The 250,062-nt window shown below is 45.6% G+C and overlaps 5 protein-coding genes across 10 annotated transcripts; 4 read left to right on the plus strand and 1 right to left on the minus strand.

Annotated features, from left to right (window-relative positions):
- The first annotated feature begins 40,212 nt into the window (after positions 1-40,212).
- On the plus strand, positions 40,213-47,259 carry RPL38 (ribosomal protein L38). 2 transcript variants are annotated; one of them, XM_033138950.1, is made up of 5 exons: positions 40,213-40,308; positions 40,517-40,544; positions 41,500-41,560; positions 44,934-45,056; positions 47,181-47,259. In XM_033138950.1, exons 2-5 carry the CDS (start codon positions 40,542-40,544, stop codon positions 47,204-47,206), a joined length of 213 nt encoding a protein of 70 aa, XP_032994841.1. In that variant the 5' UTR covers positions 40,213-40,308; positions 40,517-40,541; the 3' UTR covers positions 47,207-47,259. The 2 variants fall into 2 exon arrangements, with proteins under 2 accessions (XP_032994841.1, XP_032994843.1); XM_033138952.1 differs by having other exon boundaries at positions 40,269-40,364.
- A 13,611-nt stretch (positions 47,260-60,870) lies between these two features.
- Positions 60,871-139,951, plus strand: TTYH2 (tweety family member 2). Of its 2 annotated transcripts, none has more exons than XM_033138953.1 (14): positions 60,871-61,161; positions 96,444-96,616; positions 108,802-108,913; positions 111,523-111,743; positions 120,680-120,775; positions 121,253-121,325; positions 123,231-123,300; positions 124,791-124,846; positions 125,591-125,683; positions 126,537-126,629; positions 126,763-126,905; positions 128,396-128,581; positions 132,646-132,725; positions 139,643-139,951. In XM_033138953.1, the coding sequence occupies exons 1-14, from the start codon at positions 61,030-61,032 to the stop codon at positions 139,678-139,680; spliced, it is 1,566 nt and encodes a 521-aa protein (XP_032994844.1). In that variant the 5' UTR covers positions 60,871-61,029; the 3' UTR covers positions 139,681-139,951. The 2 variants fall into 2 exon arrangements, with proteins under 2 accessions (XP_032994844.1, XP_032994845.1); XM_033138954.1 differs by having other exon boundaries at positions 60,986-61,161; positions 132,646-132,730.
- A 12,993-nt stretch (positions 139,952-152,944) lies between these two features.
- Positions 152,945-174,222, plus strand: DNAI2 (dynein axonemal intermediate chain 2). Of its 4 annotated transcripts, none has more exons than XM_033138956.1 (15): positions 152,945-153,029; positions 155,457-155,647; positions 156,800-156,961; positions 157,114-157,235; positions 158,293-158,435; positions 158,871-158,984; positions 163,597-163,736; positions 166,044-166,166; positions 168,774-168,997; positions 170,653-170,788; positions 171,399-171,545; positions 172,204-172,437; positions 172,752-172,796; positions 174,033-174,047; positions 174,081-174,222. In XM_033138956.1, exons 2-15 carry the CDS (start codon positions 155,465-155,467, stop codon positions 174,102-174,104), a joined length of 1,812 nt encoding a protein of 603 aa, XP_032994847.1. In that variant the 5' UTR covers positions 152,945-153,029; positions 155,457-155,464; the 3' UTR covers positions 174,105-174,222. The 4 variants fall into 4 exon arrangements, with proteins under 4 accessions (XP_032994847.1, XP_032994846.1, XP_032994848.1 ...); XM_033138955.1 differs by lacking the exon at positions 152,945-153,029 and adding an exon at positions 153,227-153,326; XM_033138957.1 differs by lacking the exon at positions 152,945-153,029 and adding an exon at positions 153,356-153,422.
- Positions 174,223-178,712: 4,490 nt separating this feature from the next.
- KIF19 (kinesin family member 19) lies at positions 178,713-220,955 on the plus strand. Its single transcript, XM_033138962.1, has 20 exons — positions 178,713-178,781; positions 181,845-181,925; positions 196,619-196,729; positions 198,387-198,474; positions 199,328-199,464; positions 203,189-203,314; positions 205,164-205,358; positions 206,185-206,331; positions 207,575-207,697; positions 208,625-208,772; positions 209,738-209,912; positions 210,479-210,677; positions 210,878-211,148; positions 213,820-213,941; positions 214,981-215,135; positions 215,232-215,340; positions 215,517-215,613; positions 217,331-217,731; positions 219,011-219,170; positions 219,927-220,955. Exons 1-20 carry the CDS (start codon positions 178,737-178,739, stop codon positions 220,079-220,081), a joined length of 3,045 nt encoding a protein of 1,014 aa, XP_032994853.1. The 5' UTR covers positions 178,713-178,736; the 3' UTR covers positions 220,082-220,955.
- Positions 220,956-224,789: 3,834 nt separating this feature from the next.
- On the minus strand, positions 224,790-234,221 carry BTBD17 (BTB domain containing 17). Its single transcript, XM_033138959.1, has 3 exons — positions 234,072-234,221; positions 227,480-227,756; positions 224,790-226,440 (listed from the first exon to the last, which is right to left on the minus strand). Exons 1-3 carry the CDS (start codon positions 234,163-234,165, stop codon positions 225,360-225,362), a joined length of 1,452 nt encoding a protein of 483 aa, XP_032994850.1. The 5' UTR covers positions 234,166-234,221; the 3' UTR covers positions 224,790-225,359.
- Positions 234,222-250,062: the final 15,841 nt, after the last annotated feature.

A 250,062-nucleotide genomic window follows, 5' to 3' on the forward strand; every position in this document is an offset into this window, starting at 1 on the left:
CTTTCATGTCTATTGTTGCTGTTTTGATTTTGATTTTATTTTTCAGCTACGATTCTCAGAGTGGTTTAAAAGTCGTTCCCTTTTCCCAGGGAACTCTGGGAATTGTTGCTCTGTGAAGGGAATAGGGGGGTCTCCTAACAACTCTCCGTGCCCTTAACAAACTAGACTCCCCAGAAATCTTTGGGAGAAGGCATGATGCTTTAAAGTGGTAAGGTAAAGCTTTAAATGTGCAGTGTAAATGGGGCCTCGCTGGGTGCAAATCTGAATGTTACAAATGTCACACAGGAGTGAAAGCAGCAGGAAGAGAAGACAACAACTCAGGTTATCGTTAACTAATATTGCCAACTAATGCTAAGAACCAAACAGGAAATACTGTGAGATAAGGAGTAGTAATTTTTCATGTGAAAATGGCCTTGGAATGTTGCTTCCCCCGCGCCCCCCCCAACCAGAAACATGCCAATAATATCATATCGAATACCCTTCTCTGATTACCTTCCTGCAATTTTACTGACTAATAATAGTTTTGAAAAGAAAATGTAAAGTACCTGCAGCTAAAAGGGGGGGGGGGTTAGGTCCCAATGGGAGAATTAAAAATATGCTTAAATAACTTCCATTGAAAGCAAAAGGGCTTACAAGAGTTTATCTTTGTCTGTGTGAGAGAGAGGGGAAGGCAAAAAAGAGGGGGGTTGTAAGGGCTTTTTCATTACTGGATTCAGTGTTGGTGAAGATTCCTTTTGTTCTGTGCAGGGCAAACTAAACATAGAATCATAGAGTTGGAAGGTACCCAAGGGTCATCTAGTCCAACCCCCTGGTAGATTCAGTTTTAAATGCGAGCAGGATCAAATTTCTCCTCCATCCCTAATCTTGAGTGAAGATCATATTTGTGTCTTCTGGATTTCTGGATTTTATGATGCAGTAGTATTGTAAATGTTGTATCTAACCCCATTGGAAACCCTGAACTGTACTTCTGTGTGAGGGAGGCAGAGATATCTGTTACAGATATTAATTTTGCACAGTTTGAAGTGACTGGAAGCATAAGAACTGACTCCTTTTGGAAATGAAGAATTGTCCAGGCCCATAAAAAGATTGTTCAAACTTTTACAAGCAGAACTCTTTAAAAACAGAACATAAGCATCAAAGATACATCCAAAATATCCATTCGGTGTCTTGTGCTGTCCAGCACAGGCTCAGCATCTTAGAAAATATGAGCTAATTCAAATAGACCTAGAAGCAGAGATCTGTCTCTCCCCACAGCCAGCTTTCCAGCCTCCATGGGCCTTAGGCTGTTAACTCTCCCTTCAGGAGAGCTTAATTTACATCCTCACTCCATGGAGTTTGAGAGGCAAAGACTCAAAGGCAACTCCCTTCAAAATGGAGATTTTCAATCCAATACTTTCATCACATGATCTAAGGTTACAACACTCACATGTTAGCAACAAAAGAACAACAATCAGTTAGTTAATTATCGACTCAGCAAGAGCTCAGAGTCCGCTGTGGAAAACCCCCAATGTTAGCAACACACATTTTCCATTTCATACCCTCATTAATACACATACATTTTTCATTCCTGTGTGAATTAAACCAATTATACTTAACACCTCTAACACCTTTGCCCTTACCAAATTACATCTCCCAACATGCTTTGGAGGATGCCATGGCAAAAAGTTATGTCAAAGGCATTCCAAAGATTTGCAGTGCATATAGCACCACCCTTCCTTATGGAGCATGAGGTGCCATATATCGTTTTATCCTCTCATCAATCCTAACAGGTAAGTGGAGTATCAGAAAAAGAGAATGACCAACCAAAGTCACCCAGTGAGCTTCATGCATCTGTGAGAATCTGAACCCAAGACTCCCCAGCCTTAGTCCAACACTCTTATCACTACTGCACAGCTGCCTGAAATATAGCTGAAATTATTATTATTATTATTATTATTATTATTATTATTATTATTATTATTGCCAAAAATGAAAAATTTCAAAAAAAAAATTGAAAACTCACTACAAATAATGCTTTTTTTTAAAAAAAATGAGGATCTGAAATTCTGTTGATGAATCTGAAGAGAATCACGCCATCAGTACATTAAACTCCACACCATCACATTTGTTTCCTTGTCCTAAATTCAGCAACATCTATAACAGGGAATGTTAAGAGGAGACAAACACTTGAGCATATAAACTTTAATTTACAGCACAGTTTAAAATCCAGTGGTAAGCCATCCATTTGTTTGGATGCAGGTGCGAGTGACCAATATGAAGGAGAGGATTCCTTGGAACTCAGCAATGTCAAAAGTGAATCCATTAATCAGAAGGTAATTAGCAGATTGGTTTTGGCACGGATTCAGTTTTCCCCGTGAAAAACAGTTTCTCTTCATGGCGGATGGATAATAATTCTTTTCTAAACACACCAGCACGTGCACGCACAGAGGATTTTCTGGGCGTAAATTTGAGGCTCGGTCAATAGTTTTTAACTTCCAGAATGGTTAATTAATGGCTAATGACAACTTGTCAACCCCTCCGCCCACGTGCTTCATCCCCTCCTCCGGAAACACTAACAACAAGACCAGTGACTGCATCTGACAATCCAGATAACCATTTTACAGTCCAGTAAAGACGCAGACAATGCAGAATCCCGACTCTGAGCCAGTGAAAAATAATCATAGTATTTACCAGTCATGATGTGAGAGTGTCTTGTTCTTAAGCTTCCTCATAGTGATTAGAACAAGACATTTGTTTAACCGGGGGTGGAGTGGGGGGCATTTTCATTTAAAAGATGCATTTAACAATTGCGGCAGAGAGCAGATGCACTCACAGGCCAGACGCAAACCCCTAATTCCAAGTCACCGCTTCAAAGATTAATGATATGAGTGACCGTCAAGAAGGTTATTGATGTTCCGTTACAGCTACAACAAAGCAAGGGAACAGCCTCTTCCTCCTGTTCACCGATAAGTTAAGCAAGTTGTTCTAAGCTAAAAGCAATGTCAGCTGCTTGAACACCTATAATTTCAGAGCCTCCAAGTGTCCCTATTTTCCAGGGACCGTCCTGGTAATTTTACTATCTCATTAACTGAAATGAAACCTGTTGACTCTGATTTCATAAGCTATACAAAATCGAAATCAACCAATTTGGCTTCGGCTTTTATGTGCACAATTTGATTTCTGAGCTTCAGTCACTAGTATGATTCCTTATTTTAATTATTACATAATTTGTCTATTTTATTACTTGTTTATGATATCAACCTGCTATCTCTACCACACAAATTGTGTTGAAGCGTTCATGGGATATACAGTATTGTCAAAAAGAATATTTTAAAGGGAAGTGTTGTTGTTTTTAAAGCCTTCATGTGGTTTTAGTTGAAGCCTGCCCTTCTTGCTACGAATTCTTCTTTGAATAATATGACTATGAATTCATAAAGAATATGAATTAGAACAAGTCAAAATATGTAATTATCTGGGATTTGAGGGGAAATGCTTATGGGAGTGCCATCTGCCTGCTGGAACCAAGCTGGGAGCTGTTACCTCAGCCAAGGCAGCGTTGAATTTTTTCCTGTCCTAAAGAAGGGAACCTAATTTTACCATCACCTAAGGGTTTCTTGGATAAAGTCCTTCCATAAATCAAATATGGCGGCGAAGTCCTGGGAAACACTGGGATTCAAGTATTATGTTCCCCAAAACAAATTGCTTTTGTCTTGGTTGGGTAGAGGACTCCCAGGAGACTGCGCTGTATACACTGGGGCAGAACAGAAATACGACTTATGCCTTTTGAACTGAGGGTTGTTACAATATTGATGTTTTGAGAAAAGGGGTTTACCCAACATTCCTCTGGAGCAGATGAGATCTGGGAACTGAAGTTGCCAGTTGTGTTGTTGCTAAGATGTGTGAGCATGACATTGATCCCCAGAATTTAGGATTGGTGACTTTTGCCCCAATTCAAAGTTATCTTTAAAAGAAGCTTTGTGAACGTTGTGTGCAATCTGATCTTCAGTTTTTCATGCATATTACCCCATTATAAAAACAACTAAAGAGTTCCTTAAGGCTGCAATTCTAAGCATACTTACCTGGAAGTAAGTCCCACTGAACTTAACGGGGCTAACTTCAAAAAGTACAAAACATTTTGTTTTGGATTACAACTCCCATCGTCCATGACCACTGGATGATGGGAGTTGTTGTCCAGCAGCATCTGGCGGACACCAGGTGAGGGAAGACTGATGTAAATGATTACACTGTTATATGCTTGACATTTTTGACCCTAAGGTTGGAAGCAAGGCCACCTTATCTTGAGGGATGATATTAAAATATGGCTTCAGCATCATGGCTCTGCAATTGTGACTCACCTTATGTGAAAAGTATAGGCTCTTCTTTGCCTTAATGTACAACAAACTATGATCTAAGGGCCCATCCAGATGTGGTTTTTACTGTGCATTCATGATGATCTGTGCTCATTATGGTATCGGGGCAGTTATACCACTTTTAATACTATTTGTGCCTAGATAAGTTTCAGGGCGTGCATACTGCTTTGTTTGCTATCAGTGCATGTCCCATAACATCTTGCTGAAATGCTATCGCTTTTTATACCAAAAGTGTTTCAGTTTAGTTTAGTTTTTATGTCTCACTTTTGTTGCACTACGGTGCAAAAGTGCCCCTCCAGATCAGTGGCGGGGCTTCATGCACCGGGGGGGCGAAGAGCAGGTGAAGGCGTGGCAAGCCGCCTGCGGGGCAGGGCGCCCAGTGCAGGTGGGGGTACAGCCGTGATGGCACCCCACCACAATTGCGCTGCCGGGGGCGGTGCACTCCCCCTGCACTCCTCTTCCTCTGCCAATGCTCCGGATAGCAGTAATGCAGTAACGCTGATGAAGCATTGCAGAACTAATAAAGGAAAATGATGTGTGGACAGTCCAGTCCAGTGCGATATGGGCCAATGGCCGTAATAAATTTTACTTACTTACTTACTTACTTACAGTCCAGTCCAGTGGAACCTCGTGTTATGGATGGGATCTGTTCCGGAGGCCCGTTCATAACACGGAACTGATGTAAGCTGAAGCTCAACATCTGCGCATACGTGTAGCGCGATTTAGTGCTTCTGTGCATGTGCGAGCGGCGAAGCCCAGAAGTAACCCATTCCAGTACTTCCGGGTTGGCGCAGGACGCAAGATGAAAACACGCAACCTGAAGCGGACGCAACATGAGGTGTGACTATAAATCCACCGCTAACGCAATATTACTGTGTCAATGACATATTGCAGAATCTCCCGGGGGGGGGGGTGGAAAACCCAGAGTGGAGGAGCCCTAAGAAAGAAATATCTGTTTGGATTGTTGAAACATATTCAAAACGAAGATGAACAGTAAAGCTGAAATATGTGGTTTGTACAAATACGTTAGCTTCAGGGTAGCTAGATCTTTCAGTTGCAGCATATTTAGAAAGGAACAGGTGATTTATGGAAATCAGTGCCATAGAGTCTGTAAATTATCTTTCTCTTGAGCATTTGGTTACCACATTTCCTGTTTAGAAAGTTATTTTTTATTGCGACGCTGCTTTCAACAAAATGTTTTATGCAACCAGTTTTTGCGTGTTTTTTATAGTAATGTTATTGTTATAACCTCTTTGGTTAAACAGTATTGTTGATTGATTGCTATTTTCCGTATATAAAAGGGTGTGTGTGTGTGTGTGTGTGTGTGTGTGTTAGGTAAAAGTCTTTAAAAAAATAATAATTCTAACTTCTCTGAAAAGGCATAATTGCACTGAAAAACATACATCCCGGTCAAGCCAGAGGATCTTGCAACTTTGCTGGAAGAGAAATGCCACGTGAGTGTAGAGGAGCAGAGATCACACACTGTGGCAGGTATTTCTGCCATCAGTTTATTGCTGCCCACACTCCTGGATTTGCCGCATCACATTTGTCATAAGAATGACATACCAAAGGCCTGGGGGAAAAGCCTGTCCCACTTTCTGACTGATGCATATGGCTGTCATAGCTGTCAAACCTGCATGTAAAGGATCATGCGGTCCCATGCCACTTTTAGTAGGATGGGCACACACAAGGGACCAGGAGAGAGAACTGTCAAGGTATTTTTGACTGATAGATTCAAACTTGTCAAATGTTCGCACTGCTAAAAAGGTACAGGCAGCAACAATGCTGGTCCCAGATTAAACGAGGGGGGGTGTCTTCTGAATCTCTTTGTGCAAATGGTGTTGGCCCTTCCTTTTAAAATCCGTAACGGTGGTGTGAGAGTCCCATGTTACAGGGAACCAGGCAGAGGGCCTTCTCGGTGGTGGCGCCTGCCCTGTGGAACCCCCTACCAGCAGATAACAAGGAAATAAGCAACTATTTTACTTTTAAAAGACAACTGAAGGCAGCCCTTTTTAGGGAAGTTTTTAATGCTTGATGCTATATTGTTTTTAATATTCGGTTGAAAGTTGCCCAGAGTGGCTGGGGAAACCCAGCCAGATGGGCAGGGTATAAATAATACATTATTATTATTATTATTATTATTATTATTATTATTTATGTGAAGAAAAGAGAGCCCCAAATAAGGCTGCATTAGGACATAGGATTTTACTGGGCAAACTGTTTCTCTTTCCCCCACACCCTTTAATTAGACATTTCTGGTACTTTTTGCATTGGCAAGAATGGACAACTGAGTTATCATCTCCGCATTTTCTTCCAGATGGGTAACAACTGTACACACCATATAATTAAGGCACAGCCACCCCAATGAATCTTGGGAACTATTTTATTAAGGGTGCTGAGAATTGTAACTCCATCAGGGGTAAACTACAGTTCCCAGGATGCTTGAGGAGGAGCGGGGTAATGTGCTTACACAGCCTAATGCCATGAGAGGAGCTTTTGAGTTCCTTCCATGAAACTGTGTTGCATCTGTACAGCAGTGGTAGTTGACGTTTGCTTTCCAGATGTTGGATCGCCACCCGTCTTCCAGTGGTTAGAGTCTACAGGCCAGACCACTGAAGCCTCTTCACTTGCCCACCGAGACTGCAGTGAAAGCCACACACACCACTCCCCATGTGGAGCCAAGAGTAGTAGCATAGCATGGGTTGCCAGCGCCCGGGGCCACGCAGAGAGCATGGATAGGAGGGTAGGAAATGGACGTAAGTACGCATGCGCATTCAACTGCCTAACAGCATCTGCACCGCCCTGGAGATCACAGCTCCAGAGATAAGAAAAGAAGAGTCGTTCCATTGTCTGGAGAGGTCACTTCCTGGTTCTCATCAAGAAGCCGTTTTCAACAGAGCCCAGAGACAGAAGTGTGCAGCTGTATTGATGCAGCATTGGCTGTTGAAATTTTGTGCCAACTAACAATCACCTGCAGTGATCATGGAGCCCAAGAAAGTAAAATCTCTCACTGCCTCCATTTCTTCCCCTTCTGTTTGCCAGGAGGTGATGGGACCAGTGGCCATGATCTTAGTTTTTTTTTGATGTTGAGCTTCAGACCATATTTTGCGCTCTCCTCTTTAACCCTCATTAAAAGGTTATTTAATTCCTCCTCACTTTCTGCCTTCAAGGGTGTGTCATCACTGTCTTAGAAAGGTCTATCCTACAGGTGGGACTTCTCACACTCATCTATATAAATCAGACAACTGCAAAACACCCAACTTGGGCTTCATAGAGGCAAACCATTTTTGTAGGTGCCAGGTGCAAAGCAGAGCTGAATTTTAGCTAAGGGAAGGCTGCAGTGATAGACCATGTCAAATGGTTATCTCAATGTACCACCTTCTTGGTTCTTGTCTAGCTACATATTTGTATTGTCTAGTTGCCTGTTAGACTTCTTTCTTCTGGAAAGAGAACCAGCCTTCCTGACCAGTTTGGATTTAATTTAACATGTGGGGAGACAAAGACTTCCTTCAATGCAATGCACAAAGGAGGCTCAAGAGGTCACCTCCTTGTAAAATGTGTTTAAAAAAAAACAGTGTCAATTTGCTAAACCCACTTACTAGGGAGTAAGATTCTTCACCTCAAGCCTACAGTAGATCATATAAACAGCAAAAGGTAATCTGTAAAACTGTTTCCAGACCATGCTACTTCAGAGCTGAATCGTTCCCTGCATAGGGGAAAATTCTGTAGGAACAAAAACTAGTATATCAGTTAAAGGGGAGAGCCAGTAGTAGATCACATGGATTGTAACTAGAAGGTCCCGTGTTCAATTTCCAGGGGAAAGGACCAGGTAGCAGGTGTTGTGAGACTTTGGACAGCAGCAGTCAGTCAGAGCAGTGAATACTTGGATGGTGGCTCAGTGTTCTAACTCCATGTAATGCAGTTTTGTATGCTTAAGGATAAGATAGACCACTCTCCCCCAAGCCGTTTTTGACTACAACTCCCATCAGCTCCAATCACCTTGAGGACTGTGGTCCTGAATATCTGGAGGGCACCAGATTGGGGAAAGTAGGGCTAAAACCTTCTCCTGCAGCATCTATTTTTCTAGAGACACTGGACTGTTTATATGTAGGAGTACTTAAGCATTCAAGTGCCTGCCCAGAAATCTGAAGTGATAGAATTAACACACACCTGCACACGGAGAGCAGGAACCAAATAATTAAAGAATGGATTCAAATTACTGGCATGCTTCACTGGGCAGGAAGCAATTAAAGGCACAAGCTGTGAATGGGAAACTTCTAATTAAAAGCACAGCAGCCCTGAAAATCCTCAAGAGTACTTTGCCAGTCAACAGCAGAGAAGCCAGCGCTGCAAATGCATTTTAGGCAGGGAGATAAATTAATTCACAAATTAGGTCTGGATAAAAGACAGGAGAATGATAAAGAAAGCAAAAGATGCCACAGGTCAGCACAACCAAGTCGAGATTCTCCATAAAAGCTGTTGCATGCCTCCAGTCAGTAGAGGGCAGCATAGAGACGAACAGATTGTCTGGGAAAATATACTTTGTGGTTATCCACTAAACGGCTGTGCTCCAACCTTTCCTTCTGCTCACTCGCTCTTTCTTCTCCATCCTTCTCACACAAGGATGCTGCAGGGGTAGCTCCAGTCATTTTGTGTAGATTCTGAAGCCATGTGAATATGAAGTACAGTCGTACCTTGGAAGTTGAACAGAATCCATTCCGGAAGTCCGTTCCGACTTCCAAAAGGCTCGAAAACCAAATTGCAGCTTCTGATTGGCTGCACCTGCAGCCAATCAGAAGCCACAGAAGCCTGTCGGACGTTCAGCTTCCAAAAATAGTTCGCAAACCGGAACAGTCACTTCTGGGTTTGCGACGTTCGGGAACTAAGCTGTTTGAAAACCAAAGTACGACTGCATCTGTAAGTAAAGAAGTTTCTCGTTCTTTCTTTCCTAGCAGGGGTCCTTTGTAGTTTCTTTTATCTTTTTAAATGGGTGATGGAGTAACTCCAACTTCCAAGCCTTTTAACTCTGCTACATATATACAGTATTCTATCTCTATTCTAAGACAACCAATTTTTATTTCTGAAAAACCCATCACAGTCTGAGTAGATGGCCATTACAGTCTAACTGTCTAGTCTGAAATCAACCATGGGCAGCAATATGGGGAAACTGTAAGACAAGAACAACTTGAGGCTGCAAGCTGAAAATAACTTATGTGTCTGTGCGAGGAACTCAGGCCTGGGTGAGAACTAGGCTTCGGGCTAGACTTGAATTGCTGGAGCTCTTGAGCAATGCATCAGAGTTACATTTATGGGCATGGTAAATAAGATTATGCTAATCTGTCTCCTTTCCTGGTTATCATAAAAAAAAAATGAGGAGAGAAAATGTCTGTTCATGCATGTGCTAACCTTGGCCTGACTTTTAACTGAAGTGCATATATATATATATATATATATATATATATATATCCCACATTGAACAATGGTATGGTCACACAGGGCACGTGAAATTGCTGAGACAGCTATTGAGCAATGCAATGGGAAGAAAGGAATGGACCGGATAGTTTATTTGGTTTTCTGGTTATCTTGGCAGAGCATTAGAAAGAGCAGCTGGAAATCTTCAGCTTACAAATGGCTTCCTTTCCCTTCTGCTTTAGTTCCCACATTTCAAAGTGCAAAAGCCAGCTGTCTCCAGCTGAGCAAGGACTTTGCAAGAGTCGGACGGTATGTGTAGGACTGAGCCCGTGACAGTTCTTGAGATCCCAGCAGTGTGCCTCCCTGGGCCCTTCCCAGATAGCTCTGTGAAGCGTACTGTGTTACTCGCACATCAAACCAGCACTCCAGTATCAGAGAGAGGAGGTGGGATCATCATCTAAAGGGGAAAATGAGTGTTTTGAAACGAGGAGGCATTCACATTGGTATTGGTAGGGAGCAATCAGAGCACCATCTGGTATGCCTTGGAGTGATGTCATTGGCATCGTCCAGTAGGAGCTGTGCAAAGCACATTCCACAGAGCATGAAAAGGACAAGAAGAGCAATGGATTTCATGTTTGGATTACCAGGAAATTGCCATCTCTCCCACAATGAAAGCAGTAGTTGAGACAACATGATTTGGGTTGTTGACATCAGTGTTTTTCAACCACTGTTCCGCGGCACACTAGTGTGCCGCGAGATGTTGCCTGGTGTGCCGTGGGAAAAATTGTGTTTATTTGATTCCTATTCAAGAGAATTACTTTATATATAGTTAATATAGGCACAGAGTTAAATTTTTTAACATTTTCTAATGGTGGTGTGCCTCGTGATTTTTTTCATAAAACAAGTGTGCCCTTGCCCAAAAAAGGTTGAAAAACACTGGTTTACATAGCTGTCAACTTTTCCCTTTTCTTGCGAGGAATCCTATTCAGAACAAGGGAATTTCCCTTTAAAAAAGGGAAAAGTTGACAGCTGTGGTAGTTTAGTGGCCGCTGGGCCACTATCTCTCGCCAGGAAAAGTCTCCCCAGACAGCAAGGCTAGTTCAGAAATGCTGGGGCAGCCAGGATCCATATCTCAGTGGTACAGAGCAGCACACACCTTGCCTTCAGAAGATCCTAAGTCCACCCCTCGACGTTTCTGGTTAAAAGCGTTTGCTACCTGATCCTTTTGGCGCTGTGGGTTAAACCACAGAGCCTAGGGCTTGCTGATCAGAAGGTTGGCGGTTCGAATCCCCGTGACGGGGTGAGCTCCCGTTGCTCGGTCCCTGCTCCTGCCCACCTAGCAGTTCGAAAGCACATCAAAGTGCAAGTAGATAAATAGGTACCACTCCAGTGGGAAGGTAAACGGCGTTTCCGTGCGCTGCTCTAGAAGCAGCATTGTCATGCTGGCCACATGACCCGGAAGCTGTACGCCGGCTCCCTCGGCCAGTAACACGAGATGAGCGCCGCAACCCCAGAGTTGGACACGACTGGACCTAACGGTCAGGGGTCCCTTTACCTTTACCTTTTGGCTGGAGATGCTGGGGGCTGAATCGAAAGGATTCTTCATGCAGTGCACACACTCTTTCCCCCCTACTCTATGGTCCCTCCCAGCTGGGATAGACAAGGGGAGCTAAACCCCTGCCTTAGATCCTGGAGAGCCACTGCCAGTCAGAGTAGCCAGTGCTGGCCTGAAGAAACCAATAATCTGATTCTCTATGGGCACTTCCAGGGGAGTCCATAGGGCTTCATACACACTACCAGCTGAAAACCAGCTAGCTTGTTCTTTTTCTCCATTCAGATAAAAGCTGCCAAACACAGTATTTGGTAAGAAACAGCAAGGTAACTACGGGATAGGTATGAACACACCACTACGGTGTGCATACACCACTTCCCAAACCATTGGATGTACACACTGAATGCGTGCACAGCCTAGATCACTAGCTGACCCGGTTCAGTTACAGCTCCAAAATAGTTGAATGAATAACAATCACCCCTGCAAACAACATTACTGGGAGATGTTTGCAACCCACCTTTTCCTTTATTACAGCACTTTGGTAACTTGCTGTAGCAAAGTAGTATCCTACAGTACAGTATATGCATAGTCTAAAGCTTTTTCTGGGGATGCAGTACTTTCACCTCCCCCCCCAAAACCAGAGCCTCGCACCTCCTTCCCAAAGCTCGGGAAACTTCTTCCCAGCTTAGGGAGGGAACTAAGCACGATGCTCTGTCAGAATCTGAGAGTCTTTCCTTGCATGGTGAGTACCAGCATCTTTTTTTTCCTAGAAAAATGAAGCAGCACTGGTCTAAAGAAATAATAAACATGTCGCAGTATGCTTTCAGCCACTTTCAAGTTCCTGTGAAATTGTGTCGTATCTCTGCTAGAGGTCAGTTTATGCTCCTCTGGCATGGAGCTGCTGCTCCTTGTTGGCCGCGAATCGTGTTGTTAGGAACGTCGCACCTGTGGAAATTCCCTCTTCTGCCCAGTGATTACAGGCAAGTGCTGTATAGGAGACCTGGGTGGGCCATGCTGAAATATGCCGGCCTAGATGTGTTTCAAACCAGCTATTTCATAAGCAAGAGAAGGCAAGGACTCAAGAGAGATTTGGGAGACCGGAAGGCAGGCACCAGAGGCTGCCTGCAGACGCCTTTTCTTGCCCCAGATGAAACCCGAAAGAGAAATTGTGCTTCAGGGTGGATGAAGAGTGAAGCTTCTGAGAGGCACTGAGGTCTGGGGAATGACTGTTCAACCCCCTCCTTTTGAGTCACTTCTAACAAGGCTTTCATTAACTTATTCCTATAAGGCCTGGTGTCAAAGGCAGAGCTCTGCACAAACTAAAGAGAGAGTCCATTCCTGAAGGACTTGGCTATTGTCAGCCTGCTCACACGGAAGAAGCAGCTCAATTACTCTGCTGACAGGTGGCAAGCAAAGCCAGAGAGACAGGCTGAAGGCCAGGCCTGGTGACAGAACCGTGGAGCTGCTAAGCAAGCAAGGCAGGAATAGGAAAAAATTGTTTTGTGTGCGTGAATGTGCGTCTGTTCAGCTTGACACTCTCCCCATACTTTCAGGAATATCCCTTAATCTCAACGTCTTAAGTATCCGGCATTCTGGAAAATTGCAGCTGCATTGCTTTGAATAAGAACTACAAGTGTCAATATTGTCTTCAATATTTTGAAAATCCCCAACCCAAATGTTGCTTTATGTAAACTGCAGCTTAGAAGTTGGTTTTTTGTTGGTTGGTGTGTGTGTGTGTGTGTGTTTACAATTAAGCAGATGTTTTGTTGTGTTTTTAATATTCTGTTGGGTGCCTCCAGGAGTGGCTGGGGAAACCCAGCCAGATGGGCGGGGTATAAATTATTATTATTATTATTATTATTATTATTATTATTATTATTATTATGAAAATAAATAAATACTTCTTCCCTGCATGGGGTTGATGGGTGGGCAGCTGAGGAAAGGACACACGACAGTACCTTGCCGTTGGAGTAACCTGCTCCAACAAGTCATGAAGGTTGTGAGGATTTGGAGGAATTGTAGAAGGTTCAGGGCTGAAGAAGCGATAGGCAGCTGGAGGAGCAAAGGCGGTTGAAGCAGCAGAAGGTGGCCGAAAATAAAAAGAGATTGCAGTCTAAGCTTGTAGTGCACTCACTGATAGCGAGCGAGCTCTCCGTTGCCTCAAACAGAGGCAGGGGCTATTTATTAGGCATTCGTACAACGTCATCAGCATAACATTAACCAATAACAACTCAGCATAACAAACCCTTCCGGGCGGGAAACAGTCTTAAGAACCGTGCTTCTGCTGGAGCAGAGGGATCCCAACTTCAGCTCTGTGATCGTGGCCGGATCTTCTTTCTCTCCTCTTCTCCTCCTGCGCGCGACAGCACGGAAGGAAGGATCGGCACGGCGGCTGCGCACTCGGGAGGTGTCGAAACGTATTCCCACGTGTTATGTACTGAGCTGAATAGGATCCAAACTGCAGCAGTCTGATTGGTCCTAGAACAATAGGATTGAGATTGCAGCAGTCTGACTGGTCGCAGAACAATAGGATTGAGATTGCAGCAGTCTGATTGGTCGCAGAACAATAGGATTGAGATTGCAGCAGTCTGATTGGTCTGCAGGAGCCACCCAATCCAGCTCCAGGTGGAACTGAATCCGCACTCTGATTGGCATACCAGGAGTATCCCGGAATTAGCCAATCACGTGGGGCCCATTGTGTAAATAGTGTATATAAAGCAAACGTTTTGGGGGAACTGCATTCCTCACTAGTATGAGCTGAATAAAGAGCATGAAATTCACACTGGACTCCGAGTATCTTTCACCACACCTTGCAAATGTCCCGGGGGGGGGGGGAGGACATCCTGGGTTTCCCCCCGCAAGATTCCATGCCAATATCTCACCCCCAAAAGCATGTCTTTGGGGCTCTGTGAACTTGAATGGGAGCAGGGACGGGAAGATACGTGTCCCAGTTTTGGGACTCAGCATGTTGGAGGGTGTGCACTACTAGCCACGATGGCTGTGCTCTGCCTCCACGGTGGGAGCCAGTGTGCTCTTCCACAGTTCATAATGCTCTTGCACTCACGTCCTGCTTTAGGGCTTCTCATAGGCATGGCTACTGTGGGGCAGGGGCGTAGCAAGGGGGAGCGTAGGGGGCAGTCCGCCCCAGGTTCCATAATGGAGGGGGTGACAAATTATCAAGGAACAATTACTGCCCTACTAGGGCGGTTCATAAAAAACTTTTTTTTAAAAAAAATGCCCGCTCCAAATGTCTTCTCTTACTATACTAGGGATTATATAGCTATATATGAAATTTCAGGAAGTCAAATAGAAAGGTTGCAAGGACTCAGGCCAGGATGAAAATAAACAATGGTTTCCTCTATTTTTGTTGTTTAAAGTATGACACAAATTCCAGTTGCAATGATTTTCAACTCCAGGACAAGGCCCTGTTTCGTTTATTCCTCATCAGCTGTCGTTTCTTAGTTTTATGGTCAAAGTGTACCAAGTGTGTCTCAGGGCCTCGTCCTGGAGTTAAAAATCATTGCAACTGGAATTTGTGTCATGCTTTAAACAACAAAAATAGAGGAAACCATTGTTTATTTTCGTCCTGGCCTGAGTCCTTGCAACCTTTCTATTTGACTTCCTGAATTCCCCAAGGACTTCCAATTTTTTCATATATGAAATTTCATGCATATCGGTTAATATCTTGATCCTCCTCCACCAAAATAGCTGTTCACTTGGCTGTTTTCCTATGTCGTGAAGGCTGAAATTTCAGTTCAGTGGAGCACTTACTGTTCCCAACCCTAACCCTGTGGAAAGCCATCTAATTAGACTTTAATTTGATTTTGAGATGTTTTTAGGAGGTAATTTAATTATTATTTGATTTTATACCAATGTTATGTATCTGATGTTAGCCACCCTGAGCCCGACTTCGGCCAGGGAGGGCGGGATATAAATAAAAGGCTTTTTTATTATTGCTTGTTATTATTCCTTTGTAAGAAAATATGAAATAACGTAAAACCATTTTTGCAGGGGGGGGAATCAATGGGGGGTAGGAAGAAATTTTCCGCACCGGGTACCACCTGGCCTTCCTACGCCTTTGCTGTGGGGAAAGGATTCTAGACTGAGTGGACCATTGGACTGATCCAGAAGGGGTCCTCTTATGGGGTTGGGGTATTGTTTAGTGGTTTGATGTAAATTGATGCAAATTTGTTATTGTTTTTATTTTGTCTCCTGATTTATGTGGAAGTTGTTCAATTTGGTTGTGTACTTTTTGAAGTTCTGTTAATTGTTCATAACTGCTGTTGCTATGTTTGTGGTTATGTAAGTTTCTACCTGTTGCAAGCCACCTTGAGCATGGTTTTTGTTGTGTATTGATTCAAGGGTTATCATATCTGATTACTATTGTCTGTATTCACATTAGGGGAAAGTAACTGCCTTCCTGTTCCAGAAGGAACAGTTACTATTGGTTCATTCAAGTTGCTGCATTTGGATCCTCAGTCTTATTGGTTCCCACCAAAAGGCAGCTTTGTGATTGCTTGAGATTGTTCCCTCAAAAATGTATCCTTTCTAGCCAGTCTTCTATCCCTATAAATGTAACTTCCCTCTCCTCAGTTCCCCAGTCTTGTTTGCCTGAATAAAGAGTGTTACATGAAGAAGCTGTCTCCTGCCTGCTCTGTCAGAGCTGAAATCACTTGCTGAATCACGATCCCCACGTTACAACAGTTTTAACTTTAGAATGGCAGCATACACACAAAATGATTGATTGATGTTCTCATGTGCTTCAGGCTGGGTTTCGCTCAGCTGCAGCCTTCCCCTGCCTAAAAGCTTCCAGAATGTTGCTGGACTCCCAAGTCCCATCATTCCCAGTGGTTGGGAGTGACAGGATTTGTTGTTCAACAACATCTAGAGGGAGCTGGATTGGGAAAGGTTGTTCTGATGCGACAGAAACCACATGATAAATCCCCTTGCAAGGGCACATGCAAGGGGATTTCTTTACCATATAAAATAAACCTGGCCGGGAGGGGGGGGGCACTTGGCAATGGCATTGCCGTGGTCAAAGCAGAACATGCAAACAGAGCCTAACAGCTTATGCAGCGTTGTTGTGCAACTGAAAAAACGAGCCAAGGATTTATCGGAGCCTCTGCCTTGAAACGCTTCACAAAGAGCAGGCGAAGGACGCTGGATGCCTGGCATCATCACTGCTGGGCTTCAGAATTGCCTGGGCTTGTTGATGAATCTGTGCTCTTTCTCTTTCGCCAATTCTCTTCCTCTCTAACAAGGTAGAGAGAGAATAGCAGGCAGCTTTGAAGGCAAAGATGGACTCCGTGGGGAAGCTCATTGTAGCTTTCTTCATCTCTCCTTGCACTGGTAGCAGCCTGAGCGTCAGGATACAGAAGGGTTGCTCAGAAGGGAAGAAGGGCTTCTCTACAGAGCTGGTGATGAGTGATTGCTCAACCAGCATCAGCTCCTGTTCTTTTACACCACTTCTCTCACTTGATTCCTTATGAGATTCATTCACAAAGGCCTTTTTTGGAACACGGGGTTGTCGCCTGGTGCAGATCCAGGGGCAAAGCAGAGTTCGCAAATAGAAGTGTTTGCATGTCATCACCACACAACATAATACCAACGTTGCTTATTATAATCCTGCATACAAATTATGTAATTATTGGCGTGTGTGTGTCTGTGTATACACCCTCTAAAATCACAGAAATATAAAAATAAAAGGGAACCATGCGGCCCAGATATTTGTACCTTCATGTTTTGTATGAAGGAATATAAGCAGGAATGTTGCTAGAATATGGACAATTAAGATAACTATAAATATGAGAGTGTTGCTAGTTTGGGCAGGGGGGGGGGGTAGGCTGTATGCCTGAGCACCTTCTAATTCCTGGATCCAGTAATAATTCCTTGGTGAATTAATGGCTCCCAAATAAGGGTCATTAGGGTAACAAAGGGGGTGGCTTGTTGCCAGAGGGCAAATGGGTGGGCCCTTCTGCCTCACCTGACTGTCGGTGAGAAGGAGAAGGGCCAAAGGTGTGTGAGAGAGATGCCAGCAGAAGCCTGAGAGAGAGAGAGAGAGAGAGAGAGATGTTTGGTTACTGCTTGAATCCAAGGCTGTGGCTATGGGAGATGAAATACTTTAATGATGTGAGCCCCTCCATCATAGGCTCAGATTGTAATACATGTAAATAAACCATATATCATAAAGACACCACAGTCTCCGCTGTCCCTCATTCCAAGGAGACTGAGGCCTGGAATCTTGCACCTCTCTGAGACTGGGGTGGCATGCAGCAATATGTTTAGAGCTAAGGGGCCAGTTTGAAAGTGCCTTTCCTGCATTCAGTATAAATATAGCCTTTTCACCCCTGAGACAAACTATTGCAACACACTTCTACAAGTTTGTAGTGTGGGCAGTCTAGGCTGGGTGTAAAAGGAACAGCTGAATTTATTATTATTATTATTATTATTATTATTATTATTATTATTATTATTATTATTTTATTGGATTTATATACCGCCCTATACCCGGAGGTCTCAGGGCGGTTCACCAAAACCCTTTGGCTAGTACCTCCTTGAGAGGTCTGGAGGGTGGCGACACGAGAACAGGACTTCTCTGCAGTGGCTCCCCGTCTGTGGAATGCTCTCCCCAGGAAAGTTTGCCTGGCGCCTTCATTGCGCACCTTTAGGCGCCAGGCAAAAACGTTCCTTTTTAACCAGTCCTTTGGTTGACCTGATCAACATCTCATACCCTTTTAAAATGTGGCTCTTGGGGGGGGGGCATTATTGGGTTATTGTTTTTATTTTTATTTTGTATACTGTGATCTTTTTATGTGAACCGCCCTGAGACCTCTGGGTATAGGGCAGTATATAAATTCAATAGACAATAATAATAATAATAATACCTGTGACATCAAAAATACATCTCTGCCCCAGCCAATCGTCAAAGCGGTTCTGCCTCTTTTATGTCTGTTGATGCTTATCTATTTATCTATTTATTTTTTACAATATGAATAACAAACATGTAAACAAATAAACATACTAGTGCTGTTTTTATTTTAAAAAATCGTAAAAAGGCAGACATTTAGCCCGGTGCATGGAGGGAAAGGAATGAAGTGACAGCTGAAACACCCTACCTACAACCCGTTGGAGTGTAGGTTTCTAATGCAATTTGCAAATCTGGGCTTCAACCACTTGCGAAGAACCTGCTGTGTTTGCTCTTAAAAGCCCTCATTAAATCACCCTAAACGATAACTAATGATACAAATTAGCTTTTGCCCCTTGACTAAGAGCTCTGCTCAAAACATACAGGGGCACCTAACTCCTGAATCAAGAAATTAAGAGCATTATGTGGCCTTTGTCCTTCTGGAGCCATAGTAGAACCACATTCCATATAGTGTAGATAAAGGTAACTGGACCGTTAGGTCCAATCGCGGACGACTCTGGGGTTGCGGCGCTCATCTCGCTTTACTGGCCAAGGGAGCCAGCATACAGCTTCCAGGTCATGTGGCCAGCATGACTAAGCTGCTTCTGGCAAAGTGCATAAAATACCACAAAGCCATGTAAAAGGATGAAATGGAGAAACAAGGACGCACAACGTATAATGTTTTAAAATATATATATATCCCTGAACTCCTCTTCTCTCTTCCTAGCTGCTTCTGCTGTTCTCAAAGTCTTGGTCTGGGAATGGCTCCTAGGGTTGGATGTGTGTGATGTGATGCCTCTTTGTCGGAATAGATAACCTTTAGGGAAAGCCTCTGGATCGCTTGCAGCAAATGAAAGCCAACAGGGTGACAAAACCCAAACCCAATAAAAATGATTATCAGGTGAGACTGAAAGTCACTTGGTGCTGGGCATGTTTTATCTGCCCAGATGTGTCCCTCGTGCACCACAGCTCTTCCCCACATCAGCCACTTTATCCTCCTTGATTAATTATCCCTAATATAGAATTGGCCAAACTGCGGGAGGCAGTGAAAGATAGGCGCGCCTGGCGTGCTCTGGTCCATGGGGTCACGAAGAGTCGGACACGACTGAACGACTGAACAACAAAATATAGAATTACTATTCTTTTCATTCTGTGTTTATTTTCCAAAGGGAAAACGCCTTCTGACCCCAAAACTCCTTCCCCAAACAAGGATTTGCAGGAGCTCAGCTAGCACTTTAAACTTAGAGATGCAAGAGGTGTGTCCCGTCTATGTTCAGAGGCACTCTTTTCTTTGCTCCTTGGCTGGATCTACACTGATATGCAAAAACATTATTAACTATAACGTTATATAACTCTCAATGCACCTTTTCCCATTTTCGAAGGCTCACTGCTCTGCAGCTCCCTCTGGTGTCACATTTTTATAACGCATTTCTAACGTTCTAACCAACAAGTGTAGATGAGCTCTAACTTGTGGTCTTAGTATGAACAGCACTCTCATGTCTAGCCCTTATGAGATGCAGGAAGGCAGCCTCTAAAATAGCAACCTGCAATCCGCAACAGGTGCTGTTGGACTAGAATGCCCATCAGTTCCAACTGTCAGTCATGCTGGTTGGGACACATGGGAGTTGGCCGGGGGAGGGGGGGTCCAACAACATCTGGAGGCCACAGGTTCCCCACTCCTGCTCTGAAACCTCATCTCATTTATCAGATGTCTCTGCCACCCTTCCTCCAAGGACTTCAGAGCAGCATTTTAGCCCCCAAGCAACCCTGGGAGTCAGAATAGGCTGCAGAATGAGGACTTGCTCAGCACAGTGCTTGCTGTGCTGAACTTTATGATGGAGGAGACGCGGATCTTCATGCAGTTTGGGGGCCATGCAATGTGTGCAGGCTGTGGAGCCACATCATCTCTCCCCCTCCAACATTTCTTCAATTAAAACAGGGACATCCTATATTATTATTATTATTATTATTATTATTATTATTATTATTATTATTATTATTATTATTATTATTATATTTATACCTAACCCAACTGTCTGGGTTGCCCCAGCCACTCTGAATGGCTTCCAACATATATATAAAAAAATAACAAAACATGGAAAAACTTCACTATACAGTCGTACCTCAGAAGTCGAACAGCATCCATTCAAAAAAGTCCGTTCGACTTCCGAAACGTTCGGAAACCAAAGCGCGGCTCCAATTGGTTTCCGATTGCACAGGTGCGCCGGAAACAATAGCAGAAGCCATACCGGACGTTTGGCTTCCAAAAAAAAACCCATTCAAAAACCAGAACACTCACTTCTGGTTTTCAATCGTTCAGGAGCCAGAACGTTCGACTCCCAAGGTGTTCGGGAGCTGAGGTACGACTGTATAGGGCTGCCTTCAGATGTCTTCTAAAGGTCGTTTAGTTCCTTATCGCCTTAGCTCGGCGGTCACATAACAACATACACTCCAATATTTCTCCGATGAAAATAGGGATGCCCTAAGGAAAAGCTCATTGGAAGGACAGATCCTGAAGCTCCAATGGCCACCTCATGAGAAGAGAAGACTCCCTGGAAAAGACCCTGGTGTTGGGAAAGATGGAGGGCTCAAGAAGGGGACGACAGAGGACGAGATGGTTGGACAGTGTTCTCGAAGCTACTAACATGAGTTTGACTAAACCGCGGAAGGCAGTGGAAGACAGGAGTGCCTGGCGTGCTCTGGTCCATGGGGGTCACAAAGAGTCGGATATGACTAAACAACTAAACAACAACAACAACAAGGAAAAGCAGGGCATTCTGGGATCCAATCCGAAACCGGGGCGACTTCTGTAAATCTGGGACTGAAAATAGGAAGGTCTGCCATCTCAGCATGTGCCAAACTGAGATGTGCATTGATTCGACCTTTGGTATCTGCAAAGTGGCCTAGAGCAGAGACTGCTTTGTGCATTTCACACACCTCAAGCCACTGGTCCAAGCTGCCCCCACTGTTTTGGCTATGCTTTTCCTCTGCTTGGTCGCCCGACAGTGGAAGGGCAATGTTGGATCTTATCGCTCACAAAGGGGGAAGGAGTCTTTCATCTGTTTTCACAGCCAGAGCGCACAAATGGACCCCAGTTCTCCAGGGTACATTAATATCCTGAGACATTATTGACGTGCTCACGCAGGCTTGTCCTGAGGAGCCTAATTTGGTTTCTTCCCCCATCCATTAATACACACTGCCACCTAGCGGGCACATGGAGGCTCATCGGCTTATTGCAGTCTGCTGTGGCTCACTTGAATTTCAGGATGCAGCGAAGCATCCCAATTCATCCTTGATCCTCTTAAAACTTTTCTGACCCTCTTTCTTAAAAAAACAAAAAAACAAGGACAGCAAACCTGCTAGCCCACTGGCATCCAGCCTCTTTGATTAAAGTAAGAAGCTTAGACAATGCTGGTGCCAATCACAGTCCCTAGGACCAGCAGGCCTCCGACAGAAAATAACGTTCTACAGAGGCGTCATTCTAAAGCTGCGCACACACAAACATGAGATTTCCACTTACAAACTGGAGGCCACTGTATCTAAAGAAAAACTGAAGTACAATAGCATGACTATCCCTGCACGGCAGGGGGTTGGAGAAGATGAACTTTGTGGTCCCTTCCAACTCTGCAATTCTATGACTAATCCACCTGTCATCCCAAAAGTAACATTAAAAAGAGTTATTTCCTACCTTGTGTAAGATTAACCCTTTAGGATAGGGATAGCCAGCATAATGCTCTCCAGGCTACAAATGCCATCTTCCTTGACCACTGGCAGTGCTAGTGGGGGCTGATGGGAGTTTTAATCTGCAAGATCTGGCATAATAATAATAATAATAATAATAATAATAATAATAATAATAATAATAAATTTATTATTGACACCCCATCCATCTGGCTGGGTTTCCCCAGCCACTCTGGGAGGCTCCCAACAGAATATTAAAAACACAATAAAACATCAAACAGGGCTGCCTTCAGATCCCTTCTAAAAGTCAGATAGTTGTTTCATTTCCTTGACATCTGATGGGAGGGTGTTCCACAGGGAGGGTGCCGCTACCGAGAAGGCCCTCTGCCTGGTTCCCTGTAACTTTGCTGCTCGCAGTGAGGGAACTACCAGAAAGCCCTCGGAGCTGAACCTCAGTGTCTGGACTGAGTGATGGGGGTGGAGACGCTCCTTCAGGTATCCTGGGCTGAGGCCATTTAGGGCTTTAAAGCTCAGCACCAACACTTTGAATTGTGCTCAGGAACTCGTTGGCTTTCACCATCAAGGATGGGTTGTGATCTTCTGACAGGGCAGCAGCTCCATCGAAGCATTAAGCTTGTCCTTGTGTGTGGAAGACTGCAGGTCATGAGGCAGGAGTGTGTCCTTTCTGCAACTAGCTAACTCCTCTATATTTGAAAAAAAAAATGCATCCCTGGAACTTGTAGACAAGCCTTTGCCTTTTAAATACATGTGCGATCCATCTATGAAAAGAGAAATGACTACAAAACAGAAGAAGCTTAATTTCAACAACAACAACAACAACAACAACAACAACAACAACAACAACAACAACAACTGTATTAGCCATATCTGCTTGGATTTCCCCCACATTGTTCCTGTAAATGAGATTTCACTGTATCTGAATTTGAACCATTTAGGCTGTTGTTGTTGTTCAGTCGTTCAGTCGTGTCCGACTCTTTGTGACCCCATGGACCAGAGCACGCCAGGCACCCCTATCCTCCACTGCCTCCCGCACTTTGGTCAGGCTCATGTTGGTAGCTTCGAAAACACTGTCCAACCATCTCATCCTCTGTCGTCCCCTTCTCCTTGTGCCCTCCATCTTTCCCAACATCAGAGTCTTTTCCAAGGAGTCTTCTCTTCTCATGAGGTGTCCAAAGTATTGGAGCCTCAACTTCAAGATCTGCCCTTCCAGTGAGCACTCAGGGCTGATTTCTTTAAGGATTGATAAGTTTGATCATTTTGCAGTCCATGGGACTCTCAAGAGTCTCCTCCAGCACCATAATTCAAAAGCATCAATTCTTCGGCGATCAGCCTTCTTTATGGTCCAGCTCTCACTTCCATACATTACTACTGGGGAAACCATAGCTTTAACTATACGGGCCTTTGTCGGCAAGGTGATGTCTCTGCTTTTTAAGATGCTGTCTAGGTTTGTCATTGCTTTCCTCCCAAGAAGCAGGCGTCTTTTAATTTTGTGACTGCTGTCACCATCTGCAGTGATCATGGAGCCCAAGAAAGTAAAATCTCTCACTGCCTCCATTTCTTCCCCTTCTATTTGCCAGGAGGTGATGGGACCAGTGGCCATGATCTTAGTTTTTTTGATGTTGAGCTTCAGACCATATTTTGCGCTCTCCTCTTTCACCCTCATTAAAAGGTTATTTAATTCCTCCTCACTTTCTGCCTTCAAGGTTGTGTCATCAGCATATCTGAGGTTGTTGATATTTCTTCCGGCAATCTTAATTCCGGCTTGGGATTCATCCAGTCCAGCCTTTCGCATAATGAATTCTGCATATAAGTTAAATAAGCAGGGAGACAATATACAGCCTTGTCGTACTCTTTTCCCAATTTTGAACTAATCAGTTGTTCCATATCCAGTTCTAACTGTAGCTTCTTGTCCCACATAGAGATTTCTCAGGAGACAAATGAGGTGATCCGGTACTCCCATTTCTTTAAGAACTTGCCATAGTTTGCTGTGGTCGACACAGTGAAATGCTTTTGCATAGTCAATGAAGCAGAAGTAGATGTTTTTCTGGAACTCTCTAGCTTTCTCCATAATCCTGCGCATGTTCGCAATTTGGTCTCTGGTTCCTCTGCCCCTTCAAAATCCAGCTTGCACTTCTGGGAGTTCTCGGTCCACATACTGCTTAAGCCTGCCTTGTAGAATTTTAAGCCTTGTAGAATTTTCTCCACCTGGAGAAGGAAATGGCAAACCACTCCAGTATCCCTGCCAAGAAAACTCCATGGACAAAGACCATTTAGGCTAAGTACACACTAACCCATAGCAAAAACGTAGTTTTTCTAAATCTGGAATTGTTCGTGCTTTTCCCTAGCAAACTGCTTCCAATCTAGATAGATTCTATATCCTGCCATCTACAAGGATGGGTGTGGTTGCTTGGTATACTTTTGAAAACCCTTGCTTTGATTCGATTATCCATGTGTTTTCTTCCCTGCATGTACCCTGGGTGAATAAAGAAGGAAGGGGTGATTAACAATCTAAGTATACACCCACCAACGACATTATTGGTGGTCCCCATTGCTGGGACCACCTGCATCCATTTTCAGATGGACACAATGCAGGGTCTCAAGAGTCACTTTCCAGGGGGCAAAAAATATGCAATCCAATGATCTGGTCCAAAGCGCTGGACCAAAAGATGCTCGTTTTCTGGCCTTGTGCTGTGGTACAAATCAGCTGACTCCCGCAAGAGCTTGGGACTCCCTCCTCCCCCCCCCAAAAAAAAAGTATCTCAATTTTGATCAGCGGGGCTTTGGAGGGTATGTGCTCTGCAACCTACTGAACAGGAGCAGGAGTCGCAACAATTAACAACTTTGAGAAGAAGAGCAGAGGAGTGGAAATAGCCTGGAGGAGATTCTGCCTGGGAGAGCTGCACTTAAGAGAGTAGCCCCCTGGTACATCTTCTGGCATCACTCAGGTGGGGACTCACACCAGTGGGGACAAGAGCCCCAAGATATTTGGCTGGGGAACTTACTGGAGCGTGGGCTAGGCTGCCCACTCCAGGGATCAGGTTTGCCAGCCTTGAGGGACTGGTTTGCCGAGCCCTCTTTTCCCCCAGGAATCCAATAGGATTTTGGCTTTGCCTGAAGCACACAGTACCTCTGGATCTCCTTCATTGGGATAGGCTCTTGTGTGAGGTCAAGTAGAAAAGCCTCACTCAGGTGGGTGTTGTGCACATGTGTGTGTACTCCGATGCAAGTGGGCAGAGAGTGCGAGGGCTTGCCTACCTCTGTCTCCCGTTCTAGCCACATGGCCTGAATTATTCATCAAAAGCCACTCATTAGATTCCACCATGCAAAAGGGAAAGTTTCCTTTGGCTGGGATGGCGCTTTTTTAATGTTTATTTTATTTCTTTTCATTTTGCTTATGAACCTTCCCAGGCTCTGATTTATAGCTTCTTTGTGCTAAAATCACATCCATTAGCGAGCATTTAAATGCAGTCTTAGCCAAGAAAATGTGCAGCGAGGCAAGGCAAGTACCATTGTGTGTGTGTGTGCTTTTTGCAGGGTGGAGGGGAGCAAGGAAGCAGGGATATGTGGGCTTCCCCCCCCCATCTACCTTTGCATTACCAATACCCACAGATCCCTGGTAGTACCAGAGTGATAGGGTGGCCCTTTGCAATTAGCTAAACTGAAAGGACAGGGTTACAAGCTGTGTACTCTGTGTGTACACACACACACACACACACACACACACAGCACAACCAGATTCTCCACCCCCCCCCCCACCCCAGCATACTTAGCCTCATCAAGAAGAAATTCTGAGCCATTAAAATACAATAAAAGATAAATTAAAGGTAATCGCTCTGTAAATTATAACTAATGGAAATATCAATTGTGGCTTTTATGATCAGCATGAGTGATATCCAGAACAGGGATCCACGGCTACAGGAGAGGCACCAGCAAGGGAAAGAACATAAACAAAGGCTAATCACCAGCAGATAACTGACACGAGCTGCCAGCCTCCTGGTTTATAATACCCAGAGCAATCAAAGAAGCTGCCAACATCAGGCATTCAATTCCATTCACACATGCAATAAAGGGTGGCATGGGTGCAAACTTGAATAAAATATTTGAAGGAGGCAGGTAAGCCCTGCCCTGCAAAATCAATCACACTCTATTTGAATGGCATTAACTTGGGGGGACCCCAGTCCCCTCAAATATTTTATTGGGGGGCCTCGGTGCCTAAGAGTTTGCTCCTGTGAAAGGTGGTATCTATGAGTGAACCAATAAAAGACCAAACCTCGGTCCAGTATACCTGAAGGAGCATCTCCACCCCCATCGTTCTGCCCGGACACTGAGGTCCAGCGCCAAGGGCCTTCTGGCGGTTCCCTCACTGCGAGAAGCAAAGCTACAGGGAACCAGGCAGAGGGCCTTCTGGGTAGTGGCGCCCGCCCTGTTGAACGCCCTCCCATCAGAAGTCAAAGAGATAAACAACTTTCTGATGTTTAGAAGACATCTAAAGGCAGCCCTATTTAGGGAAATTTTTAATGTCTGATGTTTTAATGTATTTTTAATCTTTTGTTGGAAGCTGCTAGAGTGGCAATATTAGGCTATGTGGAGACACAACCAATGATTGCAGAGTTGCAGCAGACTTAACTTAAACTAATAATAATAATAATAATAATAATAATAATAATAATATATTTATACCCCGCCCATCTGGCTGGGTTTCCCCAGCCACTGGTGGCTTCCAACAAAAATTAAAAATACATTAAAACATCAAACATTAAAAACTTCCCTTCAGATGTCTTCTAAACGTCAGAAAGCTATTTATTTCTTTGACATCTGATGGGAGGGCGTTCCACAGGGCGGGCGCCACCACTGAGAAGGCCCTCTGCCTGGTTCCCTGTAACTTTGCTGCTCGCAGTGAGGGAACCAACAGAAGGCCCTCAGCGCTGGACCTCAGCGCTGGATTCACAATAACTTATAAACTTACAATAACTTATAATAAGTCTAAATCTTAACACTATATACATAACACCACACCAGAAGGAAAAGAGAAAGAAAGAGAAAGAAAGAGAAACCCGGGCTGACCTACTCAGCCTGACCTTGACAGAAGAGATACGAGAACCAGTTTAAGCTAGCTGTACTCAGCTTCTCTGAAGGTACAACCCAAGCATCATGAACCTTCTGCTTGTTTCTTTCACACAGAGAAGCTTCCAAAACCCTCTTGAATTAAGTAGAATAGGAAAGATCTCTACACCTCAGATCAATACTTTCTGCACTAAGAAATGCAAACTGACACATTGATCTCCCTGCCCTTCCACCCTACCCAGTGGCATAGTGTGGGTTGCCCGCACCCGGGGCCACGCAGAGAGGTTGGGTGGGAGGGAGGGAAACAGAGGGAGTACGCATGCACATCCAACTGCATAATGGTGTCTGAGTCACCCAAGAGATCGCAGCTGCAGATATATGAAAAGAAGAGTTTTCCGTTATCTAGAGGTGTCACTTCCCAGTTCTCATGGAGAAGCTGTTTTCATCAGAGCCCAGCAATGGAAGCGTGTAGCTGTATTGAGGCAGTGCCAGGTGTTGAAATTTTGTGCCCCTAAGAATTTTTTGCCCAGGGCAACCACCCCTGTTCCCTCCTCCCCAAGCAGCGCCACTGACCCTACCTGTCCCAATGGGCACCAGACACCACTGTTCCGGAGGCCCAAAGCTGAAGTTTGATTCACACTTACTCCAAGACATCACAGCTGCTATTTACTCACTAGTCAGGGGGTTCTTGTGTCAAATCAGTAAACATGATATTTTGTTGTCTTAATGATTGAAACTTGGAATGTACACGGTGCGTCGAAAATGCACAAAGCCGAGTCTTGCATGGGCTGAATGTGTATGCACAACCAGAGTTCCTACATCACATGCTTTGTCCACCCTCAGACTGGAGAATGCGAAGTTGCAGTGGCAGCTCATAATGTTTACTGTGTAATACATGCTTGACAAAGCAGTGCATGCAATGTAATGGAGGGGTGTGGGAGCACCCCCTTCACTCACTTTAATAAAATGTGGATTGAGAGAAGTGATCTCCAGCAGCAGTCAGGAATGATCTGTGCTTATAGAAAGCTAGCTGTATATACATATATAGCATATAACAGCCTTAAAAGTCACCTGCCTTAGCCATTGGCTGAGCTTCCATGATATCATGGAATGTTCATGAATATTCTAACTGCTCGAGATTGCTGCTCCCAGGAGCAGCTGTCTGAACTCACAAGGGATCAGAGTCAAGAAGGTAGAGGGACTGGGAGAATCTCAAATTGGACCACAAAATAGGAGAGCCCGGGTTCTCCGAGAAGAAGAAAGTGGGTGACAAGGGAGATTTGGGATGTTAGGAGAATGCAGGTTGGAGAGCCATGGAGGCAATGAGAGCAAATGGAAGCATCTAAAATCCAGATGCTGATTTAAACTCGTCTTGGGCTAAAAGTCCTTGCTTAAAGTGTTTAGAGCTGACAAGCAGCATGGCAGAGCAGACACTTCACTTGCCAAACACAGGCCACTGCTCATAGCTCCCTCAGTGCAAGTCACTCTATCAGTTGCTGAAGCGATGCATATTGATAGGATGAAGATGCCCACTTAGTGCTTAAAGAGAAGCCGCGAGCTGAGGCTCTGAAAAGCTGGAATTATATGGACTAACTGGAGAGATTTCTTGCCACTCCCCCAGGAAGGGAAACAAGGGAGTCAAGATCCAAAGGCTTTCCTGCCATACGAGCTACAAAACGGAAGGGCCCCAGAGGAGCTGTAATTCCTTGTTCTCTGTTAAACAGCTTTGTTTAATAGGTTTGCAACGACAACAAAAGGTAGATTTTAGTGAGTTATAAACGTCTCCCCCAGGTACACAGCCATAATTACTGCTGCACACCAGCAATCTGTCTTTCTAAGCACGCCACTCCACAGTTTACTCTGGGCGATGACAAATTCGGGTTTTTGGGGTGCTTTGGAATCTACAGCTGGGCCTATAGAAAGTCGGGTCACGCTGGTGGCCAGGGGCACATCCGGCCACCCTAGCTGTTGCCCTCCCTAGCTGATGGGGATCTGGCAGTCATTGATCATTCTACCGTCCCATCAAGACAAGACCATTGCAGTGCACTCACCTTGAGGCCACCCTAGAAAACTGTTCCAATAGCACAGAAAATTGTGGCACCCCGCTTCCCAATAAGACATTCGTATAGCTCCCAGGCAGGGAGTTTTCTGAGCTTCTTTTGAAATCGCTTGGGATTCAAGGCACTGGCAGGATCCGCAACACTCCCGCAAAATTCCAAATGTGTCCATGGGCCCAAAAGGGTTGAGGACCTTTCCCTATGCTAACCTTTGACTTGAAAGACTCCCTATCACCTCATTAGTTTGCCAGAGTGCAGCTCAGTGTGGTGTAGTGGTTAAGAGCGGTAGACTCGTAATCTGGGGAACCGGGTTCGTGTCTCCACTCCTCCACATGCAGCTGCTGGGTGACCTTGGGCTAGTCACACTTCTCTGAAGTCTCTCAGCCCCACTCACCTCACAGAGTGTTTGTTGTGGGGGAGGAAGGGAAAGGAGAATGTTAGCCGCTTTGAGATTCCTTTGGGTAGTGAAAAGTGGGATATCAAATCCAAACTCTTCTTCTTCTTCTTCAATTGCCCTGGCATTCCAGCTGTTGACACAGCATCACTCTTGCTCTGAAAAAAAAAAAGTTCTTGAATTGTGCGCACGCACACACATTCACCATCCACTGGCTATAGATATGACTATAGTTTAGGCTAAGCAATTGGCCTAAGATCACAAGCAGAAGATATGGTAAGAGTAGCCTGCTGGATATTGTTGGACTGTACTTCCTGGCCATAATGGGAGAGGTAAGAGCCCAGCAACAGTTGGAAGGCATCAAATTGGCTACCCCTGAAATGTAACATAGCCCAGGACAAAACCTAGATCAGTTTGGGAGTGCTACCCTCTTTCCCTTGGAAAGTGCCAGACCATATTTTGCATCTTCACAATAGGTAAAATTTGGGTCTGTGTCCGGACCTATCAATTCCACGATGTGCCTAATCTGGGTACCATGAAATCTGATGGTGCAGCAGTTTATATAATATGCAAGCATGCCGGCTCTTTAAAAATTGTTGGTAGCACATGAGAATTTCCATCCCTATCTAGAGCGATTCCCATGTCCTGGTCATTAGGATCTGTATAGGACAACTGCTAAAGCTTGGCAAGTCTATGGAGAGACAGAGTGATGCGTTAAACAGAGCGCAGACAGGCATAGCGGCGCAACGAAAAGCATGTTGAGCCAATCTCATTAAAAAATCTCTGCTCTCCCATTAAGCTTCCTGTGTAAACTTGGGCCAGTCACTATCTCTCAGCCAAACCTTCCTTACATGGTTGTAGTGGTGACGGAATGGGGAAAGCCAATACGTACACTGCCCTCACAATTCCTTGGAAGAAATGTGAGCTAGAAATGGAATAAGTTGTCCCTGATTACCTCTTCCAATTGCTGAGATTTTTTTTTCAATAAAAAAAAAAATCTTTTCAAACTTCGTGAATCATCCAATTTTCTCTATCTAACCCTTTTAATATCTGCTCTTGACTACGGGAACATCAAATCCAATTGCCTTCCGTAAGAACAGATCAGCGGAATGCACCGCACCCCCTCCCCCTTGTCTGGAATTGGATTTCAGTTAAAATTATCGCTCGTTTTATTAGGACACCTGACATCTCCCACCCCCCCACCCCCCGATTTATTGCAACGCAATTTGGACGGACTGAGGCTTTCTCTCTGCTGTTTCATCCGAAGTCCTTCTATAATTACACTATTGGAGGCTTTCTGTGGAAAGCAATCGATAAAAAGGGAAACCAAAATACTTCTGTTTTGCAGAGATTACATTTGAAAAATCATTCCGTCTCTGCTTTTAATTTTCTCTTTTGCCTGAAGCTGAGAAACTGAGATCAAAAGCTAAATAGGGGGATAGATTGCATAGGTTCTTTGATGTGGGACCTATAAGCAAAAGCTGGACATCAATGATCAATAAAAGCAGGGACAACCAAAATGATCAGATGGGTTAGCAATGGATATTTCTCCCTACTGGTTTTTGCGGACATGGCCTTCAAACAGATCAAAGTTTGCCTTGTGGATTTTTTGAAATTTGCATTTACCAGTATGTTCTTGCACATATAATAAGATAAACTGGCTTCCACAGTTTAAAGACATTAACATCCTGGAAAGGATTCGTGGAAGAGCTACAAAGATTTGGGGGGGGGGGAATAAGTTGTTTTTCCACTTGGACCATGCCCACTTCGACCACAAAATTATTTACACAGGCCATGCCCATTTTAACATGTGGCCTCAGGACTCAGGATTCAGTGCAGCCCTCAACTCCAATAACATTGAGCTACCCCTAACCCAAATGATGTTTCTTAAAAGGAAAAGCTAAAGCAGGTGCAGGAACCTGCAACCTCCAGATGTTACTGAAGAGCAGCTCTAATAATCCCCAGCAACAGGTAGGTAGCCATGTTGGTCTGCCATAGTCAAAACAAAATAAAAAATAAAAAAATCCTTCCAGTAAGTTTGTTCTTGGTATGAGCTTTTGTGTGCATGCACACTTCTTCAAGCAACATCTGGAGGGCCAGAGGTTCCCCACATGTAAGCCACAAGGCACACTTCATATGGGGTCAGATTCTGGTCTGCATGTTTAGATTGGAGCAGAAGTTTTCAATCTTTTTGAGTCCACAACTCCCTTGACCAACTATATTCTTTCTGTGGCACCCCTGTGGGGTTCAGGAGGCCAGTTATGTCACCCCTTACCTGCAGAGCTGGCAGCCTCTCACCCTTTTTCGAACACCCTTGTAGAGTGTTCCCTCGGCCTTCTCTCTTCTCCCCTCACCTTGGGAGTGCTCTGAGCAGCTGCAGCTGCTGCTCCTGGTCTCTGAGCTGCCCCAAAGAGAGGTGCCTCTTCACACTGCCCTACAGGGGCCTAGGAAGCACCCCCTGGCCAGCCCCAGAGGCTCCATTCACCTGGGGAGCTTGTGGCTAGGGCTGCTGCAACAAACAGCTGTGCAAGCCTTTAAGAGGCAGAGACGTGAGAGGGCATCAGAGGAGGGAGGGAAGAGGGACAGAGCCCAGTGTTGCCCGCAGCACCACTGACCATCATTCAAGGCACCCCAGGGTGCCACGGCAGACTGGTTAAAAACCACTGGTCTAGAGAAAAGAAGAAGCATCTTAATTCTTTAAAAAGAAGAGAAGGGACCATTGCACACCCAGTCGACTGAGAACAGTACCAACAGCAATGAATTTAAACTACAGATAAATGTTCTAAGTTGTGAGCGGAGCCCATGGAAGAAGATATACTGACTTGTGGAGAACATTTATGAACCTCTTTTCTTGGATATTCAGAGTGGGATATGTCAGGGGTGTCTTCAGTGTGAGATACCACATTTTTGGATAGACGAACAAAGTCTAGGAGGGGTGGGAATGGCAATTTTACTGGCCACCACTTTAAAATAAAAACAACTTGATAATTTTAATTAGCCAGCTCCATTCAAATAATGCTTTGTGTCCTGCCCCAGCTAATAGCTTGGTATTAAGGCTGCCAACATCTGGGCTTAATTAAAGGATGCTCCTTCACTTTTAATAGCAGTATGAAGCCACGGGAGTCATTACTCTTTCACTGCGCTATTTGTAATAGGAGAAGTTGCACCCCTGAACTTTTCCCCTGCAACAAAAGCCCCTGAGTCATTTACTATCAGATGGTGGCCGCTGATATCTAACCTTCTTTATGTTCCCTTTATGTTCCGCATCTGGATCTAGCTGGTTGACTTCATTTCCTCCCCCTACCAAGTTCCAATATGTATTACTGGATGGGAGAATTTCCCCCCAAGAAAATCACTTTTATGTGGATGGCATATATCTGCCATTCCATTCCAGCTACTGGGGCTGTTTCCCCAAACTGACTGAAGGAAGATGATTAACCCCACTGATCTCTGAGCATCTACCATGGTTCTCATCATATGAAGCCACTGACATTCCTGGTTTCTGCCTTTAGATGGGATTTGGGTGCTCTTTGGGAATGCTGGCGTCCCATAGCGATGGTCTCGGTGCCTTGCTTGCTCCCCTATAGCAGGTGATTTGCACATCCTTGTCCTTATATTAATGCAGGCTTTCATTTGAAAGCCAGCCACTATATATATATAAAAAGATATTTTTAATCTCCTCACCTTGGGGACTGCACTGGCACTCCAGTAATTACTTTTGGAATATATGGCCATTGCTTTAATTGCTCGGACCTGTTGCCTGAGTCGGTTGTAATACACTGAAGACATCACTCTGTTAATCTCTTCCTGGGTTTTCTTTCTTTCTTTCTTTCTTGAGAGAGAGAGAGAGAGAGAGGTGTGTGTTCGCATTGAGAAACAGGGAATCCGCCTGTGAGGAAGCAAACCAGAAGCCTAGGAAGATAGACTGCAGGGACACTAGCTGATTAGAGCTTCTTTTAGTTGATTAACTTTAAATGCTTAATCAATGGGGAAAGTCTACTAGGGAATCTATAAGTATAGCTCCAAGAGGGCTCTTTAATAGAATGAAGGTGCCCCACAGTGCCCTTTAGCTCTTCACTCCTGGCCCTGGAGCAATCCATCAATGCCTTTTACAGGCAGCCCTATATATGGAGCTTTTTTAATGTTTGTTGTTTTATTATGTTTTTATATGTGTTGGAAGCTGCCCAGAGTGTGGCTGTGAGGTATTATTATTATTATCATTATCGTTGTTGTTGTTGTTGTTTTGAAGAGTGCAAACCTCATACCAAGAGGTTCCTGTGCAGACCTACAGAAAATCTTGCTGCAAATCTCACATCCAGGCTCAAGAAATGGGGAAACAACACATTTTGCTTGAGAGGCAACCTGCAAACTACTTTGCAGCGATAGTAGATTCCACACCAGATTCCTTCCCATATTGAACGAACAACATTTCTTTGGAGATACATACTTTTGAAAGATACGCAGTATGAGATTCAAGAAAGATTCCTCCAGTTTGCCGATCGTAGCAACAAAAGAGGCAAAGAAATTGCTCCGTTGATAACTCATACATTGAAAAGAGGCAAAGAAATTGCTCCGTTGATAACTCATACATTGAAAAGGACATACTTCCTCTCAGCGATTGTAGCGCTCAAGCCTGCATAATGGGGCAAATATAACCGGAAAATACAACAGCACACAAGCAAAAATACAAAAGCAATGCACAACAGTAACTGTTTCATCTTGCGGCTGCCAAACACTCAACTTACATGCAAGTGATGTTTCTAAATGCATATCTGAAGCAATAACCTATTTTCGGAACAATTCAAGGTGTGTACTACCTGTTCATTTCCAGTCCTAAGCAATGGGAATTACTACCAAAAAAATAAACCGTATTGGTTGTTCTCTTCATGGTATTTCTGAAACAAGATGGTTAGGTTGTGTGATGGCGCTAGGCTCAAGAGGGCAAGGCATCATGACGACAGCACACCTGGTTGCGAACTTGGAAGAAATGAATGGCAGAAATGATACTCCAGAAGAAGCCTACTTCAGAAAGTGTGTTTTACGTTATGGTAGACAATGTTATAGCAAGATTAACTGTCTGCTTCAATGCTGTTAGCAGTTGGCGGGGGCGTGGGGGGGGAGATTTCCTGTGGAAATATCTCACCATGTGGAGTAAATAGAAAGGCTTTATCTTTATCAGAGTAATATCCTGCTGACCTTAATGGTGATGATTTTTTAGAGAAGAAAAAGCAAATTTTGTAAATGCACAGTTAAAGCCATTAGATTTGTTGAAGTTGTTAACAGGGTACAGGCTTGGTAGCCTGTTTCCAAATGTTTGTCTTAGCTTAAGAATGCTGTTAACAATTCCAGCTACAGTAGCTTCTGCAGACAGGTCATTTAGCAAACTTAAACTAAATAAGATTTTTTTTAAGGTCTACAGTGTCCCAGGAATGCCTTCTGGATTTGGCCAGACTAAGTATTGAATCAAATATTGCCAGAACAATAAATTTTCATGCTGTGAATTACATTTTTTCACAAAAAAAGGTCAGAAAAGCTCTGTTTTAAAAGTAAATAGTAAGTTTATCTACTCTTTTTTTTTTTTTACTAATACTAATGTCTTCTGGTGATTTAATCTGCATTGCCATATAAAAGGATGTTTCAGTGTGAATTCTTTCTCCTTATCTGTACTGTAGAATAAACAATGATGTTCAAATAAAATGTGCTTTCTTATCTCTGACCCTCTATTTTATTTGTATGTACCGGTATTTACATTTATCATGGAGGAAGTATAAGAGCATAAGGCCTTAAATGCAGAAAATTAACAGAGCACTCTGCTCCATCCCTATCTCGTCTTCCATGCATGCCCTTTTTAACCTGTCAGGCTACAGCATACCTTCAACATTCCTCCAATGAAAATAGGGACGTCCTATTCCATCATCATACTCCACCCATTTGACTGGGTTGCCCCAGTCACTCTGGATGGCTTCCAAGATATACAAAAACAACACAAAGCATTAAACAATAAACAGCTTCCCTATACAGGGCTGCCTTCAGATGTCTTCTAAAGGTTGTGTCTCCTTATCTCCTTGGCTTATCTCCTTGGCTCGGTGGTTGCATAACTCCATACCCTCCAACAGTTCTCTGGTGAAAATAGGGACATCCTAAGGAAAGCGGGACATTCCGGGATCAAATCAGAAACTGGGACGGCTGTTGTAAATCTGGAACTGTCCCTGGATAATAAATAGGGACACCTGGAGGGATGGAAAGTCCACACCAATACTTCCTTGCGGCAGAAAATAGAGACACTTGGGGGGGTCTGCTGCAGCTCATGGCATGAAACTACGGTGGATAAAAACAGAATGACTAATGGAGAATGGAAGGAGCCCAAAAGAAACTTTGTATCCCCCTGATAAATTTCCTCTGAAATCTCATGTGATGAGTGGTGATCCTTTTCATACCCCTCAACTGTCCCGATTTAAGCTGGGTCAGTAGATTCCCCAGAATAGCGGGTGGTAGGGGGAGAGGGAAGGTTGCTCCATAGGGCAAAGAGAAATGCTTATGCTAATACAGCAACCCCCTTAGCTATTGTTGCCATACATTGGGATTTTCCTGGACATGTCCTCTTTTTCAGAGGTAAAATCACCATCTGGGCGGATTTTTTAAAATTTTGTAAAATGTCCGGATTTGTTGTAATAATACTTTGTACCATTGTTTGTGACACCTGCAGCCGGCAGCCAGTGGAGTGAGTTACATGGCACGCACTGGGGTCGCTCTAGGACTCATGCCATCTCCGGCAGCATTGAGGCCTCATGCGTCCTTCCAGGGGCCACTCCAGGCCTTGCGCTGTCCCCGGCAGCCACCAAGCCTGGTGTAGCCTTCCCAGGGCCGCTCTAGGCTTTATGTTGTCCTCTTTTTTTTGCTCTTCAAAATATGGCGACTCTACCTTAGCGCTACTTTTAATTGCACCCTAACCTAGGAAAGTTAAGCACAATGTGCATGGTTTATTTGGGGCGGACTGTTTGGGTCTCCTTGGCAAAAGCAAGTTAGGTTTGGTTTGAGCACTGAGTTCCCTGAGCCTTGCTGATTATGGTGATGTCTGTCAGTAAACTATTCCAAAATGGCAGCGGTCATCCAATGGTCAGCTGGTGGCAGGAGGGATGACTTCTCCCTGGCTCTGAATGGTCTCTCTGCTGCCTCCTCCTCAGCCTGGAGCCACCACTTCAAAATAGTCCTTTTGCACTGAAAGATGCTGACAAGTGACGCTAATGCAATCTCTCCCTCTCTTTTTTTTATTTTTTTTTTTTAAGGGACTGCTCTGTCAGTAACTTGTTCTGGATTTTGTGCAGGTCGCTGTGATTTATGGTCTTTAATTTTCCCCAGCACTTGCTCTTCTTCCTGTCTTCCCCCTCCAGCATGTCAGATGCTTATCTCCCCTTCTCTCTCTCTCTCTCTCTCTCTCTCTCTCTCTCTTTCTTTCTTTCTTTTTTAATTTGAAACATCCATCTGGCGATTGCCATGATTGGAGGGTTTGCAATACTGAATGCATTAATGGCCTGACAGCTCTATTGATTTCCTCTCTCCCGCCACAGAATGCGAGATATATACAAGCCGATAGGCTGCCCCCTTGTCCCTTACTCTCTGAAGGGCTGGTACACTTCTCTGTAGCTAATGTTCTCTTTCTCCGTCACATTTTTGATAGATTGGGAGATGCCATCTCTCTTTTAGACCGAAGATGGATGCTTCCCTGCTCCAAAATCATTTCCCTAGATGTGCGGAAATGTCCTCATTTCCTTTCTCATGGCAGATATGGCATGGGTGGTTCGGAGCTTCGGAGTCTTGGGAGACAAGAGATATCTTTGCTGTCCCCTATTCAGAACTTGGTGGAACAGTTCCCATTTAGATCGCATTAAGATTAGTATTTTTAGAAAGAAGATTAATCTTCACTTTAAAGGTTGCAAGAGATGGCGTGCCTCCTGCCTCTGATACCCTCTAGGTCAAAATTCATGTGCTGCAATTGCACAAAACAGGCGCCTCTAGCTCAGGGACGAGGAACCTGCAGCACTACAGATACTGTTGGACTACAGCTCCCATGATCCCTAATCATCGGCTATGCTGACTGAGGCTGATGGGAGTTGGAGTCCAACAACATCTGGAGGGCCACAGGCTCTCTAGCCCACTTGTAGCTGCACTTATTTTCAGGTGGTGGTACTTGATACCGACACAGGAACTATAATAATGCCCATGTTGGTTCCTACTGGTCCTAACAATAGACCAGGGAATCAATGAGATCAATATGTGTAGCCCACTGCAAAAGTGAAAAAAAATGTCCAGTCATTGTTGCACAAAGCCCTTTTGAACAAGCATAGGCAAACTCGGCCCTCCAGATATTTTGGGACTACAATTCCCATCATCCCAAAACATCTGGAGGGCCAAATTTGCCTATGCCTGCTTTTGAAGCGTTGTACCTTTCTTTTTTTCCCCTTCCAGGCTTCCTCCATTTTTGATTGAGCATTAGGTTTTTGAACTACTACTGCAGAATGCTCCCTTTTATGCAGCCAGAGAGCACTGCGCATACATTTTACCACTCCTCCTTTGGAAGAAGCTATGTAGATTGTCATGGGCGAGATGCTATGCAGCTGTTTATGTGGGCGCAGGGTTCTTTTGAGCCTGTATAATCACAGCAAAGTCAGTATTTCTACATTTTCAACAGCTTTCAGGAATGACCCCCAATTTGATTTGATTTTTGGTCCCCAAGCTACCAGTGGGTCCCACTCCCAGCTCTGCCCTCTCCCGTTTCCCAAGACCAATAAGCATTCTAAGGCTCCAAATATAAAATAAGCGTTCATAAATGTACGAGGCAAACACATACGTATGTATATAAACCATGTGTCTGAAATAGTACAGGAGAACAATCCTGAAGTCATTTTGACTCTCCCAGTGACCTCAAATATTTCTCTGCAAGGAGGAAGGAAATGGGAAGGCCTCTCTCCATTGTTTTTTGCTTACCTGTCTTAAGGGCGTATGTGTGTATGAATAGGGTGAGTCTGTGACCTGGATTCAGGAATTAAAGTATTTACCATCACAAAAGAATAGCCAGACTGCTCAGGTAATGCAATCAGTGACCATTATCAAGTATCCCGGCAGACAGGATTTCTTCTGGAGACCGCCTCTTTCTATGATGTATGTATGATGTTTTGGGGTCTGGAGCTACAGGGTGGGCAATTTCAAAAATCTATATAAGGGCTTGAGCACCATTGTTCAGGATCCCTCCTGCCTCCTGCGTGTGGCAGTGAGCACCCTGTTGCAACAGTTAATAAAGATCAGGCTTACCAGCTGCCTTGCTTCTCAATATTCTCTGGATGGCCTCTGTTATTTTCTCCTTCCGATAAGGAACCTACTTAAGGACTCTATACTGACTCTTGGATACCCCATAAGGGAAAAGGAGCCATTTTTTTTCTTATAACAGTTTCTTATAACACCATCTACACTGCAGTCCAGTAGAAACCCTGGTGGTATGATTACTTTCACTGCTGGGTGTGTTTGTTTGCTTTTTAATTTTCCCAGTTTATTTTAAAATTGTAATCAAACTGCCCTCTTGTGCCTTGCTTGTGTTATTACATAAACATCTAAAATGGAATAGGGCTACACACTAGTTGCACTCCTCTTTCTGCTCTGCTGCATAAATGAAGCCTGGACACTGAAGCACAACTGAGCGTTTCAAGGCTGTGAATGGAGACAGCCCAATCTGGCAAGGCAACAGGAGCTAATAATGAATGAATGCAAGGCTTCTATGTGCATAGCTAATAATGGATGAATGTCCCATCACCACCACAATCTCCATCTGGGTCCCTGCTGTACTGTCTGGATGCAACTTTTTGAGGTGTCCCCATTATGGATCACTCAAAACACAGCTATTGTTGAGAGCTAACGTGTTGTAGCAGCTAGTATGATGGGCCATGGGTTCAAATCCTCCCACCCTGGGTGATTATGGTTTTGGCTTTGGTTCTTTCATTCAGTACAACCTGCTTTACACATTTGCAAGTGTTGAAGGGAGAGAGGAGGACAGACCATGTATATTGCCCTAAGTAAGTTTTCCCAATGATTAGAGCCGTATCAGGACCTATTTAAGGTAAAGCTGGCATGATGTGTTAGTAAAAGCTATGTACACATTACTGGCTTAAAATGCATCTAGGTTGTTCTTTCTCTCAATTCAGACCAAAACAGGGCTTTAAGGTAAAATACATCAAAAACACAAAGTATTTGACAAGGAAGAAGAAGAAACAACAGAATAGGTGTGGATTGTGGCTAATGTGTACACACTGCTTCCCTGGAAGTTGAGCAAACAGGAGTGTGTGCATAGTGAACCGGGAAGTTCCTGGTTCCAGCATCACCTCAACCATGCAGGTCAGGGGTGCGGAACCACTGGCCCTCCAGATGTTGCTAGACTCCAAACAGCTGGAGCTGATAGGGGCTGGGGGCTCACTTTGGATGCCTCCCCCCTCTGCTTGGCTAATTGGGTGGAGAAAAGCCAATTGCTTGGGATGCAGAGGGCTGGCAAACAGCGCCCCGAGAGCGTCCCTGCTGCTGTGGAATAAGCGGCCCGGCTTCGTCCCTGCTCCTCCACCAGCGGACATAACCAAACACCCCATCGATCTAAAGAACAGTGGTTGCCGACGGAATAAGATTGTTGTTGCCATTGGAATCCTCAGGACTCCCATTCCAAAGAAAACCCAGCGCGGTCTGAGCTAGCTTTGCCCTCCTTTAACAATTCTGACCCTCTTCTGTTTCCGTAGCCCAACCCACCCACCTCACCTAAACCGGGTTCAATTACCCGGATGCGGAAGCGCTTGTTCTTTTCTGTCTCGGGTGCTGCGGCCGAGAAGTTCAGCATCTCGGTAAGAGGCGTTTGCGATCCGGTGCCATCCGCGGTAAAGCTAGATTTGGGGAGCCGGTAAGAGGGCGGTGATGGGGCGCGGCGGTCTTGAGGGTCTGACGGCGGGGAAATTGGGGAAGGGCCTAGCAGAGATCCGGCGGCCAAGACTGTTTAGTGCGTAGCGTCCGAGTACGGTAGCCGCTTCTGCCATTTTGATTTCTCTCTTGCAGGTAACCGTCGCCAGAAGCCGTCGCCATGGTGAGTGAAGCGAGAGAAGTGTCGTCGTCCCCCCCCCCCCCATCTATTTCCCTCACAATTCGGGCGGAAGTCTTAGAAGTATCGCGAGTTAAGGGGAGGACAGCCGGTTGGAGAGAGGCTTCTCTGTTTATTTGGGTTGGGGGGGGGGGGACACGTGTGTTTTGCAGCAAGCATGACTATCATTAATATGGAAGAAGTGTGCGTGTCCCTGTAGCTGGACATGTTTGCTGTTGCCCTTTTTGAATAATAATAATAATAATAATAATAATAGTAATTTATTATTTATACCCAGCCATTCTGGCTGCTCTGGGCGGCTTCCAACAAAATATTAAAAATACGTTAAAACTAAAAAAACTTCCCTAAACATAGAGCCTGGCCTTTAGATAGTGTCCTTTTCAAAGGGCTTTGGAGCCTCCAGCCCAGCATCTTATTCCTAGCAGTGACCAGCCAGGTGCCCACCACCAGCCAGGTGCCCACCAGCAGGTCTCTGAAGATGTCTTTTTAGGGAGCCTTACTCCTCCCCAGTTATTCTGCAGACTTGAAATCAGGAAGGCTCTTGAAAACAATTCGTGTTTGCAGTTCCTCAAATTCTGCACGCCTACAAGCTATCTTTAGTGGGTATTTGTTTGAGATGGAAACAAAATAGAAAATTCTTTTCAGTAGCACCTTAGAGACCAACTGTGTTTGTTCTTGGTATGAGCTTTCGTGTGCATGCACACTTCTTCAGATACACACGAAAGCTCATACCAAGAACAAACACAGTTGGTCTCTAAGGTGCTACTGAAAAGAATTTTCTATTTTGTTTCGACTATGGCAGACCAACACGGCTACCCACTTGTTTGAGATGGGTTTAAGTGCCAAAGGAAAAGGAGTCTAGGCTGCAGAACTAAGAGTTGAAGATACCATATATTTGTGCATCAAGCTCATATTTAAGGTTGTATTTACTTAATTACAGCCTCGCAAAATCGAAGAGATCAAAGATTTTCTATTGACAGCCAGGAGGAAGGATGCAAAATGTAAGTAGCTGTTTGTGGCTTACTGTTTTGTCCCTGTTTCTTGATCTCTTCCTGGGTGGTTTTTCTGCCTTGGGTATCTTCTTTATTTTGGCTGGTACTAAAAATGTAGCACAAATTACTTGGGAGTTGCATTATTTATTATGAAGTGGCAGCACTGCACATTCTGCCCTTTACTACCATTCCCAAGTCTTGGGCACAAGACTTGGAAATAGTACAGAGGATTAAAGATTAAAGTAACTAGCCTGCAAGAAATAGTGCTATCTTGTTGGGCTAGTAGAAAAGGGAGTCTCCCGCCCCTTTCTATGTTGGGTATGGAGAAGGAAGGTTCTCTCCACTGGCAGCCTGTTTGGTTTTTATACGAAGCATAGCGGAGGGTTGAAATACTAAATAATAATAATAATAATAATAATAATAATAATAATTGTATACTGGCCTATATCCATAGGTCTCGGTGTTTCACAGGATAAAATTACAACATAAAAAAACAAAATACATAATCAAAAGTAAAACACAAACAGCCCAATAACCCCCCAACACATTTTGAAGGGGCATTGGATGACAATCAACCAAAGGCCTGGTTAAAGAGGAGCATTTTTTCCTGGTGCCTAAAGGTATATAATGAAGGTGCGCCAGGCAAACTTCCCTGGTGAGAGCATTCCACAAGACTGCTCCAAGTCCACCAGCCTGCTCACTCATATCCATTACTAGATAAGGACTTTAAAATGCAAGGGTCATCTTAAACCCTGCAGCTAATATAGCTAGAATTTCCCAGTATGGGTGTTACCACATATACAAAGAGAGAAGAACATAGGGAGCTTCCCAGTAGCAGGCTAGCTTACCAGCTGCACTGCAGCTTGCCAGAAGAGGTGATATCTGCATGGTACAAACACACCGGTGGACCACATCTGGTGCTCCCACTTGTGCATTTATAACTTGCCCTCTTCCAGAAAGCTGCACTGCAAACCAAAATGCCAGACAGACTCGTAAGATTACTATGTGTAATGATGAGGGTGGGAGAAAAGTAACATGAATCTGACCAAGTCCCAACATTTTAATCTATTGTAGATCTGTTGTCATGCCATGTCGTGAATAATTCAATTCAATGTGCTTTCTGGGTAGAGTAATTAAGTTCTAATTCAAGACCTAAAATAGAGCATAACTTTGAACTTTTTAAATGTAAAGTGATTGGTAATATGAATGAGAGTGTATTTGTTCCATAAAAGCAAATTGTTTTGACATGGCTTCCCTAATCCCTCAGACTTGGAGATGTTAGTTGGATTTGGGGTATGGTGGATTTGAGGTGCACAATTCTGGATTCTTTTGACGAAAAACCCAGTGTGTTTTTAAACAACAAACTTTTCTATAACATCATAATTAATAACATTTTTTCATTAAAAATGATATTTGTGATGAAGCCAATGGCAGTTGAAGTGTCATAATTAATAACATTTTTTCATTAAAAATGATATTTGTGATGAAGCCAATGGCAGTTGAAGTGTCTTTAAAATAGCAATATTTTGAGTTTCTTAAAATAAGCTCTTACAAACAGCTTACAATATAAATTGTTTTTATTTTACCCATTCATACTCATGAATGATTACAGTCTGGATTAACTGCTACATGACTAACTGAAGCAAAGGAAATTAAATTCCAAGTTGTTAATGCGCATAGAAAAAAAGTTTTTCTCCTTCTCTAATAATACCAGAACATCCAACGAAGCTGGATGAACGTTTGAAGATTCAGGACAGGCAAACAAAAATACCGGTACTTATTCACACAGAGCATAGTTAAACTCTGGAATTCGCTCCCACTTGAAATTGTGGTGGCCACCAACTTTGATGGCCTCAAAAGAAATTATAGACAAATTCGTGGAGGTTTATCAATGGCGACTAGCCATGATTGCTGTAGTCTTTCTCCTCTGTTGCAGGCAGTATGCCTCTGAATACTAGTTGCTCAGAATCACAAGTAGGGAAATGCTATTGTGCCCTCTACTTGAGGGCCTCCCATAGGCATCTGGTTGGCATTGTAAGAACAGGATGCTGGAGTAGATGGGCTATTGGCCTGATTCAGCAGACACTTCTATTCTCATGGTAGCTTCTATCCAAACTAGAGCCTTTTAAGCTGTCAGGTTTTCCCCAGTGGAAGGTAATTGAAGTTATAAATTATTGTAGCTATTATGGATTCTCTGTATTTCTCCTAATGCTGGCTCTGAAATAATGTGGTCTGATAATATATATAATGTGCACAGAGCTGAGTTTTTAACTGTTCGTCTTGCGTTAAAAATCAGGAGTAATGTATACAAAAGTGTTCCATTCTTATGGCATAGCACATTGCTTTGTATTCTGTTAAGCTAATGCTTAGTAGTTCTTTGCAAAAGAGCATCAAAAAGACTTTCATATCGAGCTTAAAGAACAGCATAATTTTCTAAAGTGTGCGTATCCTCTGGTTTTAAAAGCAGCACTTACAATTACTTGAATTGCGAGCAAAGCAAGAAGGTTGTAAAAGTGCCTAATTAACTATGAATGTGCTTCAGTTTTCACACTTCTGAAATTAATGTAAATTGGATTTTTCACTGTTCAGGTGGGCTTTATGGCATGGAATTGAAAATAACCCCTCTGGTGTCAGAGTGCATAAGAGTCAGGTAGATAGATATCATTGCTTGTGAAAATTATAAGCAGTTTGTGCTTTTGGAAGTTTAATGAAACTGGACACCCTAGCCAATTTGCAATATAGTTTTGGTTGGTATCTTTTGAAGTGATGCATTCAAACCCATACAACTTTATGTACCTAAAGAGGACACCGAAATCTGATTATTAATGTTCCATGAAAATCATTTGCTCCAATGCTGAACTCTAGAAAGAAACTTAAATTCACATTATGTCCAACTCGCCAGAATCCAAGCACCTTTATACAATTAATTACTCACACTGGTCTTGCCATCTACTTCTTTGTAATAGATTTGGAGAGCAGAAATAACAAAGCAAAGCTGCATAAGTCTGTAAACGTTAATAATTATTATCATTAAGTCAAAACTTAATGGATCCAATAATAGCACCATTCTGGGATTTGGTTAGCTTTTGTGGTATTTTTTTATGTACATGTCTTTTTAGAAAAGCTTTCCCCCGATAAACAAGTTAGTTTCAATAGTGAGGGGCAGTGTCGTGGAGGGAGGAGACTACATGCATAGGAACAAAACATGGCAAAATGGCACTGAAGTACAGATGTCACTTGCTTGTACTCATGGCATAAAGCAGGATTTAATCAAATTGTTTGTCTTTAAAGGAGAGTGTATCATACTAGGCTCTGATTCTGGATAGCCTGTTGCTTAATATATTAAGGGTATGTTGCTAACTTCAGTGATATTACATTATAGCTGTCAAGATCAAGAAGAACAAAGATAATGTGAAGTTCAAGGTCCGTTGCAGCCGGTATCTGTATACGCTGGTCATCACAGACAAGGAAAAGGCTGAAAAACTGAAGCAGTCTCTTCCACCAGGTAATTGAACCATGCAGGAGATTGTTAGTTATGGGAGAAGACTTGAGCGGTGGCCAAGTAGCATCTGGTGCTTCCTGATAGTAACAGAAGGTGGTGGGTATTCTCATGTGTATTATATGAGAAGATCCCCCTTTGAAAGCAACCATGTATGTGACTGTGCATCCTGTAAAGCAGGGGTCAGGAATCTTTTCTGACCAGCAAGATATAGATCTCCAACCCTGATGGGACAAATCTAAGTAGGGCTGCCCACCTGTTAGTCACTATGATGTCAGATGATGTTGTGCTTTGAAGTCCCAATTGTCAGAACTTTAAAGCGCAGCATGGGGCCTGTTTGAAAGCACTTTTGCAGACAGTTATGCACTGCTTTTAAAGTCTCCAAAAATCTGGAGGTTTACAGAGCGTTGTTGGGAGGCAGAAGTCATTACCACTGAAACAGCTGCTAAAATGGAAAGGTTTTTTTCTCCATTTTAAGGATGGTTTCAGTAGAAACTGCTTCCCCACATCCTAGGACAAGCTGCACTCCCAGTGCCAGTCAGCCGATGAGCAATGGAAGCACACCTTGCAGCAGCAAAGGAACAATCCCAAATGCACTTTAAGCTCCCAGTTGTTATTTTGAATTCTCACTTCCTACGCATGATATAAAGACTCATAAGGTATAAGGTGGGTTGGCTTGCATGCCAGAGGTTCCCTACCCCTGCTGTTAAGCTGGTCTCTCCCTTTCCACTGGTCTCTTCCTTGACTTAGTAGTACCGGTAGCTTGCAACTTAAGGTGCATTTAAATTGTGTGCATTCAGCTTTATGCGCTTGGGGTGGGGAGTGAAAGGGGGAAGGTATCCAGGGGGCAGGTGTTTTGACTATACACTATTTTGGCTTTACACACTATCCCCAGAGTGTAAGTCCAGCATAAGTTGAGAGGCACCTGTATTGTGAATACTCTGGACCTTTCCCACCTGCTGAAAGAGAAACGGACGCTTACTAATTTCAAACTAGCTGGGACTACATATCCCCAAAAGCAGGCATTCACTACCCCCAACTCTTAGTACCCAGGATGGGCAGGGGTCGGGTGTACAAATACAATGCTTCGTCTCTAGAGAACAAGACCGCTTAGCCAAAATATGAAATGCCTAGAATTTCCAGGGGTGCGGGCTGGCAGTTAAATGGGCAGAACAGTGCTTATCAATGAGATGGAAAATAAGGGCACAATGTAACAAAAGTTAACTGTTTAACTTTTATTGGTTTGTATGGGGGGGGGGTAAAGTAGTCCTGATTTGCTTCCTCTAGTGTCAGTAGATCCAGGAGGGCAGGACAGTCGCTGCATCAGCCTCAGTCTGATGTGACAGTTGAGCCCAAAGCATTCGTGCAGTGGAACCAGCTTGAGATCCAGTGGGTCCTGGTCCAGCTCAGCCCCTCCCTGTCTCAAGAACCCTGTTTTGGAGTGTTATGGGTACCGCCAATGTGGAACCCAGTGGTGGCACTTGCACCCATTTGGAAAATTCTGGTAGAGCTAGGTAAAGTTTAACATTCAAACCCCTTTCCCCCTAGCCTGGTGTGAGAGGAGGGTTGGATCGTTACTAACTCTGGTTCAATTGTGCCCTGAATAGCTATGCTTTTTGGTTAACAAATCCACATTTTTCTTTGTGCCGCATTTTTGTACATGTAAAAACAAGCTGTTGTTTGAAGTGTTTGATAGACACGGATTCAGGAGTTGCACCAATTGGGGGCGGGAATTAAAAGTACGGAAAAGGGAACACCATTCCCTCAGTCATGCATTCAGCAGGAAGTGTTGGCCTAATAAGGTTGGCTTTTAAAGGCTTGTCTAAATGTCATTGGCCTACAAGGAAAACTACGGGACAGAGTAAAGACACTTTGGATATTCAGTGACATTTCATACTAAGCCACAGTAATAGTTCACGTATGAAAAGCCCTGTGAGTGTTCAGGTCACCTGGTTCACAAGCCTGAAAGTCATGCTTCTTTGCACTCTCAGACCTGCTAATAAGCTTCAGCAGCTTGTATCTGGGATATAGATGGAAACCTCTGAGGGTTTGCCAGCCTGATGAGCAGAAGTAATGAGATCAGAATCTGTCTCTTCAGTTTCTCAGCCTCTTTTTCTCCCTTCTCTTTAGGTTTGGCTGTGAAAGAGCTGAAATGAACCAGTCATGCTTGAAATCTTGGCCGTGGATTGTAATAAAGTACTGAATTGTTCTTTCTTCTTGGTGTCCTCTTTTTTCCAAAGGGAAGCATGAGCAGGCTACTGTTTAAGCAGCATTATTCCTTAGAGGGGAGCAGCTACCTTGTCTTCTGCAGGAACTGTGTGCTCTTCTCAAGAGAGGAGGTGTTGTGATCTTCAGTCAGCTTGCTGGTCCCTTCCTCAATCTCAAATTTAATCCAAAAAAATAATGGGGCGCTTTCAGTAATTGCTAATAGCTATTCTAGATACCAGTAGAATATACGGCTGACAGTTTGAAGATTTAACAAGCTGATAAACTTGATACACTGTTCTTTAAAATTCCAGAGTTAAAAGATCTGCAGAAAAACACAAGAACTAGCACCCAAATTCATTATGTTTCACAAAACAGCCCCCAGAACATCTGCAGAATCTCCAGTGTGAAAGCCATGGGGTTAGTGGAGGAAGAGAATGTTCACTGTTAGCTTGGGAGTTGGGTTAATTGGGACTGTTCCATGTACAATCTGACACTGCTGCTCTCATTACAGCGACAGAGTTGAAGAAACACTCTAATGCGGTTGACACGTTTTATCAAGCATATGGAATAGAGACATCCTATGTAGAGTCTGCTGGAATAAGTAGCATGTGATCCTTGGCATCACATACTGATTCTGATATTGCACACTATTTCAGTGGAGTCTGCTATCTAAAGAGACTTGTGATCTAACAGGGAGGAAACCATTAAACTAGCATGGCTCATTCTGAATGGCCAGAATGTATAAAGTGTAACTATCCATGACCACTGTAAGGTTGCTGTGGCTGGTTTTGTTTGTTTTTTAAAGAGTTCAAAACGCTAATTTCATTGGCTCCAGCTCTTGCGGGCCCCTTTCAGGCAACATATCCGTGGCACCTGGGAACAGACAAAAGTAGCAGAGCAACAAGTAAATTTTACTTCTGTACAGTAGCCTAGTTTCTGCACACACTTGTACACTCATTTCTGTTCTCTAGCCAGGCAAAAGTGAAGGGCATAACATGGGGAAGAGTTGCATGACATCCAGGGGGCAAACGCTTGGTTTGTTTGTTTGTATACCTCCCCTCATCTGTAAATCTCAGGGAGATGCACAACATAAAACTAAAATGGGAAAACCACAAAATACATAGTAAAAATAAAAACAACCACAAACAAATTTAACAACACATTTCAAAGGGCATCAGATGTCAATTAGCTAAAGGCCTGTTTGAAAAGGAATGTTTTTTCCCTGGTGTCTAAAAATATATAACGAAGGTGCCAGTGGAACCCTGGGGAGAACATTCCACAACAGGGGAGCCACTGCAGAAAAGGCCCCGTCTCAGGTTGCCACCCTCCCGGCTTCTTATGGAGGAGGTATGTGAAGAAGGGCCTTGGAGGATGACCTCGGTTCCCAGGTTGCTTCATATGGGGAAAGGCAGTCCTTATCGGTCCTGAGCTGTTGCCTTATAGGTCAAATTTCAAGGGACATGGGTGGCACTGTGGTCTAAACCACAGAGCCTAGGACTTGCCAATCAGAAGGTTGGTGGTGCAAATCCCTGTGGCAGGTGAGCTCCCTTTGTTCGGCCCCAGCTCCTGCCAACCTAGCAGCTTGAAAGCACATCAAGTGCAAGTAGATAAATAGGTACCCCTCCAGCAGGAAGATAAACTGTGTTTCCATGCACTGCTCTTGTTCACCAGAAGTGGCTTAGTCATGCTGGCCACGACCCAGAAGCTGTCCGTGGGCAAACGCCGGCTCCCTCAGCCTATAGGGGTACCTTTAACTAGGTCAAAACTCAGATGTTGCATAGTGCCAAATACAACTTGCAGTGGAGATTTGAACAGAACAGCCTGTTTTAAGGCAGGATTTATCCAAGACTGCCTGAGAGCTCATTTTGAAAGACCTAGTTAACCCTAGAAGTTGTTAATGGATAAGGACATTGGTGTTCCAGAGCATATGGAAAAAAATACATTTCCAGCAACTCTCTTGATTTGCAATTTGACGCTAGAATAGATCTCGGTTCACCAAGTGTGTGTTCTGAGTGATTTCTAATGGGGAACCCTATTCACTCCAGGAGATACATTTCTTCATGGGTAGTGGGGGAGGGGCTGCATGCCAGGGGCAAAACGCTGTGGTCAGACTACACCATGCTTCCTCCATGCAAGCAAGATGCCTCAGTACAGTTCAATGACTTGCTCCAGCAAGGTAAAATCTCTAGAAGGCAAAAAAGAGGGTGAGTGATGGGTATGGCTGGGGCAGGGAAGCGTTCTCAGCCAAGAAAAAAAACCGAGAACTAATTAGGCAATTTATAAAGATCTATTGGAATAAAAAGAAAACGAATTCAGACTGAATTTTTTTTTGAAGAAATGAGGACACATCTGACTGGTTGCAGTATTTTCAGCTAAATGAAACAATTCATAAGGATAAACAAAGGATTCCCCACAGAACTCTCAAGATTAGAAAAAGACAATACAAATAAGAAAATGCTCTCCTGTGTATAAACTTCTTGACTGGGAGGTCAAGGAGGAATAATTGAAATCTGTTATGGCGCAATGGGCTAGAGCAGGGGTCAGAAAACTTACCGCGCCTCGGGACGGTGTCTCCAGCGCCGATCGGGCGGGGAAGCGCGCACCCATACGTGTGCGCACACGCTATTTCCGGTGCACTTCTGGGTCGGGGGAGCACCGGAAATAGCTTGTGTGCATGTGCACAGGCCTCGGACCCGGATGCGCACTGGAAATAACACATGTGCACAAGCTATTTCCAGTGCTCCTCCGACCCAGAAGTGGGCAGCCGTGCAGCGCAGCACCGGAAAGAGCGGGTGGCAGAAGTGGTCAGTGGGAGTCGCCACAGGCCAGATAAAGAAGTCCCTTGGGCCTTATCCGGCCCGCGGGCCTTAGTTTGGGGACCCCTGGGTTAGAGGCTTTGGCTACATCCAGATGGAATCATGGGAGAGGCTGTGGAGGGAGGCCCTTAAATTTACAGCTTGCTACGATTTGAAGGAGAACTGCATGAAGATGCTTCACAGATGGTATTTAACACCTGTAAAACTTGCTAAAATGTATACAGTAAAGCTAAATCAAACATGTTGGGGAGGCGGAAGGCACCATGATCCACGTGTGGAAATGTAAAAAATAATAATTGGGGATTTCTGGGAAATAATTTACAATGAACTTTTAAAAATGTTTAAATGCTCCTCCCCAAAGAAGCCTGAAGCCTTCCTGCTAGGCATAATGAGTAATGAAATCCCCCAAAGATTTAAGGAAAATATTCATATATGTGACAGCAGCAGCTAGGATCATAATTGCTAAAATATGGAAAAGTGACTCCGCGCCCACAAAACTAGACTGGCAAAGTAAAATGTTAGAATATGCTGAACTAGCAAGATTAACAGCAAGATTCCAAGACCATACAGATCATATATTCAACAGAGAATGGAATATTTACAGAGATTATTTAAAATAACATTGTAATATTACCAATTCTTTGGCAGGCTTGGATTGATTTTCTGCATGAAATAAGAGATTGTTATAGAATTAAAAAGATAGAGAATCTAGGCGAGATAAAATTAAGCACGCAGTGAAAGGAAACTTAGGAACCACGGTGGGGGGACCAGAAGTCATATTAGAATTAGTGACGGATGAACTTAATTTTGTGTCTTTCTTTTTGGTACGTAATGAGTGTTAATTTTGGATTGCCTTTTGCTGATTGCTATATATTGTTTGATTTGGTCTTTTGTTTAGTTATGTTTTTTTAAACCAATAAAGCATTAAAAAAAAGGAATTCTTCCTTCCAAAAATTGCGTTAAACGAATTATTAGATTTACTGAGAAGCAAAACAAAATGCCTCATGTACAGCTCTGAATAAGAATTTAAGGACATTTGTTAAAACTATTGATCAGGGAAGGCTCTAAGTGTCAATTTAAGAAGCATTACATAAAAACAATGTTATGTATCGTGCTACAAGGTATTTGAGCAAAGTTAGGATTTCGCTTGTTACAGTAGAGGTTGTAGATTCTGATAAGATTCCATGCATGGAATAAGCCTAGTATTCAACCTTTTTTATTCTTCTTACCCACAAATATATGTGTGCAACTTAAAAGTTGTTGTATTGGTCATTTCCAGTTGCACTCACCGTTTTTCTCCCTTATTTGGCAAATTCTCCATCCGCTGTAAAATGTTATGTGCAAAAGCTGCCAGCCCACCAGCCAGGAAACATCTGTGGTTGGAGAGTGATGGGACTACGTGGCTGAGGTGTGAAAGTTGGGGTTTCTGAAATAGCACAGAGGGAGTCACTTGTTTTTGTTTTTATTTTTTTCCAGACATCTTTATTGAAAGTTTAAAAGTACATAATTATATGTGTACTAAACATAGTGAGACGTAAAGAAAAGACAGAAAAAGAGAAAGAGAAACAGCACCCATGTAGAAGGGAAAGCAAAGCGGCGTGAGGAGGAAAATCCCAAAACTATACTATACTAAGTTGTTATTGTACTTCACCAGATCTTAACCTATTACAGTGGTACCCCATGTTACGCACACAATCCGTTCCGGATCGCACTACGTAACACGGGCGTGCGTAAAGCGAACGCCCCTCAAAAAAGAAAAAAACCGGAAGTAGCGCGATTTGAGCACTTCTGTGCATGCGTGAAGTGCGCATAAATGTTCTGTGCATCGCGGGTCGCACACACTCCGGAAACGCTTCCGGGTTGCAGGCGTTCTTAACTTGAACATCCGCAACCCGGGGTTCCACTGTACAGTATTTGTAAGAATGGATTCCAAATATCATTGCATTTTTCCATGGCGAGTCTGCGTTTATACGCAAGTTGTTCATATGTTGTGAGTTTGTATAAGTCTTCAATCCAATCGTAGAAGCATTTTTGTTTTTCCAATTCATCAGTATCAGTCTTTTTGCTGTGGTAAGGGCACGGAGAGTCCACTCACGTTGTCCTTTTGTAAGATTTCATATGCTGGCTATATAATTCAAAAGGATATTTTGCTCTGTGAATGTAAGCTTGTTCCATATGGTTCTGCTGATAGTTTCAGTTCTCTTCTGCCGAAAATCTTTCAATATAGGACAATGAAAAAACATACGTTTTAGAGAAGCACTATCCCTATTGCATCTCCAACAGTTAGATACCTTAGATAGCCTTTTAAAAAATAAATGTAATGGGGTCTAGTATATTCTAAATATTATTTTTTGTTGTATGAGCTTCAATTTAAGGTCTAGAAACACCTTTGTTATGGCACTTAAAACAGTTCCCCACTGTGTGGTCGAAATTGAGATATCTAATTCTTTATTCCATTCCAGTTACAGGTGGTAGCCGTGTTGGTCTGGTGACTTCTGTTTCAGTGTATCTGAAGAAGTGTATCTGAAGAAGTGTGCATGCACATGAAAGCTCATACCAAGAACAAACTTAGTTGGTCTCTAAGGTGCTACTGGAAAGAATTTTTTATTTTGTTTATTCCATTCCTCTCTCATTACCTGTATATCCAATTGATTTGCTAGTAACAAAGATATATATATATTGATGGCCGGATTTTTTTTGTTGTGTAAGAATTAATCAACTGCTTCAATATCTCTGGGGTCTCTGAGGCTGTAAAAACTGCTGGTCTGTAGATGGTGGTTAGCAAGTATTTTATCTGGAGTCACCTATTTTTAAGCTTCTCATGGAAATTCCCCACCAAATATTTCCTCACTGGAAGCGTATAGCAGCTTTCCCAAAATGGCAGCTACTTGTCTGTGGCTTCAGCCAATACCTTCTCAAGGCATTCAAATTAGTCACTAATGATTATTTGAACAGATGGCAGATGGGGACTCTATTGATTGCACATAGAACCAAGCTGCACTATTAAATACAGTACTGTAAACTCACAGTGAATGCTATTCAAAATCGTGCCTTTAGATGGTGCTGTATGTTAAGAAGAATGTTTGATTTATATGTTCCAAGCAGTAAAGCAACCCAGGGATCCTCTGCCAGGGATCATAGAACCACATAGGACCAAAAGGATCATCTAGTCCAGTGTTTCCCCGACTTGGGTCTCCAGTTGTTTTTGGACTACAACTCCCATCAGCTGTTGCTACTAGGACCAGTGATCGGGGATCATGGGAACTATAAAGGTAAAGGGACCCCTGACCATTAGGTCCAGTCGCGGACGACTCTGGGGTTGCGGCACTCATATCGCTTTACTGGCCGAGGGAGCCGGCGTACAGCTTCCGGGTCATGTGGCCAGCATGACTAAGCCACTTCTGGCGAACCAGAGCAGCGCACAGAAACGCCGTTTACCTTCCCGCCGGAGTGGTACCTATTTATCTACTTGCACTTTGTCATGCTTTCGAACTGCTAGGTGGGCAGGAGCTGGGACCGAGCAACAGGAGCTCACCCTGTTGCAGGGATTCAAACCGCCAACCTTCTGATCAGCAAGCCCTAGGCACTGTGGTTTATCCCACAGCACCACCCGTGTCCCTATGGGAACTATAGTGTGAGACAATAGATGAAAAGTTGTGTTGGTTATAATGTGTTTTGGGGTGGGGTGGGAGAATTAAAATTGCCAAATCACAAACCACAATGCATGCTTGGGTTTTGCTCACCTTTTGCTGGATATAGCTGAACATTAACTGCAATGGAAGGAGAGGCAATCTGTGTGAAGCTCTGGCTTAAACTATCGTTCCATATCCCGAAATGGTTCACACTGATATCTAATAATAGACGCCTAGCTCTTCCTCTGGCACAAAGCAGGCCTTCCCATTGTGTATTGTTTCACGCTGGGGAAACATTTGCTAGATAAGGCTCCAGAGGCTTTTTAATTCGCCTGCAGGAATTAATGCTTATTGTTTCTGTTCATTGTGCTGCTTGTGGAAATGAAGGAGCAGAAGCAAATTCTGCTTGAGGGAAAAGCAGAGTGTGACCCTGGGGTTCACCAGCAGCACATGAGAGATTTTAATCCAAATGTGAACTTTGCCTCCCATTTCCTCTAGATGGTGCTTTTAAATATAGCTTGATTCACATCACAGAAAACCATCCTCTCCCCCCCCCCTTGTGTTTTCCAGCACACTGTGATATACATAATACTGGTGGGGTTTGGGGGGGGGGGTGTTGCAATAGCAATGAATCTCATTCGCTAACTAGCAGTAAATCATTCCTGTCCACTGAGTGTGGGAACAGCTTTTGTAGGATTGAGCTGCCTTGCAGTGGTAAATGGGTGGTTTCTGAATCTATTCTGAAAGCAGGATCCTGTTTGCCTCCAAAAATCGTAACACCAGATCACCATAGATTGTGAGTGTGTGCGTGCACGTGTTTGTATTTTCTCCAATTTCGGTTGATTCTCATAAAATCTTATACCGTTCTGAAATTTGACTCCTACCTCCCCCTGGCTGTAGTTAACCGCTCCAGGTTGTTAACACACGCTTGGAAGAAATTATGTTTGCACTTGGCGTTTTGAGGAATGAATACAAGCAGGAACAAAAGACATCGTGCTGCTGAGAAGTCAAACTATTTTTCACAAGCTATCTCGGGTGTAATTTTTGATGCAGACGATGGCTTGGATGATCCAGACTTGTTCTTGCGTGGTGGTAAGAGCTCTTTCCAACCATAGAAAAGTATCTGATTGAGCAGGGGACTCTGTAGGTGGAAGGGAATTTTCAGAGATTTCACCCTGCAACATCACCTGCTGTTGGGTGATGTACATTTGCAGGGTGCTGCAGGGGAAGGGAGAAACAGTAAATATAATCTCCTGTCTCAACAGCGGAGGCACTGCACATGTGCCCTTCAGCTCACAAGATATCTGGACCCAAGTTTATGTGGATAAAATCAGGAAGCCCAAATCTTTTGAAACATTTGATGGGGAAGTTCAACACTCTTAGGAAGTTGTCCAGGTATATCATAAATACACGCTATTCTTAAGAGAACATCTGATATGTCCCATGTAGGACCTTAAAGTCCTCAAATAATAATCTTTTGGAGGTCCCGAGCAACAAAGATGCTAGGTTGGCCTCAACTAGGGCCAGGGCTTTCTCAGTATTGGCCCCGCCTTGGTGGAACAGTCTACCACAAGAGACCAGGGCCCTGCGGGATTTGGCATCTTTCCGCAGGGCCTGCAAGACGGAGCTGTTCCACCTGGCCTTTGGGTTGGTTTCTGTTTGATACTTATGCTTCATTCTCTTATTGGTGGGCTACTTGAAAATGAGACTGCAGTTTTAATTTTGAATTTGTATTTTAATCTGTATTTTAAATCGATTGTTTTTATGTTTTTGCTGTGATTTTAATTAGTGTTAGCCGCCCTGAGCCCATTTTTTTGCTGGGAAGGGTGGGGTATAAATAAAAATTTATTATTATTATTATTATTATTATTATTATTATTATTATTATTTTGCTAGGATAACTGAGGCTGATGGGTCAATGTAGCCATTATCTTCTCATCACAGACTCTAGGATTAAACGTGGTTGTGTATATAAGGTCTGGAAATTGCCAGTGCTTGGCTATTTCCATATGGCTTGGCAGGAACACAGTAATAAATAAATGTATTGAAACAGGTGACCTTTTATGGTAGGCTTGCGAAGGCAGCGTAAGTGGTATAAGAGGATTAGTGATAATAACAAGTTGATCCTCTGAAATATGTCTGTATCTCTTATAAAGGTACCATCAAGACCATCGTTGAAAGGGCCATCTCAATGGCAGTGTGATAATTATCATTCCCTATGAAAAAGCCTTGAGTTGGGAGAGTGTGAAAGATTCATTGCATCAGGCTGGAGGTCATGACATCATGCTGAAAAACTTTGGGATTTATACACTCTATTAACCAAAGGCGTAGGAAGCTATAAATACAGCTCACGGCTACTGTGATTCATAGAGGCTACAAAGCCGGATGGGCTATTATTGTAGTCTGGCTAATTTCCTGCTGAGCTGCTGCTCAACGCTTTCCCTCCAAATGTAGGTTTTTCAAGAGCTTTTTCACAAATGCAGCTTGTTTTAAGGAAGTGTTTACCGGTAAATGCCAGGTAAAGTTCAATCCTCAAGTGGGCTGTGTGCCGAGATGGAGCAGATTGTCACAACAACATTAGGGGAAAGAAACAAGGACGGAACTGGGACCATCATCACTCAGTGGCAGAGTGTCTCTCTCGCAAGCAGAAAATCCCAAGGTTCAATTCCCAGCATCTCTAGGTAGAGCTGAGACATCCTTTGTCTGAAATCCTGGAGAGCTGTTGCTAAGCGTAGATAATATTGAACCGCAACTAGGCCTGAGATGATGTCAGAAGAAGCAAATGGTTGTTAAAATACTGGAAGCATTTTATTGTTGTTGTTGTTCAGTCGTTCAGTCGTGTCCGACTCTTCATGACCCCATGGACCAGAGCACGCCAGGCACGCCTATCCTTTACTGCCTCTCGCAGTTTGGCCAAACTCATGCCAGTCGCTTCGAGAACACTGTCCAACCATCTCATCCTCTGTCGTCCCCTTCTCCCCTTTATTTTATTGGGATGGGGCAAAAATATTTATTTGTATTAGACGTTATGCAGCATACACACACGTTAGACAAAGCATCACAGCCTTAAACTGTGCAGTCACCGTATGTACTGCAGTCTTATATTTTAAAAGGAGTCAAACCTTATTATTTTTAAGTGAACTAAAATGTGTGATTCCACAGCTTACTTCTGAAACAGCAGAACTTGCAGTACCATCCAACAACGTAAGTGCTCTAGGTACATATTTTCAGTTTTCCCTATGCATTTTATATAATCGATGAGCATTGCATTCAACAAGTGTGTTTTAACAAATATAAAAACAGAAACCGATATTGTTATGGACTAGTATCTCCAGGCAAACGTTCTGTGTTGGAAATCCAAGAAAATCAAATAATTGAGAATTTGCTTTGTTCTTTTTCTGGTATCTACTAGATGGTCTTACTAGTTTTGCTGCAATCGGTTAATGCAGCTACCCTCTAGAATCGGTGAGAAGAGTAACTAAAGATGGTTTTCTGCAGGCAGTATTCCTCAATGGTGGACATTTTGTGTTCCAGAATGATTCAGAGACAGAACATGTATCCCTCTCTGCCTAAGAATTTGTGCTGCTAGAAAGTGAAAAATGGCTCTTCTCCCTTTCCTTTGGCTAGGAGCTCAGATCTGATTTAATTAACTTTTTTTTCTTTTCGATTTGCTAGGGGGCCTGCCCATTTCTGCACTACATTGATAAAAATGTCGATTCACAATATGTAGCCCAAGGTCCCGCTAACTCCCAAGAGAACTCCAGAGGCTGGCGAGATGATCTGAGATCATTAGGTAAGTGCTGTGCTGTATGGCAGAGGACTAACAGAGATCAGAGGTAGACACTGCTTTCGATTCTTCTGCAGCAGCCTCCTCCAAATGTCAGAAAGGGGATTTCTACAGGGAAGAAAATGGTGCTGAAATAAGCTGAGCTAGCCACTGCTACATTCCTTAAATAGCAGCTGCTATTTGGGGTTTGTATGATTCCCCCATCCATTGTTTCTGCTGATGCTGAGACCTTGAAGTGAGGTGGAGAGATACAGTGTCATCACAGAAGCTGGGCTTAATCTATGTCATTTCCTCAAACCCCATCCCTCCACGCCTCTCATTCAGATATTTACAAACCGCTGTCACGCTGCTGCCTGATGATAATTGGCCCTGCCAGATTTCCATGGAATTGACAAAGCTCAAGTTCTGGTAATGGGTAACACTACCCCTTCCCATGTTGCTGCTGATCCGTCGCTTCATGAAAGCATGGACACGATCATGAAAGGGGGGCATGAGACAAAGCAACTCACCCTATGTACTTTCTTCCCGCTTCTTGAGTTAACCCAGTCCAGTACAGCTGAAAAGGCAGCATGCTTTGGCATGCCTGAGCGGGGCTGATGAACAGTCTGGGACACAAAGGCTTGCTTCTCTACTGCCCTTAAATAAGTTATAAAAATAAGGTTTATTGATCTTTCTCTATAACGCAGGGGTCCAACATGAAAGTATGTAGAAAACTGAGGCACTACAACTTCCATATAGAGTTTAATGCCTATATTGATGGTATGAAAAAAAAGTAATACTGCCAGTAATCCAGAGGCCAGCCAGGGTTGGGTTAGTAAGATGTAGTGAGGGAGAGGTTTTTATGAAAGAATGCATTAAATCACATTCAAGTCCTGCACAGAAGGCTTAAGGTGGGGATAACTGTCATGTAGACACTACCATTCAATGAGCACATGAATGAAGAGTTGCATGTGGCTGGATTCTGAGGGGGGAGTTGGGGGTTTGTTTTGGAGGGTGGAGTCAATGGCCCTTTCTGGGGAGGGAGTTAGCAGTTCCTGGTGTAGAGACAGGGACCAGGATGGCCCCCACCCTTTTACCATCTTGCACTGATTGTTTCTATGAACATAAATTTTGTGTGTGTATGTTTCCTGTACATGATCTGTCCCCTGCAGAATGCACCCAGTGCTTGATTTTGTGAGGTTTATTATGCTTTATTTAAATAAAAAAATGGGAAGAGAAACTGCAAATTAGCCCTTTTGCGACATAGCAGGCAGTAGTATGTCAAAGTAGTGATTTTCTGTAAGTTAGGAAGCAGTTAGGCTCTGTAAATTAAGCAATCCCTAGGCCAATTCAGAACTTCCTCATTACCAACTGAGAGAAGACAGAGAATTCCTATTTGTGGTCATGAGACATAGCCATACACGGTTTAGATGCAGGCACTGGAACCTTGAATGTCTCCCTTCTTGGAGCGGTTTCTACCAACAAAATTAGTTGCTGGTGACCAACATTTTTGTTGCAGTTACAGGTAGGTAGCCGTGTTGGTCTGCCATAGTCAAAACAAAATAAAAAAAAATCCTTCCAGTAGCACCTTAGAGACCAAATAAGTTTGTTCTTGGAATGAGCTTTCGTGTGCATGCACACTCCTTCAGATACACAACGTTTTTGTTGGTTAGTTTTAGTCGTGGCTAGTAGCATTTGATAGCCTCACCCTCCCATGAATTTGTCCCATCTTTAATTAAAACCATCCAAATTGTGGCTGTTGCTACATCTAGTGAGGGCAAAATCCATGCTTTGTTGTGAGAAGAAGTCTCTAGTCTACCCTGAATCTTCCAGCTTCCCCTCACACATTTCTGCCTGCTGAACTGCCTCTTCAGTTACTCATGGATGCAAGGTGTGTGCTGAACAAGTTGGATTGAGGGCGAAGGCCTTGTGTGAAAGGTGTGGGGGTTTGTTTGTTTGTTTGTTTTTTTAAGAGAGAACTATATTTCAAACATTTACGTGCTGCATTTTGCTAATGATTTACAAGGAGGGTTATAAAAATTAAATAAACACTACATGCAGGAAATACAAAGCACAATAGACAGTAGGAGAGTTTGAAATATTTAATATAGTAAACATGTTTTGAAATACAGTTACAGGTAGGTAGCCCTTTGTTGTTGTTGTTGTTGTTCAGTTGTGTCCGACTCTTCGTGACCCCATGGACCAGAGCACGCCAGGCACGCCTATCCTTCACTGCCTCTCGTAGTTTGGCCAAACTCATGTTAGTAGCTTCGAGAACACTGTCCAACCATCTCATCCTCTGTCGTCCCCTTCTCCTCGTGCCCTCCATCTTTCCCAACATCAGGGTCTTTTCTAGGGAGTCTTCTCTTCTCATGAGGTGGCCAAAGTACTGCAGCCTCAACTTCAGGATCTGTCCTTCTAGTGAGCACTCAGGGCTGATTTCTTTAAGGATGGATAGGTTTGATCTTCTTGCAGTCCATGGGACTCTCAAGAGTCTCCTCCAGCACCATAATTCAAAAGTATCAATTCTTCAGCGATCAGCCTTCTTGATAGTCCAGCTCTCACTTCCGTACATTACTACTGGGAAAACCATAGCTTTAACTATACGGACCTTTGTCCAGTAGCCCTTAGAGACCAACTAAATTTGTTCTTGGTATGAGCTTTCGTGTGCATGCACACTGTTTTGAAAAGTCTGAGTGATTGAGTGAAATGACTGTGTGAAAAATGAGTGAAGATAGATAGATTATAGATAGACAGACAGAAAAATAGTTATTGCCCAGTGACTAAAAGACAATGAAGTTTGTGCCAGGCACATTTTCTATGGAGAGGATATTTCATAGTTGGAGCATCCCCTCCCTTGTAGATGTTTGGCTTCCCCACACTTGCAGATGACATTAAAAGGAAGAACACAGGATTATGTTTGCATGCGAGTCAGAGATGCACACCCCGCCCCACCAGGGGGACAGTTGCCCCCATCAAAAAAATCAAGTAAATAAATAAAAATACTTAACTAAAAGTAAAAAAGAAAGAAAAAGGGGGGGGGGAGATTCGGACAGATTTTTCTCAGCACTTGAGGTCAAAAGAAATTCCTAATCTGCTAGACGAAGCCAGACAGAGGATGATGACAGGTGGGTGTCCCGCACCCATCCTCCCATATAACATAAATCCTGCTACGACCATGTGCCCAACATAAGGATTGACACCCAAAAAAAAATCTTGCTGGGAGGGAGAGAGAAGGAAGAAGACGGAGTGCTGCCGGGAACTTCTTTGCAAGCATCGCCCGTCGGGCGGATCCCGCAGGGGGCGTCCGCTCCCTCCCAGAATGGCCCGGCTTGCGCCCCCCGCCCCGTCCCCGCCCTGCCCCGCCTCCCCATCGCGGAGAATAGAAGGGGCGGCGCTTGTCGAGCGCGCTCCGCGACGGCGAAGGAGGCCGGGCCGCGATCGGCGTGCGGAGAGCGGACGCGGCACGAGAAGCGGCAGCGGCGGCGTCTGGAGGAGCGTCGGGCGCCCGTCCGGGGAGGGGGCAAGCATCTGCAGCCGGCAGGCCCGGGGTCGCGATGTTGCCTGCGGCGCGGGCCGACTACCTGGCGCCCTGGTGGGCGTCGTGGCTGCACGGGCTGCCCCACTTGAGCCTCCGCCTGCAGCCCGTCTCCAGCGCCTTCCGCCCGAGGGACGCCGACTACCAGCAGGTGCGCTGCCCGCCCGCCCGGTGCATGCTCCTCTTCCCCCCGTAGGGTAGAATGAATGGGGCGCCCTCCATGCAAACCCCCACTCCATCTACGCGCGCGCCCCGCGAGGGTGCCGCGGCTCTTGGCTGGGCCTCCCGCGCTTCCGAGCGCGACCTTCAGCTCTGGGGCGGTTGCCAGGTCCTGCGGTGGGAGCCCCCCGGACTGGATCCCTCGGCCTACCGAAGCGGGAGGGAGAGAGATCCGGAGTGGCTCCCCCCCGTCCCGGTCGGTTTCCCATAAAATGCCTGCCCTCGACAAAACGCCTCCTCTAATGGAAGGGGCTTGCAACTCCGTCAAGTGCCGTCCTCGCTGCCCCGCTTTGTTTCTAGCCCTAGGGCTGAAGTCCGTCCCCCCCCCAAAAAAAATATTTTAGCCCCCCCCCCCAAGTTGATGGGCATTGTCGTTCAAATAGTGTAGGTCCCCCACGTCTTGTGATGGATGGATTATGCGGGGGCGGGGCTTGCCTCCCCCCAATTTTATTCAAGTTAGCACCCCCCCTGCACTCACCCATCCGCACTATTCTGAGCGTGGTGGTCTCGTGAAATCCTCGTGGGCAGATGTTGCCTTGCGCACCTTCATGTATGCTCCTGGGCATATCAGATCGGACGCAAATGACTCGTGGCCACCGGTCCTGTACTCCTTTGGAGTAAAGCAGACCAGCACCCAGTCTCTCGCAGTGCCTCTTTTGACCCCTTTTTGCGGCATCCCAGCCAATCGCCTGGTAATTAAGATTCTGGGGGGGGGGGCAGCCTTGGGGGGGAAACCACAAACACTCCAGGTCCTGTGTCCTCTGTGCTGTGGGCAAGATTCAGTGGCGCTGATTTTAAATATCAAGCTGTGTAGCATTTTATCCCCTCCATCCGTCACCCACCCTACCCTTTGAGGGGGATTGACCTGAATTGCAAATTAAAATAGTCAAGAGCATTTGATGGTGAGAGTTGTCATTTGAATTTTGCAAATCTTTTTAAAGAAGCAGGCATCTCTCTGTTAATAAGGCATCTTTCTGAGTCCTGCCTGAAGGTTGTTTCGCTCAGCTCTTGCACATGCAAAGGCAGTTACATTTTCCATTGGCTTCCCCGAAACTGGACTCCGCCCTCTTCTCCCCATCTCCCTCTGGCCCACAAAATATTCTCCCCACCCCACCCCTGCAAAACTAACCCTCTTATTTGCATGTGTGATTATGCTAGAAACCCTCCTTGTCTGCTCTTCAGATACTGTAGCTGGATCCTTTATCTTCCCCCTCAGTTCCCTGTGCATCCTTGTTTGGGTGGAAATCTATTTGTAAGTAGCAATCCCATTAACTTCAGTTGATTAGCTGAATGCTTCAGATATGCTGCTATCCATTCTGGATGCCCAGTGTTTACTGTATTTTGTCATCTCTGTATTTGGAGCCAGTTCTGTTGTGTTTCCTTTGCTGTCCATATACTGGTTTGCCTTGGTAATGATGTGGCAAAGTTCTTCATTGCTCTGGGTCGTTAGTGATTGCATTTCTGTTTTTTCTCCCCTCCCCTCCCCTCCCACTGCCAATCTCAAGATGGCATACGTGGTTCTCCATTTTATCTTCACACCAAGCCTGTTAGGTTAGGCTGAGAGATGGGGACTTGATCATCTGAGGGTCACTCGGTGTGTAGGTCTTCGTAGGCTGATAGTCTAGAACAGTGTTTCCTAACCTGTGGGTTTTGACCCACAGGTGGGTTGTGAAGCCTGTGCAGATGGGTTGCGGGCTTTATAAGTAAATCCCAAATAATTATCGCTTGCAGCCTTTAACTGGCATGAAGGAGTACCTCTTACAGCTGTTTTATTGGCTTATTATAATGCTGTGTTGATGCTTGTAACTGCACATCTGAAAATCTCTGGTAGAGCATGACACTGCTTAATCTCTGAGTTGTGAGTCCCACGCTTGGGTGGAAGATTCCTGCCTTGCAGGGGGTTGGACTAGATGACCCTTGTGGTCCCTTCCAACTCTGCAATTTTATGATTCTCATTGCGAACTCTCTGCTGGCTGGTGATGCCTTTGGGGACAGTTTGCCACAAAGTGCATCAGAGGCAAGCTGTAATAAAAGGTAAAGGGACCCCTAACCGTTAGGTCCTGTCGTGGACGACTCTGGGGTTGTGGCACTCATCTCGCTTTACTGGCCGAGGAAGCTGGCGTACAGCTTACAGGTCATGTGTCCAGCATGACTAAGCCGCTTCTGGCAAACCAGAGCAGCGCACAGAAATGCCATTTACCTTCCTGCCGGAGCGGTACCTGTTTATCTACTTGCACTTTGACGTGCTTTCGAACTGCCAAGTTGGCAGGAGCAGGGACCAAGAAATGGGAGCTCAGCCTGTTGCGGGGATTCGAACTGCTGACCTTCTGATCAGCAAGCCCAAGGCTCTGTGGTTTAACCCACAGTGCAACTAAAAACAACCCCGTATGAGCACTTTCTGGTGAACCATCTCAGAATCTGTTAATAGTCATGGGTAATTTGTAGTTTGCTCAGAAACAAAGAAGTTTGAGTGTATGTGAAGCCCATTTGCAACCAGATCTCACCACTTTCGTATTTGTGCAGAAAGAACAATGGCTCATTGAACTATAGCATTTCCAAAAATTATCAGAATGTTGATTTCATGTTGCCAATGAGTAGCCTGAACTTGTTGATGAAGAAGTATCTGCGCTGCTGCCATTTGGTAGCACATACCTTTGGGAGGCAGGATTTTCAGCAACGACTGCTATGAAGACTGAAATGCAGAAGCAGGCTATGTATCGGGAATGATATGAGACTGTGCCTGACAACCATTAAATCCTGTACTCACCTGCTCTTTGGCAAAATGCAAGCTCTGTCATCCCCTTGATACCTGCCAAAGTAGACTTCATCATGAAAAAATCATAAGATACAATGAAGTGCAAGTCTTTTTAACAGGCCTTGTGTAACTGTGTTTGTGGAATGAATTTATAAAGTTGTTGTTGCAATCTGCCTGTCTCGAGACAATGGAGTGCGCCTCCAGAGGTCAAGCACCAAATTTATATTACTTGCCAAGGAATATCCTGCAATCAGGTGTTGGTTGTTTTTACACACCCATGAGCACAACAATGATTATCTTTTGTAAGCCCTATAAATATTTCATCAAATTCTGTATGTTGCATATACAGTGGTAACTCGCAAGACGAATGCCTCGCACAACGAAAAACTCGCTAGACGAAAGGGTTTTGCGATTTTTTAGGTGACTCGCAAGATGAATTTTTCTATGGTCGTGCTTCGCAAGACGAAAATTTCAATGCATTCCTATGGGAATTAAATTTCAATGCATTCCTATGGGAAACCGTGCTTCGCAAGACGAATTTTTCGCAATACGAAACGACTCGTGGAACGAATTAATTTCGTCTTGCGAGGCACCACTGTATGTCTCAGGTAATGGTTGTAAAATAGGCAAACTTGCATTTTAAATGCACAAAACCAATGGCTACCAAAGACCTGTGGTCCAAAATTCATGTGACAATATAGCGATGGGTTACTGCACAAAGTAAATTTGGACTTATGGGTTGCCATACAAAAAAAGATTTGAAACCACTGCTCTAGGAAACGATCATTTCTTTTGGGTGGCTGTGTGCTCGTTCCAAAGATGGAAGTGGGAAGGTAGTGTCCGCAGAAACTATCTGCAGAAAGAGGCTTTGTCCAATATAAAAATAAATCGAGTAGCTTTGCGTCCTTAACCATCCCTTAGGCCTGCTTAGGTCGCTTCTATGCTCTCTTGGAAATTATGGAGGGTGATAATGTGTTTAGCTGATATTGCTTTGTTGGTTGGCGGGAAGTTGTGTACATGTGTGCTGCTCCAGGTTCCAACTGGGACTTGACCCTCACTGTGGGACACATCTCAAAGCTTCCTTGTGCGATGACTTAACCTGTGATAACAATGTTTAGTGCTCACTTTGCCTTTTGATGTATTTGGAAGTCTCTTTCCCTGCTGGCAGTTCCTCAAAATTACTATTAATAACCAAGGGTCCTGCAGTTATGTAAATGTGCCCTTAATTAGTTCTGAAAGCCGCAAAGGTGAGAACCATTCCCTTTCCCTCTCTAATAGAGGTTGTCTGATTCTCATCATTCTTGCAGAGCCCGGTGGTATGTAGTCCAGCTCATTGCAATTGCCACGAAGATGTCAACGGCTTTTATTGCTGTCAACTTGTTAGAATATGGGCCAGGAAAAGCAGAGTACTTAGGCTTTGTATGGAAGATGCTCCATTCATGAGTACTAGAGGAAAGGTCTCTCAAGTTCATGCCCTGGAAACTGTGGGAACCTCAAGCTTGAAGTCCACCTCTAGCTGAGATGCTTTTGCTGCCTCAAGGAGCCTTCTAAGGCTACTAAACCTTCTCTAACATAGTTGGCTCAATACAAGTTATTTTCTTAAAAGATTCAAGTCAGGTTCGGCATAGTATTTACCTAGGTGGTTTCTTTACCCCTCTGGTAAAAAACTAGTTGGAAAGAATCTTAATCCACAAGTCTGTGTAGGTCAGGCAAAAACACTTCCTTTTCTTTATAGTCCTTTATGAATACATATATTCAGTTCAGATTGCATAAAGCAATAGATTTAACTATGGATTGTACATAGCTTGCAGGAGTTTGCATACCGAGCACTTAACACCTGCTTTCGTTTTTTTCCTTTTAAAGGAAGCATACACTACTGCAAAGCCTTGCGAAAGATCTAAGAATTCATGCTGCTAAGCAACACAGTACTGTATTGCCTCTGCTGTCACTTTAAGAATTGTATTGGCAAACCCTTTAGTAGAGATCATCAGTAGTTCTGTTTTCTATTCCTTCTGCTGCGTTTTGCACCCACACCCACACGCATATGGCTTGCCTTATTCACTTTTTACTTCACAATTTCTGCATCTAATAATAGCAGCCTATATGCTGGTTAATAGCTAGACATCCGATTTTGTGTGTGTAAAGGGTGAGCACAATTTCTCATTAAAAACAACAACAACAAATCTTGCAGGCTGGGTCTCAGCACCCAATCCGTTTCCACTCACTGCACACATGTATTTTAAGGGGAAACTTGACTTTGCTTATCTGGTGCTGTATGTTCAGTACATGTATTTTGTACCATAGGGCTGTCACCTTCAGTACAAAGAGTAGTCCAAGCAGTAACCCTTTTCTTTTTTTCCTAATTACTTTCCTTGGCATGGTGATTCTTGTAGAAGAACTACCTTTTGTCCCTTTGGAAGTCGCTAACCCAAATCTAGAATTCCTACCTGGTTGGATGCCCACTTGAGTTCTTCTCGTACTCTGCATTGGTCAGATGTTACCTTCCACCTTGGCAGGTGGCTGCGTTTCATTGCGGCACTGCCGTAATTAATTTTTTATTCACAGTGTAGTGCAAGTCGTACTACCTCTGGCTGCACGTCTCAAAGTATTCTGTCCGCAGAAGGTTTGGCTGCTTACGGGCGAAAGCTTTCCAATTCCGTTGGCAGGAATGCTGAATCCAAACTGGGCTAATTGAATCCAGGATTTCAAGTCATTCCCCATGTGGCTGAGGCATGCACATCTGTGATTGGCTGCGATTCTAGCTTCTAGTGGGTAATGGCATTGGCAGATCCGTAGCAGGAAAAGGAGGAGAATGGCATTGAACTGGACATAACAGCAGCCAGTCTTTAGGTGTTGGTTACAGGTAGCTAGCCGTGTTGGTCTGCTGTAGTTGAAACAGAATAAAAAATAAAATAAAAAATCCTTCCAGTGGCACCTTAGAGACCAACTAAGTTTGTTATTGGTATGAGCTTTCATGTGCATGCACACTTCTTCAGATAGTGTGCATGCACACGAAAGCTCATACCAATAACAAACTTAGTTGGTCTCCAAGGTGCCACTGGAAGGAATTTTTTTTATTTTTTAGTCTTTAGGTGGAAAAGAAATGAATGGGGCTTGGGTTCCAGAAGCAAAGCCCCAGCATTGTTTACATAAAGTAGACCATGGGTATTCCATAGGAACAAGTACAGTGGTACCTTGGTTCCCAAACAGCTTGGATCCCAAACACCACAAACCTGAAAGTGAGTGTTTAGGTTTGCGAACGTTTTTTAGAAGCCGAACATCCGACGCGGCTTCCGATTGAGTGCAGGAAGCTCCTGCAGCCGATTGGAAGCCACACCTTGGTTTTTGAACCGTTTCAGAAGTCAAACAGACTCCCGGGATGGATTAAGATATAGCTCAGTTGGTTGGAGTGTGGTGCTGATAGCTCCAAGGTTGCAGGTTCATCAATCCCCATATGGGACAGCTGCATATTCCTGCACTGCAGCGAGTGGGACTCTAGATGATCCTCAGAGTCCCTTACAAGTCTATAATTCGGCTTTTATCTCTCCACATTAAGGACTGATGTAGATAAGCGATTGCCAGCTATGATTTGCTCACTAAACATTACGGATGTGGTATGTTTTGTGGTGGTTTCTGCTACCCTAAGATAGGGCGTGCTCAGCCTAAAAGAAAATGCAGCCTCCTAATGTGTGCCCTAGTTGTTAACAGATTCGCTGCAAGCTTGTTGTCACAAGACGGATAGTTGGTAAACATCTCTGGTGCAATCTGAAACAGGGTTTCAAGATACAGCTACAAGGCACTGCTGGTAATAGAGAATTCAGATCACAACATGTGTGGGTCAGGAATGGCACAATTAAACTAAAACATTCTCTCGATCTTAAACTAGAGTTAATCGACCCTTGGGTATTATATTTGACCTCTCCGAATCCTAATCTGTTTGAATTTGCAGAAAACCCCAATTAAGAATAATCATAATTGCCTGTAGAAAATGAATGTACTTGGTCTAGAGGCTGTAGCATTGGTCAGATATTAGGAACTGAAAAAAGAATCTGCTCTCTCATAAGTTAGTATGCAAGGAGGGTTGGACCCCTCTAAAAACAAGGCTTCCCTTAATTCACTACAAAATTGCTTGAAACGGCAATGCCATTGACATCTGAGTTGGCCTTGGAGATGAAGATAGTTGTATGGCATCTGAAAAATTACAAATTTATTGCGGTGTAAGGTTTTTCCCCCCTATTTCATCAGGTGCATGAAGTGTTCTGCTTGATTGACAGACCACAGGAAGAGAGAAGCCGTGTACAGGCATTCAGAAGCTGGAGAAAGCAACATGGGATGGGGATGAGGTCTCTAGCTCTGCCACCATCACCCCCTGTCCCATGAGTTTGACTGTCTGAAGCAGTGAGCCTGCTTCTCCCAGTATGGGCTCCCCATGCAATGGAGAACCCACGTGTACTGGAGGCTTTCTTGCTTCAGATAATTTATAAAGGAGGACGGGGTGCATGTGGGTTGAGCTGGTGTGTTTTCTCCAGCTGCTAAACACATGATGACCACTGGAAGGGATGTTGCTACAGGAAAGCCAGCAAATGCAGTGCAAGGAAGATGTTGCATTAAAATGCCATGCAGAGCATGTGTAAAAGAGATCCATTTGAGAGTGGAAGTGCCAAACAAGGTGGGAGTAGCCCGCTCCTGGCTGCTAATGAATTTGCAAAGTGAGATGAATAGCTTCTTCCCTGTATGCCTAAAGAGGGGCAGTTGCGTTCAGTAGTGAACCTGTCACTCCCAGTCCCTCTTGAGCCCAAGTCTGATAGCATAGAATGAGCACATGAATTCCAGCTTGGCAGCTGGAGTCTCCCTTTGAAACCTTCTTCCTGAAGTCTGGCTAGTGTCTTGATGAATGCCCAGGAAAACCTGAGCTGCTTCTGTGCTGATTTCTGAGTGTTAGCTGTTTTTAATGTCTGATTTGGGTACATCCATTCTCTTGTACAGGTAGCCCGGCAACCTACATGGCAGAAGGGCATTGCTGGCACACATCGTCTTAGGAAAGTAGTGGTGGCATATATCACGTCCAAACGTGTAAAGGTGAATGAGCCTTTGATGGTAAGGTTGAGGCCACATGATAAGTGTATCTTGAGTAGATATGAGGGCCAGACTTGGCATTGGGGTTGTTTTAGGGTGGGGGGTGATAGTTGCTGGGTTGTATTCCTGATGAATGATGTAGTGCTACTAGTGAGCTATTGTGTGTGTGTGTGTTTGTGTATGTGTGTGTGTCCGTAAACAGTCCCAGGCCCTTTCATCTGTGTCGTGGAAGAGTCCTCCCCCAGGGTTGGCTTGTAGATCCATGTTTATGCATTTCCTTATTTGGGAGCAGTAGCTAATGATTTGTGATGGGACTATGTGATTTTTTTTTTACACTATTACTTATTAAATTTCTATATAACACAGACTTTTAGATTTACTGCATAATAACCTCTCCCCCCTTCCCCCCCCCCCATTCCGTCTGCATACGAGGGCTGGGCAATATCTGGTTTTCAACATTGCGATATATCACCAGCTAAAAACATCACAATATACCGAGCTGTCACGATGTCTGAAATGAAGATGGAGCTATGTAGAGGCATTGGCTGGCTTCACGGTTTTCCCTGCACCGTGTTTTTTTGCATAGCGCGCACACACAGCATGATATGTGATATATTGCCAGGTCAAAAATTATGAAACCGATACCACAATGTGGACTTGAAACCGGTTTTGGACGATATATCGCCCAGCCCTACTGTACACCCAAATACACACAGACAGCAGACAGTAACATGGTATGTATCTGAAGTGGCCCCTGGCCCTGTAAAACTTCTGCCAAGATCCATTTGTTTAGTCTTTTAAGTGGCCACCAGACTGTTCATCTTCTAGCTGCCCCAGATAAACATAAAGTTGTCTGTGTTTAGCGGGGATGTTCCTGTTCTGATTCATTTCACCACTCTAAAATGCCCTTCTTTGTGGCCATGTGTGGGGATAACCAGCAGATGGGACGACCAGTAATCCCGGAGTTCCTGCTCCCACTGCGTCGTGAAAGGGTCCGCTGGCTATGATCTGAAGGTAGTTGTCGTGAGTTCTGAAGGTTACTGAAGGTTTCCGAAGGTTTTCTGCAGGTATCTGAAGGTTCCGGAGATTCCGGAGGTCTCCGGAGAGAAAGATAGGCTAAGCTAGGTAGCGGCCAAAACTTAGAAGGCCAAATAAAAGCTTTTGAAATAAAAGAAATAAAAACTAAGAGACTGCAGTCAATGGTGAAGAAGCTCTCAACTGCTCTGTGCGGCTGGTTTTACTTTCGGTTTCTCTCTGGCTTGTCTCGCACTGATGTTCTCTCTGGCTTGTCTCGCGTGTTCTCCACACACACTACAGAGAGCGGAGGCTATTTATTAAGAAATCAAACATCGTCACAACATGTACAAGAACCAATCACAACCTTGTCTCTAAGCTAATTTCTGGGCGGGAAACTATCAACTGACCGTTACATTGGCTAAATTGGCGCGCTCTGCCGAAACGCAGAGGGATCCATGCAGCAAACTCTCTGCTGGATCCTTTGCCCTTCCTTCCTAACGCGGAAGGTTACCTTAAGATAAAACATAAACAAACAGGTGCAGGAGCACCTTAAAAACGTATTCCCACAGCCATGCTGTCATTTCTGGAAGTGAAAGCCAGGCTGGTAGGATGCAGTTGTGGGGTCAGTGTGATCTGCCCAGAAGAAAATGAGTGGGAAGCTTGTTTTTGCTGGCTAAGGGAGGAAGGAGCTGGGCTTTCCCAGACTCATAGTGCTGAAGGGGCATTTGGACTCATGACCTCTTGCAGAATGTGGCGTGGAACTTGTTTGTGTGGGACAGAATTACTTACCAACATCCCAGGAGAGAGATGCTCAGTGCTTCATCTAATTGCTGCTGAAGGTAATGCTGGTTGTTTATCAGCAGAAAGTGGGGAGATACTTAATGTCTCCATTAAGCGGCTAATGTGAAACCTCCATGGGATAAGTACCAATGGCTCCTGCAGTTCTGCTGTCAGATGCACGGGCTGGTTTTATAAAAAACAGGCTGTGAAATAATGCAAGGTAGTCAGCATCTAAGAGCCGGCAATGATGCCTTTCAGAGGTTGTTGGACTCCCATTGTCCTAATATGCATGATCAAGGGCTGGTGGGAGTTGGGAGTCCAGCAACATCTGCAAGGCACCAGGTCGGATACTTCTGATACTTGCAAGAATTGTTGCCTGCAAAACCACAACAAAAAGAATGGAGGACGACGATGCAAATCTTTCACTGAGCAAACAGGGATAGAAGCTGAGAATGCAAACTCCCGGTGATGTTTGGCGCTTTTTGTGTCTTGATTACAGTTCTAGCAATGCCTCCTCTGTCAGGGATTTGCCTTCTCCTTGCAAGGAGAGCCCGGGGGGGGGGGAGGTCCTGCTCGTGAGGAGAGGCCGGGCGGGAGTACTCCTCACGGGGAGAGCGGGGAAGGTGATCCTGCTAGTGGGGAGGATCAGGGTAGGGAACCTCCTCGAGAGGAGGTCTTGCTCAGGTACAGGGAGCCCCAGCCACTGCTGTCACCTGACTCCTCTCAAAGCCCATTGCCAGAGCTCTCTCCCGCGGAAGAGGAGGAGGAGCCGAGGGTCGGGGATGCTGGGTGGAGACCCAGCAACGGCAGCCAGAGGCGATCAGAGAGGGAGTTGCAGCTTCCGGTGCCAGCACAGCGTTGGGGGGGGGGGAGGTCAGGGGACACGGACAACGTCGTTTCAGGGTGCTGAGGCTTTGGTGCTGTGCGGGAAACAGGAGAGGGGCACTTCCGGATTCTGCAAGTGACTGAGCGGTCATGTTTTTAGCTAGCTCTGCACTGTAAATAGTTATGCACAATAAAGTAGTCTTTAGTGTAAGAGGACTCTGTCGTTACTCATGAGCAACACCGTGGTGTACCCTGACATCTTCTTTGCCTTCCCATGTGCATACAGTACAGCTGCACTGAAGTGCAGAAGGAGGCAAGTTTTAATTTGGAAATGTCTGCAAGACCAAAGCTTTTATGCATCAGTTTGCAAGAGAGCTTTCTGCGCCACTATTCACATCACAGATGGAATCCGACATAATGCTAAGTCCCTTGTTCTATCATTGAAAGGATTTCTCTTTGCACAAAAAAATGTCCCCCCTCCCCTAGTGTGCCCTCTAAATTTGTTTTAGGGATTTTCCCAACCCTCTGGAACAGACTTTAGGAGGGTGCAGGCCGTGCATGGGGGAAGAAGGAGGAGGGAGTCCTGTTACGCGCTGACAGGTTGCAGTTGGTGAATGTCACCCAGTGTCTTTGAGCCTTCTCTTATTATTTTTATTAATTAAACTGTTTGGGGTACTGTGACTGTAGGGGAGACCGTGGGACATTGTGCTCATTAATGACATTAACCTTAGCAACCAACACCTTTGTTAAAGCTTGTAGTTCCTATAAAGTTCCATGTGCAACCAGGTTTCTATGCCTGAAGAATGCTTTAAAAAGTCACTGATAGTGTCCTTATGTCCTTCTGATGGCAGACGTCAGAGTGTTCCAGAGTGGATGTTATATTTTATGAAGTCAACTGCATTGTCATAAATCAAAAGTATCATCCAGTGTTGGATAAATCCTTCACAGTTATGGCTTGAGAGCTGCTCAGTTCTTTCTCACTTTGGAGGGGAGAAGTTATCTGACAGATGCTATTAAATAGCCACATTTTGGTCCAGTGTGATGGACAAAAGCCTACAAAAAAACTGCATACACACATAACGTGCATGCAGATAACATCCAGGTTGCTGGGATTGCTGCAAAATACTGTATTGGAAGTTTAGCTGGTGATTGGTGTGCTGGTTTCAGCTGCATGTGTTAAGAGGGGTGTGTGTGTGGAAGAGTAGTAGTATTGTACCAAAGCATATTGACAGGAAGGAAGCACTTAGACAATGCACAGTTGTATTGGGCTTCTCGCTTGGCACTTCTGACCTCTGATTCACAGGCAAAGCTAGGAGAGCTTCTGTTTTTTGTGGATTAGTGCAAGACATCTTTGCTTTTGCACTGAGAAGTCATTGTGCTGCTAGAGGGGTACAGTCTCAAAGTGCACCAAGCGTAGGCATAAAACAACAACCAGTGAGGACCTCCTCATTCCTATTGAAAACTATGTCGTCGTAATTAGGTCACCCAACTTGTACAGGGATAACTTATTCTGAATCCTCAGAACCCCAAGCTTTAACTTGTTCCAACTTTGCACACCATCAGCTGTGCAGATGCGTTTGAAAGGTTGGTTAAGGACATGGAGTCCAAGAGAGTTCATGCTAGGGCTTCCAGGAGAGAACTGCAAGTCCCAATCTTCAAGTGGGGAGGCTTGCAAAAGCCTTTGTGAGCCACTCTCCCTACACTTTATAATCAGAGGAAGACTGGGAACTTGGGGGAGGGGGCTTGCGAAAGCTTTCCACCTTCCAAGTCCAATCTTAAAGGCTTTTGCGAGCGTCCTCCAGCTTCGAGATCTGAGCAAAAAGGATTGTGACTGTCAACCAAAATAATGTCACATGATTGCCAGGTGAGTGGCTCCTTCCACCTGTTAATTTTGGCCAGATAGTCACATCCGGCGTTTGATGCTTTTGAATTCTGGTGCTGGAGGAGACTCTTGAGAGTCCCATGGACTGCAAGAAGGTCAAACCTATCCATTCTCAAAGAAATCAGCCCTGAGTGCTCACTAGAAGGACAGATCCTGAAGTTGAGGCTCCAGTACTTTCGCCACCTCATGAGAAGAGAAGACTCCCTAGAAAAGACCCTGATGTTGGGAAAGATGGAGGGCACAAGGAGAAGGGGACGACAGAGGATGAGATGGTTGGACAGTGTTCTCGAAGCTACTAACATGAGTTTGGCCAAACTGCGAAAGGCAGTGAAGGATAGGCGTGCCTGGGGTGCTCTGGTCCATGGGGTCACGAAGAGTTGGACACGACTGAACGACTGAACAACAAAAGTCACATCCGGATAAGGATCTGGGCTGTGGAGCCAAAACTGGTTCCTACCCCCTGAACCCAGGTTTGTGGTTTAGCTCTCCCCAAACAAACTGTGAGCTACAACTGTTGTTTGTCCTGTGATTGACTTTGGAGAATGAAACCACTAGCATAGGTTGGGACAACAAGGTAAGCCAAACTGTGACTTAGCACAGCAGCAGAATGACCAGGCAAGATCAAAGCAGCTTCAGTCTCTTCCAGAATCCCATGCAGTAAAATCATAGAATTGTAGAGTTGGAAGGGACCTCGAGGGTCATCTCGTCCAACCCCCTGCAGTGCAGGAATCTTAGCTAAAGTATCCACGTATATAGCTAAAGTATATACGAATGACAACTGTGTGTTCATGAAGGAACTTGGGTGAATGTCATTGTGAAAATAGCCCCCCTTTCAGTTTTTCCAGTGACATTGTGGTTGACTTTTCGGAATAACTTTAGAGCTGTTCCGATTCTGCTCTCCTTCCCCTCCTTCTGCCATTCCTGCAGCAGACATGAGCTGCAGAAAAGCTAAAGGCAAGAGTTTGTGTGGGGCGTTTGAAGAATAAGGTGACCATTGAGATTGGGAGTAGTAAGTAAGGGCCAAAGAGAGGGAAAGGTGATGGTTCGCGATGGCTGAGGATATTAAGTGAGCTCAGCCTTGCTGCGATGGGGAGGTAACAAACTGGGGAGGGGCTGTGACTCAGTGATAGAGCATCTGCCTCGCATGCAGAAGCTCCCAGGTTCAATCCCCGGCTTCTTCAGATAGGGCTGAGAGCAGCGTTTGAAATTTGCCAGGCGCATTTTGCACTTGGGTATCGGCCACTTGTGTCCAAGTGAAGATGCCTGGGTGCCAGGATGACGCCTGACGTCTCCACCATGTGGAAGTGTATGCCTGGGGATCCTTGGCTCTTGCCTGTTTTCACATACTAATACCACATTTTTTAGAGTTCTATCAGTGATATTTTGTCTGCACAATCAGAATGAATTTCAGGAACCAAAAAGTCCTATTGGGAAAATACGACTTTCGAGCCGCCTTGCCCCCAAAATGGCAAAGAGACGTCCTGTTTTGGCCTGGTTTAAGGAACCACTGGGCTCCTGGCTTATATATTTGAGCTTCTAACACTGGCTGAGAGAGACTCCTGCCTGAAACCCTGGAGAGCTGCTGCCAGTCAGTGTAAACAGTACTGAACAAGAACCAGCATGCCAAGGTTACTGTGACTTGGGACTGTGTGCGATGACCATTCTAAATACGAAGGTTTCTGCAGGGTCCCACGTGGACAGGGAGGCATGCCTTTTGCAAGACCACAGAGCTTTCCCTGCTTGATGATATTATGCCACATAGGACAGGACGTTTGGGGGCTGAGTATGCGGGGCGTTGTGCCAGGATGAAACTGAGCGGCCATTTATCAGCCCTGTAGCTGGCGGTTGGGGAAGGAAGCGGGCAGAATTTTTTTCTTCCTCCTCTTGTTTCTCCTCCCACCCCCCCCCACACCCCTTTGTGAAACGCTGCTCTGAGCTCAGGATTGGAAGGGGCCCAAGTGGGAGCAGATACAGGCCAGGCTGCGGACCGTTGCCTCTTGCAAACTTGGCACAGCTTGGGATTATTTGTGCCAGCAGGGAAGCGGGCTTTGGAGCGTGGCACAGCAGCTGCCCACTCTGGGGGATCCCTGATGGTAATCCTTCCCTTCCCAAGGGCACTTGGTGGTGTGAGTGTTGGTGATGAAACGTGCACTGAATGCTTCTCTTCGCAGGCGGAGAATAAACCGGCTGTGGGGTCTGCTGCCAATCAAAGCCATGTGACTGCAGCATTCTTGGCATGCTGTTCTGCCTGTGGCAGGTGACGGCATACTGTGTCTTCTTGAGCTTTGTCCTCCAGTGCAGCATAACTCAGTGCTTCACCAACTGCTGCACAGTCAAATACAGTATTGCGTCCTTCCAAAACTCAAGTCTCTGTAATCATAGAAATGTAGAGTTGGAAAAGGACCCTAAGGGTCCTCTAGTCCAACCCCCTTGCAGTGGAGGAATCTGCAGGACAGATGGCCATCCAACCTCTGCTTTAAAAATGCAACTGTCTTATCCCATGTGCATTCATCCATCAGGTCCCCACCTCTGCCAGTGGCTGTTTCTCATTGAACTATAAGGTAAAGGTAAAGGGACCCCTGACCATCAGGTCCAGCCGTGTCTGACTCTGGGGTTGCGGCGCTCATCTCGCTCTATAGGCCGAGGGAGCCGGCGTTTGTCCGCAGACAGCTTCCGGGTCATGTGGCCAGCATGACAAAGCCGCTTCTGGCGAACCAGAGCAGTGCACGGAAACGCCGTTTACCTTCCCGCTGGAGTGGTCCCTATTTATCTACTTGCACTTTTTGGGGTGCTTTCGAACTGCTAGGTGGGCAGGAGCTGGGACCGAGCAACGGGAGCTCACCCCGTGGCAGGGATTCGAACCGCCGACCTTCTGATCAGCAAGCCCTAGGCTCCGTGGTTTAACCCACGGCGCCACCTGGGTCCCATGCATTGAACTATACACAGAGGTCAAAATTGCCAATTACGGTACCGGTAAGTTTCACAGGGCAGGAGGTGTTTCTGTATCACTCTCTGTACGCAGACCCTTTTGTTTCTTTTAGCAGTGCTGCTTCCAGAGGGCTGGTGTGGAATGCAGCGCTCATGCCATGCTTTTAATCCTTTCCTTCCTTGCCACCTCTGTGCTCCAAATTGGCTCCAGTTTTCAACACAGGCTTTCCTTTGTGAGCTTCATTCATTTCCTATTCTGATGTGAGTCTCTCCCACGGCCAGTGTGTTGGTGGTGGTCAAAATACTGTAAGTGGCCTGTGGTTTGTGGTCTCTGTTTATAGCATGATGGTAGCCATCCTGAGCTTGACAGAATATTGCTTTCATATTTTGACCACTGCTTCTGTATAGGCCACGGGTGGCCAACTCCCAAGAGTCTGCGATCTACTCACGGAGTTAAAAACTAGCGGTGATCTACCCCCTTTTTGGGGGGTTCAGGTCAAAGTTGTTGAGCTTTTATTAGGAAGGAGGAAGGCCCATTTTGGGTGGGGGGGGGTTCGGGTCAAAGTTGTTGAGTTTTTTTTCAGGGAGGAGGTAAAACGTTGAGCTTTTTTTAGAGGAGCCACAGTTGTTCAGCTTCTCTGGGTGGAGCCAATGATCTACCAGTGATCTACCTGTTGGACATGCCTGGATAGACTAAGCAACCTCTCTTGCACAAGAAAAAAAACAACAGCAACAGAGAGCATGTGTTAAAAGATGGCCCTGGTACATTTTATGTTTGGTTCATTGCCAAATTTAAAGTGTGATTAAAAGACTCTGTGTGTTTCTTTCCCCACCTTCAAAATACCTTTCATCAAAACTTTTTCACAATGCTGTATTAATCCGTGTTTTTATTCTAAATTGCATAATCTGGATTGTCAGTTACTAGGCTATGGACAAAACAAAATAAAATAAAAAAATTCCTTCCAGTAGCACCTTAGAGACCAACTAAGTTTGTTCTTGGTATGAGCTTTCGTGTGCCCATGCACACGAATAATCGATTGTCTCCTTGAAATGATTTTTACAGAAGCAGATAAACTCACCCCTTATTTTTTTTTTTAAAGCCTACCACTGGGATTGGACCCCACCCCCTTTTTTAAGGCGATTCAAACTGGTGGAGGGGGAGGAAGTGAATTGTGTGATTTTGATCAGAGGAAGCTTATGACAAGATTACAGGTTCTTGATGTCTGCTGTAGATCGCTTGGAGAGGTTTTTTGTGTTTTTTTTTTTGCTCCCGAAGCACGAAAATACCACACTGAGCAAGACCTGCCTTTGTTCTTCTGTCCTTTCAAGTTACTGTAAAGGTCTCCCTTGCCACAGAAGGCTCTCACTGTTAACAAACACTTGCTGTTTGTTTGCCACTGGACTTATGGGTCTTGGGGTGAGGGGGGGGGAGAGCCCTTTTATTCCCATGTGTGACCTTGCAAACCTTACAGCCTCTCGTTTGACTTTCCACATAATCAGAGCTAGGGCTTTTTTTTTTGCTGTCAAGTGACATTGTATGTCTGTGTGCTTTGATGGCCTGCTTCACCCAGTGTTCCAGCGCTGGTTTGAACCTGCTGATGGGAGCCTCTGATCTTAACCCAGTCTGACAAAGCATCCTTCTATCCTGTGGGTGGAAGAGAGGCCTCTTGACAGCGGCTAGGAACAGGCCTGGAAAAACTGCTCTGTGCCTGAAGCACCCCGTGCAACTCTTTTTTTTAAAAGAAGAAAAAATCCTCTCCCAATTTTTTTTTTTTTGGGGGGGGGGTGTTTCGTGTTTGGCCCCTCTCTTCCACAAGAGCCTTACTGTTTCCAGACTGGGTTGATGAAAAGCAGCCCCACACAGCCAGCCTCCGAAGTGAGTGGGCTCAATAAAGCTTCATTGAGGGAAACAGCATTGATGTGTCAGTTCATACATTTCCCCTTCTATGCCATCATAATTTCGTAAAGCTTATATGTGTGTAGCCATTTGTGTATGTATATGTATGTAAAATACATTTGTGTATGTATATGTATGTAAAAAAAAAAAAAAGGACGCTGGTGGCGCTGTGGGTTAAACCACAGAGCCCAGGGCTTGCTGATCAGAAGGTCGGCGGTTCGAATCCCCACGGCGAGGCGAGCTCCCGTTGCTCGGTCCCTGCTCCTGCCAACCTAGCAGTTTGAAAGCACGTCGAAGTGCAAGTAGATAAATAGGTACCGCTCCGGCAGGAAGGTAAATGGCGTTTCCGTGCGCTGCTCTGGTTCGCCAGAAGCAGCTTTGTCATGCTGGCCACATGACCCGGAAGCTGTACGCCGGCTCCCTCGGCTAGTAAAGTGAGATGAGCGCCGCAACTCCAGAGTCGTCCACAACTGGACCTAATAGTCAGGGGTCCCTTTACCTTTTTATGTATGTAAAATATTTCTTCCTGGGTTTCCTGTTCTCTTATAACTTCCAGGAATTTCAATTAATTCAATTAATTCCATACACCGTAGTCAGGGATTGAAATTAGCCAGGCGCTATTTGCGACCGAGTGAAGATGCCTGGGCGCTAGGATGGAGCCTGACATCTCCGCCACCTGTTGGTGCATGGGGATCATTGGATCTTGCCTGTTTTCACACACCAATACCACATCCTGGATAATTCTATCAGTTATCTTTTATCTGCAAAATCAGAATTAATTCCTGGAACCAAAATGCTTTTTCTGTGCAGGCTGAGCAGGAGCAGTTACAACAACATTATAATTAATGGCTGTAGCTTGTCTCCACTTATCCCACCCCAGAGCCCTGCTCACAGTTGGGAAGAATATTATTATGTTATGAATGATCTATGTCAACATTAAGAAAAAGAACTTGGTGTATGCCAATATCTATGTGGACTCTCCCTGGAGATCAAGTGACTTTTCTTCCTTTAACTTCTCAAAGTTCTTAACCTAGCTCAAGGTTGTTATCTGAACCAGCCAGATGTTTAACTGATAACCAGTCACAGTCCATCATTTGAAAAATAAGGCTTGAGAGCCGAGCGGTCTTGCCCCAAAATGGCAACTAGACATTCCATTTTGACGACTGTGGCCTTGGTTTAAGGAGCCACTTGGCACCTCTCTTATAGATCTGAGTTTCTAACACTGAATGTAGTTAACTACTCCGCTGGCTGTTACACTTATGAGTTGTGAATTGGGAAGTCTCCTTTCATGGTCTGAGGTGAACCTTCCGTTTTTTCTGCCTCAGTCCCCTCCACCTCCCATCTGAATTAAGGAAGATAATAATAATAATAATAATAATAATAATAATAATAATAATAATAATAATAATAATAATAATAATAAATGGTGTACGGTTATAAGAATTGCTGTTAGCGAATGCAAGTGAGTTTCGGTGAGAGTGTTGGTTATGGGGTAGCCTAGAAACACATATGTGAAGAGCTTTGTACATTTTGTGGAGGGGAGAGACTGCTTTTGCAAATCAAATTGTTTTGTTAAAAGTATGTCAGGCAGCCCCTTGGGGGAGCATACTCCAGGAGTTCCCGGCATAAATATTAAAACTGATGACGAGATGCGAAATACAAGGATTTCCTGCAAGCTCCTGTAGGGAGGAGCACTAGTCTAGAAACGGAAGGAATTGGTACCACCAGGAAGTGGCTAGATGGCTATTATTTGACACCAGCTGCTTTTACAAAGTGGCCTAGGAAAAAATGTTAAGCAGAGGAAGAATCATATGAGCTATATAAATCTCACAGTTATAAAAACCAAGGCTAAAAGGACTTTTTAAAAAAAAAAATCAGCATTCATTAATTCATAATTGTATTTGTATGCCACTTTTCCACCCCCCCCAAAAAAAAATCATGCACAAAGTGGCTTACAACAGAGAACAGGGGTGCAATTGTAAAAACAAAACAAAAAAAATTCTTAGCAACATAATGAAACAACACAATAGCAAGTATAACATACAGGAAACGATGTTTCAGTACTATAAATAACAGCAAAATGACTTGCTTAACAACAAAATAGCAAAAAAATCACATATGGCAAAATAACAAAGGAGCGTGTTAGTTTCACCTTGGTCCTAGAAATGCCCCTCCCATGATGTTGCTTGCAGTCCCTCTCCTGCAGCAATTTGCAAGGCTTCCAAAGACAGGGGATGGTAGCTGGAAACACTCCTCCCATGATGTTATTGTGCCAGCAAATGAAGATTAAAATTAAAACAAAACAAAAATCAAAAGCATGTTCAAAGCATGTTTGAACGTGCAGAGAGAAGTGTTTGTTGAGTTTCTTCAGGGAGAAAGGTCTGTAGTCTGGGGGGCCACTGCAAAGTAGGTCCTGTCTCTGGTGCTCTCCAAATCGGTCTGCTTAAGCAGGAGATGAGATCCAGGCTTGGGAGGAAGGTCTTTAATGCTACAAAAGTTAATATGGGTGCTGGCAGTAGATATTGGGGTTTTAGGTCATGTAGAGCTCGGTTGGGGGAGCTGTGGCTTATCAGATGTTGTTGGCGTACAGCTCACATTGTTTCTGATCACTAGACATGCTGGCTTGGAGCTGGGAGTCCCAACAACATCTGGAGAGCCACAAGTTCTCCACACCTGGTTTAGGACTTCAACAACAGCATTTTAAAATGAGCACAGAAGCAAATCTCTAAACAGTGAGCGCATTTCGGATGTGGGGGTTATTTGAGTTCATTCTCCCAGTGAGAAACGGGGGCAGAAGCGCTGGCATTATACTGTTCTTTTTAATTCCAAATTACCTGTTGCGTTACGGAACAGCGGCTTTTGGATTGACGCAGCGCCATGTTACAGTAAATTTCATTTGCACCAGCAGGCGTGGTGTGAGTAACAGAAGGTATCGTCAGACATGTCACCACCCTTCTTACGCCTGTGCAATTAATTCTGCCCCCCCCCCCGAAAAAAATACCGGGGGAGAAACTGCATGCCTGGAGTGCTGCCCCAAATTTCATCCTGTAGTTTTCTGGGTTAACAGGGTTGCCAAATGGAATTTTTTCCCCTTCCTGGAAGCAGTTTACATGGAAAGGAGTGCTTAACTTCTGCTTAGAGTTCCAGAAATGGTTTGTACGTTGTGTGAAAGATCACATGGAAAGTATCGTATAGGCAGAACCCAGGAAAATGGAAGAAATGTCCGAATCCAGCCATTGTCACTAGTGCAGGGTGAGTGTTTTATGATCGAAGTACCTTGTTTCTACTGACATCCTACTTGGCTGCATTTGTCACTAGGATGGCTGTCTCCCTGTGTCATGTGCTGTCCTCCTGAGGTGTTTGTTGCCAGCTAGGGCTAGAAATAATCACGTGCGGGTGGCGCTGTGGGTTAAACCACAGAGCCTAGGGCTTGCTGATCGGAAGGCCGGCGGTTCGAATCCCTGCGACGGAGTGAACTCCCATTGCTCGGTCCCTGCTCCTGCCCACCTAGCAGTTCGAAAGCACGTCAAAGTGCAAGTAGATAAATAGGTACCGCTCCGGCGGGAAGGTAAACGGCATTTCCGTGCGCTGCTCTGGTTCGCCAGAAGCGGCTTAGTCATGCTGGCCACATGACCCAGAAGCTCCCTTGGCCAGTAAAGCGAGATGAGCACCACAACCCCATAGTCGTCTGTGACTAGACCTAACGGTCAGGGGTACCTTTACCTTTAGGGCTAGAAATAATCAGACAGGAGTTTGCTGCTATCCCTAGGAAGCTCGTTGGAGAGGCAGGGTGCTGTGATGCCATCACTCACAGTCCTTGCAGAACTCTCCATTTTGGAATAGCCCTCAATGAGCTCCCCTTCTCCAGACTCCCTCTTAGTTTCTCTACGGTTATCTCTGTGCTTCTGGCCTAATTGTTATCCGGCTCGGGGACAAGCTAGTACCACGTTTCCACCCTGTTGTGGTCTGTGGCGGGGGGTGGGGGTGGAGAGAAGCGGAACTGGGCCTTTGCCGTCTTGCTTTGTTTCAGAAGTTATCTGTACGGAAGAAGGTTAAGGCTGTTCAGGCCTAAACTTGGCCACTTGCAGGGAGCAGGGCTGGAATGAGAAGCGGCATTCATGGGTTCCTGAGTCATGGGCCATGAGACAGTTCTGACCCCTTTCTCCAGGAAATGGTTTGTTTGCTATTTAGGAGGCTATTGCTGGCCTGAACCACTTCACAGCTGTGTTTTATCACGGCCGACAATCTTAAACAGAGTGAGCAGGGGCAGCGTATTGTCAAAGTGCTCATCAAGCATATATCTCAGTCTTTGGCTGCCCACATTAAATCACATTACCCAAAATTTATGTTTCAGATGTGCATTTTTCTGCATGATGTGGGGCACTGTCTAAGCTCCCCTGGCAAAAAATGGGGCTTATTTATTGGTGAACTGTATGTGTGAAACTGCCCTGAGTATATGTTGTGCTGAGGAGCTTTTTGGGGCTGGGTGGCTGTAGAAGCTGAGTGACTTAGCATGCTTGCTCAATTCATGTGCAATATTTGAGATTTTCACAGATTTGGATGCGTTAAGCAATTATTGTAGCAATAAATAAGACTGTGCAAACTTTGAAGGAAGTAGGAAAAGTAGAGGCAGGAAGTGATGATTTTTTTTTTTTACCTACTGAAATGTTTCTGTTTAAAAAAAACACATTGTCGCACAAAATTAATTTGCAGCATAACAAATGTATACAACACCAGTCAAGCTAGGAAATTTCAATGCTATAATTCAGTATATATTTTTTCAGGTGACTCTTCCATGGAAGCATTATTGCATATATCATTTGAATGCTCACTTTTGGGGGCATGCAGAAATTAATTTCCAGGGCCTCATTTTTCTCCTTGGAAACAATTTAAAGGAAGCATAAGCCGTTTGTTTGTTTGTTTGTTTGTTTGTTTGTTTGTTTGTTTGTTTGTTGTGTCTTAAAAGGTGGGTGGAGATTCAATTCAGCTAAGTTGTTGCATGTGTGAAAAGAGGTCCGCTTGCACAATAGGGGTTTCCTTCCCTCTCCTTCCCCTGTGCCCCCAAATCTACTCCAGAGGGTTGGGGGATAACAGATTAGAATAGATTTAGGGGACATTTGGGAAAAGAGAGCATTAAAAAGTTTCATTGTATGCCCGGACTTCATTCCCCATTCACATACCCCACTTAAAACTATGTCAAATTCCACCCATTTGTTTCAGCAAAAAGCAGTTTGCATGACATGCTTTTAAAAGGTTATGTTTGTGAAATACAAGTTGGCTCAGTCTGCAGAGCAGGAGACTCTTAATCTCAGGGTCATGAGTTCAAGCCCCATGTCGGGCAAAAGATTCCCGCATTGCTAGATGGCCCTTGTGGTCCTTTCCAACTCTTATGGTTCTTAAGTCAAGTATGCAGAATCAGTTTGCAGTCAGTGGAAAATTTTCAGGAAAAGCTTCTGATTTCAATATTTCCCAGAAAAATCAACGTCACACTGGTGAGAGGTATGAAGGTCTAGAGCAGGCATGGGGAGAACTTTGGCCCTCTATATTTTGCTGGACTAAAACCCTTTTAAAAAAAAGTTAATGGATGTGTTTGCCACCCTGGGCTCCTCTGGGAGGAAGGGTGGGATGTAACATGAATAAATAAGACTCCCATTGTCCCTGGCCCATGGCCATGTTGCTGGGGCCAATGGGAGTTGTAGTTCAGCAATATCTGGAGGGCCAAAGGTTCCCATCAACTGGCCTACAGTACATGCTGCAGATGCCATGGGATGATGCTTAATATGGTCCTAAGGCAAGTGTAAAAGTTCTTATTACTGAAGCTAAGCAGTCTTGCCCATTGAGCTGCCTGTATGGAGAACTATAAGGTGTGCTTTGGAGAAAGAATATTGGTGTAAATGTAATTATAATAATAGTTTTATAGGGGCAGTTGGAAGAGGGCAAGGGAAGCAATGAGGGTCCCAACATATATGGAGAAGGAGGGATTTTCCTTTCGCCTTTCTAAGCAGCTTGGCAGATGGGAGAAGGGGAGCCGAGTATATTGGCTTCTGCCTGCTAAGCAGCTGTGCCCTGGACAGCTGCAATCCATTTGAGATGAACTATAGATCCACCTCTTAAAGCCAAAGCATAGCAGTGTCCCCTAGGGCCCAGCCAACTCTGGGGGTCTGCCTGTCAGGTTGGGCCTTCCACAACAACCATTTGCATTGCAAATCGGTGTTTGTTGCACAAGTAGACTACTGAGCAATTAAAACACATGCACAAAATTGCATCTGGAGTGTGTGCTGCTGCAGAATATATACATGAAGTTTGCAACTTGTATAGTATCACTCCTAGTCAGCTCTGGCATTACGCTCTCCGTTCTAACTTCAGGGGCTCAGCTTTGAAATATAACCTGCACTGCATAGAGAAGAAAACACCCAGGGTAAATGCTGACATCAAGTGCTAAAGGGAGAACCTCAGTGGAATTCTGAGCCGCTTTCTCTTGAGTAATGTATTATTATGTGTCATTGTACACGGTGGCTGCAGTAGTGCCATCTTTACAAGGTGGTCAGGAAGCAAAAAACTCTAGTAAATAAGGGTTATTAGCATCCTGATATGATGGTTATCCTGAATTTTTGGCCATGGCTATTTTGCAAACCAATAAGCTATCGCCCCCGTCCAGTCTTTTAATCTGCAGGTGTCCTCAGAGGCTAGCTACGCCATGCCAATTGTCATACCCAACAATATTTCGTGGCAAAATGTGTCTGTGTCTACATTTTGATGTTATCTTGCGCCAAAAACATCTTCTCCTTCATGCAGGAGAAACCTCTTCTAGGATGTATTTTATAGACAAACTGCCTATAAATTGAAAACTGCCCTGAGGTTGCCCTGAGCGTGTGTTGCATTAGTCTTAACCTAGGAAATGGCTAATATGCCCAGGGGATTCTCTCACCTGTTGTCTCTGAAGTCACAATGCACTTCCTTCCGCATGGATAAATCCCAGTTAAGTGGCAATCAATTATGACCCATCACAATAGATCTCATTATAATGCACACAATGTGGGCACAAAGTTTGGTTATGTTCAGGTTCTAGATTGTGTCTATATTTTCAGAATGTAACCACCAAGTAAAACATTATTATTATTATTATTAAAATAAACCAAACACCTGACATTCAATTCCTGACTGGCCAAGAGAGACCCAAAGGAGAATATGACTCTTTTTTAAAAAAGAGAAGGTTCTCTCTCTCTCTCTCTCTCTCTCTCTCTCTCTCTCTGTCTCTCTCTCTCTCTCGTGTGTGTGTGTGTGTGTGTGTGTGTGTTAGAAATCACCCATCTGGGGGAAAATGCTCTCTTATCATGGACCAATCCAGTTGTGGATATATGGAGGCTGATTCATACATTCTAGAAACTTTAGAGCTGTTTCAGCAAATGACCATCAATGTAGAGACAAAGCAGAAAATTAGAATTTATATGCCTCGCTTGCTTTGCTTTCTTTCCTAAGCTGTGTTCATTGATGCATTTCTGCCTGTCCGTCTGTCTCCCTGTCTGTCTGTCTCTATCTCCATGTTTACCAATGCAAACATCTCTTTCGGTTAAAAGCTTGAGACGAGTGTAACACTGCAAGTTCAACCCCTAACCCCACATGGTAAAATAATCTTACTGGCCTGGACAGGAAAGACCACAGCAGTAGAGAGTGGAGGCTGTTGGTGCCGGGGGGGAGGGGGGGCTTCTGAATGATTTCTTCCAAAGGAAATTCATGCACTGGAAGCTACATTTAGAGATCTAACATCAGTTAATTCTATTTGTGGCATATTATGGAGGATTAGATTAGTCAATACCTACCAACCACAGAAGCCTGAAACTTTCAGGTGAGGAGGTTTGTGATGGAAGAAGCTACATTTGTCTATATAAGTTCTCAGAAGTTGCCCGCCAGCCGACACGTCTTCAAAAAATAATCCTTTATAGCACATCAAAATCGCCTGCAAGGGAAGAGAACAGCCAAGTCTCTTTTTTTCTGCTTGGTTGCTTGGAAACAATTCTTATTTCCTACAGACAATTGGGGGGTTGGCTGTTTACAAACATGGCATAATGATTTTAATGCTTGACTGCTAAGACACAGAAAAAGGCTGTAGTTCTCTGTGCCGTTTAGTTATTCCAAAAGCTGCTGGTGTGTTTAGAAGATTGTTTTAACCACTTCCTCAGATAATGGTAGGTTTCCACTCAACACCTCCTCTCCACCCCCAATATACTCATTTTTAGAAGGGGTCAGATTCTGTCTTGGTGAGTGTGAGGGAGCTCTAGCTAGCTAATACAGAAATAAATAGCGTAGGTTAATTTACATAGTTTAATTTATTTTCACTTTTGCCACCCTTCCTCTAAGAAATATTAAACATGAGGATTATCCTACTTTATCTTCACAACAGCCCTGTGAGGTAGACTAGGCTGTGCAATAGTGATGAGCACCCATGGACACTCAACAACCTTAATGCTTGAGTAGAAATGCTAAGCCAGGCTGTGGATGAAAAATCAAGAAAAAGAAAGCGTGAGTTCGATGCTTGTTCTTAGGTACTGGAATGGAGTCGCCCTTGCCATACCATTTTCATTTTCATAATTTTCATTATTTACCCACCCGCCCCTGTCCCAAATCCTGAGTATATTCCTGGCAGGGGTGTCTAGAGACAATGAAGATTAATTCACTGGGCTTTATACCAAATACCCTCAATTTATACCAGGCTCCTGGGTGCATTTATACCAGGCAGTGAGAGATTGTACTTTATATTTATATTTTATACTTTATATTTATATTATATTTACCAGGCAGTGATAGATTTTACTTTCTTGGGTTCCATGATCACTGCAGATGGTGACAGCAGTCACGAAATTAAAAGATGCCTGCTTCTTGGGAGGAAAGCAATGACAAACTTAGACAGCATCTTAAAAAGCAGAGACATCACCTTGCCGACAAAGGTCCGTATAGTTAAAGCTATGGTTTTCCCAGTAGTAATGTATGGAAGTGAGAGCTGGACCATAAAGAAGACTGATCGCCGAAGAATTGATGTTTTGAATTATGGTGCTGGAGGAGACTCTTGAGAGTCCCATGGACTGCAAAAAGATCAAACTTATCCATCCTTAAAGAAATCAGCCCTGAGTGCTCACTGGAAGGGCAGATCCTGTAGTTGAGGCTCCAGTACTTTGGCCACCTCATGAGAAGAGAAGACTCCCTGGAAAAGACCCTGATGTTGGGAAAGATGGAGGGCACAAGGAGAAGGGGACGACAGAGGATGAGATGGTTGGACAGTGTTCTCGAAGCGACTGGCATGAGTTTGGCCAAACTGCGGGAGGCAGTGGAAGATAGGGGTGCCTGGTGTGCTCTGGTCCATGGGGTCACGAAGAGTCGGACACGACTGAACAACAACAAACCTGGGTGCATGATTTAAACATTCACAGTTCAGAAGAAAATACTCTTACCAATATGCTTTGTTCCAAGAATCTAGGAACCAAAGTATCAAAAGATGTTGTTTGTTCAGGCAGATATCCTAATATGTGGCAGGTTCAATGTGCAAAGCCCACAGTGTTCCTGGAAGGTTGGAAAACAAGAGTGCTTCACGGCGTGTTTTGCGGTTGCCTCACAATGCTGTTGAGGAAGCCATGGAAACTAAAAGTTTCAAAGACCAGCCTTCTCCCCTAGGTCTGTTGCTCAGGCACATAGCCTGTCAATAGCTTTGCTGTTCAGAAGTTTTATTTAGTCAACCTTGAGCAGGTTGAAGTCCGTTCCAGGCAGTGCTGTGGATAATTTCTCAGAAAGCGCCTTTGGGGGGAAGGAAGAGGCATTGGCAGCTGTGTCCACATCCTCCTAACTATGAGGGCGCTTCCATTCATCCCTTGACCACAGAGTGATCTTTGACCAAGTAACTTAATTAAGTCTGTACCTTAGTTGTTCCCCTTTCAAATGCATTGCCCTGCTTTATAAAGATCGCGCAAGAGGATCTGCATGTTTTCAGATGCAGGGTGCAGAAAGTGGTCTGGAGAAGAAGCTAAGGTACGATAGACAAGGCAGGTAGATTGGCAGTGGGAACTACAGTTTTTAAAACACCACTTTGAAAACTTAGTTGTTCTCTAAGGTGCTACTGGAAGGAATTTTTTTATTTTGTTTAAGCTGAGAGTGTTCTCTAACCTGCACAATTCATCCTTGATTGGTTCAATGTGTGTAAATAGGAGAAGACAGAGCTGCTTACTTGCACAGAGCTTCTCCGTCATGGGAATCACTGAGAGTATCTAGAGATGTAAAATTTCTGGAAATTTTGAAGCTCGGAAAAAAAACTCGTTTTTTTCCCAGGGGGAAATGGAAATTTTCGGAAAAATTGAAAAAAATGCTACATTAGCACTTCTTTTTTTCCTTTCCAGATTGAAAGTTGTTCTGTTACTTTAGAAACATAAAATATAACTATGGACAATTTTAATGGGCATAAAATTATCACAACTAGCATATTAAAAATATAGTGTATCCAAACAATTATTACAAACAGAAGTTACTTTTAAAATAATATTTATTTGTATTTGTAACAAATGGAGCAACAATCTCCTGAACTGTTTACTAGTTTATGTGGAACAAAAAAAAACTCAACAATTTTTAAAAATCCAGAAGTAACAATTATTCATATTTCCTCTCCACAGTAAAACACTCTCATAAAAAGAACTGAAGAAGGAAGTGGGACTAAGTTTCAATGAATGTGCATGAAATTTAATCAGAATCATTTTCTGAGCTGTAATTAAGTATATACTTTCAGGCCCTTTTTGTTGCTCTATATTTTCTTCCAGTGCTTTGAGGCCTATTGAAGAGGAACAGAACCAATGCATACCAACACGCATGCAAAAACAAAACTGAAACCTTTTTCTTTTCTGGTGACAACAGCACCTCTTAAAGGAAGAAATGTATCTTGTTCTTGCATTGGAGAGTTCGGTTTTTGACCTAGGACTTGCTTGTCCTCACAGAAATTAGAATAATCTGATACCATACATATTTTTTAGAAATGATTTATAAAATATTTGAACCCCTTATCTTAAATTATTTTATTCATCATGTTAAAATAAAACATTCCATAATCTATTTTTTATTTTTTCAATTTTTCAGAGAAAAACAGAAAAGGCTTCAGGAAAAAACGGGTTTTTCCGGGCCTTCACATCTCTAAGAGTATCTACCGTTTTGTTGATTGTATGAGTAATTCAGCTTGGTAATACCCTGTTCACACTTTTCCACCTGCCGAGCATTGATATGGTGGTGAATGGCATGCTATTCATTAAAGTGTGTTGGATTTTGATGTTGACTGAAAATAGCAATCTGCCACCACGTTTAGAATTTGTTCCTTTGCTCGCTGGTTAAGCAGTCTGTTTGGAACATGATAGAAAGGCGTGGCTTCACTGATCCTGTGAACTGCCTGATGATGTCCCTGGTGTTTTGCGATCCTTTTCATCATATAGATAGAAGCACACAACTGCCCAGTTGTATCATTTCCTCTTTTAGGAACCACAGCTTATCTCTTGCAGAACTGATTTGAAGCAACAATATAAAGGAGTAAGATGAGGTCAACCGGGTTTTGTGCCGAAATCTTAAACACCAGGAGATACCACCCCTCCACCCAAATCGTTCCTTAATCCTAAGGTGATTGTGGGTGTTGCACAATAACTGGGAATTTAGTTTCTGTAGATCAATGCACACCTTTCTTATTTACTCTCGGAGGCCTTGTGAAACTGTTCCAAGCATCCCTTCCTGAAGTGCTGATTCAGTAGAGTAGTGATTGTCAGCACCTGTATGGATTGCACTGCAATAGCCAAACCAGGCGCTGCAACCTTCAAACAGCTTGACTTCACCCCCAAAGGCACACACTTCCATTGTCTCCCGAGACAGAAAGATGCTCCAAGCCAAAGGATTCCCAGGTGATCTCTACCAGTGCCATACCTGGCTTAAGTTAATGCTTCATGTTTAGGAACTGGCTGAGTATCTCATCCAGGTCTGCAGGCAGCGAGTGTGTAGTAAGGGTCCCAGATACTACCCCATCTGCATGACGTTGGGCCTTCAACTATTACAGCAGCGCCATGGATTGTTACTGCAGGAAAGCTACTCTCACACCATGGTTTTAAAAGGAATGTGGGTCTGGGAGGTGGGGAGGGCAGGATCCTGTTGGAGGGAGGAAATGAGAACAAAAGGGGGAGGAGAGTGATTATGGTTGTGTATGAATGTTTTTCTATTTAATGTATGAGAGAATATATGCAAATGTATGAATGTATATTTGTAAATGTTTGTTTATATATCTTAACAATAAAAATAAAATAAAAAAGAGAACAAAAGGGGGAGAACCAAACAGCTCTGTGGAGATGTAGAGAAGGCAGGGTGAAGCTTTGCTTCATGGTTCCAAGGCATGAGCAGGCATTCGGTCAGTCTAATGAAAAGGCCACTGTGTGCTCTGGGATGGGATAGGAGAAGCTAAATAACAAAGCGGCTCTCTGAGGAAAATATGGCTTGTGTTTTATTCTTTGAGCTCGGTTAGCACGGAAGCCTTGCATATGCAACACATTAAGATGAGGCAAGCTCTGCACCATATTGAGAGGAGTCCATAGTTTGAATTGCCCAATAAGAAATACTTTCCCCTTGAGGGTATTGATATATTTGCTGTGATTATATTGGATAAAACTGAGCTTGCAACGTGCCTTCTAACAGAGTGGTTGGACATACATTCCCATATCCGTACTGTGCAGAGTGTTTTGCTGTCCTTATTCCACATTCTAATTGATGTATATGGTAAGTGGCCTTGGTTTCTCATAACTGGATTCTTATTTCATAGGTGTTCTGTCTTGTGAGTTAAATAAAGCTGTGGTGTAATTTGAATCCATGTCTTAAGTACTTGTAGCTTTCTCCATAGCTCATGGCTCATATGTTCAACTCTTGCCTGTTAAAAGCTTTTATACACACGAGGCTTAGCTCATAATGGAAATGTAAAACCTACACTGCCCCAAATGAACACCTGCTTTTTAACATGGTTCTCATGCGTTCTACCCTTTCTGAATAATGCTTGCATTAGGCATCAGTGGCCTTGTCAGAAACTCAAACGTGCTTCTTAATGTTGGTTGTGAAAAAGGGTTTGAAGGGATAGCTGAACATTGGTTGTTTGAAGGAAAACATCATAGAATAGGTTTGTTCAGCTTCTCCTTCGAACAATAATGCTGTGGTATGTGGCGCGATTCTCCAAGGATTTCTTATATACAGATCTGAGAACACACGTTTGGAAAACCAAACCACTTCTGTTTGCCAAGAAGTCATTGTGGAGGAGAGACAGGTGACAATTTTTTTTACACGTGCAATAGTTGTGCACATGTAAAAAGTACATGCACATGGTACACCAACAAGCTCATGATTCCTGCATATATTTGGCCACATGAAGTGGGCAGCATTTTCAGGGGAGTGTTACACACTGTCTGCCAATGCCCCCCCACCCAGGCCTGCCCACTGTGGTTGTGCACTGGGTGTGGGGGGGGGGAAACAGAGCTGGGGGGGAGGGGGCTGCAGAAGAACAGTTAATTGTCCCTCTCATCCTACCCAATAATCATTCTCTGCAGATGTAGCTCCCCCCCCCTTCTACTTAGAAAGCAGATAGATAGTTGGGAACATCTATCTCTATCCTTACAAACAAACCCTAGCTTCTTTCCTCTATTTCATAACAAAAAGAGAGTAAAAAGGTTAGCCAATTGAGAATCCTGACGAGGAACCAGGAAATGCAATATGTCTCTTAAAGGTAAAGGTACCCCTGACTGTTAGGTCCAGTCGCAGGCGACTCTGGGGTTGCGCGCTCATCTTGCTCTATAGGCCAAAGGAGCCAGCGTTTTTCCGCAGACAGCTTCCGGGTCATGTGGCCAGCATGACTAAGCCGCTTCTGGCGAACCAGAGCAGCGCACAGAAACGCCGTTTGCCTTCCCGCTGGAGTGGTACCTATTTATCTACTTGCCCTTTGACGTGCTTTTGAACTGCTAGGTTGGCAGGAGCTGGGACCGAACAACAGGAGCTCACCCTGTCGTGGGGATTCGAACCACCGACCTTCTGATCGACAAGCCCTAGGCCAGTGTTTGTCAACCACTGTTCCGCGGCACACTAGTGTGCCGCGAGATGTTGCCTGGTGTGCCGTGGGAAAAATTGTGTTTATTTGATTCCTATTCAAGAGAATTACTTTATATATAGTCAATATAGGCACAGAGTTAATTTTTTTAACATTTTCTAATGGTGGCGTGCCTCGTGATTTTTTTTCATAAAACAAGTGTGCCCTTGCCCAAAAAACGTTGAAAAACACTGCCCTAGGCTCTGTGGTTTAGACCACAGCGCCACCCGCGTTCCTAATAATGTCTCTTATGGTCCTTCATTCTGCAGCTCAACTTTCCTAGGCTTCCATGTAAAACCTGCCTTGCCTTGCCTCTCCTCTCTTTCTCTGTTCCCTGCTGCCAGATGTTCCTCGAAGGCTGGTAGGGACTGTTTTTTGCTTGGAGTAAAATATGTTAACCAGTACGAGAACGCCTCGTGCTACATCCCATGCCCAGGACCTCACTTTGCTTGACTGGAAATGTAGCCTTGCCTGCCACAGGTCACGTGGCGAGCGGGAGGTCACGTGATTTGCCAGGCGGGTGTTAAGCTTTTCTTCGTTGCTTCTGAATGTGTGTAATCAGAGCAACCCTGTGCTGCTTTTCTGCTTAATTCCTGACCTCCTTTGGATTTTTAGCACTGGGCCTCCCCGGAACGCTTAAGCTTTTCAGATGTTTCAAACGCAGTGTGGCCGTGGCTACAAAACACACACACACACACAACTGTTTTGTATGTTGGAATGTTTGACTGGCTGCAGACGTTCCAAATTCGGTGTGCCTGCTGGGAGAAGCAGGTGCATGCTCTTGGGAACGACTAATAAAGCAGTAAATAAAAAGCGGGGTTTTTAGTGTCGTGTCAGAAGGGAGCTTTGAGAGAATCCGCACCAGCAACTTCATTTTAGCAATTGTGGCAAAGTCTAGTAGTGAACGGACTCTGTTTACATTATACACCTGGCTTGTAAACAGCCGCTTTGCTTGGTTGCCTGTGGCAAGTATTCTTGGCAATCAAGCAGGGGTGTTTTCGCAAGCTGAAAATCAGCATGTGGCGCTTGGTTTTTCTTTGCTTTTGACCCTTTGTGGCACTAATTAATATACTGTATCTAATATACCGTAGGTGTGTCTCGGCAGACCTAGAATCTGTGGGCTACTAACGTTTGTGACTTTATTTGCAAGGCTGAAGTAGTCACTGGGCCCATGGATCGCCACGGTTTTTATCCTCCACGGATGAAATGTGCTAGTTTTTCACGTTTCATGTGGAAGCTTTCTGTGCCCCCACGCAGTATGCATGCTTCCATACCTTCGCAGAATTATGACTTCCTCCATTTTACATAATTTGTGCTTATTCCATGTGGTGTATTTGCAAATCTAATGCGGCTTGTTGTCTAGCGCTGGGACCAGGCTGCAAAAATGCATTCTTGGAAAATGAACCTAATTTGCATACTGTGATGCTTCCTCCCATAGGCTGATTTTTAACCCCCTGCCCTTTAAATAAGGAAATATTTATTTACCTTGTTTGTTCAACAGCTCCCTGGATGATGCGACGCTTTGCACTGTAAATAAATAGCTGTGGAGATGCTGTGGCAGAACTAACAGCTTGCTTTGAGTTAGCGAGGTTTTTCTGTGCCGCTGTTCTGAGGTTGATTCTTTTCTGTGGCACTGGGATGCCTTGATTAGCTTATCTGAAGAAGAAGAAGAAGAAGAAGAAGAAGAAGAAGAAGAAGAAGAAGAAGAAGAAGAAAGGAAGGAAGGAAGGAAGGAAGGAAGGAAGGAAGAATTGGGCACAGCTGTTGCTCGCAGATACAGACGAGGGATTTTCTTAAATTAGGATGCTAACTTTGATTAGAATTGAAAAGAAATAAAGCACCCATGGAAGTGGGATGATCTTGTGCTCCAACTTGGGAAATATTTCCCAAGGCTATTGGAGGTGAGGAGCACCGATAGACTGCAAGACAGACTTGCCTAATATATCTGTACATGCTAGCAGAATCCTTCCCTTGGTGACCTCTGCCCAAGGATGCAACTTGCGGCCAATGTAGCTGCTTTGTTTGTTGATGTCTCCTTGAATAGAAAGGGTACAGCAAGAGAGTCCCTGTTGTGGGTGCTGCCAATGGGTGCTGCCTAGTGACTCCTTGTTTATGAAATGTCCTCCCTTGTGTGGTGTGTCCTATCTCCCTCATTATTGAAATCTATGTAGAATTTTAAAACATTCCTGTCCACCCAGGTGTTAGATAGCTTGAGCAGCCTTTGAAATTCCCCAGGTGTATTCTGCACCTGGCTACCGGCCACTTGTAACCAAGAGAAGATGCCCGGGTGCCAGGATGGGGCCTGACGTCTCCATCACCTCGGATCTTGACTGTTTTCACACACTAGCAACACATCCTGGGGAATCCTATCCATTATATTTTATCTGCACAATCAGAGTGAATTTCAGGAACCCAAAAGTCTTATTGAAAAGACTACAACTTTCGAGCCCTCTGGCCACCAAAATCGCAACTGGGCATTCTGTTTTGGTGACCGTTAAGCCTGGTTTAATTCGCCATTTGGCACCTAACTTACATATCTGAGTTTCTAACACTGAGCTGAACCTAGACCTTACTTAGCTGTGAGGATGTTTTTAAATATTTGTGTTGTTTTGCTGTTTTTATTGTTTGCTGCCCTAGAGTTCTTTGGGAAGGAAGGGCAGGATTGTTATTTTGAAAAGTAATATAGAGGTGTCCTACATTGTGGCTTCAGACTGCGTCATACACTATAGGCTACCTTGAAAGCACATTCAAAGCAAATCCTTTCCCTCAAAGAATTCTGGGCACTGTAGTTCCCCCCCCCCCCTCACAGAGTTACGATTCCCCCTCGGCCTTTAACAACCTGCAGTGCCCAGAATCCTTTGAAGGGGAAAATTGTCCTTCACGTGTGCTTTAAAGTTAATAGTGTGTACACAACCACAGAACGGCACACCTTACAAGAAGCAGGCGCTTCGGGAGATAAAAGTGTGTTTGCTTTGCAGAAAACATGCCTTAGATACACAGAAGGCAAAAATCTTCCTCCAGAAGCTTCTCATTCCATTGGTGGTGGGCAGTCACTGGTTCTGCTTTTGGGTAGTGCTTGCCTGAAAAAGGGCCCTTTTCTAATGGGAGAAAGACAAATGATGGCCATTTCACATGGAACTGGGGAGGAAATAGTGTTTTAAAAGGCTTCTGAAGCAAAGGGCTTTACACTGCTTAGCTTTTGTAGCCTCAAATGCATGTTTCTGAAAAGTGGAATGGGGGGGATACGACCAGAGGCGTAGGAAGGTCAGGTGGTACCCGGTGCGGAAAATTTCTTTTCACCGCCCCCATTGATTCCCCCCCCCTGCAAAAAATGGTTTTTCGTTATTTCATATTTTCTTACAAAGGAATAATAACAAGTAATAATAAAAAAACCTTTTATTTATATCCTGCCCTCCCCGGCCGAAGTCTGGCTCAGGGTGGCTAACATCAGATACATAACATTGGTATAAAATCAAACAATAATCAAATTACCTCCTAAAAACATCTCAAAATCAAATTAAAGTCTAATTAGATGGCTTTCCACAGGGTTAGGGTTGGGAACAGTAAGTGCTCCACTGAACTGAAATTTCAGCCTTCACGACATAGGAAAACAGCCAAGTAAAGAGCTATTTTGGTGGAGGAGGGTCAAGATATTAACCGATATGCATTAAATTTCATATATAGCTATATAACCCCTAGTATAGTAAGTTAAGGCCTTTGGAGCAGGCATTTTTTAAAAAAAGTTTTTTTTATGAACTGTCCTAGATGGGCAGTAATTGTTCCTTGATAATTTGTCACCCCCTCCATTATGGAAACTGGGGCGGACCGCCCCCTACGCCCCCCTTGCTACACCCCTGGATGCAACTTGCTCTCTGTTGGCATAAGCAGATGCTCATCATACATCCTTCTCTCCTCTTTTTCTCCTTTCTTAGTCCCTGTTGCTCTTGGCTCTCGTGGGAGCTGTCTTTCTGGGCCTCAACCTGGTATTCCTTGGTATTTATCTGATCTGTCTGTGCTGCTGCAAGAGGGAGGAGGAATCGGAGACAAAGAGGCCCAATTCGTGCTGCATCACCTGGACTGCTGTGGTAGCCGGCCTCATCTGTTGGTGAGTTCATTTGGAGCCTAGGGAGCAGAAGGCCCAGGGGTGATGGAGCGGGTGGGTGGTGTCTGAACGCTTTTGTTCCCTGTTAGGGTTGCCTCCTTTGTACAGCGTGGGGCCTTTCTCTGGTGCTGCAGTGACTTCAGAGTAATCCATTGCAATCTATTGCAGCCTAACAAGATGGCCCCTCTGGAATCTGTCACACACGCAACATGCCCATGAATGTGTAAATCCGTCTGTGCTCGGCTACCCAGAGCTTAAATACATGACCTTTCACACAAGCGAGGAGCCACCGCAGAAAAGGCCCCGTTCTCATGTTGCCACCCTTTGGACATCTCATGGAGGAGGCACCTGAAGAAGTGCCTCAAATCATGATCACAGGGTCTAGGTTGGTTGATATGGAGAGAGGAAGTCGTCGAGCCATTGTGGTCCCGAGCCATTCAAGGCTTTATAGGTCAAAACCAGTGCTTTGAATTTGGCACAGAACCTAATTGGCCACCAGGATCGGTGTAATATGTTTTCCACCTTGGAAAACTGCCTGTAGGCCATAATGCGTGGCGGACGCTTCTGTTTTGTTGCGTGCAGGCATGGTAACTCGCACTCAATTTGTCCTGTTGCATTTATCTCTCCCTTAAAGAAACAAAGGGTCCACAAGGGAAAGGGAGACGGTTCAGCTACTGTTTCGCTGCCCGTTTTGCTAAAGGGCATGGTTTGGCAACTTCCTATTCCTTCCACCACCAGTCCCCTAGTATGGACATTGCAATTCAGTGCTCTTGAAGGCCCTTCCCTGTCTCGCTCAAGAGGAGCAAGCATGCTGTGCGCATTTGCAGGTGCTCCTGGGTCCCACGGCCCCTCGCTGTTTCCTCGAGAGGGCTTCTTTGCTCCAGTATTCATTCCTCTTGTGGCTAATCCCAGGAGGAGGAGGGAGATTGGGGTGTGGAGGAGTCCTTTAGCTTTTAATCCCACCCCTAAACAGATGGCACAGCTGGCTGTCCAGGGTCACGTGAGGCTTGAGGTTAATTGTGTATGGAGTCTGACTCAATTAAAGGAGGGAGAGCAGGGTTGGCGGTCCCTGGAAAGGGAAAGCCCTTAGGTTCTTGTCTGTTGCTTTATCTCCATCGCCCGTACCTCTCCAGGATGAAGAATACTTTTCATCTAGAGGCTTCCTGTATGTCTAGGGTGTTATGTCATCTCTCAGTCCAGAGGTAGATACTGCATGTGGCGAGGAATCGTAATGTCATCTTTTCATAGAAGAACGGAGGCTACTGGTGGACTATCTATCAAATTATAATTCTTGTATGAAATCACGTGCAGAATTTGATATAGGAGGCAACGGAAGAATGTAGAGAATGGATTTGGGGGGCTTAGAAAATAAGTGTAGATGTGTTTTAAAGCAGCTATTAAGGGGGGGATTTAAAAAAACATCAGGGAAGGAGGGATGAGAAGTCTAGAAGAGGGGGGGAACCCTAATAAATATGATTAGAGTTATGTAATAATTTTGAAGATTTAATAAAAACCACAGGTGGTGCTGTGGGTTAAACCACAGAGCCTAGGGCTTGCCGGTCAGAAAGTTGGCTGTTCGAATCCCCGCGACAGGGGTGAGCTCCCGTTGCTCGGTCCCAGCTCCTGCCCACCTAGCAGTTCGAAAGCACATCAAAAGTGCAAGTAGATAAATAGGCACCGCTCCGGCGGGAAGGTAAATGGCGTTTCCGTGCGCTGCTCTGGTTCGCCAAAAGCGGCTTAATCATGCTGGCCACATGACCCGGAAGCTGTATGCCAGCTCCCTCGGCCAGTAACGCGAGATGAGCGCCGCAACCCCAGAGTCGGACACAACTGGACCTAATGGTCAGGCGTCCCTTTACCTTTACTATAGAAAGAAATCGTAACTTTACCCTATGTTAAAGCAACTGATAAAAAGCACAGCCCACTTCTCACCCCACCTGACCCCAATGATGTAGGCAAGTGGTGTTAGCACAGGTCATAGCTACATCACAGAATTGCAAAGGTATATAAGTCCAGGGGCAGGAACCTGCAACCCTGTGATGTCATAGATGGTGTCAGACTACAGCTCCCATCTTCCCTGACATTTGGCCATGCTAACGGGGGCTGATGGGAGTTGGGAGTCTCTCAACATGTAGAGCGCCGCAGGTTCTCCATCCTGCATCAAGTCTGCCCACTGCAGAACCTTCCAAACACTCCTAAAAAAGAGTTCTAATGGTTGAACATGTATACAATATAAGGCATCTTCCTAGGAGTTATGCGGCTGGTAGTGCCGCTGCTGCAAGTCATTGGAGGCCATTGCGCTTCACTGGCGTTGCGCGTTGCATGCAGTCATTGGCAGGAGCATCGCTGGTTGTTCCCTGAATTGATGGAGCTTATTGGGTGCAATGAGAAACGGAGCCTTTAGTGCAGGGGTTCTCAAAGGGTGTGGCAGGAGGATCCAAGGACAACCAAAGAAATATTTAAGCATTTCAGTGTAGTGTTGTATAGTACATTGTCAAAATAAAATAAACAATAATTTGCAGAATATGGGTAGATAACTTTTCCAAACCCAGCTCTGCCACGAGTTGTTTCTTTGTATTTCCTACCAATAAAAAAAATTTGTGCGACCCGAGCAATTTTTTATTCTGAAAAGTGTGGCCCAAAGGGAAAAAAGACTACTTTGGTGTCGCCAGCCTGGTATCACTGCTTTGGCGTCGCCAGCCCAATACTCTGCCAAATACTCTGTGGAATACTCTGCCAAAAAAGATCAATCAGTTGCTTTCTGTTTCAACTTTTAAACGCCTGCTTGATTCCCCCCCCCCCCCGCCTTTCTGTCAGGCTTATGCAGGCAATGAATAATGCATCTTTCCATTAATAGTTTGCTGGTTTCTGTTTTTAACTTTTCATGTGTGTGGTGCTTTTTTTTTTTAATTGGATGGTTTCATATATAATTGTTGTAAACGCTCTGGAATTTTTATGAATGTTAAATTCATAAATATGTAAATATGTATGTAAATATATATATATATATATATTTATAAATACGTAAAATGGAAATCTGGACGCGGGTGGCGCTGTGGATTAAACCACAGAGCCTAGGGCTTGCCGATTGGAAGGTTGGCAGTTCGAATCCCCACAACGGGGTGAGCTCCCGTTGCTCTGTCTCTGCTCCTGCCAACCTAGCAGTTCGAAAGCACGTCAAAGGGCAAGTAGATAAATAGGTACCACTCCGGCAGGAAGGTAAACGGCGTTTCCATGCGCTGCTCTGGTTCGCCAGAAGCGGCTTAGTCATGCTGGCCACATGACCTGGAAGCTGTATGCCAGCTCCCTTGGCCAGTAAAGTGAGTGAGATGAGCGCCGCAACCCCAGAGTCGGACACGACTGGACCTAACGGTCAGGGGTCCCTTTACCTTTACCTAAAAAGGAAAGACAATGAGTGCTTTGACTTGTAAGGCAGTGATCAAGCCATACCCGCATCTCTTGTCGTGTGTGTACACACACACACGCACAGCACACCACAGCACAGTTGCCAGTTAATTTAGCTTTTGGGGGTGGGGCAGGATTGTATCTTGGTAAAATAATCAGTGCAAGTGAAACTCATCAGTTTCCCCTGAGAAGTGGGAAGTGTTTAGTTGCTGAGACGCCACTCATCTTTCCAATTATCCTGCCTTCAGCAGGGACTGTTTTTGATACCAGCAGAAGCGCTTCCCCACGTGCAATATGTGGGGTAGGGAGATGGCAGCAGTGGTGCCCAGCTGGCACAGACCCAGCTCCAAAGAGAGCCTGTTAGCAATGCTATTCCTTTCTCTCTTGCTGCCAGATGAACAAAAATGTCACATTGCTTCCCTTGCCTTCAAAGGTAGGTTTAAATGTGTGGCATTCGATAAGGCTGTGCTTGTGGAGCTCCTGGCAAACCAGCCTTAGGTTTGCTGAGCAGCCTGTGGGTTGGCATTCCTGGGCCTTCCTTGGAACTCACACTTGCCATGTACTGCCAGAGGCGGTTTAGCCTGCCTAAAGGATACATCAAGAGCTGATGGCTAGGAGGAACTGAACACATTCCAGCTAGAAACAAGATATTGTTCCCCTCCTATCCAACCCACCCCCTCAAAAAAAGAAAAAAAGAAAAGAAAAGAAACCACCACCTGCCATTAAACTGCTTGGACAGGCTTTCTTGTAACTGTGCCCCTGAAGAAGCAGGTGTGCAGCCTAGGAGTCATTTTGGACTCACAGATGTCCATGGAGGTGCAGGTTAATTCTGTGTCCAGGGCGGCTGTCTACCAGCTCCATCTGGTATGCAGGCTGAGACTCCACCTGCCCGCGGACTGTCTCACCAGAGTGGTGCATGCTCTGGTTATTTCCCGCTTGGACTACTGCAATGCGCTCTATGTGGGGCTACCTTTGAAGGTGACCCAGAAACTACAACTAATTCAGAATGCGGCAGCGAGACTGGTGACTGGGAGCGGCCGCCGAGACCACATAACACCGGTCTTGAAAGACCTACATTGGCTCCCAGTACGTTTCCGAGCACAATTCAAAGTGTTGGTGCTGACCTTTAAAGCCCTAAACAGCCCAGTTTACCTGAAGGAGCGTCTCCACCTCCATCGCTTAGCGACACTGAGGTCCAGCACCGAGGGCCTTCTGGCGGTTCCCTCACTGCAAGAAGCGAAGTTACAGGGAACCAGGCAGAGGGCCTTCTCGGTAGTGGCGCCCGCCCTGTGGAACACCCTCCCACCAGACGTCAAAGGAAAAAGCAACTACCAGACTTTTAGAAGATGTCTGAAGGCAGCCCTGTTTAGGGAAGCTTTTAATATCTGAAGGACTATTGTATTTTAATATTTTGTTGGAAGCCGCCCAGAGTGGCTGGGGAAACAACAGCCAGATGGGCAGGGTATAAATAATGAATTGTTGTTGTTGTTGTAAGCTGATGAGGCAATGAAAGCAATAAAGGCAGGTTCAACTGGTAACATACCCGAGGGTCCCCTTTCTCTCTGCTCCCCCAGTTTAGGGCTGGTGTGCCCACCCGCCTTCCTAATAGCAGCTACAATTTGTTGTTTCCCTGTGCTGGCTGCCCTGAAGGGATCCCACAGTTACACAAGTTACCCGACTGCACCACCTCTTTGTGGAAACGGAATGCAGAATTTTGCTGTGAGAGACGCTGGCAATGTATTATGTGTGAGTTAAGTGCCACGGACGAAAGTAGAGCAGTTTGTGAGCGCATGTTCTCATTTCGCTTCCTGTTCGTCTTTTTCCTTCAGTGTGGCATGTGTGGGGAAGCTGCAGCTGTGAGGCGAGGAGAGCTGTCCATTTTGGGCGCCGATGGGCTCTGCCTCTTTCGCGTTGCCATTGTGCAAATCGCTTGGGTTGGATAGGGGGGTTCACATGCAGGTCGGGAGGTGGTTGGGGCGGCAATCCTGGGTGTACTAGAGAAAACAAAGCCTCTTCCATCTTTTTACACTCTTAACCTCTGCCTGAGACACGTGGTTTCATCCCAGGTGGCAGATCTGCGCTCAATTCACCTTGCCTGTTATGCAAGGCAGAGTGATCAGATGAACTCGGCTGCCTGAGGCTTTCATGGTTGGGTTACTTCTGGCTTGAAGGATGAAGTTGGGAGTGGGGGGTTGCCCATCTTCAGGCCCCGATTTTCCTTCCACTTTCTCAGAGATTAGACATATTAAAACTAGGCACATGGTTTCAACATCTGGCCACCCACAGCTGCAAACACAGAGGAAATAACACCGCTGTATTGTCAGCTTGGTATGTCTCCCCCAATTCGTACATCTGCTGAGGGACACGGGTGGCGCTGTGGTCTAAACCAGCGAGCCTCTTGGGCTTGCTGATCAAAAGGTTGGCGGTTCGAATCCCCACGACGGGGTGAGCTCCCGTTGCTCTGTCCTGTCAACGTAGCAGTTCGAAAGCACGCCAGTGCGAGCAGATAAATAGGTACCGCTGCGGAAGGAAGGTAAATGGCGTTTCCATGCGCTTTGGTTTCCGTCACGGCGTCCCGTTGCGCCAGAAGCGGTTTAGTCATGCTGGCCACATGACCCGGAAAAGCTGTCTGTGGACAAACGCCAGCTCCCTCGGCCTGAAAGCGATAAGAGCACCACACCCCATAGTCGGCTTTGACTGGACTTAACCGTCCAGGGGTCCTTTTACCTTTTACCTACATCTGCTGGGAGGTTTTCATGGCACTCTTTTGGCTTCAGCCATATACTGCGCAAACCCTTCTCAATCAGCACATTCAGTTCTACCTTCCAGGGACTTCCAAAGGGCTTTAGTGCTTAATAGTTTGAGGGTGATCTTTTATTCGCTGAATGGAAGTATCTGTATCTGGGAGTAAACATGCTGATTAAACCGGCGTGCTGTTCCCATGACTTGCCTTCTTCCCTAACCCAAACACATGATTCCCCCCACCCACCCCACCCCTGGGGCTTTAGGCTTGTTGAAATTCTGGCTATATTGTCCCCTATCCATAAGCTTTGGATGAGTGAGATGAGGGGTAGGCAGAGTAATAAATATCCTAAGTGCTTTTCAGATCCCCAGGGCGCTTTGATTGCGAGTGCAACAATATAGAGCAGCTCTGCAATGACTGCCCGGCATCTGTGTTCTTCGAATCTTAAATGCATAGCAAAAGCATCGATCAGAGCGAAGCTCCCCGCCTGTTACGCTACACCTGGCAGACTTCTATTTTCTGCTTGCTGTGTGCAATAAAATGTAGGGAAATCTGTGGGAATGGAGACTCCCTGAGTTCCAGGTTTGTTCTTGCTCTTCAAACCTATTACTTTAGATCAGTCAAGCTTGCCTTTCCAGGCTGGGGCGCCTTCCTATAAGCAGACCCCTTTCTGCTTACAACCATTTCATGCTGCATTCTCCCCTATCCCCCCCACCCAAAAGAATCTCCTTTAGTACTAAAGGCATCGGTGAAGCCATTAAAAAAAAACACCACCCACCTGCAGAAGAACAGGGGAAGTATGTAGACAAATATTCCTCTTCTGCCAGCGAAGCTTACAGATTTCCTTGATGCAATGGCCTGTAGGCTATGCAAATAAAGTTTGTTGTTACAGGTTTCCTCATATAGCCATCCAGCACTCAGGGCTGGTTCTCACTGTATATAAATCTAATTAATTAAAATGCTGGAATAGGTAGGTATTTTGCTCTGATCCCGAAGGGCTGCCGTTATAATCAGAAAATCAGAAGGGCTTCCCACCTGCTTCTCTTTAAGGGAAAAGTAACTATTTTATTACATTACAATTTGCAAGTGTGCACACTTCATATTTGATGGGAGCGTGGCAGCATCTCACTTCTCCCCCCCCCCCCCGCACTTGGTATTGGCGTGCAAATACCAGCAACTGTGCAAGAAGTAGCTTTTAGGTGCAGAAATGGCAAAGGAAAACTGAATGGGAAGGCAAGCCTAATTGGGGGGGGGGAGAGAGTTTTGCAAAAACACACCATTATTAAAAAGAACAGAACCTCTGAAGGCTTCTGCGAAGCATTTGCAAATGGAGTCCTAAAAGTGACAGCAGAGAGACCTGCTTACGATGCCCAGTAGTTTGAATTTTTAGATCTATCGCAAGCATTCCCAGCAATGTAAATGCACACAACTCAAACCTAGGTATTCAGGTGTATTCAGGCTGGCTTTCAGTTTGTGTATGTGTGTGTGTGTGCGCGTGCAACCTTGAGGTTTACGCAATTTGAAGTGTAGCTAAAGCTGGATTGTAACTCACAGTAATGTGACATGTGCGAATAAGAGTTATATTAAAATAGGAGCTGTTAGTGCCTCTCCAGAACCTATTTTTTCCCTTGGTTAAAAACCATGCCTTGATAAGACCCATGCCAACCCTGACCTCTGGAAACAGCCCCCCTGCGTAAGAAGCTCTGCTTAGATGCCATTACTTCTGAGATGCATCAACCACATGAATTTGAGCTACAGGGAGTTTCCATGCCAGTGGAGCACATTCTTATCCACTAAAGCACGAGTTTTCATGGTGCAATTGCGCTGCAGCCTCCCCGTGGAAGCAGCATCGGCACGCTTCCATACGGGGGCCATAATTTCGGAGCTAACCTTCAATGTTCAGTGAACAGCGGAGAGAAGCGTAGCCATAGCCGAGCATCACTTTTGTTGCTATTTACAGCCAGAGATATGCTGTAGTAGCCAAACAGCAGGGGCCCATTTGAAATAGGGAGCTCATTCAAAGGCTAATAGGGGAGAACTGGCCGGGATGAATCATTTTTATTGCCAAATGCAGCAAGGAGAGGTGTGAGTCGGAGGGGAGTCCACCAGCCTTCCTTATTGGCTGCTTCTGCTGAGCAGGAATGGGTGCATTTCACGAACCTACATTTCCAGCGCCCATCTCAGGAATTCTGAAAACCTGATTGTAAAACTAGAGTGTGTTAGCTGTTCTGAATGAATGTGAATTGTGGTACAGTGGTACCTCTGGTTACGAACGGGGTCCATTCTGGACTGGAAACCCTGTTCGTAACCTGAAAGGTCCGCAACCTGAAGCGCTACGCCTGCGCATGTGTGCGACATCATTTTGCGCGTCTGCGCATGTGCGAGTAGCCGAACCCAGAAGTAACCCGTTCCAGTACTAATGGGTTCGGCGTGTTCGTATCCCAACCTGAAGCATTCGTAACACGAGGTACGACTGTATTCTGCATGTGTTGGTCTTAAATTTATATACAACCCTTCTGCGTGTGTTTGGTGCGTTGTTGTTGTTGTTTATTAAATTCATATACTGCCTTTCATCAAGGAATCCCAGGGTGTTTCACAGAATAAAATACAAGTAAATAACTAACCAAAACAACAAAACAATAATGCCCCCGGGGCCCTTCCCATAGATATAATGTGATTTATCTGGAAGAAGGGGTTTGCCAAATGCATCTTTCCCCCCCCCCCACCCTTCTCCCTTCCATAAATAAAAGAGCCATCAATTTACTGTCCTGACTCCGGGTCCTTGGGATTTACCCTAGCATAGAGGGTTTTTTTTCTGGCTGGAGTTTTCCAGAGACCCTAGAATTCTTTCTTGAAGGTTAAACCAAGGAGCAGCTGTACTCCAGAAGAACATTTCTTTCAACAGATAACTGATAATCTGCTTAGGGGTGGGGGCGAGGTTGGAGGGGTTCCTCCCTGCCGCTGCCTTTTGGCCTAAATCTCTTGGGTGTTTGGGAGAGAACTGGCTTACAGCTCAGTGTGTCGCAGGCTTGTGTGTGGCATCCTTTTTAAGCCCCAGAATTGGAGGGAGTGAATCTGGTTGGCAGGGCTCTGTTGTCAATTGGCAGGGGACCACTAATGTCTTAAAAGGCCAAGAGAGGAGACACTTTCTACTGGCACCTTCTCAGCACTTGGTTCTCCTCTCCCTCCAGAACTGGCGCATCCCTCCCCCCCCCCCCCCCGCTAAATGATGGTCATCCTCTGGCCTCTCTCTGACCCCAGTCCTGCTTATCTAATGTGAATTGTAAGCTCTCCGAAAAGAAGCTATTTAAGCTGTAAACTGACGAGGTTCTTACATTATTACAAATATGAAACAATCGTTTCCTACTTGGCCGCTACCTGCGGCTTAAAAACATCTCTCTGTTTGGGTTAAACACTCTGGGTTGTAACAAGACACCTGAAATATGCGAGCAAGTTCTCTCTGGCTTTCTTCCATTTCCAGTATTGACTGTCTTGCAGCAATTGCTCTTTTGCACCGATACATAAAGCACACCTCATAGTGGGGCTCATCCAAACAGCCTACGATCCTGCCAGCAGAACGTTCAGTTGTTTCTGGGGCAAGCTGAGCGAAAAGGGCTTGGTTTAGCTTAGCATTATTATTATTTTTAAAAAAATTGAACCTCAAGACCACCCAACCACCACCTCATATTGTATGCAGGAACCTGTTATAAGGGGGGGGGGCTGCTCCTTTTCCCTTATGGGGTATCCAAGAGTCTGTATAAAGTCCTTAAGTATGTCCCCTATAGGAAGGAGAAAATAAACAGAAGCCAACCAGAGAATATTGAGAAGCAAAGCAGCTAGTAAGCATGATCTTTATAAAACTGTTGCAACAGGGTCCCCCCCATTTGCCCCACGCAAAGAGGAACCCAGAACAATGATGTGCAAGCTCTCTTACATAGCCTTGAAATTGCCTACCCTGTAGCTCAAGACCACCACCCCCCCAAAAACATCATACATGCATCACAGAAAGAGGTGGTCCCCAGCAGAAATACGTCACGGGGGGGGGGGTTCTACCACATAAATACGTCACAGGGGCACAGTCTACAGCAGAAAACCTGTATGTCAGGATACCTGATAATGGTCAATCATTGCTCTACCTGGGCAGCCTGGCCAATCTTTTGTGATGGAAAATCCTGAATCCAGATCACAGGCTCACCCTTAAGACAGGACTTGTGAGCAAAGAGACAATGGGGAGAATATTTGAGGTTACTGGAAGAGTCAAAATGGCTTCAGGATTGTTCTCCTGTACTATTTCAGACACGTGGTTTTTATACTTATGTATGTGTTTGCCTTGTACATTTATGAACATTTATTTTATATATGTAAGACCTTTAAAGGTAAAGGGACCCCGCAGCATTAGGTCCAGTCGCGAACGACTCTGGGGTTGCAGTGCTCATCTCGCTTTATTGGCCAAGGGAGCCGGCATACAGCTTCCGGGTCATGTGGCCAGCATGACTAAGCTGCTTCTGGCGAACCAGAGCAGCGCACGGAAACGCCATTTACCTTCCCGCCGGAGCGGTACCTATTTATCTACTTGCCCTATGACATGCTTTTGAACTGCTAGGTTGGCAGGAGCAGGGACTGAGCAACAGGAGCTCACCCCATCATGGGAATTTGAACTGCCAACCTTCTGATCGGCAAGCCCTAGGCTCTGTGGTTTAACCCATATAAGACCTTAGGATTCCTATAACAAACCTACTCCGGCTGTTTCCTATTTCTTACAAATCACACCCATTATACAGTTACAGGTAGGTAGCTGTGTTGGTCTGCCATAGTCAAAACAAAATAAAAAATAAAAAAATCCTTCCAGTAGCACCTTAGAGACCAACTAAGTTTGTTCTTGGTATGAGCTTTCGTGTACATGCACACTTCTTCAGATACCATACCGTATCTGAAGAAGTGTGCATGCACACAAAAGTTTCTGGATTTCCACTTGTGGCAGATTGACTATCCTGGTGAATATCTCACGAAGCCCCTTTAAGTCTGTTGTGGGGGGGGGGAGAACTTTCATTCCCTCCCTTCCACTGTTGTCAGTCTGGGTAAGGCATTTTCCTTGACTCCTAGATGAGAAGGCTTTCCAGGGGTGCAAAGCAAATAATTGCAAGGGGATTCAAAGAGATCATTCATCTTGCCTGCCTCCCGGACTGCTTTTAAAGAGGATTAGACAACTTCATGGAGGAGTGGGCTATCTTGGACTGTTATTCTGCCTCCACAGTTGGAGACAGTAATGGTTCTGAGTATGCATTGCTGGAAACCACAGCAGGGGAGAGTTCTTTTTTGCTCAAATCCTGTTTGTGGATTTCCCACAGGCATCTGGCTGGCCACTGTGAGAACAGGATGCTGGGCTAGATGGGCCGTTGGCCTGATCCAGCAGACTCTTATATTCTTTTGTCTCTCCCCAGATACCAGCATAGTTTGATTTCTCTGTCACTACACACACACACACACACCATGACCCAAGTTGATCTGGGCACATGAGGGGGAACTTTCCTTTGAGCCTGGCGGAAATGCACCCCAAACTCCAACATACAACTTTTATGAAGTTGATTAAGAGGAAAAGGACCGGAGGACAAACCTAAAAGCAGAATGGTGCTTCTGAAAGAAAGAAAATGTTTCAGTTCAAGTCTGTCCTATCGCAGCTACTTACAAACGCACAGCTGGTTTCCTCATGTGTAACGTAGAAATGTTGATACTCCAGCTGAGGGGCTTAGAGGGACAAAGGACTATTTGGCAATTGCCATATTTTAAGTTTCATGATTGACTGGTGGTTCTGTCAGGGAAATCGGAAGATGGGCTATCCTCCCTGCTAGACAAAACCAATTATGTACTTTGTATATTCAAGGGGAGGTGTAACTTCTCTGTCAGTGGGGAATTGAGAATGGTATCTTAAAGTGAGGGGCTAGCCTAAATGAGGCCTTTGTTCCAGCCCTTACCTTAAATAACACTGATTTTTTATTCTCTCCTCTTCTAACCCACATTTCTGTGTTTCCTTCATTCCCAGTGCTGCTGTTGGCATTGGTTTCTATGGCAACAGCGAAACCAACGATGGGGTTTATCAACTGATCTACGCCCTTAATAATGCTAATCGCACTCTCTCGGAGATTGATTTGCTGGTAAGAAATCTGATGGGTTCAGCCGATATTATTATTCTCCTCTTCCCCCCCCCCCTTTCATCTAATGCAAGCACTCTGGTCCTGATGAATTATCTGGAATGCCTGAGATTGAGAGCAGCTGTCTGAGAACAACAATGTCTCTTCCTAGGGAGAGCACAGAGGCTGGTGCAAACAAGGCACACATTGTGTTAAGGCCTCCTTCATCTATCTCCGTTTTAATCCGGAGGAGAGCATGTGCTCTCTGCTGCCGGGATTCACAGCCTGGCCCTACTTTCTGTGTTTCCCAGAGGCGAAAATAGAGACAATTTCATTTCAGAAGAAATTGGGACGGAGATAGGAAGGGATGGGAAGCACAAAGCGGTTGTACTCCCCTCTGTCAGTGTTGGGTGCAACTCTCTGTAGTTGCAGATCATAGCTTTTCCCCAATAACCTTTGGAAACCCATTGTCTAGAAAAGGCAGAGCTTGAGATCAAGGAAGATTGTTGGACCCCGGAATCACAGAAGACTGGAGAGTCCAGTGCTGAAAGCACAGGGTTGGTGGGTGGGGGCTGTAGTTAAAGCTGCTGTTGGTAGTAAATTGGAGTATTAAAGCCTGGCGCCTCCTTCGCAAAGCCCAGGAAGCTTCTGCCCAGCTTAGGGAGGCAGGCGTGGTGCTCACAAGCATGGCGTCCCCCTCCCCTCCCAGTCACCCTCACAAGCAGGCCCCTCTGAGAGAGCCAGCGTGGTGTAGTGGTTAAGAGCGGTAGACTTGTAATCTGGTGAACCGGGTTCGCATCCCCCCTCCTTCAAATGCAGCTGCTGAGTGGCCTTGGGCTAGTCACACTTCTCTGAAGTCTCTCAGCCCTACTCACCTCACAGAGTGTTTGTTGTGGGGGAGGAAGGGAGAGGAGAATGTTAGCCGCTTTGAGACTCCTTTGGGTAGTGATAAAAGTGGGATATCAAATCCAACCTCTTCTTCTCTGGCCCTAACTGTTCTCCTGCGGAAAGTGTTGCCGCACGCCTCTGATTCTGGTGCTGTTGAGAACACAACTCCAGAGCGATTCAGATGGCACCGTGCCCAGGAAGAACCAGGAGCGTATCGCCTGGGAGTCTGTTGGGTCTGTGCTTTTCATGACTTCTTCAGGAATTCCTGGCAGAAAGTCACAGCTGAAAAAAAGGAGGCAGCAGTGCTTAAGACCTGGGATGGAAACTCCCAACAGCAAAACAACAACAAACAACCACCCAAAGGTGACCAGTTTGGAAATGCAACCTCTCTCTCCATCTAGGGAACTAATGGTACTCCTAGCATCTTTTGTTTAATTTGTGTTTCTCCTGGATTTACTTCACATGTACATGCACTGGGTTTTCCTTTTTTCTGTTTCTGAGTGGTGGTGTTGGTAATCCAGAAAGCCTAGCGATATTTAAGTACTAGGCAGGGAGCACAATGTATTCAGATGATGCCCTCAGTTTCAGTATATATCCATGCCCTGTAGTTGGCTTGCTTTCACTGGCTCTTGGAGCGCCTGAGTTGTTCGTCCCAAGCTCCTGTTTATGCCTAATAATAATGGCAATATGTACCCACCCTTTACCCTAATGCCTCCAGGTGGGTTACTCACTTTTAAAAACCACTATGAAAATGTAAATTATGGATTTTCTGACTTCACAGAATATTTTGAAGGGACGGGGCTCTGCTGCGTAGAGCTTTGTCCTTGCTTTCTTGCTGCTTTGACTTCCGTGTGGCCAGAAGGAGGCCTACACATAGATTCCATAGCAGCTTTTATATTGGAAAAGAGTTCCCTTTTGCGGGTGCCAGCGCAACACCAGTAAACGCAGGGAGATTACTTAGAGCAGACTTTAGCCATCTTCGTTGTTCACATAATGGAGGCCGTTCAAGTGGTTAAGCTGGGATAGCTCAGTCAGTGGAGCATAACCTCAGGGTTCCCGCATTGGGCGAAAGATTCCTGCATTGCAGGGGGTTGGACTAGATCAGGGGTAGGCAACCTAAGGCCCATGGGCCACGAGCAGCCCATGGGGGTTGTTTAACCAGCCCACAAGCTGCCCTCTCGGCAAGTCCCCACACGCTGCACCAAAACGGCACAGTGCAACGCAGGGACTCACTTCCACGGCGCCAAAAAGTCATGTCTGCACAGACGCAGACACCGGAAATTGCGGCTGCACACACTCTCTCTCTCTCTCTCACACACACACACACACACACACGCACACATGATCCGGCCCACGGAAGGATCTCCACTGGAGTGAACCGGCCCAGGCGAGGTAAACCTTGCCGACCGCTGGACTCTTGTGGTCGCTGCCAACTCCATGATTCTATGATTAGGGTAGGGTTTTTTTTTTTGCCTGTTCTTCTAGTGCATGCATACGTAATGTCACCAATCTGCTTTTGGGATTTGGGCAATAGAAATTGAGGTGGTGGTGATAATTCTGGTTTCAACGGATCTTTTCCTTTGAAGAGATTTTGGTCACAGTCCTGTCTGTGCACGTGATGGAAGCCAAAGGAAACTGACTTTGAGCCATTCCTGGCCCGTCCCTTCTACCTATAGAAAATACGACTGATTCAGAAAGAAACCAGCTTGCTGGTTCTGAAGGGTCTGCCTGCTGTCTTTTGCCAGGTCTCAAACACCTCTATGCAGATGAAGGTGGCTCTGGAGCAACACCTGGCGCGGCTGAACGAGATCTTTGCCACCCGAGGCGACTACGTGCAGACGCTCAAGTTCATGCAGCAGATGGCAGGCAATATTGTGCTGCAGCTCTCAGGGCTCCCTGTCTGGAACGACGTCACTGTAGACCTGTCTCAAGTCGCTGGTGAAGTTGGTTACGTGGAATATTATAGGTAAGTTGAGAGGGGATATTGCAGAGGTTAGGGTGCATGGCCCATTGGGAGACTTCATGGAGTTTGCCCTGCAGCCTTGCATTTCTTGTCGAAAGCAGAGCATCTCAAAGGCAGTGGAGAGGTGTTTAGTCTTAGACTCATGGAAACGGTTACATCATCATGGAGTCAGGAGGTGGGAAACCCCTTGTTCATCTCTCTCCTCCGCTTTGGAATCCCTCCCCTAGGATGGGGTGGGGGGCACCTCTGGCCTTCCAAGAATTGTTGGGCTCCAATTCCCAGCAGCCCCAGCCAACGTGGCCGATGGCCCATGGTAAGAGTTCCAATCCAATAATATTTGTAGGTTCCCCGTTCTTGGTGGTGGCTTGTAGGAAAGTGGTTGGGAAGATAACGGGAGGAACACGGGGAAGAGAAAAGGGCTGCAATCCACTCAGCCGTTCTGTAACGGCAGGGGCATGGGGCAGTAAATAAGGCCACGTTTTCAGGATCACTCACACTGCACCATGAGAAAGTGATTTGCTCAAAGCGCTATAACGTTTTCATCACACCAGTGCATTGTAGCAGCAGTCTTAATCCGCACTGGTAATGATGAGTACAGAATTGGAAGACTGCAATTAATTCAGCAGCAGAAGTAAGTCTCACAATAGGGAAAGAGCTGTGACACTAGCTTTCCTGCTGCAGCGTCACAGCTGAGATCGGCATGGTGTGGGCACACGGGCAGAGCCAATCCGGCAACTCCCACTGGTGCATTCTCCCTGCCACCTCACCCCTCCCCCTCGCGCTAAATGTCAGCAGCGCCCCCACTGTTGGGGAGCTAGCATTACATCTCCACTCCCGCCAGGTGAGCCACTTCTGTACAGCCATAAAAGGGGGAGGAAGAGCCGTGAGTTACCGTCCCCATCCTTCAATGGTCCTTTTAGGCTAAATAAATGGAATCAGGATTGCGTCTGAATGGAATGCCCACATGTTAGTCGAGGGGTGAGGGTGATGGCTTTCCTGTTGTGTGAACCCTTGGGGCATTTGTTAAGGCAGCGAGGGCACAAGGAGAATATCTGTGGCGTCGAGCAACTGTGGGTCTTGCAAGCGCACTGTCTTAACCTTGTTCTCAGTCAAACTCTGCCGCCCCCCCCCCCACTGCCTCCAGGGTTTTGCCAAAGCAAATATGTTTTGAGTTATGTATCCTTCTCAGCGCTTAGCGGCACCCTTTAAACAGAAGGTGTTTCTTCTTAAGAGGCAAACCTAGCAGCCCGTCACACTGCAGGGACTTGTGACATTTCTACTTGGGAGGAAACGTTAGCATAGCATAAAGGCAGATGGCACCTCTCTGCATGGGCTCTGGGTAAAGGAGCCTGTGGCACTTGGGGAAAATAAGCTCCACTTTTTTGGGGGGGGGGGAATTCTACTGTACTCAGGTGTATGGGTAAGTTGTGTCAGTACGATTCCAAGGTAGAAACTGAGTGTGCCTCTACACTTGAGGGAGAAGGCAGGCTGCATCCCTTGGGCATCAGAAAGATTTCTGGATTCAGGAATGCTCATGCGGCTGTTGCAGAAGTTTGAATCTCTCTGCGCACTTGGGGTTTGGATAGAGCTCAGTTGGTTGGAACGTGGTGCTGATAATGGCAAGGTTTCAGGTTCGATCCCTGTATAGGACAACTGCGTATTCCTGCACTGCAGGGGGTTGGACCAGATGATCCTCAGGGGCCCTTCCAACTCTACGATTCTATGAATTGTTAGCGAGGGGAAGAGTCTATTGAAAGAGTGGTCTTCTGAGCCGGTCATGTGGCGCAGCAGCAGATTGTGGCCGCCAAATCCAAGGTCTTTGATTAGGGCTTGAATGGTGGGCAGTTGCTCAGCTTTGTTTATCTGAAAGGCCTTCAGAATGTCTAGAGTGATGCTTGCTTAGTAAAAGACTGACGTAGCTAAAAGGGCTTGCTAATTAAAAGAGACATGGCTTAATGTGAAGGGGAAATACGAAGCAGGCTTTTTAAGCTTCCTGTAAACTACATTTGTATAAAAGGTTTACTAGATGGCTGGGCTGTTGGTAGATATGTCTAGACGGCTTTCTCTTCCTGGGATCTGTTTAGGCAGTCCTGGTGGTAGCCCAGGTGCTTAGGGAAGCTTTAGTGTGCCCTGAGGTGTGCTACTACAGTGCTGCGCAGGTATCGGCAGAGAGCTGGCATGGGTTTGTGCAGTCCACATGAACGGTTTTCCATTCTCACGGGTCAGTTGTCCGCATGCCAATCGCCTAGGAGTTCATCCAAGTGCACAGAAACCTTAAATATTGAACAAAATACTATGGGAACCTTGTTGCCGATTCTGTCGTTTGGCAGTTGCAAACCTTCCTATTTTGTATGTTTAAAAGAAGAAGAAAAATGTGCAGAGTATTCATGAACTGGGGAAAGCTCTCTTGCCTGAATAAACGCTGAAAGAGACCTTCTTAAGGAGAATGTCCATTCAAGAGCTCAGGAGTGGCAAGGCTCTCTTGACCGTGTGTGCCAATTCCACCTGCATAAAGGCTGATAAATGCAAGTACCATACATGTCACATGTGGCGGCAGAGGGAAGCAGTCACTTGGTAGTTCTGTATGCTGGCAGATGACTTTCCAAACACAGGAAGCTGCCTTTTACCAGGTCAGATTGTTTGTCCGTCTAGCACAGGCGTAGGCAACCTAAGACCCGGGTGGCCAGATGCAGCCCAATCGCCTCCTCATTCCGGCCCGCAGACGGTCTGGGAATCAGCATGTTTTTACATGAGTAGAATGTGCCTCCTTTTTTAAAATTCTTTTTATTCATTTTTCAACAACATAAACAGATGATCATACAAACAAACAAACAAACAAACAAAAAACACGCAAACAATCATGCAAAAAGCAAAAACTATAATCATTCAGTTACAGGTGGGTAGCCGTGTTGGTCTGCCATAGTCAAAACAAAATAAAATAAAAAATTCTTTCCAGTAGCACCTTAGAGAAGATATCTGAAGAAGTGTGCATGCACACGAAAGCTCATACCAAGAACAAACTTAGTTGGTCTCTAAGGTGCTACTGGAAAGATTTTTTTATTTTATTTTGTTTTGACTATAATCATTCATATATTTTTTTACAAATATACCTGATTTCTACATTTTAACAATATCAGAAAATGAAATTTTGTTGATAGTAACATATATTCAATTAACGTCTGGTTCACTTTAACCATTCCATTCTGTAAAAGAAACTAAATTATATATAAATATCTGACTTCCCTGTTCCAACTCTCCATAAACTCAATATATAAATATAACTAAAAACTAGAAGAAAACATGACACTGATACCTCTTTTTTGTAATACTGATAGTAGTTCATATATTCTTACATATTGTTTTACCACCATTGCTTTCCAAATTTTACAAGGGTTAATCCAACGCGTATTCCATGCTAATATGTTTAGAATGCGCCCTTTTATTTAAAAGGCATCTCTGGGTTATTTGTGGGGCATAGGAATTCGTTCATCCCCCCCCCCCCAAAAAAAAATACAGTCCAGCCCTCCACATGGTCTGAGGGACGGTGGACCGGCCCACAGCTGAAAAAGGTTGGTGACCCCTGGTCTAGCACACTCTTGTCTGCTGACAGCAGGTCTCTTATGGCAGGGTGTAGAAAACTTCAGGACTCCTGCCCAGGTCACACTCCCTGCATTATCTCCTTCACATCTTCCTTGGGTGTTTTTGACTGGCTGGAAAGTGTCCTTGAACCCCGATAATGGTTTTTTGCTTGCCTGGATGGCTCCTCCAAATAACTTGTTTATTCAGTGTTCACTCTTGATTTGTTTGTGGGGAGAGCTATATGACGATGAACATTCATTCTGGTTTGCTTGCAGAGTGCTTGCTCTTCTCTTCCCGTTTAATCATTTGTTTCCCCCACGTTTCTCACTGTATCGCCCCATCACTTTGCAAACCACAAACTCTGTTGCCGTTTTTTAAAAAAATATATAAAGTGGATTTGATGTGCTAGGGTGACAGTGCTCCAGTCCAATTTAGCTGTGCAAACCTTACGTCCCAGTATGCGCTTGAATGCCTCACACCAACTGGTGACAGTCTCTTAAGCACCCAGGAGGGTGAATGAATGTGTGTAGCAATTAGCCCACTGCACAGAGGTAACATTTGCATTAATTGCCCTCCTCACCTTTGCCTCTAGCCCCTCCTACCACTGGCATGTGGCTGCCCAGAAGGATAGCTCCGTTGGCTAGAGCATGGTGCTGATAACACCAAGGTTGCAGGTTCGATCCCATTATGGGACAGTTGCATATTCCTGCATTGCAGGTGGTTGGACCAGATGATCTTCAGGGTACCTTCTGTTATTCCCTTATGGAGTACACAAGAGCCCTTGTAAAGTCCTTTGCAGGTTCTCCATCGGTAGGAGTAAAAAAACAGAGGCCAACCAGAGAATAATTTCTTACAACACTTCCAACTCTACAGTTCCTTGACGTGCAATCCTCTAGCTGGAAGAGGTTCCCCACAGCCCACTGCACACTTTAGGATCTCAGATCTTCCCCATCACCTGCTCCTCCAAGCCTTTTAATGGGCAACACCTGGGTTCGAACCTGACTCACCTGGGTTCGAACCTGACTCCTTTTGCATGTAAAACATGTGGTTTCCCACTTAGTCAAGGCCTCTCCCCTGCTGACTTCCCAGCCTGTGTTGTCATAAGGATCCGATAATCAAACACCCGCTTTACTGTGTGGCCAGCTTTTAATGTACATTGAATTTCTATGTACAGAAGTTCTATGTTTTCAGCGACTTAACCCCTCCGGTTTATTATTTGTACCTTCTTATTGTAAGCTACCTTCAGGAGGCAGCAAGTGTTAAGCAGCAGAGGCCACAAATGAGGCTGGAGCTCCCCACTGATGGTTCCCGCTTTCCAAATTTAGCATCCGCCTTGGGAGCTGTGACAATGGACCCCAAGCTACTAGCTTGTGCCCAGCTCCTGGCCACAGCAGAGGAATTTTAATTGGGTCTCTTCTGACTCCAGGCAGTGATTAAAACAGAGGAAGAATGCACACTGATCCTGCTCCTCCTTCTCTCCTCTGTAGTGTTAATGAGGCAAAAAGCCATTGGCTGTGAATAAAGCCAGAGCAGAGCAGCATACGCAGGGTAGGAGAGATCAAAAGCCCATCTTTTGCCAGCAAGAAGAGAACTTACTTATTTGCCCTGGAATGGGGGGGGGGGGGAGAGGAAGCTGCTGCATGGGCACACATACATGTTCGACCCTTGTTATGTATTGGGTTTAACACATGTTATGATTCTAACCAATCGTAGAAGCGTAGGTGGATGAAAGTTCTAATGGCAAGCACTGTCAACTGCCAACTGACTCTTGCGCTTGTTGCACTCTGTGCGCCAAGTCATAGCGGCTGAGGCGCGAGGTGTCTTGTCATAGCCTGTGTCAGCTATGTGCAGGACTCTATGTCCCTGGGTGCCATCAGACCTTCCAGTAGAGTGATGGCGGAACTTCCCAGCATCGTCAATAGCACATCCACCTTGTCTACCTCCCTAGTGAAGCCTTGTAGTTGGATGTAGCTCATTATTCGGCGGAGCCACTGCGGCCATTCTGCAGGATGGCTCATACCGAAGTCCGGTGGTGGCTGACTATGACTGCTGGTCATCCTCAGACCTGAAGTAGTTGCTTGTGCGATTATGGGTGGTTGCGAAGACACGGCAGGTGTGGTCTCGTTTCCGGGGCTTCTTGCTGAGTCCAGCGTGGCGGTGTTGTGATTGCTGTGAGGCGGCAGGCGGCTGTGCTGCGTTGCAGTCTCAGGCCTCTGGTAGCTAGTGGGAGCTCATGGATCCCATCCTCGTCGCCAATATTAAATATTCTGGAAAAGTCAGAAGCCCAATGCAACTTCGTTTATTCAACAGCTCACTCCCATATTAAAACAAGAACACACTCTGAAAGCCCCAGCAAGAAGTGCCAGTTGACAGTTGACAGTGCTTGCCATTAGAACTTTCGTCCACCTACGCTTCTACGATTGGTTAGAATCATGTTGTTGTTCAGTCGTTCAGTCGTGTCCGACTCTTCATGACCCCATGGACCAGAGCACGCCAGGCATGCCTATCCTTCACTGCCTCCCGCAGTTTGGCCAAACTCATGTTAGTAGCTTCGACAACACTGTCCAACCATCTCGTCCTCTGTCGTCCACTTCTCCTTGTGCCCTCCATCTTTCCCAACATCAGGGTCTTTTCCAGGGAGTCTTCTCTTCTCATGACGTGGCCAAAGTACTGGAGCCTCAACTTCAGGATCTGTCCTTCTAGTGAGCACTCAGGGCCGATTTCCTTGAGAATGGATAGGTTTGATCTTCTTGCAGTCCATGGGACTCTCAAGAGTCTCCTCCAGCACCATAATTCAAAAGCATCCATTCTTCGGCGATCAGTCTTCTTGATGGTCCAGCTCTCACTTCCGTACATTACTACTGGGAAAACCATAGCTTTAACTATACGGACCTTTGTCGGCAAGGTGATGTCTTTGCTTTTTAAGATGCTGTCTAGGTTAGAATCATAACATGTGTTAAACCCAATACATAACAACACCCTACAAGCTGCAGTGTGTTGCGGCGGTATCCCTCCCTTCAGAGCATCTTGCATTAGGGAGCCAGAAATATCACTAAATCTAGCTAGTGGCTATAGCCAAACCTGTGTGTATATTCTCTCTCTGTCTCTGTCTCTGTCTGTGTGTGTGTGTATTAAAACCCTCACCCTTGCGGGACATCTTGGGGAGAAGAAAGGATAAGGAGCAAATCCTACACAAACCCAGAGTGGAGTCCCTAAGACAGTTTGATGGTGTCTTGTACGCCTCCTTCCCTCAACTCCTGCAGCCAAGCTGCTGCCAAATGTATTGCTCTGATTTCCTTTGGACCAGATCAGCAAGACTGAGAAAGGGGGTCATGTCTGGGCATCCCAGGACCTCCGCCCTGTGGAACGCCCTCCCACCAGATTTCAAAGAGAAAAACAACTACCAGACATTTAGAAGACATCTGAAGGCAGCCCTGTTTAGGGAGGCTTTTAATGTTTAATAGATTGTTGCATTTTAATGTTCTGTTGGAAGCCGCCCAGAGTGGCTGGGGAAACCCAGCCAGATGGGCGGGGTATAAATAATAAATTATTATTATTATTATTATTATTATTATTATTATTATTATTATTATACACTTGCCCAGGCTTCCACCCTGGAGAGGTCCCTACACAGTTTGACTTCATCCCTCGAGGCACACACACTCTCGAGACAGACAGATGCCATCAACATTTTTTTTTTAAAGAGAACTCCCTGCCACAGAATAGTGAATTCTGCAACCCGAATAAATTATTCGAATGAAGCAAATCTGCATGCTTTCACTTTCCTTTTTGGAGAAGGGCAAAGAACCGTTCAATGTTCTGAAGCCCTCTTGCCCCTTGAGTGCTTGCTCAGCACACCCTGCCCCACTCAACAGCTTCTGAGATTTCACCATGCATTTCCCCACGCACACACAATCACATCTTCACAACTGTGTGGGCTGGAAATTGCAATGATTCTCAGAACCGCCAAGAGATGGGGGGGAACTGAAGCTGGAATATCATGGACAGCAACTCAGAAATGGCTTTGTCAGAAGACTAGAGTTTTTCAGGCCCTGCTTCTGGTTGTCCTAGAAGCATTTGTCTGGTCTCCAGGGATGTTGCTAGATCCAGGGCACGGGGCCGTGATGCAAATTAGCATAAAAAGCTGCATATGCTAATTTTTATATGTAGTTGCAGATTTCATTTATCTCTTGAAAAGGAAACCACCTTTTAAGCAAAGGGTTAAAAAGAAACTTTTAAAAGGGAGAAAGGGCAGGACATCAAACTGAAACCACTGAAACCACCTTGTCCTTGTCGATCCCTGTAAGGAAATATGCTGCACTGAGCCCTGAGGCTGATAGAGTGAAGCTGCTGTCAAAATCTCTCAGTTCTAGACTTCTTCTGCAGGGAAGCTGTCTTGGCCCATCTTCTGGCTTGGACACTGAAGAGCCCTGGCTTCAACAAGGAAAGACACTTTGCAAGTATGCGGACAGGACAGTTGTCACCTTTATTTTCAGTCATTTCGAGGGCCAAGTTCACGCTTCAATTTCAGACGTAGCCATGACAGTGTTCCCTTCTGTGTTTTGATGCCTACCCACACAAGGAGAGAGAGTGTGCACGGCCCAAAAGTCCTGCTTCTCTGTGCGGAGAATATGGTTCTTCGTAACGATGGCAATAAAAATCAAAGGAGCTGTTGCACAACTGCATTATTTTAAGTCCCTCACCCCCTACTGCCACAATAATGAGCAATAGGGCCATATAGTGTCCATAAATATATTTGTCAGGGGGCGGGGGGAAACTACACAGAAAATTTAGGAAAGCCTATGCCATGAAATTTCACATTCGCTGTGTTGGCATCCTACAAAAATATAAATGTTCCCCAAGAAAACAGTGACGCAGCTGCCTGTGATTTCTCCTGCAAAATGTTGAGTAATAGGTGAAAGGAGGAAAGGAGTTGGGAGAGAGGGGTTGGGCTGTTGCTCACGTCCATTCCTTGCCACAGCCAGTCTTACCGGATGTCGAAAGAGTTTGGCCGGGGGTGGCTTGGTGCAAACTGGCTGGGCCTGATGGAAGTTGTATTCCAAAATATGTAGGAGCGTTACCAGCTTGCAGAAGGCTGGTTCTGAGGTACTGCAGTCCCTCACGTTTAGTATCTGTGGTCTTGCTTGCATTTCACCTTTCCCAGCCTTTCTGCAGGATTGCCTGAATCATAACCGAATAGCTCAGCTGGTTAGAGCGTGGTGCTGATAACGCCAAGGTTGCAGGTTCCATCCCCATATGGGGCAGTTGCCTATTCCTGGGTGTTCGGACTCGATTATCCTCGGGGTCCCTTTCAACTCTGCAATTCTGTGATTCTATAACCAGCCTCCCTCTCTCCACAGATGGCTCTCCTACCTCTTGCTGTTCATCCTGGACTTGGTGATCTGCCTTATTGCCTGCCTGGGCCTGGCGAAGCACTCCAAATGTCTGCTTATTGTGTGAGTACAGGACTCCTGCACTTGGGTTAGTTGACTGGAAGAGGCATTTTGTCGCTCTCACGCTTCCTTAAGGCAATCTATAGTTTTGTTGTTTGTTAGGGTTTGGATTTTGTTTCAGGTCGTTTTTATTTCATTATGTATTGTATTGTTTTATGTTGGGGCCCCGCTCTGGGATTGATTTTACCGGAGAGCTGGGCTAGAAATCACCGGAATTAATATATAAATCATCACGTGGCACGTTAAGTCTGCATAGTTGCCCGTAGGCTCATTTTGGGCGCTGCTTCCACAGTCCCTCCCCGCTCTGCCTCCATTCTGCATCTGTAAAATAGGTGCAGTCACAACCTGCTTTACAGGTATGCTGTAAGGCTGAGGGCAGCTAAGCGCTGTATACATTGGGGGGGGGGGCATTTCCCTGTCTCGACACCTTCTCAGGGAGCCCTGCTTCTGTCCACCGACTGTTTTGCCTTTTGTCCACAGGATTCTGTGCTGTGGGCTTTTCACACTCATTCTCAGCTGGTCTTCCTTTGCAGCAGATGTTTCGGGAGCGGTGGTAAGCACAAAACCTGGGACGTAGCTTCCCACTTCTTCTCTCCTCCCTTAGTGTTATATCCGAGGTTGCTTTAAGAGCTGGAATGGTATCTGTGTACCTTGCGATGTCTTGTGTTTTGTTTTTGTGCTCCCTTCCTGGCTAACCTGGTAGCTCTGGCTGGTGAAAGCCTGCGTAACCGAGCTTCCCAGCATGCAGGCTGCTGAAGCCCTGCTGATTTTTCGATGCATATAAGCCAGGACAAACATTTCGGTCCTCTCGCTATGCCTACCGCAGTCCTTTTTGTAGTTTTGTTTCGTTTTGTTTCGGGAGGAACAACACCTCTTAACAGCAACAACACCCTTTTATTTGTATCCTGCTTTTCCATACTTAAGAGATACAGGTGGCGCTGTGGTCTAAACCACAGAGCCTAGGGCTTGCCGATCAGAAGGTCAGTGGTTCGAATCCCCGCGACGGGGTGAGCTCCTGTTGCTCAGTCCCAGCTCCTGCCAACCTAGCAGTTCGAAAGCACATCAAAGTGCAAGTAGATAAATAGGTACCACTCCAGTGGGAAGGTAAACGGCGTTTCCATGCGCTGCCCTGGTTCTCCAGAAGCGGCTTAGTCATGCTGGCCACATGACCCGGAAGCTGTACACCGGCTCCCTCGGCCAGTAAAGCAAGATGAGCGCCACAACCCCAGAGTTGTCCGCGACTAGACCTAATGGTCAGGGGTCCCTTCACCTTTACGTTTCCATACTTAAAAATGATGCTCAAGGCAGCTGACAGCATAAAAAGATTCACATCATTAAAAACATAAGAGTATCCATAAACAATAAATAAAAAGTACACTAACTACCAAATAGAAGTTTCCATATAAAACGTAAGATGTAAATATAAAGGTACAAAGAATTCATACCCATAACAGCAACAAAAACTCCTAAACAATACCCCAACCCAAGAGTCTGTTCAGCAGCCTCAGTTTTTTGTAGCTGGAGTCAGTCAGGGCCCCTCCCCTCCCAGGCCAGGTGGGGGAAAGGCCAGCAAGTCAGGGAGCAGATTTTGTAAACTGTAAAACTGTAAAAACTACTCAGAAAATTTATTATTCCGAAAGTAAAACCTTCACCTGGTTGTAAATATTAAAGATTACACCAGCAAGAATGAGCCTTTTTGTAAAAAAATAATAAAAAAAAATGATTTAAATCAAGTCTAGTGATTTAAATCGTGATTTTAATCAAATCCACCCTGTCTACAGGTATGGTTTTTAGACACACATACCTGTAATGAAAATTGCATTCTCTACACCAGGATGTACTGCTTGATCGCGGAATGATCCTGGTCGATCGCGGGATACTGATCCCCCCCCCCAAAAAAAAAGCAAAGGGAAAAAAGCTCAACAACTTAGGCTAAGCCTCCCTTAAAAAAGCTCAACACCCCCCAAAAAAGAAGTTCAACAACTTGGATGAAGCTTTCCCAAAAAAACCTCTGGTCAATCCAATGGGAGGTACAGTGGTACCCCGCTAGACGAAAATAATTCGTCCCGCGAAAATTTTCGTCTAGCGGGGTTTTCGTCTTGCGGAGCGGCAATGGGAGCCGCGCTCCGCAAAACGGAAAAAAAAAAAGACGAAATTTTTTCGTCTTGCGAGGCAGCCCCATAGACTTTTTCGTCTAGCGGGGCTGCCTCCCGCTAGACGAATGCTTTCGTCTAGCGAGTTTTTCGTCTAGCGAGGCATTCGTCTAGCGGGGTACCACTGTAGATCACTGCCAGTTTTTTTTTTAATATTGGGAGTAGATCGCAATCTCTTGGAAGCTGGACGTGCCTTCTCTACACTAACTGACAGCAGCCCTGCAGGGTTTCAGACAGGGAATCTTAGCCTTACCTGCAGATTCCAGGGACTGGACCATCCTTTTTAAAACTCTTGTCTCTCATAGGGTACCAGTGACTTCTGCATGGCGCCAGATAAGTTCATCATGAACATGACGCAAAGCGACCTCAGTGCAGGTAAGATTCCTGTGGCATGGGGGCGATGCCTTGATTTGGACAGAAGTTGGATAAAGCCAACAAACATTGCAGTTTGTCTCTTTCCTGACCCTGTTCCTGCTCTCAGATAGGCATTGCTGTCCACAGGGTATCCTTAGGGCGTACAGTTGCAGACTGGGATCGAGGGAGGCTATACCTGTCCGAACAAAGGGCACCCAAGGTCACACCTGTGCTTGCTTTAGAACAGACTTTTGGCTTTTAAAATATTCAGCTTGGTTCAGAAAGGGAAACTCAAATCCCTGGACTTCTAGGGACATAGTAGCTTTATTTTCGTAGCTGATAAAAATTGTCAGGGCTGTCAAAACCTCCCCAGTTGCCTCTCGCCCACTGGTAAATGCAGAAGCTATCCTTTTGCAACCAGAAGTGGACATGAAATGAGAACCAGGGAGCACGTTGTGGCCTGTCAATACTTCTTCTAAGACTCTCAATGCACCCGTCTCTCTCCTTGGTGGTTGGGATATTCTGCATCAAGTTCCTTTCACATAAAAGCCAGATAATAAATTACAGAGTTTTGAATAAACCTGAGCTTTGATTGCAGTGTTTGGAAGTTCCATTGGGATTTTGTTTAAATGTTTTGCGTAAATTTGGAGTGATGAAGAAGAGGTGGAATGATGGTTTGTTACGTAGTGGTACAAAAACGTTATATAGACAGTCTATTGCTCTGGACACTGTGTCAAAAGCTCTCTTGTGTTGTAAGTATTTGCTTAAGACTTGTTGTTTTTCTGAAATTGTAGGCACAGCGTCACTCCAATCCTCCCACCTTTTTAGGACAAAACTACACATGGGGGGCATTTACATGGGGAAATCAGTGCAAGAAGCGTTCACCCCCCCCCTTGCAAATTATGCTCGGCAAATGACGCAATCATGCTAATGGGTTGACAGGCATTTAGGGAACATTTGTTAGCATAATGTTCAGTATAACTGTTTTTTTAACTGTTACACTTTTTAATTTGCTTGTTTTATTACATATTTTAATTAAGGGTGTTTTAATGCCCCAGTGGATTTGTTGCTGTGTATTTTAATTACGCATTGATTTTTATAGTTGTAAACTGCTTAGAAGCCGTTTTGGCATATTAAGCAGTATACAAACTAATAAACAGTAATAAATAATAGCCGCCCGTAATTAAAGCTGGAATTCTTACAGAATCCATAGAAGATTGTGTGCTGTGGGGCACCAGGAATATGCACATCCTGGCCTTGTTTTCCTTTGTATCCTGGGCTTGGCAGCTCTTTGGTCGGATCCAAGGCTTTCCTACGGCACCTCCCTTCAAAACAGTATTAAGCAGAGTCAGCGTTGTGAAAGGGAGACATTTCTTTATGGCGCTGTGTGAGCCACAAGAGGGTTTGTTGCATTCCAAGCAGGCAGATTCCCAGATAGGAGATGTGCTTAAGTTGGGTTGGGCTAATAGGGGTGCCACTGTCCCATTGACCTATGACCCTCTTCCTTGCAGAGATTGTACGGTACTACCTGTATTGCAGCCAGAGTCTGACCAACCCCTTCCAGCAGGTAAGAAATGTGGGCGCCCTGATGATAGGAACTTCCCAATAGTATGTCTTCAGTCTACCTGCGGTGGAAAGATCTAATGGGCTTAAATTACAGGAATGTGGACTGTAGTTGAACATTGGAAGGAAACTTCCTTTACAGTAAGAGCAGTTTGGGAATGGAACCAATTATCTAGAGGATTCCATGCTAATGGTTTCCATGCAGAGGCTGTTAGAGGCTGCTCTTAACTATAGATTTCCTGCTTTGAGCTAGATAGCCCAACAGGGCTTCCTTCCAACTTTGCAAGAGATAGCTGCACCCTCGTTCTATGAATGAACTTCCCATCGCATCAGAAGCTAAGTTTTGTGGAGTGGGGAGTTAGATTTATGGGTGCCACACCTCTCCAGTAAAAGGAGTTTTCCTTGGCTGAACTTGGGAATTGCCTCACAAGTTCAATCCCTATTGTAGAACCCATCCCTAGGGCTTCCCTAAATCTGGTGTTCTTTTCCAGAGGAAGAGGAAAAGGAGAAGCCATAAAGTGGTTCTAAGAGCCCGTAGGTCGAACCACCCAGGCTTCGCAGCAGGTTTGGGGGGCGGGAGAGAGAGGCCAAAGTTTTGCCATGTACAGGTAAGGAGGGGGGCTGACTGGCTCCCGGGACTTGGAAGAGGCTGGTTGTGTCGACTTGTAAAGCGGTGAAGGCTTAGAACTTGTGGCCCTTTGTGTAAAAGCTTGGCTCATGCATTTTGTACTACATTCCCTCTTTGCAGGCCCTGACCATCTACCAGCGTTCTCTCACGACCATGCAGATCCAGATCCAAGGCCTCATGCAGTTTGCTCTCCCTCTTTTCCCTACAGCCGAGGTAAACAGCACAGGGCTGGGTTTGCCTTAACGAATCGGGGCTGTGCCAAGCCATTTTGTGGAGCTTTCCATGTCAACGTATATTGGGTACAACTGGGCTGAAGCAGATTTGTACTTTCCATTTGCGAGATTAGTCCTTGGCAAGGACCAGGCTGGCAATGTGGGAAGGGGGTGGCCCCCCACAAATTTAACATGGAGGTTGTTAGGTTGTCTCCTGGAGAGGCTCGAGCGTATGGCTAGCGACAGAAAAGATGTTGAATGTAGGGCAAAGAGACAAGAGCGGTCTGGGCAGCAACTGGAAGCCATTTTCAGAACACAGAGGAACTTCAGTGGAGCAAGAATCAGGAAAGCTAGGAGCAACCTGATCACTGCTCAGCACCTCTTGAACAAGTCATAACCAGGGGGATACATTTAGGAACTAATTGTTGCAGTTTGGTTCCTGAACCAGGCAAACTTCCTGGTTCCTTCCAGACCAGGGTTCCAGCCTGATGGTTTTTGACACAAGACACAAGCCCTATTCAAGCATTTCCCCTCACACAAATAAGTTGCATGAAAAGGAGAGCGGGGGCTGTTCCTACTGGCTCCCATTCACCCACCCACGGCCCATCTGTTACGGAGCAGGCTGTGTGGGTGCGTATAAATGAGCCTGCTATTTGCACATAATTAGAAGGGACCAGTTTGGGGCTCCCCTTTCCGGCCCTGCGTTTTGGGAAGTGTATCCAGCTTCATAGGGCTGCTAGGCCATGTTGGAGCTTCACAGTAGCCATGCTCCTTTCCCTGCCGCAAATAAGTCTCTGCTTCCTCCTCCTCCTCCTCCTCCTCCTCCTTGCCAATCCCCACCCCACTTGCTGCAGAGAGATCTGCTAGGCATACAGCAGCTACTGAACAAATCAGAGGGCAGCCTCCACCAGCTGACCGCCATGTTGGACTGCCGCGGCTTACACAAGGTGAGCAGCGTAAGGCACGGCGTGCTGGGAGGTGGGGAGGTGGCAGTGTTGTGTGGATTGGGGCCTGTTGGCACTCAAGGAGTTGAGACGTTTCCCCTCCCTTCCCCCTCCTCCCTTTCCCATCAAATTAAAGGACTACCTGGATGCCTTGATTGGGATCTGCTACGATGGGGTGGAAGGCTTGCTGTACCTCATTCTTTTCTCCCTCTTGGCTGCCGTGTCCTTCTCCACCGTCATCTGTGCCGTGCCACGTGCCTGGAAGCATTTAGCCAGCAGGTAAAATGGAAGAGGGTCCGCCAGGAGCACACATGGGCACACTGGAGACAGAATTGCCCATTGCGGAGGGTGGATTTAAATGGGGATGAATGCAATGGCATCAATGGGTGCTGTCCCTCTGTATGCTTGCTGCCTCTGAGCCAGGAACTGTATAACCAGGATCATGGACTTCGTTCTCTCCCTCACCACAAGTTGGAGCTGTGCAGGTTTGATGGTTCCTGTCAAAGAGCCTGCAAAGGTGTCCCAAATACCACCCAATGGAGCAGGAGTACAGAACCTGTGGGGATTTCCAGATGTTGTTAGACTACAGCTCGTGTCTTCTTGACCATTGGCCATTCTGAATGGGTCTGGTGTGAGTCCAGCAACATCTGAAGGTCCACAGGTTAGCCTGCAAGTAACCTAGAGAGAAGGCCACAGCTCAGTGGTAGAACATCTGCTTTGCAGGCAGAAGGTCCAGGTTCAATCCCCAGCCTCTCCAGGTAAGGCTAGGAGGAGCCCCTTTGCCTGAAACCCTGCCAGTCCATGGTAGACCAAACTGAGCTTGGTGGACCCAATGGTCTGACTCTGCATAAGGCAGCTTCTCCTGTGTTCTTAGATTGTCTATCTAGCACAGGGTTTCCCAGAATTGGGTCTCCTGCTGTTTTTGGACTACAACTCCCAGCATTCCTAGCTAGCGGGACCAGTGGTCAGGGATGATGGGAAGGGAATTGCAGTCCCAACAACAGCTGGAGACCCAAGTTTGGGAAACCCTGATCTAGCATGGCGTGAGGCTGCTTGGAGATACTCCTGCATTTCGCAGAGCACTTAAGTCTGCTGCCGAACAACAGCCAGCCATGTTTATAGGTCCTCTACACCCATTAACTTGTCAGAAACAAGGTGCAAGAACGGGCAGAGGAGGAGAGACCGAAACGAGAACAAGTGTAGTAAAGCGAGGCAACCAGGGAAGGCTATCCAATACTTCTTCCAGCTCCTCTCCTCTCTCTTTACGTTCCCATTGCTTGAATGCATCCATTTCAGACGATCCCCGGAACTCACAAGCTCCATGGCCTCCTTGCGGTATTAAAGTAGAGGTTTGTGAAGGAAGCCCAGGAGGGCTTCTTGTGCTGCTTTTTAATATACGGACCACCCTTGGGGTTGAGTTTCCAGGGAGGCATTGGAGTCTTTGGCTTCGTATCCAGCAGCTGCATTTCAAGACCTTCTGCTTCCTTCCCTGGTCGCTGCTGATGCTGACATGAGGGACCCTGCCAGAAATCTCCAGATCTCTAAAACATCTGCAACGCCCAATTCTGCCTCCTCCTCCCTAGTCAGAAGTGGGGTGCTGTGTACCCTGCTTTTGCCAGTGCTTCCAGTGCAACAAACTCCCCCTGGCTCTTAGATGTAGCCTTTTATTTTTTGTTTTCTCGACAAGGCACTAGCTTCTGCTGGGCACAGTAGAGGTTGAGTTGGTGCCTCAATCTGGTGCTAATTGATGCCCTTTTCCTCCTGACTAGGGACCGGGATTATGACGACATAGATGAAGAAGACCCCTTCAATCCGCAGGCACGACGAATTGCCGCCCACAACCCCAGCCGGGGGCAGCTCCGTAGTTTCTGCAGCTACAGTAGCAGCCTAGGTAGCCAGACCAGCCTGCAGCCTCCAGCACAGACCATCTCCAACGCACCAGTATCGGAGTACATGTGAGTACAAGATAACTGGGGCACCAAAAGTCAGCACTGAGGCTCCTGTCCGCGTCTGTAGGATTCTCAAGGTCACTGCAGGGATTGGCTAACCGTTTTGGGTGGCCCAGTATGCTCAGGAGTGCCTCCCATCCTCTGCTCTCCATCCTTCGATACCATCTGTCCCTGCTGGGATCCATGCTGACTTTTCATATTTGCTTCCATCTATCCATCCCTCTTTTGAGAACCGCTGTGTTTCTCCATCCCACCCTCTCGACAGCTGGCAACCCAGTAGCCCTTCTAGACTTGATCCCTTGGACAGATGTTCCTAACCGCCCAGTGGGTGAGCCGTCTCTGGCTCACTGAAAGATACGGAGAAACAAAAGCCTTGCTTTTTGGAAGAAGCGTTTTTAAAGAGAAGCCTATAGACACAGACCCTGAAATGCTAATGCAGTCGTACCTTGGATCGTATTCGGACGTTTTGGCTCCCAAACGCCGCAAACCCGGAAGTAGTTCCGGTTTCCAAACGTTCTATGGAACCAGAACGTCCAACAGGGCTTCCGCGGCTTCAGATTGGCTGCAGGAGCTTCCTGCAGCCAATCAGAAGTGGCGCTTTGGTTTCCAAATGTTTTGGATTCCGTTCAACTACTGTTCTAGAGAAAGTTTGATTTAACACAGTCTCTTGTCTTCTGTACTGTGTTAGCTTCTGTGTTAGCATCCTCTTTTACCAAGAGGTGATATTTTCCCACTTACTTTTATTTTTGGAAGTTGGTCATCCAGCAAGCGAGAAACATGTGGCTTCTCTGTTTCGAAACAGCTCCATTTGGTGTGAGGAGCCTTGCCCACTTAGCTCCTCCTTGCTTCCTCCGCCTGATTCATATTGTTTTCCTCGGTTTTCATTCATGGTAGATTGGAAGAGGATGATGAAGGAATGGCAATAAATGAGGTTCAGCAGGTTCATACTTTGCAAAAGAAGGCATGCATGACTACTGCCAGCCTTTCTGTGCACCTCTGGTGATGTTCAGTTAAAACAACATGTGTCCTGGTACCATTTTCCTGCCCTCAGAGGGCAGTAGCCAGTAAAGTGTTGTTTGGGTGGAAGAACCCCGAGGACATATTTAGCTAAACATTACAAAGTGGGAAGGCATCAGTTGGCAATCTTTTCCCATCATTAGATAGATCTAACACTGGATTGCCTTACCTGAGTTGCTCTTGATTGATTGTTTTGAAGGAGGGGGCAAACAGTTCTGCTAGAATGGATATTTGAAAAGTTTTAGCACAGCATCTGTTTTCCTAGATGGAAGAGTACGTGCTACCTGCATTTTCCGCCATGTCTCAAAACATGCATTGCATCCAGTATATATATTTTATTCTTTTCTAAATAATGAATGATGTCACATGACTGAAGAAGCCTCCATCTCTCTTTCCTACAGGAAAGGGAAGCAGGGAGCTCGGCTGTTTGGCCACTTCCTCAGTCTTGGCACTCAAAAGTGCTTGAGGCGGGAGTGTTTCTACAGGGGGGAGCGAAGGCCCAGAATGATTTTGGGAGAGAATGAATTGGCGGGGTGATCTGGGCCACTAGGCAGGATAATTATTTAAGTAACCTTAAATTATTTTGGGAGGCAATGAATGGGAGCAGTTGGTGGGTTATTGAGCTGATACAAGCACGATCTGTTGTGAAGTTATTGAGGGTAACTGAATTGAAGAGGAACTAATTTGGGGTGATCTAGGTTGGGGTGAAAATTAATTGGAAAGATTGCCTGAAGGGGATATTTGCTTGCCTTCTGTGACATTTGAATTCTGCATTTGAATCTGTGCATATAAATTAGCTATGCTAATTTGTAGCTTTGGGCCTGTGCCCTGAATCTTTAAGTGCCTAGCAGTGCCCCAGGCCTGAGGTGAGCAGCACCCAAACGAGCCACAACTTTCCAGCCAACCGTTGGAGCCTGGCAGGGGAGGTCATTCTACAACCCCTGGAAAGACCCCTGCACATTTCCATAGCTCCAAGGTTAGGAGCAAGGCTAAGGCTTGTCTCTGCTCGCCAGATGATGGCAGCACACTTGTCACAAGGAGTGCAGTGAGTGAAAATGTGGGTGTCTCGCATCTGGAAAGATCATTAAAGCCCAGATGAAGTTGTAGGATTTGAACCTTTAATTTAAATAAAATACAGTGGTACCTCTGGTTGCGAACGGGATCCATTCCGGAGGCCCGTTCGCACGTGAAAAGCCAGCATCCTGAAGCGCCGTATCTGTGCTACTGCGCATGCGCGAGCTGGCAAACCTGGAAGTAACCCTTTCTGGTACTTCCGGGTCGCCGCGGGACGCAACCTGAAAAAAATGTAACATGAAGCAAACGTAACATGAGGTATGACTGTACACGTTTTGGAACAACGTTTTAAGTGTTTGCTAGTTTTGAAACTATTGTGCCAAAACGCTCCTTGTTGCATGTGCCCAGTGTATCTTGGGTGGGGGTGGGGAGTAAGAGATTTTATTTCCTGCACGTGTGTCCCAAATAATAACCTCAAGAAGCAGCCCTTAGCCAGCTGTTCCACATCTGGGACAAGTGGAGCCGATTCACGTGCCTTGTTTGTAGCATGCAACAACAGCAAGTCCTTGCACGGGACATTCCCCCCCCCCCCAAGACTTTCCTTACCTCTTGTAAGTCTCCATGTGCAAGGAGATTGGAACCTGGGGACAAGGTTTTCAAACAAGTAGTTTCCCGTGGACATTCAGAGATCGGTACAGTCTCGTGAATGGACTGTGGCACAATAGCGCATGCATAGCTGCATGTGGTAGAATCACTCTTGTACTGCCTCCTGAGCTGCTGGCTTGTTTGGTTAAATCTTCATCAGGTTAGCACAAAGTTATCATTCCTCCTCTTTGCTTGGACAAGACTTGAGAATTGCTAGGCCCAGAGGTGGGCAGGAAGTGGATGGTGTCCCATTTTTATCTAGCGCTGGCTGACCTCTCGTAGACCAACGGAAGTGTGTTTTCTCCTGTCATGTGGAGAGAGAGAGAAACACACACACACATATCCTTTCATTCATTGCTCTGGTCTCTCAGCTCTTGCTAGCCTGCCCCTCACCTCTGCCAGCATCCCTCACTGAGGTAAATGGGTACCTCTAGAAAATGGAGGAACTGCTTGCCAGTATGACTCCTTTCTGCTTCATAAGTTCCACCTATAAAGGGCAGAGCTGTGGAAAGATCCAAGGATTGTGTCGGCAGGTACATTCCTCTATTCCTCACTCCTTGTTGTGGTGTGAGGTAAAGTAAAGGGGAAGATATTAGTATTCTAGAAATCATAGAGGTCAACCGACTGAAATTCCCAGGTGTCAAAAAGGGTTGTTTGTGTATGCCATTACTGCGGCCCGTGTTTTGTTAGGCCAAAAATGGAGAACAAGCGAGGTCCCAAACCAAGAAGTGTGGCAACTTCAGTTGACAGAATATGTGAAGCTTGCAGACCTAACATATAGAATAGAGAACATAGAAGAACATACGTTGGAGAAGACTGGAAAATGCTCATTGAGTATATGGGAAATAACTGTGTGCCGCTGAAAAACACTGGCAGCATTAAGATAAATGCAACAGTGCAGATAAGTTATGGTGGATGCAATAATGGAATACTGAATGGTATAGTTTCTGTAAAATATGCAGGGATTTATGATATGTAAAATGAACCGTGGAAAGAGAAGATGGGAAGTCATTGATATTTTAAGGATGTAAAAACGAGTAGTTTAAAGTGGTAAAACAGAAAATTTAATAAAAATTAGGTACAAAAAGGAAAGAAATAAATCACAGAGGTCAACCCAACGGACTGCGGCTGACGTTCTGCCACCTCTTCACCAGGCCAGCAATTTTTTTTTAGTTGAATAGGTTGTCTCTGCTTCCAAGAACAGGATTGGCATTATTAAAACTATCATTATTAAATTGGCGTCTCTTCTTCCCTTCTTCCTCCTCTGTCCCCTACCCACAACTCGAATCGGTTGCTTGTGTAGGAATGTAACGGGATTGTTTCCTAGCCGCAGGCTCAGAACGGAGTTCGTTTCAACAGACTGCCCTCCTGATCTTACTCCTCTCTACCTGCAGGAACCAAGCTGTGCTCTTTGGTGGGAACCCACGCTATGAGAACGTCCCACTGATTGGAAGAGGATCGCCCTCCCCCCACGGTACGGTGGGCGTCGGAGGCCAAATCATTTTTATAACAGACCCTCTTTTTTATTATCGTTTCCTCTGCTTTTACTAACCTCTCTATATTAAAATGCATTTTTTTGAAAAATAATTTTAAAAACAAAACAAACCCGGGACGAGAAAGCCTCCTGCTTTTTGTCAAACGCCAAAATAGTTTTGTTTCTGATGCTAGAGATGAGGAAAAGAAGCCCGGGGGAAACCTTCCCCTTTCAGGGGAAAAAGACAGTCCTTTACCCAGAGATTCATATCTGCCGGAAGTTAAACTGCTGCAAGAAGTCCTGCTTTTTTGAGTCCGGCATTTCTTCCTCCCACGGCCGTTTTAGCTCTCTCACCCTTTTGGCAGCACAGGGTGCAGTCCATTGAGACGGTATCCTTGCAGGCTAGCTATGGGCAGCTTTGTAGCAATAGGGCAGAAAGCAACTCTGTGTTGCTCTGTGTACTGGTACTTCTCAGCCCATGGTGTGACGTATATCCTGCAAACGTTTGCCGGTTTTGCCAATAGATGTCTATAACTTTGCATTACCTTTTCTGTGTGTTGTATATATTAGCATGTTACACAGTGCCATAAAAATAATAATCCCTGTGTGCAGTTAAAATTGTGTTCACGCTGCTCAAGTTCTAACCATCTAGAACGGGCACCCCCAACCTGCGGCCCTCCAGATGTTTTGGCCTACAACTCCCATGATCCCTAGCTAACAGACCAGTGGTCAGGGATGATGGGAATTGTAGTCCCAAACATTTGGAGGGCCGAAGGTTGGGGGTGACAGATCTAGAAGAACGGATATATACTCTATGCTTGCTTTTCCCCCCTCCTTTTTTTTTGTTTTTAATAACCCTTCCATGTTTTTTTCTGCAAACTTGCTGCACTCTTAAGCAAAAGCTCTTTATAAGTTTGGCATAACGTTCCTTTGAAACACATCTTGCCTGCTAACTTTTGCTTTGTTTTTGCATCTACTGTTTTGGAGCTATGTTGCCCTTCAAGAGTAAGTGCTTATATGTTTTCTGTTTGTACTTTTCTTGGTTTTGGGGGCTGGAGTTGGCTAATTTCCCCTCCCTGGTGATTTTCCCGTCACTTTCCTGTGTGCTGTACGTTTCCCCTGACCCTCCATAACATGGGAACCTCCAGAATTCAAAGTGTTCCTGTATTCTTTTGATTTGCAGTAGAGTAGTTGTGCTTAGTTTAGTGGATTCCATTGGATGAAACTGGAGGTTTCCCCCATAATGGGATAATGCAAAAAAAAAAAAAAAGCTTGATAGGCACCCAGAATTTCAGGCTGCTAGGGTTGCCTCCCATGAGATTTCGCATCACTGAGGTCTACTGCATACCATACTTTTCCGTCTATAAGACGCCCCAATGTATAAGATGTCCCCAATTTTGGGGGACTCAAATTTAAGAAAATGGGGGGAGATAGCACGGAGTTGTTGAGCTTTTTTTGCAGATGATTGCCCAGAGTTGTTGAACTTTGGGGGGAGGGTATTACCAGGGTTGTTGAGCTTCTTTTGGGGGGATTGCCAAAAATCACTCACCTGCACGCGTTCGTGAAATCCACCTCCCGTCTGTCCTGTCGCCAGCAAAAGCTGCCAATCGCCCGCCCAACTGCCGGAGCGTCAGCCAATCAGCACCACCATTGATGTAGCAACCAATAACACGCACAATAGGCGCTGACAGCTGTGGCAGCAACCAATCAAACGTCCATGTATAAGATGACCCCCCCCCCAACTTTTTAGCATGATTTTTAAAGGAAAAACAATAGTCTTATACACGGAAAGTACAGTATATTTTTGGGAATGGTATAGTAATTAGAGCAGGCATAGGCAAACTTGGCCCAGCCAGATGTTTTGTGACTACAACTCCCATCATCCCTAGCTAGCAGGACCAGTGGTCAAGGATGATGGGAAATGTAGTCCCAAAACGTCTGCAGGGCCGAGTTTGCCCTATGCCTAAATTAGAGCAATTTTTTAAAGCCCTGTTGATTAGTTTACAGGCCAAATGATGCCCAACTCTCAGCATGCTGAGAACCTGTGAAGTGAATAGGGTTGGTTGGTTGTTGTTTTGGAATAAACATTTGCCAAGCAAATGCTGCTTTAAATAGACCAATTAGTAGAAGCTCTTCAGATATGATACAATGAAACATCAATGCTGCAGTTTCATTCTGCTTTACCCAGCTAGGGATTTCCCCTGTGCTTCGTCAACTACAGTGGTACTTCTGGTTGCGAACGGGATCTGTTCGGAGGCCCGTTCACAACGTGAGCCGAGTGCAACCTGAAGCGCGCATGTGCGGGGCACGATTCAGTGCTTCTGCGCATGCGCAACGCGCCAAACCCGGAAGTAACCCGTTCGAGTACTTCCGGGGTTCAGCGCGTTTGTATCCCGTGACGAACGCAACCAGAGGTATGACTGTAATTCCCATGGAGTTTACTCATGCTAATCTATTGCACAAAAGGGGCGGGTGAGAGTCGTGACACCTTAAAAGACTAAAGATTTATCGTGGCTTAAGTTTTTTGCAGACAAAAGTGGGGGTAGAAGGGATGAAACGTTAAGAGAATTTTAAAAGTCAGGTTCCTGCATGAAGCTGCCATGTTGGAGTTCATTGGCAGGTTTGGTGGGCAGCAGAACGGGGCTCAATGGGGATTGGGGATGGCCTTGCTCACTTACAGAAAGCAATAATCTTTCTTTACGTGTTTCATGTGCATTATTCATCATCACTTAGGCGTCCACCCTCCTTACTCCTGCATCTTGGACTCCTTTGACTGAATTTCCTTTGCGAAACTCATGCTCACAATGTGGGCACTCGCATTGCATGCATGCCTTGGGCCTCTCTGGCTTCACTTTGCAATAACAACTTTCCACCATCACACCCTCCACCTGCCAAATGAGGGCAGAACTTTGTGCATGTGATGAAGTGGGCTCTGTCCCACGAGGGCTTTTGTCACTGGGAATCTGTTGGCCTTGAAGGTGCTGCAGGGCTATCTCTTTTTTTCTTGTGCAAACTGTGCCCTGCCTCTTTCTGAGTCAAAGAGCTCAATGTAAGAACAGAAAGGAGGGGAGGGGAAATTGGGAAGTCCCGTTTTCAAACAAAGCGAAAGGCACCTGAGGGCACCAAACACCTGTTCTTATGCTATCTAGACCAGGGTTTCCCAAACTTGAGTCTCTAGCTGTTTTTGGACTACAGCTCTCATCATCCCTGACCACTGGTCCTTCTACCTAGGGATGATGGGAGTTGTAGTCCAAAAACAGCAGGAGACCCAACTTGGGAAACCATGAATTAGATGTACATATTGGCCAATTAGAGAAGGAATTACATTCTAACACTAAAATCGCCACTGGAATAACTCCAAAGTAACAAAACAAACAAAATTATGCATCAGTAAAACTGTGTGCCTTTATTTAACAAAATTACACAATTAGCCTTTGGGCTTATTTTGCATCATCCAGTAACTCAGTTTAGAGCATGCTGCAAATTATATTTTGATGCAAGCAGGATACTGAGCCTCTTTGATAAGAGGTGTTCAACCATCCACTCCAGAACGTCATTATTTCATTCATCCCAAATGTGACTAAAAATCAGTGATGGGGGACCAATGGCTCTCCCATTTCGTTTCATTTTTTCATTTCATTTTTAATCTGTATACCGCCTTTCTATATACCTTACACCAGGCGGTTTACAGGCTGAAGAAAACAACAAATATCGCATGCACCTTATAACAATCTGATCCAATACGGAATTGTCATAATAGAAACATAACTTTCAAATAAACAACTTGTATCAAATAAAGTAATGTTCAACCATCCATCAGAATAGAAACAGTGCAAAATAAAATTAATACCTGGAAGTAATAATTAAACAAACTCGTCCTTAACCATTACAGTAAATAATTTCTAAACCGTAATCAAGAAAAAATAACGGCAAAGTTGCAGTGCGTAAAATAACACTGTACAATAGAGAAGCAAAGACACAACAACTTAATGAAAAAATAACCCTGAACTCCTTTCTGTTTCTGCTGTTCCTAAAGTCTTGGTCTGGTAAAGCTCCATCTGTAGCTTCATCTGTAGGTGGGAACCAAGACCCTGGGCTATGCATCAGGACTGCCACCCTGGTGGTAATTCAAAAGAGCAGAAGAGCCTGCACTTAGAATACAAGCATCCATAACATCCCTTTTTTTTAATCCTAAGTGACAATTGTTCCTTCTTTTATGGGAACTGTTTTTAAATCGGGTGTTTAACATTGGGACTCTGCTGTTGCAGAGGTTGGAGCTGCAAAAGCTCAAGGGTGATGATGAAACTATAAATGCAGTCGGATTAATTCAGACCCCTCCCTCCACACTCTGAACAGCCCAATTTAATGGAATTTAAAATCCCCCAAAGAAACAGGCTTTCCAAGCTTTTTTGAGCTGCAGAAAAATAAGACTGTGAATCGTTTTCCTTAATGCTGTGATTTGGAACACTCTTTTTCCCCCTCAACACACATATTTCAGACCTGACACCTAAAAACAACAACCCCACCTAGCTGTTTTCCTTAGTCTTATACTTTCCAATAATACAGAAGTGCAGGAACCCTGTCCCACCAAATAGATGGATGAGATGGCAATATTGGTTTATCCTGTTTTTTTAAACAAAACTTAACTCTGGAGCTGGCTTTGCAAAGTTCTTGAAATGGAAAGGGCTTGATTTCTTTTTTCCATAGGAAAGCTCAAAATGGTGGCTTTATACACTGAAGACTGGTGAGGTGTCATGAGTTTTCCACTTTTCAAGCTTTTAAAAACCAAAATATTTAAATGGAGGCCCAGCCTCCCCAAACAACCACTAGTGCATTAAGAATAAATGCACGAGTGGTTGTATTGGGTGAACAAAAAAGCTTTCAGAAAAAAAATCCCTTAGCTCCCTCAGTTAAATTAAACTGGATCTCACTGCATTTCCTGTCCATTGGGTGAGAATGGCTGCTTCAAGAACCTGGAGTTTTTGCTCCTCCTTTTTTTCTGCCACCATAAATTTGCCTCACACATTCTCTTCAGGAATATATAGAAATAGACATTTTTAAAAAAAAATGGAGAGGAGTGTGGGAAGAGGGAGAAGTTATGGATGATACTTGCCTAAACAGTGGCAATTTGCCTCTTGACTTTTAACCACATTCCAGAAGCTAATGGCAGTGGATGCTGTAGATAAGAGAAGAAATCCGCTGCAGGCCGTTGTGATTTATTTGCATTTGTGTATTGTCCACTCCTTCAAGCCGCTGAGGGGGTCCTCTGATCAAGGTTTCTCCTCACCCCACCCCCACCCCAAAAAAGTTGCGGTTTTATCATTGCAACAACAACCTTGTGAGCTAGGCTTTGAGAGAGAGAATACTTACCGGGGTCTTTTTATGGGACTGCTTCCTAGCATTTTGAGCCCGTGTCTTCCTGATCCAAACCATCACTTGATTCGCTAAAACCACACTGGCTGCTGGGTACTAACATCCCTACAATAGAAGCAGCATCTTGGGAGTAAAAGGGGGGCCCACCCAACGCACATGGAACTGCGGCGTATTTATTGGGGGGAACTGAGGTTCAGTTCTCTGGAAATGACCATAGAATAGTTTCTACAGTACCTGTAATAAGCTTATACAGGATGGGGTAGACAGAAGGCAGGCTTCAGGCCATCAGTGGACCACTGACCAATGCCCATCAAATTGTCTTGTCACCTACTGGTTGCTAAGTACCGTATTTATTTCCCCCCCCCCCCCGTGTATAGCATGCAGTTGTGCCTGCAACCAGTCGGCAGCCCCCCCAAAATCACTACCTGTATATAAGACTAGCCTCCCCCTCCAATTTTTAACCTTCTTTGACATTAAAAAAACAAAAACCATCGTCTAATATACGGAAAGTACAGTATCTTGTGCTAGGTAGACCTTGGTCCAAAACACAAAGGTATCCTCTTAAGCAAGAGTGCATACTGGCACTCACCTGGCACAGGTTACTTATGCCTTAACTATTAAAAGATCCTGAGTGTGCAGCCTTGCTTTCTAATTTTGGCATATGTTGACAGACTACTGGGATTCTAGTAAAATGAAGTAGCGGCCTCAGCTTGTACTACAAAGAGTACAAGCCTGAATCTTAATGGGGGTTGTATCCAGTGAATACTGGTCTGCTAATAGCGCAAGGACTTCCACCTACGGAACAGGACTTCGTGTCTTCACTCCCATGTGCCTGCCCCACCACCACCACCACCCGATCTGCTCCAGAGGGTTGGGAAAAAATCACAGAAAGATTTTAAAGTAGGAGACATCATTTTCATCTGTAGTTGGAGGAAGGAATTCCCTGTGACGATTTAAAAAAAAAAAAGTCGTCAGTAGCAGGAATTTACCCAACGAAATAAAACCGGTATAGTGAGCAGATGAATTTTGTTCCATGTGTCTAAAAATGTGACACTTTCAAAACAGATGGTCCTCCTCTCTGCCCACTGTTTTGCCTGTAACTCTTGGGTGGAGAAAACGTAGGTCCTTATTTTCAGTGGGATGTTCCGTGTGCTTTCAACTTCCCTCAATTATCCCGCTTTCTTTTCCAAATAACACCAGGTCCATTCCCACTTGCCAGCATTTCACTCTTCTTTTCTGGGTGCCTTTCTATTGCCGCCTCATTTCACTCCACCCGCTGCCAATGGTTAGGATGTTGTTTTATAAGCCACATGAGACCTAAGGGGAAGCACAAACGTAGCTTCCAAGAGCCGAGTCTGAACTGTTTTTGCACCATCCCATGTTCTTTCTGCAGGACTTCTTATTTAAAAAACCAAGCAAACACACGTTTAATGGTGGGGGTGGGGAGGATGGTCATCTCATAGTCTTTGTCAGTTACATCCTAAGCCGGTGTTGAGAACTGCAAGATGCATAATTCCTGTCCCCCTTCTCTCTCCTCTCCCTAGTATTCTCCAAGTATGCGAGCCACCTATCTATCGGTTAATGATGATCACAGGCGACAGCACGGCCCCGAATTTCCAGCCTAGCACTCACCTTGTAGACAAAAGCCCACAACAAACGATGTTGCTATAGTGGAAAACCCAGTGACAACTTGGAAGGCGCACAGACTGCAGGGAAATAGAATTGCCTCCACAATGATGCAGAAGGGCTCTCTGAGAGGGAGTCGGCTGAAGAAGACACCCGCTGGCACTACGGATAACCTTCCGGGGATTATCCCAGGTGCTCGACCGGCGGCCTTTCCTCTCTCTCTCACAATGTTTAGTCTTCCTCTCTCGCACACGCAGATGGTACCCGGTGCTTCCATCCTCGAGCGAACTGCTCCGAAGTCTCCTCGACTCGCCATTTCCTCCTGATCCCTTCCTGCCACCAGTGCATTGCCCTCCCCAAACCTTTTTTTGGGTGGAGAGGACGGGGTGAAATTAGGGTTTGGGACTGTCAGAAGTTTATGCACAGGCTTTCCCTCTGTACTGACTTGAGGGCTGGGTTTTTTTCCCCCCATCGTTGATGATGTGGTTCGGGCTTCCTTTTTGTTTTGGTTTGTTTTGTTTGTTTTGTTAAGAGCAAATAACAAAGACCAGTACACTGTACAAGTAAAACAGAACACTGATCCACAGCCTACAGTGACCTAAGGGAAGTTGGGCTGCTTTCCACAAAAGAAAAACGCAACCCGCTTTTGGAGTCAAATGCAATACCAACCACTAGAGCGAATTTTCTTTTTTTCTTTTCCCCTCTAGAGAGGTCTCTGCACAAAAAAAGCCTATTTCTGGCTGCTACTTCATCATCTTCATTGCCCTTTTCATAGCACCTGTTTGGTGTAGAATGGTACGAGATCCACAGTCAGTATTCCTCCCTTTGTCATCGGTTTATTAGAATTAACATGCAGTTCAGCCACATGCTTCGATGGCCTCAGGTATTATTTTTTAGAACAAACTGGGTTTGTTTGTTCTTTTATGCATTTTGTTTGTTCTTTGTATTACAATAATTATTGTTATTCTTTCCAGTGTTTTTATATCGGCTATCCAAAGGAGCATAACCTCTCTCTCTCTCTCTCTCTTTTAAAAGATTTTTTTTATTAATTACATGTGAGGTGAGTTATTTTTTAATATGTTGAATAATTTACAAATTTCTGTTTTTAGCACTGATATTTCTTAATCAAATGCCATTGCCCATGCAGAAGAAAACGTTGACATATTCAAGCATTCTTTTCTCTCAGTATGCTGGGGCGAGGCGGATAAAAATAACAATGACAATTTGGTTGGTATGTTTATAGGGAGAAATGGCTCTGACCATTGCCATGAAGGTGCCGCTGACAGACAATGTCTTAGTACAATTTCCATTGAGAGTAATGTCTTGTCTGTTTTTCTCCAGTCGTGGACTGTGGTACACCTACTCTCTTTAGAGACTCTTGAGAGCTATCAATGCTAATCGAAGGAGTCCTTTTAAACTAGAACTGGTGCTCATCACTGCAGCGATTGTAGCACAACTTTGCCTGTCAATAGAAATGGAACGCGGTTTTCCATTTCCACCCAGTACTGAAGAGAGGGATTCTCTTTTGTCCTTCTTCTGTGTCTGTGTCTGTGTCTGTGTGTGTGTCTCTGAGTTTAGTCCAGCTCATGGATGTAGCCAGGATTTATGGGGGGGGGGCAGGACACCCACCTGTCATCACCCTCTGTCTAGCGGATTTCGGAATGAAATGTCTCAACAACAGCCATTTTAAATTGCTTTCTTTTTGACCCCAAGTGCTCAGAAAAATCTGTCAAAATTCTTCAGTCATTTGAAAACTAGGAATTTAAATGAAAAGTTAACGTCAGGGAGTGCTTTTCATGCGGAATATTTTGCAAAATTACAAAGGGCACATCTTTTTTCATCTTTTTTAAAAAATTAAACTAAAAGAGGTTTTATCTGACTGGCTGAAAACCTTTTCAAATTTCTCCTCCCCACCCCCCAACACAGTTTTTCTGTGCACGCTCAGTAAGCCCAGTCCATTGAGATGCTCCCCTGTCCATCATTGGCCTTAACCAGATCTTTACTCTCCACAGGGTACTGGATGAATGGCTGAGCAAGAGCCTTTTTTCATGGTATAAAAGTAAAAGATTACTGCCACTTTTAATAGGTCCGCTGTGTTTAGCTCTTTTAACTGCTCTTTGCTGAGTTTCTTCTCCTTCCGCATGTTGTACCACAGCTCAGCTTTGGAGTCAAAATCTTGCAACTTATAAAAACTAAAACTTACTTTTAGCTAAGTATTTTTATTTATTTACTTGATTCGGGGCAGGCAGCTGGCACACACACACACACACACACACTGCCCCCCTGGCTATGCCCATGGTCCAGCTGGAAATGGATGAATTTCTGGGGGGTGGGAAGAGAATCCAAGTAAGTCTAAATGGATGAGTGGAATGTCATTTCACTTCCAGGGCATCCTTTTACTCAGGGGGTAGTCAGTGTGTTGCCCTATAGATCAGGCATAGGCAAACTCAGCCCTCCAGATGTTTTGGGACTATAACTCCCATGATCCATAGCTAACGACCAGTGGTCAGGGATGATGGGAATTGTAATCCCAAAACATCTGGAGGGCTGAGTTTGCCTATGCCTGCTCTAGATGCTGTTGGATGGCCATCTGCCATGGATGCTTTAGCTGAGAATCCTGCATTGCAGGGGGTTGGGCTAGAGGACCCTTGGGTGTCCCTTCCAACTCTACAATTCTATGATTCTATCCCTGACCCATGGGCCAATCTCACTGGGGCTGGTGGGAGCTGATTTCAACGACGTCTGGGAGATACTACGTTGGCCACTCCTGCCTTACAGGTCTGGTTTCAGCTTTTCCCAAAATCCGTTTCAACTCTTCCCCTACCTTCTTTTCGTTGGCGAGGTCGAATTTGCTTTGGCAGATTTCCCAACGATCTGCTCCGCGTTTTGAACCTTTGTTGTCGCAGGAACAGAAAGCAATATGTAAACCCTTCTCGTGGAAAACACAAATGTGCGACAGTTAACCCACCAAAGCACAACAACTAAAAATGAAAAAAAAAAAAAAGGCCAGAAAGCATTTCGTCAAACTGGGCACTTAGCATGATTTCCCTTGAGTAATGCCTCATCCACTTTTCTCCAGCACTGGGCAGGATTGCACAGGGGGACTTTCCAAGCGGATCAGGCTGGATGAGTAGCGTTGGGCGGCACACTCCCTTCAGAAACGCTTCTGCCCAACCACTGCCACAATCTGAGAGTGCTAAAACTGCAGGGGTAACAAAGTTGCCCTCCTCAGCATACACAGAGGTTTTAATTACTTGACAGCAACAACTCACTGTGGTCTTTTTATCAAGGATAACTTGTACATATCATGTATGGCAACATAATTTATACATTCAATCTTATATGTGGCTGGTACAACTTAAGGCATGGGGGCGGGGGAGAACCCTGGTTTTCCAGCTGTTAAATCGTTCTCATTGTAACGATGCCGTCAAGTACTTTTTTAAATAAATAAAAACACGCATGCGAGCTAACCTCATCTCGGGCTCCTTTTGGAGCTATGCCTGATTTGTATGTACTGACTGGAAACGAATAATAACACTTGTACTAAAATAAAACTTAAAAAAGACTTTCAGCTGCCTGTGTTCTCAACAGAGTCCGTGGCCCCCTCCGTTTCAGAGCCATGCGCTTGCAATTAGCTGTTATTAGATTTGTCTCTGGCAGGGACAATCTCATGGGTTCAAAGGCCTGAGCAATTGGGTACCATTTGGCTTCATGAAACATGCACACATTCCCAAACTTGACAAGCTCCGGGGGAGAGATTCCGTTCAAGGTCACGGGGGACTACAATGAGAGCCTGTGGTTGGCAGATTACCGGATACTGAGGGTTGAATTGCGCAGCAAACAACAGAATATAGCTCTCTCACACAAACTAGTGGTGTTTGCATACCCTCCGACATTTCTCCGATGAAAATAGAGGTATGTCCTCCAACATTTCTCCAGTGAAAATAGGCCCGTCCTAAGGAAAAGCGGGACATTCTGGGATCAAATCAGAAACCAGGACGGCTTCTGTAAATCTGGGACTGTCCCTGGAAAATAGGGACACTTACAGGGTCTGGATTTTGGTGGCTTTCATCCATGCCTTCATAATAGTGAGGCTTTGCAGTTTTGCTTCACATAGGATGAGTTGGTGCAGAACGCAGCCAGTGGCACAGCTAGGTAATTTAAGACCCTGGACTTAATGGTCTTACGGGGGAGGTAGAGGATTTAGACAGTATTATTTCAGTTGTGAAGCACACAATTTACATACGTCTCCCCCCTCCGCATTCCATGCTTTACATCTCTTTTTTTTAATTGCTTTTTATTGAGTTTTAAATGGTTATTCATATAAATATTCCATTCACTCTTTAACATATTGTACACATATAAAAACCAAACAATAACAAATATTTCTACACAAGTGACTTCTCCCCACCTCAGTGCGGCTTCTTCTGTCTTTCTCTTTTCAAATGTGTTGTTTTTTCTTATTGCCTTTCTAATACATAATAATATACAGTGGTGCCTCCGGTTACATACTTAATTCGTTCCGGAGGTCCGTTCTTAACCTGAAACTGTTCTTAACCTGAAGCACCACTTTAGCTAATGGGACCTCCAACTGCTGCTGCGCCGCCAGAGGAAAATTTCTGTTCTTTTACTGAGGTAAAGTTCTTAACCAGAAGCGTTATTTCTGGGTTAGCGGAGTCTGTAACCTGAAGCGTATGTAGCCAGAGGTACCACTGTATTTGAGAACAATGTTTTCCCAGATAATCTACCGGTACACGTTCCCACTCCTTTTCGAGTTTTTGTTGGTTCCTAATTGCCTCTGTCGTTCTTGCTAATTCCGAATACTCATACAATTTACCGTAGTTTGCCATTCTTCCTTTGTTGGTGACCTGTTCCCCTTCCAATTTCTAGCGATTAACATTCTTGCTGCTGTTGTAGCATATAGGGGACACCCTTTATTTGTCATTTGAAATATCAGTTGTCATAATACCTACAAGAAAGGCTTCAGGTTTCTTCTCAAAAGTTTGTCTGAATTTTTTTTTAATTCGTCATAGACAGTGTTCCAGATTTTTTTTTATTTTGCCACAACTCCACCACATATGGTACATCGTTCCTTCCCCTTGATTACACCTCCAGCATAGATTTGACTTTGATTTATATATTTTGGCAAATTTGCTGGGGGTCATGTAATAGCATTTTCATGGGGGGTGGGTGCTGTGTAACAGGCCGTGAATTTTAAATCTTTTTCCATAGTCTTTCCCAATCCTCCATCTGTATGGAGTTCCGTGCTTTACATCTGTGTCTGCCTTCATGACATATGGGGGGGGGAGAAAAGAAATTTTAAATTCATAGCTAGAACCATCATGACTACAGGAATGGAAGGAAATGTGCTTTTGCTGCCCCGATGCTAAAAAACATTACTTGGAGTAAGTACCATTTTGCCGCAGAAAAAGGTAATGCATTTTTATAGTAAAAAATAATAAATGAGCATCTGTAAACATGTACATGCTCAGCAACCATCCCCTGACTATAAAATGTTGTTTTAACAAGTGCTGTGGTAACGAACTTGAGCTCCAGTGTGTCTATGCCAGTCTGAGTCCTGGGCCAGTATCCCTCTGACCCCATCACCTGCCAATGTCTTACAGATAGATTGAGCCAAGAGATGGTGGCTAGTCCAAGCTTTACCCAGTGACCTTCATGAATGAGGACAGATTATGAACCTGGGTCTCACTAGCCCTAATCCTACATAGCACTGGCTTTGACCTTCCAAACTCTGAGGACGTTCTCCTTCCCTCGGCAGCAAGACAGCTCTTTGAGATACCATCTTTGTATTACCGTACATGGCAGTAAGAAGCATTCTTTGGGGCTGCCCCAGGCAAGTCTTCCCCTTGGGAACTTGCCTAAATATCTTTCAGAAGCATTTCTAGTTTGGTTGGCTTTTGGAAGGTTAAACCAGCAGGCTTTAGATTGTTGGTGTGTTGCTTTTTTAAAACTGGGTTTTAAATGTTAGTGGGATATTTTACATTTGCATTTTGAATGTATTGTTCTCCCACTCCCCAAGCCCTTCCGAGTGGAGAGGCGTTTATTTACATTTTGCAGTTCAGAGTTGGGCAAGGTTCTTTGCAACAGGTATTTCAAACAGTTTTCAACGGATTGGCTTGGAACCCGACAATTGATAATGTGGGTCTTGCAGGTGAGCAGTCAACAATCTGAAGTAAGTCCATGGAAATGTTTTGCTTTTGCTTCGGCTGTCGAAACCAAAGGTTGATCTATTCATGTAGGGGAGAAGGCTGCAACCCATCTCAAAGCTGAGCATACTGGCGGTGCAAAAATGTGGGGACCACACTTATAATATGCCTGTGATTTTAATTCTATCTTTTGCAGGCAAAAAGGCAAACTACGCTTAGGTTTCTTGATGCAGCTTGCCTGACTTTGATTAAAACTTGACACTGTATTCTGCGGATCTGTTATAAAGACTGCAGCGTTGCATTTTTCCAGCGTCTCAACACAGATTATAGGGTAGCTGCTTTCCGATTAGAGAAATAACTTACAAATTGACAGCCCAATGCAAACTCTGCTCTCGAAACCTAGTTTTGAATTTCCATTGCTGTCTTATTTGCTCTCTCTAGTCAGGGAAGGAAGTGCCATGCAGCCCGGTGGATGCAGATCCTAATATTTTGGATGCTGAAGCTACCCTGGCGTTGAGGCACAAAGTACCGGTAAACATCTCTATGTATGGTCTGTTTTGCTTTAAGGCATGATCCTGGACAAAGAGATGCTTTGACATGTATTCCAATTCTTCAGCCAGTGAGAAATCTGAGGTGCGGCATATGCTGGGATTGTTTTCTTTGGAAGGAGATCACTGGACACTTTGTAATATATGGCACACAAATACAGGTGGAAGCATAGGTGGAGATACGAGCTGAACTCCAGCAGATATCCCAAAGTTCACTGGTTTCCTATCAGATTTCTAGAGGGAAGCATTCAAAATGTTGTTAGCCTGCAGAGTAAATTCACTGTCTGTCTGTGGGTGAGTGAGAGAACAAACAAACCAATTGGTTCTCTTTCGATATTACCTCCACACTCGGGGGAGAGGAAAGAAATATATTCTCTCTTTTGCGATTTTATATCTAAAGAATCGTGGTTGAAAGAGACCCAGATAATCATTTAGTCCAACTCTATAATCTTGCAACAAATTTCATACTAACCTCATGGCACAATAATGAAATATAGTAAGTCTGAAATGGGTATTGGAATACAGTTCATATTTCCATTTCTGAAACTAACCAATGGGTAAACAATTGCTATGACATTTTTAGGGTTAAACAATAAAACTGGTGTAGATGATGCCTAAATAAGCAGCCACAAATGCCACTGATAGCAAACGAACCAACTCCCTACTCTGCACCTACCCCCAGGCCTTGGGGCAGAAAAAAAGGGGTTAGAAAAAATGTCCCTGCCATGCCAATCCTGATTGGGCCGCATTTTGGGAGGATGCAGGGCAAAAATGTTGAGCTTTTTTTAGGGGAGCCAAAGTTGTTGAGCTTCTTTGTGAAGAGCCAGTTATCTACCACAGACGTCCAGTAATTACTGGTAGATCACGATCTACCTGTTGGGACATGCCTGCCTTAAACACTTCCATGCATTTTAACGTACAGTATTGTCTTGTTAACGTACAGTATTGTCAAGAACACTGTCCAACCATCTCATCCTCTGTCGTCCCCTTCTCCTTGTGCCTTGTAGGAAAGATGGAGGGCACAAGGAGAAGGGGACGACAGAGGATGAGATGGTTGGACAGTGTTCTCGAAGCTACTAACCTGAGTTTGGCCAAACTGCGAGAGGCAGTGAAGGATAGGCGTGCTCTGGTCCATGGGGTCACGAAGAATCGGACACGACTGAACAACAACAACAGTTGTCTTGTTTGGTTCTAAAAAGAGAATGCAAGTACAGTGGTACCTCAGTTTTCGAACGTAATCCATTCCGGAAGACCACTCAACTTCTGAAATGTTCGAAAACCAAAGCATGCCTTTCTGGAACCATTTACTTACAGAAAACTCAAAACGGACGCCAGGTGGCACCTTCAACTTTCGAAAACCGAAACATTCGACTCCCAAGACATTCGAGAAGCCGAGGTACCGCTGTAGTTAATTTGGGGCTGTGGAAAGGCCCCATGAATATCTGTTGCTTTTGTCTCTTTGATGGACTTGGTATGTTATACAGTTGGCAGCGTCCCATGAATTATTTTTACTGGATTATTTCAGGCTGTGAGAAGAAGCATGCATCTTTTGAATGCTTCCCCAAGAGAGAGAGAAAATAAGTGTGCATAAATTAGAATTTGGGAGGGGGGGTCATTCTGCCTAAGGAATGAGGGACAGCAGCAGGAGGGTATTGTGGGAGTCGGGCAGTGTTCAATTTAAATCCATTGTTCAGTAACCGTGGCAGTTGCAGTGCCTAGCTGCTGTCTTCGGAACAACTGGAAAATGTTATGAGAAACACTGGGAGGCATTCCAAGGTTTGCCTCTGAGATTTAGAGAAGAGTGCCACCTCACGGCCAGAGCTGCTCTTGCAACAAATGAGTAAATCACAGTGCATGTATCCTATATTACAGCATACATGATGGTACAGTATTATTATTATTATTATTATTATTATTATTATTATTAAATAATAATAATTCTACCATGCCCATCTGGCTGGGTTTCCCCAGCCTCTCTGGGTGGCTTCCAACAGAACATTAAAAACACATGAAAGCTCATACCAAGAACAAACTTAGTTGGCCTCTAAGGTGCTACTGAAAGGAATTTTTTATTTTTTATTTTGTTTTGACAATGGCAGACCAACACGGCTACCTACCTGTAATTAAAAACAGAGTAAAACTTCAAACATTAAAAACTTCCCTAAACAGGGCTGCCTTCATATGTCTCCTAAACGTCAGAAAGTTGTTTACTTCTTTGACATCTGATGGGAGGGCGTTCCACAGAGTGGGTGCCACTACCAAGAAGGCCCTCTGCCTGGTTCACTGTAACTTGGCTTCTTGCAGTGAGGGAACCGCCAGTAGGTCCTCGGAGCTGGACCTCAGTGTCCAGGCTGAACGGTGGAGGTGGAGACACTCCTTCAGGTATACTAGGCTGAGGCCATTTAGGGTTTTAAAGGTCAGCACCAACACTTTGAATTGTGCTCGGAAACCAATGAGGATCCTTTAGGACCGGTGTTATATTTACTCGGGGGGGGGGGCACTCCCAGTCACCACTCTAGCTGCCGCAATTCATCTGCTCTTTCAATGGCTCTTGGATCTTAGCTCACAGCTGGAGCATGTTGAAGCATTACAAATGTTAATCACAAGAGGTTTAAAGGGCATTAAACGTCAACAAATCTAAAGCCAACAACTGGTGGTGCATATTTAAGACTGCTGTTGAAGCCAAATTATTATAATTTCTGGGGGGGGGGGGGGAATCTGATAAATACTGCTTCCCAGGAGCTGGTAGCAAAACAGGAGCCAAAAAAAAAACAACTACAATCTGCCTCTGTAACCTACTGATATCCTTTCAACTGTACAATGCTTTGCTTGCCGTTTCCTAAGATTTTTTCCTACATTACTGCTGCATGGAACACAGTCCTCTTCATTCAAGTCTACTTTAAGGTTACTGCACTTCCCCAGCACTCAAATCTCAAATTGTTTTTGTTGAGCACATGTCTCTCTCCTTCTCTCTCCAGGGCCCATTGTGACTTGAAAGCATTTTCTGGAATGTGATTCTGCCTGTGTCATAGACATGAATTTGGTCATACTAGTGACATCACCAATAAGCGACCCAGCTCTACCCCATCAGGCTTCTGCCATGCTGTGACCCTTAACACTAGCACATAGTACCAAACTAGACACTATGAGTTGTATCCAGTGCTAGGGCTATGCAGAGTAGGCCCACTGAAGTTAATGGAGCTGAATAGTTTAGGTTTCAATGAGTCTACTCTTGAGTAGGATGATCACTGGATACAACCCTATGGTGCTCATGCTTTTTAAAAAGCTTGCTTAAATTGACAATTTATTTTGAAGAAAAAGCAGCTGCATGGCCCCCATAGGGAACATAGTATATTCATGGATTGCGGCTGGGCACCAGTTTCCTGCTGAAAATCCACCTCCTGATATCTCCTGAGGTGGCGTTTAGTATTTTGGAGCAAATAGGAGTAATTTTTGGCATGACATCCCATTCCAGGCCAGGAACAGGTTTATTGAGGCTCCACATCTGCTCTCTTCACAATAAATATGGCCATCCAAGGAATGTTGGAGGGCATCATAGATTTGTAGAGTTGGAAGGGACCTGAGGATCATCTAGTCCAACCCCCTGCGATGTAGGAATCTCAACTAAGCATCCATGGCAGACGGACACCCAACCACTGCTTTAAAAACTCGAGTGTAGGAGAGTCCACAACCTCCCGAGGGAATCAGTTCCACTATCGAATTGCTCTTACTGTCAGGGGATTCCGACTAACCATCAGGAAGAACTTTCTTTCTTGTAACTTGAAACCATTAGTATGAATCCTACCCTCCCCCCCCCCCAAGCAGGAGAAAACAAACTTGCTCCATCTTCCATATGACGGTCCTTTAGATATTTGAAGATGGCTATCATGTCTCCTCTCAGTCTCCTCTTTTCCAGGCTAAATATACTCAGCTCCCTCAACCGTTCCTCATAAGGCTTGGTTTCCAGACCCTTGATCATCCTGGTTGCCCTCTGCGTATGTTCCAGCTTGTCAATATCTTTCTTAAATTGTGGCACCCAGAGCCGCACACAGTATTCCAGGTGTGGTGTGACCAAGGCAGAATAGAGTGGTACTATTACTTCCCTTTATCTTGGCACTATACAGTACTTCTGTTGATGAAGCCTAGTATAGCATTAACTTTTTTGCTGCTGCATCACACTGTTGACTCACGTTAAGCCTGTGGCCTACTAAGACCCTCAGATCCTTTTATTCACATGTACTATTGGTAAAAAAGGTAAAGGGACCCCTGACCATTAGGTCCAGCCGCAGACGACTCTGGGGTTGCGGCGCTCATCTCGCTTTACTGGCCGAGGGAGCTGGCGTACAGCTTCCGGGTCATGTGGCCAGCATGACTAAGCTGCTTCTGGTGAAACAGAGCAGTGCACAGAAACGCTGTTTACCTTCCCGCTGGAGTGGTACTTATTTATCTACTTGCACTTTGATGTGCTTTCGAACTGCTAGGTTGGCAGGAGCAGGGACCGAGCAACGGGAGCGCACCCCGTCACGGGGATTTGAACTCCCGACCTTCTGATCGGCAAGCCCTAGGCTCTGTGGTTTAACCCACAGCGCCACCTGCATCCCCTGTACTATTGGTAAGCCATCTTATATTTATGCAGCTGGTTATTCCTAACTAACACTTAAGGTTCTAATCTAACCCATATCTCTGAATATGGAAAGTTGTTCCTTTTTTAGTCGTCTTTTTCCCATTCAGTGACTCACCCTTTTTTCTGAATAGCTTTCAGAAGCGGCACACTTTCACAAGGAGCCTTTATTATGCATTCTGTTCTGTTCTTCCAGGGTGCTTGCAGCAGTGTCTGGAAATAGGCCACTTGTAGATAACTGTTTTGATACTGAGTGACACTGCTTATGATTGTTGCAGCAATGCACAGCTGTTGGGTCGTTCAGCGCTGTAATAAATCATTAAGGTAATACAAAAAAGCAGCCTTTTTTGTCTGATTTTCTATTTTTGAAAGCATGTCCTCATGCGCTTGTGTGAAGCAGCTGGGTTAAGATGAGAGCTGTTCCCTTGTGAGGCCTGTTCTTAAAAGCTGTTCTCTTCAATCAAAATGCTCTTCTTTCACAAAGAGAGGGGTTTTGTTTTGTGCGGAGCTTTCCCCAGCTCTCCAGAAGATCTTTGAATTTCTGGCTGGTAAGGATGTTAGAAAAAGCATTGGCACTTATTACATAGATGGTAATACAATGAGAGATTCTATGGGTGAATGGGATGGCGGCTCATTGAAAATCCTGCATATAATAAAACATAAGTGCAGTCCTAACCATATCTATGAAGAAGCAAGTCATTGAATTATTTGAGAGAGAAATGTGCTTCAAATATACTTTATGGTGTGTACACATTTGTTCCAGTGTAATTGGACAGCAACTTGCATTTAAAGGATTTACAATATGTATTTCCTACACTCCAGTGAAGGGGGGAGGGAGCTTAGATCTATTATGAGGCAAACCCAGAATCAGAAGGCAATGCAGTTAAATTACAGAATATTCTACCACAAGGTGTGGTAAAAGTCACCAACTCAGATGGCTCTGAAACGGGGTTGCAGAAACCAGTTGGAGAACATTGTGGTTCCTCAACACAGCCTGCTGCTAACCTGATGGTTGCTATTTTCCAGAAAGGAAGGATCCCAGCTAGAGGCAAGACAGGCTTTGGGATTAGCTTTGTTTATTTTGTCTTTAATTGAGATAATGGTTTTTCTGTCCCACACAGCTGTTAATTAACATTGCAAAGCTTGGGTGTTTGTTTTATTGCTATCTGAAGCTTAACTGGAATTGCACCTTTTATCCCTTTCATTGTCATTTGACCCTGGCTCTGACTTTCTTTGTGTGCAACACACACACACACACCTGCCAGCTGAGTGGGATAACAATCTTTATAGCAGCTGATGAAGGGGTGGACTCTAGTTCACGAAAGTTCATGCTGCAATCAAACCAACAGATCTGAACTGGCTTGGAAATCATAGACTATATTATAGAGTTGGAAGGGACTTTGAGGATCATCTAGTCCAATCCCCTGCAATGTAAAACTATGCAGCTGTCCCATACGGGGATCAAACCTGCTACCTTGTTACCTTGGCGTTAACAGCGTCACACTCTAAACAACTGAATCCTCCCTATAATCCTGAGGTGGGGCTCTAGATGATGTGGCGTTATGCACTTTGCACATGCCCGGAGGCACCCTTTCTAACACCCTGTGGTCCTCCCTCAACCGGACTCAACCCCACACCACACCCCCTCCACGCTGGCTCAGATTAAACCCTGGAAGGTGACAACCGCATCCTATGAACCTCTCTCCATCCTCCTCCTTCCCCTTTAAACGGGAGGTGCCATATTCGCCGACGGCGGGGGACTTCTCGGCTTCCCTCTATAGTTCCCCCTCTGAGCATCCGCACATGGTCTCTTCCCACCTCCGCCCTTTAATTGGCAAAGCGAATTCCTCTCCTCGGCTTTCCCATTTAGCCCCGCCCCGCCCGGCACGCCACACTCGCAAGCGGTTGCTAGGAGACGGGTAAACGCTACTCCAATCGGCGGGATCCGCTTGGCGGGGAGAAGAGCGGGGTAAGGAGGAGGTGCGGGGAAACGAGGGCGGGGGGCGGAATCCAGGGGTGCTTTTTATTATCTCGGCGTATGGAACACGCACGCTCTCCCTCCAGCGCCACACTTCCCACCCTCCCACCGTGGAATGGTACAGACCACCCCTCCCCTGCTCCTTCCTCGGCCTCGAGGCCGCTGGTGGAAGCTCCTATTGGTTAGCGGCACGACCTGCTTCCCGGCCCCGGATGCGAGAGATGCTGACTATGGTTACCTAAGCATGGTCAGGGAAAGCGCCGCCGGGGAATCTGCACATGCTCAGAGGCACTCTTGTTCTTTTTATTTTCTCTTTCTTTTTGAATGTCCTGGGGGTTAAGTTATTCTGACACTGGAAGGAAAAGCACCCAGAAGTCAGCCCAGGTGAGCCCGGGGTTGCCACCTTTGGGCAAAATACGGGACGGGCCAGGCAAAATAAAGGTCAGGTAGGGGTTGTTGCGGGGGAGGGGGCTAAACATTACTTTGCCTGGCGCAGGAGTGACTTCAAAGCAGTCCATTACCTGTACAATGATCAAATGGGAGCTATCCGTCCTTGCAAACATTCCAGCAACAATATCGAAAGGAAAACCTTCCCTGCCTGCTGAATTTCTGTTTGCCAGAATGCAGGGAACGAGCCAAAAAAGAAAAAAGAAAGAAAGAGGGGTGGGGAAGAGATAGCAACAAATTCTGTTTCTCTTCCGACCAGAGCTTTGCCTCCAACATCCTAACAGGGTTCGCGTAACCAGGGAGTCGTAACCTCCAACGACTCCTTCATAAATCCCTGTTTACACACACGAAAGCACCTTTCAAATTTAATACCAGCGTCCCTGCTACCTGTCAGTTTCCAGGTCAAGGGTGGGCAAGCTGTTTCTTGGACTCCAACCCCATCAGCAATAGCTGCGTGGCTGATAGTCATTGATGATGGAATTTGTAGTGCAGCAGCGTCAAAAGGGCCAGAGTTTTATTTCCCATTTAGATGTTTGATGCAGATATGGTGCCCAAAGCCGAGGTGGTTGGACTCTTCTTCTTCTTCGGACTACAAAGCCCATCATCCCAGATCATTGGCCATACTGACTGGGGCAGATGGGAGTTGGAGTCCAATGATACCTGGAGGGCATTACCTTGAGGTAATGCATTATGTCTGAAAGCTATGATAGCTAGCTAAGTTGGTGACCTTCTCTGACATTTGCTACCTGAAGCAAATTGCTGCCTGATGACCAGCCTTCCCAAAAGACCTTCTTTTCCAGGGCTTATGCTGCCTTCAACTGCTTCCCTCCACTATTGGGGAGCTTTACTCCTTTTCAACTGATTTCCTTCATGGTTGTTTGACTAGTAAATAAGACCTACATTGTCAAGTATATGAGACAGTTAAGGTTGCTTTGGTTACTGCTGCTCTGCCTGTTTTCTTTCATATTGGACTCTGTCAGGCTCTATTATTATTATTATTATTATTATTATTATTATTATTGTTATTATTTAGATGTATATACCACCATTCATAATATAAAGTTCACAATATAAAAAGCATAATAATGTAAGGCTTGCACAGATGCTTTAAAAAATCCATAATCCATAAAGTTACAACATGGAGCCAACATGGGAATATTGCATCACTCTTCATCGTGGCTGGCGCTGTGGGTTAAACCGCTGAGCCTAGGGCTTGCTGATCAGAAGGTAGGCGGTTCGAATCCCCGTGATGGGGTGAACTCCCGTTGCTTGGTCCCAGCTCCTGCCAACCTAGCAGTTCGAAAGCACATCAAAGTGCAAATAGATAAATAGGTACCGCTCTGGCGGGAAGGTAAACGGCGTTTCCACGCGCTGCTCTGTTTCCCCAGAAGCGGCTTAGTCATGCTGGCCACATGACCCGGAAGCTGTATGCCGGCTCCCTCGGCCAATAAAGTGAGATAAGTGCCGCAACCCCAGAGTCGTTCCTGACTGGACCTAATGGTTAGGGGTCCCTTTACCTTTACCTTTCATTGGTGATGTCATAGTCTTTAACCAATTAGTGCCCTGTGACACTCATGTAAACATAATCCCCATGGAAATTGCAAGGTTAATTGATTCCCTAGCTAGTTTCCCAGTGACAAAATATTGTGGTTTGTATTCTGGAACAAGTTAATATCGCCATAATAGAAGTCCTGTCTTGAAAAATTATGTCAGGAGTGCTGTGACAATTTCACTTCCATAGCCTTACAAAAATTCAATATAAGGTGATCAGTTCAACTCTATTGATCTCCCCTTGTTATCTGCCCTTTAGTTAGTTAGAGTCTACTACAGTCTTTTCAAGGTCCTTAAGGCAAGCTTGCAGCAGACTCATGTTTTCCCAGTATGGGTCAGGTGTGAATTATACACTAAAATAGCAACAGTTAAAAAGTGGTGCTGAAGGAATAATAGGAACTGTTTCTTTCCCATTTGCAGTGAGCACCATGGAGATTGTCTACGTTTATGTGAAGACGCGCAGTGAGTTCGGTCGACAATGCACCTTTTCGGACCGGATGGCAGAGGTCAATGTGGACATTCAGCCAGATCCACTGCAAGCTACAAATTTTATTGAAAGAGACCCCATTGATACTGGAGTGCAGTGTGCCGGTGATATGTCAGAGCATGAGGTAGAGTGTCTGATCTTGAAATACAACTTTCTACTTTTCTGCCTTTCGGCAGAATGCTGAAAGAGAAATGTATGGCTGATTATGCAGCATTTCCAAACCGCATATAATTCAGCTGGACAAGAAAAAGAGACTTCTGTTTACAGAACCTTGGCATTAGAAAAAAACATAAATAAGGGATCTAGATTTCTGTACTTTTCATAAAATCTTCATCCAGTGCAATGTGGCTTTATGGTGGCTATTGTTTTGGTGGCAGAGGGACGCAGGTGGCACTGTGGTCTAAACCAGTGTTTTTCAACCACTGTTCCGCGGCACACTAGTGTGCCGCGAGATGTTGCCTAGTGTGCCGTGGGAAAAATTGAAAAATTACTTTATATATTGTCAATATAGGCACAGAGTTAAATTTTTAAACATTTTTAAACATTTTTAAACATTTTAAAACATTTTTAAACATTTTTTAACATTTTCTAATGGTGGTGTGCCTCGAGATTTTTTCAATGAAACAAGTGTGCCTTTGCCCAAAAAAGGTTGAAAAACACTGGTCTAAACCACTGAGCCTCTTGGGCTTGCCGATCAGAAGGTCGGCGGTTCGAATCCATATGAACATTGTACCCAGGCTCCATCCCTGTCATTTCCAGTTAAAGGATCTCAGGGAGCAGGAGAAATATGAATTACCTTTGCTTGGGGGCCTGTACAACAGCTGCCAGTCCGAGTAGAAAATGCTGAGTTAGTGGCCCAGTAGGCTGCCAGTATAAGGAAGTGTCATTTATGCAGGAGGTATCTTTGCACAGCATGGTTCTTACTGGAATTTCTGTGCACAATTCTGTATATGGGAAGAAAATAAACAAATGCTTCTCATGTGCAAACCAGCCTATGGGTAGTAAGACTGTCAATGCTGGTTATCAGAAGATTTGAATGGACTCTGTAATGTGGATTAACGTCATCTGTGGTATTACGTGCTTGGCAATTGGTTGTGTTCTTTGTGTTATTCCTTTACATGCAACCCAATTGGTCGCCAAAACGTTCTCCTCTATGGCCTCCTCCATTTCTTACGTATGACCCTTGAGAATCATGGTCTTGTATCTGAGGCCTTGGCTGCTACTATTTAAAAAAGAAAGGGGGACTGAAGGCAGCTGTGGTTTTCCTTTACATCAGGTCAACACAGAAAGGTTTGAAATGGAAACTCGGGGCATCAACCACGTGGAAGGCGGCTGGCCTAAAGATGTCAACCCCTTGGAAATGGAACAGACCATTCGTTTCCGCAAGAAAGTTGAGAAGGATGAGAACTACATCAACGTCATTACTCAGCTGGGCAGTGTAAGTCCCTTTGGCCTCACTCTTTCAGCTCATCAGCCTAAGTCGAATCTTCGCAACCTGCTTTCCGTATTCCTTTTCCTTTGTTTTCTGCATGACCTCCCCAGGTTTGTTCTGTGGCCATCCGCTGATTGGTTCCATTACTTCTCTTGTAGCAAATGGATCACTGCATCAAGCAGAACAATGCCATCAATATCTATGAGGAGTACTTTGAGGAAGAGGAGTTGGCAGGAGTTACGGATGAGGCTCCATCAGCAAAAACTATCAATGTTTTCAGGTAACTCTCGAGCAGCCAGAAACCTCTGCCCTCTCTTCTAATCCAGCTTGAGATGATCTTTGGTTTTGCTGTAATGACTGAAATATTGCTGCTGCTGCTGCTGCCCTACAAGGTGTATTGATCGTTATTGACCCTAAATTATTTGGGCAGTCTGTATTTGAAGAATCGGATGGTCTTTCTTATCTATTATTTCCCTATCTGTCTGCAAGATGCTCCCAGCTGCCATTCACTGACGGTCCCTGAAACCAAGCATTGTCTATGAACATATCCCTGCTGTTTTCAGTTAGCTTGACATGGCAGGGTAGGGTATATTATTATGGCACTTTTCACTTCCATCTCCCCCTAAATGAAGACTAACTGTAGTGGCAGACATCATGTCCAGACAGTTAAAAAAAAAAGCCTAGAGTGATGAACAACTGTCTCTTTTGACTCCTTCTGATGATCTGTTCATTGAGCACTCTTCCTGATTTGCTTGCACAAAGTTTATGCAGAGGTTAGATTGTGCTTGGTATTTATTGAACATTTGCTCTGATTTGTTTATAGGGCAACTTACAGGGCTTGAAAAGTCAGCACCAACACTTTGAATTGTGCCCGGAAATGTACTGGAAGCCAATGCAGGTCTTTCAGGATTGTCGTATAACCACCCCATAAACAAATCAGGACAAATGCTCAATAAAGACCAGACTTTAGCCTAAGCTCTATGCAAACTTTGCGCAAGTGAATTAGGATGGACGCTGGAGAAGCTGGTCATCTGGTGGAAACCTTGGTAGGCTAAATGAAGAAGAAACTGAGAAACCATATATTATTCAGGCAGTAGTTATGACTTCTGGAACAACTGAACTGTGGGCGTTTGGTACTGGAAATAGACTCCCACCCCAGTGAAGGATTTCTGCAGCACCTTCTTCAAAATGCTCAGTGTTATAACAGACGCACATAAAACTCACTTGTCTGTGATATATATATATATTTATTTTTAGTTCTATGTGAGATTTGATGGCACAACCTGTTGCTTATGAGCAAATGAAATGCCGTTGTCTTCTTCTTTATTATCGAAAAGGGACCCAAACCCAATCAAAAGAACAGCCACACATCTCTCCTGGCACCCCGACAGAAGCCGGAAGCTGGCGGTCTCTTACGCCAGCCTAGAATTCCAGCGGAGTTCAAAAGACATGAGCTATGATTCATACATATGGGATCTTGGTAAGAAGGGGTGAAAGCGGCGATTATGGTTTCTGCGTAATTTCCCCTAGGCTGGGGCTGAGTGCTGGCAGATCCATCTCTTGCGGGAGATGCCTCCTGCCATGTCTGCCCTCTGCAGAATGGAGGAAGCAGGAAGGGTCTCTGACCTGGATTTTGCCCAACTCTAAAGGGTAGTCCCGCTATTAGTTCTGCCTCCCATTTCCTTGTTCTGCTCCTCACTTTTGTTTTCCTACTGCCTGCACTTTCAGGTGAATTTGCGCCCAGTTCAAGCATATTCAAGAACAGAAATGTTGCTTATGGCAGCCATGGGGTGCAGTGGGACGAGAGATAAGGGAATAAAATGGATTTTTTTTTTTACCGTTCACTTTAGAATTGTGAAGTCTGACAGTTAGTTTCTTCTCTATGGTAATTCTGCCCTCCCCCCCTTTTTTTTAGAAACCCCCAACAAACCAGAACTTGTTATCCGGCCATCCTCACCTTTGGTGTGCCTAGAGTACAACCCAAAAGACTCGCATATCCTGATTGGAGGATGCTACAATGGGCAGATAGGTAAGGGAAATGGTTAGCACACGGTAAAAAGTAGTGGGGAATTCGGGACCCTCATTGTGTACCTTGAAGTCTATTCCTGTTTGGATTTATCTGTAATTGTCCCTGGCAAGGCTTCACTCCAATAGTGCCGGAAAAGGAAATGGAGGAAGGGGGCTTGCAAACCATGTGCTTTCTATTAATATTTATCTTTTTTGTTGCAGTCTTTGAAAATATTTGCTGCTTTCAAAGCGTACATGAACTTTTTTTTAAAAAATCAAAAATCTGACAGCTACAGGCATCTAAAGCCAAAAATAAAAATAATTGGAGGCCAGGGTTAGTGGAAACTGATAACTGGTCCTAAGAGCAAAGGAAATCCATAGCGGAAGTTTAAAATTCCGCTTGCTCAGTCAGATCCACTTCTGCACCCACTGCTTTGAATGAAAACACAGTTATGAACTATCGTGGGAGTGTTTGTGTTCGATTTGCGTAACTCAGGAGTTTGGCATTTCTTGGAATAGAATTTGAATTGTGGAAAGCAGAATGCACGCAGCTGTTTTTATTCACGTGTTTAATCGGCATCTATCCTGCCCTCCAAACTTACACAACTCTGAATTAAAACAACGTGGCAAAAACAACATTACAATAAGAAAAATGGAACAACAAACAAAAAATTATTTGTCCTTTAGAAGCCTGGAAAAATGAAAAAGCTTTTGCCTCGTGCAGACAGTTTGGCAGTAAAGATCCCAGGTGAGCCTTCTAGGGAACAGCATTCCATAGGCAGGGTGCCACCACCGAGAAGGCTCTGGGGGATCCAATGTACTACCTTGGGTTGCCAGTTACCTGTTCTCTTCCATTCCCCATGTCTTAGGTTCTCATTGCCAGATGTTTTGTCTAGTCCTGATTGCTGTCCTCAGAGTGCTGCTTGGTTTTATACCTCTTTGAATGTGGGCTGTAACAGAGAGGCATACCTGAATGCCCTGCCACAGCTCGCCTTCCATTGCTGCTCTGTATATTAAAAAGAGAGCCTCGGATTTGCCCTTTATGCTCTGTCTCTTCCTAACTGCTGAGCAGATGGACCAGGATGAGTGTATTCACATGGTGTATTGCTGATACTTGCCTTGTTTTCAGAGAAGAGGGGGAAACGGCCACATTCACGGAATCTCTGTGAACTCTCGTGCTTGAAAGAACAGGCTGTTGTGCAGCCGGAATTTTGCCTCCCTACTTCCTTTGCAGAAGTTCTCATGCCAAAGACGTCACCCGTCACATTCCTCTTTTTCTTTTTTAATACATGAACAGCAGCATGTCTTTCTAGTAGTAGTAGGAACCTCTCCAAAGAAAACAGGAAGCAAAGCTCTGACTGCACCCTGTTATCTCCCACGCCCTTCCATGTACCATCAGGTACCACCACTGTTGGACACAGGAAACTGGGAGAGCTGACTCAGAGCATTCTTTATTTTCCTGTGTTTCCCACAAATACCATTTGGGGCTCTTGCTCCCCACTACGGCTGGGTAATATATTGATATATCATCCAAAGCCGGTTTGAATTCCATATTGTGATAGCGGTTTCATAATTTTTGACTGAGCAATATATCGCAAATCATGATGCTTGTTAGGGCTAGACGATATATCATCCACAACTTGTTTCAAGTCCATATCATGATAGTGGTTTCATAATATTTGACTGGGCAGTATATTGTGAATAGTGTGTGTGTGTGTGTGTGTGTGTTGTGCAAAAATCACAATGCAGGGGAAACAGTGAAGCCAGTCAATGCCTCTACATAGCTCCATCCTTATTTCAGATGTCATGATAGATCAGTTTATCCAGGGCCGGATTTAGGTTTGATGAGGCCCTAAGCTTCTGAACGTAACGGCGTCCTTTATATGTCCAGCTGTCCTTTGTCAACAACAAGTTGTCACTGTTTTTTGTGTTGCATATATGCTATATGGTAATTTATGGACCTAATGGGTATCTAAAGCCATTTGCACATAACAAAATATGTATTTTATGAAAGTAATTGTTGAACTGAAATACAGTTAAGAAGAAGTATATTAATAGTGAAATACAATTAAGAAGAAGTATATTAATAGTGAAGTAATTATTAAGCTCTAACTTTAAATGATTTTTTTATTCATAACAAACTTAGTAATGCAAACACATTGGCATTTGGCAATAACAAAAGTTCCTTTAGAAACACAATTTACAAAGACTCATAATCTAGTCTCTTTGGGGGGGGGCAAGAGAGTGGGGCCCTAAGCTATAGCTTGTTTAGCTTATACATAAATTGGGCACTGAGTATATCGCAATGTTCAGCTGGTGATATATCACAAAGTTGAAAACCAGCTCCGTTCTTATTTCGGACATTGTGATATATCGCGATGTTGTAAACCAGATATCGCCCAGCCCTACTCCCCCCAGGAAATAGTCTTACCATTTTCTGCTAAGGCTAACCCTTACCAAATAGGGGTTTTTCCGGCTTTGCACACTCCAGCCTGTCTTTTGGCTGGCTTCACCAGGGTGCTGTGTGGATGCGTAGTCACATTTCCATCAACAAGGCTGCTCTGGGGATCCTGTTCAGATTGGTACATGACATAGCTGCTGCTGTGAAGTGTTACCCAAGGAGCTCACGGCCCTGTTATTCATAATTGCCCCTGTTTGATTAACAAGAACGATTGTCTGCCATGGTTTTCAGAGTTCCACCAAGCACAGGTTTGCCAGGTCCATTTATGATCCGATTGCCTTTTTCATTCACATGTGCCCTTTGAGTTAATTATACTCCCTTTTATGTTTCTTTTGCCATTTTCATCAGCAATCAGATCTGACAGGGTCTCTATTACAGGGACGTTATTAAGCACTTCATAGGTGATGGAAGAGGGAGTTGATTTCACTTTGTCCTTCACAGGCCTCCCGAGGCAGGCAGTAATGGCCCCGTGAAACACACTCTGTCACCTCCAATGGCTCAATTATAACTGAACCATAGACAGCAAAAGCAATTCCCTGCTGTGTCTGCAGAAATCCAGCCCATCTGTGTGCTTTAAAAGGGAGAAGGGGGGGTGGCTCCTTTAAAAGAAGCCTCTGATAATGAAGCAGTTTTGAATTGGGTCTAAGGGTTAAAGCACACGCCAGAGACATCTGGTGAATTTCTGCTTCTGCCACAGACCGCATACAATTTATTTGGGGGGTTTTCCAATCCAAATAACAATCACCTCCTGTATCATTTTGGGGTATATTTAGATGAAGACATAGGGCACTTCGTGGCAATCAGTAATTTTCTTTACTAGTCCAGTATAGTGATGTTAAATTCTCGAGAATAATCTTTTGGAGAATATTCTCGAGAATATTCTCAATTAATGAGAATATTAGAGAATTTTCATTTAAAATAGGAGAATATTCATTTTAATGGGTTGACAATGATATAAAACACAGCTTGATAAACAAAACTGTATGCATACATATAAAAAAGAAGTCATTAACATTAAATATATTGTCATTATATGATAATATATTTCAGTATGTCAGTCTCTGGTAAATGGCACCTTGAACCATTGAATGGCACTGTAAAAACCAGTTACTGGCACTAAATAAAAATAAAGAAATGTCAACTGTTTAAATGAAGGCCACCTCACATGCTGTTACACATAATTGTATAGGCCTTGGTACTTTAAGTTATAAAGCATTAAAGCTAAAGCTACTTTCTGTAAAAAAATTAAAAAATCACACTGTATGGCCAAGGGTAAAGAATTGCTAAGAATAAGGTCACACCAAAATAGAAAAAAGGCTATTACATATAGTTGAAATACAAACGAATTCACATGTTCATCAAATTAAATGAATAGCATTTTTTAAAAAATGTTATCTGTATCTCACATTTCAGAACTGCCAATGGTGAATGACACAATGCCCAGTAATGTAACTGGATCAGGAAAAAAAACCATTCTTCATTACTTAACACTGGCAATATAACAGCTTGACTTATTATTTACTAGATTTTTTAAATGTGGGTTGCAAAACTGTTGTTACATTAGAATTTACAGTTAGTGGAGAATATTCTCTGGAGAATTTTCTAGCAGAGAATATTCTCACCTCACATCACTAGAGTATGGCATTTACAATGGCTCTTCCATTTATGGGCCTGAAAACTAAATGCAAATGCTGCAAAGCCATGATGTATACTTGATTTTTAAAAGAATTGCTCAATATATATTCCTGAAATCTAATTAATTGGGAGATTTATTCAAAATTAAAAGAAGTTTATGGTAGCATTTTGAGGATGAGCTGTAGACTGGAACAGTGTGGGTGGCAAAAAGAAGCTGGATTAACTTTTTGGAGTCGTTTCCCTGAGCATCATAGAATTGTAGAGTTGGAAGGGACCACGAGGGCCATCTGGTCCAACCCCCTGCAATGCAGGAATCTTTTGCCCAACGTGGGGCTCAAACCCACGATCCTGAGATTAAAAGATTCATAATCTACCAACTGAGCTAACCATAACCAAGGACCTTGATGCATGTTGAACAATTTCAAGCTAGGGCCCTCGAGTAATCTTATAGCCAAAAGATTCTGTTAACCTTGTTTGTGGAAGGAGGACCTGAGCATCTTTCAAGCGACCCACAATTGCTGTTTTCACTGCCCCTCAGCTTACTGGGACACTCGGAAAGGAGGACTGCCAGTGGAACTGACCACAGTCGAGCTTAGCCACCGAGATCCTGTGTATAATGCTATCTGGCTGCAGTCAAAGACTGGGACCGATTGTTTCTCTGGCTCCACCGATGGGCAGGTAAAAGACAGATACAGTACTGCCGTTTGCTATCTATAGGAAAGGGAGGAACTAGAGACATCTTCGTGCTGCTGCAGCTTTGCTCCAGGCTCTGTTGCTTTTAAAAAAATGACTTGAGCTTCTCGCTGCTTCTGTACCCTTGGCTGGTTCAAACGATCGACAGCATTTATCAGCTAAGCCACAGCACTGAATGCGGTACTTGTATCCTAGATGGCGAATCTAGCTGATGGTGTGTATCTCTGAAGAGCAGCCAGTAAGTAAGGCTTCTGGGTCGGTGCCCATCAAATAATCATTCAGCCATAGAGCAATGGATGCTCATGGGAAGATCTGTAGCTGGAAGCGCTATAGCAGAATGCAGAAGTAGACAGAAAAAGTAAGAAGGACTTGGTGCTGTGAGAATTCTACACTGTTCAGGAAGGAGAAGAAAAGGGAGAGGAGTCATTGGGTTGTTTCTAACTAATCGCAGGGGTCAGCAAACTTTTTCAGCAGGGGGCCGGTCCACTGTCCCTCAGACCTTGTGGGGGGCCGGACTATTTTTTTTGGGGGGGGGGGGAGAATGAACGAATCCCTATGCCCCACAAATAACCCAGAGATGCATTTTAAATAAAAGGACACATTCTACTCATGTAAAAACACGCTGATTCCCAGACCGTCCGCGGGCCAGATTCAGAAGGCGATTGGGCCGGATCTGGCCCCCGGGCCTTAGTTTGCCTACCCATGAACTAATGAAAGTATAAAACTCTCAGATGCCATAAAACCAGGGAAGCCAACTTGAGTAAAATATTGGGGGGAGGGCAGGTAAGTCCTGCCCCAAATAATCACATGACACGGCGTGCACACACCCCATTTGAATGGCAATGCCCATCAACTTGGGAAGGGGAGGCCCCCCCCAAATATTTTATTGGAGGGGCAAAGGCCCCTCTGCCCCTGGGAGTTGGCTCCTGTGGATAGAACATAGAGTTGGACCTTTGAAGCGGGGTGGGGTGGGGGTTGTAGAATAATTTCAACTGAATTTCACAGGTAGCTTCAGCTAGTACAGTATAATAATAAAAATTCTTGTCCTCTATATTGGGGGTGGGGTTGCCTTTATGAACCATTGCCGATTACTACCAATGGAGGACAGCATATGGTGGGGGGAAATGTGCTGTCCAGCTGATAAAAATGTTTATCTTGAAGAGTCTCTGGGAATAGAATCCATCTCATCCTGACAACAATCTTCTAGGTTGGCAGGTGAATTCCTTGCAGACCTGATGGCCTGCGAACTTTGAGTTCCTTTTTCTCTTCTTCCTTCCCTCCTAAATATCTAACACAGCTTGCTGTCTTGAGCCATCTGGGTGACTTATGTCTGTGATGCCCCTTGGTCACCTTTCTTTGCTCTTGTTCTCTGCTTTCACAGCACAGAATAATCTGAATGATTTGAACTAATCTGATGGGAATGTTCTGGGTACAGCAAGTCCTGGGCTCTGCACAAAGGATTCAATTAAGGGATTAGCGTGCCACTTCCAACCCTCCAATCCGAAGATTCGGTGAACAAGTTGACAAGCAGCAATGCTGAAGGCCAAGGGTGTGGATATTGGGGGTGAAAGGCTGGTGCCTAGAGCAGTTCAGGAGACGAGTGCTAGGAAAGAGCGTACATACTTGGTCACATTCGGAAACAATCCCTAGTGGGGAAACAGAGCCTGAAGATGGAATGAGCATAGAACGTCCTTCAGTACTATGCTGTTGATCAGCGATTAGACATTTTGATGCTAGATCTTGCAGTTCATGATGGGAGCCGATTCAGATGACTTATGTCGGCCACATGAGAGTTAAAATTAGCAATAGCCTGCTCACCTGAAGCTGTCATTAGATGGTTTCTCATCTCTTAAAATCAGCTAGTAAGATGTACAAAACAGTGTTGCAGCATGGAGAGTTCCTTATCAAGGTGCCAGTCATGTTTTCTCAGGTACCCCATTCCCTATGGTTTTCCATTGTTTTTCCCAACTCATGCTCAGCATTCCATGGGCAATGATCCTCTGCAGTCTTCACTGTGTTTTTGGGGAGGGTCCCTGCCTTAGGTTCCTCCCCCCAAACTTTGGGGTTCTCTCAAGCATGCTGATACCACCCCTCTTGTGTGTGGATGGCGCTGTTTGGGTTGTATAAGGATCAGCAATCAGACCATCGAGTTCACTAATAGTGTGGCAGAAACCTTTCATCTAATGAAATTGCCACCATTTCAGCAAGTTGTAAAATTAGCCATCTGAACCCACCCATAATGTGCCTCCCCCCCCCCGGAAAAGCATCAGTAATGGCATTTCTTTTTTCCAGGTTCTGTGGTGGGACATTCGTAAACTAGCTGAACCAACTGAAATACTAGTGATGGACATCAGTAGGAAAGGAATCTTGGAAAATGCTTTAGGAGCCATTGCCCTGGAATTTGAGCCAACCATGGTGAGCCTGCTCTGAATTCTCTCCTATGTATCTGAGTTCTAGGGAAGGCTTTTGTCTTCTTTCCCCACCTTTTAGTTTTTGGGTGCCACTAAAACCCTGTCCTCGGTTCCTAAGTGATACTATGTGGGGAGGTGACTAAAGGAGAGAAAACACATGATCCGGCTGGCGCTGATGCAAGGCAGTGAGCGAGTGGCGGGTCGTGGGGGTGGCGGGGGAGGGGCTGGGAAGTGTCACCCCCCCTCCCCTGGAACCCGGGGCGAAGCGCCCCCTACGCCCTGCCCTTCCTATGCCACTGGAGGGATCCATTGTTATATCTGGATAAGAAAAGCTAGCAAGTGCGTAGGAACAACTAGCATTTACTGAGGAACAGTGCAACTTTTAAAATATGGCTCACCTCCATGTTTGGGGTGGGGGGTGGGGGTGAGGAACACATTGACTAACGTTGTTAAATCTTCTAGCTCTGAAATGGCTGCTTCTGAGATTGGGGGTGTGGGAATCGGCTGCCGCTTGCAAAGGGATCTAATCTCTACAGCCAGGAGGGACTGAATCTCAATAAGCATCTTTATCTCTTTGTTAGGTGGCTAAGCAAGCCCCTAATCACTGAGGCTGCAGGTTTTCTGAGAGCCAGCAGGGAAGCTAAATTGCTAAGTGCATCACACACCCCAACAAGCCTAACTTTGAAGGTTGTGCAGGGGGACACATACACAAGTCCACAAAGTCTAAAGAACATAATATTTAGTGTTGTCATTGCGAAGATATTATTCTCCCCCGCCAGCTAGTGAATCGTATTCTGCACTCTGAAGGTGGAGGGATTGCCCTTTTCTGCTGTTTGCTGTGGTGTGTGGTCTTATCTTTTAATTTGTCAGAAGCAGAGTGGCTGGGGCAGACATATAGATAATAAGTTGTTGTTGTTGTTGTCAAGTTATGAGGCCAAGACATAGGACATCCCTTAGGCCAGGTGTGGTGATATCACCCCTTTAAGACTGGTTTATTTAAGACTGGTGGGACGTGGGTGGCGCTGTGGTCTAAACCACAGAGCCTAGGGCTTGCCATTCAGAAGGTCGGCGGTTCGAATCCCCGCGACGGTGTGAGTTCCCGTTGCTCAGTCCCAGCTCCTGCCCACCTAGCAGGTCAAAAGCACGTCAAAGTGCAAGTAGATAAATAGGTACCGCTCCAGCAGGAAGGTAAATGGCGTTTCCGTGCACTGCTCTGGTTTGCCAGAAGCGGCTTAGTCATGCTGGCCACATGACCCGGAAGCTGTCTGCAGACAAATGTCGGCTCCCTTGGCCTATAGAGCGAGGTGAGTGTGCAACCCCAGAGTCGACCGCGACCGGACCTAATGGTCAAGGGTACCTTTACATTTACCCTAAGACTGGTTTATATGAATGGGTTAGAACCTCAGAAATAATGAGCTTACATATAGCTGTCTCCCATTAAGGCTTCAAGGCCAGGGTCACAAGGTAATTGGGTGGAAGAGGTCCCATGGTCTAAGTTCCCATAAAACCTGGGTTTTTGAGAGCTCTCAGCAGCCAGCTTTACTGAGGTCAGCGTCTATTTGGGCTTTTGACAACCTCTTCTTCCGTTGCTCAGCCTACTGAGATTTAAGTGTAAGCATCTATGTTAATTAGCTGGATAGGTTAGGGTTTGTGGTTTTCTTACCTTCTGAGCTATATTAATCTGTATAAATTACTTGGCAAATCTTCTCTCATGGAGTTTTGCTTTAGTAAAGTCTGTGTATGATTTTACAAAACTGGGTCTGGTCTGAGTTCCTGAACCCTTAAATTCTGACCATGCTTTTCGGAACAAGGGTCATCCACCACACCGGGGATTCAGAATACACCCAGAAGTCGGCAGTAGTCTGGCATGGCATGGAGATAATCAAATATCTCAAGCCCAGGTCCTCGATAGGTCTGTATTGCTCAGTGATCTTTTACTAGATTACGTAGCAAGCACTCTCCCCAAATGACCTCAGCGTGGGACTGCTCATGTAGCTTTTGTAAAAAGTTACGAATAGCAACAAACCTCTCTTGTTTAATGAAGAAATAAATTTATTTATAAATAATAAGTTAATATTTATTAAATACTTTGCTTCTGTTTATTTATAAATAATAAGTTAATATTTATTAAATACTTTGCTTTTGGAAACGTATTTGTTCTGTTTAATTCACTTAAAGCTGCACACTTCTTTCTTGTTTTGTAGTGCCTCCCTCCCTCCCTCAAATAGCTATCACTGTACCCATTTGGGGCAAAGGGGGCACACTACAGCTGCTGAGCTAAGGCTAACATAACCATATTGCTTAGGGCTTAGGTGTAGGTGGTGGGGAATCTCTGCTTTAAATTATCTACAGATTCCACTTGTCCATCCTTTGGTGGCAAACCTATCTCAGTCTCTCCTTCCAGTGAATATTGTAAGTGCTGGATATCTTTGGGTTTTGTTGCTCTTGTCTCCTCGAACTTTGCAGCAATATTTATAAAAAAAATAACCAATCCACCATCACTTGCCTTTCTACTCCACGTGAGTCCTTTCATGAGCTCTGCTCTTTGGTCCAGGAAAAGAGAACCCACCACAGTGAAGCATAACAATAGCGTTTCATTGTGTTTCCACAGCCCACCAAGTTCATGGTGGGAACAGAGCAAGGGATTGTGATTTCCTGTAACCGCAAAGCCAAGACTGCTGCTGAGAAGATTGTCTGCACGTTCAGTGGGCACCACGGCCCAATCTATGCCTTGTCGAGGAATCCTTTCTACCCCAAGAACTTTTTGACCGTTGGGGACTGGACGGCACGCATTTGGTCAGAAGAGAGCAGAGAATCGTCGATCATGTGGACTAAGTAGGTGACACATTGTGTTGCCCATATATTGTTATTTTTAAAATTGCATACATGTCAGCTAGCCATAACAGTGGGTGCCTTGGTGCTGTGTGGCCACAATTTTTCCACCTTGAGGGTGCTCCAAGGTCAATTTCTGGCATATCTACCAATGAAGTGTTAGTTCAGTTGGTTGGAGCGTGGTGCTAATAATGCCAATGTTGCAAGTTCGATCCCCGTTTAGGATAGCTGCATATTCCTTTTCATTGCAGGGGGTTGAACTAGATCAGCGTTTCCCAAACCTGGGTCTCCAGCTGTTTTTGGACTACAACTCCCATCATCCTTAGCTAGCAGGACCAGTGGTCAGGGATGATGAGAACTGTAGTCCCAAAAAAGCTGGAGACCCCAAGTTTGGGAAACACTGGACTGGATCGTCATCGTTTTATTATTTGTGCCCTGCCCATCTGACTGGGTTGCCCCAGCCACATAATAAAACATTACACATTAAAAAGCTTCCCTAAACAGGGCTGCCTCAAGATGTCTTTTAAAGGTTGTATAGTTACTTATCTCCTTGACTTCCGGTGGGAGGGTGCTCCACAGGGTGGGCGCCACTACCAAGAAGGCCCTCTCTAGATGATCCTCAGGGTCCCTTCCATCTCTACAGTTCTATGATTCTGTGAAGTCCGTGTCAACGTAGCAATCTAAACAATCCTTTGTGTTTGTCTTCACTCTTTCCACCTTTGATAGCTGTTACACCTTATGCTCGTTTTGTGGTTTGGGGAGGCTGAATGCTTTAAGCAATTAATTGGTTGAAAGCACACTGAAACAGAGTGTCACGTCAGTGCTCCTCTGTGTGCAACGGAGAAAAGCAGTAGACTAGGAGATCCCTTCTGCTCTTAAACCAGCTGCCTCTCCCAAGTGTCTCAGAGCATAGCCAAGGCAATTGTGAAGAGTCAATGCAGCATGTTGGATTTCTCGGAAGGGTTGTAGGAAGGGTGTTAAGGAATCTTGTGGAAATACAGAACCTTGAGGTTTATACAAATTCCAGCCCTCAAGTGGACTGTGAAAGTGATATTGACTAACCGTGTACCTTCCAATGCCCAAGATATGCTAAATGTTTGCATCACAAACACAGGGAATTAACAGCAGACCTTCCAAGTGTCCCTATTTTCCAGGGACAGTCTTGGATTTATAGAAGCTGTCCCGGTTTCTGATTTGATCCTGGAATGTCCCGCTTTTCCTTAGGATGGCCCTATTTTCATTGGATAAATGTTGGAGGGTATGGAGTTATACGACACCGAGCCAAGGTGATAAGTAACTATACAACCTTTAGAAGACATCTGAAGGCAGCCCTGTATAGGGAAGTTTTTAAATGTTTTAAGTTTTGTCATGTTTTTATATATGTTGGAAGCCGCCCAGAGTGGCTGGGGCCCAGTCAGATGGGCAGGGTATAAATATTATTATTATTTATTATTATTTATTGGATGTCCCTATTTTCATCAGAGAAATATTGGAGGGTATGCCATAGGTTCCTGTTTCCCTTGTGGCACAGTAGATACACTTTTCCCTCCTTTGAAATACACTGTTTCATGCAAAGCTTCACTTTTAATAAACAGCAGGAGTAGGAAGCCTTTTAAATGGATCCTTTGAAACACAAGAAATGCTGCGTTCTTTGGCAGATACCATATGGCATACCTCACAGATGGGTGCTGGAGCACCACTCGGCCAGCTGTCTTCTTCACCACCAAGATGGATGGCACCCTTGATGTCTGGGACTTCCTCTTCAAACAGAATGACCCTACACTCAACTTGAAGGTGATTCTGGAGGGGGAAAACACATCCACATTTCATATTCTTCTGTTGCAGTCTTCCTGTTCTGAGACTTCCACTCTCTAGAGGCAGAACATTAACTTGGAAGATCTCTGGCTTGGTGCCCATTTGAAATTAAGTAGTGGTTTTTGTCACTTCTGCCGAACTTTGCAGTAGCCCTGGGTGACTCTGGTGCTGCAACGGTAGCCAAATAGTTAAGTCTGGGCTCCAGCAGGTAGCCACTTTCTTGGAAGGGAAAAGTTTGTACATCTGTGTGCCTTGTCCTGTTTGAAAATGGCTGCATTTTTGCCGCAGTTACATTTGTTTGAAAGCCTCTGCATGAAACAGTTTCCAAACATGCATAATTTCTGCAGGCTAAATGCTGATTTACACATGTATGTGTAAATATGGAAAAAACCTGTGTGCAAGGAAAATGTGGGGAGCATCCCCCAAAAGGTGGCAAGATGGGGCAACAGAATGGCATTTGAATAAAACCCTGAAAATTCTGTTTTGCTGTTGATCCTTTAAATCTGAGCTAAGCACTCAGTCCTTGAAAATGTACTGGCATTGAAATGCCAGCAAACCCTTCTCTCCTGAATGGGTCTTTCTTCAACAGGTCTGTGATGACCCTCTCTTCAGCCTACGTTTACAGGACAATGGGCGTTTTATTGGCTGTGGCTCCAAACTGGGTACGGTGACACTGCTGGAATTTTCCTCTGGCCTATGTACCTTGCAACGGAATGAGAAGAACCTGGCTTCCGCAGTGAGTGCCTCTTGCTTCCTAGGGGGCAGATTCAGGGCCGAGGCAAACATATCTCCCTGCAGGAATGTGTGCATGTGTTTTGTTCCTCTAGTTCAGGGGTGGGGAACCCTGTGGGCCTTTGGGCTTCTCCTCCTAGCCCTCAGGCCTCTGCCCTGGTCCTGTTCTGCACCCTCATCAAGTGCTTTGGCTTGCTCAGCCTGGATAGCTCAGTTGGTTGGAACATGGTACAGTATTAATAACGCCAAGGTTGCAGGTTCGATTCCAATATGAGGCAGCTGCATATTCCTACATTGGACTGGAAGATCCTCAGGGTCCCTTCCAACTCTATGATTCTATGACTCGAATGTGTCCTGGAATTGTGTGAATGCCTCCTGATAGCCTGATTGATATGGGTTTATTGTAAACTTTTTTGAAAGAATAAACTTGTAGAAAACTGATGGGATCTGCCATATACCTGTAGCTTTAAAATGTGATAGGTCTGCCTCTCTCTAATAGGAAGGTTAATGAACCATCACAGGACCCCAACACAGGGGTCAGAAACCCCATAGTCCAAAGCAGTGGCGTGACTGATTTAGCCTCCATGAGGTAGGCTGCTTCAGTTTCGCCTACGGGGCTCCCTTGATTCCTTTTCAGCCTGTAATCCTTCTGTGCACCTCAGATGTTTGAGCGGGAGACGAAACGAGAGAAGATTCTGGAGGCCCGCCACCGCGAAATGCGTCTTAAGGAGAGGACCAAGACAGAGAGCAAGGAGGACAGGGGCAAAGAGGACATAGACGAGGAGAAGCCGGAGGAGATCCTGGAACGAGTGCAGAAGGAGTTCTTTGACGTCATCGAGGGAGAGCTCAAGCGCAGGGAGCGAGCTAAAGCCAAGCACAAAACTGGCGAGGACCAGGTAACAGGGCCGCTGAAAAGGATGCCAAGGCTGACTCTGCAAGCACAGCGCAAAGTCAAGGGAGGTTGATGAGTCTTAAAATAGCTGCCAGGTATCATTTACGGAAATGTATGTAACCCTCGGATTGTCTGGCGATGAACGGCAGGATAGGAATTGCCTGCAGGAGGAGACAGATAAATAAATAAAGTAGAAGAAATAGCCTCCAAAAATGTGACATCATGGTACAGGGGCACTTAATGCATAGCAAGAGAAGGAGTGTTCCAGGAAGGTGTTTCAGATAGCCACATGTCTTACAACATCCTTCCATATTTCAGGAGCGGACATATGACGAAGAAGATGATGAACCAATCCTTCCTAAGGTCAGTATTCCTGATCCCACTCCCAAATATCATTGAATGCATGGGTAGACAAACTAAGGCCTGGGGGACAGATTTGGCCCAATCGCCTTCTAAATCCGGCCCACAGATAGACCAGCAATCAGCATGTTTTTACATGAGTAGAATGTATCCTTTTATTTAAAATGCATCTCTGGGTTATTTGTGGGGCATAGGAATTCGTTCATTTCCCCCCCCCCCAAAAAAATATAGTCTGTCCGCCCCCCACAAGGTCTGAGGGACAGTGGACCCAGCCCCCTGCTGAAAAACTTTGCTGACCCCTGATTTAATGTGTGGAGTGTCCTTGATCTGCAAGATATCCAAGAAACTCAGGACCCACCCCAAACTCCTTAAAATAGAAGAACACTCTGGTTAATGGAGCTTGCCCACTGACCCAAGCAAACTTTTCACACTAGCCAACAATAATGACCATAAAACAGGAGCATGGGTGGGATTGGTCCCTGCTCCTGCCAACCTAGCAGTTCGAAATCACGTCAAAGTGCAAGTAGATAAATAGGTACTGCTCCGGCGGGAAGGTAAACAGCATTTCCGTGCGCTGCTCTGGTTCGCCAGAAGCGGCTTAGTCATGCTGGCCACATGACCCAGAAGCTGTACACCGGCTCCCTCAGCCAATAAATCGAAATGAGCGCCACAACCCCAGAGTCGTCCGCGACTGGACCTAATGGTCGGGGTCCCTTTACCTTTATGAACATAATAATAGCCTCCAAGATCAAGCTAGAACAGTGTTTCCCAAACTTTGGCCTCTAGCTGTTTTTGGACTACAACTCCCATCATCCCTAGCTGGAAAGACCAGGGGCCATGAGTTCCATACTCTTCTTAGCTTTATTTCTGCCCCAGCCAGTTTGTGCGGCTACAGGGACCACGTTATGCTCTGGGCTGACCTGTGGCCTTCAGCAGAATCGTATGGCTGCATTACCTCAGATTGCAGGTGGGGTTTCCAAACTTATGTGTGTAGGAAAACCCTTTCCCCTGAATTTCTCGTTTTCTATGTGCAGTGGGTTGGTTTTTTGGTGGGTTATTTTTACTGTGGGATTAACAAAAATGCAATTCCTCACCTGTCTGAAGTGGTTTCCTATTCATTATGATAAGTTTTAATCCAGAAGAGATAAGGATATACCTCTCCCAGAGATTGATTTTGAGGGGAGATCACTTGTTAGTGCAAACTTGCAAAAACATATTCCTGATTTTTGTTTTTTGCAGGAGGAAGAGGAAGAGGAAGAAGAAGAAGAAGAAGAAGAAGAAGAAGAAGAAGAAGAAGAAGAAGAAGAGTGAATGGGGAACCCTGAAATTCCTGCATGGAATTTATATGCCTTCCTGTTTGCTCTTTCTATCATTTTTTTTTACACAACAGACTCTATCAATAAATGTAGCAACATTTTTTTTTGCACTTTTCTCCCCCTACTCTATCCTAATCCAAACGAGTGTCCAGCTGAGTCCTGAGTGCCTTTGCCATGGAAACTTGCAATAACTCTCAGTGCCAGAGGGACAGGAATAAAATTTGAGGTCACTGTGATGAATTAATAGCAATACAGGGCTGAAAACAAGAAAAGGAACTTCCGCATAGAGGACCCTTTAATATTCTGCACAGCAGAGAGAAATCCATCAATGCCAAGAAGGGGAAATTAGTCCTTTTGCAGCGCCTCTGCCACAGGGAGCAAGATGCTTTTGTTGCTGCCATCTGAAGGTGTGGTACAGTACAGATATAATGTTGAGTGGCATTAAAAAAGCACTTTAGGCAAGGCAGCCAAGAGACATAGGAGATAACAGTGATTTCAGATGGGGGCTTAATCTGCAAAAAGGTCATCGAGATATTATAAGCAGGTCATTATTAGCCATATGGGGTTCCCTGCCCAAATTTCTCCCAGAAACACATCTAGATTAAATAGGGGGGAATTAAAGATGGATATATATGTGGAGCCGCATCCCATAATAAATACCTGCGTGGAAGCATTCAGAGGCATCTAATAAGGGCCCATCCACACTTCTGCTTGTTCTGCACCTAGAAAGTTCGGGTCTGATTGGCTGTCTGCTTTTCCAAGCGGTTTTGCGTTTGCCCTGCTGCTTTCTCCAGGAAAACCCACTCTGGCAATAAATCGGAGGAAACATCAGTGGGGGGGGGGAACCCAATAGTGGGGTAGGAGAGCTGGATAAAATTTCACATCTGGCAACCTATGTGCCCCTTTGGTTTCAGTCATAGTACATGTGTAGATGACTCTTAAAAGCCTCGGACGCACATTTTCACTGTGGCCCAATAAATGTAGTTGGACTCCAACTCCCAGTGGTCAGGGATGATGGGAGCTGTAGTCCAACAATATATAAGGGTCTGGTGACTTCTGTTTCAGTGTATCTGAAGAAGTGTGCATGCACACGAAAGCTCATACCAAGAACAAACTTAGTTGGTCTCTAAGGTGCTGCGAGTTGGTCTCTAAGGTGCAGTGAGAGATTTCACTTTCTTGGGTTCCATGATCACTGCAGATGGTGACAGCAGTCACGAAATTAGAAGACGCCTGCTTCTTGGGAGAAAAGCAATGACAAACCTAGACAGCATCTTAAAAAGCAAAGACATCACCTTGCCGACAAAGGTCCGTATAGTTAAAGCTATGGTTTTCCCAGTAGTAATATACGGAAGTGAGAGCTGGACCATAAAGAAGGCTGATCGCCGTAGAATTGATGCTTTTGAATTATGGTGCTGGAGGAGACTCTTGAGAGTCCCATGGACTGCAAGAAGATCAAACCTATCCATTCTCAAAGAAATCAGCCCTGAGTGCTCACTAGAAGGACAGATCCTGAAGTTGAGGCTCCAGTACTTTGGCCACTTCATGAGAAGAGAAGACTCCCTAGAAAAGACCCTGATGTTGGGAAAGATGGAGGGCACAAGGAGAAGGGGACGACAGAGGATGAGATGGTTGGACAGTGTTCTCAAAGCTACTAACATGAGTTTGGCCAAACTGCGAGAGGCAGTGAAGGATAGGCGTGCCTGGCGTGCTCTGGTCCATGGGGTCACGAAGAGTCGGACACGACTGAACGACTGAACAACAACAAGGTGCTGCTGGAAGGAATATTTTTATTTTTTATTTTGTTAATACTTGGAGGGCCACATGCCCCCCCCGCTCTGTATTTTTCCCTTGGGGTGGTCAAATTGTGAACAATAATAATATAATAATACTATCTAGAAATATTGAACCCTTTGAGCTTTGGCGCCTGAATATATTTCCACAAAGGGTGGGTTTTCTTTCCAGTGTCACCCACTCACTTCTCCAACAGAGAGGTGTTAAATTTCATCTTCATCAGGCCAGCACAGTTCCAAAGTAGCATCCATCTCCTCCTCCTCCTCCTCCTCTCAAAGCCCTCCTTAATGAGATGTCAGATCCTAGAATTGGCCATCGCTGCCCTATAATCACTTTGTGTGGCGGAGGGAGGGGAGAAGGAACGATCCTTTTCCTATCCTCTCTAATATGATGGAAAGATGGTATCTGATCTTTAAGCTGGAAGCTGTTGCCTTGCTGTTCCTTTTCATGTCTGAGCCAAAGGAATCTTTGCATTTGCTGCCTCCAACTCCCCACTGTTGCTTCTCAAATCCACAGTGCTTCAAATGGCAAAGGACACACAGGGACACACACACACACAAAGATGGTTGAGCTACAATAACCAGAAGCATTGGCGCCAGAGACCACGCAACAGAGAGCGAAGGCCAGTTATCGCAGCAAAGTCAACATATCCAGCCCTTACTATTGCAGGGCAGCAGCTCCACCAATCCCTGTTGGTTAAATTATTAATGGGATGCTCATCTTGCAGCTCGTGAAGCAGAGGGTGAGAGTAATGGAGAGGAGCTGCCTCCAATAGAGTCTTGTTAGTCTTTATTTTTATTTTTTCCTTCCTGATGCTCGGACCAGATGTGCACACGGCATCTGGCCTATGTGCAAAACGCACAGTCCCTGCTGTCAGTTACTTAGCAAGTTACCACTAAAAGGTTGAGCTCTCCCTTTGGTAAACTTGTTTGAAAGCGTGCACAATTTTGCATGCCGAGAGCAATTCCAAACATTTTGAAATCCTAAGTCTCTAGCTCTCAGGATTTTTCTTTCGCAACCTGTGCGATCCCACCATGGCGGATATATAACACTTCGTATCATTGCTGCTGCATTAACTGCATGCCCTTCCCATGGAGCATTGTGTCTGTCTCATGGTGGTCCCCTATGATATATAGGGGCTTTATATATATATATGAGGGTTTAAAAAACAGCACAATCCTTGCAGCTAATTAATAGACATCTGGTGGGAAAGGGGGAAAGGGAACAGGGAAGCAAGCAAACCCAGGCACTATTTCTTCATAAAATGATCTGGCTTTGCTGTGTCTCTTCTTAAGCCTTCCTCTAGGCAACCTCATGGCACTATGGTCCTTAGCTCTTCAGTGGAGGAGCTGGAGGAAAGGTAGAGGCCAAGAAGTATAGCATTCATGACATTATACTTGAATAGTGTTATGAGTTTGTGTTCAGCTGAGTGCCGGACCTCTCTAATCCCTGGATCCAGCACGTGTTGAAATCTAATCAAGGCTTCTAATTTTTGGAATAGCCAGGCGAGCCACCGAGTGACCTGTAAAGAGAACAAAGGAAGGGGGCTCTGTGGGAGACAAACTGTGTCAGGAGGAGAAACCTCGAAGAGAACAGGTAAGTTACAAGAGGTGCTATGGTTGACCCCGCAATTGCTTATTCCTGCTTTGTCCCATGCAGAGTGGTACAGATAAATGGATATTATGGCTACTTTGAACACTATAATTGTCCCGTTGATATCTTCTTCTTGAAGCCTGGTGCTGCACCCCCCCCCCCTCAACGGAAATCCCTTCCACCTCAGCCCCAGATCATGCAGTGGGGGAAATGGCCTGCGAGTGTTCGGTGCCAGGGGTGCCAATTTGAATAAAATATTGAGGGGCCCAGGTAAACCCAGCCGTACATTATTGATCGCAAGATGCGCCCGCCCCCGTTTGAATAGCAATGCCCAACAACTTTGAGGGGGAAGCCCCGCTCAAATATTTTATAAGGGGGAGGCGAAGGAACCACGGCCCCTGGGAGTTGGCTCCTATGTTCGGTGATGAAGCAAAAGCACTCTGCACATGTTCTAGGGCGAAGCTGTTTGATGGCTTACTTCGGGACATCTTCCAGGACGAATGCCGAGATTCCTGCATTGCAGGGGGGGGGGGGGTTGGACTAGATGAAACTGGTGGGAATCCCTTCCAACTCTGCAATCCCATGATTCTATCCTTCCATGGCACCCGCCCCCGACTCCCTCTTCGGTACTGGGCGGCAGAGGGCGACGCGGAGCAGGACAAGACCGCGCAGCCCAGCCAATCGCGCGCCTCTGTGTCACCAGGAGGAAGCCTCCCGCGCGCCCGGTTGTTGTGTACACTTTGGAAAGATCTCCAGGGGACCCGAAACACCAGGAGGCAGCGAGAGAAAGAAAGAGAGAGAGGCGTGAGACGGCGGGGGCAGAGAAAAGGCTGAGCCTCTGCAGATCCCAGATGGGGAACGGCAGAGTCCCCCGAGGCGAGGCGAAGGCGGAGCTGCAGCTTGCGGCAGCTCTCCAAAAAGGGAAGGCGCGCGCGTAATTTGGCAAGGTGCGGGGCGCAGCTGGGGGGGGGGGGGGCGGGCGCCCGTTGAATGGCGACCCCTCCCAAGTCTTGCATTGCATTGAGAAGCGCCCGCTTTGCTTTTCCCGGTCGGAATGAACTGAGCCTGAAACGGAGCAGCCTCGGGTAAAGAAGGGAGTAAGAGAGGTGAAATCGACAAGTCAAAAGGAGGATCCGCACGTGGCTGACGCCTGTTTGTTAGTCCCCACACACACACACACACACACACCCAGCCGCCCCTGGCTTTCCACCCCCCCCCCCGGTCTTCTGGGCGCGCACCTGTCATGATCATGAAGGAGACGGGCGACTCCAAAGACCAGCAGCTCACGGTGAGTGAAAGGCGCTCCTTGTTTCTAAGTCCTCTCCAGGGGTGAAAAAAAGGAAGGGAAGCGGGCGGCGAAGTCCGTCAGGAGGACGAGAAAAAAAGTTGGCAAGCACTTTTTGAAATGGTAGGCTATACACGCACGTACACGCGCACGCAGTTGGCAAAGAAACCCGAATACAACGGCATGGGGATCGAGTTGATTAATAGCTAAGTTGGTTTGTTAGACGATAAGTAAATGAAAGGCCAAAGTAGGTATCCTAAGGCCTTAGATGGTCTTAGATGATCAGCTTTCTCCCTTATGAAAATGGGATCCAGAAAGAGCTTCGCTGACTCTTTCCATCAGCGCAGCACGTCTGGGCAGGTTAGAATAGCTGTAGTTATGCAGTGAACTAAATCCTCTTATCTTATGCCCCAGACCTAAGAGGTCAAGCCCTGTAAACATACTTAGCTGCAAATAATGACCTGTGATAGCAAAGTATGTGTCAGTTCTCCTGTCCACTAGTTTTATTCCCTAGGTGCAGTTAAAACTTCAGGCTGGCTAAGCATTGTCTTTATAATATAAGTTATTTTAAATACTGTTTTTAATGCCGTAACCGACCCTGGGAGCTTAGGGTGAACAAACAAACAAAAGTGTCGCTAAATAAAATGTTATCCAATGATGGTTAGGCGGGCTGCATCTTGGAGAAGAGTCTTGTCTACCTGTGTGTAAAGGAGCCAGGGGTGCATTGTGGCTGTTGCCGCTGGTGCACGTATAGAGAAAAGCTCCTGTGTATTCTGGTGTGTGCGTTGCATCACACTGGACCTTTGTAGCCTTGTGTATCTGAATCGATATTTGGATAAGGAGTGGAGAGGGGCTACCCTGGGATGAAAATAATGAAAACTGACATGATGATAACCGGGCGTCAATTGTTGTGTGTTCATGGCATAGAGTGGCAATTGTCCTGAACAATGGGATCATCTTGGAAACCAACATTCAGATAATTCAATTCCTGTTGCAATGTACGTGCAACCTGCTGTGTTTTCCTACACAATTATGCTAATTCTGGCATAGGCAAACTTGGCCCTCCAGATGTTTTGGGACTACAACTCCCATCATCCCTAGCTAACAGGACCAGTGGTCAGGGATGGTGGGAGTTGTAGTCCCAAAACATCTGGAGGGCCGAGTTTGCCTAGGTCTGTGCTAATTGGAGCATCTTCAGCACAAAGGCATGGACCACATACCGGTAAGTATAAAGTGAAAACAGGCTCCTGCCTCATGGATCTTGCAATGTAAAAGAAGAAGAAGAAGAAGAAGAAGAGTTTGGATTTGATATCCAGCTTTATCACTACCCTAAGGAGTCTCATAGCGGGTAACATTCTCCTTTCCCTTCCTCCCCCACAACAAACACTCTGTGGGGTGAGTGGGGCTGAGAGACTTCAGAGAAGTGTGACTAACCCAAGGTCACCCAGCAGCTGCATGTGGAGGAGCGGAGACGCGAACCCGGTTCCCCAGATTACGAGACTACCGCTCTTAACCACAGGAAGTGATGGAGAGAAAAAGCACAGAGAGGGATGGGGTCAGAGGGGGAGAGAGTAATAGGGGAAGGGGCTGTGGCTTGGTGGTAGAGCACAGGATGTCTCCAAGGTCTGTCTCAGTGTAAGGCAGATTTCTATATTCCTATGTAGGAGCCTAGACCAGAAGGCATATATGTGGAGCCACCCGTACTGAGAATGTAACCAACTTTATTCAAACACGTTTGTAAGCCACGTTGTACTGTGTAAAGTGCTTCGAGAACTTTTATTGAAAAGCAGTACGGTATATATCCACATTCTAACTAACCAGCTAATTAAATAAGCAGTTATACCTGTTGCACAAGAGAGTGTGCTTTAGTATCTAAACTCTGGTAATGTAAAATTCTAATTCCTAGGTATACAGTCATTTGTAAATCGTATCTCAGTTATGCAGACTTATTTTTAAACATACTTTTATTAATCTAGATTTTCAAGATAGCCTACAAAAGAAAACCATAAAACAGATCAGAAACAAAGGCAGTTGTCGTAGCAACAGTAAAAATGCAAAAAGCAGTAGATACGGAATTGCATTTCAGTTATGCAGGCTTCGATTTCCTCTCTGCTTTTTTGAATGATGCTCCAGCTTAAGATAGGTGAAGGTCTACTGTGTGTGTACAACAAAATGAAACTAAACAGATGGGCGGGTATAAATAGTAAATTATTATTTTTATATAGGGTTTAGAGGGGTGGTTTAGAAACTGCAACGAGTGTCTTAACAGCAGTCCATGTGGTGCTGTATAAAATGGTGTGGGGTTTTTTGAGGGGAAAAGCCTTTTAAAGGCATTCCTGTTGGAGGAAGAATAAGAAACAAGCAGATCTTTCAGACTGAACCCAACATAACAATAAGACCTGTTTTTCCCAGGAGCTGCTGTGTTTGATTTAAAATCAGCTGTGTTTTAACTTCTCAAATGCCAAGGTACAGTGTTGCCTAGAAAGTACCCAGTCTAGATTGTGTCCTGAAAGCCTTTCTTCCAAATTCTGGACATCATGTGATGAGAAAGTGGGCATTTTGGTAAACAAACAGCTCCAGTGAAAGAACATCTTGCAGCTCCCGGCTGTTGTCTTTAGAGGGCGAGTGGGGAAAAGAAATGAACCTTGCTGGCTCACGTGGCTGCAGCAGCTTCTGTAGATCCATGGCTCAGCGGTGTCTGAAGCCAGAGATGCTGCTTTCTGGACAGTGTTTCCTTTCATCCAGGGAAAAATACTGTAATTGTCTGTGTGTGGCTGCCTGCCAAGGCCTGTAAGAGACGCAGGTTCTCTCTCTAGACAGGCGATGCTCAGGTGAAGCACACTGGGCAGGGCGGTGGTGGAAGAAATTGACCCAAGAGAGTTCGGAAGTGGAAGGAACTTTCTTCATGCTTTTTGTCTCTGGACAGCCATGACTCCCATGAAGGTGCTGAGCGTCTCTCTCTCTCTCTCCACCCCACCCGCTCCTCCTCCTCCTCCTCATCTTCCTTGAGTCAGTAGGGGTGGAATCCCTCTGTAGCTCATAATCCATCTCCTCTTTGTATTCTAGGTGGCTCTTCGCATACGGCCGGTCAGCTTGGCAGAGCTGGAAGAAGGAGCCACGCTCATAGCTCACAAAGTGGATGATCAGGTACCATGGGGTCCTCCTTCCTGATGCCTTGCAAAGTGGTGGGAAGGGTGAGTTCTTGAGATGGGACTTTGAAATCCAGCATCAAGGACGAGCTGTGCGGATGGGTTTCAATCATTTAAACATGAACACACACACAATGCAGCGCAGGTCACTGAAAGGTGGTGCAATATCCACCAAGAGTTCAGGGCTGCTGAAGGGAGTAATCTGTTACATAAAGAGGCTCCAAGCTGCCTGGGCAATGCGACCTCTGATCCAGAAGTTCTGGTGCATCATCTTGAAGGCTGGAAGATGCATCCCACATAGGAGGTACTGGAAGCTGCTTTGCCTATTGGTTATCCTGTTGGTTTATTTAGCCTGGTAGTAGCCAATACAATTGGACATGGGTGGCGCTGTGGGTTAAACCACAGAGCCTAGGGCTTGCCGATCAGAAGGTCGGCGGTTCAAATCCCCGTGACAGGGTGAGCTCCCGTTGTTCGGTCCCAGCTCCTGCCCACCTAGCAGTTCGAAAGCACATCAAAGTGCAAGTAGATAAATAGGTACTGCTCCAGCGGGAAGGTAGACGGCGTTTCCATGCACTGCTCTGGCTCACCAGAAGCGGCTTAGTCATGCTGGCCACATGACCCAGAAGCTGTACGCCGGCTCTCTCGGCCAGCAAAGCGAGATGAGCGCCGCAACCCCAGCGTCATCTGCGACTGGACCTAATAATCAGAGTCTCGTTTACCTTTACCTTTAGCCAATACAATGCCCTCCAGACTACACTTGGACTACAGTTCCCATCATCCCTGGCCATTGACAATGTAGGCTGAGATTCTTGGGAGTTGTAGTCCAGCAACATCTGAAGGGCACCATGCTTGCTACCATTGATCTAGTCCATTATTGGATACCAGGAAGTCTCCAGTGGCTCAGGCAGCGGCCTTCCTCCATCCCCTCCTATCTAGTGCTCTTAACCGGTGTTGCCTGAGACTGATCGTGGGATCTTTCGAATGCAGGCACGTGTCCTGGAGGGATAGCTCAGTTGGTAGAGTGTGAGACTCTTAATCTCAGGATTGTGGGTTTGAGACCCATGTAGGGCAAAAGATTCCTGCATTGCAGGGGGTTGGACTCGATGGTGCTCATGGTCCCTTCCAACTACTGAAGGTTACAAATGAAGGTTACAAATGAATTTTCCTCTTTATTCTTAGGGTTAGGCACAGTGGAAGGCACAGTGGCACGGAAAGCTGGCTTGGCCTTTCTTCAAATGAAGTCCTGACAGCATCTGGGCACTGGCAAATGTTAAAGTGAATGAGAAAAGGGGGGGGGGTGCTAATGACTTGGCACTGAAGATTGCAGGGGGAGGTGATTGCTGAGAAATCAAGTAATAGTGGGATTTGGACTAATAATATTATTTTTAAAAGCTGTGTATATGCTTGAGCCCAGGTAGCAGGGATGACATAGGCCAGACTTTATATCTGCAGAGATCCCTTGCTTTCTTGCTGAGGAATCGCTGCTTCTTGCAGTGGTTTTTGGGGTACAATAAGGCACACTCTGGGTTCACCCTGGGCTTGGCTGCCACCCCTCCCTTGAGCTGATGAACTGAACGCCTTTGTTTTTTTCAGGGATGCTTGTTCGCGGTAGCTGGTTTCCAAATGAGGAATCCAAAAGTTCCCAGGAGCACAGTTGTGGAAACTATCTCTATGCATTTGGGAATAAAACTGTTTTCTGTGCAAGGCCAACTCTGCCATGTGGCAATTATTATTATTATTATTATTATTATTATTATTATTATTATTATTATTATTATTTTATTTATACCCCGCCCATCTGGCTGGGTTTCCCCAGCCACTCTGGGCGGCTTCCAACAGAACACTAAAAACAGAATAAAACTTCAAACATAAAAAACTTCCCTAAACAGGGCTGCCTTCAGATGTCTTCTAAAAGTTGGATAGTTGTTTATTTCCTAGACATCTGGTGGGAGGCTGTTCCACAGGGCGGGCACCACTACCGAGAAGGCCCTCTGCTTGGTTCCCTGTAACTTGGCTTCTCGCAGCAAGGGAACCGCCAGAAGTCCCTTGGCACTGGACCTCAGTGTCCGGGCAGAACGATGGAGGTGGAGACGCTCCTTCAGGTATACTGGGCGGTGGCCGTTTAGGGCGTTAAAGGTCAGCACCAACAATTTGAATTGTACTCTGAAACATACTGGGAGCCAATGTAGGTCTTTCAAGATTGGTGTAATATGGTCCCAGCAGCCACTGCCAGTCACCAGTCTAGCTGCCACCTTCTGGATTAGTTGTAGTTTCTGGGTCACCTTCAAAGGTAACCCCATGTAGAGCGCATTGCTGTAGTCCAAGCAGGAGATAACCAAGGCATGCACCACTCTGGTGAGTCTGCGGGCAGGTAGGGTCTCAGCCTGCATACCAGATGGAGGCAATCGCCCAAGGCCCCAGATGCTGGTTGGCTACTTAAATTGCACACCAATGATCACATTGCCCCAGCGGCCCCTTCACTGGCTTCTGCAGGGTCTCCTTGCTAGATTTCCCATGAGCTGCCCCTCCCTTTCTACCTTTTCTCTTTCTTTTGCCTGCTTCTTCCATCTTCACTTCCTCATAGCTGCCATTTGGAGCTGCACTGTGCTGGACATCTTGCCATTCACAAGTGTGTGTGGGCCTGCTCTATTACTCCTGAGCTGAATGTTTTCTGTAGCGTTTCTCATGGGTGTGCTGGTGTCTTTCATCATAACCCTTTGCTATGTTTCCTCGGAGCACAGAAGGTAAGCTGAGATTCCCAGTTCTCCGCAACACCGTCTCTGGACTTGGTCTATATGCCATTGAACATTCTCATTAGCAGCTGCTAAGGAGCCCTGCTTGTCTCCCTGTTTGCTGGAGTCAGGAGAGAAATGAGGTGTGCTGATTAGAAGGATATTCTTGGACTCCCCTTGAGAGTTGCTGGGAAATGCTGACTGCAATTGACTCTGCAAGCTTGACTCCTGAGACTCAGACGGTCCCCGGTGGGAGCCAAGCTGTTGCGCCTGTGTGCTACATTTGCTTTGGTTTTAGGAATTGCATCATGTCTGGGCAATGCAGAGCCTTCCTGGATCTTCTTGGAACTGTAGGCAGATTATAGTGTGTGTGTGTGTGTGTGTGTGTGTGTTTTCCAAGACAGATGAACGCAGCTTTAAAGAGGGATTAATGCTCATTATACTGTTACACTCGGCTCACTTTTCTAAGTTATAAGATGCTCCAGGAGTGCAGGACTTGGATATGTTAGGTTCCCTCTGAAAGAAGGTTGCTCAGGGCTTATTGACATTTTGTAATATTTGAGTTCATTTACAAAAATGCGGGTGGCGCTGTGGGTTAAACTACAGAGCCTAGGGCTTGCTGATCAGAAGGTCGGCCGTTCAAATCCCCGCGACGGGGTGAACTCCCGTTGCTTGGTCCCTGCTCCTGCCAACCGTTTCGAAAGCACGTCAAAGTGCAAGTAGATAAATAGGTACCGCTCTGGCAGGAAGGTAAACGGCATTTCCATGCGCTGCTCTGGTTCACCAGAAACGGCTTAGTCATGCTAGCCACATGACCCAGAAGCTGTACGCTGGCTCCCTCGGCCTGTAAAGCAAGATGAGCGCCACAACCCCAGAGTCATCCGTGACTGGACCTAATGGTCAGGTGTCCCTTTACCTTTACCTTTACAAAAACGTAGAATTTGAGAATACAGTCTTACCTTGGTTTTCAAACAGCATGTGTCCTGGAAGTCCATTCGACTTCCGAAACGTTCGGAAACCAAGGCGTGGCTTCCGATTGGCTTCCGATTGCACAGGTGCGCCAGAAACAATAGCAGAAGCTGCATCTAAAAAAAGTTCAAAAACACTCACTTCTGGGTTTCAATCTTTCGGGAGCCGAAACATACGAGTACCAAGGCGTTTGACAACCAATGTACGACTGTAGGTGGAAGCACAGCTCATTCACTTCAATGGACATCCAAAGTCTACAGCTCCCACACCAAACTCTTAAGAGGCTTACAAAGCGCAAACTCCAATCTCTGTTTCTCTCAATCTTTGTGTAGAAGTGCAGTCTGTTCCCTTTCCTTCACAGACAAAGTTTTCTGCACCTAGTACAGTACATGTGGCAGGAACTCTGTCATATTAAGATGGCAAGAAGTTGAGGTTAGACTGGCACAGTGCTTTGCTTCAGATGCTTTGTAAGGATTGTGTTGTTGTTGTTTTTTCAAACCTGTTGTTTTTAAAGGGGGTCTGCGGAAGGAGATCTGGGTCCTATCCAAGAGACCTGGAGCTCATGTCCCCTAGGCTACCCCCAGAGAAATGCCCCTGATTGCAGCTGTATGCTTCTGTCTGATCCCTCTGAGTTTTGGCTCCAATAATATAATTTTAATGCTACCCAAAGGAAAAGGAAAAGTCATAATCAGAATGTCACTGGGGCATCAGGAAAACAGAAGATGTGTTTTTAAAAAGAAAAGAAAGGAAGAGAAAACAGATGTAGCTTGGGGAATTTATAAATTGGTTGGTTTTTCACCTTTCCTACATTTGTGTGAAACAAGCAAAGGATGGAAGGGGGCAGTGAGCAATTTGAGAGTAGTGGGTTTGTAGGTTGGATGGAATCAAGTAGGACAGGCAATGAAGAAGAAAGAACATGAGACTTGTCTTGAAGGGATAGCAAAACTGGGAAGGAGGAGATGGAAATCCAAAATTTGCTGAGCTGAATATTTATTAGAGGTTGTATATAAGAGCTGGGTATTTAGCCAAACTATTATTTCTGCCTGCCTATAGGGAATCCATGTTTGTTTTAAAACAACAAAGAGTCCCGTGACCCACCAAACTATAAACTGAAAACTATAGGCTGGTAAGCTTTGAAGATGTCGCAGGACCCTTCCTCATCTTTGCTGCTGCAGAAAAACACCGCTACCCGTGTGGGAATCAAACGTCTGTCTGTTTCACTGCAATGTATACATGGCAGAAAGTCCAAAGCAGCTGTGACAAAAACAGGCCTGGTGATAATACACAGTAGAACAGCATGCAGTCGCTGTAGATTTCCTCCACGGAAGGGACATGCATCTAAGAAATCACTGCATGTGAGTGGGTTATAAATGGATACGAGTCTCGTGTGGCCAAAGGTTAGGTTGCTGATGATCATAAATGGTCAAAAGGCTCCTTGCAATTCATCTAATCCTTGTGCTCGCTGTTTCCTTTGCTTTGACCTACAGAAGCTTCTCCTGCCTTCCCCCCACCCCACATTTTGGCAACAGTAGGAGCTGAAATGGTTCAAATTTCATGGGAACTGGCTGCCCGCATGTGAGGAGAGGCAAGTTTCTGTTAATCCCTATCGTGATTATTCCTGCTCCCCCAGCGATACGGAATAGAGGGCTCCCCCCCCCTTCTCCTATAAAAGGGGTTGCCTTGGAGACAGCCTCCCTCGTGGATACCTTATCAGCCATGCCAGCCCATTGTTTATGGGAGTGACTTGTCGTCATGGCAATAATACTCTGGAGTCAAAAAGTGGGGGTTAAGCAGGGAGGAACCATGCCAGAACTGTTTCTGGGGGACTAATGCAGAGACTACTAGAGACCCCTTTGAGAAATATAAGCCCCACTCCTGCCTCAATCCTGTGACCGGCAATAGCTTCGTCATAAGCCCCTCGCTGTGGCCGGGACTTAATTAGTATGTTTTAAATTTTAGTCAGAGCTCTTTAATTTGTTTATGATTGCACTTAGGTCCGTCCCGTCCCCCCGCAACTTTCCTCTAAGGAGCTCAAGGGGTTATACGTTTCTCCCCCTCCTCTCCGTGTCACACAACAACCCTGTAGGTTTAGCCAAGAGAGGGTGACTGGCCCAAGGTAAGCTTTGTTGCTGGGTCAAGATTTGCACCATGGTCTCCCAGGCCCAGCTCCCTAACCACTTCACGGAGCCAGCAAGAGAAAAAGAAAGAGAGGTTTCAATCTTTCAGCCTGCCCAACCCAGGTCTCAGAATGTATGTTATTTATCATATCCGTCTATCCCTGTTCACCAAAAAGCATTGAATTTTCAAAAAAAAAAGAGAAACAAAACACGTTCCACTTCTATCCCAGAAGAGAGTTTTCACCAGGAAGGTGTCTAGTCTAGGTCAAGAATGTACATCCTCCCCACCAACACCCGATAGGCCTATCCTCCATTTTCAAGACACTGCCATGACTGTGGTGCTGGGGCTTCCTGGATCCGTCACCCAAGGGGGAACCCTTTGTTTCCAGAGGCCACTTCTCCTCCCTAGATTTTCCATCCAGAAAAGGTGGCAGAGCATGTTATTCCTTTGTGTTTGCTTATTAATTTAAATATACACACATTTTGATTTGCCTGTCGACCAGCAGTGAGATAAAACCAATAGGTGGGGAAACAAAAAAATAATAATGAGAAAACAACACACACACACACACACACACACACGCAAGCTGAGCTCCTTTCTAAAAGCCTCACCTGTGGAAAGCAAGTCTCACATCTCCGCCCACTCACCAGGACTGTCTGTTTTCATCAGAGAAATGTTGGAAGGGGGTGCCCTGCCTCGAAGGAGAGATTCTTTTAGATTACTCCGTGTCTCGGCTATGTACAGTCTTGAGAAGAGGCTTCCTTCGACGGAAGGTCCTGAGTTCTCCATCCCCGCAGCAAGATTTGTAGAAGTCATTTGTAGTGTTCTGTAATTTCTGATGTGTCTGTCCAGAAGCGGCCAGGAGAGATTTGACAGCAACACAAACAAACCATTTCCAAGCTTTCGCCCTCAAAACTCCTGATAGCTGAGCAGAATTCTGTTGGGGGGAAACGCTTCGCTCTGAATGATGCCCAAAGGTTTGCTTTCAGAGATGTAAAAGAGTCCGAATTGCACACTGTAAGAGGAGTCCATACCCTGCATTTATTGATCTGTGTTAGTCCTTGTCTTTCTTCTTCCTTGTTACCTTATGGCTGCAATTATTTTTTGATACATCCCCTGCTCGGGTATTTCAGCTCGGTTTAATTTCTCTTGTTTTGTCCTGCTGTGTGAGACAATGCTGCCAGCGTTGCAGCCTATAGATGATAAAACTAATGAACACGATTGTTGTTGTTTGTATTTAAAAAAATCTCGTATTTTAGCAAGACTTGCTGTTCTGAGAGTGCCTCCCCAAAAGAAAGGTGACAAGATTAGAGAAATGGCTCATGCAGAGATGCAGCCTCCTCTAAGGCTGAAGAATACATAAAATCACAGAATTGTAGAGTTGGAAGGGACCCTGAGGATCATCTAGTCCAACCCCCCTGCAATGCAGGAATATGCAGCTGTCCGATACGGGGATCGAACCTGCCACCTTGGTGTTATCAGCACCAGGGCTGTCTTAAACATATGCGGTGCCGGGGTGCAAAGATCTGCCTGGCGTGCCCCCCCCCCGCGGTTGCCCAGTCCCAGGTGCGCAGGAGGGTGGAGCCGGCCAGCCGCCCGCCCGCCTCAGCGTCTCGCTGGCTTGGTCGTCCCCCAATTCGCTACACAGAGCCGCCCGCCACAGCACTCTGACCGACGGACGGGCTTTTCCCTGGACTCAACTCTCGGGCCCCGGACTCTCAGCCTGGCATCCCTGAGAGCCCGGCACCCGGGTGCCCTGCACCCCTAGTGCTTATGCGTAAGATGGCCATGATCAGCACCGCAACTGAGGCTGGCATGGGTATGTCCTTGCATTGGGAGTGGTTGGCTGATCCAACCGCACCGAAAGCAAAGATGTAGCAGAATTAGCTGCCCTTGGAGAAAGCTGACTGGGTGGAAACTTAGTCGGAGCAAATAATCATGCAGAGATGCACACTTTCCTCTCAGTCAGCTTTCCTTGTCTCTCATTACTGTGCCTTTAACAACTCCATTATACAGGCAGAAATCAACTGGTGAGTTTGTTTCCTCGCACGGATATGCATTAGTGGGAGTAAAGATTTTCCTGTTGAATTGTTACCAGTTGTTAAAGGTAGGGGATCTAACCTCTGTTGCAGTGAGTGGTGGGGGAGTTTTGTCTGTTGGTTTTAAAGGGGAGGAAGAAGAGGAGGAGACCACCCTGTTTATCAGTGTCCCTCTCCCTAGTAGGTCACCTTCCCTCTCTCTTCCTTCAGATCCTCTGCACAAACCTCAGGACAGAATCACACAGAGGCCCATTTGTCCAAGCGAAGTTATGAGGCCGGCCAATTGAGTTTTTTGGCCTTGCTCACAAAGCGCCCATGAATGCCCGCTGAAACAATGCCCTGATTCTCTGGGCACAATGGGCAAGATTGCTGCCAACAGCACAGGCTGTTCTTGTTGCTGAGAGTTACCTGTGTCTCCACCTGAAAGAGAGTAACCATTCAAATCCCAATCCTGGGAGGAAGGAGGGAGAGGGAGACAACACATCCCTAACCTCAGTGAAATTTATTTAAAATGATCATGATGGTGGTGGCAGCGGCGATATGTCCCAGGATGCATCACAACAACATTTAAAACAGTTTTAAACATATTTCAAAAACAAGAATAGGGTGGGTCCTAAACACAGGGCTTTTTATCAGCCAAACTGAGTTCTGGCACCTCTTTTTCTGGAAAAATAGCACTGCTTAAAAGTTGTTGTTGTTGTTGTTCAGTCGTTCAGTCGTGTCCGACTCTTCGTGACCCCATGGACCAGAGCACGTCAGGCACGCCTATCCTTCACTGCCTCTCGCAGTTTGGCCAAACTCATGTTAGTAGCTTCAAGAACACTGTCCAACCATCTCATCCTCTGTCGTCCCCTTCTCCTTGTGCCCTCCATCTTTCCCAACATCAGGGTCTTTTCTAGGGAGTCTTCTCTTCTCATGAGGTGGCCAAAGTACTGGAGCCTCAACTTCAGGATCTGTCCTTCTAGTGAGCATTCAGGGCTGATTTCTTTGAGAATGGATAGGTTTGATCTTCTTGCAGTCCATGGGACTCTCAAGAGTCTCCTCCAGCACCATAATTCAAAAGTATCAATTCTTCGGCGATCAGCCTTCTTCTGCTTAAAAGTACCTGTGATGTATTCAGTGGTCTGTGTTTGCCTGAGCTTGAGTCTGGACTAAGGATTCTGAGCCCCTGTGTTCTGATTCGACACAGGATATCCAGTCACAGAACATTTCAGGATTTGGGCCTCTGCCATTGGCTCTTAAACTCTTGAGTCGTGATTCGCAGCTTGGAAGTTTAGACAACCAATCACGTTGGGAGTGGGAGTAGCCCAGGCCTCCAGAAATGTATATAAGAAGTTGCTTTGCCCCTGTTGTCCACTTCTGTTAGTTCAATAAAAGTTATTGCTGTTATCACTGTGTCCTGCCATGTGGGAACCCACCTACATTTCAGTACCCATCTCAAATGTTGAAGGCCAGAGCAAATGTGTGTTTGAGTTACAATAGTATTTAGAGTCAAGAAGCCGAGTCTTATGCTGTCAGGAATTCAAATCTGCAACTGATTTCTGAGCCATGCCATATGCATGTGGGATCCTTCCCACCCGTTCCATGTAGATTCCAACCATGAATGAAATTGTGGAGCAGGAAAATGGGGGTGGTGGAGTGTGGAGGAGCAGTTATACTGTACTGCATTCAATGCTTAAAGATAAAAGTTGCTCCTTTGCTTTGTGTTGGGTGCTTCCTCCTTCTCAATCCTCCCTCCCTCTGCTTTGCTGCCATGTCTTCTCAGAGCTATTTGTGTCCCATTTGCAACTATTTCTACCTGATTAATGTCAGAGAATGGTAAAAGGTAAAGGACCCCTGGCCGGTTAAGTCCAGTCAAAGGCGACTATGGGGTTGCGGCACTCATCTCGCTTTCAGGCCGAGGGAACCGGCGTTTGTCCACAGACAGCTTTCCAGGTCATGTGGCCATCATGACTAAACCGCTTCTGGCACAACAGAACTCTGTGATGGGAACCAGAGTGCACAGAAACGCCGTTTACCTTCCCGCCACAGGGGACCTATTTATCTACTTGCACTGGCATGCTTTCGAACTGCTAGGTGGGCAGGAGCTGGGACAGAGCAATGGGAGCTCACTCGGTTGTGGGGATTCGAACCACTGACCTTCTGATCAGCAAGACCAAGAGGCTCAGTGGTTTAGACCACAGCGGTACTGTCAGAGAATGGTAATGTGGCTTCAGTGGCATTGAAGGACAGGGAAATCCTTTTACATGGCTCTTGCTGTAAATGCTCGCAATGGGAGCTATTGATTGACATAAACTTAGGAAGAAGAAGAAGAAGAAGAAGAAGAAGAAGAAGAAGAAGAAGAAGAAGAGTTTAGATTTGATATCCCGCTTTATCACTACCCGAAGGAGTCTCAAAGCGGCTCACATTCTACTTTCCCTTCCTCCCCCACAACAAACACTCTGTGAGGTGAGTGGGGCTGAGAGACTTCAGAGAAGTGTGACTAGCTCAAGGTCACCAAGCAGCTGCATGTGGAGGAGCAGGGAATCGAACCTGGTTCACCAGATTACGAGTCCACTGCTCTTAACCACTACACCACACTGGCGTAAGGATCTTAAAAGGAGAATAATATTGGTGGAAGATTCTGACATGCTAGGGAATCCCCAAGATATGTTCCTTAAGTTATTTATTTACCACACTCAGCTTTCCATTCTTCCTCCAATGAGCTTAAGGCGCTGCTTTCCATCTTCATTTCATCCTCACAACAACCATGCAGGGTTGGTAATTAAGGCTGACCCTGGCTCAATGTTACCCTGGCTGAGTGGGGATCTGTTGGTTAGAGTGTGGTGCTGGTCATGCCAAGGTTGCTGGTTCGATCCCCATACGGGACAGCTGCATATTCCTGCATTGCAGGGGGTTGGACTAGATGATCCCGGGGTTCCCTTCCAACTCTACGATTCTGCCATATGGCATACCACACTGGTTAATTTATCCCAAGCCGCCCCTTTCTTTTTATCTGCTGCCTGCCTACTATGGCGATTGCCTTACACACCGGCCCCTTTTAAGGCCTCTTGGAGACGGTGAAACCCAACCTAACGTTGCCGTCTAGGGCAATCTGATCTCTGCACACGCAAGAATGACAAGCTGCTCTCACAGGGGGACAGATGCTGACATCTACTGTGCCATCGGTAGCTACTTTTGTAGCAGGTATCCAGTTCTGCTTCTGAACGGTTGAACTGGGGAAAGGAGAGGCTTCCCTTCATCGGCGAAAGCTCTTAAGTGCCAGAGGTCTCAGGCAGAGGGGCTGGCATTAGGCATTACATAACCACCCCCAAGCCAAGAGACAAATCTTATGAGGTGAACCCTTAGCAGTCGTTCCCAGAAGGCCAAGCTGCAGCACTGAGGTAAAATCTCTCTGGGATTCAAGTTCATTTAGGCAGGCTAGCTCCAAAGAGAATAAGGCTGTGTACACAGTACTGTATGCATTCAAAGCACATTCAAAGCACATTCATTCCCCTCAAAGAATTGTGGGCACTGTAGTTTGTCCCTCACAGTTACAGTTCCCCTTAACGCTCAGCATAAACTACAGTGCCCAGAATTCTTTGCGAGGAACGGATGTCCTTTAATGGTGTAGTGCAGGGGTGGCCAACTTCCAAGAGACTATGATCTACTCACAGAGTTAAAAACTGGCATTGATCTACCCAGTTCAGGTCAAAGGAAGGAAAGCCCTGTTTTAGGGGGTTCACGTGAAAGTTGTTGAGCTTCTTTAGGGAAGAGGAAAGTGACGTTGAGCTTTTTTTTTAAGGAGGAAAGCCCTGTTTTGGGTGGTTCAGGTCCTTTTAGGGGTGCAGGGCAAAGACATTGAGATATTTTTTAGGGAAGCCAAAGTTTTTTAGCTTCTTTGGGGGGAGCCACTGATCTACTGGTGATCTACCACAGACGTCCAGTGATCTACCGGTAGATCACAATCTACCTGTTGGACATGCCTGGTGTAGTGTGTACTTAGCTGTAGCCTCATTTCTGCCCAAAGAAAGCAAATCCTTAAATACAAATCCAATAGTTTCATTCCCCTTTCCAGGATCTGGCAAAAAGGAAAAAAAAATCCCCAAATACACTGCAATCCATAGCAGATACATATTCCACAACATTTCTCCAAGGAAAATAGAGGTGTTCTATAATGACAACAATAATAATGTTATTATTTATATCCCACCCATCTGTCTGGGTTGCCCCTAAAAACAAAAACAAAACATTAAAAGACTTCCCTACACAGAGCTGCCTTCAGATGTCTTCTAGAGGTTGTGTAGTTACTTATCTCCTCGGTTCAGGGGTTGCATAACTCCATACCCTCCAACACTTATCCCATGAAAATAGGGACGTCCTAAGGAAAAGTGGGACATTCCGGGATCAGATCAGAATCTGGGACAGCTTCTGTAAATCTGGGACTGTCCCTGGAAAATAGGGACACTTGGAGGGTCTGCAATTGTAGGTGCCGGTAAGGAATCAAGGCTGAATCCCTCCCAACCCTGCTGACTCCATAGCACAACAGTTCAGCGATGCAGACATACACACACACACACCCTTTCCCTCCCACCCCCATATCACTTAGTGGCTACCGATCTGCTTGGGATTAAGCCCAGCAAACAGACACCTGATCCAAGACCAGCAATGGCACCCGCACGGCTAGTATGGACCTGTCCCCTTTGTCATATCAGATTAGGGTTGGAAGGGATCAGAGAGAAGCACAAAGGAAGATTAATGATCCACAGGCAGGTGGGTGGACACCTGCATTCAGGATAACAGCCAGTGTGGAAGCTCTAATACACTGGTGTCCTAACTTTTTCCAAAGAAGACCAGATTCGATGAAGTGAAGGGCCATGAGGGCCGACCAAAAGGGCGACCAGGGTTGTTGGCCTTTTTTTTAGGATTGAAGTTGTTGACCTTTTTTAGGATTTTACCCTAAGACTGCCCCGGGGGCCGGATTAAACCGAACGGCGGGCCGGATTAGGCCCCCCCGTAACAGACTTAGGACATGCCTGCTCTAATAGCTATTGTATTTGTCTGTCTGTCTGTCTGTCTGTCTCTCTGCTACTTCCCTTCTGCTTTATTTCACTGTCTAACGCTCTTCTGTTCCATCCTTCCAGTGTTCCTGATGCCCTTCAGCTCAGATCTACCTGCCTTGTGGGAGGGACCACAGCTCAGTGGGAGAGAGAGCATCCTTTGCATGCAGAAAGTCTGGGCGTTCCATCACTGGTGCACCCAGTTAAAAGGGTGTGGTAGCAATTGACTAAGACCCTTTGAGGATATCTGCTCCTCCATTGGGTGACAGGCTTGTGAACACACCACTGGGCTAGTGTGATGATATAGAAGTTACCGCTGAGGCATCCCAGCAGGCTCCCCCACATCAGATCCTAACCCTCCTCCTAGCAGATTTTTATTCTGCTGGGTATTTCCCAGCTTATTACCACTGTGCAGTCTAATTAGCTAGAAGCCAGATCACAGTTGCAGTCTTAGTGCTCAGGGGATCCTGGTGTGCTACGCAGCTTATTAAAAGCTCTTGCACCTCAAGGGACATGATTTCGGAGATGGGGAGGGAGAAACAGGCAGAGACGCTTTAGGTGCTGCAGCTACCTTGGGCAGAACTTCGATATTTCATTGGCTATGGGCTGTATGTGGTTCCTAAGTTTGGAAACCACTGCTCTAAGGGATGCCAGCATGATGGCACTTTATTGCTTCCTCATAGCAGGGGAGCATAAAGAGGATGGGCAAATCTTGTTACAGTGGTACCTTGGTTCTCAAACTTAATCCGTTCCGGAAGTCCGTTCCAAAACCAAAGCATTCCAAAACCAAGGCACGCTTTCCCATAGAAAGTAATGCAAAACGGATTAATCCGTTCCATACTTTTAAAAACAACCATTGATGCCTTTGAATTATGGTGCTGGAGGAGACTATTGAGAGTCCCATGGACTGCAAGAAGATCAAACCTATCCATTCTCAAAGAAATCAGCCCTGAGTGCTCACTAGAAGGACAGATCCTGAAGTTGAGGCTCCAGTACTTTGGCCACCTCATGAGAAGAGAAGACTCCCTAGAAAAGACCCTGATGTTGGGAAAGATGGAGGGCAAAAGGAGAAGGGGACGACAGAGGATGAGATGGTTGGACAGTGTTCTTGAAGCTACTAACATGAGTTTGGCCAAACTGCAAGAGGCAGTGAAGGATAGGGGTGCCTGGCATGCTCTGGTCCATGGGGTCACGAAGAGTCAGGCACGACTGAACGACTGAACAACAACAACAAAAATAGCAATTTAACATGAATTTTACTAATGAGACCATTGATCCATAAAATGAAAGCAATAAACAATGTACTGCAGTCACACACACAATCAATCAATCAATCAGTAGCTGAACTGGGTTCCACACAGTCACAAAAACGAACAAAAAAGAGCCGCAAAAACATAAACGCAAAATAAATAGCAAGAACAGACAGACCTCAATATAACACTCAAAACGGAAGTGTGGCAGTCAAATCAGAAGGGGTAATACTAAAAACGGAGCACGTTCGGCTTCTGAAAAAAGTTCGCAAATCGGAACACTTATTTCTGGGTTTGCAGTGTTTGGGTTCCAAGTTGTTTGAGTACCAAGGCGTTTGAGAACCAAGGTACCACTGTACTCTGGAAAGATTTGGGATTTGGAAACAGTGGCTAGCCATGGCAGCAGGGTGACTCTCCTCTGGGCCAAGTAAGAACTGGTGCACACATTTTCTCTTCCGTTTTCCAGCTGTTTCCTTGCGGTTTGCTTCCAGTTCTCCAGTGTAATGTATACCGAAAAAGATCCCATCACTTTTTTCTTTTGCAGATGGTCGTTCTGATGGACCCAATGGAGGACCCTGATGACGTGCTCCGCGCCAACCGCTCACGAGAGAAGTCCTACATGTTTGATGTAGCCTTTGATTTCGCTGCTACCCAGGTAAATAAGTAGGACGAACATGTATACAGCGGACGCTCGGGTTGCGAACGTGATCCGTGTGGGAGGCACATTCACAACCCGCTGCACCGCGCCTGCGCATGCGCGGGTCGCAATTCGGCGCATCTGTGCATGCGCAAAGTGCGATTTAGTGCTTCTGCGTATGTGCAAGTGCTGAAACCCAGAAGTAACCCATTCTGGTACTTCCGGGTTTGGCGCAGTGCGCAACCCGAAGCAGCCGTAACCCGAGGTATGACTGTACCTAGTTAACCAGGGACCTGAGCCCAAAGTACATGTGATGTGGCGATAAGCACATGCATTGGTTTCCTGGCTGATCCAAGTGATGCTGAGGTGGAAGAGCTAAATATTACCCCGGGGGTGTTGTTTTCAGTTCTGAATCACCCTCCCCTTTTTCACCCAATGGAAGAAACGTAAAGTACCCTTATCTTTCCCCCGGCACAAATAAAAAACCATCTGCGAAGCTTAGAGTGGGGAAATTCCCAGAGGAAAAAGGGTTAAGCAATTCCTCAGTTCCCAATCACAACCTCCCCAGAGCTGCTTCTGATTAGAAAAGATAACTGGGGGAGTGTTACACGGGCCTGCCGTAAAACGTATGGTCCGAGCTCTAAGGCACCTCTGACATCCCAGCCTTGCCTTCCAACCTGTCTCAGGTGTGGTGGCAGGTGGCATGCCTGGGCCAAACCACAAGCTCCGCTTTCACCAGGCTCCATTTCAAGCTAATTTGCACGTTGCCGTGAAACTGGAGCTCCTTGAGTGAGATCTGCCATTCATCTTGCCAGTTCTTACTCCTGACGTGAGAGGTGGTAAGGGGCTGAGATGGAGAAGGAGCAGGAGCAGTGAGTAAGGAGAGAACATTGTGGGACGGAAGTGACTGAGAGCGCATGACTACAAGGCCACCTCCACGCCATCAATTAAAGCACTCTTATTCCACCTTAAGAGTCACGGCTTCCCCCAAAGACTCCTGGGAACTTTACTCTTAAGTGTTCCCTTAAACAGAGTCTGATAGAGCCTGCCCATTATATTATGCTGTTCCACTATATGATCTGAGGACTGCATCCAGCCTCCTCTCTGAGCTTCCAGCACATATAAAAACATCATCAAACATTAAAAACTTCCCAATACAGGACTGCCTTCAGATGTCTTCTAAAAGTTGTGTAATTCTTTATCTCCTTGACATCTGGTGGGAAGGCGTTCCAGAGGGAGGGCACCCTCTGCCTGGTTCCTTGTAACTTCTCTTCCCACGATGAGGGAACCACCAGAAGGCCCTCAGAGCTGGACCTCAGTATCCGGGCTGAGCGATGGGGGTGGAGACGCTCCTTCAGACATACAGGACTGAGGCTGTTTACTCAGTAAAATTTAAAAGCATCATAAGCTTTATTTTTAAAAGACTGTGATAAAGGCAAAACCGCGTAAAAGCAACTCAAATTCATGGCTAAATAGTTGTCTTAAGGAATGCAGTTCCTCCTTGCCTTTGGAGGGCTCTGTTATGCTATGCTGGAAGCAGCAAAGAGCAGGTGGTGTTAGAGAAAAGTCAAAGCTCATTGCCACCTGCTGCCTCATATTGAGCAATTTGTTTCCGCTGCCTTCCTGGAAACAAGATGTTTCTTTGATACCCTCTTCTGTTCCCCTCCTCTTTCAGGATATGGTCTACCGTGCCACCACCAAAGGCCTCATTGAAGGTGTCATCTCTGGCTACAACGCTACCGTTTTTGCCTATGGCCCCACTGGTAAGAAAACAGGCTCATATGGGAACGTGAGACACCGTCTCTTCTCACTCTAGGAACCGAGGTCTATAGGCTGCTCTAGGCATGGACTGTTTTAGTTCTGAAAGCAATGGGACAAAGCCTCAGAACTGCTCCCTCTCTCATGGGGCCCCAAGCTCTTTTCTCCATGTGTGAGGAAGGGTCAAAAGAAGCCATCTCTGCACCCAGGGCTGAATTCTAAGTAATGTCTCTAAGAGGAGTGACTCAGGATCTAGACAGGATAGAGGGAGTCAGAGAAAGGGAGCCTGAGAGCAGATTTGTGTGAGCACCCCAAAAACCAAATAAAAGACATGTCCTCCGATCTCAAGCCTGCAAGCACCCTACAAGGGCCTTGTCCACTTCTGTGTGGTGGTTTTTCAAGCGCACCATGTTACCGTTAGAAAACAAACCATCCTTTGGCTAACAGCAGAGCAAATCCAAAGCACAAAAGTAGTGTAAACGCCCTTGCACATCCTTGAGCAAAGTGCTATTTGTACTATCTTAATTCCAGCACACCATATTCGTTCCAGATAGGACCCTGTTCCGTAAAAGACATGTTAGCCTCTATAGTCTTGTCCCTACGCTTTTCTGAACACAGAAGGTAAGGAGTTGGACATCCAGAAAGCTATTTATTATGTGGATCAATACATCTTGACCAGAGGTTTTTAGTATATTGAAAATGACCTTTGTTAGGAAGGAAAGAGCTGAAGGAGCAAAGTGGTCCTTTCAAGAAGCAACCTAATAAGATGGAGATCCAACTTTGGGTGGCCCTAAACTGGAAACATGTTACCAGTTCAGCAACCAATTCATCCTTTCCCCGCTTTCCTCTTGCCCTCAGGCTGTGGAAAGACCTATACCATGCTTGGCACAGACAATGAACCTGGCATTTATGTGCGAACGCTCAACGACCTCTTCCGTGCTATCGAGGAGACCAGTGATGACATGGACTACAAGGTGTCTATGTCCTATTTGGAGGTGGGTCACCTTGGAAGCAGGGTGTGGGTGCGAAAGATGACCTATCTCTGGAGTTGTCAGCATGGCGCCCATGGGCACAAGGGCACCATTGAAGTCTTCTCCTGGTCTCCACAAATGTCTCCCCCATGCCAGTTGTCACCCTATGTAAAAATTATGTCGATCTTGGATCAGTATTTTTATGGTGCCGGCAAGGACCACATCTATTTATTTATTTTTACTAAATGGTCCACCAATGTAATTTATATTTTGATGGGGACTGGGTGAGGGCTGCGCAGAACAATGCAAATGAAGGAAGATCAGTTTTAATCATACAGGATCCAGCTTTTACCTAGACTCCATGGGAAATCAAAGAATGTGTGTGTGCACAGATGTTTTCTGTTTTTCTATCTGTCCAGGGCAAGGAGGGAAGAGACTTGGGGAAATGGGGGGGGGGCAAGCAACGCCAGAGTGGGGGTGCCCATAGCGCTCTGTCCAAATTCCAAAGATGCCCACAGAAAGCTTGACGAGCTAGTCATCATGGCCCAGAACTGGAGGGGAATCACAGCCCGATAATGTTGTTTTGTTTCCCATTTCCTGTGTGCTGAGTCCCGGGTTAGAGCTGCTTCCTACACAGTTGTTCCTTACTTACAGGGGAGTGTGCAAGTAACAAGCTGGAGATTTTGCTGAAGCACATCCTTGCAAGATGTAAACAAGCAGCTGAGCTACACTGAAGCTGGGTGGCCAGGCACCTCTGAAAGGCATACTTACTTTCACATTGCCGTGATGATGCACATGCCTTCCGCCTTAAACACTTGCGTGGGGAAAGATTGCCTTCACAACCAAAGCACGCCCCCTGCCTTGAAATCTTGCTGTTGTCTCAAGGGTTCCTACCCCCTTCCTGTACCCCATAACTTGACTCTTCTCTGGCAGCTCCACCCCCCCCCCATCCCTTCCTGTGCACACGGTCCTGGGTGCAGATAATCCCCTTGGCAACACACCAGGACTCAGGCTAGTATAATATTGACACTCATTAGCAGCTTGGAACAAACGGCAATAAAGCGAAGGAAGGAAGCGACTGGAAAAGCACCACTGGGACATGAGCCCTGCATTTCGTTTGTGCTTCTTTCCAACTTTTAAGAGAAAACTGGGGTTTGGCAGTTGTAGGGGAGAATGCAAGAGAAGGCGAAGGAAATTAGCCGTCATCTGCCCATTTTTGCTTCTGGCATTCCCTCTGTGCAAGAACCCAGCTCTCAGCAGCCTCTGCTTCTCAAATCAATTCACTCTCTCTCTTTTTTAAAAAGGAAAAGAATGTTTTATCTTTTCACATATAGAATGTTACATTTGTTACTCAACAGTTGTATTCCAAATTCAACAAAACTAGTGACTTCCCACTCACCCAGCATCAATGTTTATAACCCAAATTAAATACAATTGCATTTTAAGGTTCCGGCTTCTCTTGTTTCATCCTCTCTAACATGTTTCTTAATACCAGTTACAGGTAGGTAGCAGTGTTGGTCTGCCATAGTCAAAACAAAATAAAATAGAATATTCCTTGCAGTAGCACCTTAGAGACCAACTAAGTTTGTTCTTGGTATGTGTATCTGAAGAAGTGTGCATGCACACGAAAGCTCATACCAAGAACAAACTTAGTTGGTCTCTAAGGTGCTACGGGAAGGAATTTTTTATTTTATTTTGTTTTGACTATGGCAGACCAACACGGCTACCTACCTGTAACAGGAAATTGATGTTTCAGTAGTGTCATTTTCATTGATTTTCCATAAAAATAGCTCAAAAACATCAAAGCTCAACAACTTTGGCAAAAATTATTATTCAACAAGTTTTGAAATATGGCAACTGTAGGGAAAAGTCACTTGAATTTTTTTCTTAATTTCATTAAGAACGTTTGACAACCAAGGCACAATTGCCGGTTGGAAAAATTCATTTTTAAAAATGGAGAAACGCGCCTCGGAAGCCGTTCAACTTCCTAGGCGCGTTCGAAATTGGAAGCATTCACTTCCGGGTTGTCAGCGCTTGGGTTCCGGATTGTTCGACTTCCAAAGCATTCGACAACTGAGGTTTCACTGTATATCATTTCACTCTCAATGTTTATTCAGAATATTTAACCCATGGAAACCATAGGGTCTTGTTTTGTTTTCAGATATTGAGTGGGGCACCAGCACATGTCTGTTGTACGCTGCCTTTAGCCCAAACCTCCTCCAAGTTGATCCAAACTGACTTCAATACATGGGCGAAGTATCTATGCTGCTGCCTCTCTACAGGCTGGGGCAGCATGCAGGCAACCCAGACTGAATGAAGGACATCGTTGTTGTTGCTGCTGCTGCTGCTATAGGCAGAACAATAACATGAATAAGTTGTTAGACTGCGTCCTTGATTTTCTAGAGCAAATTGGATGCCAGCAAGAGAGACAGCTCTAATGCAGTCCTTATTGACACTTCTCGTATTGAATTTATTGATTGCCCGACGCATTAATGGCCAATGCCAGGAATCCTGACATTTACTGTAGGTTTGATGGGAGATATTCTCAAGGAGTCATGGGCTAGCAGTGGCTTCCAGGGTTGTTTGGTTGCTTGTTTTTAAGCTAACACAGCAATTCAGGCAGAGTGTTGTTGTGAATGGAGCCTTCTATGGCCCAACAAGCAATTGCAGCTATGATTCCAGGGTCCCTGTTGGGGAGAGAATGTGGAGAGCAGAGTCTGAAGCAGTCCTCAAATGTGGCTCTGTGATCCAGCTTCTCAGTGACCTTGTGTCCTGTTCTAATAGCCAGTGCTGCAGCCATAGGCAGACCCTTGTGGGAGAAAAGAGTGGCATCTTGCCTACTTGTGAGTGGCATGCATGGGGAAGAATGTTCTAATAAACATTTCTGTTGCCAACGTATATAGTTCATTTGTTCCTCTCTTGCACCAAAAAGAGAAAATACTGCCAGGTGCTCTGGGCAGAACAAGGAAGTAATAAATCAGCACACTTGCATCGTAGTCTAGGCCACAGCATACATAGATAGATAGATATCGACACTGCAAATCATCCCTTCTTTTTCTGATGCTCTTGCTTATGTAGCCAAATTGGGAGCACTCACAAACAAGAGCGAGGTATCATCAGGCATGGGGAATCCCCGAGGCTTGCAAAAGTACAGGAAATATTTTGGGGGGGTGACTTTAAGGGGCAGGGCATCCTGTCCCCCAACAGACCAAGTTTGGACACATAATGCTGATTGACAGTTGTGGTGGTGGTGGTGGTGGTGGGGAAAGACACAAGAAACTGGTGAGGTGGAGGGGGGGGATGCAATGGAATGGCTAAGATCCTGAACAGTTATCATTCCACACTGTCGCCCTTTGCTTCTGTTCCCACTGGCAAAAACTGGTTCTAAACCCAATTGGCTACTGGAGCTTTTCCCCAAGGAGCTTTCGGGAACTGCTGGTGGGATGCTGAGAATTTTGTTTAGCTCGATTCACTTGTCAACCTGATAGTGTGGTTTCTGCAGATGCATCGTGCCACATCAGCTTGTGCGAAGGGGTGCCCATTAATGATCTCCCGCTAGCTGAGAAGCCGGAGCTTCCACTAAGGAGGGCTTTGCAATGTTCTTAGCCTGATTTGACTAAGCCTCTGGAGAGCCATTGCCCCCAAACCCTATATTGGTGCCTTCCAGAACCTGCTAAAAGATAGCTAAGCTGCTTGCGATGGTCCTTCAGCCCCTATTTCTCTCTCTCTCCCCCCCCCCCCACTCTAGATCTACAATGAGATGATCCGGGACCTGTTGAACCCCTCCCTGGGCTACCTGGATTTGCGTGAAGATTCCAAAGGGATAATCCAAGTGGCTGGCATCACAGAAGTGTCCACCATCAACGCTAAGGAGGTGAATGGGAATAAACCAATTATACAACGGGGGGAGGAGCAGGAAGCCATAAATTTTGCTGCAGTTTTACAGTGTAGTGATCCCGGTTACGAATTTTATGTTCTGAAAGAGGCTGCCATTAATTGTGTACCTATCACTGTGGCAAGCTGGGGATAATTCTAACTGAAGATCTCTATAGTACTGAATGACATTGCCAACAATGGACAGCCTTGGACAAGACTAATGGTACATCTATCTCAGTTTCTACGTTCCTTCTGTGACCAGGATTGCATGATTTGACCTTGTTGTTAGGGACGCCGTCAGTACAGCATCCCCGCATACCATCCTGGTTAATGGCCCACAAATAATCTGACCCTCCCTCCCCCCTTTTTTGAAATTATTCTGTATTTGTGTTTTTGTTGCTAGAGATTCAAACCATATTAGTCAACCTGATTTGTTTGTTCTGCTGCTTATGGAGAGGTGAGAGAAGCATTAAGGCTGAGTTCGAAAAGGTTATTCTTATTTGCATTTGGATTTAGTTTTTTGAGGCAGGTGGGGGAAAACGTTAGCAGTGATGGAACAAGAAATTCAATATTAATTCCTGGATATTGGTCAAGAGGAGAAAGGGATCAAGCCCATGACTTCTTGGCAACAAAAGGTGCTGTGGTTTTGAGGAATGGACCGGCATGTTTACCTGAAAGTCTTGCTGTGTTCAGTGGGGCCTACTTCTGGGTAAATGAGCCTAGGACTGCAGCCTTAGAAGACTTGGGCTACGTACACCTGACAGAATTAAAGCAGATTCCCCCTCCCAAAAAAAATCCTGGGAATTGTAGTTTACCCTTTACAGACCTATAACACCGTTAAGAAACTACGGTTCTGAGGATCCTTTGATGGGTGCTTTAAAAGTGTGGTATATCTGCAACCTTGGTTGTGAAATTGCTGCTTTTCTCCCAGCTGAGGAAAATGACTGTTTAGGTTTCGGCCAACCAGAAACAGATCCATTTCACAGAGTTGTTGGGTGTCCCCTTCCCCCTTCTGTTTCCCAGGATGTTCCTCCTTTTCTTTGGTCCTCGACCCCCCAAATCCCCATAACAATTCTCATGAGCTTCACCTCCTTATGCCTTTCCCTGATGACTCCATTTTGGTGCTCTCACCCCCTGTGGGGCATCTTCTTGTCATCCAACAGGTAGTGGCTTCGCTCTTACAAAACCTTTAATATTTTCAGTTTCTGCACTTTTCTGAGTTGAGGGAAGAGGAGTATAGACTCCTATTCCTATAGACTCCTATTCCTGAAGTGTCTGTTCATGTAAATATTACTATGAAATATTACTACCTCTGGTCCACTCAGGAGAGATCAGAAAGCAGAAAAAGGGAGAGACTCTGGGATATTGTCTTACGACTTCAATGAAAATAATTTCCCAGAATGAGAAAAGTTGGGGATCTTGTAAGTCTGATATGGGAACAATATGGAGGAGGTAGGGTGCACATTTCCAAATAATGCCTACAGACAGGTCCAGCTGAATATTGGCCTTTGTTTGTGTGAACAGTGATCAAGAGGTCTGCAGGCCAGAATAAACTTGCTCTTTTATCTGTGGTTCCTTAATCCTCTCTGTTTCCAGTGTCGCAGAATGGCCAGAGTTTAAGTAAGCCTCCTGTCAACAATATCCATGGCTGTTGGATAATTTTTCATTGAGGTGGCAAAACTTTGGAAAGTCAGGTGTTCCTAGACTACGGCTCCCACCATCCATGACCATTGGCCATGCTGACTGGGGTTGATGGGAGTCGGAGTCCAACATCTATTGGGTGAAAAGTTCACTGCCCATTTTAAGAAGGACGCCTTTGTGCCTTCCGCTGTTTCCCTTCCCTGCAGATCATGCAGCTGTTGATGAAAGGCAATAAGCAGCGTACCCAGGAGCCCACGGCGGCCAACCGGACTTCCTCGCGCTCCCATGCTGTGCTACAGGTCACCGTGCGCCAGAAGAGCCGCGTCAAGAATATTATGCAGGAGGTGCGCGTGGGGCGGCTCTTCATGATCGACTTAGCTGGCTCGGAGCGGGCCTCTCAGGTACGAGGAGAAAGGGGCAGGCTTCTCATCAGGAGGAGGACACAACGTTAGTCTTGGGTCTCCAGCTGTTTTCAGACTACAAGTCCCATCATCCCTGACCTTGCTAGCTAGGGGTGATGGGAGTTGTAGTCCAAAAACAGCAGGAGATCCAAGTTTTGGAAACACTGGCCTACGGGGTTGTTCTGGAGGCTACGTATTTCCTGAGCATTGTCACTGAAGCCCTATGGTGCTCAGCCTGAACATGCGAGGGCCAAAGTGTGTAGAGGAATGGGCACATTGGCCCCACTCCCAAATCTTTGTGTGTGTGTCAGGTTTGCCTGCTCCACTCCCAAGCATCACATGTTTAATGTGAAGAGCTGAAGGGGCTTTTTTTCTGTTTGCCTGAATGAACTTAACGGGCCACCTCTCAATTGGGAACCATGATAAGTCAGGTTCTGAAGAGGGAATGCTTTAAAAATCCCCTTAAGACCTTCTTGCTAAATATGTGAAGGCCGGTGTGAGGAGAGTGCAGCCAGCAATGGGCCTGGGGACACTGAGTTCCTTCCGGTCCCTCTGCACACTATGGGTGTCCTGTCTGAAGGGGGGCTTGAAAGGAGTTAAAATGAGGAGAGGAGAGGCATCCTTTCCTTCCTGAGACTGCTGCTTTAGAAGAAGCTTGAAAGCTGGAGCCGAGGGCACAAGAGAGCACAGCGAAGACGAGGGCAAGAGATTCCAACCCACTCTCAAAATTGCAGCCGAAGAAAACGTCTCAGCATGCCCCCCTGCTTGGTTTTTCTCGGAACAACAATTCCATGATTGTGTCCCTCCTACTCTCCTTCTCCCACAGACGCAGAACCGCGGGAAGCGGATGAAGGAAGGGGCTCACATCAACCGCTCCCTGCTGGCCCTTGGCAACTGCATCAATGCGCTCAGTGACAGGGCAGGGGTCAAATATGTCAATTACCGGGATAGCAAGCTCACCCGCCTCCTAAAGGTAGGTCTGCCTGTGGGGTGGGGCTGGCAAGGTGAGTGCCTAATCATACAAGGTGGGCATAGCCTGAATTAAATGATATGTTCTCTCTCACACATTCACGAGGCAAGGTTGGCTTGCGGGGAAGGATTTCATGCCAATGTGCATTGAATGTTTAACAACAACAACAACAACAACAACAACAACAACAACAACAACAACAACAACAACAACAAAATGGCGCCAGTCTGGTTCTCTCTAGCCACCCCCCCCCCCCGAGTTTTCTTTTGTCTACTGCGGGGTGGGGAAGAAAAAACATAGCATAATTGGTGGCTGCAGTCAAGGAAACAAATGGACAGTGGTCTTCTTCTTCTTAAGGTGACAGAGGTGTGGGGGGGGGGAGTGGAGAAATTCAAGGTGGGTTTGGTATAGTTGATAGCCTCATATTTGCCACAACATTTAGTTCCTTCCCTAGTCCTCTCATATTAGGAACCAAATGTCCCTCAATGTAGGCTGGGTAGGATGACAGGACCACAGTGCCCAGTCCTGCCCTTGAGTGGAGGCCATTACAGGTGATCAACACCCGAGGGTGCCATGGCAAGTAGGGTCAGGTTGGAGTTGCAAGGCTTTATATCACTCCAGGCAAACAACTTGCACTTAGAAGGTTCAGAACTCAAATGAAACCTTTCATCCCTTTTGGGCCAGACTTCCCCGTATCAGGCTCTGTACCCTTCCTGAAGAGTTAAGAGACAAAGGCATAGTCCTGTGTTTCCCAAACTTGGGTCTCCGGCTGCCTTGGGACTACAACTCCCATCATCCCTAGCTAGCAGGACCATTGGTCAGGGATGATGGGAATTGTAGTTGAAAAACCAGATGGAGACCCAAGCTTGGGAAACACTGGGTTAGTCCTTTGTCCTGGAGCTTAACATCCTGTAGCCTCTCACTCAGCTACCATCTTGAGTATTCCTTATATTAGTGAGCAGACAGTTGGGAGATGAGGGTCCTGGTGTCAATGGAGCCAGGGGAAGGGGAATATGGCTCTGGGGGGCACTGTACTGTGGTGCATGCGTCCCAATCTAGGGTGGCTTTGGCTTAGAAGGTTCTTGGCTGTCCAGCTCAGGTTTAGTGTTGGGCCCAGTTTCTGGCTCTGTCACTTGCTTCTCTGCTCTTCCTGAACTGACTGGTTTGTCCTCTTCTGTGTCAAGAGTCTTGGCTGCTGCTCAGCAGCTCCTATGTTAAGACCTACAACTTTGCTCTCTAATCCTAGGACTCACTAGGCGGGAACAGCCGGACTGTAATGATTGCTCACATCAGCCCTGCCAGCAGTTCCTTTGAGGAGTCACGCAGCACCCTGACCTATGCCGAGCGTGCCAAGAGCATCCGCACCACGGTAGGATCCCCCAGACCCCACACCCTTTCTCTAAAAGTTCTTCCAATTTCTAGATTTCTAACTTCTCTCTTACGTGGGCACAGTGGCATAGCGTGGGTTTCCAGCGCCCGGGGCTGTGCAGAGGGTAGATGAGAAATGACATCTGTGTCACCCAGGGGAACGCAGCCACAGAGATAAGAAGAGTTGTTCTGTTGTCTGGAGCGCTCACTTCTTGGTTTGCATGGAGAATCCATTTGCAATGGAGTCCAGTGATGGAAGCGTGCAACTGTATTGAGGCAGCGCCGGGTGTTGAAATTTTGTGCCCCTAACAATTTTGCACCCGGGGCAACTCCCCCTGGGTGTTGCCTCCCCCACAATGCTACACCACTGGGTGGACATCCTAGTTGTTCCACCAGAGCCAAACCAATCCTTTAGTCCTCTAATCCTGAGCATCCTAAATGTTGGAACCGTTCTCAGATTGACACACAATTGTAGGGAATAAGACTTGCTCCAGGAAATGACAGTTTTATATCATACAGGACATCTCTTTTCAGAGCATGGCAGCTATATGATTGACAGGATGCTAGACTAGATGGACCACTGGTTTCATCTGACGGTGTTGTACTTACGTCCTTCTAGAAAAATGGGTGGGGGGGAATAGAAAAACACCAGTGTCCTGCATTTCCAGTCTAGCAACCTCCTAACTGTTCTCCCCTCACAAAATATTATCCAGACTTTCATCAAGGTTCCCTACGTATGTTTTCACACCACCCCTGATGTCTCCAGTCTTCCCATTTAGTATCCTACCACATAACATTTTTATAATATGTAACGTTGGTGGAATGTCCTTGGGTTTTCCTCCGACATCTAGCAATTTAAGAGAACTTAAATTGGATGCCACAGTGTCCATGGATTTCCAGTACTCATTCCCTCTTTCCCCCTTGGCAGGTAAAGCGTAACCTTCTTAATGTCTCATATCACATCGCCCAGTACACAAGCATCATTGCCGACCTACGTAGTGAGATTCAGCGGCTGCAGCGCAAGATTGAACAGCAAGAGCCACGCCCGATGCGGTCCGACATCCGCAGTATACAAGGTAGGAAGAGCGAGGGATGTGTCTGCCAGAACTTGGACACTTACATTCCTGCTTCCAGCCTTCCTGCTGTCTGTGCCTGTGGTAGCTTCATGCCTCTCCAAGTGACACCAGTACAAAGGGAACAGGTGCCATGGGATGGGTGGGCAGGATGTTTCTGTGGCCCTCAAACATAGCTGAAAGGCTGCAGTTCCTTCAGCTTTTACACATCAGGCTAAAAAGGATAGGCTTGCCCGTGTGTTGAAGGTTTTGGAGAGTGTTGGTGCTGACCTTTAAAGCCCTTAAGGAGCATCTCCACCACAGTCATTCAGGCCGGACTCACCAAGGGCCTGAAAGACCAACATTGGCTCCCAGTACATTTCTGAGCATGATTCAAAGTGTTGGTGCTGACCTTTAATGCCCTAAACGGCTTCGGCCCAGTATACCTGAAGGAGCGTCTTCACCCCTCATCGTTCAGCCCAGACGCTGAGGTCCATCGCCGAGGGCCTTCTGGTGGTTCCCTCACTGCGAGAAGTGAGGTTGCAGGGAACCAGGCAGAGGGCCTTCTTGGTAGCGGCACCCTCCCTGTGGAATGCCCTCCCAGCAGATGTCAAAGAGACAAGTAACTATAACCTTTAAAAGACATCTGAGGGAAGCCCTGCATAGGGAAGTTTTTAATGTTTAATGTTGTATTATGTTTTTATATATGCTGGAAACTGCCCAGAGTGGCTGAGGCAACTCAATCAGATGGGCGGGGTACAAATAATGTTGTTGTTGTTGTTGTTGTTGTTGTTGTTGTTGTTGTTGTGTATCTAATAATAATAACAGCAGCAGCAGCAGCAAGTTGTGGAGTGGAGAGCTTGGTTGCCCTCATAGCACAACGTGAGGGAAGGGAGAAATAATAGGGGTGGTTAGTAGTGTTTTCTCGCTTGGCATTTTGACCAGACTCCTTGCATTGGTTCTTATTCCCTACCTGCTGTTCATCGTAGCTGAAGTGCAACTCCAGGGCAACCCCTTTGAGAGGCAGGAGATGGACCAGCTGAGGGAGCAGCTGATCAGCACCTTCCGGGAACAAATGGACGTGCGGCGCCACCTCATGGAGCTAGAGAACAATTACATGGAGATCCAGATCGAGAGCTCTCGCCACCTCCTTGCCATTGCTGAGTAAGTAGGGAGCTGAGAGCTGGCAGGCAGGGCCGTCTTAAGCATATCCAGCACAGTGGTGCAAAGCTCCCTCCAGTGCCCCCCGCCCCCATTTTCCAGAGTTTTTTAGGGAGGACGGCGCTGCTGGCGGGGCTGGAGGAGGCGGGCAGCGGCTGAAGGGTGGCTCCTCTGGTGGGGAAGAGGCAGAGGCTGGATGCGGCGCCTCTCGGCTCAGCTGGCTGCTTTGTGCCGCAGTAGCCACGGCAGACAGAGGCTCCGGGCGCTGCGCTGCTTCGGCGCGGCATGGTGGAGGCAGGCAAGGGTGGTGAGCTGATGCTGGGAGGCACCGCGTCCAGCCTCCGCCTCTTCCCTGGTCCCCTCCAGAACTTGGCGCCCTGGAGCCCTGCGCCACTACCCTCTGTGGGTAAGATGCCCCTGCTGGCAGGGCACCTTCCTCACATTCTTTGGGGTTCCTCATTTGAATTCTCTCTGAGTCTGTGCTCTGAGCCTAGGCTGCCATGTCTGCTGCAAGCTCTTGGCCCTGATGCATCTTCCTTCCTCCTTTCCCCACTCGCCTTGCCCTACAGTTGGGAGCAGGAGAAGGCACGGCGGGCCCAGAAGTGGCGAGAGGAGCAGAGGAAGGAGAGCTATAGCAAAGATGAAAGCGAGAAGGACTCCGACACTGGCGATGACCTGTCGGATGTGCCGGAGCCACAGGAAGTGACGTTAGCCCGGGAACACATTGCAGCCCTCCTGAGGGAGCAGGATAAACTTCACAAGCAGAAGGTATTGAAGCTCAAAGGAGCTACGCCATAGCCACTCCAAGGGAAGAGAGGGAAGAGGGCCCAGGGTTGCAACCGCATGGGAACTGCAGCATCTTGTTGAGGCTGAGCTGTTTGCAGCCAGCAGGAGTCCCTTGGGCGGCCCCTCTGCATGCTTTTGCTGCCCCCCTGTGACCCCGGCGTGTGACTTCCCCCCTGTGCCAGACAGAGCTGGAGAGGCGGTTCTGGGAAGTTCGGCAGCGTGGGCACCGGCTGGAAGAGGCTTTGCCCTGGCGCATCAGCTCCGAAGAGCAGCGGGAGGTTCTGAGCCTGCTCTGCAAGGTCCACGAGCTGGAGGTGGAGAACACGGCCATGCAGTCGGGGGCCCTGCTGAAGGACAACCTCATCCGCCACCAGGAGCGGACCGTGCGACGCTTCGAGCGCCACCGCAGCCTTTGCCACCGCATCATCCACGAACAGCGGCAGATCATTCACGGTACGGCCGCAACCGCTGTTCAGTGCAGATGTAGGGGATCCACTGCACCTTGCATTCCTAGGGCATGCAGAAAACCACATTTCCCACCTTTTGCACTAATTGAGAAAGGGGTTTGTGTGTAAGGCTTCAGGGAATCTGATCCCTCCCACTGTGTCAGCCAAGAATCAGAGAAACGATAAAAGTTCTTACCATGCAATTTATTCAATCATTCACAGAGAGCGGCGAAGGAATGCAGCCTTCTCTATATAATGGCGTTGCTCCAAGTAAAGTCCCCCCATCCCCCCACGTCTCCCCTATTCTACGTCACTCCTATGTCGGCTAATCTGAGCTTTCTGCTGCTGAGTCCTCTGTTCTAATACCCTCAATGCCTCCCTGGTCCTGGGAGAGGGGGATGTCAGGAATGCTTTTCAGAGACACTGAGTCTGTCAGCTGTCTCTCCCCTGGTGCTTCTCCCAGAGGCGGAGCTAGGTGCTCCGGTACCCAGAGCGGCGCACATGCTGTGCACCCAGGAGCGGGGCTAGGCCCAGGGGGGTGCCGCCTGCAGCAAGCGTCCCAGGGTGTCCGGGCGGCAATGTCACCCCCCTTCAGGGATGACACCCGGGGCGGGCTGCACCCACTGCAACCCCCTTCCTCCGCCAGTGGCTTCTCCTTCCTCCTGCTGTTCCTCTTCCAATATCTCCCAGCTTCTGCTACCTCTGAACTATGCCCTGCTGCAAACCACTGTTCTAAATCTATACTGCCCTGTTCTTGGGAAGGTTCAGGGGAAGGGGGGGTGGTCCTCACCATTCCTCCTCAGTCTAGCCCCTGACTGTGTGTGTGTGTGAGAGAGAGAGAGAGAGAGAGAGAGGGAGAGGGAGGGATGGAGGGAGAGAGAGAGGGGTACATCAGTGTGGAAATCTTACTTTCCAGGAAACTCTCCCTGAGATGTTTTAAAGCACAGCATGGGTTCGCATTTTGTTCCCTCTCCCCTCTTTCTTTCAATCTGATGCCGACTGCCTATGCTCATAGACCATTTTGAACCCATGGTATAATGTGGTGCTGTTCTACGTAACATTCGGGAGGAGTTTTTTTTAAAAAAACCTTTACAGTTTACCCAAATATTTGAGGGCTGAACAACAGTGCCAGATTACCAAGTATGCACTGGCTTATGAACCCAACACCTTTTAGGTGCCCCGCAAAAATGGATCAAAAACAATATTGGGAAGAAAATTACAAAAACATATTAGGAGATTATTTGCGAGACCCGAGATTTTGACTGCCTAAGGGCCTCCACGGAATTTAATCCGGCACTGCTGAACAATGTGGTTCTTTTAACCTTGAAATTATTGGCTATGTCAGGAGATACGACTGTGTTTCTTTTTAGAGATTTTCAATGGTTTATTTGTATTCTAATTTTTTTTTTAATTTCTAATTTTTATTAAGTTTATTTTACAACACACTCATAGAACTAAACATAAAAGTAATAATACACAATCAAAAACCAAAAATACAAAAAACACACACAAAGAAATACAAATAAAACATAATAATGTATGGAAACTTACACAGATCAAATAGTCAACATACACACACACCGAGAGAGAGAGAGAGAGAGAGAGAGAGAGAGAGAGAGAGAGAGAGAGAGTGGTACCTCAGGTTAAGAACTTAATTCCTTCTGGAGGTCCGTTCTTAACATGAAACTGTTCTTAACCTGAGGTACCACTAATGGGACCTCCTGCTGCCGCCGCCGTGCAATTTCTGTTCTCATCCTGAGTGTGTGTGTGTGTGTTTCAGTTCTTCTTTTCTTCCAATTGACTTCCTTCATCCTCAACACGGTTCTCTTTTCGTTTTTGGTAAACTGTCTCCTTCTTCGTTCATTATTACCCCATTTTCTTTCTGTTTTTAACTTTTATACCATAATTTATTTTGCAGAAGTTAATCGAAACAAGTCCAAGTATTAATTTGAGGGCACTGCTTTTTAAGGTATTCTCTATATTTTCCCCATTTTTTTGAATTTTTTGCTTGGGCTGACCCCTAATGACTTCTGTCAATCTAGCCAATTCAATATAATCAAATAATTTATCTTGCCACTCTTTTTTGTTGGTATTGTTTCTTGTTTCCAATATTTGGAAATTAGTGTTCTCACAGTCCCTGTAGCATAAAGGAATACCCATTCCCTTCCCTTCCTTTATTTGTATTCTATTGTTGTCCTGCTCTGTTTGCCACCCTGGACTTCTTCTGAGAGGAAGGGTGGGATAGGAATTTAATAATATCACTGCCTTGGGTTAGGCTGATGCCGTCAAGGCATGGCCAGCCTGGCCTAATCCGTTTATAATAGGAGTCATATTTGCTGTTGCAGGCTAGGCCTGAAACATGTGTGGAGCACGGACTTCTCCATTGTGCAACTCTTTCCTCATCCACTGGAGAGCCAGTGTGGTGTAGTGGTTAAGAGCAGTAGACTCGTAATCTGGGGAACCAGGTTCGCGTCTCCGCTCCTCCACATGCAGCTGCTGGGTGACCTTGGGCTAGTCACACTTCTTTGAAGTCTCTCAGCCCCACTCACCTCACAGAGTGTTTGTTGTGGGGGAGGAAGGGAAAGGAGAATGTTAGCCGCTTTGAGACTCCTTCAGGTAGTGATAAAGCGGGATATCAAATTCAAACTCTTCTTCTTCTTCTTCTCTCTTCTTGCCAGAGTCTCAGTTGTCGGTGCCATCCCACCTAGAGGAACTGTATCAAGCCTACTTGCATGAGTTGGACGAGGGAGGCTTGGACCGTGTTGCTGCCATTGACCGAGTGGCCGCCCGGGCCCTCAAGGTACCATGCTGCCACTGCGTCCGGTACTAATCCACAGCAACAACTCATTGATGGCACCAGCCTTCACATATAAAGACCACACTGTTATGAGTCCCATTCTGCAGGAAATGTGTGGCTTGGCATGGCCCTTGTATGGCAACTTTTGGGCTCTACGGACCTAGCCATAGGCCTGTTTCTCACTGGGCTTTCTGCGCAAGCCTAAACAACGAAGCTTTTGAACCTAACCACCTACAGCCAAGTCCAAATCAGAGGCAGCCATCCTCACCCCAAAGTTTATCCTTGGGCTCATTGTTGCGTCTGCGTTAAATAATCAGAAAGATAAATTAGCAGGCAAAACCCAGAGGAACCAAGCAGCTGAGCATATTACACCAATCCTGGCCCAACTGCACTGGCTGCCAGTTCAAAACGCTGGTTTTGACCTATAAAGCCTTAAACAGTTCAGGACCCCAATACCTCAAGGACCGCCTCTCCCCATATAAACCATCCCAGACTCTGCAGTCATCATCTGAGGCCCTTCTTCATGTGCCTCCTCCATGTGAGGTCCAGAGGGTGGCAACATGAGAACGGGCCTTCTCTGCAGTGGCTCCCCATTGGTGGAGTGTTCTCCCCAGGGAGGTTCTCCTGGCGCCTTCATTATACGGTATATTTTTAGGCGCCAGGCAGAAAAGTTCTTCTTCAACCAGGCCTTGGGCTGATTAATATTCTTCAGCCTTTTAAATGTGTTTGTGGGAAGGAAGGGTTATCATTTTGCTGTTTCGTTTTACTTATTTGTTTGTTTTTATCCTGTATTTTTTTCTGTGAACTGCCCTGAGGTCTTATGATGAAGGGCGATATATCAAACAAACAAAGTTGGTCCAACAAGAGAGCAAAGCTAATAACTTGTTTCCTAATGCCACCGGCGGTGTTGCCCCTTTACCACGATAACCTTCTTGGGCCATCAACTTCAGTTACGAACTATAGGTGGAGAATGCAAGGTTGCAGTTGCTTTTGGCTATAACCGCAGGGCTCTCAGAGCATCCATGTTCTGTTTTCCCTGCAGGACACCTCTGTGCCAAAGCTCCCCCCACTCCCGGTGGAAAGTATCCTGGACTCTGACCAAGAAAGTGTAAGGACACTGGGCTCCGAGTATCAGCAGCCGCCAAGGCGGGATTCCCGCAGGGGTACTCTCCCACCCCTTGTCCCCGAGCCAGACAGGTAAGATGAACTTGATACCTTTTTGTGGAACGTATCTCATGCAGCCCCCATCTGAAGATCTGATAATGAACAGGTTACCTTTCTTTCTCTTCTCAGCAGTGAAGCAAGCCAGGTGTTCAAGACCAGTCCTCGGGCCCGGCAGATCAAGAATTCAGCAGTAGTGACACCGCCTCCTATCCATGTCAACGGCATGATCACTCAAGAGGTGTGAACCGATCGGGAGGGAGTGGCTTGATATGCTGTATATATTTGAAAAATTGTACCAGTGGAGCCATGATGGGGGGAGGCTGCGAAAAAATTAATAAACCATGGGTGGCTCCAGGGTTCATGAGGTGTGAGTTGCTCTGTCTTGACTTTCCCTGCCTCCATTCTTCTCCGCAGTATGTGCCTCGAGAGAGTTTGGTAAGCCTGAGTAGCCAACGAAATTCCTCCCCTGACAGCAGCGACCACTGCTCTGACGGCATCCTGCCGCGTGGAGGTAACTATAACCCATATATTTTAAAGATTAAATGTTTTCCCATTGTGCCTTCTCCCTTCTCTCAGTTATGTCTCAAACTTGCAGCCGCCGGGGAAAACTAGGCCAAGGAAAATGTGCATATTATATATGAGGAGTTGAAGAAAAATGTTTAAGCAAACCTTCATGAAGAAACCAGAAGCTTTCCTTTTGGGTATTTTAGATTCAGATATCCCAAAAGAGAATATTCTTATATGCTATAAGTGCAGCAAGAATATTAGATACAGGTAGGTAGCCATGTTGGTCTGCCGTAGTCGAAACAAAATAAAAAAATTCCTTCCAGTAGCACCTTAAAGGTAAAGGTAAAGGGACCCCTGACAGTTAAGTCCAGTCGCGGACGACTCTGGGGTTGAGGCGCTCATCTCGCTTTATTGACTGAGGGAGCTGGTGTACAGCTTACGGGTCATGTGGCCAGCATAACTAAGCTGCTTCTGGCAAACCAGAGCAGTGCATGGAAACGCCGTTTTCCTTCCCACCAGAGCGGTACCTATTTATCTACTTGCACTTTGATGTGCTTTCGAACTGCTAGGTGGGCAGGAGCAGGGACCGAGCAATGGGAGCTCACCCCATTGCAGGGATTGGAACCGCCAACCTTCTGATTGACAAGCCCTAGGCTCTGTGGTTTAACCCATAGCGCCACAGCACCTTAGAGACAAACTAAGTTTGTTATTGGTATGAGTTTTCGTGTGGATCTCCTTTTGGTGTATCTGAAGAAGTGTGCATGCACACGAAAAGCTCATACCAATAACAAACTTAGTTGGTCTCTGAGGTGCTACTGGAAGGAGTTTTTTTTTTATTTAGCAAGAATATTAATAGCTAGAAATTGGAAAAGTGAATTTGTACCAACAAAAAAGGAATGACAGGATAAATTATTTGAATATCTTGAATTGGCAAAAAATGATGGAGAAAGTTAGGAGACAGTCTAACCAAAAGTTCCAAAGGGAATGGGAAATTTATAGAGATTACTTAAAAAACAAAAACAAAAAAAAACAGTGTCCCCAAGTCAAAACCTGGATTTGCTTTGATTAATTTTCGCGAACCATAATGTGGATTATAAGTATAGTATGTGGGAAACAGTAGAAATGATGAAATGATAAAAGAAGCAGTTTAACAAATAGACAAAACAGACCCGCTTTGAGGAAGACAGAAGTCTGTCAGAGAAGAGAAGGAATTGGGAATAAAAATATGGTGACATAAATCCGTGTGCAAGAATTTAAGGATTTATGGTTGTATATTTCTTGTTTCTTGTTTTGTTGTTGTTGTTGTTTGTTTGTTGTTGTCATCGACATTTTCTTATTTCCATTACTTTATTGCAGGGGTAGGCAACCTAAGGCCCATGGGCCGGAAGCGGCCCATGGGCCTTCTCAGTCCAGCCCATGGACAGTCCAGGAATCGGCGTGTTTTCACATGAGTAGAATGTGTCCTTTTCTTTAAAATGCATCTCTGGGTTATTTGTGGGGCATAGGAATTCGTTCATATTTTTTTCAAAATATAGTCTGGCCCACCAAATGGTCTGAGGGACGGTGGACCGGCCCACAGCTGAAAAAGGTTGCTGACCTCTGCTTTATTGTATGTGTTTGTTTATCAAGTAAGAAAACTAATAAAAAGCATTAAAAAGAGGGAAATGTGCAGTGCAATAAAAAATATGCTTTTTTGGCACACGCACACCCTCCGCTGGCAGAGCGCAAAGAGATAGCAAGTGGCACCAAGAGCATCGCTGTGAAGGCTGCCCGGCGTCGCTCCCGGGTGCTGGAGTATGACCGGAGGAACCTGCTGGAGCCGACCAAGGAGCGCAGCAGCCTCTCCCTGCACTCTCTGAGTGAGAGCGAGGACCCCCTGTGCCGAGAGACCCCAGCCCTCTGCCGGCCAGCCAGCCCTGGCCTGCAGCACGCCGTCAGCGAGGACAACTTGTCCAGCAGCACTGGCGAGACTGTGCCGGGAAGGAATGGCCCCAGACGCTCCCCTGGGCCGTGGCTCCGGGTCAGCAAAAAGGGAAACAAGAAGCTTGAGAAGAGGGAAGAATCGCTAGAGGCCAAGAGGAGGAAGCGAAGGTCTCGGTCCTTTGAGGTCACCGGCCACAGGGTACGTCTTCAGCATCTCCCAGCTACCCAATTATATTTTATTAAGTTTCAACATCTTTGACATATATACACAGATTCGCCTTTTCTCTTACTTTTGCCCATGTCCCGCCCCATTTCCCACGGAGTTGTTGTTATCTCTCCCCTTCTGCTGCCAGCCCTATCTTGTACCTGTCAAATCCTAACCACAATATTATTAGCTGATTGCTTCTGTTGCTCATAGCTCAAATCCTGCTCATGAGTTCGTCATACTGTAATATTTCTTTAAACCGTCTGAAAAAGGCATCCATTCTTCCGTAAAAACCCTCATCATGAGATTCTGTTAATTCTGCCAATTTTGCATCCTCCATTATCTTACTCAGGCATCCCCAACCTTCGGCCCTCCAGATGTTTTGGTCTACAGTTCCCATCATCCTTGACCACTGGTCCTGTTAGCTAGGGATCATGGGAGTTGTAGGCCAAAACATCTGGAGGTTGGGGGTGCCTGATCTTACTTATCCAGTAAGTTATACTTAGCCAGTGTGGTGGTGTGGTTAAGAGCAGTAGTCTCATAATCTGGTGAACCGGGTTTACTTCCCCACTCCTCCACATGCAGCTGCTGGGTGACCTTGGGCTAGTCACGCTTCTCTGAAGTCTCTCAGCCCCACTCATCTCACAGAGTGTTTGTTGTGGGGGAAGAAGGGAAAAGGAGATTGTTAGCTGCTTTGAGACTCCTTTGGATATCAAGTCCAAACTCTTCTTCTTCCATTCTCCTTTGATTGGAACTTCTTTCTCCCATTTCTGCGCATATAGAATCCTAGCTGCTGCTGTTACATATGTAAATGCATAAACTTGAAAAGTATAAATAAAAACTTCTTTTTTTAAAAAGGAAGACTCACATGAGACCTTCCGACACCGCCTGGTTGCAATCTAAAAAAAAATACCCACCCAGGCTAAATGGCCCCTTACTTGTCTCCAGTCTCCGTTTTGTGCATGGCAAATTTGCATGTTTTCAACTCAGCACTCTTAACGCTAAACCAAAAGCACAGAAAAAGTGTAGCCCTTCCTTTAAAAGGGGCACAGTTCCCCCTGCCCCTGGCCATGTTCCCAACCAGAAAGCTGTTTATTTTTTGTAGAATGAATAGCACGGATTAAAGTTATGTAGGCTAACCTTATCTCCTCCCCCTTCATATCTCCCTTGCAAATGTTCCTTAATAAGAAATTATGGAATGGTAAAAGAGATTCCCCACCCCCTGTTCACAAAGCACCTTCTCAGCCTATGTGTCTGCCTCTTTCCCCTGCAGCTCCCGTGTCCGAAGAACAATGTTGCCCACCGTCATCCTCTGGAAAGCAGTTCTGAACACAAGATAACAGCCGCCGGAGGGACTCACAACACCCGGGGAATTGGGAGGGCAGCCGTGCAGTTGTCCAGAGTGAGACTTCTGCAGGCCCAGCCATCCTCAGGTAGGGGCACCTAAGCAAGTGCAAGTAAAGTCTTGCTTCTGTTAACAGCCATCCTCCACTGTAGTAAAGTTAACCATGGGTCACAGCAAGGAATTTGGGTGCCTGAGCTTAAGGGAAGCACATGCAGTCATCATCTGAGGCCCTCCTTTGTGTGCCTTCTCCATGTGAGGTCCAAAGGGTGGCAACATGAGAACAGGGCCTTCTCTGTAGTGGCTCCCTGATTGTGTAATGCTCTCCCCAGGGAGGTTCGCCTAGCACCTTCGTTATATATTTTTAGGCGCCAGGCAGAAAAGTTCCTCTGCAACCAGGCCTTTAGGCTGATTAATATTCTACAGCCTTTTAAATGTGTCCACAGGAAGGGGGAGCTATTGTTTAATTGTTTTATCCTGTACTTTATTCTGTGAACTGCCCTGAGATCTTATGTTGAAAGGCAGTATATTAATCTAATAAATAAAATAATGAATGAATGAATTAAATAGCTTACATGGAATAAATGCTACCTCATGCTTAAGGGTTTTGAAGGTTACAGAGATGGCAGAATTGTACTGAAGGCTATTGAACTAACACAAAGGTCAGTGTAATTAATTATAGCATGAAGAAATATGAGGGACCGAGGGGTGCTTTGGTTGTGTCAGGCAAACACTGGTTAGGGTTCAGTTATGATGCAAACGCCTATGAAATTTAATCAGAGTCCCCTTCCTTCCTTCCTTCCTTCCTTCCTTCCTTCCTTCCTTCCTTCTTCTTCTTCCCCTTCAGGTCCTACTGAGGCCTCCTCTCTCTCTGTCCCCTCCAACCAAGGTGGTGTCTCCAAGAAAAACTTCCAGCCCAGCCAGCGCCCCCCACGGCTGAACTATATCACAGTTAATGGCACCAACCCTCACGGCAAAGATGGCAGGAACCGACGATGCTGAGAACTGAGGGGACACAAGCAGGTTGAGAAGCCCCGGGGAGCTGCCTCTGGCGTTCGGTCGGATAGCAAAGTGGCCAAAGGCATTGTGGGAAGATGGCTTATGGCAGAAAGGATGACCCAAAGGAAGGCTGTGCCTGGTTGGTTATGGGTGCTCCTGCCAGGGATTCAGTTTGCCCCCAAAAGTCTTTACAGACTCCAAGACTGGATCCCCCCAGACTCAAATAAGTAGTTCTCTGGATGGGCATAAATACATCTATCCATCTGGTAAAGTAACTGGGAGGAACCAGAGGTCTCCTTCCTCCACAAGCACAGATATCTACTTTAAATGGAAGCGCTTGTGGCTATGTTGTGCCTTTACACACAAACTGGGAGACCCTATAGGGAGATGGGTTGCTGTTAGTGCTGTGTGCATGCTATATTTCTGCATAGTCAAGTACAGTTCAGTAAGTTTCAGTCTTTTAAAACTTTCCAGAACATCCCTCTGGGGGTAGGAACATGAAGGGGGCGACACTTGGAAGCCACACAGCTTCAGGTCATGACCATGCGGGTGGGAAGCAATGGGAAACACCTGATGTGGTTGGCTGTCTTCCAACAAGGGGCAACAAGACTGCTCGCCAACCAGAAACCATCGCTGAATACATGGAGGAATGATACAGGTCTTTGAGATCACACACAGAATTTCTGGCGAGTCTCCCGTTGGGTTGGATACTCTATGACTCTTTCTTCGTGAGAACTGGCAACTGGTTTTGAAAAATGCGTACAGTGGAGTTGACAAATGTTGACTTTTGTATATCCTGTGAACTGTGGCAAGGTAGCGTGGGGAAGAAAATAGAACCGTGCATTATCCAATACCAACCCCAAGCCATTTCCAAAGACCTCTTCAGCCTCCTGTGTTTTTTCCCCTGACTACTCTGGGTTGCTTCATATCCTGCTGTCTGCTGAAGTCTTGAAGGCCAAGACCTCCACACAGCCATGGGCTTACAGCAGACCTGCATTGGTTTGAATGCACTCTTAGGTATATTCTGCTTAGTTAGTATTAAAATAGCTTTTCAGAATATATAAATCCTTCCAAAGCAGTGCACAAGAAAGATCTGACTATATTTCAATATCAGCTTCCAAGAAAGACCTGTCAGGATCCTTCACATTTGGCAGTTGGTGGTATAATGACCCTCTGTGTGTGTGTGTGTGTGTGTGTGTGTGTGTGTGTGTGTGTGAGAGAGAGAGAGAGAGAGATCCAGTTGGAGCAGACTCTGAGGTAGCCTTCAAACCATAGAAGGGAGGTGAAGGGATAGAAAATAGGGGGAAATACAAGATGACAAGAGTGACTAACTTGAAGCATGGCAGTTCCATACCACATGTCGAAGCACCCTGGCATTTAGACATACTGTCTTTGATCCTATAGCTGTTGTGACTTGCGGCCATTGGCAGCCTTACCCTTATTAAGTTCATTTAACCATCACCAGATCTTGAAGCAGTCTAAAGAAACATCCAAATGCATCAATATACAATAGGAGCTATTTCAAATAATTTAACTCAAAGAGTATCCAGATACATTATCATGCATTTGCTCCCATCTTGTCTGGTTGGCGAATACGTGGCCAAAGCAATGTGAGGTCACTATGTTCTTTAAGAGATTATGGAGCATGGTTAATGGACTGATTTATATACATTTTCCATGTATGGCTATGGATTATTATTATTATTATTATTAATACCCCACCCCTCTGGCTGGGTTTCCCCATCCACTTACAGCATATAAGGCGAGGATTCCGATTTGTAAAACCCGACAGCTGGATGCAGAGGTGCAGAACATTTCCAGCCTGCCACGCTTGGTGCCGTCTTCAAGCTCTGCTTTTGGCTGGGGTCAGTTATGCTTGAAAGCAACACCTCTTCTTTAAGAAACGCCCAATTGATGGTATTGTTTTTGGGGCGAGGGATCAGTATAGGGTTGGCTTTGAACTTTGGCGGATCGGGATCACTGGTTTAATAAGCTGGCAAGGGCTGCTCAGCTAATGAGGGCGGCGGCGGCAGCAGCAGCTCCCGTGGGGTCTTGTTGGGCCTCCCTCAAAACGGCGGCACCGGCACCATGCGGGACCTTTCGCCGGCCTCTCGCTGTTTGCGTCATCCCCGATTTGCAAGGAGGGAGCTGTGTGCAGGTCACCTGCAAAGCCGAACCTGCAAAGTCTCCCTGCCACATTTGTATGTGAAAAGGGATACCTGCAAGCTTGAGGGTCTCTTCGGTGCAGGCCTGTTCTCTCCCCCCACCCCCCTTGTGTTCTAATCAACTGTCAATATGACACAAGGAAGTGGCTGCTACCGTCAACTAAGCGAGCAGAGGGCAATCGCACAATGTCAGGAACCTCCAACAGGGGTTAAAGTAGGTGCCCCTGGGGATGTGCAGAGCACTCCTGGGAGCTCACTGGTTATCTCCGCTGTGATGCCCATGAGGCATGTGCAGGCTGCCCACTGCTGGCCATCAGGGGCTTGGTGTGCACCAAAAAGAGGGTCTGGCTGCCGGGGAACCATCAGTAGAAGCTGTATATGATGACAGTGACCACCAGCATCTAGCAGCATTCTTCTGCGTGCCCACCCAGCGGAAACGCCTGCCTGTTGTTGCCACCTCTCGCTTCAACACACACACACACACCGGTGACTGGTGGCACCACCTTGACATGGTGACCAAGCTGCCAAAAAACAGAATCGTAGGGAAGGGACCCTGAGGGTCATCTAGTACAGGCTTCCTCAAACTCGGCCCTCCAGATGTTTTGAGACTACAGTTCCCATCATCCCTGACCACTGGTCCTGCTAGCTAGGGATCATGGGAGTTGTAGGCCAAAAACATCTGGAGGGCCAAGTTTGAGGAAGCCTGATCCAGTAGTCCAAGCACCTGCAATGCAGGACTATGCAGCTGCCCCATACAGGGATCAAACCTGCAACCTTGGCGTTATTATCAGCACAACCAAGCTCTAACCAATTGAAAAGGCCCAGAACCTGCATGCATTCACTGGGAGAGGAAGGAAGCATGGGGGACTGGGACCTTGACTACCCTTGTGTGCTTCAAAAGAATTTTCAGGCTGTCAAGAGCTTGAGGGGTGTGAAAGGCTTGGAAGCCATGCAGATTAGCTGAATATTTTCTATACAGCCCTTCATCCAAGGATCACAGGGTGATTTACAACAAGGTACTGGGGAAAGGAGGGACGTGGGTGGCACTGTGGGTTAAACCACAGAGCCTAGGGCTTGCTGATCAGAAGGATAGCGGTTCGAATCCCCGCGACGGGGTGAGCTCCCGTTGCTCGGTCCCTGCTCCTGCCCACCTAGCAGTTCGAAAGCACGTCAAGTGCAAGTAGATAAATAGGTACCGTTCCGGCGGGAAGGTAAACGGCGGTTCCGTGCACTGCACTGGTTTGCCAGAAGCGGCTTAGTCATGCTGGCCACATGACCTGGAAGCTGTACGCTGGCTCCCTCGGTCGGTAAGTGAGATGAGTGCCGCAACCCCAGAGTCGTCCGCAACTGGACCTAATGGTCAGGGGTCCCTTTACCTTTACTGGGGAAATGAGAGAGGGGATTACAGGCTAAGTAAGGGAGCCAATACTTGAAAGGGAAGATTGAACAGAAGACAATGAAGACTTTCTTTGAGCAGAACACTGCTCAAAAACCATTTTCACCTCAAAAATAACACCACACAGTCATCCCCAACAATACATTTCCTGGTTTTTATTTAGAAATCTATGTAACTGATGATCTATTCAAAAGGCTGTGGACATTACCTCTCACAAGCACCATATTTCCACCAATCCCATAGTCTGCAACCCAACTCCTCCAGTTCTAAACCAGCTTTCCCCCCGTTTATTTTACAAACAAATAATTACACTTATTACAGAAAGTTTAGAAAACCAACAGAAAAGCCTTTGTTGTTGTTGTTGTTGTTGTTTTTCTTCTTAAAGGTGAGGATGCTATTATTTTGGGATGGTACACTGGAATCTGCCTACCGGGGGGGGGGGGATCATGTAACAAGGGCCAGGAGGCAGAGATTGAAATGGAGAGAAGGAAGTGTGATCGGTTTGGTCAATTTGTTTGTATGTACCGGTATTTAATTCACTAATCAGGGACTCAGAAAGTAGGCTGAACTTTCCTACCTGTCCAGTGGGACAGCAAAAACCCACTCTATGGCTAGGATATCCAGTCAAAAGCAGCAGGAGATGGGATTCACATGTCTCTGGTTTGGACTGAGACAAAATAAGGTTGTTGTTGTTGTTCAGTCGTGTCCGACTCTTCGTGACCCCATGGACCAGAGCATGCCAGGCACCCCTATCCTCCACTGCCTCCTGCAGTTTGGCCAAACTCATGCCAGTTGCTTCGAGAACATTGTCCAACCATCTCATCCTCTGTCGTCCCCTTCTCCTTGTGCCCTCCATCTTTCCCAACATCAGGGTATGGATGTATAATCTACCCTGTATATGAACCAAAGACCATGGTGCCACTTTTAACGCTTTAATAATAATAATAAAAATACTTAAAACTGCTGTCTGTTTGCAGCTGAAATTCAAAGAACCAAACTCGTTCATCTGGATTCAAGTGTAGTAGAGGGAATAATGGGAGGCTGGATGGGAGGGTGACTAGAAGAAACCTATATGAATATTACAGTATTCTAAGGACTTTTTACCTACCAGTGTACTGCTGGGTTTGTTTGTTTGTTCTTTTTCTTTTTGTCTATATCTCTCAAACTACAACAATTCGACAGGATCACCACTTCATGGGCAAGACATGAAGGCAGATTCTAAACAAGCTAGGAAGTCAAATCTCTTGCTAAGGGGGTATCTTGGAGAACGATCTCATCAAAAGCACCACTGAGATCCTCCAGTTCTACCTGAGTTCTTTAAGAGTGCAATCCTATTCACATCTACTCAGAAGTAAGTCATTAAGTTCAGTGCAACTGGCTACCAGGTGAGCATATGTAGGATTGCAGCCTTCAAAGATGGAAGAGAGAGCTAAACATAAGCATCTGAAAACAGAGATAAGGGAATTCCCCACCCCAAGACCGTACATGTTTTAATTTCCCATCTTCTTTTCTTTTTTTAAAGTCCCCTGGTTTGTGGCTGCAGAAGTTGGTTTCATGCAAGAAGCACCCAGGGCCTGCATGCCCAGATTACATGCATAGATTACAAGATGCATCGCCTGTGCCAGCCAGTTTTGTACTGGATTTGTTGCTGTTCTTCAGTACAATCCAGTCATTCTCTTCCCCTGCCTTGTCTTGTGGTTCCCTATCTCTTGCCGCTCTTCTACTTCTTGATTTTGATCAGCGAATGGTAGACAGGCTTGATGATGATATGTAGGTGCAGAGAGTTGTCGATGAGGTATTCGGAGGTGCGTTTCTGTAAGTCGGCATGCACCAGGAAATCGGCCACCTCGTCTGTGCTCTGGTGGAAGCTGTAGGCATGTTTGACAAAGACTTTGCCCTGCTGCCTCATGCCTACCAGGATGGTTTTTTGGAAACTGACTCCGGCAAAGTCGGAGCTAGTCGTGGCAGGAGTGATAACCAGGCGGGGGCGGCCGTCCTCGATCCTGATAGACTGAATGGCCCCCGAGACAGAGTCCGAGTAAACGGGACGCAAGCTGACCGGTAGCCAACGTGGGGAGAACAGAACGTTCCAAGTCACGCGCTTGGCAGAGTCGTGGTTGCTGGGCCCCAGCTGGGTCTGGAAACTGGTGCTGCGGTCATCCCTGGCTGGGTTGTTAATCACCCACTGAGAACCCCAGGAGGTGGAGAGGTAGTTTCGGGGCAGGAACATGCTGCAGTTGACGTCGAAGTATTTGGCAAAGTGGATCGGGGAGGCGGAGTGGAACTGGAAGGCTTGGAAGAGCAGGTCTTGCACAGCGTTGTAGTGCTTCACCATCACTAGAGACTGCTTCTGCAGGTGGAAGAGGTGGCTGGGGGAGATCATAGGGTAACGCAGGGACCTCAGCATCTTCTCCACGACATGGTCCTCAGGCTGGTGCGTCACCACCCACTCCTCCACGGCTGTGTACAGCTCCAACTCGCTCTGCAGAACCAAGTCGGATCGTTCCAGCAACAGCAGCAAGAGATCGACGCTCACCGAGGCCCACTCGGCGCTGCTCATCACAGCCGAGAGGTTCCAGGCCAGGAACTGGAGGCAGCTCTCCTGCAAAGCCTCGTCGCCAATCCTCACTGCGTAGTGGTACCAGCCCACCACATGGCCCTGGTTCGACTCACTGGCCAGATGGTTTTTCATGTATTCGGCTACCCCTCTCTGCAAGCTAGAGATGCGATATTTGCTGGCTAGTCGGTGAAGCGGTATGGCTTGGTGGAGGAGGATGGAGATCTCACCACAGTACAGATATCTAGAGAAGGGACACAATCATCATTCATATTGGTGATACTGGTGGCATTTCTTCTCTCAACGGTTTTCATGATTTTTTTTGTTTTTATTTTTAATAGTCTGCGTTAGCTACTGAGATGGTTAGTATACAAACTTCTTGGCATCGCATGAGACCACCACCTAGCTGGTTTTAAATTAACTTGGGTGGGGTAATAAATAAGGAAATTATTATTATTACAGTCAAACCTTGGTTCTCAAATGGCTCCTAATGTTTTCTAATGTTTTGGCTCCTGAACACCAACAACCCGGAAGCGAATGCTTCTGTTTTTGAATGTTTTCCAGAAGTCGAATGGCTTCCGGGGGAGTTTTCTTTCTTTTTTTCTCCGTTGACTATGCCGAACGTTTCGGAAGTCGAATGGTCTTCCAGAATGGATTACATTCAAGGTTTGACTGTATTATTATTGAATAGGGCATCCCTATTTTCATCGGAGAAATGTTGGAGGGTATGGAGATTACACATCTCCAACATTTCTGTCTCTTGGGAGTCCAGCCTCACTCCCTTTGCTCTCAGCCACAAAAGTCCAATTCTGGTTTCTCCCAGCTTGGCAAATCGGACACACGCCATGCCACAGAACTGGAGGAAAGGTTACATTTCAGTAGTCTTTACTGAATTTTCCTTCTATTCCATTTCCTGTCCTCTTACAATACATTTCCCAGCAAGCTGTGTTTCCAGTTGTCTTATTATAGGCAAAAGTGCAGGGGCTGCCAACGTAGATGTTAGATTCCAACTCCTATCAGACTCAGCCAGCATGGCCAATGGTCCAAGAGGATGGGAGTTGTAGTCCAGCAATATAATGGAAAACATCATGTTGGCTACCCTGCAATATTGCATCCCAGGACTGCATAAATAGGTTCAGCCAGGTTCTTAGTAGAGAGATGGAAGGAGAGCAGGGGGCAACTACAGCTCCTCCAGCTGAGAACCAACAGGACCGAGGAAGGAGACTCATTCACTCCTTCTTTTAGGGCCATTCCGGATGAGGTCAGTGAGCTCAGCCTCTTACCTGATGAACTTTTCGAAAAGGGCTGCACTGTCAGGCGGCTCGTGCAGAGTGATCATGGTCTGGTTGTGCAGGAGGCTCTCGAAGATCTCGCTTTGCAAGCTGAGCATCAACTGGTGGGTGTGGAAGACTTTGATTTCGTCCGAGCCTGCAGTGTGCACCCGCAAGGTGGTATCGCTGGCATTGCCGTTCTGCAGGAGCTCTTGCAACCGCTGCAGCAATGACAGGGAGTGGTTGATGGTGGCCACTGTGGAATCCCCGGTGAGGTCCGCCTTCTGGACTGCAGAGAGTGCGAAACAAAATCAATGAGCAGGAAGCAAGATTTCAGGGCTGGGAAAATAGGGGCAGAATGAAATTCATGGGGGAAGCCCCCAATTGTTTGATTAGTATGTAAGGAAAGGCTGGATAGAAAACCACTGGGACATTTAAGAGTAGGCCCCTTGCCTCTGGTTAATAATAATAATAATAATAATAATAATAATAATTTATTTCTACCCTGACCATCTGGCTGTGTTTCCCCTAGCCACTCTGGGCGGCTTTCAACAGAATATTAAAAACAGAATAAAACTTCACACATTAAAAACTTCTTAAAGTTGGATAGTTGTTTATTTCCTTGACACCTGATGGGAGGGTGTTCCACAGGGCGGGCACCACTACCGAGAAGGCCCTCTGCCTGGTTCCCTGTAACCTCACTTCTTGCAGGGAGGGAACCTCCAGAAGGCCCTCGGAGCTGGACCTCAGTGTCCGGGCAGAACGATGGGGGTGGAGACGCTCCTTCAGGTATACTGGGTCGAGGCTGTTTAGGGCTTTAAAGGTGAGCACCAACACTTTGAATTGTGCTCAGAAATGTACTGGGAGCCAATGTAGGTCTTTCAAGACTAGTGTTACGTGGTCTTGGTGGCCACACCCAGTCACCAGTCTAGCTGCTGCATTCTGGATTAGTTGCAGTTTCCGGGTCACCTTCAAAGGTAGCCCCACATAGAGCACATTGCAGTAATCCAAGCAGGAGATAACTAGAGCATTCACCACTCAGACAAGACAGTCTGCAGGCAGGTAGGGTCTCAGTCAGCCTGCTTGGAAGGTCTTGCTAATGTGGGATATCTCATTTTGAGGAGCATTCATGAAATCCCTTTTCCCCTCAGGGTTTGGTCCTAACACTTTGCACAATGGGAATGCAATAACCAATGGTTTTCTAACAAGTAAATTTGACTAACTAGCTGTGGGATCAAGTCAAGGCTGGCCTCGGGCTCCCCCTTTCTTTCAGCAAAGCCACAAAGAGGAGATCAGAAGCTTTTGTTTCTATTTTCAATTATGGTAAGTTTACTAATTTTTTTCCAAATCCAGAACTGGTTTAGGGCCAGGATGAGGATTCTGTGGCCCTCTATATGTTCTAGGACTCCAACTCCCCTTAACACTGGCCAATAAGGTTGGATCCAACTAGGTTTTACTCATGGCAGACCCACTGAAAGTAACAGACCTGTCCGTACTTCAACTTAATGTAGATTGTGGAGCCCCTTGTGCTTCCTTTAACACCCCCTGTCATTGCGGCATTTCCCTTCGACTACAGCTGTCTCACACTTTCTGCTCCCTAAATCCAGAGATTTCCTATGCAATTGGGGTAGCTCACCTATTCAGATTTTCAAAGCATAGGGGAAAGTGGCCATTGGATCCAAAACATCTGGCAGCAGGAGAGGATCCTTCTCCCCAAACTGCAGCTTTCAAACTTCATGTCAGACATCTTAGTCTTTCGTGAAGATACACTTGGTAATGTTTTCTGGGTTCTCTGAACTACATAAAGCTCCATGGCACTGGGCAATTATGAATCCACTTTAGTTGCAGCCAGTGATCGATGTTCTGCCCAGGGTGAGTAGAAGCATCAGTCTCAGTAGGCTGCTGTTCCAGTTGTGACCTTATTTTAAAACTTGGATCGCAAAGGCTGGATCGGTGATATGCTGTGCCTTATTATTAACATTAATGTAAAGAAAAAGAGGGTACTTTTAATCATATGTGGTGGTCATGTAAGATGAAAAAAGTCTTCTGGGAAATGATATATAAGGAACTGAAAAAAATGTTGAAAACCACTTTTCCTAAGAAACCAGAAGCTTTTCTTTTAGGTATTATAGGACCAGAGATCCCAAAGGACCAGACGAAACTATTTACGTACGCGACCACGGCTGCGCGGACTCTCTTAGCTCAGAAATGGAAAGATGATACAACTCTGACCAAAGAAGAGTGGCAAATGAAATTGATGCACTATGCTGAGATGGCAAAACTTACAGGAAGAATTAGAAATCATGAAGAGGGGGATCTTTAAGAAAGAATGGGGAAAGTTTATAATTTATTTGAAAAGCTATTGTAAACAACTACATAGATTGGTAGGATTGACAGAAAACGTGTAGTCAAAATTTGAACTATGGGTTGACAAAGGATTTATTAAAAATAGAGTTATGATAGAGATGCAGAGGGAAAATCATTATATTAAGGTCCACCATGGGGAGGGGGAGAGTAAGAAGGGATTATATGTTTATGTATTTAATTCATTTGTTTATGTAAAATAGAAAATGCAAAAATATTTAAAAAAATAAAAAATAAATTATTGACATTTACTAAGCAGTTGTAACTATCTAGGCCTAGTTGCAATCTTAGCAACCCCTAGGATGACACCATAATGTGAAATATTCAGTCAATTTTCAGTCAGTTTTATTACGGCAAAAGCCAGCAGTACAGAAAATCATAAATCCAAACAGAGAAAAATCGGCAACAACACCACCAGAGATAAAACAATTACACAAAGGAACTTTACAATGTGTTATTCAATAAAAGAGATTTACGCTTCTCAATAGCTAAAGTGCAATGTGAAATATTTGATAGTGAGCTAGCTGCATGGGCTACTGCAGGAGAGAAAAATATGGGGTATCATACATGCTACGCTTCTGTACTAGCATACTTCTGAAAAGCTAGTAGCCCAGAATGATCATTTGGTATATTTTCATGGAAGTAATTAATCAGTGTCTCCTGGGACCTGAAAACCTCTCTGGAATATTGGAGGAGATCCCCCAAGGTAAGGGGATCTTACGAGAAGTGAAGCAGGGATTCTGGTGTGAAGTCAGTGTGTGTGTGTGTGTGTGTGTGTGTGAATGAGTGAAAACAGCTTGTTTGCACTTGCTGTACATATTCTTAGTCTTTGATGGACTGCTTCAAATATTTCCAAACATAGGAATGAACTATGTTAAAAAAAAAAGAGGACCATGCCAAAATGGCTAAACTGATTGGAAAACTCAGGAACCAAGAAGACAAAAACTTTCAGAAAGAATGGGAAAAATTTATAATTTATTTAGGAGACCACTTCACGCAGATGAAAACATTAGCAGGATTTTAAATAACACTTGGGTTTTTTTAATTAACTTTTTATTCAGATTTTGTTTAATAATACATGGATCCATTTGATCAATTAACAAAATATAAACATAAATATAGCATTTAACTTGTTAATTTCTCGTTGTTATTATGTCTTATTTGGTAATGTTTTTCTGTAAAATAAACCAATTTGGTATCACACTACCAGCTTTCTTTGCTTATTTTATATCACCTTTAAATAAAAAGAAAAAGAGAAAAAATTCTACCTCCACCATAAAAGGGGGGGGGGAAATTGACTTCCTGTTAATTCCTTATATTTATACATACTCTGAAAACATGAATGTACTTAAATCAATCTTTGAGATACAGTAGTTGTCTGTTACACTCTAACAACACTTTACATCCTTAACTTTGTTTTTCAACTCATTATCTTTCTTTAATCACTCGAAAGCTGGCATAGTTAATGAGTTATTGCTATATTTTTGAACGTATTTCTTATATCCATCCCATTTTTCATTAAATTGTTTCTTTGATTTACCTCTAAGACTATTTGTCAATTGAGCCATATCTGCATATTCCTGTAATTTAGCTTGCCGGTCTATAATTTTTGGAACCTCCTGCTCTTTCCAGCCTTTAGCCACAAGGATTCTGGCCACAGCCATTGCGTATAAAAACACTTCTCTTGATTGCTTAGGAATATCCTTATCAAGTATACTCAATAGCAATACCTCTGGTCTTTTTTTGAAAGTTATTCCCAACATCTTTTTTAATTGATCATAGATCTTGCCCCTGAATATCTTAATTTTTCCACATGTCCACCACATGTGGAGCATATCACCATTATTCCCCTCACATCTCCAGCATACGTTCACCAAATGCTTATACATTTTCGATAATCTGGAGGGGGTTAGATACCATCTATGTACCATCTTTAATATATTCTCTCTAATATTGTAACTCGCACTGAATTTCAAAGTCACATTCCATAAATTTTCCCATTCCGTCATCATGATCGGATGGTTTTTTAATAACACTTGTAATGTAACAATCGCTGTGGACAATATGGACGGATACAAAATACGGATTACGAAATAATATATGCAGTTGAAAATGTTGACAATAGTAAGACCCATGGAGGGGATGGTGGGAAGTCTGGAGGTTCAGAGAAATCTCTAGATGTGGATATTTACTTGGTATTGTTATAACTCTATGCTTGTAAAATAAAATTTAAAAATCTTTTTTTAAAAAAAAAAAAGGAAATGGAAGGACTAAAATCCAAGGTTTTAGTATATGTTTCATAATTTCTAGCTTCTAGAAATCTCCCAAGGTTTGCAACAGAATAATTAAGGTCATCAGCCCTTGACTGCCTGACTCCCTAATACTGAAGGTGGTAATTAAAGTCACCCTTCGCCTCGGAGCTTTGACTAATCCCAGCCAGCTCTTGCGGATGTCGGAGAGTTTTCACTTTACTACTCATGGGAGCTTGGAGCTCAGCCAGCAGTTTCACAGCCGTCATTAACTCAATGAAACCGCTGCCGCTGGATGAATTAAATTCTCACGCTGAGCCAAGTTACACTTTTTTTTTTTTTTTTGGTCTCCCTAGGGAAAGAAAGCTCAGCTTGTTCACACTCTCCGTATCCTGGCTTGCGTCTCCTTCCCTGTCCAACTTGGGCAAGGATGAAAGGTTAAAATTCAATGGCAAAAAGAATCTCTAGCTCTCTCTTAGGACAAAGACACCAGCGGGATGGGGAAGAGCATTTTAAAGGGAAAGCACAAATGTAGCTATTGCTATGAAAACATCGCTTTTGTCGAGGCTTCTCGACAAAGAAAAGTGTTTGTGACTCTTTGCTCCCGGAGGGAGACAGACCCGCAGCTGAAACACCTCCCTCCCCACCACCACTTTAAACTTTGAGATTGTCTTTCTGTGTGTGTGGTCTCCACATCCATTTTTGTTTTTCTGGTTTGGGTTGCTTGCTATTTGCACGACTAACTTCCAGTACTTGAGAGAGGAAAGCTAGCATGTTTATTTTGCATTTAAGCAGTTGAAAGGATCGCAGCAGGTTAATGAGGAAATCTCTTCGCGGGGGATGAAAAACTGACTTCACACATTTCACCACCCCACCCTACCCAAAAAACACCATTAGAACCCACCCATCTGGTTGGTCAAAACACAACGTGATTTCTAATAACGTTCAGAATTTATAAATTCACCCAAGCACAATGGTGAGATTTAGCTCCCAGTGCTCCCTCCGAAAGAGGGGCACAGTGTGCCCATGACATACTAAGTTCCATAATGATTCTGCCTCTTGTGCCACAATCCTGTTCAGCAGGGTACAGAGTTGGGGGCGGGGGGGCGTATGCAACCCCAACTTTTCCTTTAACTCCTTTGCATCTGCCCAGCTGCTCCTTATGCCTGCGGTGAAACTGGCCCCCATATAATATCTTTTTAAATCCATGTCTTATCCAGCGGATTAGCTTCTTCCAGAAACACAAGCAGCACAGTTAAACCAAGCTGAGCAGAGGATTGGAAATGAGAGACACACAGCCTTTCGCCTTGAAGGGTCAGTTTGACATCCAGCACCAAGAAGATGCTGGAAGTTACTGTTGGTAAAATATATCCTTCTTTTCCGTTACAATTATGATCAAAGTGGCTTTCGGTAAGAGTGCGGCTGGGTATAAATTCCTCTATAGCACGCAGTCCAGTTTTTCTATAACTCAGGATTCTCTGCCAATGGGTGTTGTAGGGGAGAGAACTGGACAGGCCAAATCTTCAAGGTCAAGGTTTCATTGAGCGCTGGCTGGGCGCACTCTGTTCAATATATGCAGGCTTAAGCAAGACCCGTTAGGTCTTGCAGGGTGGTCTAAGAACTGGAGAATAAGCCCATGACTTGGGGAACCTGGCATCTATTCCCCAGCCAAACACCTTGTATAACCTTGGGAAAACCATTCACGTAGCTGGAGTTCAGCAGAATGGAATAATTTGCTCTGGAACCCTGTCTCAACCCTGGGATGTTAAATCCGGAGCGTTAAATTCCCTGCTGGTAATACAGTTTGGTTAAAGTGCACCTTAAAAGTGTCTTCACTGGTGCTAAAGTTCTGCAACATGCCCCCACTTTCTGTGGCTCTGAGCCACGCTCTGTGCGGTGTAAAATGAATGAAAATACCCCACTTCCTCCTGCGCCTCAGCCCAGCCTGCTCACCTAAGCAAAGCTCTTTCCCAGCAGCCCTTCCTACTTACCTGCTTGGACAGCCAGGCACAGCAGTGACAGAGCGGCGAAGGAGCAGGTCCATCGCCTCGGTGCGGCCTGCTGGACCCCTATCCCTTTAGCCATAGCTGCTTCCTTAAGCGTGTCCGCAGAGGGAATAAGCCCTCAACTGAGCGTGCTAATGTGTCTGACTCTTTATGTAGGACACTGACTCTCCCAGCCCCGCTTGCCATTGATTGGTGGAAAACTAGTAACAGCTGTTACCAAGGAAACCACTTAAGATTGTGAATTGATGCCTGTTGGGCATTGTGGGACTCCCTGGGCGGTTGGCTGAGCCTCCCTGGGACAGCAAGACTACCTGGAGCCCCTGACATGCCGGAAGTTGCACAAAGAACACTCACCTTCTGGGTTTTTTTTTGCCATAGTTGTTTCTTAACTTCAGAGCATCTGATTGCAAAACAGTGGTGCGCTGGTGCCAGTCTGTTAGAGAGGCTATCAACCAAGGTGACAAGATAAATATCCCTTCCTCCTCCCAAAACTTTTTGAAGGCTGCATTAGTCCTGTGGGACAAAATAGACCTTCTTTATACTGCAGGCTTACAATAAGACAGGAGTGTTACGAGATTCAGAACACCTGCAACCCAAACGCAGCTTGTTTAAGCACGAATCACTATATTTTCTGACATTTGACTTGGAGGAAGACATGTTCATTGTTACGTCCTGCCCCTTAGTGAGCAGCATGTTTCTCCCAGTGTGGTGTAGTCGTTAAGAGCGGTAGTCTCATAATCTGGTGAACCAGGTTTGCGTCTCCACTCCTCCACATGCATCTGCTGGGTGACCTTGGGCTAGTCACACTTCTTTGAAGTCTCTCAGCCCAACTCACCTCACAGAGTGTTTGTTGTGGGGGAGGAAGGGAAAGGAGAATATTAGCCGCTTTGAGACTCCTTCAGGTAGTGATAAAGCGGAATATCAAATCCAAACCTCCTTCTTCTTCTTCTTCTTCTTCTTCTTCTTCTTCTTCTTCTTCTTCTTCTTCTTCTTCTTCTTCCAGGGTACAATATGATTGCATCTCACATGGGCGTTCAGTTCCAAGGGTTTCTTGTATGCATGAAAATTGTGTCTCCTCAAACTCCTGGAGCCACCCACAGCTAGTGGGTGAGCAGGAGAGAGAGAAAATCCCCAGTTCAAAAGGATAAAAGAGTATTGGGAAATGATCCAAACATACATTTAAAGAAGACTGGGAAATGTTTATTGAATATTTGTCAAATAATTGTGTACAGCTAAAAATGCTGGCAGCATCAAGATAAATTCAAGTGTAAATAAGTTTTGATGGATGCAGTAATGGAATACTGCATGGTATAGTTTTTGTAAAATATGCAGGGATTTCTGATATGTAAAATGAACCACGGAAAGAGAAGAAGGGAAGTTATTGATATCTTAAGGATGTAAAATTAGTATTTTACATCCTTAAGATATCATCTTGGTAGTGGGAGACGAATCTGGGTCTCCAGTGTTTAGGGCTAATGTCCCTCTATTATCACCTAGCTGTAATTTTCAACTCAAAAGAAATCTCAAATGTACTGGTGCCTTAACTTTGCCCAAGAACTGAACAAGTAACTCCACCAACTTATGCCCGGGTGGAAATGATTTGGGTGGCATGGAAGTTGGTACAAACTGAGTTGATCAAAGTAACCCATCTGTGGCCTGAAGAATGGAATGTGGAAGTCAGTGTGGCACAACGGTTAGAGTGTTGGGCTAGGAGTTGGGAGAGCAGGGTTCGAATCCCCACCCAGCCATGAAGCTCACAGGGTGACCTTGAGCCGGTCGCCATCTCTTAGCTTAACCTACTTCATAGGGTTGTTGTGAGGATGAAATGAGGAGGAGGAGGAAGACCATGTACACCACCTTGAGATCCTTGGAAGATAAAGGTGGCATGTATATAAACGTAATGAATAAAAAAATAAATATACATGTGTGTAAGGTTAACTTGGTCAGCCATGGTGTCGATTTGGTGCTGACCTTTAAAGCCCTAAATGGCTTCAGCCTAGTATACCTGAAGGAGGATCTCCACCTGCATTGTTCAGCCCAGACACTAAGATCCAGGGCCTTCTAGCAGTTACCTGATGGGAAGAAGTGAGGCTACAGGGAACCAGGCAGAGGGCCTTCTCAGTAGTGATGCCCAGGAAATCAGGGGCGGAGGAAGGTAGGGGCAATGGGAGCACACTGCCCCGGTTGGCGCGACCCCGGTGGGGTTCCATCATGGCTGACCCCCTGCCTGCGCTGGGCGCCACACCCCCACAGGCAGCGCGCCGCGCCCCCAGAACGCACACCACACCCCTGCGGACGGCGCGCCCTGCCCCCAGTATGCCTGCCCCTTTGGGCAGCACATCCAGCCCCCGGGGATGCGTGCCAGCCCCGCCCCCGCCTGCTCCCCCACCCCACCCCCGGTGCCAGAGAATGAAGCTGCACCACTGCAGGAAATAAATAATTACTTGACTTTTAGAAGACATCTGATGGCAGTCCTGTATAGGGAAGCTTTTAACGTTTGAGGTCTTCCTGTTTTAATTTGTTGGAAGCCGCCCAGAGTGGGTGGGGCAACCCAGTCAGATGGGTGGGGTATAAATATTATTATTATTATTATTATCATCATCATCATCATCATCATCATCATCATCATCGTTGTTGTTTGCTTCTCTTTATGAAAATAACTCGGCCGGTTGACCCTGAAGGGAAAGCCATGTCACAGACTTCGTAGAAAGGGGTGTCCATGAAGCAGCAAGGCCACACATGAAAGGCTTGTGCTCAGCCGGGTGGGAGAGTTTACACTTCACTTGCCTGCTTAATACAAAAAGCAGATGCCAGCATAAATCCCATCAGTCCAGACAGCTACTCAATAAATGGGAACAGGCTAATATTCCTCCAGCTGTGACCAAACTGGATGCAGCATGAATGAAGGTCATCGAGTCTGCTGGAGCATGGCCCTGGGGCAGGGGTGGCACTGGGTGGGAATGAGACAATGCGCACACAGATACACACACACACACATACACAGGGAGTAGAAGTGTCAATGTGACTCCCGCTGGCAAGAGGACACGGTGATGGAATTCTTACCCACAGCAGCATGGCTGGAAGGAAGGATCCAGCCATGACTTCAACTCTCCAATGCTCTCAATGCAACTTTCCTAAACACTCCTACTACACGGCCACACACTCAGGGCAGATATGCCACCCAAGTTCTTAATAAATTGTAGCAGACCTTACAAGTGTCCCTATTTTCCAGGGACAGTCTCGGATTTACAGAAGCCTCCCCGGTTTCTGACTGGATCCCGGAATGTCCCGCTTTTCCTTAGGGCGTCCCTATTTTCATTGGAGAAATGTTGGAGCAGGCATAGGCAAACTCCGGCCCTCAAGATGTTTTGGGGACTACAATTCCCATCATCCCTAGCTAACAGGACCAGTGGTCAGGGGTGATGGGAATTGTAGTCCCAAACATCTGGAGGGCCGGAGTTTGCCTATGCCTGTGTTGGAAGGTAGGAAGTTATGCGACCCCCCCAAAGCCAAGGAGATAAGGAACTGTACAACTTTTAGAAGACATCTGAAGGCAGCCCAGTACAGGAAAGTATTTTATGTGTAATGTTTCATTATGTTTTATATGTGTTGGAAGTCACGCAGAGCAGCAACCCAGTCAGATGGGTGGGATATAAATACAAATATAATAATAATAATATTGAATAGGACGTCCCTGTTGGAGAAATGTTGGAGGGTATTGTCATAGCTCTGATGCCCTTTGTTCCCTGTGCAAGTCTCATTCAATGCCCACCGCCCTTTCCCCAAGCATAACCATGTGCCTTTTTTGAGCTCTTTGGTACCCAGCCAGAAAAACAAAAGGTAGATATGGATTTCCCTTTAGATCCACAGAGATATGTTGCTGCCAAGGCAATTGGACATTACCTAATGCAGGAGGGACAGGAAGCCACAAGCAGAAGCCTAGTGCCTTTGCCCTGGCTGGCCAGAGTACTTGAAAGCACGGAGCACATTGACTACTTAATATCGCCTGCACACTTTCCCTTATATTTAATAATAAATAAATAAATAATTTATTTATTATTTGATAATAAATAAATAAATAATAAAAGAGCTAAGGAATTGTGTTGGGGTTTTGGTTTTTTTTTTTTTAAGAATGTAAGAACTAAAGCTCAGCTCTGAAGGAAGCGATCCCCTGTGGATGCCGCAGTCGATGGGGAATATGGTCCTGCTCTTGACATACTATTGTGTTCCTGAGTCAAAACGTGAACTAACTGCCAGGGGAGATTCAGTCACAGGGAATATCATTCTCTCCCGCTGCCCTGCCCGAAAGGCTGTTGTCCCTGGTCATCTTCCCAGGCCCTCCTGCTCCTTGATTCTAGCTGACCAAGGTCAAAAGGCACTACGGTGGGGGACCTGAGGCAGAGGAATTGGTTTGGCGGCATTCAAGCGCTTGCCTTCTGGGACTATAAACAGTGCAGGAAATTATCACACGTAGGTTTTAAATCCCTACGGCGATGGTGGTGGCAGGGGCTGCTATTTCCGGGTATCCTTTGCGGATTTAGACACTGAGCTTCCAGATGTTTGCTTACTGACACAGTTATTGCCGAAACCGATCCCTCTTCAATCCGGCCCAGATGGCAGAGGCAATCACACATCTTAAGTGTAACTCTCTGCGCTGTTGTGGTGTTTGAGACCGCCTCCGGACATCCTTTTAAAAAGGGAAGGGGGGGGTTCATGAAGGCATTGGGGCAGTTATTTATGGCCCTGTTTGCACCCTAGAGTCCCTTCTTGTCTGAGGCAGGGCCGTAGCTAGAGGGTGGTGAGGTGGGGCCCCGCCAAGGGCACAGGCGAGGGCCCCCCGCAAAATCGGCTTTAAAAATGTCCATAAATATGTCTATAAAGAAAAATATTGATTATTGCCTCATAAGAAAATGTTTTAAATAGAGGGTGAATTGAATGGGGGGGTGGAGGAGGAGAGGCGGAAAGAAGAGCTAATTTGCCAGTGGGGCGCAATCTGGACAGTTCTGCCAGAGGCGCAAGATCACCTAGCTACGGCTGTGGTCTGAGGCTGCAAGTTTGAAAGGGACTGGTGGTGGCAGCGATGACCAGATAGTCAAGTTGCACCTGTCCCACCTTACAAGGTCGTTGTTCACAGGAAGGGCCTCCTCCTTGCCTCCTCCTCCTCCTGTCACCCCCAGAGCCACTCGTGTCTGCTCCTGTTAGGCTTTGCGGCAGTCCTTATTTATCCTCTGTGCTTCTTTTCACCCAATAAGAGGCTAATAGCCCCGAATCGCCAAACCAGTGATGTTACTGTTATGTATTAAGTTTGGCTGCAGTTCTCACTCAGGGCCACCAGTATGCAAATGAAGGATTGAGAGCTGCGTTCACTGATGGGTTAGTTAGTTGGAATTTGTTACTGTTACAAGTTACTTAGTATTACATATGGCAGCCAGCTACACTGTTGTGTGAGACACAAGGGGCAGTTCTAACAGCTGTAATAAAGAGCTGCTGATCTGAAGAACTTCCTGACAGTAAGAGCTGTTCGACAGTGGAATTTGCTGCCAAGGAGTGTGGTGGAGTCTCCTTCTTTGGAGGTCTTTAAGCAGAGGCTTGACAGCCATCTGTCAGGAATGCTTTGATGGTGTTTCCTGCTTGGCAGGGGGTTGGACTGGATGGCCCTTGTGGTCTCTTCCAACTCTAGGATTCTATGATTCCACTTAGTATTATATACGGCAGCCAGCTACACTGTTGTGTGAGACACAAGGAGCAGTTCTAACAGCTGTAATAAAGAGCTGATGATCTGAAGAGCTGTGTCCTTCGTCCGTCTTTCCCACAACTTAACAGTTACTGATAAGCAAACATGGTCCATGTTTCCTAGGACCACATGTTCAGCTCACAATTGCAGCGCCATCCTAGAACCAGTACCAGGGCCTTCTATGAGAGCCACTTCATATTGATCCCAGGAAATTTAGAGTGTGTTTACTCACCATTAGCTGCACTTGCTTTGTTGACTCAAGGCGATTATTTCTCCCTGGGAGAAGAGGCGGCGCAGGCAGAATGATGCTTGGAAACACACAGATGGGATGTAAAAAGCTGGCGATAAGGAGGAGAGTGGGGTTCTTGGAGAGGTGGTATTGGCTGCTCTGATGCATGGCACGGTAGCAGATTCACGGGAGCGTGGAGAGTGGGGCTATTGGCTCCATAAATCCGTAGGAGGGGGGAAGTAACTCCTAGGCACACAGGGGAACAAAAATAATTCTGGACAACAGCTCTGATGGCCCATAGGTGGCATTTTCCTGTGCAGAGGGAATATGCAGAATGACAAAGGTGCTGTTGTTGGCATCCATCTCCAAAGACAATGAAGTGCCCCTCCATGTGTGAAGTCAAACCGCTGTGTTAGCAGGGCCAAAGTGACCTCCCTGCGGAGCAAACCCGGCCAGTGTGTATGGAGGTCCTGGGCTGCCCAGTGGGCATGTCGATTCATCTGGGACATTGGATTCACACATGCACCCTGCTCAAAATAATCTGTATGCATAGTCACCAGCAGAAACAGTTTCCCCTACTTCATCAACAAACATGCATTTGAAAAGGTGAACAAATCTTTCTACCCACACTGGGACTGCATGGTTTTTAGGTGCATAAAAGGGGTACGTAATCTGGTTTAAGTGCTCTTAAGTAGGTACACTGCAGCAAATACCAGGCGTGTAATCTAATCAAATGTTTAAAACAAAATTTAATCCAATTAAAAATAACCTACTAATCCAAGTTACAGGTAGGTAGCTGTGTTGGTCTGCCATGTTGTTGTTGTTGTTGTTGTTCAGTTGTTCAGTCGTGTCCGACTCTTCGTGACCCCATGGACCAGAGCACGCCAGGCATGCCTATCTTTCACTGCCTCCCGCAGTTTGGCCAAACTCATGCTAGTCGCTTCGAGAACACTGTCCAACCATCTCCCAACCATAGTCAAAACAACATAAAAAATAAAAAAATTCTTCGGAGTAGCACCTTAGGGACCAACTAAGTTTGTTCTTGGTATGAGCTTTCATGTATCTGCATGCACATGAAAGCTCATACCAAGAACAAACTTAGTTGGTCCCTAAGGTGCTACTGGAAGGAATTTTTTTTATTTTTTATTTTGTTTTGACTACTAATCAAATTTACATTTATTTTTTTCCAGCAACACGCAGTATCCTTCAAACTAGACTTTACAAAGTTTGATTGGCTGTGGCTGCAAACCCACCCAGAGAGAGAGAGAGAGCTTATAGAATCCTAATAATCAAGATCAAGATCATTTCAGCCTTATCTATCAGGAATGGGGGTGGAGGGAGACCTGGTTCTCTCTTCCTTTTGCTTCTGAAGGGGCCAGAGAATAAGACTTCATGCAATTCGTTCCTTGACTAAGAGTGTCTCCTGGTGGCCACATGAATAGGCTGCAGATCCAGTCTTTTCAATCCGCCGCCCCTGTTCATTTCACATAGAAAACGCCTATGCAGAGAGAGAGACACAAAGCTGGGACAGGTCACTGCCTGAGCAATTTCATTTCATTTCATTCCCTTGCATGGCGAGGTGCAGGAGTGCGTTAAAGGGAGACCTCCCCTCCCCTAATGTTCAACTCCCCCATCTTGATAACAGTGTCCGCTCCTCAAACTGGCAATGCAAAGCTTCTCTTGTGTTTCCCAGTGGGAGGGGTGGAAGAGCCCTTGACCTGTGTCTCAGCGCTGGGCATGCCAATAGCTCTGGACCGGCGCCAGCCTTTGCTAGGGAGGGAGGAGAAACTCAGCTCAGTTCGGACCGAACGCAAACCTACGTAATTTGCGTCTTCCGAAACACCGTCCATCCTTTGAAATTCGCACTTCTCCAAATGTTGCGATGCAGTTCTGCCACCAAATAATGTGAACATTTGAGGGGTGGGTGTGTGTGCATAAAAACGCACATAGATTTGCGAGAACAACACGTTAAATGCATTTGTAGCAGGGATATACCTGTAGGTGTCTTCTCCAAAGTTCCATTTCCCCAACCCTCAAACCAAAACATTTTCTTGCTGATGAAAATTAGATGATTCCCAACCCATGCCCAAGCAAGCGATCACACCCCCTTGCTACAGTGGGTCAAATGAGATCATGGAAGTGTCATCGGTCCCTGTTATGATGCAACATAACTAGCGGTGAGTGACATGACTCCCTTCCCATTCTGTAATAAGAAAAAAATTCTGCCCTTATTCCCTTATGGGGTACACAAGAGCCCTTGCAAAGTCCATTGGTAGGAGTGAAAAACAGAGGCCAACCAGGGAAGATTGAGAAGCAAAGCAGCTAGTAAGCTTGATCTTTATTGAAGCTGTTGCAACAGCAGTGATTTTCAGGGGGAAAAGACCCAGAACAAAGCTGGCATGCTCTTATAAAGACATTTCAAATTAACTTCCTGGAGTCTAACCCACCCCCAGAAACAGCATCCAATCACAGAAGAGGTGTAACCCAAGACCACCACCCCCAGATACATCAGAGCTACATCACAAAATGGGAGGGTCAGAGGAGGTAACTTGGGAATTTTCCACACCTGTGCCATCTCTCCTTGACCCCTCCCAGACACACATTTCTGCAAAACAAAAGGTTTCCTCCCTGGCAGGTAGGGCTAATGGCTGTCCTTTGTGAGGGAAATGGCCCATCATCTGGCACTCAGGCAGAGACTTTTCACCTCCTCCCTGCAGATGAAAACACTTGGCCAGCTAGGATCAAAATGGAGTGAGGCCTGTCTTCCTGTGCTGTTTTCAGACATGTGACCTTATTTGTTTGGTACATTAATAACAATTATTATATATGAAAGACCTTAAAATTCTTACAACACTCCCTTTGTATTTAGTCTAACAGTGTGACCGTATACCCTCTAGCCATGTGTGGCAATGGGTAGGAAAACACAGTTTCCCGCCCACCTCTCCTCCCAGCCCTGTGCTGCTGCATGGTGAGAGAAGCTCCCCAACTCCATCTGCTTACTGGTACTTCTAAAAGGGCACCTTTCCCCTCCGGTGTGGCACCATTACTATGCAATCTTAGTAGGAAACAGGAAGGAGCACTCCTGAGTGCCAAGAACAATGATGCCATGTCAAATGAAAAAAGAGACACCTCTTTCTCCTGGGCCAAAGCATACTCTGCAACATTTCTTCAATAAAAATAGGGGTGTCCTGCAGGGGCGTACCCAGGATCAAAACTGGGGGGGGGGGGCAAGCCATGGCCATTCAGGTTCAAAAACAAAAACAGCTTCAAAAAACAAAAACAGCTTCAAAAAACAGAAAACCCCCCCCCAACAGAAAGCCCCAAATGGCTGAAAAACTCAGTTTCCCAGGATCCTCAGTCCTCGCAAAGTAACTACTCACCATGCAAGGGAACTCAGTTTGCCAAGCTCCCTTGCAACGATGAATCCTGGCAACGATGAATTCGCCCCCTGACACTGCCCAAGTCTCAGCCTGCATCCCCATTTGACCAAGCAGCGTGCAGGCTAGGATCCGGTCTCTGATAGGCATGGCAGCTCTTTGTCGGCAGGGGGGGGGGACAGCCGGCACAACACACACACACACACACACACACACACACACACACAGAGTGGCCAACTGCCTCTGCAAGAGCGGAAGAGCTCAATTGTTATTGAGATTTTGGGAGGGGGAGAAAGACCAGTCAAGAGCTTTTTTTTCCTTTTAGGCTGCCGATAACCATTTATTTTATTATTTTTATTTTTATTTTGCTTCTGGGGGGGCAGCTGCCCCCCCTGCCCCCCTGGGTACGCCCATGGTGTCCTGTTCAATACGACGAGAACAACAACAACTACTACTAATAGCCCATCCATCTGATTGGGTTGCCCCAGCCACTCTGGGAGGCTTACAACACATATAAAAACATAATGAAACATTAAACATTTAAAAAAAAAACTTTCGCTATGCAGGGCTGCTTTCAGGTGTCTTCTAAAGGTTATGTGACCCCTTGGCCCGAGGTCACATGACTCCATGCCCTCCAACATTTCTCCAATGAAACTGGGTGCATCCTACTATACCCTCCGACGAAAATAGAGACATCCTAAGGAAGAATGGGACACTGCATTATCAAATCAGAAACCGGGACAGCTTCTGTAAATCCGGTTCTGTCCCTGGAAAATAGGGACCTTTGGAGGGCCTGCCACAGCAGGTAGAATAATCCTCCTTCAAATCTATATTCCTTTGTAATAAAATTGCCCCTTTCTAGTATGCCACATTGAGGCTTGAAATCCATTAATCCATCTATCTTGCATAGAAACAAGTTCCCTAGTATAGACAATATTTTGTGGGGGGGGGAGGGTAGTGACTCCCCTGGAAAGGAGCTGAGTGTTCTGAACCGAGAAGATGGAGATGCGATTTCAGAAAGATACGGGGACAAAAAGCAAAGTCACCCCTTGGCCTTTTTAGGTGCAAAGAACGGCTGCACTGTCACCCTGAACGCACCACTATCTACCGCTAAGTAAGGCTGCCAAACTGGGCAAATATGGATTCTTGGATTATTATCCGCGATGGTGCTCGGCACTGCCTGCCATTTGGTAGGTTAATTGTTTGACAGGCCATCTGCCAATGGCTCATTTAACCGCCAGCGTGAAAAACAACAGCTTGCTGAGGCAACGCAGGCAGCCATAAAGGAGAAAGGAGGGAGGGAGGGAGGGAGGGAATGGATGGATGGATGGATGGGGAAGCTGAGCGAGCAGTAAGGGAAGGAACAGCACTAGGGCCTTGGACAGTTAGTGGTGGCTGCCAGGAATAGGTGTGCTTCCTGTGGGTGAGTTCCTGCAAAGGGCAAGACTCATCAGGACCATCACTGGGAATATATATGATGGACAACTGGTACAAAATACTTGTAAACAAATTGTTTTTTTAAAGACTTTTTTCAGGCAAGTGGAAGCCAAGCTGAGCTGTTTTCACACAGAGCCAACTGCTTCCTGTTCAGACTGTCTGCTTCTAGAAGCTTCTCTCTGTTGGCCCTCTTTCTGCGGTGGCCAATTATATCCAACTAGCTGCTTAGCACTTTTCCTCCTTACCCTGATGTTGCCCTTCTCCACCTGTGAGCGCTACGTACCAGAGGCAAATTGTCTTGAAAATGATTTACGTAAGGTGATTCATTCACACTGAAGAGTGAATGACTCATTCCATGGTCTTCCGATTGCTTCAATCAAAGCCGCTGACTTTTCTTGCTGCAGGATCTCTGCTACATTTGTGGTACATCTTCCAATGCTAGCAGCCTGTTCATAGTTTGCGAGTGACATCCTGTTGTCAAATCCATTGGTTAAAGGGTGTCATATCTTTATATGCTTCCAATTCATCAAAACCAATCTCTTGGCCACCATTTGGGGCGCGCAGGGTCCATTTTTGTTGTCCCACTGTTCATTTCCATACAGTAGGTATATCGTTCAATAGAATATTCTCCGCTGGAAGATTAAACTTTTTCTGCACTGTCATAGTTACACAGCCCAGCAGATTAACAGGATGTCTAGACAAATGGGTGCACCAACATCCACAAAATATCAATAGGTTTATTCTATTTTTATTTGCTCTGCCTCCTCTTTGCACAATCATCAGTCACAAGGCATATAAAAATATTGCTCTGGGTGCTCCGTTATGATTCCAACTGTCTGCTTCCCACAGGCACCCAAGAGAAACCTCTTTACCTGAGCTTGCAGGTGTGCAATGGGGGGGGGGCGGAGAGAGCAGGGAGGGACGGGCAGGAATTGAGAGGGTGGGGTATTTCTTTCATTGCCAGTGGTTTTCCAGCCTTCTTGCACTGAGTGGCAGCTTCTGTTTACTTTGAGATGGCAAGTGCAAAGCTCCTCTATCAGTCCATCCGTTCACTGCTAAGCACCTAGTGATATTTACACAAGGCAATACTCAGCAAGCACCCTCGGACTGTGCTAGCGGCCAGAAGGGGCTATGTGACCAGAAACCTGACCCCTCTCCAACTCAGCCATTGTCACTGAGTGTCCTGGGCAGCTGGGGGTTTGGGCTGTAGTTCTTAAGAACACAGCAAAAGAGTCCCGCTGCTTGAGGTCAATGGCTCTAGTCCAGCAGTGGAGGTCCTATAGCCACTACTTTCCTGGAAGTATGTTGCACTGAACTCCATGGGACTTGCTTCTGACTGAGCCTCTTGGGCTTGCCAATCAGAAGATTGTGGCGGTTTGAATCCCTGCGACGGGGTGAGCTCCCATTGCTCTGTCCCAGCTCCTGCCAACCTAGCAGTTCGAAAGCATGCCAGTGCAAGTAGATGAATAGGTACCACTGCGGTGGGAAGGTAAACAGGGTTTCCGTGTGCTCTGGTTTCCATCACAGTCATGCTGGCCACATGACCTGGAAAGCTGTCAGTGGACAAACACCGGCTCCCTTGGCCTAAAAGCGAGATGAGTGCCACAACCCCATAGTCACCTTTGACTGGATTTACCCGTCCAGGGGTCCTTTACTTTTACCTTTTTATTACTTCTTAGTTAGAGGGTTAGAGAGGGTGTAGCCACATCAGCGCTCCCCAGTGTGGTGTCCTCCAGCAGTCCAGGAATTTTGACTGCAATTCCCAACCCCAGGCAGCGTAGACAACTGCCAAGAATGATGGGAGCTACAGTCCAACGACATCTACAGTGGTACCTCGGGTTAAGAACTTAATTCGTTCCGGAGGTCCGTTCTTAACCTGAAACTGTTCTTAACCTGAAGCACCACTTTAGCTAATGGGACCTCCTGCTGCAGCTGCACCGCCAGAGCACAATTTCTGTTCTCATCCTGAAGCAAAGTTCTTAACCTGAAGCGTTCTTTCTGGGTTAGCGGAGTTTGTAACCTGAAGCGTATGTAACCTGAGGTACCACTGTAGATGGAACCAGGTTGGAGAAAAGGCTGGTCTACTAATATACACATGGTATAATTTGTTAGTCGAGGGGGTGAGGGTGGCTTCACATATCAGGGGCCTCATTTCCCCCCATTTTATGTACTTTCTGCCAAATGAAGGTATATGTTGTGAGTGAATCGGTCCATCGATCTGCTTCTCTCGTAAGTAAAAAACAAAAACAATCAATACGAAACAGAATTACAAAGAAAACCTCCAAGATATTCATAGTAACAATACAATGTTACTGTACTTGTTTATCAGAATGAAGGGCTCAGACTTCAGAAAATTGGCTCAAACTGCCCAAGCAAACCTTGCACACTGCTAAAAGGGTCGTTCTAACACAAGTAGCCCATGGAAAATCAGTTCTCTGCAACTCAGACCAGATGGCTTTCCCCCTCAAGAGCTGGGTCAAAAAATTTAGACCCAATGGCAGAAAACATAGGGCAGAGTTTATACCTGTGATGCCTTTCAGCCAAAAAGGTGGCTCACAAATCTATAAAATTCAGCTCACAAAAATGAAGAAACCAGTGCCTCAACAACATCTTTAAAAGAAACCTAATACCCAAATACAACCATCCTGTCCAAACACAGTTTCCCCTCCGCAGTTGTGTTTAAGAAGTGACAGAAGACATCTTTCTTCCCACAGAGATGGTCTTTGGGTAGGACAAGCATAGTTTATTATTCTAGCAGATGAGCCTAGGGCTTGCCGATCAGAAGGTTGGCAATTCGAATCCCCGCGACAGGGTGAGCTCCCGTTGCTCGGTCCCAGCTCCTGCCAACCTAGCAGTTCGAAAGCACATCAAAGTGCAAACCACAGAGTCTAGGGCTAGCTGATCAGAAGGTCGGCGGTTCGAATCCCTGCCACGGGGTGAGCTCCCGTTGCTCGGTCCCAGCTCCTGCCCACCTAGCAGTTCGAAAGCACATCAAAGTGCAAGTAGATAAATAGGTACTGCTCCGGCGGGAAGGTAAATGGCGTTTCCGTGCGCTGCTCTGGTTCGCCAGAAGCGGCTTAGTCATGCTGGCCACATGACCCAGAAAAACTGTCTGCGGACAAACATTGGTTCCCTTGGCCAGTAAAACGAAATGAGCGTCACAACCCCAGAGTTGTCCTTGACTGGGCTTAACTGTCAAGGGTACTTTACCTTTTAACTATGTGAGAAGCATCCCAAAACATTGATCGCCTGGCTTGAAAGGGCAAAATTATGTACACTGACAAGCCATTTTTGTGAATTACAACCCCCCCCCCCCCACTTTTCAGGATGCTTTTCTAAAACTTTGTAATCAAGCCAGGTAAAAGAACGGTCTGCTTCTTAAATTGGTGGTTAGAAAAAGTCACTGTACTCTCACAAATTCTTTTAAGAAATCTTAGGGACACGGTAGTTTGTTACTGATTAAGTTCCGGTTGCTAAAGTTGACCAAGGTGTTACAATACTAATGAATCCTGTAACTTTCCTTGACCTCCTGGTAAACCCTGTTGCCTGTGGAACTGAGCAAATGAGCTGTATTAAATGAATTTCAAGGGATTGTGTGACCCCCCTCAGGCTGTTGCATTTACCCCCACCATGTTGGAAGGCAGTGGGAAACCCAGAGGCTTCCTGTTGTTCAAAAACTTGATCATATTTTGCTATTCTGAAACGAGGCAGGACAAATGTGGAAAATGAAAAAGGTGGGAGAGGAGAATTACTTCAACAAACCTTCCCCCCCCCCACCGTGATAATAGGAGATTTGATCCCAATTTCTCCCATTACTTCCCACTACCATATTCCCATCTTTTCAGGTTGCAAAGCTCCCAAACCCAAGAATTTACACCACAAAAGTACAAGAGACATGCAGTTTCTCTTGCTTTTTCCTGCTGATCTCTTTGTTGTTGATGAGCTAATTCACCCAGGGAACCCCAGCTGAATGTCAACCAGAAGGTATTTGGCTGTCCAAAATAAGACTGGAAGTCTGTTGGTTTTAGGAACTTGTCATGCCTATGAGATTTATTCCACCAACAACAACCTGCTTTCTTGTTTAAGTTGCTCATGTGATGGGCATAGACCCATGCCTAAGATCACCCAACCCCGTCTCCTAGCACATAACTGCTAGTCATATGCAAATAGACTTGATCTGGTCTTTGAATCTGGTCTCCTCAGATCAAAAGAGCCTTGACTTGTGTCTTTCATCAAATGCATGGTTTAAAATTGTACTTTGATTCTAACATAAGGTTACAAGACATCCCTGTTTCCAGGGGACAGTCCCCAGATTTACAAATCGGTCCCCTATCATTTTCATTATCATTCCAACTGAATTTGAAAAGTGTCCCTGGATTCATTGAAAAAAAAATCTGGTAACCTAGACAGCATCTTAAAAAGCAAAAACATCACCTTGCTGACAAAGGTCCGTATAGTTAAAGCTATGGTTTTCCCAGTAGTAATGTACGGAAGTGAGAGCTGGACCATCAAGAAGGCAGATCGCCGAAGAATTGATGCTTTTGAATTCTGGTGCTGGAGGAGACTCTTGAGAGTCCCATGGACTGCAAGAAGATCAAACCTATCCATTCTCAAAGAAATCAGCCCTGAGTGCTCACTAGAAGGACAGATCCTGAAGTTGAGGCTCCAGTACTTTGGCCACCTCATGAGAAGAGAAGACTCCCTAGAAAAGACCCTGATGTTGGGAAAGATGGAGGGCACAAGGAGAAGGGGACAACAGAGGATGAGATGGTTGGACAGTGTTCTCGAAGCTACTAACATGAGTTTGGCCAAACTACGAGAGGCAGTGAAGGATAGGCGTGCCTGGCGTGCTCTGGTCCATGGGGTCACGAAGAGTCGGACACGACTGAATGACTGAACAACAACAAACCTTATTCTAACATTCATGGGCAATGCCTTCATTACGAGCCACCCAAATGGCACAAAACTGTGGCAAGCTTTTGAGTTCTCCAGAATTCTTCATCAGGCAAGAGGCTACACAAAGCAGGGACACAAATAAAAATTTAAAAGCACCGAAATTACCGGTAGGCTGGACGTTGTAGTCATGAGGTCAGCTTGGACCAAGATGTTTGCTTTTTTATATAATTTGATTGTTTGTTTGTATATCCCTACTGGGGATACTTCTTTGTTGCAGTGTTGACTCTGTGCCAGTGAGTCCTT

Source organism: Lacerta agilis, chromosome 2 (assembly GCF_009819535.1).
Source record: "Lacerta agilis isolate rLacAgi1 chromosome 2, rLacAgi1.pri, whole genome shotgun sequence".
Taxonomy (NCBI): Eukaryota; Metazoa; Chordata; class Lepidosauria; order Squamata; family Lacertidae; genus Lacerta; species Lacerta agilis.

Coding starts and splice junctions, on each gene's coding strand:
- RPL38 (XM_033138950.1), top strand. Junction 41,561..44,933: donor CAGGAGGAAGGATGCAAAAT/GTAAGTAGCTGT, acceptor ATTACATTATAG/CTGTCAAGATCAAGAAGAAC. Junction 45,057..47,180: donor GAAGCAGTCTCTTCCACCAG/GTAATTGAACCA, acceptor CCTTCTCTTTAG/GTTTGGCTGTGAAAGAGCTG.
- TTYH2 (XM_033138954.1), top strand. CDS start 61,030: ATGTTGCCTGCGGCGCGGGCCGACTACCTGGCGCCCTGGTGGGCGTCG. Junction 96,617..108,801: donor GTAGCCGGCCTCATCTGTTG/GTGAGTTCATTT, acceptor CTTCATTCCCAG/TGCTGCTGTTGGCATTGGTT. Junction 123,301..124,790: donor GCAAAGCGACCTCAGTGCAG/GTAAGATTCCTG, acceptor TCTTCCTTGCAG/AGATTGTACGGTACTACCTG.
- DNAI2 (XM_033138955.1), top strand. Junction 163,737..166,043: donor CTGGCTCCACCGATGGGCAG/GTAAAAGACAGA, acceptor TCTTTTTTCCAG/GTTCTGTGGTGGGACATTCG. Junction 171,546..172,203: donor AGAAGAACCTGGCTTCCGCA/GTGAGTGCCTCT, acceptor TGTGCACCTCAG/ATGTTTGAGCGGGAGACGAA.
- KIF19 (XM_033138962.1), top strand. CDS start 178,737: ATGATCATGAAGGAGACGGGCGACTCCAAAGACCAGCAGCTCACG. Junction 203,315..205,163: donor CCACCATCAACGCTAAGGAG/GTGAATGGGAAT, acceptor CCTTCCCTGCAG/ATCATGCAGCTGTTGATGAA. Junction 215,614..217,330: donor CGGCATCCTGCCGCGTGGAG/GTAACTATAACC, acceptor CTCCGCTGGCAG/AGCGCAAAGAGATAGCAAGT.
- BTBD17 (XM_033138959.1), bottom strand. CDS start 234,165: ATGGCTAAAGGGATAGGGGTCCAGCAGGCCGCACCGAGGCGATGGACC. Junction 227,757..234,071: donor GTGCCTGGCTGTCCAAGCAG/GTAAGTAGGAAG, acceptor CACTCTCTGCAG/TCCAGAAGGCGGACCTCACC. Junction 226,441..227,479: donor CTTTTCGAAAAGTTCATCAG/GTAAGAGGCTGA, acceptor TCCCTTCTCTAG/ATATCTGTACTGTGGTGAGA.